Raw genomic sequence first — 224,442 nt, forward strand, 5'->3', positions numbered from 1 at the left:
ATTCCACCAAAGCTCCCCTTCCATTTTTGGAAGGAAATACCAATTACTTGGTGGGAAAAATGTTACCCTATCAATACAAATTGAATACACGTTCAAAATTATAGATATTGATTATATATATGTATATATATGTATATATATGTGTGTGTGTGTGTATATATATATATATATTACCATGGTGAAACTACACAGTCTGTGTTTGGCATAGGAAAGGCCAATCTACCACCACACCCACCATGCACACACACATGCACACACACAACTCTGTTGTTCAGAGCTTTCCAATGAGCCAGAAAGAGACTTCTTGCTAACATTTAAGGAAGACTTTGTCCTGGATAGATGATAATTGGGACCAAGAATTTTCTCATGAATTCAGAAACTTAATGAAAAAAAATTATCTATAAACAATTACTCCAAGAAAAGTTACAGGCCAGGTGCAGTGGCTCGCACCTGTCATCCCAGCACCTTGGGAGGCCAAAGCACGCAGATCATTTGAGTCCAGAAGTTTGAGACCAGCCTGGGCAACATGGCAAAAACCCATCTCTGCAAAAAAAATTAAAAAATTATCTGGGCATGGTGGCACGTGCCTGTACTACTTGGGAGGCTGAGGTGGGAGGATCACTTGAGCCCAGGTGGTCAAGGCTGCAGTGAGCCAGATGATGCCACTGCACTCCAGCCTGGGCAACAGAGTGACAGCCTGTCCAAAAAAAAAAAAAAAGAAAAAAAAAATCAAGCAAGCACAAAAGAAAGAAAGAAAGAAGACAACGAAAAGAAAAAAAAGAGAAATTACAAGTGCACCAGAAAAGAATTACAAGACAAGGGAAAGAAGAGAAATATAAGCTACCAGGACTCAGGAAAAGAAGTGAAAGAGAAGAATAAAACTATCACAGAAACAAAAGACCGAATGGAGGAGCAAAACGCTATGAAAATTCAGCTAGAAGCCTGGAAGGTACATTTCAGAAAAATGAATGCAGTAACATGGAGAATAACAGTGAATTTTAAGACGAGAAGAAATAATAGATATAGAACAAATGCAGAAGAAAGTCAACATATGTATAATTGGCATTCAAATATATACACTAAAAAAAACTTTCCTAAACTGAAAATGTGAATTTATAGATTGAAAGACCATACTATGTTCTGGGAAAATGGATATAGTTTTTTCTAAACTATGCCCAATGTATGTTTACAGCCAAATGTATGTTCCTTGAGATATGAGGATGGGGGTTTTTGTCCTTTTTTGTTTATTGCTGTGTTCCCAGTGCTTAAAATAATGCCCCCAATGAACATTCAGTAAATGAATTGCTAAAGTAACAGATTAACCAATACCAACATATCCTATTAATAGTGCCATGCTTCAAAGATAAAGAGTTTCTGGTTATTCAGTAGAAAGATCAGATCATCCATTAAAAAATAACAGCATGTCTTTGCTATTGTGAATAGTCCTACAAGGGCCAAGTGTGGTAGCTCACACCTGTAATCTCAGAACTCTGGGAGGCCAAGACTGGAGGATCACTTGAGCCCAGGAGTTCGAAACCAGCCTGAGCAACACAGTGAGACCCTGAATCTACAAAAAAAATGTAGAAGTTTTAGAAAATAATGCTGTGATGGACATGTACACCATGGAATACTATGCAGCCATAAAAAAGAACAAGATCATGTCCTTTGCAGCAACATGGATGGAGCTGTAGGCCATTATCCTAAGTGAACTAACATAGTAACAGAAAATCATATACTGCATGTTCTCACTTAAGTGGGAGCTAAACATTGAGTACTGGGGCCTACCTGAGGGTGGAGGGTGGGAGGGAGGTGAGGATCGTAAAAACTTCCTATCAGATACAATGCTTATTATCTGGGTAATGAAATAATCTGTATACCAAACCCCTGTGACACACAATTTACCCATATAACAAACCTACACATCTACCCGTGAACTTAAAGCTAAAAAAATCAGATTGACTACAAACATCAGCACAGCAAGATTCAAAGCTAGAATACAATGAAACAATCTTGTGCCACATATGCTACTATGGTGTCCTCAGAGAAAGAAAACATGATTCAGGAACTTCATATCAACCCAAACTGTAGTCCAAATAAAGAACATGCATATATTTTCAAAACTACAAAAATTCAGCTACCTTGAAGAAAATACAGAAAGACCAAGTTTAGTAAACAAATGAGAAACAGAAGCAAAAACACCAATAATGAGCACTGAATACATTTATGTTTCGGGATTACAATTAAAACAACTATTGGAATTATGGTTGCGAAACAAAACAAATGCTATAAACCATTATAAAGCAGAAACTGTAAAACCCAATGAAGGTAAGAATGCGTTAAGTATCTTGATTTTCTCATTTTTTTGTAGTTGAAGGCCAAGAAAAGATACGTTTAAAGTCTGTAGCCCAGCTATTAGGGATACAAATAAGTGTGAAGTTATACAAGAACCCTCTAGAGAGAGGCTGTTGGCCAGAGGTAGCATCTGCTTCTTTGGTGGTCTTGGAGCTTGAGAGTGTTGATGTCATTTGGTGTGTGGGGACCAAAGATAATGAGCAAACTGTAAAATGCTTGACTGTCTTGGACAAAGACGATTTTTCTCATACAAACACTCACAGTGTCCCTACGGAACAGTAAAGCAGTAGAACTAATAATAGCAATAACCAGCCCAAATTGAATGGAGGAGAGAAGAGAGAGGATTTGGGAGAAAGTGGTTTTGTCATTACTCTTGGTGAAGAGTCAATTGATTATATCCGAAGAAATGTAGGATTGAATAAATTATATACAAATATGAGTGTTCTTTTGTACTATTTGACTTCCTTTTGTTCCATGTGCATATATTAACTAGTCAAAAAAAAATAGTTAAGCCAAGGCAAGAGGATTGCTTAAGGCCAGGACTTTGAGATCAGCCTGGGCAACATAGAGAGACCCCATCTCTACAAAAAATTAAAAAATAAAAAATTAGACAAACATGGTGGCTTGCCCCTGTCATCCCAGCTACTCAGGAGGCTGAGGTGGGAGGCTCACTTGAGCCTGAAATGTGGAGGCTTCAGTAAGCTGGAATTGCACCACTGCACTCCAGCCTGGGTGACAGAGTGAGATCCCAGCTTGAAAAAAACGGTTAAAAAGTAAAGATACTAGGGTCAGGGAAGAGGGTCGGGGGAAGGCAGGTAGGGAGAGGTGAGCTGGGGAAGCAAGTCATTTAGATACTGGAGGGGATGGATCCTGAGAGTATCCAGCATGCTGCCCTCTCTCTAGGGTTATATCTAGAAGGATGGGAGTGGACAATAAGACCGTCAGATTTCATACGAGTTTGGGATCTGAAGGTAGAGACCTGCCCCACTTCCCATCAGTCATCTGGAGTAACATGGTACCCATGGCATAGGGCTGCCCAGGCATCTTTGGTGGCAGAGGGACCTAAGTAGACCCAGAGAGCTTCTAGGGGATGTAGGATGTTATAGGAGAGCAGCTAACATTTCCCATAACCCTGAGAAGGGCATGGAAGTCAGATGGGAGAAAGCTGGGGAACTGAGGGCATCTCATGGTTGGAACAAGGGGACCCATGAGTCTTGCCAGAGACCACATGGAAGCTCAAACATCTTGGGAGTAGCCAGGGAGGAAGGATGCTGTGCCCAGAACCATGACGACATCCATGTTCCATCAGCCCACCACCACCGAAACAGAGATGAGACCCTGGCGAGAAGGTGGGAATGGGACTGCAGAAAGGAACATTTCAGAAGTAAGTAAATTTTAACCTAAAATGACCACATTTCTCAGAAATTGACCAGCATGATTTTTGCTGCCAGCCAAATGGAGGTTCAAAGTAGAGATTAAATTTCATATATATATATATATATATATATATATATATTTTTTTTTTTTTTTTTTTTTTTTTTTTTTTTTTTTGTTGAGACAGAGTCTCACTCTGTTGCCCAGGCTGGAGTGCAGTGGCACGATGTCGGCTCACTGCAACCTCCGCCTCCTGGGTTTAAGCTATTCTCCCGCCTTGGCCTCCCGAGTAGCTGGGATTACAGGTGCCCGCCACCACGCCTGCCTAATTTTTGCATTTTTAGTAGAGACGGGGTTTCACCATGTTGGCCAGGATGGTCTCGATCTCCTGACCTTGTGATTCACCCACCTCGGCCTCCCAAAGTGCTGGGATTACAGGTGTGAGCCACTGCGCCCTGCCTAAATTATATTTTTTTAAAAAGTTTCAGGTGCTCTGTGTGGAGGTTAAAGGTAGAGACCAGGGATGTAATACAGTCACTACACAGAAGCCCCTAGGAAGACAGGACTCAGTGTAGAAGAGAACTCCCTCATAAAAGGAGTGACATCTGGGTCAGGTCTTAAGGGTGAGATGGGGAAGGACATTCTAGGCAGAGGCAGCAGCAAGTTCAAAGCCATGAGGAGCCTGGCTCGACCAGAGAACAGCGTGTGGTCCAGCGTGGGTGGAACAGAAGGTGGGAGGTGAGAGGTGTTTCATGTTCCACTTATGCAGCCAAGAAACAATATTCAAGACAAGTCAAATTCCCTGATTCCTGTCGTGTTTCAGGGACACAGCTCACCTTCCCCTATGTGTGTACTTGGTCCAAACCACAGGGCCAGACGGGGAGCCAACGCCACCTCTCACGGCGATGCAGAGCCAGCTGAGAGGAGCCAGCTGGGAGAAGTTTCTTGGAGGACAGACATGCTTCCTGGGCCAAGAAATATCAGGAAGAAGCCAAGGAGGGGAGGGCTGGACAGCACAGCCAGCAAGACTGGTCCATTGACCCATTCCAGCCTGTCATGAGATGCCTGAGACGCTGACCCTCCGCCCAGAGCTGGCCAAATCTCTGCAGATGCAAAGCCAACTCCCAGGGCTTTACCACTTTGAGACTTTGACCGCCCATCCTTCCTGCCCCTGGCCCAGCCCACCCTCCTCCGTGCACAGAGATGAACGTTCAGCATGTTCTCTCCCACACTTGACCTAATCGCTTTGCTATGGAGACTTCCCCGACCCAGCAAGCAGCCCCACGCCTTCCTGCTGTGCTCTGATTGAGAACAGGCCCAAGCTATCCAGGCCTTCCAACAACCTTAACCTCTTCCTCCCCAGACCCAGGCAATCAGGAATGGTGGGGAGGAGAGACTTGAAGCATCTAAGTGACTCAACAGAGAATGTAATTATGATATCCAGTCAATTGGCTCTTGTTCTGAAGGAATGATGACACCGTACCCAGGCAAGCAGGGAGGAGATGGGCATAAGATGAGATGGGAGAGGCCATGTCATGCCTTGTATTGCAGGCCACGATGAGGAGCTGGGGGTTTCAGTCATATTGCAATAGGATGCCCTTGAATCATGGGTTTATTATAGGAGTTAGACCTTATGTCCTTGTGGGAAAAGCTGGTGAGGTAACACCTGTAAGGATCACTGGAAGATCAGAAAGATGTCACAGTGGAAACGATGAAAAAAATCTACGGAAGGCTGTTCTTTGTGTGTAGTGGTAAACCTGGGTCAGCCAGGGCAGGCTACAAAGAAAAGCTTGACACGAAGTGGGAAAAAGCAAACATGAATGGAGACCCAGGAAGCCACAGCAAAACCCATGAGGACAAATTGGAACCTGTCTGTCTTTCATACATCTGGAGTGACCTACAGAAGACGTCTGTGGGCTGGGTGCGGGTGGCTGACGCCTGTAATCTCAGCACTTTGGGAGAGTGAGGCAGGAGGACTGCTTGAGCCCAAATGTTCAAGACCAGCCTGGTTAACATGGAGAAACCCAATCCCTACAAAAAAATACAAAAATTAGCCGGGCATGGTGGTGTGTGCGTGTAGTCCCAGCTACTCAGGAGGCTGAGAAGTGAGAAGATTGTTTGAGCCCAAGAGGTCGAGGCTGCAGTGAGCTATGATTGTACCACTGCACTCCAGCCTGGGCAATAGAGTCCCTGTATCCAAAAAATTTAAAAATTTAAAAAACCCTCAGAGCTGCAAATGTAGGAGGTCCAATGTGAGGAGCAGGAGCTGTCGGTCTGACTGGCCTCAGGCAGATGAGGCCATGGGGATGGGGACAGATGCAGCTGTGGTGGCATCTAGAGCCTGCACCCATCTTCCAAATGTAACAGCTGCTGCTGCTGTCTGTCTCTTTCCAAATCTTGCACAAGTTACTCCTGTGGCCAGCCCTGACCTGGACACACAAAGGGGAGGGAATTCTGGGAGATATGACTCCAGCTTAGCTTGGTTGACACAGTACAAGCTACTGCAGAGTCCAAAACAGAGATGGAGTATAGAATAAATTGAGAGCTTTCTGTAATTCTGGTTTTGTTTAGTGTTACGAACGCGCTTGTATAAACTTAGGATTGTTTCTGAATGTGGTTTTGAGAAGTTGTATTTGTAGGAGTGATGGCATAGGATTTCTTTGTTCCCAATTTTTTTTTTTTTTGCATTTTTCCCTTTACTTGATAAGTGCATTTGCCTTCTGTTTTTCTTTTTGAGATCTACACACTTAAACCCTTTAATGGCTGTACCATTAGAAGTGCTTGATCTTAAAAAAATTGCAAGGGGATGCCATTGAAACCCTTTAAACTAGGAAAAGATGCAATCAAATTTACAATAAAAATATCACAGTGGCTGCCGTTTATACAATGGAGTGGCAAGGTGCAAAATTAAAACATGTAAACTGGTTAAGAGATTACTATGGAAGTTAAGAAACGAAACTGTGGTCATTTGGACTACAGGGGTGGATCAGTCAGCTATTGCCACAGTATTGCTGTGTAACTAACAAGCCCCTTAAAATAATGATAATTGGTAGGGAGCAGGTGGGATAGCTCTATTTCCTGCTGCAGCTCTGCCCTGTATGTCTGTCATTCTCCAGGCCCCAGAGGCTAGCCAGAGCATGTTCTCTTGATGATGTCTGAAGTGCAAGACAGCAAGCCCTGCCACACAAGCACATTTCAAGTCTTTGTGACAGCTCATTGGCTGAAGTCAGCCAACACGGCCAAGCCCAAGGTCAAGGCATATGGAAGAACATACCACCTTTAGTGGGAGGGGCTGCAAAGGCACATGGCAAAGGATATGGACTCAGGGTGAGTGAAGAACTGAGAAAAGTGATGCGATCTACTATCAGGGGTAACAGTGGATGTGGAGAGACAAGGGTAGACTCAGGAGGTGGTTGCAAGAAAAACCCACAACATGTGGTGATAGATTGAGTATGGAAAATGACAGAGAAGAAGGAATCACTCTGACAGCCAGGCTTTGAGAGAGGCTGATGGGGCTGGAGGAGAAGCATCTTTGGTGGAGAGGGACGGCAATGTTTCCAGTTTGAGAGGCATCCCGTGGTGGCTTCAGGTGAGTAGAGGGTCCTAAGTTCTGGAACTTGGAAACAAGGTCCAGGTAAAGGTTTAGAATAGTCATTGGCTTGTCAAAGCCTACCAAGTGCTTTGTGAAGTATTTGCTTGTGGCAATAACTTGTGACACCACAGGAGATCTGTCCTCCTTTCCCCAGCCCCACACCCTGCCACGGACCTCTGAAGACACCAGACCCCACGTGATTAAGTTCAAGGGGCATCATGCTGCCATGTGAGAAGACGATTCTCACTCAGGATCAGAGAGGCTGAAAGGAGATATCTGCATTTGGGTGGAGAGAGGGTTTTTGCTATTTCGTTTTGAGAAAATTATTTTTAGAAGCTTCAGAGTGATGGGCAACTTCTTCTTATCTCCACTCTTAGAAGGAGACATCTGTGAAATTCAGTGGTAATTGTGTGTGTCATAGTTCCTTCAAATGCAGACACTGAGACATAGACTCGAATGCAAGCTGCAGAGCTGGAAGGTGCACGGTGGGGAAGTGAAGGACCCCCACATGGGGTGTGTGGAGCAGGTTACCATCGTGGGACACTGGGAGGGCGCAGTCCCACCGGGAACTCTGGGAAAGTGTAGAGCATGGTTCTGCTACCCCACTTGAGGGAATAAAGAGCTGACACTGATCCCTTCAATCATGAGTTGAGGGCTGCCCTGCGGGCATTATCCCCTGGCACTTCCTGTTTGTTCAAAATGTTCCCATGGGCAGCTTCAGTCAGGTAAGTGCTGACAGGAGGTGGGTGGACACTGCCAGCATCTCCCACAGTGGGGAAAGAGGTCATCCTGTCCATCACACAGAGAGCACGAAAAGGAACCCTCCACCCTGCAACGCGGCCAGAGCCACAGGTGTTGGGAGGAGGGAAAATAGTGATCACTTCCAGAGTTTCTGGGAGCCATGGGTTCTCCCTGGGATGCCCTGATGTAGAGGCACCTTAAGAGAGCATTCCAGGGATGCACGTGGATTGTTCCCCTAGGGTGGGATTGACAGGGGGGTAGAATGTGACTTCAGTTCTGGGGGAAGTGCCCCACTCAAGAATGCAGGTTCTTTGGCTATCCCAGATGAGAGAGGCAGCCTAAGTGGCCCTGAGGTGAGAGAAAAGGCCACTTGGACATCAGTAGCCACACAATTACTGATGTGTGTGTTCCTGCCTCTCCCACTTCTGGGGTACACCTGCCTTCCGTTGAGCAAACTCCCATGATGCCCAAGCCTTAAGCAGAGGAAAAGCAAGACGTACAGATACTTGAGGCCAAAATCTGTCAGTGTTGGAAACTGTTCTCTGCAGCTGCAGGGGAATGCAAGTGGGCCAGGGGGATAGAGAACAGGAATCTGAATGCACAGTCAGACAGGGCCGTGGAACACCCCCAACCCCTAGGCACCATACTGTGGCCCCATGCTCTATGGGGCTGGTGAGCCTGGAGTGAGGGAGGAAATTAGTGGGTGGGGTGTGGCAGTGGAACTGTACCAAACAGATCCTGAGTAGGACTGGAAGCCCCCTACCAAAATGCCTGTGCTGGGGAAGACCAAAGGAAAATTCTAATGAGTTCTCAACATCAAGAGAAGAGCAATCATAAAACAAATGTTTCATTTTTGAAACATTCAATTTGTGCTTCTGCTACCTCAGATGAGAATACGAACCATGGCCATGGGGAGAGTGGGCAGCCTGAAGAGAAAAAAGACCCGAGGTAGGGTCTGCTAGTTGGGGTGGGAGCTTCCCTTTAAAACCTTTTGTAATTTCCCCATCTGTAAGATTACGTCCTGAAGGTTCATCACGGCTGATGTCTTAATGTGGCTTCACCCAACAGCAGCCCCTGCGTATTATCTATTGCTACAGAACAAATTACTGCAAAAGTTTGCAGCTTAAAACAATAACAAACACTCATTATTTCTTACAGTTATTGTGGGTTATGGATTTGGGAGCAGCTCAGCTGAGTGGTTCAGGCTCAGGGGCTCTCACTGGGTTGCTATCAGGATGTCAGCTGGAGCTGCAATCATCTGAAGGCTTGACTGGGGCTGGTGAATCCACTTCTAAGATGGCTCAGGCAGATGGATATTGTCAGAGGGCCTTGGTTCTGTCCCTTGATAGGCATGCTTGCATGCATCCATGGCATGATTCAAAAGAACAAGGTGGAGATTTGTAAAGTCTTTTATGACCTAGCCTTGGAAGACACACATCACAGCTACTGTAGTCTATTCCTTAGAAGCAGTCACTAAATCTGCCCGTACTCAAGAGGAGGGAAATTAGCTCCATCTATTGAAGGGAGGAGTGTCAAAGAATTTGTGAATATATTTTCAAATCACCACACCTTGAGACAAGAATTTGGGTGCACATGGTTCCCCCTGTAGGCAACTGCAGCTCAATCCTGTAGGTCCTCTGCGATACTGTGTGGAACATTCCTCTGAATCATCCTATCGGAGGGTAGAAGGCTGGGGCATTTTCCCACTAAGTCCCGCCTTGCATTGTTAAGATTAAGATCCTGCCTCCCTCACTTCCAGGATATACCTGCTGTCAGCTGAGGAAACTCCCATGATACCCAAACCTTAAGCAGAGGAAAAGCAAGATGTACAGATGCTTGAAGCAGGAAGCTGTCAGTGTGCTGGAAACTGTCCTCCTTTGCAGCTGCAGGGGAATGCAGGTGGGCCAGGGGTGTAGAGAACGGGGAGAGAACATCATCTGCTGAGGCCTACAGGGCAGCCCATTAGCCAGCCCTTGCTAGAGGCTCCATTTTCATTACTTACTTCTCTCTGTTCACATTGTATGCACCAACAAGGCTGAAGTGCTTGTTGCTCCCTGCACCTGCTCTGCTGTTTTATGCTTCCTTGACTTTGCTCAGTCAGCTGCCAGACCCCAGCATGAACAAAAAATTAGAAGAGCTCCTAGAAAGAGTTGAGAATAGCACCAAAAAAAAATTTCTGGAACTAAAAAATTTAGTTTTATCATGAATATTTACATACACACAGTAAAACATATAATAGATCTCCATATGCCATCAGCCGGATTTAACAGCCATAAAGATTTTGCCACACATGTTTCATCAACTTCTTGTCTTCTGTCAGTAATTTTTCCCATTAACCTTTAAAACTGTGATAAAATGCACATAATTTTTCCATCTTAACCATTTTTAAGTTTATAGTTCAGTGGTATGAAATACATTCATAATATTGTCATCACTATCCATCTCTAGAACTCTTTCATATTGTAAAACTGAAACTCTGTCCCCATTAAACAATAACTCTTGGCGGGGCGCGGTGGCTCACGCTTGTAATCTCAGCACTTTGGGACGTTGAAGTGGGTGGATCACAAGGTCAGGAGTTCCAGACCAGCCTGGCCAACACAGTGAAACCCCGTCTCTACTAAAAATACAAAATTAGCTGGGCATGCTGGCGGGCACCCGTAATCCCAGCTACTTGGGAGGCTGAGGCAGGAGAATCACTTGAACCTGGGAGGCAGAGGTTGCAGTGAGCCGAGATCGCACCACTGCACTCCAGCCTGGGAGACAGAGCTAGACTCCGTCTCGAAAAACAAAACAAAACAAAACAAACAAACAAACAAACAACTCTCCATCTCCCCCCTGCTCCCATCCCCCAGCAACAGCCATTCTACTTTCTATGATTTTGATTACTCTAAGTACCTCATATAATTGGAATTATATAATATTTGTCTTTTTGCGACTGGCTTATTTCACTTAGCATAATGTCCTCAAGGTACAACACAGATAAATGTGTCAGAATTTCCTCTCTTTGTAAGGTTGAGTGGTGTTCCATTGTATATTTATACAACAATTTGCTTATCCATTCATCCATAGGTTGAATGGATTTGCTTATTCATTCAACCCATGAACACTTGGGTTGCTTCCATTTTTTTAACTTGTGAATAATGCTGTTGTAAACATCAGTGCCCAGATATCTTTGGGACCCTGCTTTCAGTTCTTTTGGGTATGTACCCAGAAATGGGATTGCTGAATCATATAGTAATTTTTTTTTGAGACAGCCTCACTCTGTTGCCCAGGCTGGAGTGCAATGGCACGATCTCAGCTCACTGCAACCTCCACCTCCCGGGTTTAAGCGATGCTCCTGCCTCAGCCTCCTGAGTAGTTGGGATTACAGGTGCATGCCACTCGCCCGGCTAATTTTTGTATTTTTAGTAGAGACAGGGTTTCACCATGTTGGCCAGGCTGGTCTCGAACTCCTGACCTTGTGATTCACCTGCCTCAGCCTCCCAAATCATATGGTAATTCTATTACTATTTTTTTGAGGAACCACCATACTGTTTTTCATAGTGATATACCATTTTACATTCTCACCAACCGAGCACAGGGATTCCAATGTCTCCGCATCCTCACCAACACTTATTATTAATATTTTCCATTTTTTTTGATAGTAGCCATCCTAATGGGCATAAAATGATACCTCATTATTGTTTTGATTTGTAGTTCCCCAATGATTACTGAGGTTGGACATCTTTTCATTGCTTATTGGTCAATTGTATATTGTATTGTATTCTTTGAAGAAATGTCTATTCAAGTCCTTTGCTCATTTTTGAATTGCATTGTTTGTTTTTGTTGTTGTTATTAGGGGTTTTCTAAATGTTCTGGATAGTAATCCCTTATCAGATATATGATTTGCAAATATTTTCTCCCATTCTGTGGGTTGGCTGTTTACTCTGATATTATCTTTTGATGCACAATTTAAAAAATGTGTATATAGTCCAATTTTGTCATGAAGATTTTGCCCTATGCTTTCTTTTACGAGTTTTATAGTTTCAGATCTTACATGTAGGTCTTTGGTCCCTAATGAGTTAATTTTTGTATATGGTGTTTGGTAAGGGTTCAACTTATTCTTTTCTCTATGGATATCTAGTTTTTCGGCATCATTTGATGAAAAGACGGTCTTTTCTCCTAATAAATGGTCAAAATAAAAACCATTTAACTGGCCGGGCGTGGTGGTTCATGCCTGTAATCCCAGCACTTTGGGAGGCTGAGGCAGGTGGATCACCTTGAGGTCAGGAATTTGAGACCAATCTGGCCAACATGGTGAAACCCCATCTCTACTAAAAATACAAAAATTAGCTGGGCATGGTGGTGAGTGCCTGTAATCCCAGCTACTCGGGAGGCTGAGGCAGGAGAATAGCTTGAACCTGGGAGGCAGAGGTTGCAGTGAGCCAAGATCATGCCACTGCACTCCAGCCTGGTGACAGAGCAAAACTCCATCTCGGGGGGAAAAAAAACAACCATTTGACCATATGTGTGAGGGTTTATTTCTGGGTTCTCTATTCTATAACATTGGTCTATCTATCTGTCTCTATGATAGCACCACACTGTTTTGATTACTGTAGCTTTGTTCAACTATGTATTTTAAAGCAAATTTCGGACACCATGTCATATCACCCCTACATATTTCAAAGCACATCTCTTAAAAATATGCATGTGCTCTCATCTAACCACAATTTGACACATGCTTTATCTCTCCACCTTTTTTTTTTTTACTTCGTGAAAGTATTTTAAATATAATTCTTTTTCTTTTTCTTTTTTTTTTTGAGACGGAGTCAGCCTCTTTTGCCCAGGCTAGAGTGCAGCGGCACGATCTCGGCTCAAATGCAACCTCCGCCTTCCAGGTTCAAGCAATTATTCTGCTTCAGCCTCCCAAGTAGCTGGGATTACCATGCCTGGTTAATTTTTGTATTTTCAGTAGAGACGGGGTTTTGCCATGTTGACCAGGCTAGCCTTGAACTCCTGACCTCAAGTGATCTGCCTGCCTTGGCCTCTCAAAGTGCTAAGATTACAGGCATGAGCCACTGTGCCCAGCCTTTTAAAGAGAATTCTTTAAGCACAATTATCAAAATGTAATTTTTTATGGCACAGGATCCCTGCATACAAATGTAACTTTTAAATTAACATATTTGGTTGATGAATTAAATGAAAGGATGGCCAACACAGGAAGCTAACAGATAGTGGAATAACAAGTACTGATTTTAAAAAATAAATAAATAATAAAACAGCAAACTAAGAATCTTTTCTACTAGACTAAGATATCACTGACATGTCAGAGTAAAAAAAGTTATGGACACGAGAAACATCAGAATGTACTGTACCTTAGAATGAAATCTCACAGAAAAGAACTCTGTCTAAAAACAAACGACTCAGGCTGGACACGGTGGCTCAGGCCTATAATCACAGCACTTTGGGATGCAAAGGCGGGTGGATTGCCTGAGACCAGGACTTCAAGACCAGCCTGGGGAGCATGGCAGAACCTCATCTCTACACAACATATTAATACAAAAATTAGCTGGGTGTGGTAGTATATGCCTGTAGTCCCAGCCATTTGGGAGGCTAAGGTAGGAGGATCCCTTGAACCTGGGAGGTCAAGGCTGCAGTGAGCTGTGATCATGCCACTACACTCCAGCCTGGGTGACAGAGCAAGGCCTGTCTCAAGAAAAGGAAGGAGGGAACGAAGGAAGGAAGGAAGGAAGGAAGGAAGGAAGGAAGGAAGGAAGGGGAGGGGAGGGGAGGGGAGGGGAGGGGAGGGGGGAGGGGAGGGGGGGAGGGGGAAAAAAAACCAAATGACTCAAAACAGAGATATCAAGTTGAGACAGAGTAAAGAAAAGAGGAAACAGTGGTGAGCAATAGACCTTTCAAAACACATAGTGAAATCTAACAGGCTAATACACTGTATAAAATTGTGTAGTATAAGCACACAGTAAGAATTTATAGCTAGAAGAAAGAATACAAGAGAAATTCAAATAATCAGCTGAAATGAAGAGTATTAACTTATCTCTGCAAAATTTAGGAGTTATGCCACACGTGATGGCTCACGCCTGTAATCCTAGCACTTTGGGAGGTCGAGGCAGGCGGATTGCTTGAGCCCAAGAGTTTGAGACCAGCCTGGGCAATATGGTGAAACCCCATCTTTACAAAAGATACAAAAATTAGCCGGATGTGGTGGTGCATGCCTGCAGTCCCAGTAACAGGGAAGCTGAAGCGGGAGGATCACCCGAGCCTGGGAGGTTGAGGACTATTTGCCGAGATTCCAATATGGATTTGCCTTATTGTAACAGAGACAGATAGATCAGTGGAAGAACCAATCATAAATATAAATTCCAGAAGCATAAAACACTTAAATGTAAAATATTAAATGATAAAAATCAAGAATGAAGTATCGGACCACACATACAACCTAGGGATGGAGAAATTATCTAAAAGAAAACAGGAAACCCACTTGCTCTGCAGATCCAGATAGTTAACTAAGCATTTATAAAAGCTTTTTATGTATTATGGATATTCAAATCTTTATCTGTATTGCAAATATTTTTTCCCAAATTTATTTGTGTGTAGACTTTAATTATCTCTTGCCAAGAAATAGCAATAGGCAAATAAATTTGGGAAAGAAATATTTGCAATACAGATTAAGAGTTAAATACCCATAATACACAAAAAATAACTCTCACAAAACAAAAGATAACCTAAAAGACAAATGGCAGATGACCTGTGCAGCAAATCACCATGGCACATGTTTACCTGTGTAACAAATCTGCACATCATGCACATGTACCCCGAACTTAAAATAAAAGTTGAAGAAAAAAAAGAAAAAGAAAAATGATAAAGAATATGAATAGAAAATCCATAGAAGGGCAAATCGAAATGGCTGAGAAATAGAAAAGAACTACTTGAACACATTCGCGATCAAGGAAACACAACTTCAAGGAAATACCACTTAAGGTACCATGAAATGTATTTATTAGACTGACAAAATTTAAAACGTAACAGCATTATTGACAGAGATGAAGGAGTGCGGAATCGGGTAAGGTACTTTCATACTTTCTGGTGGAAATGTAAATTATTATAGTTTTTTGGAAGGCAATCTGGTAACGACATCCCTTAAAATTTAAAATACCCGGCCTGGCGTGGTGGCTCACCCCTATAATCCCAGCACTTTGGGAGGCCGAGGCGGGCAGATCACCTGAGGTCAGGAGTTCAAGACCAGCCTGGCCAACATGGTGAAACCCTGTCTCTATTAAATACACAAAAATCAGCTGGGCGCGGTGGTGTGTGCCTGTAATCCCAGCTACTCGGGAGGCTGAGGCAGGAGAATTGCTTGAGTCAGGGAGGCGGAGGTTGCAGTGAGCCAAGATTGCGCCATTGCACTCCAACCTGGGCGACAGAGCAAGATTCCGTCTCAAAAAAAAAAAAAAAAAAAAAAGGAAAATGAAAAATACCCGTACTATTTAGCCCAGCAATACTACTCCTGGGAATGTATTTTATCATTTGTTTAAACCTAGATAAAACAATGTTTGTTATAGCTATATGTGACGGCTAAAAACTAGGAATATGAGTATCTCTCAACTTTGAATAAGCTACGGTGGATCTACAGCAAGGAATACGTGAAATCATCAGGAAAATTAATTAGAGTGGGACCAGCTAAATTGTAGGGATTTCCACAAGATATTGCTCAGTAAACAATGCAAGATGCAGAAAAGTGTGTATGAGAGCAATGACAAAACATGAAGGAATATATGTGTGGTGTATATGTGTGCGTACATGTAGAATAGCTAGCTAGCTAGATGTTGACAGGGTTATGAGCATAGAGAAATGTGTGAATGATACCAAGCCCATTGCTCACATGGAGCAAGGCAGGAGGATGGGCAGAAGGAGAGGGGGATGGCAGAGGAGAAGCAAACAGAAGAGATGAAAAAAAACTGCACTAAAAAGGAGTCCATGTGCATAAGATCTTGGTTATGTTAAATTGTATCTTGATGCATAAAATATGAAATCTGTATCTTCCCATTGGCAGAAATGCCCCCACCATATTGTCAAGTGAAAAAAGCAAGTGGCAGTGTAGTATGCTTCTATTTATAAGTGATACGAATTGGGATTTTGAGGCTCACAGTGCCTCAAAGGGGTTGGAAGGTTGGAGCGGCAATGGAGGAAGAGTCTTCTTGTCGTTCTGCTGGGGGATGTGTCTGGAGACAACACTGGTCCAGTTAAGGCAAGGGCTGCCTTGGTATGTGTGTAGGTTGGGGTAGGTGTGGGGGTGGTCATTGTAGACTTCGGGGTACAGCTCAAAGCAGATGCCTAAATCCCACTATCTGAGTCATTCCTTCAGTCTGAACCTGTGGTTCCAAGTCTGGTTTTATTTTTCCCAAGGATGGAAGGTTCTGGAAGACTTTGTCTACTAAATCATGTCATTTGTTAGGCAAAACCTCTCCCATCCTGGACAAAAGGTGGCAATACATATGAGGTGGCTTCAACACTCTCATATTTATACTGAGATATATTTGGCTGCAAATGTTATTTTAACGTCAAGCACAATCTGAGGAAGTACAAGTTTTCATATTAGTTTTAGAGAAGCACAGAGGGTTTCCTATTTCTTAACTTGTGATACAGATTGAGTATCCTTTATTTAAAATGCGTGGGACCAGAAGTGTTTTGGATTTTGGATTTTTTTTTCAGATTTTGGAATATTTGCATTGTACTTACTGGCTGAGCATCCCTAATCTGAAAATCTGAAATCCCAAATCTGATATGCTTGGTCTCAATGGTCTCTCGTGCTCATGCTTTGAGCATGTCATCAGTGCTCAAAATGTTTCAGACTTCGGAGCATTTCAGGTTTTGAATTTTTGGATTAGGGATACTCAACCTGTATCAGCAAATACAGGCATGTGTTGACTAACAACAGGGATACGTTTTGAGAAATGTGTTGTTAGACGATTTTGTTGAGTGAACATCATAGTGTTCTTACACAAACCTAGATAGTATACCCTATTACACACCTAGGCTACAGACCTACACAGCATGTTACTGTAATGAATACTGCCGGCCAGGGGTCCCCAACCCCTGGGCCGCAGACTGGTACCAGCCCATGGCCTGTTAGGACTGGGCCACATAACAGGAGGTGAGTGGCAGGCGAGGGAGGGAGCATTACTGCCTGAGCTCCGCCCCCTGTCAGATCAGCAGTACATTAGAGCATAGAGTACATAGGAGCATGAACCCTATTGTGAACTGCGTGTGCGAGGGATCTAGGCTGTGGCTCCTTATGAGAATCTGACTAATGTCTGATGATCTGAGGTGGAGCAGTTTCATCCTGAAACCATCCATCCTCCCACCCCGCAAATCCATGGAAAAAATTGTCTTCCACGAAACCGGTCCCTGGTGCCAAAAAGGTTGGGTACCGCTGCTGTAGGCAATTGTAACACAACGGGAAGTATGTGTTTATTTATTTATTTTTTTAGGACAGGGTCTTTCTTTGTCACCCAGGCTGGACTGTAGCGGCGGGATCTTGGCTCAATGCAGCCTCAACCTCCCAGACTCAGGTGATCCTCCCACCTCAGCCTCCCGAATAGCTGGGACCACAGGCATGCACCACCATGCCCAGCTACTTTTTCAATTTTTTGTAGAGATCAGTTGTTTTTTGCTTTTCCTGACTTATCACAGACTTTTGTAAAATATTTTTAAAAATAAACCATGGAATTAAAGATAATGTTGGGCATGGTTGCTCATGTCTGTAATCTCAGCACTTTGGGAGGCTGAAGTGGACAGATCGCTTGGGCTAAGGAGTTCAAGACCAGCCTGGGCAACATGGAGAAACCCTATCTCTACCCAAAAAAAAAAAAAAAAAAAAAAAAAAAAAAAAGTAGCCAGGCATGGTGGCATGTGCCTGTAATCCCAGCTACCAGGGAGACTGAGGTGAGAGGATCACGAGAGCCCAGGTCAAGGCTGCAGTGAGCTGAGATTGCGCCACTGCACTCCAGCCTAGGCAATGGAATAAGAACCTATCTCAAAAAAAAAAAAAAAAAAAAAAAAAAGCAAAAAATAAGCCCAGGTATTTTAGTATTACAGTCAGCACACATAAAATGACTGTCAAATTGCTTAGAAACTTTTATAAAGTTGCTAAGACTCAATTTCTGAACATATATTATGGCAGTCTTTAACAGTCCAAGACCACACTTTGGAACACCAGTGTTATAAAAAGGACATATCAGGATTTTGGTTTGACATTTAATCTGACAATCATTTAACTAATGAGTTTGGTTCATTTATTGTTATTGGTATATTTAGGCCTGTTTCTAGAACTCACATCTATATGTCCTCTTTCCAACACCACAGTGATAGGGCCTCCAATTACACTGTAATATTATGGATATTTCTTTTTTCTTTCCTGTGGTCCTGGCTTATTTCCAGTGACCAGGCTTACCAAATATTTCTTGCTCATCTTCCCTTCAGTTATCTCCTACAGCACTTCCTAGGTTTGTTGAAGTATTTTACCCAAAAATATTAAAATGTGGGCATTCAAGTGGCTAGACATAACATTCTAAGTTCAAAGTTCTTTTCCTTCAGTTCTTAAAAAATGCTGCTGAAAAATCCAAGGCTTATTGGATCAGAGCTCTTGAGGTTTTGATTCTGTTCATTCTCTCTGGAAGCTTTCAGAATGTTGTCTTCGTTCATCTTAAATTTTACTACCCAGTAATGAAAATGAAATGCACTACATTAAAGAGATGTATCAACATAAAAGTATCTCATAACACTGAATAAAGCATGACAACATGTATCTCATTCCTTTTACATCATGTTCAAAACCATGCAAAACTTAATAGATTACTTGGGGGTGCTGTTATGTGGCAAAATTGTGAAGGCAAGGACAGGATAAATTCAAAATTTAGGGTAGCAGCTCTCTTGATGGGGATGAAGATGCAGTAGGAGAAGGGTCCCGAGGGGTGGGGTGTCTGAAGCACTGTTTGTTTGTTTGTTTGTTTTGAGAAGGAGTCTCGATCTGTAGCCCAGGCTGGAGTGCAGTGGCACGATCTCGGCTCACTGCAAGCTCTGCCTCCTGGGTTCACGCCATTCTCCTGCCTCAGCCTCCCGAGTAGCTGGGACTACAGGCGCCCGCCACCACGCCCGGCTAATTTTTTGTATTTTTAGTAGAGATGGTGTTTCACCGTGTTAGCCAGGATGGTCTCGATCTCCTGACCTCGTGATGCACCCGCCTCGGCCTCCCAAAGTGCTCGGATTACAGGCGTTGAGCCACCGCGCCTGGCCTGAAGCACTGTTAATATGCTGTGGTCGGAGCCGGGGGTGGAAACATGGGTACTCCTTACTTTTTAAATACCTTACAAAATCTTTTGCATGTACCTAACTTCAGGTAAAATAATCCCCCTTGTGATGAACTCGCCAGCAGCGGTTCATAGGTCAGGATATTGGGAATGGTGGCAGCTGGCTGCAGGTCTTACAGGAGCGGCTGCAGTGGACAGTCATAGCTCAATGGGCCAGAGAAGAACCACGGGTTGAGATGGGAATGGGGTAGTTCTAGGTTTGCCCTAAACCTGGGGTGTCCAATCTTTTGGCTTCCCTAGGCCACACTGGAATACTGTCTTGGGCCTCACATGAAATACACTAACATCAGCTGATGAGCCAAAAAAAAAAAAAAAATCGGCCAGGCTTGTTAGCTTACGCCTGTAATCCCAGCACTTTGGGAGGCTGAGGCGGGTGAATCACCTGAGGTCAGGAGTTTGAAACCAGCCTGACCAACACGGTGAAACTCCATCTCTACTAAATACAAAAAATTAGCCGGGCATGGTGGTGCATGCCTGTAATCCCACCTACTTGGGAGGCTGAGGCAGGAGAATTGCTTGAACCTGGGAGGCGGAGATTGCAGTGAGACAAGATTGTGCAATTGCACTCCAGCCTGGGCAACAAGAGCAAAACTCCGTCTCAAGAAAAAAAAAAAATCACAAAAAATCTCAATGTTTTAAGAAAGTTTAAGAATTTGTGTTGGGCAGCTTTCAAAGCCATCCTGGGTCGCATGTGGCCTGTGGGCCGTGGGTTGGACAAGCTTGCCCTAAGTGAAAAAACACATCTAATCACCTCTGGACCCATCATTATACCCCACCAGGGAGCCACGCTGAGGACAGAATGGAGCTGCTCTCAGTCCCCCACAGCTCAGCATTTCCTGACCCAGTCTGAATACTCAGCCTGAAAGTGGGCATGGCTGGTGAGACCCTCTCTGGTCACCACTCCCAAAATGTCTTCCACCTCCAGATGTGTTACTGTAATAACAGACTCAGAATTTCACCCCCTAAGTCCAACATGGGTGCACTCTCTAACTTTTTGAGGCCTCTGAGACTTTACTTCCTCCTTCCACATCCTCGCAAGAGTCCTGCCCAATCTCTGGTTCTCTGGGAACGAGGACTGATTGTCCCTTTCCTGTAGCTTTCATTGATCAGTCTGCCAGGCACCTGACAATGATAACGCTCATGAACTTGTTGAATTGAATTTCTTATCCGTTGATTTCCTCCCCTAGGTGACAACTTTTAATTAATTACCATCGGCTTTCTGTACCTGAGGCTTCTGTATCCTTGGATTCAACCGAGGATTGAAAATAAAAAACAATAAAAACAACACAATAAAAATGCAAATATAGAAACAATACAGTGTAACAAGTATTACATAGCCTTTATATTGTATTTGATATTATAAGTCCTCTAGAGATGATTTAAAGAATACAGGAAGATATGCATAGATTATATCCAAATCTATACACTACACCATATCCATGTACACATACACTACACCAAAATCCACAACACCATTTTATGTTTTTGAGACAGTCTTACTCTGTCACCTCGCCTGGGGTCCAGTGGTGCGAACACGGCTCACCGCAGTCTTGAACTCCTGGGCTCAAGCAATCCTCCCACCTCAGCCTCCTAAGTAGCTGGGACCACAGGCGTTCACCACCATGTGTGCCTAATTTTTTTTAGTGAAGGGGCGGGGCGGGGGGGGCGGGTTTCACTATGTTGCCTAGGCTGGTCTCGAACTCCTGGCCTCAAGCAATTCTCCCGCCTTGGCCTCTCAAAGTGCTGAGATTACATGGGTGAGCCGCTGTGCCTGACCCACTATGCCATTTTATATCAGGGACTTGAGTAGTCTCGGATTTTGGTATCCGAGGAGGTCTTGGAACCAATCCCCTACAGATTCTGAGGGATGACTCTTTTCTTAAAGAGTAGCCCAAGAAGGAGGCACGTGAAGAGCAAAACTGTGTCCAGGAGAGCTTTTATTTGTACGGAACAGTTTTAAAAATACAGAATAAAATAGCTTTATCTCTACTATTATTCACAACATCTGGTCCAAATATTACATATTTTTAAAATACTTAAACGTTTAATGAAGCCATGTTAGAAAAACAATATGAAAATTCTTTTTAAAAACTCCATAAAAGAATTACACATCTCAAAAAACAACCCCACCCCAAATACCCTCGGTAATCAAAATAAAAATAAAAAACAAACAAAACCCCAGAAAGGTATATATAGCCAAAGTCAGTCACAAAAACTCAAGGAAAATATAGGCATCCCCACTGTTTTAAGAACAGTCAGAAATGTATTAAGGTGTCAAATGAAGATTGTTACTAACGAACAAAAAAGGAGAGTCATTTGAACTGTCAGTAAGATGGCAACGTGGGGAAGGGTGTCCTAAGTGCCTGGAAACACGCACAGCAATGCTAAGGACATGGGAGGGTAGAGTGATGCTGAAACACAGTCAACACCAACCAGAAAGGACGGGAATGTCTGTGAGGCTGCTGAAAAGAGACCCCCAACGCTAATGTGCCTTATGGGTCCATGGGCAGACGCTGAACGCTGGCAAAACCGGGTGGCCGTTCTTGCACTACTCGGGTTCTGACTGCAGGAGGGGCAGAGGGTGGTCGATGTCCTAGTCCCTGTGTCTAAAAAGTCATGAGGGGACAGAGTACAACAGGCAGCACGTTAAGTCCCTGGGCTCTTTTCCAAAGCCAAGAGGAGGCTCCCTGGAGAAGCGAGCTTTGCGAATGCTCAGGCCCGGAGCCGCACACTAACGCGGCGTGCAGCAGGTGTGGCTGGGTGTGCACAGCTGGCGTCCAGCGACAGCCATGCCGGGCCTATGCCTATAGCGAGTGTACACCCCATGCACGGCCATCCCCCAGGATGCTGCTGCTTCTCTGGCCAGATGGGTTCTGGAATGAGGCTTCTGCTACTGCTCCATATTCACCTTCAATCTGGCCTGGCCACTCCCATGGCATCCGTATTACTGAAGATGAGACTTGCCAACTTTAAGTTGCTAGTACCAATATTTCAGCAGGGATATGAATGAAAGAAATAACAACTTAGCTCATGGTCATAAAATATACGTATGGGTAAATAAAGTATACACACATACTAGAGATTCATCAATGGAGAAATTCTATCATCACATGACATTGTCATGAAAATTATATCATTCCCTCCCTGGAAAACTGTGACTATTATCCTGGGTAGAAATGTTATTTTGCTATATGGAAATACTGCAATATTCATGCATAAACCAAGTTGTCATCATGAAAGTCGGTATTCTACAGCATAAAGCAAAACCTCTGTGCGAATTTGTTACCATGAAAACGGGAAACCATCAGGACCCATGATGCTTCATTCTGGCTGGCATGGTTAAAGCCACTTCTCTTGCCTTGATCAATCCCAAGAAACTAAAAGTTAGCATTTGAAATCCTCTTGAGGATTCTGAAAGTAAATGTATCTGTGAATCTACATTTAACTTCCTAATGAGAATGAAAATTGCTTACAAAGACTAGAGTCACTTCCCATTATTCTGTGAAGCAGGGGTGGGGGCCCTCCATCCCCCACTGTGAATATGGCATCACCTCCTGTCCGTATTCACGCTGTCTACATTTCATGTTGGGATTGCCCACACAAATGCTTTCTTTCAGGGACCAGGCAGGTGACCTGGGAAGGTGGTGGGTAGGTGGTCTCTGTGGAAACTGGAGACTAACCGGCCTGCAAGGACATTCACATCCAAAATATTTTACAACACTCTACAGGCAAAACAAAGTACGGGGTGGTGGTTCAAAGCCCCAGCAACGCAGGCCAATGATGTGAATGGGAAGTGTCATGACACAGACCGCGAGTGGCCACCGTGTCCCCCAATATCTCCCCTTCAGGTGTGTGCTTAAACCCAAGAAGCAGATGAATACATTCTTTTTCTTTCAATTACAAACTTTCATTCTGTAGCATATTTTCCAGTAGGAGAACCACTTCCTAAAATGGTGTGTGTGTGTGTGTGTGTGTGTGTTACATGTTCAAGTTTATTAGTCATTAGGGGACTCCAATCACTCAAGGCTGTGCAGAAAGTACCAGATTCAGCAGGGGCATCTAGTCAGGCTGCCCTCTTTGCTCCCCACCTCCTATTCCCTTACCCCTCCTCGGACAGAATTATTGGGTTGGCCACAGTGGAATCAGAACAGGAAACTCTCACTCCAACAGGAGTTGAAAGGGTAGGGCTTCCTTCCCTGTGTGAAGGCCTACAGAGGGCACCCCACATGTTAGCGGGGTTGAATCCTCCTGATACAACCCGGCCCAAGGAGGGGCTTCAGAAGGGAGTGGGTTTCTGGATGACTAGAGCAGACACCTTGAGTGTTATGCAGCGGAAGACGCCCAGTCAAGCTGAAGAGAAGGTGCCCCTGGATCACCAATGGCTTTCAGGCTTTTATTTGGATATTTGGTCTTTCTGCTCACCTGGAGAGCTAGAAGATTGCAAATCTCTGGGATGTTTAGCAGTTTTCCCCATTTTTCAGAGCAGAGAAACTGGAGATGTTGAGCAAAATCCAAACAGAAGGAACTGAGAGCAACTCATTGCAGGAGGGCTGCCAGCCTCAAGAGTGTCCCAAGGCAAGAGGGATGGAAACCGCGAGCCAGTGTGCTTCTAAAGTATGCATCAAAGACACATTTAAAAAAACATACAAAATTAGATGTAATTTAGCATCTAAGTTCTTTACTTAATCTGCAGTAAGTTTTTGGCAAAACAATGCAGTGGCTCCGAGGTGTTCTTGCCAGAATAAACCTTGAAGCCCCAAACTTCCAAGAGTGAAGGGGGCTACGGTGACATGGCAATGCTGCAAAGACAGCGCCGCAGCACTGGAGAGCTGAGCCAGCCTGGGGCCGAGGGGGACAGGAATGCACCGTGTGGACACCAGGCTGCCAAGAACCATGCCCTGCCGCTGGAGACAGGAGACAGGCACCCACGCAGCTGACCAAAGCTCGACCAGGCCAACGGCCACCGAAGATGTGCCACCTCATGAAGCGAGGGCACTGCTTCCTATCTCAGGCCTTTTCCTTCACTGAAAAACTTCAAACCAAACCAAGAGGAGTCATTTCTCAGGAAGAATTTAGTGTTATTAATTAGAACTCTCTTAAGTGAGAGGGAGCCTGTTGGCTGCTTTTCTTATCACCTTTGGCAACCACCCTCACCTGTAAAATCAAGATCTAACGGACGTGCGACATGGCAACCCACAGGAAGTCTCCTTAAGCCAAGACTTGCAACAGAAGCCCGGCAAGCGGGACAGACCGGCGGACAGACCGTTCCACGTGGCGGCTCTGCGTGTTACCTGCCCCAGCTTCCCTTCTTCACAAAACAAATTCACGTGTAACTTGACCCATGGTTTCTGGGCTCCGGTCCAGTAGTCAGTTTTGATAAATAGATTAGGCATTACAGTATTTACACTTTCATGGTATCAAGCAATACAAAACACAACCACAACAATGGTTACTGGCCTTCAAAAGCCGTTACAACAAGCTTCCCTGATGGTGTCCACAGCTTTACAAATGCTGGTTCTTTTCTTGATGGGGGGAAGAGTGGGTGGGGGACAAGGAATAGGGATGCAAGGAAAGAGGGTCACATGGAAAACACTGATTTCCAAAATCTGCTATAGTCAATAACATTAAATAGGAATAAAACCTTGTAATTATAGACGCGCGCGACAATAACATCCACATGACGGCAGAGCCAAGACGCCCATCAGCTTGTGTGACTGGTGCCTTGGGTGGCACTCTATACTCATCACACCGGCCAACAGTGATAAATGCCAGAGAGGGTGTCTCGGCCACTAGTGAAATGAAAAGAGGCCAGTGTGCACGTGCTGGCCCGGTCAGGGCCAGGGTGGCCAAGAGAAGGTGCAGCCGAGAATCAGATATTGGCTTCAGGGTCCTTTCCTTTTCCCTCCAATGCCCCAAACAGATGTTCATTCAACATCTGTGCAGGCCTCACCCATGGCCAGATCTGGGCACAGGGGAGCCACGCCACTGTTTTCAGGTCAACAGCCTCCTCCTCCGGGAGATCAGCGACAACAGAATCATACTGGGCCAGTCAGTCATGATAGCGCAAGGCATACTAGTGCCCCTTGGTCAGAGGAGGTCTCCGCGGGCACAGACGAGGGTCAAATGACAAGGAAACAGGTCCAGGGGCTTCGGAGAGAGAGAGAAAGCCCCTGGACCCTGGAGGTGGCTTATAGGAAAGCCAGCCCTGGGTGGTGGAAGGGAACTGAAGCAAGGAATGGCTGCAGATTTTAAATGTCCACTCCAAAGGGAGGACTGGAACTTCAAATTTAGTGACCATGGCCAGCAATGGACACTCTCAAAGGGCAAGGAGTTAAGGGCTTAAATAAGGAGATAGGCGAGACACCGCATCAGGCACCATCACCCTCACAGCAGAAAAGTGATTCGCAGTCTGTCTTAGCTCTGGGGCGCAGAATGTAAATGTAGATATACAAACATGTATTTTACTTCTTGTTACTCAGCAAGGAACTACAGATACATGCCTCACTGCGGCCAGGCCACAGGGCACAGCAAAGGCTATCCCGTGGCCTGGGAGTCTTCATCTGAACTCCGGCTGTTGTCGCTCTTCCTGAGGCCTTTCCATGTGTAGCCCACAAAGGTTGGGCTGATGGGTAAGTAGCTGAAGCATCTGTATTTTTTTATAATGTTCATGCCAAATGGCAAATTGTACGACTCCATGCCGTCGAGTGATTTGTTCCCTTTGCCCACACCCTTCTTCCATTTCCGGATTCCTCTTTCCTCTGGAGTGCCTGTCACACATCCCAAGATAGAACAAAGGAATGCTTCGTTTAGCAGCTCTACTGAAAATGAAACTGTCGTCAAACACATACACACACACACACACACACACACACACACACACACACACACACACACACACATGGTCCCACAGATCAAACCTGCCTAGATAACAGCAAAGAATACTTGAGGAGGTGAAGGTGCTCAGCTATCCAGTGCCCAAACCAGAAGTCTAAGAAGCACTAACCCCTCCATGTCCTCATTCAAGCAATCACCTAATGACCTTCTGACCTCCCTATCCTTCTATGTGACCCATATTCTCAATTTTCACTGTTAGGGCCCAGCTCAGGCCATGTTATTGCTTTCCTGGTTCATTCTATCGGTCTCCCATCTGGTTACCTAGTCTTCTGGCTCATCACCTCCTGCCCCAGGTCTGCTCAAAAACTACCTCTCTAGGCCAGGTGTGGTGGCTCACACCTGTAATCCAAGCACTTTGGGAGGCCGAGGTGAGAGGATCACATGAAGTCAGGAGTTCGAGACCAGCCTAGCCAACATGGTGAAATCCCGTCCCCACTCAAAATACAAAAATTAGCTGGGCGTGGTGGTGCATGCCTGTAATCTTAACTACTCAGGAGGCTGAGACAGGAGAATTGCTTGAACCCGAGAGGCAGAGACTGCAGTGAGCTGAGATCATGCCATTGCACTCTAGCCTGGGCAACAGAGCAAGACTCTGTCTTAAAAACAAAACAAAACAAAACAAAACAAACAACAAAACACACAAAACAAACTCTGTAAAATGTAAATCTGAGTCAAAAAAAAACCTCTTTAAAATGCAAATCTGAGTTTGCAAAACAGGGCTGAATCTTTATTGTATCACACAATGCCTTCATCAACCAGTCACTGCACATTCACCCCCCCATCTAGACAGACCCACACTTCATGCTGCTTTGCTCCATTTTAGCGTGTCTGGTGCTATGGGGGACACACAGGTCATGTACCTGTTGTGCTTCTGCGGGGATGAACATCCACCGGTTGGACACTCCTGGCCACTCTGCACCCTGACAGATGGGTCAGGGAGGAAGCTCTGAGCACACAGGGCTCAGCAAGGAAGCTCATGACTTTTTTTTATATCTAAGCTCTGCTCTCTCATCAGTATTTCAGAAATAAAGCTGACTTTAATTTCCATCAGCCTGACTGTTGCATCCCTCTCTCAATTCCCTCTGGCTTAGGAGAGAAAGAGAGTAGTCGTTATGGACTCTTAAATCCAGTGCCTTCCATCTATTTGTGTGTGTGATTCCTTCTGCCTTGGTTTCCCCAGCAATCTCTTGATTGAGGTTTTTTATTTTTTTTGGAGATGGGTTGTTTAAAGGGGAAAATCTCAACAAAACCTTTGAGCCTAAGAATAAGTATCACCCTTCCTTGAAGGCAGGGAAATCTGCCAGTATGTCCATGGCAGCACTTTACAGTGGCCCACAGCAGCCACCGCCAAGGCAGGACCCACATAACATCCTAGTCTGTCATCCCAAGCTCAGCACAGAATGTATCCATAAACAGGGATCATGGGTATTGGAGAGGCAGCTGCCTCCAGGCATCTCTTGTCAATGATCCTGGACCCCTGATCTCAGCCTTTGCCCATGGTCTTCTACTGCCTTCTGGTCTTAGTTGGCTGGAAGCCCACCTTAGGAACAACTCATTTAAGGGACAGTCTCCCCAAGCAGAAGTGCCACGGGCTGTGCCCACCTCTCTCAGATCAGATGAAACCCACACTGCAGGGCCTTTGGCACAGGCTGTGCAGGGGGACAGGAGCCTGGCCTGTGCCCATCCCACTGCCATCTCACCAAACGCAGCGAACTCAGCTGCTGTCTCCCAAAAGTCCTTCAGCACGAGAAACAAAATTAATCAGTTTATGTAGCAAAAAACTGATTCATACATGGAGGCTGGGAGTGCCATCACAACTGTTTTAGAAAACAGTTATAACCAGTGATGGCTTTGAACTCATTTACTCTTCCCGTTTTCCATTTCTATTTGGCAAAAAAAGTAACACATATGTTAAAAAATAAAAAAAAAAAAAGTGTGTTTGATATATACCACGTACCTGGGATGGTGTTATCCAGGATAAAAGCCACACAGCCCCCTACAAACATAGCAGTTGTGAGAAGGACGTTCAACACTTGATCGATTCCTGTTATCCCTAGAAAGAGAACACAGCCATAAACGATCAGTGCCACAGCAGCGGTGAGCCTGCCCTTGACTTGGGAAGGGGCAATGGTGTGGGCAGAACTCCGCCAATCAAAGCAGGAAAGGAAAGTGTACATTTCTTAGTTGTGCACATGTAGATGAATTTTTGCCAGTAATGTTTTAAACTACGATGAATACTTTCAACAATAATCCAAAGGTATCTCCATAAGGAGAATTCCCAACAGTGGTGCATAGAAGATGAATCTAAGAGTGGTGTTCACCCTACAACGAACTGTGAAGCCACAGGGGTGTAGTCGGTGGATAAAAAAAATTCTAAATAAAAAAAAATGGTAGTCATAAGGCTGAGAAAAAATTACAAAGTGAATAATAAGATGACAAAAATATTTCTGGCACCTGCAGTCATAGAAGACTTTTCAGTATCCTGGGTTATCAATTAGTGCTTAGCTGCTTTTAATCAGGGGCAACTGGATTTATAAAGATGTCCTCCCATGAATATGACATATTAAATGTAAAAAACAGCAAGAATCTCATTTATCCACACACTTTCCATCCGGAAGATAGAATAATCCTCAACAGAAAATCATAGGCACTGGTGAGGATGTGGAGAAACAGAAACCCTCGTACATGGCTAATGGGATAGTAAAATGGTGCAGCCGCCATGAAAAAGTTTGGCAGTTCCTCAAAAGGTTAAAAATAGAATTACCACATGACCCAATTATTCCACTCTTAGGTATATACCCAGGAGAAATGAAAACAAGTACTCAAATATGGCCCACATTGATTATTCATGAATTACGTGTTTGTGAAATTGCCCATACACTAAAATGTATTTGTAAACCCAAAATGAATACCCTTGGTGCCTTCATGGGTATACAGAGCAGTGAAAAATCTGAGCCACGCCACATACATTCCTGACTGATGTCAAATAAGCTGACGCTCTGCCTTGTTCTGGCCTCATCCTGTAAACAAGAGTCCTTTTTGCGGACTATGTAGTGCCATGTCTGTCATACCGTGTGCTTTCCGTTGGTGATCTCACTGTTTAAAATGTCCAAGTGGTGTGAAGTGCTCCCTGACGTTTCTACACATAAGGCGGCTATGGTGTGTGTTAAAGAAGATCCATCCAGGCATGAGCTGTGGCATTGCTGACTGTCTTTCCCCAGCAATGGTTCAGTATTTGCTAATACTGCTTGTGGCAACTCTACGAAACATAACTTCATGAATAATGAGAACTGATTGTACTTGCACATCAATATTCACAATAGCCAAAGGGCGGAAACAACCCAAATGTCCATCAATGGATGAATCGATAAACAATTTATGGTATATACACACAAAGGAACATTATCTAGTCATAAAAAAGGAATGAGGCTGGGCACAGTGGCTCACGCCTGTAATCCCAACACTTTGGGAGGCCAATGCAGGTGGATCACTTGAGGTCAGGAGTTCAAGACTAGCCTGGCCAACATGGTGAAACCCCGTCTCTACTAAAAATACAAAAATTGACCGGGTGTGGTGGTGGGTGCCTATTATCCCAGCTACTTGGGAGGCTGAGGCAGGAGAATCGCTTGAACCCAGGAGGCGGAGGTTGCAGTGAGCTGAGATCATGCCCAGGCCTGCACTCCAGCCTGAGCGACAAAGCAAGACTCCATCTCAAAAAAAGGAATGAAGTACTGCTACATGCTACAACATGGATGAATCTTGAAAACATGCTAAGTGAAGGAAGCCAGATACAAAAAGCCACATATTATGACTCTATTTATACCTAGAATAGACCGTGAATCCATAGAAACAGAAAGCACACCGGTGGCTGCCAGCGGGTGGGAGCAGGCGGTGATGGGGATTTACTGCTTAATGAGTTTGGGGTTTTATTTTGGGGTAATGAAATGTTTTGGAAACTGGACAGAGGTGATGGCTGCACAACACTGTACTAGATGCCATTGAACTGCTTAAAGTAGTTAATTTTGTTATGTGAATTTCACCCACAAAAAATATATGTATAAACAAACACTCCTCAATTCTGCACTGGCTAAGATATTACCAGTAGCAATGGCTATGTCTTGAGACGGTTCTTCCTTTCTACATTCCTCAGGACATTGCAGTGTTAAAACAAAAGGAGGAGTTAAAAAGGTTAATCTTGAATGCACAAGCCACGTGATTTTGCTCTGAGGAGTTAATAGGATAGACATCAAATAGTAGAATAACGTGTTCAAAGTCTATGAAGTTGAGTTTCAAAAAAAAATTATCTTAATGGAGCATTAGTCTATTAAGATAGACTAATGAAATCAAAAGCATTTAGAGAGAGGCATTCTCCCAAAGGAGAGGGTCCCAGTGAAAAAGAGACCTTAGCATCCATGACTGTTATGTGTACACGCCAGCAGGAAGCCCACAGCGCTTCCAGGTAAGTATTGAAAAGTGAGATTCAAGAGAGATCCACAGACGCATCTGCACCACAGCTCCTGGAGGCCCAAAGTCCTCTCCAATGGGCAAAGAGCTGCGTGTGGACTGGCGGCTGTGGTTCCAGCTCCCACTCCAAGATGTAAAGCCCATTTCCTCACCTGTGACCAGAGGGTTCTGTCTGAGGTAACTTGGAAGGACGAGCCCAAAGAAGATCGAAAATCCAAGCACAAAGAGGTTCCGGGAAGAATTTAAATCAATGAACTGCAGGTTAGAGAGGCCAACAGCTGTGATCATTCCTGGAGAAAAACAAACCAGACCACAAGCTCCAGCACCACTACAGCGGGGACAGCTCAAGGCAGGTGAGGGCAGGCTCCCTGGCACCCCTTCTCTGTCCAACAGAAACCAATGAGACCAGTGCAGGGACAGGAAGGGGGACGTGTGGGGTCAGACTGTAGCCACCCTGCGCTCTGAGCCAAATGACCCTCGGCGTACGCGCTATTTGGGCTCCTACGGGAGCATAAACACCATGTGGCATTTTGTTTGTCAAATAGAAAACTAAGGACATTGGTTCTCTCTCTACACAAACATTTTGATTAAACAGGGAGACCTACCTAAATATCTGGTGCATGTCTCTGGTTATTACAGCTAAATGGTGCAGAGATCAAACCCAGAGTCCCACTGTCAAAATGGTCAGTTTTAAGTAGCCCATTCAGAGGGATGGTATTTGAGTTAAATTGGTCAGAAATACTAAAGAGATTAAATTTAATTGAAATGTTCATAGCACAATTACATCTTATTGTTGGTTCCATATTTAATATAAATTCAACTCAGAGAGTGATAAAAGTTTTCATTTTTTGAAGGCATATCCTTTGTATTTTAAAATAGAAATTTATCGTTACCTTCTTACTGAAGGGAGTCAGCAAAAACACCATGACCCCTATTAAAAATTTGGAAAAGTAAAGGAAAAAGCCAGAGAGGGGAGTCTTACCAAAGAGCGTGCAGAACAGGGCTCCCAGCACAGGATCCGGAAGGGACGCAAAGAGGGCGCTGAACTTCCCGATCATGCCCAGAGCGAGCATGAGGGCTGCTCCGCACTGTATCACGCGGCGGCTGCCGACCTGCAGAACACACAGGAGACTGGGAAACAGGGACTCATCTCCATGCAAAATCACCGTAAGTTACTAAAGAACACACAGCAGAGATACCCATGGCCTGGCTCGCTACCTTCACCTCCTCCTCAGCCCACTCTTCTCACCTCCACTGTGGGGACCCTGAGGGCCGCCCTCTGCATCTCCAAGCCTTGGTGACACTCCCTGCACTCAGGCCTCAGGGCTCTACTGCCCTGGCACAGTCATGGGTTGGGATGGCCGTCTGTGTCTCAAATGCAAAGGCCACACTTTGCCCCTGCCTATCCCCTGGGTTCCCGGCACCACATGTCACCAAGGCAATTTCCCCCAAAGTGCTTCAGCCTCAATGCCAACTTCCCCACACCGGAAATCAGACCAAACCCCCAGACATGTCTGGAACCTCCTCTCCTCACGGCACGCTTCCCGTGAGAGGTGGAAAAGAGAAGGGGCTACGGATGAGGACATCTGGAGCCTGACTGCGGGCTCTTCTCCTGGCCCACGTCTGACTGTATGGTCGGGCCGACCCGTAGCCTCTAGAGTCTCAGGATCTTCATCTCAGTCACACACAAGCCTCGTGGTTTTGTTTTGAGGATTAAACGGGACCTGCATAAAACTGCCTGAATGGTAGCTGGCACGCACTGAGCCATCTGAGAGCCGCCCACATGGGCCTGCTGCCACTGGCCTTTCCTGCACCCATTCCATGGGGCCACGGGGTCACCTTTCTAACACATGAAATTGGGGAGGCTGGTCCCCTGCTTGCATCCTCTGGTACTCATGAAATAAAGCCCACTTCTCAGGCTCTTTCCAAGCACACCAGGCAGGCCTGGGCCTGTCTACCTGGACACCCTTCCCTGTGGTTCCCTCCTAGCCAGATCCTAGATGCATCCTTTTAAACATCACCCAAATGCTCCTCTGAAAAGCATCCCAACTCCAGGACTATTCCCCCATTATAGGCTCTCATAGCACCATGTAGGGCATATCTGCTACTCCTGATCTCTGCCTCCCAGCAGCTTCTGTCTAGCCTGCTGTCACCAGTCATGGGTTGGGATGGCCCTCTGTGTCTCAACGCAAAGGCCACACTTTGCCCCTGCCTATCCCCTGGGTTCCCGGCACCACACGTGAGAGGTGGTGCTGGCATCAGGCTCAGGAATCCTGCACTATGGGCCCCTACTCTGTGCTGCCTCTTGCAGGAAAACACCCTAAGGATGTAAACTGGGTAAAGGAGGTTCCAGAGTGTTTGGGGGAGTATCCACAAGGATTTATGTATGACCCCAGTGAGGAGAAGAGGGTTGCTTCAATTTTAATTAAGTAAAATGAGACAAAATTTTAAACGCAATTCCTCACGTACACCGGCCACATCTCAAGTGCCCACCAGGCACACGTGGCTGGTGCAGCTGTGTGTGACATGTTGACCACTGCACAGAACCCTCAAAGGACCAGGGTCAGCCAGTTACGCATCAGAGCCTGATCTGAGGCTGTGCACATGAGAGATGGCTGCCCAGCTGGACTCAGTCACTGTCTCACTGTCCCTAGCCTGCCCCACACCACAGACGGCAGGGAAGCAATGGAAAAGATCACTCAAACTGACAAATCAAGCAAAAGCGACTCATGCTTGGCTGTTACTATGGAATAAGGAAGGCTTTCATTTACTAATGGCCCTATCTTCAGCAAACATTTTCGAGGAACTATGTAATTATTTGATCAAGCTTGTGACTTGTTAGACTGGGACAGGTGAATGCAAAGATGAATAAGTCACAAGCTTGATCAAATAATCTCACTGCTATGCTGTTCTGCTGTTGGGGGAGCCCAGCAGCAGGGAAGAGAAAATCTGAAGAGTTGGGGAGGGTTGTTGGAGATGGTCCTGAGGGGTGAGTAAGAGTTCGCTAGTGGAAGAGCATCCAGGCAGAGGAAACAGCCTATGCAAAGACTCCTGGCAGGGTCGGGCAGGCCTGTTAGGTATGAAGGGCCAAACTGGCCCCAGGGATACCTGAAACTAAATCTGGTAGCAAAGTGACATCCAGAAGACTGATCTGCCTTTGATGCTGTCAACAATATATGCAGCAACTAAGCCATTCTTGTGTTCAATGAATATTGACCAAGTACCTATTATGTTTTATTCTAACTACCAGAGATAGAGCCCTAAAATCCCAGCCTTCCCGGTGCTTCCCCAGGACCTTTGCTTCCCCTCTCACAGGGTCCATTCCCTGGAATCTCCTTGGCACCTCCCTCCTGAACTGTGGCTCTGCCTCTAGGACCTTGGTAAAATAGACCCTGGGTTTCTGGATTTACAAAGTCTTCAACGGTGGTGCAGAATGCAGCAAGGAGAAATGACCTTCCTCTGGACACCAACAAAGAGATCTGACGGCCAGCGAGATAGTACTTGCTCTGTTCCTAGAAATAAACTAAGGGGTAAATAGCAATAATGATAATAACGATAATGATGGACCTTGCTGGTCCAGGTAGGGAGGCACTCAGGTGCCATCATTCCTTCATGCAATATAGATATTTATGAAGCACCCGCTCTGCCAGGCTACTGTTCTAGGCACTTGGGATACATCAGCTCATTAAAAAGTGCTGGCAAGGTAACTTGTCAGAGTAAGCTAGCACCATTCAAATTTTAATAAAAGGAATGATTTCCCAAACTACCTTGGTGGCCACATTATATGATGATGTGTTTTAAAGGGGTGCAGAAGGAGGAGGCTTGTTACACCATCTTCCCCTAAGATTCCCTTCATCTACAACAATTTTACTCCTACAGTCGTCCCTAGGGAACCTTGAATTAGTTCCAGGACCGCCACTCTCCCCGCCTCAGATACCAACAACCACAGACGCTTAACTCCCTGATATAAAATGGTGTAGTATTTGCATGTAGCCTACACACATCCTCCAATATACTTTATTTTATTTATATATTTTTTTTTATTTTTTATTTTGGAGTCAGAGTCTCGCTCTGTCACCCAGGCTGGAGTGCAGTGGCATGATCTCAGCTCACTGCAACCTCTGCGTCCTGGGTTCAAGTGACTCTCCTGCCTCAGCTTCCCAAGTGGCTGGGACTATGGGCACCAGCCACCAAGCCTGGCTAATTTTTGTGTTTTTAGTGGAGACAGGGGTTCAACATGTTGGCCAGGCTGGTCTCGAACTCCTGACCTCAGGTGATCTGCCCACCTCGGCCTCCCAAACTGCTGGGATTACAGGTGTGAGCCACCGTACCCAGCCAATATCCTCCCATATACTTTAAATCATCTCGACATTACTTACAATCCTTAATACAATGTAATTGCTCTGTAAATCGTTGTCAGACTGCATTGTTCAGAGAATAATGACAACAAAAAGTTTGTACATGCTCACCCAGAACAGTACAGAAACAAACAATATTAGTTCAGAAACAATATTTTTGAATTGAAGTTGGTAGAACCCACAGATACAGAGGGCCGGCTATCTTATTTGAGATTTGGGATTAGTTATATGCCTGCAAGCTCATGGCAGCAAACTGGCTGAAGAGTGGCATGGCTTAGGCCCCATTCTGTGCCCATGAGATCCTTCCCTCATCTCCCTGTGCTCAGCACTGGCTTCTCACCATGGGTAGCAAAAGGACCTCCAGGATGGCGCTAGAGGAAGCGCCCCTCAGACAACCTTCCCTCACATCCCCCATACAGGGAGCAACAGGCAGATGGGGCCATTGGCACACCTCAGGCTGAGCTCTGGCAGGGCCCTGCCAACCTGGGGAAACCAACAAACAAACCAGGCATGTGTGTGCCTGCCTGGCAGCTCCCTCTCACCTGGATTTGCAATCAAGGTTAATCAAACTTAGTATCTGGTTTCTCTTTATCTGATTATAGAATCTTACATGGCAAAGGAGAGCTCTTTTGAAATCCACTCCTCCCTCCCAATTTGACAGAGGTCAACCAGTTCTAGAAGGTTTCCGGGCTCACCCCAAGTCCTCAGTGAGGGAGACCTGTGAGACGTAGGCCATCGAGGATGGTGAACCAATTTTCATGGTCTTAGTTTCACAACATACCATGGCCAATGGTGGGTCATCTCTTAATTTAAAACTAGTGACACCTCCCAGTTGGGATCCCATTTCTACCTTTTGCCCAGCCCCCCATGGTCTATTCTCATCACTGCAGTCAAAGCGATCCCTAAAAAAAAAAAAAAAAAAAAAAAAATCTGACCAAGCTGCTCCCTGCAGCACTCCCTTCCACTCAGGCAGTCTGTGGCTGCCTACCTACCTGCCTGCCTGTGTAACCTGCTCCCCAGTTACCCGGCAGACCCCACCTGCTCTGACTCCCTGACCCGCACTGGCCTCCTTGCTGACCTTCCACTTCCAGGATAGGGCTCGGCCCTGGCCACACCCTGGCCTGGAACGCTCTCCCCCAGGTTATTTGCAGGCTCCCTCCCTCCACCCTTCAGGTCTGTGTTCAGGTCACCTGATCACCCTCTCCCCAAGCTTCCTGTCCCATGTTTCCCCCAGTACTTGTCACTGGCTGACATAATGCATCATTTATGGACTTAGTATGCTGATTGTTGATTGCTAGAATGTAAACTCCACTTTTTAATTCACTGATGTATCCCAAGTGCCTTGAACAGTGGCCTGGCAGAGTCAGTGCTTTATAAATATCTATACTGCATGATGGAATGACAGCACTGAGTGCCTCCCTACCCGGACCAGCAAGAGAAGAGAGACTTCCAAACAGGCATTATAAACACTTAAAAAAAAAAAAAAAAAAAAAAAGGAGAGAAGTAATTTTTTAGAACCAGAGGCCCGCCCATTTGGAACTTGCAGTGGCCAGATCGATCAATGAAATGGACCAATGCTTAGAAACCCAATCATTTAATTAGAAAAATCTGTGTACCTTTGTAATTCCCAAAACTCCAATGTTGGGACTGGATGAAGTAGAGCCATTCCCAGTACCAAATATGCCATCAAGAACACAGGAGAGGCCTTCCACGAAAATTCCCCTAAGATGTAAAGGAATGGAGGAAAGAAAATCATTCAATGGGATAATGCATTCACTCTGAAATAGCCTCTACACATCTACAATCCAAAAATGTGGTCCAGAGCCTGCAGCTTCCACATCTCCTGGGAGCTGGGAGGGCGATTAAAAATACAATCTCAGACCCCACCCCAGACCTGCTGAAGCAGAAAAGAATCTGCATTTTTTTTTTTTTTTTTTTTTTTTTTAGAGAGTGTCTCACTCCGTCACCTAGGCTGGAATGCAGTGACGCGATCTTGGCTCACTGCAACCTCCACCTCCTGGGTTCAAGAGATTCTCCTGCCTCCCGAGTAGCTGGGATTACAGGTTTGCACCACCATGCCTGGCTAATTTTTGTATTTTTAGTAGAGACGGGGTTTCACCATGTGGCCAGGCTGGTGTGGAATTCCTGACCTCAGGGTGATCCGCCTGCCTCAGCCTCCCAAAATGTTGGGATTACAGGCGTGAGCCACTGTGCCCGGCCAGAATCTGCATTTTAACAGAACCCCCAAAGCTCATTCCATTTTGAGAAGCACATCTCTAAATCACACGTTAGATTTGAGTGTTTTTAAATCACCGCAAATGAAAGCAAAGGATTTTAGCCAGAAAATAAAGCCATTTGTTGGGGTATAAGACAAACATGGGCCGTCTATGGAAATAAAACATTGATGTGATCCTTTACTCTTAAAATCCAGTTTCATCAGGAAGGAAATGTTTTATAATTTCATAAGTACTGACACTTTTAAACATACTGATATACAGGTATTTAATCATGTGCAGCAGCTCCATTAGAGAAAGATGGGGACATCAGGTACCAGAGCCAAGGCCCAGTCCATTAATCTCATCACACACAGTCCCTTCTGGGGTTACAGAGCTGGCTGGAGAACAGGAGGGGATCTGGGCTGTTTTCTTTTCTCTGCAGACTCCTCAGGGGCAATCATCTGACAACTTCTAAAAGCTAATCATAAACCCCATAGTTCATAAGCCCTAGATCCCACAGATTTCATTCATTTCTGCTATTCCTGTCCCTATTTATATAAACTGTAACTGTGCATAGATTACACAGTGCTTACCCTTGGGGACAATTGGAACGTATCTAATTGACAGACCTGGGGCATACTGCCTGCTGCTAAGGTTTCCACTACAGGGGAGAGCAAACGGTATCCTTGTGCTTTCTGTCTGTCCGATTGTGGCAGCCAAGATTGGGTGGGGAAACAGGGAAAAAAACAGGTAATTTTTGCAATGTAGAAATAGCACTGTATAGCCAAGTATGGTGGTGCACACCTGCAGTCTCAGCTACTCAAGGTGCTGAGGTGGGAGGATTGCTTGAGCCCAGGAGTTCAAGAGTGTGGTGCATTACGATTGTGCCTCTGAATAGCCACTGCACTGTAGCCTGGGCAACACGGTGAGACCCTGGGTCTTTTTAAATTAAAAACAAACAAACAAAAAAAAAACAAAAAAAACCTGTAAGCAGTGAAGAGCTTGTTTTGCTGGGAAGAAAAATTTCAGTTTGTGTAAAAAAAAAAAAAAAAAGAACAGTTGGAAAGGCAAGATAACAGAAAATCAAAGTAGTGCTCTCTATCTCTCTCTCTCTCTCTATATATATATATAGACAGAGCTACTTTGATTTTATCTATCTAATCTCCAAATGACACACACACACACACACACCCCAAAAAAAGCAAAGAACAAGTGCAGTGCTTGGCATGTGGTTTTTGAATTTAAGGCTTACAGTGGTTTCGCAGAGAGTGTGTTATTTGATGTCACTGCAATTAAGGAAGGGTAGGAATTCCGTTCCACGTCATGGACGAGGAAAATGAAAGTAAACAAAGGCAGTGGTGTATCAGACAGTCGAAAGTAAACAAAGGTGGTGATGCATCAAACAGTCGCTAGAGTCCTGCTGCTTGGCTGGGCTCCTGCTGAAACTCTTGGTTTTGTCTTCAAGGTAATGTAAACCTAAGAACAAAGTAACAAGGTGCTGGGACCAATCAGGAACTTGTCTTCTCAGGAACGTACCTGTTTATTGCGTGGATGGGGGGGGGTGGGGCACAGGACAGCCGTGCACAGGCGTAGTAGTCACCAATAGACTCGATGATGCTGGCGACCACGGCACTGAGCATGCCGATGACACCGGCCGCAGACACGGTGGGCAGTCCCCACTGAACTGTGGGAGGAAAACAACCATGAATGCTCCTAGAGAGGCAGGCGAAAGTGACCAGGACCAGTTACCCAAAGTCATTCTGAACGCTGCAAGACTCTACAAGATCCACTTGGATTCTGAAGCTCATGGAAACTGTTCATTTTAAAATCTTAAGCACCAGATGCCTGGGACAGTTGCTAAGTCAGATGAAGGCGGCCATAATGAGGACTGATGTGCACTGTGTCTTTAATTAAAAGAAAACATCGTAGCCGGATGCGGTGGCTCACGCCTGTAATCCCAGCACTTTGGGAGGCCGAGGCAGGCAGATCACGAGGTCAGGAGTTCGAGACCAGCCTGGCCAACAAGGTGAAACCCCATCTCTACTAAAAATACAAAAATTAGCCAGGCGTGGGGGCATGTGCCTGTAATTCCAACTACTCGGGAGGCTGAGGCAGGAGAATCACTTGAACCTAGGAGGCGGAGGTTGCAGTGAGCCAAGACTGCGCCACTGCACTCCAGCCTGGGTGATAGAGCGAGACTCCATCTCAAAAAAAAAAAAGAAGAAAAAGAAGAAGACATTGTTGGGCTGGAAGAGGCTGTAACTTCTCTTTCCTGCTTCCAAGCCACACTCAGTATCCACTAAATAACAACTGAAAGTGCCCTGCCACGTTGGGAAATTTGTATGAGGGATTTATAGCCCTGCTGTACAGAGCAGGGTACAAAGCAGCAGTGGCCTTCCCCAGGGGAGGACATCAAGTGAAAAGGCAGTGAGAAATCACCAGCTAAACTTAAATCCCAACAGTAAAGCATCCATAAGGTATGGACAGTCCTTCTCTACTATAATACCAGAACCTTATTTTTATATCATAAACCATGTTATGGGAAATTAAATAGTTTCATTTCAGAAAGCAAAGTGAGGCCCCACTGAAACTTCATTTTAAGTTCCGCATTTACTTAATCCCTCATTAGATACTTTTTTCTTCACAAGTATATTTATTTGGACTTGAAAGCCATAGGTCTTACTTAACAAAAATAGCATGGGTCTCTTTCGTGTGAGAATGAATAGACTCCTTTGATAAAGGAGTAGCCCTTCTTCCGTTGAAGCATTAGTTATAATACACTCACTGAGCAGAAAGCACAGTGGGAAAAGAACGATGGCTAAAACATGGTCTCTCATGCAGGAGCCAACAACGTAGCTGGGGACACAGGACACTCCAAAAGATCCAGGGAGAGGGAAATTGCTCAACTTCAAATGGAGGCAAGCTGAGCTGGGTCACAAGAAGCACCAGTGAGGTGGTCAGGAAAAGGCGAAGTCGGGCCCTGGCCAGGGAAGGATCTGAGGAGGAGGTGGGAACGGAGGTGCCCCTCCAGGGATCGGGAGGGTCTGGAGGGTGGGGTTTGAGGGTGTTCTGGTGAACGCAGAGCTCTCATGCAGGGCACAGGGCAGGAGGCAAGTTCTGGAAGTGTTCCAAAAGCCATCTAAGCCACCTAGAGGGGTTTGGCCTGTGTTGTAGGTAGCCTAGAGCAACCACTGGATTGGGAAGAGAAAGGATACAAAGTCAGACGTGCAGAATAAGCCTGGAGTGCGGTTAAGGGCAGAATTGCTCCTGCCTCAGGCTTGTTCATTCTGTGGGAGCAGCCAGGGGATGCAGAGGCGGCCCTTGGTCAGGGGTGCAAGGTACGCAGGTTGATGGATGGGGCTCGACACACCCTATGCCACCAGCAAGAGGCCTGCTCAACGTATCAGCTCCAGGTTAATTTGGAATGGATTTTCCTCATTCAGAGGCCTTCCTCACCAAGGAACATTTTGCTTTTTCTCAATTATCTTTTATACTGTTATCTTGTTATTGTTGTAGCATTCTGGTTTCAAGAATTCTGGTTGTAGCATTCAAGTTTAGTGTCTTGATTTTGAAGGGGGATTCTTATTTTGATCCTTTTTCCTTCAGATATATATCTATATATCTATATCTATATTTTTTTTTCTTAAAGACCTTGTTGGCTTCCAGCCTTCTCTCTTGAATCTGTTATTTCATATCTCCTTTTACCAAGAAACTTTCATTTAGTTTGTTACTTGACAGCAGGGTTTTTCAACCTCAGCACTGTTGACATTTTGCACCAGAAATCTGTATTATATTAACAATCAGTCCAGACCATGCCTAGTGTACTAAAGACTGAAAAGCACTGCTCAGGTATTCAAAAGCCCCTCTCTGGCTTGAGACAAAGCACTGGAGAGTACTACATATGTATACAGTAGTACGACTATATCCCTGGAGGTGGCTTTCTAGCTATGGAGCTCTGGTACCCCACCAGCCCTCGGCAGGCCAGGAGCCCTACGTGCTCGCTCACGGCCAGCACAACCTCAGGCGCTCTGTCTACTAAGTTTCGCCTTCTCGTGTGTGGCCCCATGGGTCCTAGTGAACTCCCTCTGGCCCCAGCACCTGTACAGCTGCCTCTCCTGGACAGCCCAGCTTGTGCCCCTACTGGCGCCCACCTTGGGAGTTGCCTGCACAAGCAGAAGACCACCTTGTATACGCTGTGGGGGCTTCTACCTACCTGCCACCCCCGCCTCGCCCTCACCCTGACTGCCTCACCAACTAATTGTAATTTCATTTTATCTCAGACTACAGGTATGTTTATGAACCATGCACATTCTTTCTTGGAAAAAGAATAGGTCTGTATAAATGCACACTTAGACCATACAATCTGATGAGAAAGTTATTTTAGAAAGATGAAACTTTTTTTTTTGAGACAGTCTTGCTCTGTCTCCCAGGCTGAAGTGCAGTGGCGCAATCTCGACTCACTGCAACCTCCGCCTCCCAGATCCAAGCGATTCTCCTGCCTCAGCCTCCCGAGTAGCTGGAATTACAGACACCCGTCATCAGGCCTGGCTCATTTTTGTATTTTTGTAGAGATGGGGTTTCACCATGTTGGCCAGGCTGGTCTTGAACTCCTGACCTCGGGTGATCCTCCTGCCTCGGCCTCCCCAAAGTGCTGGGGTTACAGGCATGTCCCGCCGCGCCCGGCCTGAAAGACGAAACTTTTTAAAGCTTTCCTAAGTGTATTGAGAACAAAAAGAACAGCCAACACTCATCATTCAACATGCTCAGAGCAGTCATCTTTAACCCAACCTTAAAATTCTTGGCTTCTCTCTTTTTCTCCTTGTCATTATAAAAAATGAAAATAAGATGGTTACACAGGGAAAGAAGTGGGCTGAACCTGACTAAGCTCAGGCTCCAATTCTAATAAAAACCCAGACGCCGGGACTAGAGTCTTCACAATGGAACCAAGTGTGTAACAACCACTGGGATCACCTACACGGGGCCAGCTGCGAGTCCAGGTGACACCCCAGCTAGGGAATGTATTCACACCCCCAACAGTTACACAACACTCAAATTAAGATGCAGCTTTTGGCCATTAGTGACTATCAACTTACCTCTACAGCTGTGGCCAAATTTAAAAGATTATGGCTGCCCATTAAGAGATTATATAAATTCCATCATGCTTGAGCAGGTTGCTTGCTAATCCCCAGGCTGTTCCCACTCACATCTTTCCACTTTGGCAGCTCTGGGACCAAGCAGCTCTATACTTGCCTATCTAAGCAGCTGCCCTCAAATCCTGGCCACCAGAGCTTAAACCTGGCAAGAGACCCCTTGTCCAGGATTTCATCCTAGCAGATCCAAAAGAGACAGCTCGCTAATGTGAGAAGGGAGCCGGTCAGTCTCTGTGTGTTGGTTTCTGCCCTCTGGGGACAGGGCCTCCCTTACTTGCTGTCTAATCCTCTCCTGACCAGAATGGCAAGGCCTTCAGGAGACAGTCTGGGACAAAGACGGCTGTTCTGCCAAATTCCCACCCCTCTCAGTTGGGCCCTCGTGGGCTCTTGACCCCTCTAGCCATCAGAATACTTACATGGGTATGGAACCTTAAACCACGGGGCTACCAGAAGCACGCCTTGCCTGGCATCTGTGCGAGCATAGAAGCCATACTTTGTGCTGTCGGGAGGGAAGACATCTGTCACCGTGAAGATGAAGCAGAGCAGCCAGGATACCAGGATGGCCAGGATGATCTGGAGTGGTCAAGGGGAAGCTCTGTCAGGCCAGCAGGGCTCACAGGTGTTGGCAAAAAACACGTCTTCCCGCGGTCGGAATATCACACCCCAGAGCCCACCACAGTCAGTACTTTGCAGACCTTCCTTGAATGGACTCTCACTGAGAGAGCAGTTTCATTCAGGTGAACTTATCTTACCCATTCCAAAGTCTGGCTGGTAAAACAAGAATGGACATCGTGCCTGCAGAGGCCACGTGGAGTCAAATCTTACTCAGTCCCAAGGACAGTGTCCCCTTCCTTCGGCACTGCTAAAAGGATGTGCTCCCATTTCAGAATCAGAATGTTTAAGTCTATGATGATCTGAGTGGTCATTAGTAGCCTGGTCTCACTGCACAGATATGATCCCCCAAGGAGGGCCTGCTTAAAACCCTCCCTTCACTTAATCATCTTACATATTAACCAAGGGCAAAAATGTCAGCAGGGGAAGAAGTCAGCTACTCACAGGGAACATTTTGAACAGCTGTAACTTGTACGCAGTCCATCCTTTCTTGGATTTATAAATCGGGAGAGGAAATTTAACATTTCTGGCGTATTGAGAAAACAGTAATACTAGGAATATTGTCCTGAGGAGAGAAAGAAAACAAACTAGGTCAAAAGCTGTTATGTCTCTGTTATAAAATAACACTCGAAGCTTCTATGGCAAAATTGACATAGTGTTCAATTCATTTACCTAGAAAGCTGCTAGTCCTCTGAACTACCATTTGAGAAATAGTATATCTATTGGAATGTACATCTTTTGGAAATACTACTGTGGGGGAAGATGTTACAACTAATTTGCCTAGCATTTCTTGATACTGAAATGAAATTCTGATGTAAATGCCTTAGGACAGCTTTTCCTAAATAGAATAAGAAAACCCAAAGAATGTACACATTGATGGGAAACGCTTACTCTATGTAAAGGGAAAGGATGCCAGATACAACATAAACTGTAAGATTATAACTATGAATTAACTACAAAGCAAACCAAGAAACTACTGCACGTACACACAAACAGGTAAGAAGGACATGATCCAAAATTCTCCCAGGGATTCGCTTTGAGTAGTTACATGATTTGCAACTGGTTTTCCCACTTTTCTGTATTTTCCAATCTACTTACAGCACGCATAAATTACTTTTAAAAGAGCAAAAAGTAAGCTTCACTGCTCAAGAAAAGTAGATACAGTAGAATTCAGTATTAATAACATTCCTGGGAGGCTTCTGTGTGCCAGACATTACACTAATGTCTTCCTGTGCAGCATCTCAACCTTACGGGGTGGCTTCTAAGATGGTCTCCTTTTCACAGAGACAAAGCCAGAGGTCCAAGATCACACGGCTAGGGTTGTAGCACTGGGGACCAGGAATCTAGCTCTATGGCTTGAACTGAACTCTTTCCTTTTGCCACCCTGGTCACAGGGCAAGGAGGCTGGGCTGCGTAAGTCCCTCTCCTTGAGCCTCACGGTCCTGACTGAACTGCACTAAGTGCTATGGGAGGCAGGTGCTGACCCCTCCACGGCAGGACCATGGCACTTCCTGACACACCAGTCCATGACATCGGTCTGGTGTCCCACGGGGCTGGCAGGTGTGGGGCCACTTCCCATCCCCCAGGTGGATTTTTACTCATCACCGAAACAAAACTCGTGCCCAACAATGCGTCTAAGCCTCCACGCGGTCTCGCTCTTTCACTTACAACCTGAGGTAGAGCTGGCAGGAAGAGTAGGTTCTCAGTCAAAGCTAAGCTTAATTGTTCCTGGGCACAGTTCCAATTGTTGAGATGGAATCATTAGCCCCATCGACAGCCGGTCAAGTGTGACTCCACTGTCACATTCCTAATGAGGTGTGGATGGCAGCCCGGCTGGAGAACATGCGTGTGTTGCTCCACGGGTCTCCCTGCCTACTCAGGCGCTTCGGTGAACTGGTGATCCATCAGGGGTCTCTGCCAGTACCAGTTCAAGGTCGAAAACACACACAGTGCCCACGTTATTTCAATTCCTCTGGGATAGTGAAGTTTAACAAAAAACAATATGGTAACAAGGGATACTAAAACTGGAATATTTTAAACTTAGACCTACATGCAATTTTCATGTCTGGAAAAAATAAATGCTACTTATTTGTTTCAGAGTGAATATTAGGAGATCCAAAGATGCCCCAGGCCTGCTAGTTTTGTCATCATTATTTCAGGCAACACACCTGCACATTTAAGAGGGGACTGAGACCACACAGAATTTGAGGAGGGACACCCAGATCTTAGGCCCAAATCTGGCAACTCAAATTTAGAAAGCAGATTAGGTAGCAGATGAACATGACTGTTTCTTTCTGCTCTAAAACCTCTCTACTTCGAGTTTATTTTTATTCTCAAATACACCTGGGGGCAGGCACCCTGTGACAGAGAGGCAGCAGCTTAGAGGTGCAGACCCGCCCATGTCCACACATCTTAACTGAGCAAAGGGATGAAGCGTTCTAGCCCCAGCTCTCAGGATGGGCTGCTGTCTACTCCACTGGGTGCTTCCCACCTCATGTTTACCTTTGCTAACTTTTACTTTAAAATGTTACGCAAGTAATACATACTAAATTGTACAAAAAATTTAAAAGACAGATAAGCAGAAAGAAAAAGATAAAACCCTGAAGATCATCCATAATCCCCCTTGAGTGATAAAACCATGTAATATCGTGGTCTATCTGTTCTGAACAGTTTTCACTCCCTGGATATTTGCTGGGTGCTGGAGGAAGACAGATTGTCATCTTCCTTGTCCCCAGACATGAACAGGTTATTATCTAAGCCAAACTGGAATCATGCTTTACGCAGCTTCCTGACCTGCCTCAGTATCTATTTGCTTTTCCGCCTCATCAGACAGAGATTTGCAGCAGCACCTTAGTGACTGCTTAGCATTCTGTTTTATGGACATACCAGGGGACGGGGGAGGGATAGCATTAGGAGATATACCTAATGTAAATGACGAGTTAATGGGTGCAGCACACCAACATGGCACATGTATACATATGTAACAAACCTGCATGTTGTGCACATGTACCCTAGAACTTAAAGTATAATAAAATATAAATAAATAAATAAATAAATAAAAATTCCCATACTGTATGACATCAGAAGCAACATAAACAGCTTTAATTGAAAAACTGTATCATCATTGCTTCTAATACTCAGTCTTTTCACGTTGAGGTATATATTTCAGCATTTTTTTTGGTAGCAGCAAAAATTTAAGCTACATGCATGAGCATCAGCTGAGAAATGGCTGAATACATTATAGACTACATTACTAAACACTGTGCAGCTTTAGAAAGAAAGAGATCATCTAAACATGCTGTCTCAGAGAAGTAAACCCAACAAATTATTGGGGTAAAAATGAATAAAATTATGTATATATACTAGTTTGTACTTATTTGCATAAAAATATAAAAATATGTAAGGATAAAAACAAAATTTTTTACTAGTTAACAATCATGAGATTTTTTTGAGAGATGGAGTAGGAGGGGACTATTATTTTGCTTTAGATTTCTGAGCTTAATTACTGTTAAATTTCAAATACCTAGAATTTAACTGAATTGGAGGGAGCTGAAAAACAGTGGGATATAGATAAAAGTATACTGTTTTGGAGTGCCTGGTATTGACACATGGGGGTTCATTAAACTATTCTCTTCACTTCTGAATAGGTTTGAAATTTTCCATAAGAAAAGTCAATAAAAAAATAAGTTTTAAAATGTAGGTCCTACCAAGGACGTATGCACTGTGCCAGAAAGAGCAGTCACTGACCGGCCGCACTAACCTTCCCTGAGACTCCGTCTCTAAACTCCATCTCCATCAGAGTGACTTAGTTTGTACAACCTCATTCACTCTCAATTCCAACAGAATCATGTAGATAATACACATTTTAATAAATTGGGAGGATAAACCTTTTTCACACTTTAATGAGCTAGGTGTAGTCCCTTTTTTGCCAAATGGCTACTCCTATCACACCCTTCATCTATTACTCCACTGGGATTCTCTCACTTTTAAATTAACCAGTAGAACTCTTTACGAGTTAGGGATGTTAGCCTTTCTTGTGACATTTTTATGAGTATTTTCCCAGCTTTTTTTTTGAGACAGAGTCTCATTCTGTCGCCCAGACTGGAGTGCAGTGGTGCAATCTCAGCTCATTGCAACCTCCACCTCGTGGGTTCAAGTGATTCATGTGCCTCAGCTTCCTGAGTAGCTGAGATTACAGGTGCCCGCCACTACACCCAGCTAATTTTGTATTTTTAATAGGGATGGAGTTTCACCATGTTGGCCAGGCTGGTTGAGAACTCCTGAGCTCAAGTGATCTGCCCACCTTGGCCTCCTAAAGTGCTGAGATTACAGGTGTGAGCTGCCACGACAGATTTGTTTTTAATTCAGTGGTTTCTGACGTTTTAAATGTGTCAATAGTAAAATCTATCTTTCTCTTTCTCTTTTCAATATCTGCTTTAAGAAAGATCTCCCCTCCCTTAGGATTAAAAACTTATTTAGGTTTTCTTCTAGCACTTTTATGGTTATTTTGTATATTTAAGTCTTTAATTCAACTGAAATACAATTTGATATAAATTAGGAGTCTAACTTTTTCCCAAAAATAATTAGTTTTTCCTACATAATTTGTCCATTCCCCACTGGTTTCAAATATGACTGCCATCTATACTAAATATTTATTTTTCTTTGATTCTGTTTCTGTTCTTCTTACTCTGCTCTGCCAATGTCTACCCCTGTCCCAGGACCACAGTATTATTTATGAAGTTGTGGAATGTATTTAATTCCTCTACAGGCAAGTCACCATCCCCTCTCCTCTCTGATCTTTTTGGTATGGGTCCACATTATTTTACTTTCTTGTTTTATAAATTGACTAGCACATCTAGAATAACTTTAAATGATACCCGTGATAATAAACAAGCTTATTTAAGTTCCTGACTTCAAAAGGCAGGACTGATTTGAGTCTTTCATCATTCAAGTAGGAGGCATGTTTATCTTACGCATAAAGATCCTTCTATACAGCCAGGCACGGTGGCTCACGCCTGTAATCCCAGCACTTTGGGAGGCTGAGGTGGGTGGATCACCTGAGGTCAGGAGTTTGAGACCAGTCTGGCCAACATGGTGAAACCCTGTCTCTACTAAAAATACAAAAAAATTAGTCGGGAGTGGTGGCGGATGCCTGTAATCCCAGCGACTTGGGAGGCTGAGGCAGGAGCATTGCTGGCAGCCGGGAGGTGGTGGTTGCAGTAAGCGAGATTGCCCCACTGCACTCCAGCCTGGGCAACCAGAGTAAAACTCTGTCTCAAAAAAAAAAAAAAAAAAAAAAAAATCCTCCTATTCTCACATTGCTAAGTTTGCAACAAGGATGTAGGTTGAATTTTAAAAATAAAATTCAGGGGAAGGGACTATTACCATAGTTTTATCAATAAGACCTTATTAATAAAATCTACCCTGTAGTCCCAGGTACTCTTGGGAGGCTGACGAATGAGAATCGCCTGAACTCAGGAGTCAGAGGCCACAGTGAGCTGAGATTGTGCCACTGCACTCCAGCCTGGGTGATGGAGCGGGATCCTGTCTCAAAATTTAACAAATAAAAAAAAACCTACCATGGAGCCATGATCGATTTCAACACATTTTCTAATATTTGATCATCTGTGAATTCTTGAAATGACGCATTATGCCTTGTTCTTTCATTGTGTTATCTGTAGCAGCATCTTCCCAAACAACATTCTAAGGAATAGTCTGTCAAGATATGCTTATAGATGTGTGACATTTAAAAAACAAATTAAGGGTGGACAGGGCTGGATACTAAGGCCCTTTTCTGAAGGTGAATAGAGTCTTTTGCGCATTTGCATTTTGAAAGATTGGAAGGAGTCTTACAGTAGAGAATGATGCTGAACTTTAGCACGCTACCTGAAGACATTTGAACTCAGGGCTCGTTGCTTAGAATGTGCCGCAATACATCCATCAGCTCAGGATTTGTTTGTTTTTTAACACAACCCCAGGAAAGAAAACAATGGTCCATGGTTCTCCTTTTGTATTAGTTCAGTCAGAATTTGCCGCTAAGATTGGCTGGGGAGTTTCCCTCCTTTCACAGAGCTCTGGAACAGTTTGCAAGTTAGTGCATATAGTCTCTGTTCCTTGAAGACTGAATGCACTCATTGTCTAACCATCTGGGCCCAGGGCTTCTTTTAGGAATCAGAGTCCTTCAGCAACTATCTCGGCTGCTCTTGTGGTCATGGGTTTACCGGGCTTCCTGAGCCTTCCTTTATTAGTTCACAACCTGCTCACTGAGCACCAGCTCAGCCACGGGAGGGGCAGGTGCTGGGGGTGCAGAGGTGACCCACCCAGAGCGTAGGCCCTGCTCTCACAGAGCTGACAGCCCAAGGATACAGAAGAGCTCTTGGAAACTGAAAAAACACCAGAGCATAAATGACAATCTTGGCAGAAGGAATAAGAGATAAAGCAAAGGAGAATTCTCACGAATAGAGAAAAAAGACAAAGAGATAGAAAACAGGAGAGGAAACAGGAAGAGTCCAGGAGGCTTCAGGAAGAGGTTCCAGAAAGAGACAAGTAAGGGTGGAGTGGAGGAAGGCATCTAGATAATTCAAGATCATGTCCCACCTCTGCATGCCTGGGTGCTCAGAGCAAAGGGGCTCCAGGTATCCAGGCCAAGAGACGCAAGCAGACCCACCGAGGGCAGCACGTGAGGCTCCAGACATTGGAACAGTAAGAAAACCCCAAAGCTTCCAGAATTCTAGCTTGTGTCTAACTGATGTTTCAAAAGGAGGGGAGAGAGGAGGACCCCTGGGAGACATGAGGGAGAAGCTGGGGACAGTGAGGAATCAATGGCCAAGGGCGAGCAAGGCTCGCAGAGGGTGGCGGCAGTGAAGGCCTGCAAAAGAGAACGGGTTCAGAATTTGTTCCGGAGGAGGAAGGGCAGGATGGGCTGTGTGGGGGATGAGGCGAAAGGAAGACTGAAGAACAGATAGACATTTCTGGCTGAAGCAACTAGGGGCACGGTTGTGCCATTCACCGAAAGGAGGAAAGCAGAAGAAACTGGTTTCAGGGGCAGGAAAGGAATCAAAAGTCTGGGGCTTTTTCATTTACAGATGGAGATGTCTTGTGTAACAGTAAGTGGAGGGGCAAAATAGGGGCTGGATCTGTAAGTATCGAGTTTACAGGTCTGAACTACAGGTTTCCATGGAACTATCCACCATCAAAGAAATGCGATTTCCTTGGGGGAAGTGCATGGAGAGAAGGGGGCCAGGATCAAGTGTGGAGGCACCCCCATACTTAGAGATAAGAGTGAGGAGGAGTCAATTTTGGTTACTTAAGTTTTCTGAAAACCACTATTTTCTTACTTTTTGTTTTAATTTGGGGGGAGGTAACAGTTTTGCTCCCTCTGACGGGATCTGTGGCAGATCTATGTGCACAGGCTTCCTCTTATCCTGCTTAGCTTTGCCAGAAGTTTGTCTACATTGGGTTTTGTTTCCCCCTCAAGAGATCAGCTTTTAGATTTACCACTTCTATTTGTGTCACATTTTCTGTATCTTTATTAATTCGTTCCCCCTGCTTTTACTAGGTTCATTTTTTTGTCCTGTTTTCTTAGTTACTGAAATTCTTCATGTGCTGTATCTGCTTTAAAGGTTGTGAATTTTCTTGAGAACACCTCTGGCTACTAAGTGTGACTGGTGCTGTTCTTGCCATCATTTCCTAAACTATCAGTAATTAATTGCAAAGTTTCAATTTCCTCTCTGAGAGTGATTTTTAACACTTTTTTTTTTAAGCTTGTAAGTGCTTTGTGGGTTTTGTTCATCCTTTTGTTACTGGTTTCAAATTTTACTGTACTATACCTACAATTTATCCATTTTGGCATTAATTACATTTCGCTGAAAGACTATTCTCACATGCCATCTTCCCATCTCTGCTGGTGTGAAGAATGTTTTGACCAACCTTTGGTGAAATGAGAATAGTAAGAACAATTTTGGGCTGGGCACGGTGGCTCATGCCTGTAATCCCAGCATTTCGGGAGGCCAAGGTGGGCAGATCACCTGAAGTCAGGAGTTTGAGACCAGCCTGGCCAACATGGTGAAACCGTCTCTACTAAAAATACAAAAACTAGCCGGGTGTGGTGGTGGGTGCTTGTAATCCCAGCTACTCGGGAGGCTGAGGCAGGAGAATTGCTTAAACTCGGGAGGTGGAGGTTGCAGTGAGCCAAGATCGCACCACTGCACTCCAGCCTGGGCAACAGAGCGAGACTCCATTGCAAAAAAAGAACAATTTTGGGAAAGCATGATGATGGGTATTCATGCTCATGTGTGAGATGTGTCTCCTTCAAACCTTGTTTAAAGAAAAAAAAAAACTTGATATTTTCACACACCTTAATTTAATTTGTAAAGTGTAGATAACAATTCTGCTATGGTTCCCTTTTATTTGTACGTCATGTTCTAATACACAGAACAGGATTGAGTATGATGGGTTCGGGCCCATGTCCACCACCTGGGTTTTGAAACCCACGGTGGCCACTTAATTCACTGTATGACTCTGGGCAAATCACATTACGTCGTGGTGCTCAGTGTCCTCTGCTGTTAAATGGGATAACACTAGGATGTGCCTTATCTGATACTATATACAAGTGTTATATAAAGGACTGATGCATAGTAAAAGATCAATAAATACCACCTGTTATTAAATAACTGCAGACTATTTCACAAAACAGAGCAAATGAAAAATTCTCTTATGTGATGACTTATTTTGTTTTAGGAGTTGTACTGGCTGGTTAAATTCCAGAGTAATGGAACCATATACCTACACATAATCAACTCTTAAACATGCTCTGCAGACACATAGAGAATGTGGGCTCTGTGTTACAAAGAGTTCTGTGACTCTAATCATCAGTAATATTATCAAACTCCCCTGTGACTTCATTAACACAAAATGTTAACTTTACTTAAAGGGCAAGGGACATCTTTAATGGATGTGACATTCTGTACAAAAGGACAGGCACTGACTAGCAGGACCCTGGCAGAAACTATGTCCCTCCCCCAACCACCCACCCGTCAGGAGTGCAGAGCTCAGTGTGGCCTGGGGAGAAGAGTCACATCATCAATGGCAACAGACCTTTCCCACGACTTCTCTGGAAATACTCCAGATTCCTGCCACTCTGGAATATTTTTGAGTCTCATGATATAAAAATTTGGCTTCTCAGTATGTCAACTCATGAACATGAGACTTGGCAAGACCTCAAAAGTCAAAAACAAATGGCGCCACTACCTTACCCCACTACCAAAGCTTAAAAACTTACAATCCACCCTCTTCATATTGCTGCTAAGTCTGTCTTTGTAATACGTCAACTATATGTCACTTCCCAAACTCTGGGTCAAAAACCCTTCAACTATTCCCCAGCACGAAGCAAATAAAGTTGAAACTGTCAGACCATTCTTATTATTGAAAAACATTATCTCCTGAAGTCTGTGTGAATGTTCCTAAAGGCTGCCCCGCAGTGGTGGGATGAGGGGAGATGTTTCCACTTACAGCATGGCAATGCCCCAGTGCTTCCCGGCTCTCTCCCCCGCTGCCTGGAAACCAGAGAGGCCAATTAGGGCCACCGTGGGTGTAATGGTCAAGGGACCGATGTACTTCAGTAGAGCCCCAGGCAGGCCGAGGAGGCCGATGACTACTTCTATCAGTGAGGACATGATGATGGCCCCCTGGATCTGCAACAAGAGATGGCACAGACATGAGAGTGAGCTGCTTGTACACTGCACACTCAGAATGTCACCTACAACCACAACTGATAATTCTGCAAGGCAATAAGTTATTACATCATCTAACTTGGGAGAGATAGCTAGAAAATTCCCCAGGACCCGACAAGAAACTTCAGGGGGCACTAACTGGGGCCTGCATTCATGATGCAGGTGTATTACAGAAATAGGTCCTGGACACACGGCCCACATGCCTTTTTCACTGTTAAACGATGCAGGCAAAAATTTATAATTCCCTTTTAAGAAACACAACATTTAAAGACCAGCCTTAGAGGAACACTGCAGCATAAAGACTCTCAGCTTTAAAGAGTGAGCCCCCCAGGACATCGACAAGACAATGTTGTTGACAGAAATTCTAAAGGGATGTTTTTAGTGTGCAGAATGGCCACATCTGTGCTCATTCTGAACTGATGGTGAATTATCTCACACGTTTTGGAAAATATTAATACACTGTCAGCCGTACTTCATGTCTGCTTCTGTTCAATTGCACTTTGGCAGACAAATATCTTTAGTTCTTTCAATGAACACAGGCAAACACTGAGGCCAGAGCGAACAATTCTGCTATCTGTCGATGATGAGCCTCTGTAGCTCCATCCAGTGAGCCACGAACCTCAGCTAGCTGTGCTGGCGGGTGTGAGTGGACAGGTCTGTGGGTGTGCAGGAGGGAGGAAACCATTCCTTAAGGTTGCCCAGAGCATTTCCATATGCTTTATTTTAGAGTATTGCTTAACTACATTTACTTAAACAAGAGAAATAAACTATCAGTAATTGAAAAAGAAAAGAAGGGCTCAGTAAAAGTAACTGCTATTTCTTGGGTCAACCAACATTGAAGCTGAGAAGAAACATGAAGAAGCCAAAAGCAGACAACGCTTGTCTTTTACCTCTCGGATCCGGGGATACCAGATGTGTTCTGTGTGCAACAGCTCTGCTGTTCCATTGGCAACTGAAACATCTTGAAAACAAAAACAAAGTTTTTCTTGGAGTGACACTGATGTCTCACATGACATATTCATTTTACCTTTTAAGAAGAATTTTCTCCCTGTTTTTATTACATCTGTTTCAATCCCCATCCCTAAAATTCAACCTCCAACAGTATAGCTTATCTCACTGAAAGGTGGATCCTCAAATGCTAATTTAACCAAATGAATTCATCGACTAAGAGCTCCCCAAATTGTCAAAAGCTAACTGAAGTGGTGATACACGTTACTAGCACCAGCCTCACACAAAAAAACCAACCTTTGCACACAGCTCATTGAAATGCCCGACAGCAAGGTTGCTGGACTGAGGTTTGAAAAACTTAGATAAAACAGAGGGCCTTTTCCAGTTCCCAGATCAAATCAGTGGTCACAAAGTAACTCCTAGGAGCAAGGAAGGAAATGAAGGCTGGAAAACTTTGCTCCTAGAAGGTCAAAATGTAATTGTATTTTTGAGAGTACAGGTCTGACTCTAATTTTCTTAAATTCCCTATCTTTTCCTGACCTTATCGGGTTCCTTAAGGATCTTTGCAATCACTAAAGAAGGGGAATGAAAGTCATTTGCAGCAAACCACAGTAGCCAGATCCTTAAAAAGCAAAGATGTTTCAGAGAAGGGATGCTGACGCAGCAAAGAGAGTGATTACTGGTGGGTCATAAAATCCACTGAAAGAGAGAGGCAGAAAAATAGCACAAATATTTTTCTATTCCGTTCCCATATTTGTCAATTTCATTAACATAGAGAAATGAGGTCAATTCTGATCCTTTCTTGCTCTAGGGTTAGGGATGAACAAGTGGACAGAAAGAGAGAGACAGACACGATCCACAGATGGAGCATTCTAAGCTGTTTGTGGGTTTGTGTGCTTTGTCCCTAATTCTTGAAAGGATTTAGCGCTGCTGAGGGCAGCACGTCCAGGCCTCCCTTTACACCTGCATTAAAGGACCCCAATGACATATGTGGAAATAACTGCAATTACCTGTGGTGTTACATTTCCATTTATCTAAAGACAGGATGGCTCGAGCAGGGGCCAAAAATGCAAAAGCACTGGCCTGAAACAGGGGTAACCTAAAAGAAACGAGACCAAAACCATGATCACGGCATCGGGAACTACCGAGGTAGTTCACTATTTGACAGCTTAACAGTCTTTTCCATAGACATACAGCACATGAGTAAATGCAGGCACACCTAGAAGAAAAAGCCCCAGTTTGCAAAGGTTTCCTGTGCCATGCAGCCACAGCCAGTGGCTTCTTCATCCTCCCCATTGCCACTCTCCTCCCACCCAGGCAGCTCCAGGGTGGGCCCCGTGGTCAGTGCCAACACCCCAACACCGGCCCCTGCCATCACCACCTTTCCTCTTGCAGGCGGGAGACTGCGGGCATTTGAGGTTCCCTCTTTCCTGCTGAGCTTATAAACTCCTTTTTAAACATCAGTGTATTTCTGCTTTTTTACCTCCCTCCTCCTCCCTTTAAAATTCTTATTGGTTATCACAGGAACAAATTTCCCTCCGTTGTTTCATTTTGTAAATCAAAAACTGCCCTAATCACCGATTACAGATAAATCATAATAGTGATCTAGATCTACAGAGCTGTAAGTTACAACGTGACAGCAGATAAAATAAATATTCTGCTTAATCATAAAAATACTTAAAGACATTCTAATATATTTTAAAGGGCCCAGAAAACTTGCAGAATCTCCATTAAATTTGCTGCCCACATCCTCAAACTAAATGCAGAGATCCTCAAATGACATGATTTGATTATATTTTAGATACTTCATATTGACTTCATGAACACTTTAGCTATTCAAAAAGACTACCATTTTTTAATGGAAATGTACAGCATTTCAGCTAAGTCACATTAAAGTGACTTTATGGGTTAGCATGAGAACTTAATCACTATTTTTAATATAATTTTGAGGGTAAAATATTAAACTGACTCCTCCTGTTTGCAGGGCTGGGAACTCTCACACATCCAAATCCTGAAATGCCCCAGAGAGCCTAGTCAGTGGCCTGGCCAGCGAGACAGGGACCCAGCATCCTTCCCTTTGAGCTGTCTGGCAGCAAGTCCTACCCACAGTGAAACAGGAACTGGACTGAGAAATCAAACTGGCTCTAGCTAAAGGACAAGCAGTCTCGTTGCAAGTCCAGAGCCCAGCACACACCATTCTGAGCCAGTGAGGTCAAGACTTCCTTGTTACAGATGCTCTCCTGGCTGTTTAATCATGCAATGACATCAATCCAGAGTAGGAAGGGTGCTGGCTTTAAGGCACAGACGCAGGCTACACCATACAAACCAGATGCATTGCTGTTGACCACTCCCACAGGCATGCCCTTCAACAACCATCCAGTTATAATTACCTGCCAGAGGGGCCCAGAGGATAGCGGAAGTGAAGGACACCTGAAGTGGGAATGTACGTCAAAGGGAAAACACTGTTTGACTTCTAGGTATTCCATAAGCACAAATTTTCAGGACTGTACTGAAAGGACAGCGTGTAATTAGGGACGGATGCTGTATGGAATGGTCCAAATGCCATCTGGTTTACCATGGTTTCAGACTTCAACCAGTGCATCCTAGGGCAGTGGAATACAAATGGTGAATTGCGTTTAGAGATTTTATCCTTAGGAATGTGGCCATCACACATCACACTGTGTTGGTGATCCACTGGAAATGGCAAAAGGAAAGACTGGATCTGGCTTCCACTCTTCAGTCAGACCTCAGCCTGAACCTGACCTTGGCATCCGACCTGGGCACCTTTCAGGGTGAGCATTTGGTGGCTTAACTAGGACTAAAGGTCCCGAGAGCGCTGCTGTAAAGATACTTGCTCATTTGCAAGCTGCTGGGACCCTGAGTTCCCCTGAAATAGATGACGATAGAAAAAGTCTCCCGAGATGATCTGGAAAGGGCTGCTCATGCCAGCATTATGTGTTCACGTCTAGCCAGGCAACACCGCCTGACACAAGCTGTTAAGACGCCAGCACTAAGTGTGGGCTCTGTCACTGGCTTGACTGAAACGTTCTTAGGGAAAGTTGCAACAAGAGCATATGCACACGTTAAACGAGAGCTTCCCTAGATCACAATTAACAAAGCCAATTTTCCAAGAAAACGGCTGAAGGTGATGAGAGTGGCTTTTTTAGGTGCTTGCCCAGTGTGAAGACGGTCAATTCTCAGCTCTTCTCTCTGCACCCAAGGCACGGCCCCTGTCGTACTCATGTGACCAGGTAAACCTCAGGCACCCAGGTGGGTCTCCCTAGGCCGAGAAGACTGCCTGCTCTTTTATTTTGTACTAAAGACTGGAAAGGAAATACATTAAACTGTGCTTTTCTTTACACCAGGGGCGGCCAAACCAGCCAGTGGGCCAAACCTGGGGTGCTACCTGTTCTGTAAGTAAAGTTGTACTGGAACAAAGGACAGCCATTTATTTACTCACGGTCTAAGGCTGCTTTCACGCTATCACGGTGGAGCTCAGCAGCATTAACAGAGACACGCAAAGCCTAGGCTATTTACTGTTGGCCTTTTACAAAAGAAGTTTTTCTGACCTGTCTACAGGGAAAATATATCTTAAATATGTGAAGAGGCAGTGGGTTTCTGCAGCTAGAAATTCTCACAGTTAATAGTGGTCACTAGACATTAGTTTAAAAAACAAAATCCTGAGCAGACCAGCAACTTTGACATGACGAGATCCCATGTCGGGCTCCAGCCTCAGGACAGCAGGAGAACCTAAGCAAACTCCCACAGTCCTTACTTTATTCAAAACCCTGCCAGAGGCCCCCCATGTCCAGCTTGGTGCCCAGGTAACCTGAACCCCACTCCCAGCCTGGTATCTCTCACCAGCTCCTTCATACGAGTTCATCTTTCATTTGTCATTTAAGGCACAGAGAAAATATCACCTCCTCCAGCAAATATTCCAGGATCTCCTTTGAATCTGTAATGTGTTCCCCTACAACTTAGGACTTTTTGTCAAGATTTCTGCAAGTCACCTCCCAAGTTACCAGGAAGCTGCTTCAGGATTCTCTGGGAGTGCTGGTTAAATGTGGAGATTTCTGCATCTCGTCCTGGTTAGCCAGATTCAGGGGTGGGTGGCACCAAATCTGCATTTTCAACAATGCCTTCTAGAGGTGGCTGAGACTGACAACCCCTGTGCCAGGTTAAGGGATTTATCATTTTGTCACCTGATAAATGATTCTTGGATATCTGCTTGACACCAGCACAATTATAAGCAGATACGACGATGGAAAACACTTCCTGAGCCCTTCTGTTTCTGCTGCGTGAAGAAGACACTAATCATGGTCACATATAAGGGGCCGTGATGTGACGGTGTGAAATGCTGTGGGACTCTGCAGGTGCAGTCGCTTGAGCGAGTCTTAAAGAACGAGAAGTGCTTCGCCACGTGTGTGGGGGATTATGGGTATTCCGGGCAGAGAGAGGGGAGGTGCAAAACAAGAGCCACAGGACGGACCCAGGAACCCTCAGAGGACTGCAGATTCTCCACTTGAGCGAAAGCACAGGGAGCTCATATGATGAAGGTCAGTGGGGACCAGATGACAAATGCCCCGCATTCTTCCTGCAGCAAGAGGGAAATGAGTGAAGGACCTGCTCTGAAAGGACCACCGTAGGAGAACTGGGAGAGGTGACCTTAACCCTGAAGCTATTCTCAGTCTTGAAGGAACCAAGCCACAGAGGACATCCCAATAGGCTGTGGCATGGCTCTGTGTGTCATCTTTGCTTTTTAATTCCCTTTGGCATCCGCTCACATGACGAGCCAGCCTGAATCAGATCTCCGCCTGTGTCCAGCCTCTATCTGCTCCCTTCCTCGGGCTGCTGCTGTCTGTGCTGGTGCACTCCCCACAAGCTGTCCTGCCCATCTCAACCTTGAGGCGGGCATCCCCCGATACTAGGAAGTGGACTGGCTTCACCCACCATCTTGACCCACCATGTATCCTCAGCACCAATGAATACTTAATGAAATGAAGGAGCTATTTATATTCTCAGAAAGGACTTCTATTAAACTAAAAATAAGAGGTTAAGTCTTTGTGGCAAGTTGGTTTTGACTGCACATTTGGAAGAGAGTGGTGATTAGATTAAAAGTACTCAGAGTTGGGGGTGAAATGTGCATGGGTTTTCATGATTCAACCAGATAAGCCTCCAGATGCCGGGCGGCTTGCAGTCCTCCTCTGGTGCCATCAGAGAAACTTTAAAAGCCAATGGTTCCTATGGGAAACACCATGAAGATACAAAATGTATCTGCCCAGAACTAAACTGTTAATGAAAATGAATAAAACAAAAACAAAATTCACCAACACAGAGCATATATACTCTGTGCCTGGCTTCCTTCATCTACCAAGACAACAACCAAAGTTGGTACAAAACCCTGCATTGTCAAATGAACACTCAAGAGTCTAAACTGCAGGAAAAATTTTTGAAAAATAATCCTTAAGAGATGTAACAGGTTTGGCTTTGAGGAGCCATAGGTTCTTTATTGAATCTACCACTAGGAGTGTGTGTACCAACTACTTTTAAAGAAAAGCAAGGCCAGGCGTGGTGGCTCATGCCTGTAATCCCAGTACTTCGGGAGGCCAAGGCAGGAGGATAACCTGAGGTCATGAGTTCGAGACCAGCCTGGCCAACATGGAGAAACCCCATCTCTACTAAAAACACAAAAACTAGCCAGGCATGGTGGCAGGTACCTATATCCCAGCTACTTGGGAGGCTGAGGCAGAGGAATCTCTTGAACCCGGAAGGTGGAGGTTGCAAGTGAGCCTAGATCACACCACTGCACTCCAGTCTGGGCAACAGAGCGAGACTCCATCTCAAAAAAAAAAGAAAGACATAATGTGTCAAAGAAAACTTTTTCTTAATTGATGACATGTTCTATCATTTACTGTATCCATCCATCCATCCATCCATCGACCTGCTGAACTTTTGGAAAGCAGCCTGCACTGTTCTATCTATTCGTGGTGATGGTGATGTGATTGTACACATGGGTATAAGCTCATCTAACTATACAGCTTAAGGGTGAATTCTGCTGCATATCTATTGCCCCTCGACAGAGCTGACATTTTAAAAACCTATGTCTATCAATCTAACAAGTGTTTTCAGGGAGTGGGGACTTAGGAGGATGGGGGTAGCAGAGGCAGGGAGATGACAACACATTCCTTAAAACACCAGAGTCATGCCAAATATTGAAAAAACTCCCCAAATTTAAAACAGGAAAAGAGCTTCCATCCTTATTTGGTGATAAGTACTGTTCACTCCTGTGTAGAGCTGCTTTTGCCAGGGCAGTCACCTGCCTAAAAAGGAAGAATGGGGGTTAGGGGAGGGGAGGTAGGGGAAGCAGAAGGCCATGAGGAGGAGGATGAGCAATTCAGAGCCCAGGGAAATGTTTGGGGCAAGAAGGACCTGACAGTTGAAGAAGAAAGGTTGTAGAAAACCAAATTCATTAAACTTTCATGTAACAAGAGGACTCAATCAGACTCCCAGGCCCTTGAAACATCACAAATACCAGCTAACAGAGGAAGGGTGGAGTAACTGAAGGGAGACCACCCAGAAAAGCTAGAGTTGCAGGAACAAAAGCGAGTAGACCCGCCTTAGAGAACAAGCTTGGCTGAGGCAAGAGGGTCTCCGGCCTCAGGAGGGGCTGGATCAAATGCCCTTACAGCTTTCTGATGGCCTCTGCCATAGATTCCAGGGTCAGTGGGGCCCACCCTGGCTGGGGACACTGGCAGTGTGGCCAACCCCAAGCCCTGCTACACTCATCAGGTCTGCGTTGCTACACAAGGCTGTCCAGCCCTTGCTCGCTGTGCACCCGCTGCACTACCTGCCTCCTTCCCTCCCAGTGGGGAAAACTAAGATAAACAGAGTCAGCCACTGAGTGTGGACAGGTACCAGGCATCAGCTCACCTGATGCTCGCTAACAATCTTTCTTTTGAGACAGGGTATCGCTCTGTCACTCAGGCTGGAGTGTAGTGGCGCAAATCACAGCTCACTGTAGCCTTGACCTCCTGGGCTTAAGCAATTCTCCCACCTCAGCCTCCCGAGAAGCTGGGACCACAGGTGTGCACCACCACACCTGGCTAATTTTTTTTTATGTTTTTGTAGAGACAAGGTCTCCTTATGTTGCCCAGGCTGGTCTTGAACTTCGGGGCTCAAGTGATCCTCCCACTTTGGCCTCCCAAAGTGCTGGGAATGCAGGCATGAGCCATGGTGTCCTGCTCACTAACAGTCTTATGGTTAGTTTACCATTGAGGAAACAGGGCTTGGAGAGAGCTTGTCCAAAGTCACGTGACTATTAAATGATGGAAAGGGAGCCCAGCCGCCTCTGCATCCAAGGACTCAGTGCAGCTGGCAGTGGGGACAGGGCAGAGACCCTTAGCCAAGGTCATCACCTCCACGTTCTCACTGGTCTACCTTATCTCGGCTCACTGCAACCTCTGCCTCTCGGGTTCAAGGGATTGTCCTTGCCTCAGCCTCCCGAGTACCTGGGATATAGGCACCCACCACCATGCCCAGCTAATTTCTGTACTTTTAGTAGAGATGAGGTTTCACCATGTTGGCCAAGCTGATCTCCAACTCCTGACCTCAGGTGATCCGCCCGCCTCAGCCTCCCAAAGTGCTGGGATTACAGGCATGAGCCACCGTGCCCAGCCTGGTCTCCCATATTAATGTATGATTTTAAATTCCTTTTTAGTTAAGTGGATGGTAACAAATTTTTTTATTTGGGCACAAAACCCTATAATCTGCCATTATGTGCCTGCTTGACATGACAAAATACAAAGGATTTGACATCACCTACACAGTAATTTTGGCAACAATGTTTACCCTAAATCAACCATGCCTCCAGCCCCATCTTCTGGTTGACAACAAATCAGAGGGATTGTGGGACAAATCAAACAATATGACAGGGACACAATCAAGACAAAATCAGACACGAGACACCAGGTCTGGAATCTTTTTAAAAAGATGATGACGTGGGGAGGAAAAAGGTGGAGACAGCAAAGAGACACAACAAACAAATGCACCACACGAAGGAGACTGGTTTAGAGAGGGAATAATGGGGAAAGGTATTTTAGGAACAACTGGGAAGTTAAATACGAACTGCATATGAGATGATGAAACAGAATGATTGTTAATGTTCTTAGGTGTGACAAATGGTCTCCTGTGATACACAAGAGACACCGTCATTGCTAGGAGAGTATGTAGGGGTGAGCCATCATGCTATCTGCAACTTTACTTTTTTTTTTTTTAGACAGGATCTCGCTCTGTCTCCCAGGCTGGAATGCAGTGGCGTGATCATGGCTCAGTGAAGCCTCATCTCCTGGGCTCAAGCGACCCTCCCACTTCAGCCTCTCAAGTAGCTGGGACCACAGGTGCACGCCACCACACCCAGCTAATTATTTTTATTATTTGTAGAGACAAGGTCTCACTATGTTGTCCAGGCTGGTCTCAAACTCCTGGGCTTAAGCAATCCTCCCGCCTCAGACTCCCAAAGTGCTGGGATTACAGCCCTGAACCGCCTTGCTCAGCCTGCAACTTTACTTTCAAGTGGCTCAAAAATCAAAAAAATTACACTTGTACCCCAACATACATATACAGAAAGAGAAGTGGGGTCTCTCCCTTGCCCCAATCTGATCACCGCATCCCTCCATGCTTCTAAGTTTTATAAACAATCATGAGTTCGAAGTCCCCAGATTTAAGACCTTCAAGTCTCCTGGAGCCACCCCTTGTACTCAATGAGCACATATCATGGACAAGGTTCCATTACGGGCCCCAGGAACCTGACAGGATAGAAGACAGAGGAACTCTCTCTCCTTAGGGCAGACAATCTGGTTAGAGGCCAGGTTCCTAAACCAGCTACAATGACTCTCTTGGCCAAACCCTACCTTTTCTCAGCACATGAACATGCTGTGTGCCTACAGCAGGCCTGAGAACGGCCAGGAGGGCTCTCTCAGAGGGGGCATCCTACCTTTCATTTTGCTGGAGAGGTCAGAGTGATGCTTCTAAGAGGGGCCTGGAGTGAAAGGCTGAGGGTGGCCCCACAGATGCCGTAAGACTCTCCTCCCACCAGCCTGCGGGAAAGTCAGTGTGGTGACGGCGGGGCAGGGTCTTGGAGGGCCCTAGAGACACCAAGGGTCAGGGGTGGGAACTCTGGGAAGCTCAGAGGTGCCACAAAAGAATGACGGCTGCAGGCTGGCTAGGGGACTCTCAAAACCCTGACCTGATTTCTCTGGATTTTAAAGGCTTTGTACTAATTCCCGGAACAAGGGTTAGCTGGAATTGACATCACAGACCAACCAGAATGAGAACTGTTGAAACCTCGCTCAGGGGAAAACTCGGTAATGAAGACCTCCTTGACACAAAGCTCAGGGGATCAAGGTCAAAGGAGAGGAGGGAGGAGGAAAAGGTAGGGAGGAAGAGGGAGAGGGAGAGGGAATGCCATGAGGAAGGGCCGTGAGGAAGCTGCCTTTCCCTAAGCAAAGGCTTGGAAAGCACCAAAGCCTCCTAAAGTCCTCAACAACTGGGGCTAAGGCCCACAACCTCCAATGCAAAAAGACAACGGCCCCTGGAAGAAAAGGAAAACTTTCATGCCAGGGGAGAGATGTGCAGTGAAGGAAGAAGGGTCTGCAGCCTGCACAACTCAGACATGCTTCACGTGGTCTCAGCCAGTCAGCCTTGGGAAATGTACCCCCATGCTGTGGCATCTACAATCGGCCTCCTGTTCTTACTCTGCTCAAACTGCTTCCCAAGCCAGCAGGGAGGGGAACCATGCTGCCTGCTGACCTGGGTAGTTCTATTTAGGTCTTGTGACACAACAGTGGGCAAGGTGATGCCCTCTGTGACCAAAAGTATTTACCCCAAGTTCCCCCAGGCCCTCCCTTTCGTCTGCAAAGACACACATCTGTTTCACTGTGTCTTCTGCAAAGACACACATCTGTTTCACTGTGTCTTCTGCAAAGACACACATCTGTTTCACCTTCATGGGTTTCCCATCAACTCTGATCATTTTTATAGAATGAAACAGGTTTCCAGGATAGCATTCCACTCAGATCAAGAGCCCATGTGAAATGAGGGGGACGACTTGACCACAGCACCTTGTTCCTTCCTGTAATCTAGACACTTCTGCACAATAGAGGGCCCACCCCTCAAGGGCACAGGCCATGGTTTGTCCTCAGGCTCCCTTCACCCACAACATCCAGCGTGACAGAAATACTGGGTACTCAGCAAGAGGCAGTCAAATGCACAATGCAGGATACAGAACCGAAACACAACAGGGGAACCACTTCGGAGCTGGAGAAGTCTGACACTGTGTCTTAGAAATCACGAAAGCTGGACACGAAAAACTTTTCCTTCTGCTGCCCTAAGCCTAAGGAAATGAGTGGTGAGCTTCTCCAAAGCAAAAACACAACCCAAAAAAGCCCACAGAGGCCATCTGCCATCCTTCCGGCAGTGCTGCTGGGAGTCAGGCCTGCACGCCCGGCTGCATCTGCCTTTCCTCTCCACCTTGCTCCCTGCTCACAGTCTCTCTACCCCAACTGCAGAAAATAAACACAGAAGTCTAAAAGAAATGATAATTCACAGCCTATGATGGATCTATCTAAGCAACTAGCAGAACTAAAAGTCTAAAATATGAGTTCACATTTTCATATGCAAAAACTCCCAAAAAGTATTTTAGGAAACATAATAATCTACAAAAACACAATAGATTCATTAAAATTAGGCGAAATATATCATTCCCAGGACACCTGAGGGAGAAGCCTTCTTTCATTTTCACAAAGGAAACGGGGCTCGAGGGGTCACTTGTCCAAGGTCATAATGCCACATGCTGTAAACATATCTCTATCCTCAGAAATGTAGGTTTGATACCCAAGGGGTTAGAATTCCATAAAAGTATCCCAAAATCTGACTTTCACTTGCAATGGCCATGCGTCCAGCTCTGGCAGTATTGATCTTGGTGAGCACCCCTAGAACAGATGCTGTCCTGAGTGAGATCTGGGTGTCCAAGTACCAGAGGGGGCCTCACCCTACTGAGGTCTGGCTGCCAACCTTGCTCTGCTGGATGGGAACAGCGCATATGCTCACGGAGGAGTTGGCCATTTGGGGATTTCTGCTCTTCCCTCACTAACCCCACAGGAAACCTGAGGCAAGGCTGTGAGAGGTGGTGCGGCTGACAAGGTAGCCTGGCCTCGTCTGGCCTAGCGCAAAGATGGGAACAGGAAGGGTGGAGGAGTCTGCATCCCAACAGGAAGGGATGGAGGGTGGAGAGACGTGGGGGGGATGAGAGAAGAGGAGACACACGAACATGGGGTGCAGCAAACGTGCCCCCCACGGTGACTGGCCAGTCAAGGGGGGAACCAGCGGCCTCTCTCGTTGCCTCAGTGCCCCTTCGCTGCCTCAGACACGCAGCCCCCTGCACAGCAGGCCCCCAAGTGTGCTAAGGACCCACACGGAAGAAGGTCTGCAGACAGGGTCTGAGGCCGTGCGGAGCAGGAGCCCCCACCGGAGCCCCAGCTCACTGCCCACCTGCTGGTCGGAGAGGAAGCAAGGGGTGCAGGCAACACACAGCACTGCAGGCTCAGATTCACAGCAAAAGCCCCCCTCAGCCTGGGAGGCCCAGACTGCCCACAAGGTGCTGGCAGGGGCGCTCCCCTCCCCCATCCCAAAGGCTCTCTCTAAGCCGCTCCACTGGAAAGATTCTTTAATCAGGACACATGAAGCACATTCCATTCCGTGCTGCTTCTCTTTCCAGCTAAGGATTCAAAGCAGGAAGGGACCCCCAGGACGAGAAAGAGTGAGACTGGGGAATGAGTTCAGTCCTAGCACAGTCACCTTCCTATCCCACACCCCTGAGGCTTGCCTAGGCCCCCATCACCTTTCTCATGGATGTCACTGATCCCCTGGGATGGTCCTCACCCCCTATACTAAGTAACCAAGTAACGTCCTTCAAGGCACAGCCCCGGGGGCGAGTCCCCTGCTAACAAAGCCATTGAATGCTCCCTGTGCCTGTTGATAAGTCCCAAGCTCTGGCCTCTGTGTGCCTGGGCAGGGGGATCATGCCAGGCTGTGACTTCCTGCCTTTGCTCCTGCCCCTGCTGGGATGGAAGCTGCTCCCTCAGCCCTCCTGGGCAGAGCCCTTGGAGCCTGCAGGGCCTGTCTCAAACACCACCTCCTCCAGGGCTCCCACCAAGTCCCCTGGAGGATGCACTGTGTCTCCCTGATGGCGCTGCCCTTCGTGCTGCAAGCCATGTGCTTCGATGTCACCATTGCGCCCCACAATGGCCAGGCCCCGCACCTGCCACATAGACCAGTCACTGAATATCTGCAGGGCTGAGCCAGTACTCTTTCTCTTTGCCCAGGTTAAGAGAACGGGCACCACCCACACCCCGACAACCATAGAAAACCCCTATCACAAGCCCAACACCCCACCAAAGTCCCCAGCACACCTGCACCTGCCCAGCAGCACACAGTTGCTGACGTGATTAGAGTCAGCACCACCTGATTTATGACTAAGCAAATGGCCACACTGTGGGGAGGATGGAAGCAGGGGTGGGGCTGCCATTCCTTGCACAGCCAAAGGTCATGGGGGACTCACTCTGACTCCTCACAAACACAGCAAGAAAGGCTGCTTTCACCCAGCCTTGTGGGCATGGGGCGCACAGACACGCACCCTCCTCCAGGCCACAGCTCTGCATTTTGGGTCCCTGAGCCATCCCAGTAGGGTGTCAAATCCCTCTCCTGTTCTTACTCCGCTCAAACTGCTTCCCAGGCCAGCAGGGAGGTGAACCACGCTGACCCAGGTAGTTCTGTTTAGGTCTTGTGCCCCAACAGTGGGCAAGATGATGCCCTCTGTGACCAAAAGTATTTACCCCAAGTTCCCCCAGGCCCTCCCTTCTGTGTCCCATTAGCAACTTTGCCCATCAGGCTCAGCTGCTGGCCAGGCCTGGCCTCCTTGGCATGAGCTGGGGCAGAGCTGCACACGGTACACACTTCACTGCAATAAACACAGCTTTCATCCCCTATTCAGGTCAACCAATAATGCTCAGCTAGAGACACTGACCAAATTCACAGAGGGATTATGCCTACAAATCCACGGATAAGTCAGCGGTTTAGAAAAAGAACATCTCCCCAGAGAACCAGTGCTCCATGGGCAAGGTAAGGATCCTGAGTGAGCCAAAAAAAGCTCTGCCGTGCACTCTGGACTTGAAGCACAGAGCCCTGAACACTGTACCCAAAGAATGAAAGAGGGTGCTAGTCAGGTTGAGCCCTTCTTGGAAGGCCCAGACCACATCTCCTTCCCCTAGTCGGTCAGTGATATCCCTGCCCTGCCCCCTGGGGGGTTTGAGGAGACCCTCCTCCCTTCAGCCCAGCTTGGTGGTTGTGGGCAGACTAGCAAGGGCTGGGATCTGGGAACCATCAGAGCTTGCCAGCCCCAAAGCCTTTAGTCCACATAGCTTCTTTCCATCAGCAGACCTGCAGCCTACCCTCCCAGGGTGTGGCCTATCCTGGCAACCAGAACACCTGCACATGGCTCACCGCCCTCCAAGGCTCCCCTATCCCCGTGCCGCGTTAGGGCAACCCTGAGGTCCCGAAGGATTCTGACTCATCAGAATGCAGTCCCTGACTTCAGCTCACACCCACCTCCCACCGCAGGGAGGGCCAGGCCTTACTCAGCCTGTCTCTGACAGAGCAAGAGACAGCTGGCCGTGAACTTAGGACAGTCCTGCCAGAGCAGGCTCCACTTCCTGAGCAGTGCCCTGGGGTAAAGCAAGAGGCTGCACTGCGAAGAGGGGAGAGGAGCAGGAAAGGAGAGGAAAAGACAAGCTTGCAGGAGGAGGTAGGAAGGTAGATAAGGATGTTTCTCTTCCTTCCTGTGCCAGCTCCACGTCCATTTAAGCTGGTGGCTGGAAATGCAGAAGTGAACAAGCCAAAGCCCTGGCATCAAGGAGGAAGCACCGTGGGAAAAAGACATAGAAACAAAAAGGACAAACTGGAATAAAGGCCACACTGGAAGGATGAAAACAAGGTGGGAATTCAGAGAACAATGAAGGGCTCCACAGAGTCGGGAGGGCAGGACAAGCTGGGCCTGGAGGATGAGCTGTTGTGTGCCAGGCGGGTTGAGGGAAGACACACAAGAAGGTAGACAGCGGGCCCTTGGGAGTGAGGCCAGGGAAGGCAGGAGACAGGGCTCAGAGGCATGGCTGGAGATGGAAGTGGGGCAGAGAGCAAGGGCAAGCCTAAATGCTGGGTGCAGCCTGGTGTGTAAAAAGGGAGGAGAGCTGCAGTGTGGCTCACCCTGAGGAGGGTGTGGAAGTAGAAAGATGGCACTGGGTGTGGGGCACAAAGTGAGTCCAAGAGCAGTGCCCTGGAGGCAGGGAAGCCAACGGGGAGCCTGGTGGGACACTCTGGTCTGAACGTAAGGAATAGGGGCACAGAGGGGTGCTGGGGAGCGAGCATGACTTGCCAAGGGGGCAGGGGAAGGAGAGTGAGGCTGAGTTTCCAGCTTGGACAACTGGGTAGGGGAAGGTGGCGGTGGTGCCATTCACCAAGAGAGGAAATGACTGGGAGGAACACTGAGGGGTGGGGACCAACGGCCACTAGGACATTCCCGTGCCTCCATTCTGTCCTTGCCAACAGCCCTAGGCAAACGGCGCAGCTCAATGCCTTCTGCGCTCAATGCCTTCTGGGGGCTTTGGCATCCCCCATTAGTACCCCAATCTCACCTGCATCCAAACGTTGTCTGTAGCAAAGTAGTGATTCCCACACAGAAGAAAATGGTCCCAATGAGCTGGCTGGTGGCCCACTGGTCGTACCCCACACACATGGCATCGGCCAACAGGAAGGGCACTGCGATCGTGCCGCTGAAGCATGTCAGGTAGTGCTGTGGGCAGGAAAAGGGTCAGAGGAGAAACAGTAAACCCTTCCTCATTTATTCTTGATTTCATCCTAATTCTTCTCTCTTATTGTCGTTAAAAAATAGCCCACATAAAGAATCTCCTTGGTTTTTCGACCAAGCCATACTTTTTTCCTTCTTTTTCAGTATTTCTCCTTTGTTGTTAAGACAGTTTCACTCCCATTGCCCTCGACGGAGTGCAATGGTGCGATCTTGGCTCACTGTGACCTCCACCTCCCAGGCTCAAGCAATTCTCCTGCTTCAACCTCCCAAATAGCTGGGATTACAGGGGCGCACCACCACGCCCAGCTTATTTTTGTATTTTTTGTAGCGATGGGTTTTCACCGTGTTGGCAAAGCTGGTGTCAAACACCTGGGCTCAAGCGATCCGCCTGCCTCTCCCTCTCCAAAGTGCTGGGATTACAGGCGTGAGCCACCACGCCCAGCTGCATTTCTCCTTTTCATTACATTTTATTGTCTTACTATTCACTGTCATTATTACTTATTACTTGGATGAATCCATGCCTCACAAAGGAAACAGTCAATATCAGCACTGGTGATATTTTACTTATGTAATTCTTATTAGAAATATTTGGGTTTCTTCCCCAAAATGCTTTTCTGGCATAAATTGCTAAAACCATAAGGCCTTTCTCCTCTAATCTGTTATCATGAATTGTGATGTGCTGAACTATTCTTGCATGCTTGAAACAAACCCTAGTTAGTCATACTGTATTTTTCTTCTGGGATTTGATTTGCTAATATTTTATACAGAATTTTGCATCTACATTTCTAGGTTAATTAGTCTATTTCTTTAAAAAAGTTCTTTCATGTCTGGGGATTAAAGTTACATAAGCTTCATAAGTTACATACGCATGGAGTGTTTTCTGTCTTTTTCTGTGAGCTGGCATTGTTTTCGAAAACAAAGAATTCGTCTGTTCCAGTCAGGGCAGGGTTAAGGGCGTACAGTAGCCATGGGAATCTTCCAGAAAGAACCCCATCCCACTTTCCTTTGGGAGTCCCCCCAACCCCCCGCCACACCTGTAGCCCTGGTAGGATAGTCCCAGCACTCACGACTCACTTCCCTCCCTTCCCCTGTTGACCAGTTCTTATTTCTGTTCTGCAAACTTCCTACTTTTCTTCCAGCAGCTTCCCATTCCTGCCCACGTTAGCCAAACATGCCACATGCAGCCCATGAAGCCCGACTGTAAAGGAGTTTCCTGGGGTGAAATACTCCTGTTCAGGATGTCTCAGGGCTGCTCACAACTTTATGTACTCTGAATCGTCAGGAAGGGCATGATGCAGGCAGGGTTTCCCACTCCTATCTGACCAGGGAAGACTGCTGGGAACATTTATAAGATAAACATTCCAAAAAGTGTCCTTCCTGAATCTGGTTCAGAATGCTCAGCCCAAGGTAGACTAGTTGCCGAGGCCACTCAGCTCCTTTTGCTCTGACTCCTCCCCTACTCAACAGACACCTGCCAGTCGGGGTTACCATGGGCTGTGATACCTGAAACGGGGTGAGGGAAGGGCGGGGCAACTGGAAACTCAACCAAAGTACCCAGCTGTTGGCAGCCCCACCCCAGGGTGAATCAACCTCTCTGGACAATGAGATGGATTTTCTCGGCACCTGAGATACCTTAGGTTGAACTGACCACACAAACTTGAGAAGGGAAAAATGCTAAGTCCGACCTCAGAACAGAGTCCAAGTTAAAACCAAAGCATATTCAGTCCAGGAGTGTGCATTTAAGAAAAGACCCTCCCCACGTTGTCCCCTTTCTCCAAAACGTCCCGCGTTCATCCTATGAAAGGGAAAAGGGTGCTGAAGACAGAGGAGGGAAGTATCAAAGACGCCGGAGGCCTCCATCAGCTATGTCACCACCCACCTTGTCCCTGAGCCCGGCTGCCCTCCCCTCCCACTGGAAGCTGCAGCAGACAAAGCTGCTGCTACCATGGCAAGTTTCCCTTCCTTTAAAAAATAAGACTGAAAACCTACCATTTAGGTCCTGGCCAACATGGCACTTTTCCGGGTAGCTCCTGTTTCATGGCAGAGGTTACCATGATTGTGGGTGGGTTAACTAGGCCAGGAATGGGAGATGAAAATTAATTTCTCTTTTCTCTATTCTTCAACTTTTCTCCTTTCTCTATTCTTCCTTCTTTCTATAACTCTATTTCCTTTCCCTTCCTTTATGTCACTGCTCTTGCTTGTGCCCTGAACATCTTCTTTCTTTTCCCTGGTAATCCATTCTACCTGTTCTTTTCTTCCTCCTGCTGTGATGTCAACAATTCCCATTCATCATTTGTTTTTTGAGACAGGGTCTCACTATGTCAACCAGGCTGAAGTGGAGTGGTGTGATCACAGCTCACTGCAACCTCAACCTCAAGCGATCCTCCTGCCTCAGCCTCTTGAGTAGCTGGGACTGTGGGCACACACCACCACACATGGCTAATTTTTGTATTTTTTGTAGAGATGGACTTTTGCCATGTTACCCAGGCTGGTCTTGAGCTCCTAGGCTCCAGTGATCTGCCCACCTCAGCCTCCAAAACTGCTAGGATTACAGGCATCAGCCACTGTGCTCAGCCCCTACTCATCACTCTTAAAAGAGGAATTTATAAAAGTCTTCAATAAACAAAAACCAAAGTGGAATTTTTAAACAATTCCAGATGGTAGACAATGCAAACACCTGCTGGTAGTTACACATCCTACAGGAACCATCTTACCTGTAGCCCCAGAAATATACACAGGTACCAGGGAGGAACATCTTCTATGGTATAAATCATGTCTGATCGCTGGGGGTCCAGACTGCCAGTGCTATCCAGGGTCTCAGCGAGAGAGCTCTGCGAGCCAGAAGGAGAAAAGAAGGTGCTCATTAAACGTGAAGACCAGTGTTAGCTCGGCCATGTACAGGCCACTATTACAGAAAAACAACTTTATCAAGTGGTTGCCATCTTCCTGCAGTTTTGAGCCTTGGCTATCTTTGAAGCCAAGTATTCTCTTTGGCTCAAGTACAGTCGCCCACCGGGATGGTCAATCCTCAGAATTTGGGGGGTCAGCGTCCTTGGGCAACATCTCATCCCTGAGAACACCAAACTTGCTCAGAGCTTCTCCCCAGGCCTGGGGATCCTCCTGCATGGACAGAGATGTTCCCAGGTTGAGACCACAAAATGATACCTTGGCACGAGCAGTCCTTGCGTGAGACCCCAGATGAAAAAAATCTTAGAAAATTTTAACCACTTTCAAAGAGACAGCACACTGATCTGCCCCTCCCAGCCCACTTCATCCCTGCAAGTAAAAAGGATCTTTGTACTTTAAAATTCTACACCCTCCTATCCAAACACTATTGCTCAGATAACGTTAGGTGAAAAGAGTAATTCTAAAGTATATAAACACGGTGATTTGAATTCTGTTTAAAAAACAAAACATTAAAAATGTATTCATAGTTTAGGTGACAGGTTTTTTCTTCTTTTTCTCCTAACACTAGTAAAAAAAATATTTTAAAACATTAAGTGTGGCATGGTTTTTTAAGCAAAAATCATCATAAAGACCAGTCACTTTAGGTTAGAGTCCAGCCTCTTCCAATCACCCCCAGCATCAGTTCTGAACTCATGCAGTATCTGAGCCAAACAGAAAACTCAAGGTAGCCCCGAGTTCCCCAGGAGAACCTCAAAACTGCTCTGGTTTCAAACACCACACAAATAATCTTTCCTTGGAATTTCTACAATCATTTCTTGGAATCCAAGATATGTATCTCATTTTAAGAAATGTTTTATAACCTAGCAAACAAAGTGTTTAACAGGAAACAAAATGAAGAGATATCCACATGGAAAAATGCTGATTCCATGTGTTCCACCCACATGGAGGCAACAGGGGTTTGGGGTTTGGGGCCCAATACCCTTAAACAAAAGAAGGGACACAGTTCACCCTCACCTTTCACAGCCAGAAGGTAAATGTCTGATGGAAGCTGACATCTCATCTAATCCAAATGTAACTGAATATGACCTTTTGGGTAAAACTTTCTCTTCCGTCCTAACAAGGGATACTGGCAAATTTACATTGTGTTGAATTTGTTACAATGGATTATGGATGTCTTTAAAAACTTGTTGGGAGAAATGGTAGAAAAAGTACGTATGTGTCTGAGGGGTGTAGCATGTAGTGATGTACAATAAAGATTAACTCAGCAGGTCTGGGTTGTCCAAACCCCGCACATTTCAAAGAAAGGGTTGAGTCTTGCCTGGTACGTGGGGGATAACCTGAGCTCTTGGGGTTTCTGCCTCTTAAACATGTCTTTTTAGGCCCAGTGCAGTGGCTCACACCTGTGGTCCCAGCACCATGGGATGCTAAGGTGTGAGGATCACTTGAGGCCAGGGTTCAAGAACAGCCTGGGCAACATAGTGAGGCCTCTTCTCTAGTTTATACATATTTTTTTACCTGAAACTTGGCCACACAGTGTCAGCTTGACCTCTGGAGGGGCTGGTGAGTAATTAAAGTTAGCCACATAGGCAGTCAGCCATACCTATACGACAGATCCCCAATTAAAAACCCTGGACACCAAGGCTTGGATGAGCTTCCCTGGCTGAATGGGTGTTATCACATATCACTGCTGGGAAAACTGAACACTGCCTGCATGACTCCACTGGGAGAGGATGGCTGCAAGCCTGTGCCTGGTGTCTCCTAGACCCTGCCTATGTGCCTTTTTCCATTGTTGATTTTAATCTGTATCCTTTCTCTGAAGAAAAAAACAAACAAAAAAAAAACCCTTAACTGTGAGTAAAACAGCTCTGCTGAATTCTCTGAGTCTTTCTCATAAATCACAGAACCTGATTTGGGAACTTCTGAACTGAGGGCACCATTTTGCTAACGTGATGGAATTACAGACCTGGGGCTCACTACACAAAGGTCAGCTCAACAGCACCGCGTCAGCTACAGCCACACAGGTGGTGCTGCTGCTCACAAAGTAACATGACAAAGTATTTCATAACAAAGAGAAATGTCTGAAGACAGAATACATAACCCTATCATAGACTAGTACAACCTGTTATACAGTAATGTAAGCAACATTTTTCTAACAATTCCAAAACCACTAGTGTTAATTATAAGGCAGATGAAAAGACTTTTTGGCTAGGTGCAGTGGCTCACATCTGTAATTCCAGCACCTGCCAAGGCAGGTAGATCACCTGAGGTCAGGAGTTCAAGATTAGCCTAGCCAACATGGTGAAACCCTGTCTCTACTAAAAATACAAAAATTAGCTGGGCGTGGTGGCGTGCACCTGTAATCCCAGCTATTCCGGAGGCTGAGGCAGGAGAATTGCTTGAACCTAGGAGACAGAGGTTGCAGTAAGCCAAGATCACACCACTGCACTCTGGCCTGGGCAACAGAGAGAGATTCTGTCACAAAAAAAAAAAAAAAAAAAAAAGCAAGACTTTTCGCATCCAGGCAGAGGTTAAGATGTACACACAGGCGCATGTATGCACATGCACACACACAAGCTTTTCTTAGTAATGAGGGTAGCCCTACAACTCAGAAACAAAACTAGTGTAAAGGTCCACAACTGGTACTAAAATGATACAGGAGGGGGCTGTGTGGTCAAGAGGATCAGACAACACTGTGAGGCAGACGCTGTGCCCCCCCTCCTGATGACAGAAGGACCACTCTGGCCATTGTGCACTCTACGCACTGTGGCGCCACACTCAGTGATCACTGTAAACTATGAGCTATTTTAAATACTGCAAAAACAAAAACCTCTAATAAGGTTTCTGTAAAAGATGACTACATAAATAATTACGTCACTTTACAAAGACTTTCCATCTTATTCTATGGTCCAAAATAATCTAAAGAACAAAAAAACTGCCTGTGCTCCAAAGACTAGAGTGAACTCAGAACGCTGTTCTCTGCCTGGAGCCTTCTTAACATTTTTAATAACCTTTGCTATCTCCTCTGCGGTTATTTATCTAGTCTAGCACCTTTGGGGTCGATTGTAGTCTCTTTCTCTAGGAAATCATTTCTTCTGCAGCACAGTCAGCACATATTTTTTATAAAGGACCATACAGTAAATATTTCAAGCTTTGGGAGCCACATGGTTCTGTCACTGTAGCATGGATGCAGCCTTAGGCAATAGGTAAACAAAGAAATGTGGCTGTGTTCCAGCAAAACTCTACTGAGAAGAACAGATATTAAACCAAATTTGGCTTGCCAACCCCCGCTGTAGCGTTTCAAACTGATTATCATAAAGTAGCATGTATTATTCTCTTGTACATTTCTCCTTTTTACTATACTAATGTATATGTGTGCTTTCTATTTTTTTTCTCTTGATCAGGGCCACAACAGATCAGTTTTGGCCAGGCATGGTGGCTCATGTCTATAATTCCAGCACTTTGGGAGACCAAGGTCGGCAGACTGCTTGAGCTCAGGAGTTCGAGACCAGTCTGGGCAACAGACAGAGACCCTGTCTCCAAAAACAAACAAACAAAAATTAGCTGGGTGTGGTGGCACATGCCAGTGATCACCCGCTCAGGAGTCTGAGGTAGGAGCATCACTTGAGCCTGAGAGGTTGCGGCTGCAGTGAGCTGTGATCATGCCACTGCACTCCAGCCTAGGCAACAGAGATCTTGTCTCAAAAAAAACAGAACAGGCTGGTAGCTCACGTCTGTAATCCCAGCACTTTGGGAGGCCAAGGCAGGCCAATCACTTGAGGTCAGCCTGGCCAACATGGTGAAACCCTGAAACCCTGTCTCTACTGAAAATACAAAAATTGGCTGGGTGTGGTGGCGTACACCTGTAGTCCCAGCTACTTGGGAGGCTGAGGCAGGAGAATCGCTTCAACCCAGGAGGCAGAGGCTGCAGTGAGCCAAGATCGTGCCACTGCACTCCAGCCTGGGTGACAGAGTGACACTCTGTCTCAAAAAAACAAAACAAAACAACAAAAAACCAAAAAACAAAAAACCCAAAAAGATCAATTTCATTATTCTTTTCAACAAGCCAGCTTTTGAGTTCTAGTTAAGCATGGTAGATTGACCACATGTGTCTTTTCTTCTAAGTCCTAAAAACAGGAGGAATAAATATGATACTCATCAACAAGGACAAAGCAAAGAGGAGATCAAGAAAAAGAGATTAATATTTTTTTTAATATGGAAATTGTTTGGATGATTTGTGACCAATTTGGGAGAGGGAAGGAATGCACAAGCTGGGTGCTCATAGAAGGATGCTGTGAAGAGGTGGGCTGGCTGACCAGCAGGACCCCAGAAAGTGCTATGCTTGGAAGCACTAGACAGAGTAGCAATGGGGAGAGGACAGGTCTTAACTCCGCAAACTGGTCAGACAGTGTGTTAACTACTGCTATCCTCCTCCTTCAAGAAACAAATATGTATGGTTTGAAGAATATAAATTGGAAAGCCCTCAGGCTGAGGAATACCACACAGCGATCAAGGAAAACAGCAGCAGCAGGATACTCATCTGCTTCCAGAATGCCAGAAACCAGGTCACAGAAGCCAGACTTATACCCACAGGAGACCACACGATTCCTTTCTAGAGAAAGTTGATCAGCCCCAAAGACAAGATAGTGACATCTATAGATCCCACAGAGACAACACGGCTTTCCACCTGGTCACTCAAGGGCAGGCCCACGATTAGATAAACTTCATCACACACAAAGACCTCACAATCCTATCTTTTATTGCCTCCTATCCTGGAACAGTGAAGAAAGACTAAAAAAATGAAGGCAAAGAAACAGAAAATATAATCAATGTAGTATTTTTTAAAAAGCTTAAAAAAAAACTATCTTCAGAAAAATAAAGTTACTTCAATTGTGGGAGACAAAGAATGCTTTTTAAAGACTTTAACCAGTAAACAAAACCAAAAAACAATAAAAGAGGTCTCAGAAATTAAGCACAGGATAGTTTTTTAAAACTCAACAGAAGGGCTGGAAGTCAAAGGTAGCTCTCAAAAATAAGAAAAAGACAAATATAGGTAAGAGTTAAGTGTTAAATGTCAGAACAAGGAAAAAAGAATATAGAAATTAACCAAAGAAATAAGAAAAATTTAAGAAATAAAGGACATGTTAACAAATTAGAAGGATACTACAGTATTCAATGGATTAATGAAAAAATGCATTTTGAAAATAAAACAATCATTCTTACTAAGGAAGGCCTTAAAATTCAAACAGACATTTAAGGGAAACTGGAAATAAACATGAGTTTACATAATTTGGCCAGATGGAAAGGAAAAAAAATACAAAAAACTATGAAAGTGTGAGGAGCACAAGGAAGAACAGATAAGCTGCAAAACAGAGTAAGTGTCAGAGACTAGAATGAAAAAGCTCCGTGCTAAGAGGAAAAAAAAGATTAAAGAGAACTGATAGCTGGAGGAGGCAGGCAAAGAACAAACAAAACATGCATAATTGCAGCTCCCAAATCAGAAACCAAAAGAATAGACTGGAATTAATATTTAAAGATACAATTCCTGAGATAATAGCAGCCTCAAAGCTAAATATTGAAAATGCCAGGAAAAACTGGCCCAGAAAAGGATATACACATGGGTCTTGAGCATGTGTAAAGAGATGCAGCCTCACTAATGAAAAATCAGGATAAAACTACAGTGACGAACCTAAGCTGAGAGAGATTCTACAAAGTAAACTGGCTTGTACCATGTTACATTAACAACGAAAAATTGTTCCAGATTAAAGGAGACTAAAGATATACCTAAAAAGTAAATGCCTCAACAGCCCCTGATTTGATTCCTGGACCAAAACTTTTAAAATTAATTAACTTATTTATTTATTTTACAATAATGAACATTATTTGGACAACTGAGGAAATGTGAATAAAGCTTGTAGATATTAAATATTTTAAAATTGGGATTAAGTAATAAAATCAATTAGGTATTGTATGACTAATAATTTAATTCATCAGTGTTAAGAATTGTACTGTAGGGACCGGGTGTGGTGGCTCATGCCTGTAATCCCAGCACTTTGGGAGGCCGAAGCAGGTAGATTCCTTGAAGCCAGAGTTCCAGGCCAGCCTGGTCAACATGGCAAAACCCCGTCTCTACTAAAAATAGAAAAATTAGCCAGGTGTGGTGGTGCACGCCTGTGATCCCAGCTACTTGGGAGGCTCAGGCTGAGGTATGAGAATTGCTTGAAACTGGGGGGCGGAGGTTGCAGTGAGCTGAGATTGTGCCACTGCATTCCAGCCTGAATGACAGAGCAAGACTATCTCAAAAAACATTGTACTGAAGTTATAAAACAAAGAGAATGTCTTTGTTTTAAGGAAATACACATGCAGTATTTTCCCTAAATAAAGAGGCATTATGTCTGTGAGATTTGAACAGCTCAAAAATAATAATATGCCTACAAGAAGGATGAAGAAAATACAGTAAAATGTTAACATCTGGGGCATCTGTTTGTGTGTACCTATGTGGAAAGTGGTATGGAATATACATACAGGTTGAAAATGCTTGGAACCCAAATGTTTTGGATTTCAGATTTTTTTGGGATTTTGAAATACTTACTGGTTGCGCATCACAATCCCAAAACTCAAATCCAAAATGCTCCAATGAGCAAGCATTTCCTTTGAGCATCATGTCGGTGCTCAAAAAATTTCAGATATTGGAACATTGCAGATTTCAGATCTCAGTTTTAGGACGGTTACTCTACATCAGGTTGCCAGCCGCTGGTTACGTAGAATATATAAAGAACGTAGGGGGCACATTTTCAACTTTCTCCATTTTTTGGACTGTTTACTATTAGACAATCATGTTAAAATGAATGTCATTTTTTTTTTGGAACAACTAGTCCTTTAACAAAAGATAGCTTAAAGAGAATCCACAGGGATCAAGTCAGAAAAGGTCTCTTTTGTTTTGAGACAGTCTCACTTTGTCACTCAGGTTGGAGTGCAGTAGTGCTATCTTGGCTCACTACAACCTCTGCCTCCTGGATTCAAGCAATTCTCTTGCCTCAGCCTCCCAAGTAGCTGGGATTACAGGCGAATGTCATGAAGCCCGGCTAAATTTTTTTGTATTTTTAGTAGAGACGGGGTTTCACCATGTTGCCCAGGCTAGTCTCAAACTCCTGAGCTCAGGCAATCCACCCACCTTGGCCTCCCAAAGTGCTGGCATTACATGCATGAGCCACCCACCTGGACCAAGTCAGAAAAGGTCTCTAACAAAAAAAAGTAGATCTCAAAGTTACAGAAGACAAGTTTATTTTATCTTGTATTTAATATGATAATTGCAACTAAGCATTTGAAACAACGGGCAGCAAAAGGCCCAGTGGCACACAGGGCAGCACATCCAGTGCAGGCTCTTTAATAACCAGCTTACATGCCACTCTGCTCACACTGGGGCAATCCGGCTTCCTGAGAGCCTTCCACTACTTTTGGCCGGGTATGGTGGCTCACGCCTGTAATCTGAGCACTTTGGGAGGCCAAGGCGGATAAATCACCTGAGGTCAGGAGTTTGAGACCAGCCTGACCAACATGGTAAATCCCCAACTTTACTAAAAATACAAAAAAAAATTAGCCTGGTATGATGGCGTGCGCCTCTGGTCCCAGCTACTCAGGAGGCTGAGGTAGGAGAATCGCTTGAACCAGGGAGGCAGAGATTGTAGCGAGCAGAGACTGGGCCACTCCACTTCAGCCTGGGTGACAGAGTGAGACTCTGTCTCAAGAAAAAAAAAAAAAAACAGCCCGCTGAGGGTCTGGCTTAATGACTAGCATTTTATTTATTTACTTTTTTTGAGACAGAGTCTCACTCTGTCATACAGGCTGGAGGGCAGTGGTGCCATCTCAGCTCACTGCAACCTCTGCCTCCTGGGTTCAGGTGATTCTCCTGCCTCAGCCTCCCAAATAGCTGCAACCCAACCACAGGCGTGTGACACCCCTCCTGGCTAATTTTTGTGTCTTTAGTAGAGACGGGGTTTCGCCATGTTGGCCAGGCTGGTCTTGAACTCCTGACCTCAAGTGATCCACCCATCTCGGCCTCCCAAAGTGCTGTGATTGCAGGCATGAGCCACCACGCCCAGCCCAACTAGCACTATTTAATATGTAGCAGCTCTTCTCACTGCCCTCCTCATTTCATAAAGTAAGAAAAATGGCCAGGAAAATATTAAGATACTCCATTTCATTGGTATTCAAGGAAATACAAATGTATCAATGTTTAGACAATGAAAAAATGTTCACCCAAACAGGAAAATGAACATCTAGCATAAATGTGCTAGAGACATTTTTCCTACAACTGGATCCCTCCCATCAGTAAAAGGTAAAGCTAAGCCCCAAAGTGTTAATGCTCATCACTATTTATTTCTAAAGACGATCTCCAGACAGAGAAGGAGGAAGTCTGAAAACATGACAGCCTGGAATCATGGCATAGAGGATTATATGTGGCCCACCAAGTCTGTGAAGAAGCCCTTTGTTACAAGATGGACCGTGTGAAAGCTGCGGCCCGGCAGTGTGGGATGTGCCTCAGCTGCAGACCACAGGCACCAATCCACATGCCAAACACCACTGCACTAACCTTTGGGGAGCAGCTTGGAACCCCGCACTTCTGGAATTTCAGTATCTCTGCCTGAATCTACTTTAATTAACCTCCATAAAATTTATAATAGCTCCAAGCAGCAGGAAAATAATAACAATATTGGTTGAGAGGCAAAAATGAAATTTCCATATCCCAGACTGGAATTTTGTTTAAAAGGGCATAAAATTTGGTTATTTCAGAATTTCAATACAATTTATTTGTTCTTAATCACTTTAGTGATTACACTGTGAACTCACCATGCTAATACCCAACTCAGGTACTATATTTGTATGTGTCAACTTCTGGGTGGTCTGTTATTAGAATACATAGTATACACTGTCTACAGTATAATACAGTGGTTCCAGAATAGAATTTCTCATTACATAAATTGTTTAGTTTCTTATTATGTCAGCTGAAAATTAGTAAATTTTCATAGTATAAATAAAACCTGTGTTTAAAATCTATCAAGTAAAACTCAAATGAAAGCCTCAGAGCTGCGATACAATTTGGAGATATCAGATTATCTAACTTCTCATATGTTAGACATCATGGCAGATACAAAGAAAAAAAGAAATCGGGATATCTGGACCTACTTTATTTTATTTTTATTTATGAATTTATTTATTTATTTTTTTTAGAGACAGGGTCTTACTCTGTCTTCCCAGTTGGAGTACAGAAGCATGATCTTAGCTCACTGTAGCCTCAAACTCTTAGGCTCAAGCAATTCTCCTGCCCCTGAGTAGCTGCTACTATAGGCACACATCACCACACCTGGATAATTATTTCTTTTTTTTTTTTTTTGTAGAGACAGGATCTTGCTACGTTGCCCAGGCTGGTCTCAAACTCCTGGCCTCAAGCAATCTTCCCGCCTCAGCCTCCCAAAGTATTGGGATTATAGGTGTGAGCCACTGAGCCCAGATTGGAGCCGCTTTGGGCAACTTTATCCTGACCTCTATGGTCACAAAGTCTGACCATTCAAGGAGATGGAACGAGGCACAGAGCAAAACAAAAATAAACAAAAAAACCACAAACACGATTCTCCCCACCTTAGTGTGCCATTTCCATTGGCACACTAAGGTGCCAAAGGTGCTACGGTCAAAACTCAAAGGCATTTTCATAGGCTGCATAAACCACTTGCTGATTTCCCTTATTCTCTTATTTACTGCACATGTATCTGTAACAGGCACGATGCTAATAACTTCACATATCATTTCATTCAATCCACAAAACAACCAGATGTTGACATTTTTATTCCCATTTTAGAGACAGGGAACTGAGGCCCAGAGAACTTCTATAATTTCCTCAGTCTGACTCATATTTGCACCCAGACCTGATGCCAGACCTCAAGCTCTTAACCACTTCCCTCTGCCATCTTGGCTGAGGCCTTTTTAAATACCTGGATCCTCCTCTATGGTTCTCACCTTAAATGCCATTAAAACAATCAAAAAAAAAAAAAAAAAAAAACTAGTAACTTCTATTCCCTATGGCTCCTCCTACTTCCCTTATGAAGAGAACACAGCCCCTTGGGAGTCAGAGACCAAGCCCCAGACGAAGGACATGCAAGTGTCTGAAAGGGATCCGGATCCAGATCCGGGGCAGCACTTGTGGGAGGGGATGGCGGTGGGAGTGGGGACACGGGGTGACGGAAGGGGTACCTTTTCTGCAATGCCGTTTTCCGTAGTGTAGATCGCCATGAGCTCAGTGTCCTCATTGTCCTGCTCACCGCTGGAGGTGGCGCCTCCATTTATCACCACCTGCAGAGACAATCCACTTAGAGGCTGTTTCAGCGTGAACCACATTTTCCTCCCCCCGAAAGCCATTTGTAATTCTCCTGGTGAGTGCATGACCAGGCATGGTTTTGATGGAGAAACATACTCCATGTACCGTATGGGGAGGCTGCCTTAGCAGAAGGCTCAGCCGGGGAGAAAAGAAATAAAATCCCAGGGCAACCTCAGCAGGGGCACCCCCACATCCTTCAGGGGAAGGGAAGTTTGGCTCAGAGGCCCATGCTGTTTGTGGACGAGGCCCAGGCTGAACAGGTGAGAGTACCCTGAGCTGCCTCGGTTAAGATCCCTGCCCACATAACCACCTGAGGCCGACTTCCTGCACCTAGAAGGGGAAATGTTCTAGCTGGAGGAACTCAAGCTTTGCTGTTCACCTAAGTAAACCAGCCCACTGGAGAACACTCCTCGGTAAGGGGCCACACCATCGTCCCGGGTTCTGCCAGCCAGTAGCAAGAGCCATAAAATATTTTTACTTTTTAGCCAAACGGTTCCACTTCTAGGAATCTATACTGGAGAACAATAATGAGAACAAAAGCTTTAACCCAAAGAAAGTAATCACTGTTTATAATAACAAATAACTAGTTTTTGTTTTTTTAGGTTTTGTTGTTGTTGTTGTTGTTGTTTCGTTTTGTTTTTGAGACGATGTCGCGCTCTGTCGCCCAGGCTGGAATGCAATGGCGTGATCTCGGCTCACTGCAACCTCCGCCTCCCAGGTTCAAGCGATTCTCCTGCCTCAGCCTCCCGAGTAGCTGGAATTACAGGTGCCCACCACAACACCTGGCTAATTTTTATATTATTAGTAGAGACGGGGTTTCACCATGTTGGTCAGGCTGGTCTCGAACTCCTAACCTCAGGTGATCCACTCACCTCAGCCTCCCAAAGTGCTGGGATTATAGGCATGAGCCACCACACATGGCTCAAATAACTAGTTATAGGCCACTGACACCCAGAATACTACAAGGGAAAAGATTTTTACACAGAGTAATATCAAGGAAAATGCACATGTAATAAATATTAAGGTAACTGTATATATGGTTAACAGTGCAACTACATTTAAAAACTACAGATTTAAAAAGTATATTAAAAGTTCAAATTCTGGCATTGTGAAATACACTAAAAGCAAGCAGAAGACAAGTGATGGCCTAGGAGAAAATACAGTGCAGCAGATATAAAAAGGGTCAGTATCAATATGCGTAAAGAACACCTCAAACCAATAATAAAACCAAACGATCCAATTCATCCCTGAGAGGCCTAAGGAAAAAGGATGGAAAGGAAATGGGCAAGGGCTAGGAATATATCATTCATAGAAGAAAAACATATATACAATAAAACACATGAAAAGCTGTTCCATATCATTTTAAATTATGGAAATAATTATTAAAATTTTATTTTAAAAAAAACAAACTTAGAGGGAAACTTAAAAAACTGAACCAGGTATTGACCAAGGTATGGGGGAGAGTTACTCTCCTGTGTTCTTGGAGAGAACATGCTCTTGGTGGAATGGCCTTCATGGAGGGAAATTTGGCAATGGGATTTAAAACAGGTATTTCTGTGGATCCAGCAATTATACTCATAGAAGCTTATCCTCTAGAAATATCCATGCAGGTAATATATATATTCAAGGTTGATCACTGCTGTAATTTATGAAATACTGAATACTTGGGGACAACATAAATGTCCATCAAAAAGACACAGTTACATTATTATACACTCATTTAGAGGAGATAATCAGCCATTAAAAATAATAAAGCACTGGACACGGTGGCTCAGGACTGTAATCCTGGCACTTTGGAAGGCTGAGGCAGGCAGATCACCTGAGGTCGGGAGTTCGAGACCAGCTGGCCAACACAGTGAAACCCCGTCTCTACTAAAAATACAAAAATAAGCCAGGCATGGCGTTGCACATCTGTAGTCCCAGCTACTCAGGAGGCTGAGGCAGGAGAACTGCTGGAACATGAAAGGTGGGGGTTGCACTCCAGCCTGGGTGACCGAGCAAGACATCGACTCTAAATAAATACATAAATAAATAAATAGCTAGCTGATGTACTAATTAAAAAAAAACTCCAAGAAATACTGTTTTTAAAAAGTTATAAAACAATAAGCCTAGAATTATCCCAACTGAGCTAAAAAAGAAAATTGTAATGACCCCACCACTTGTCTAAAAAGGACAGAAAAGCATACAGGAAAATCACAACCAGTAGGAAGGGTGCTGCCTTAGGGACAAGAACGGCAATAGCAGACACCTTTCATCTTTTTACTCACAACCCTTTGTAAGTGTTTGGATCTTTTATGATCAGGATGTATTTGTGTTATTTGTATACTGCTTTTTTAAAAATGGATAATTTAAAAAAAAAGACATACTCCAAAATGCTAACAGTGGTTGTCCTTAATTGGTAGGGCCATTTTTGCCAACTTTTTCCCCTTTTTATATTTTGGTCATTTCCTAAAATGAGTAAGTACAATTTATTTTGATAATAGGGAAGAAATTTAAGACTAAAATCCTAGCAGTACAGCTTGGATTGAGGAGGTCCAGAGAGATTCCCAATTCATGTGTTTTTGTAGTCAAGGAAATCAGGGCAGTGAAAAATTAGGTTTCTCATTCAAGGTCATACAGATTATAACCTAGGTCTGAAGTGGGTTTTTAAGTATGCCAGAGAGGCCAGGCGCAGTGGCTCATGCCTGTAATCCCAGCACTTTGGGAGGCCGTGGCAGGCAGATCACCCGAGATCACGAGTTCGAGACCAGCCTGGCCAACATGGCAAAACCCCATCTCTACTAAAAATACAAAAATTAGCTGGGCGTGGTGATGGGCGCCTCTAATCCCAGCTACTTGAGAGGATGAGGCAGGAGAATCGCTTGAATCCAGGAGGTGGAGGTTGCAGTGAGCCGAGATTGTGCCACTGTACTCCACCCTGGTCAACAGAGCGAGACTCCATCTCAACAAATAAAAAATAAAATAAAATAAAAATAAAAACTATGCCAGAGATCTCAATTAATTAGTACATACTCCTACAGAGCAGAATTCTCTTACATTACTTCAAATAAAGACCTGCTTTTAAAATTATTTCTCAAACATGTTATAGTTTTTTACACAAGCCAACTGAGTTTGTGGAGCTGGTTTACCTATAAAAACTGGCTGCTGGGAGGATACACATTCCTGGCCAAGTTCAGGTCCACGAGATGAAACTCTTAACTTACAGAGAGAACTGTGCTCCAAGTCATATCGCAGCAGTGCTCAACCCACTGAGAAGCCAAGAGCAACACGCTCTCAGGATGAACTCTCCTAAAACACGGATCAGTTACTAAATCATTAGAGAAACCTAGATATGATTGAAAGTCTGACTCTAGCCAAACTAACCTTCACCTGCATTTATCTCGGGTTGCTGCAGGGAACAGCAACTTTACCAGTAAGGGGTTTCCTTTGCAGGAGATGAAAATGTTTTGGAACCAAATGGACGAGGCTGTATAACACTGTGAGTGTATTAAAATATCACTGAATTGTTCACTTTAATTTCATGTTATGCAAACTTCACCTCGATACATTAAAAAAAATCATCTGTATACATGGCACTAAGAAGATAGATTTTGAAATGAGTTAGCAATTCCTACTGCTCCCCTGACACATTCCACTCACTACTTATACATACACAAATAAGTATAATGATCCCCAACTTAAATGGTTAAACTTAGGATTTTTTGACTTTACAGTGGTACAAAAGTGATATGTATTCCGTAGAAACTGTCAAGTACCCATACAACCCCTCTGCTCTTCACTTCAGTATTCAAGAAACTGCAAGAGATATTCAACACTTCACCATAAAATAGGCTTTGTGTTAGATGCTTTTGCCTAACTACAGGCTAATGTAAGGGTTCTGAGCACATGTGAGGTAGGCGGGGTTAAGCTATGAATTGCCAGTAGGTTAGGTGTATTAAATGCATTTTAGGGGTGTAACTCTGTCATAAGTCAAGGAACATCTGTATTATAAAATGCAGACACTCCTAAGCCTAGAAAAAAAGCTCACATATTCATTCATTCAACAAATTGTGGTTGTATCCCAGGCAATGAGAATGCAGTCCTGCCTCCCTGCAGGAGCTCAGTCCAGACTGAGTGCCCCGCCAAGGAATTCCGCTGTTACACAGGAGGCAGTCAGTAGCCACAAAGAAATGCCAAGAACAGGAGTGCCACAATCAGATGCTAGCACTGGACAGCCATTCTGGGTGCAGCAGGAGAGTGGATGGGTGGGGTAAAGGAATGACCCTTTGGCACACGAGGAGACAGGAGCTGGGCAAAGGTGTTAACAGTGGTCTGGGAAAGACAGTCAGCTTCAGGAGAGAGCAATGATGTGGACTTAATGCCCCCTGAAGATTGTCTGGATGGGAGCTCTGTGGTGAGTACAGCGGGGAGATGCCATCACAGCACAGCAGGGGGCACGGGAGTAAAGTGTCCAGGCTGGGTTTCTCAGCTGGGAAGCTGGGTGGATGGAGGTGCCAGTCCCAAAGAGACTGGCAGGAGGTAGGGGTGGAATGTTTGTAAGCCAATTCAAAATGTGTTTGACCCACAGAAATCATCCAAAAAAGGAAGGTTTACTTTGCCAGGCTAGTCCAGGAAGTTTATTTAACTGTAAATACTACTGACCTAGAAAACCTATGATTTGCACAGGTCCAGCTGTCTGTCCCTGGGGACCTCAGAGCCCAGCTTCCCCCTGCTACCCTCCTGTTGCCCAGCTGAGATGTAGCTCTCCTCTCCATGCTACCCCCATCCTCTAAGGAAGCCTGTAATAAGACGGGGACACCAGCTGGAAATGCTCTTGTCTGACTGGCTCGTCTCTGATCTATTTACGTGCAGGGGGCTGCCTAAATAGTTCTTGCCTAAATGGTTCTTACAGATGAAGAGTTCTACTGGAAGTACTAGTCTACCTTACCAACATTTTTTCCTTTGGCTTATTAAAATAGATACTCTAATGGCCTATTTTTAATGCAAAATTTAATTTTAAAAATCAAATGGTAAAAATCAGTTCTTGAGGACTGAATTTTTTATGGGAAAAGGATTAAAATGCTGATGATAGTAGCAAAGCTTCATATTTTGGAACTTTTAAATATTATTTTAACTGGGAAATAAAACATGTCTTGGGAAGCTTTCTAAACTTAATAAAGTCTGGTTTTCTTTTGGGTAACTAATAGATAACAGAAGAATCTTGGCATCGTTCACCTCAGGAAATTGATCAAGTTTTTATAAAAATATCAGCAGATTAGTATACCCCTTTTGGGAACAAGATGTCCTTTCTTCTCCAAAACTATCTTAAACTAAACTCGTGGCCTTAAGTTTTGTCTCCTAAACTAACATTGTACAATCAATCAGCTATGAAAGGAGGTTTTCTCTGCCTAACCAGATGATTTTGTCTCCAATATGCAATTGCATTTGCATTGTATTTACTGAGCAACGGACACATTTCCACACTCAAAGTCAAGTCTTACACTTGTCTTTTTGCTTGTGTTTTATTTTTACTAAGCTAAGACAATGGTATTAAAGTACTTATTTCTAAACAGTTCTCCTGAGATGGTCAGAGGTGTAGGAAGCAGGAGTGACAGAAGTCATTGCCTAGAGGTGTCAGTATCACAGCAGTGCCAGGCGAAACTGACAGCTGTGTGTGCCCACATTTCTCAAGCAGAAGTGACAGTGCATGTGCTGCTTCGTGACACCTGTCAAGCGGAGGGCACTAGCACCTGCAAAACCCCACACCTCCAATGAGAGTGTTCAGAACTCAATTTCCCACTTACTATATCGTGTCTGGCCGCTAAGAGAACCACTTTATACTAAACCAATCGCTTTCAGAATAGTAATAAAGTTCCCCAAATTTCTGCTTTCTATTCTTTTAAAAGAAAGGTAACACACAGTTATTAATCCCCCTCCTCAATGTGTGCACACACCGTTATTTCCTCTTGTATCCAAATCTACTCCACAATTAAAATGTGTTTTGAATACAGAAGATAATAGATTCGTGTTTCCCAGCCTTTACTGCAAGCTCCTTTACTATGAACATGAAAACTTTCCACCTACTTTCAATATTATTAGAAATTTCAAAATTAACCACTATGAAAAATAAATTCAAGTGAGTACAGTACAACATATTCTAAACACCCAAAGCTTGTCAATCTAGATTACATCATCTCAAAAAGATGCAGCAGCCGATAGATCTAACATGACACTAGCGACCTTGAATCTGGCTGATGCCGCAAAGCCTCTAATTTTGCTTTCACTGCCTCTTCCCACAGGATGGCTCCTGTAACTCCCCAGTGCAGGTGATGCTGCTGGATGGCTCAGCCTCCACCACTCGCCTGGCCCAGCCTGGTCTTCTTAGGGCTGCCTTCTCCAGAAGGCTAAGGCTGTGGCAGCCAGAAGCACCCCGGGGATTCCAGCTGCATCTCACCTGTCCCCCAGTAGGGCGACAAGAGGAGCCAGAAGGAGCCTTACCTCTCCCCATGCCGGCCCACAGCAGAGCTCGGGCGGGTGATGTGTCTGCCAAGGTCCACACTGAAACACTCTGCAGTGTGTGCTCCTCCCACACCCCAGGCAGGTGGTGCTGGTGACTGCTACTGTCTGCCTGGCACATATTCATGCCTGGCACTAGGTTGGGCACTTCAAACATCTTCCCTGCTAGGTGAGGTTTCTAAGAGATGTCCCTGGGGATCCTGTCCCCAGATGGATTCAAGAACAGATCCTGAGGCCACGCAGCACATTACAGCACTCCACCCAAAACGGACCGTCCTCTCCCATTCTTTCCAGGTGCTAACACATTACAGATAACAAACCCATGTCTCTAAAATGTAAATATGGAAGGGACACAAACCCAACAAGAAAAGGGCTAACATCCCAACAGGAAAATAACTAAGGAAATAAACATGCTTCTTGAACAGTAAAAAGATGCTCAACCTTACTCATAAGAAGATATACATTAAAACTATGATGAGAGGCCGGGTGCGGTGGCTCACGCCTGTAATCCCAGCACTCTGGGAGGCCAAGACGGGTGGATCACTTGAGGTCAGGAGTTCGAGACCAGCCTGGCCAACATGGTGAAACCCCATCTCCACTAAAAATACAAAAGTTAGCTGGGCATGGAGGCTCGCGCCTGTAATCCTAGCTACTTGGGAGACTGAGGCAGGAGAATTGCTTGAACCTGGGAGGCAGAGGTTGCAATGAGCCGAGAACATGACACTGCACTCCAGCCTGGGCAACAGAACGAGACTCCACCAAACTATAATGAGAAACCTCTTTCTACCTACTAATCGGGACAAGAGCCCAGTCTGACCACATATTCTGCTGCCAAGCATGCAAGAAAACAGGCATTTACACATTGCTGACGAAATTCCTCAACAGAGGGCAATTTGGTGAGTAGCCCCCTCAGCTTACCAAGGCACATCCCCTCTGACTCAAAAATCTCACTCTTGGAAATCTATCCTTCAATTACACCTGAGTGAAACAACTTATGTGCCAGGTTATTCAGGGTAGTGCTATTTGTAATAGCAAAACATTAGAAACAGTCTAGATGTCTATCTGCAGTAATTAAATAAATTATGGTGTATCTATACCATGGATCACTTTGCAGTTATAAAAAACAATGAAGATAATCCTTATACACTGACACAGGTATACAGAACATCATCTGTATATCAGAAAGTGAAAAGAGCAAGAACGGAGCTACAGACACAGATCTGTAGATACAGACACTTCCTTCTACAACAAAAACTGCTCCCCCTAAACAGAGACAGAGTAAACATCCCCCTATCCTAGGGCTATCAGTAATGACAGGCACAGATCTGGCTGGTGGTGCGGCTGGTTCTCCCTCTATTCCCTCAAAGTGCTATCAGATCCAGGGATCTTCTCTGTAATTGTTCTGTATGATGCAGTATCTTTGATCACCAGTATTACTCCGCAGGAATAAAGGGGCTAGGGAGAAGAATAGGCACAATGAAAGAATATAAATGGCCAAGGAATGCTGGCAGAAGTGTTTGGCTTCACTGAAACTCAAAATTAAAGCAATCAGATACAATAAGGTCAATATAAACTAGGCTGTTATTTATTATAGCAAAGCATTAGAAACAATCCAAAGTCCCAATGCAAGTGGAAAAGTTAGATCCATGATTTGCTATATGTCACAATTACAAGTTCTGTTTCTAATAACATTGAGATGCCACGATATGATACAAAGTTAAAGTCTTCATAAAGCAGATTGTGTGTTGATGAGAATTTTATAAAAGAACACTCAAATACTTGTCTTAAATCTCTGGAAAGAAATACATCAAGGCTGGGCACAGTGGCTCATGCCTGTAATCTCAGCACTTTGGGAGACCAATCACTTGAGCTCAGAAATTCGAGACCAGCCTAGGCAACATGGCAAAACCCCATTCCTACTAAAAACAACAATAACAACTAGCTGGGCGTGGTGGTGCATGCCTGTAGTCCCAGCTACCCAAGAGGCTGAAGTGGGAGGATCACTTGAGCCCAGGAGGTCAAGGCTGCAGGAAGCTATGATCATGTCACTGCACTCCAGCCTGGGTGACAGAGTGAGACCCTGTCTCAAACAACAATCACAACCAAAAAAAAAAAAAAAAGAAATACACCCAAAATATCAGTAAAATATTTTCTGTTACTACCAAAATAACAGAAAGTGGTGTTTTTCTGGCTAGTGAGATTTTAAATTATTTGTTTTCCTCATTTTACCATTCTGCATTTTCTGCAGTGAACTTATTTCTCTTGTAAATGAAGAAAGTTACACAAATAATGAAAAAGGGACAGAAAATACACATATGAGAACTACAAAAAAGAGGCAGAAGAACATATCAGCATTCTTGCTTCTTCCATTTCACCCCAACAATGTAGTTTGTACCGTAAAACCTAGGGAGAACTATGGATGCTTAAAAACATCCATTTTAAGGGCAATTTAAGAGGGTGGGGAATGTGACAACTGAGTGATTACTGCCTCGAAACCTCCAATATCATATCTTCCTCCTCAAGTACTTTATCAAATCCTAGCAAGAATGAACTTTTTCTCCAATAGAATTATGGGCTTAGATTATGGTAAAGAAATCAATCTGAAATATTTTATCTCTAATCATTAAAACTAAGAAGCCTGCCTACCTAGCTTAGGCAAATAAAAGTTAGTGGGGGTGGGGATTAGGAATTTAGAAGTGGGGATTCACCTAGAAGAAAGGAAATCTGAAGTAGTCCTGGAAGTGCAAAAGGCACAGGCAGGAATAGCAATCAGGGGTCAGAAGAGACCAAGGCTGTGGGGCAGGGAGATCACACAGAGGTTGTCACGATGATCCCAGGAAGAACTGATGCTGACCCACAGAAAGCGGAGACAGCAGGATGAAGGCAGGGGGATCACATGGGGTAGGAAAGGAAGGAAGCTTGTCAACTACTTCTGATGCATTCCTGTCACAGCATTTAGCAAGAGCAGAACAAACAAGAGGTCCTCTAAGGCCTTTTCCATGACCAAGATTCCATAAACCTGACCTCACAGAAATTAAGAGGTGAGAGGCCGGGCACAGTGGCTCACGCCTTTATCCCAGCACTTTGGGAGGCCGAGGCAGGAGGATCACTTGAGGTCAGAAGTTTGAGACCATCCTGGCCAACATGGTAAAATCCAGTCTCTACCAAAAAATACGAAAATTAGCTGGGCATGGTCGTGCATGCCTGTAGTCCCAGCTAGCTACTTGGGAGGCTGAGGCACAAGAACTGCTTGAACCCGGGAGGCAGAGGCTGCAGTGAGCCAAGATCACGCCACTGCACTCCAGCCTGGGTGACAGCAAGACCGTGTCTTTAAAAAAAAAAAAGCACACACACACACACACACAAGTAAGAGATGGCCAGAATGCTGATCAACTTCGTAAGCCTGCTATAGTAAGAGACTGTAGCAAGAACCTCTTACTATTTTCATTCGTAACAAATTGTGTGTCTCCCAACTATTAGATGTGTACTTTGTATTACTAACATCTCTCATTTCATTTAAAACTACCAAAACTCTGTTCAAATTAAAAGTATATTGCAATATGATAAACTTATCTGAAACCTCAAAACCAGAGGAAAAAAAATTAATTTTTAAGTTAAAAATCTAGGACTGGGTGTGGTGGCTTATGCCTGTAATCCCAGCACTTTGGGAGGCCAAGGTGGGAAGACTGCTTGAGCCCAGGAGTTCGAGACCAGCCTGGGCAATGTAGCGAGACCCCATCTTGAAGGGAGGGAGGCAGGGAGGGAGGGAGGGAGGGAGGGAGGATGGATAAGGAAAAGAACATCTTACCATGCACAAAAATCTTCACTTGCATCCCATCGTTTTGATGTTTTCATTTCAAAGCATATATTGGCATATTCCTTTTCTAACACTTTTTCCCCCCAACTTACAAATTTTAAAACAGAAAAGGGTGCTCATCTTGGTTGTTCCACTTCAAGCTGTTAAGGGCATCCCCTGCCTAAATCATGGCCATTATGCAGTATATTAAAACTCTCATCTTACAGAAATAGGAGAATTAAACCAATTCCCTGGGCCGACTCCAGGAAACAGTCTCTCTTCATCCTCAGGCCCTTCTTGGAATCATAGTCAATTCCAAAATCTATTATTCTTACAGAAAGAACATTTTCCCAGACAACTATTATTACCATCCAACTGAGACTTTTCGTTTTAAGATCTAAGTACTCCAAACTCTCTATTTAGGGATGTACAAAAAGGAACTTCACAGCACCTGGTACGAAAGTCACAAGAACAAGGACATGTTCTGGGCTTCTTTGCTTGGTTTTTAGAATGAAGGTAGTTGCACCAAAAAGCCTTTTTGCCTTCTTTTCACTGCTGAAAAGGGGCATGTTCAAATCTGTCATCACATAGTCAGGGGTTTAGAGGAACTGAAGCAGCCATTAAATGGTTTCTTCACTGTACCTCCCTACATCTTTCTGCCAAGGCCACTTGTCTTAAAGAAGGGATGGGAAGGAAACAGAAAAGGAAAGAAAGGAGCATGGGTCCCTGATCCTGGTGGCTGCCCTCCTCCCCTCCGCTCTGGGGCATCCTCACATCCCTGCATCCTTGCACAGCACAGCTCTGAGCCGCATCGCCACTCTGTCCTGCTCACCTCCTGCCTGCTAGGCACACCCATCAGGACACAGCCCCACAGGCCCCAGGTCTCCTCCTGAAGCTCCTTCCAGGAGTCTCTTCCAGGACAGCAACTTGCCCCTTCTTTTCAAAGCTCTCGGCCACACCTCCAGCCAACCCTTCCTCCACTGTGGCTCCTCCCCGTCCTCCCTCTGGAGTCAGAGTTTCTCCTGACATACTTTTCAACGCCTGGAATGGGTGTCTCTTTCTGAAGGGACTTGCCCCCACCCTCATCCAGCCCAAAAGCACAGAAACTAGGTCTGCTCCAGAGCCTGGTGGCTTCTCCCACCTCCACATGGCAAGCACCCAGGATGCAGCTGCTGTCAGCACACCTGTCCTAGGGCCACCAGCTCCTGCCTGGCCTCCTGCTTTTCCTTTCAGCCTACTCCCCACTAGGCAGAGCATGTCACATCTCTGCTCAAAGGCCTCCAAAGGTTTTTTTCAGGCCAACACCCTGGTGAGGCCCACAAGACCTATGGAATCTCTGGTCAATGCCCATCCTGGTGGAGCAACACCAGGCACCCCCCTGCTGTGGGGCCTTTGCCCTTGAGGCCCACATGCAGGCTTCCCACAACTCCTCCAGGACTTTACTCAAAGGCCGCCTTCTTGGTGCAGCCTTTCCTGGCCGCCTGAATTTTCAGCATCCATACCTCTACCTTATTTTTTTCCCTAGTGTTTGTCAATATCTAACATCTACACATTTGACTTATTTCTATTGTGGATTGCCTGTCTCCCACACCAGAATGAAAGCCCTGTGGCCAGGCAAAGTGGCTCCCACCTGTAATCCCAGCACTTTGGGAGGCTGAGGCAGAAGGATTGCTTGAGCTCAGGAGTTTGAGATCAGTGACATAGTTAAGACCTTGTCTCTACAAAAAAAAAAAATTAAAAATCAGCTGAGCACAGTGGCATGTGCCATATTTCAGCTACTCAGGAGGCTGAGGTGGGAGGATGGCTTAAACCCAGGAGGTTGAGGCTGCAGTGAGCCATGATGATGACACTGCACTTCAGCCTGAATGATAGAGCAAGACTCTGTCAAAAAAAAAAAAAAAAAGGATGGAAACTCATGGATTTTTGTCTGTCTGTTCATTGCTGTTCTCTAGAGCCCAGACCTGTGAGTGGCACACAGTTCCTATTTTTAAAAGGACAAATTAATGAATGGCTTGCAGGTCCTGTATGATCACTGTCTGACCTCACATTCTATTTCTCACTATTCCCCTCCCTGATTTATTTTTCTTCACAGAATTAGTGACCAGCTGCCACAAGATTGACGTATTTGCTTGTTTCTTTACTGTTTTTCTCCTCCCACCATCACTAGGAGGCCAATTCCAGGACAGAGCCTCACGCAAAGCAGGTGCCCAATAACCATCTGCTGAATGGAAGAATTCCTTTCCTCCGCACTTTCCAGGTCAGGTCACTGTCGGCTCACACCTGGACTGCGTAAGCACCCTAACTTGCCTTCCTATCTCCAGACCCTTCCTGCCCCGGCACCCACCGCAGGAATTTCCTACCCCAAAACGAGCAAATTTACTATGACCTCTCCTCAGCATCCCTGCTGCTCATCTCCACCTCCACTGTACTCTGCACTAAACTTGCGCCCCAAGCAGGACACTGCCATGCACACCCTCAGCTGAGAGGCCTTCAGTCTCCCTCCTCTTGACCTACTATACCTAGACATTTTTTAGGAGTTCCATGTTATCTCCCCTGGGAACCTTCATCTGACCGGCAAGGCCCACCCTACAACACGACTGGGCAAGGGTCTCACGTGGACACTATCACAGCACCCGTGCAGAATTCAAACCCTAACACTGATGGTATGCTGGCTGTCTTGCCATATGTCCCCCACTGGGCTGTAAGCAGCTGGTTACCAGGTATGTGCACCAGACACATTTAATCAATGGAGGAACGTGAGGCTGTGGGCTCTTCCCATTACATGTTCTGAAGAACACACACCAAGGTAAGATGAGAAGTGGTCGGTTCTTATGAACACCCAGGAGTATTTCTCCCACTCTCTGGTAAGACTAAACCTCATAAAGTTACTCGTCGGTCCATGCCGCTAATATCTCCAGACAGAATAATCTACTCTTGATACCCAAATATTCTCACAAAGGCTGTTAAAAGAAATAAAAGCTTAAGGAAGCTTAAACGCTTTCCCTGACTCTGAATGATGACGCACTGAAACAACAGGCTGTGTGTGTCACAGCCGTGCCTGTGCCAACAGGAAGTTTGGGCTGTTAACTGGGCTTCCAGGTTTAGGTGGTCCAAGAACTGCTGAGCAAACACACAGCCTTTTTCTGGCCGTGCTTCCTGTCTGTACTTTGGGATCAATGTCCCTAGGGTACGATCGTTCATCAGAATTTTTTTTGCTTTTTTTTTTTTTTTTTTTTTCCTGATTCCTGTTTCTTGCCATGGGCATTCACCCCTATTTACGCATTTCCTAGCTGGCTTTAAAACATAAGAATTTGCCTAACTAGAGTCCTGTGGGATAAGAAGAAGATCTTTTGCTATGTTCCCCCTATTTGATATCAACTCTGACCACATGATCTAATTTCCATGAGTCCTGGGGCCTGGCACATCTCTTGTTCTTACTTTGACCTAGTGGACATTCTACTTCTAAGTATGGATTTGTTCTTTTTCTTTGTAAAATGTTTGTGTGGGTGTTTTGTTTTATTTTGTTTAAAGATCTGGGAAGCACTCATCCAACACAGGATGCCTAAGAGAATCTCTAAAGATAAGATCCTTATCAGCCACACACCCCACCTCCCTTTCCAGGAGACACCCCACAAGCCTGGTTCTCAGCAACGGCCAGATTTGGTTACTGGTGCCCAACCACGCTGCACTCCAGCACACCTTTCTCTAGATGCCTTAACAGCTGACAGCCTAAAGCCCAGCTTTGGATTCTGAGGCAAATGAGAAAATAAGAGCCAACATTTCAGCCTCGCAAGGCCCTAACCAGCAAGCAGAGATGGGCTAGCCACTAGCCACGTGTGGCTATGGAGTACTTGACGAGTGCAACTAACGAAGTGAATTTCAGGTTTTATTGAATAGTATTTAATTTAAATGTAAACGTCACATGTGACTAGCAGCCATGATGCTGGACAGTACAGATCCAGACAAAAAGATAAAACCCAGAGCTGCCATGCTGGCTATTCTTCAATATTTACATTTGCAAAGGCCAGAATGAAACAAGGCACTAGCATGCAGCAATGTCCTGGCATGATCCTCCCTGTCACTCATGTGTGGGTATACCCAACGGTGAGACCCTCAACCCTATCTTCCTCTGCCAGCTCTGCCTGCCAGCAGCACCCTCTCACACGGGTCAGTCACCACCCACATGAGCCATCACAGTGAGTCTTTACAGCTCTCCTGATCTCTATGTGTGTCAAGTCCCACACCCCCACTGCCTGCAGGCTCTAGGAGCACCGCAGTTCAAATCCACAACTTCTCAAATAAAACCCATCATCTTCCATCTTCCCCACCCTCCAAACTTATGGTTTTCCCTAGACTTCATATTTTCTCCAAAGCCAACATATACCCAATCAGGTTCTTCTGTATAAAATCTTGATGAGAATCCGAAACATCTCCTTCTTTGGCCCTCAAAACCTCCTATCACCTCTTCTATCAGCCTCACCTCTGTTCTTACTATTCCCATGCCTTTGGTATCTCCCAGACCCACCAATTCTTCCTGTGCTACCCCACTGCCCCTGCCTCCAACCAGCTGCCCCCACACTAATCCCATCCATCAGGCAATGGGAAGCGACCCACTGTAACTTAGTCCCCTCACTTTTTCCCTGTCAATGGGCAAATCATTCAAAATGGTCTTCTACTTTAAAAGTTGACTTAGGGTAGCAATTTCACTAGTGATTAAATACGGGCAGTACTGTGTTCCTGTTCTTATTTTATATATATTTTGGAGACAGGGTCTTGCTCTGTCACCAAGGATGGCATGCAATGACACAACTGCTAACTCACTGCAGCCTCAAACCTCTGGGCTCAAAGAATCCTCCCATCTCAGTCTCCCAAGTAGGTAGGACTACAGGCATGCACCACCACGTCCAGCTAATTTTTAAATTTTTGGTATGAATGAGGGTCTCGCTATGTTGCCATGGCTGGTCTTGAACTCCTGGCTGCAAGTGATCCTCCCACCTTGGCCTCCCAGAGTGCTGAGATTACAGGCCTGAGCATCCGCACCCAGCCTATAACATGTTTTCTAACAAAACTATCCACAACCCAAAACTCCATCCCACAAACTATTCCTTTGTAAACATTCTTTGATGAGGTTTTGTTTTCGTGTTTTCCTTCTTTTATGTAATCTACTTTATCTTGAGCTTTGGGAGTTCAGACTAAGGTTCATCTTGGCATCCCTGACACCAAATCATCCTGGGAGCTCATGTTTGGACTCTCTGCCATCTCTATCCTTGGCATTTCTCCCCTCCCAGCAGCTCCATCCCATGATTCCAGCTCTATTCCTACTCTTTGTAGTTCAATTTAGCATAATTTTAAAAACTATTTTCTTCCCCTTTTAAGGCTTCCTTTTATAGCCCTAGACTGGGATAAAAATTCCATAACATCCTTAATTAAATGGCTCTACTGTTAAATCAACTTTATAATTAACATCATATTTACACCCAACTATGGCTTACGTCCACATTCCCAGCTCCCATGCTCTCACAGGGACTCCTACTTAGGTTGGATCTGGAAATTAATGCTGTGAGCAGTATTCCTTCCCAACCCTGCCCTAAAAAATGTAACAGGGATAGAGGGAAAAACCTCAAAATAGGCAAGCTTAAAAAGACAAACATTTCCGTACGCAAGAAACATGTATGGGCTGGGCACGGTGGCTCACGCCTGTAATCCCAACACTTTGGGAGGCTGAGACAGGTGGGTCACTTGATCTCAGGAGTTCCAGACTAGCCTGGCAACATGCAGAAATGCCATCTCTAAATTTAAAAAATATATATATACACAAAAATGTAGCCAGGCCCAGTAGCACGTACCTGCAGTCCTAACTACTCAGGAGGCTGAGGTGGGAGGATCACCTGAGCCAAGGAGGTCGAGACTGCAGTGAGCTGTGATTGCTCCACTGCACTCCAGCCTGGGCAACAGAATGAGACCCTGTGTAAAAAAAAAAAGAAAAGAAAAAGAAAAAAAAAACACTTATGGAAAAAAATGGGGCTGACACTGGGACCTGCTGGGCTGAGCCTGGAAGCCCTAAGCCAGGCAGCCTCGGCTCCAGCAGGGGAACAAGGTGGGGGCTGAACCAGGCCAGGCAGGCTTCCCCACTCTTCCATGCCATGGTTGGCAACCCTGGGGAAGACAACGAGGGCTCCACCCTAGGGTCTGCCTCTGGACTGGATCCATAATGAGAAGACACAAACCCCACAGAAGCACAGAGAAAGAGATGAAATTCCTGGAAGATTCCAGATGGAAAGAGAACTAGGGAGGGACTTCATATAGTATATCAGGGTTCCCAATGATTTAAATGAAGTCACATTTAAAAGAAACACATATATATAAGAAATTAAGGACCAAAAATAGGCAGAAGTTAACCAAATAAAAATTTTAGAAGAAGTATAATTATTGCAATAAGAATTCAACACAAATACATGACTGTATACAAAAAATAAGTAAACCGGAAAATACTGAAGGACTCATCCAGAAGGCAGTGCTGGAAGAGGATACCCAAATCATTAGAGAAAGCAGCTAAAGAGAAATGAGGACAGGCTGGAAGGCTGGGCCGTATCATTCACAGAAGTCTGTGTAATAGTGGAGGGCAAACTACAATTATTTCCAGATGTAGAAAGACTAAGATGGTGACCATCCACAGACCATCAGTGTATCTTAAATGAAAAGCAAACTAAGAGGGAAGAAGAAGAACGCAAAAAATAACAAGGAATGAGGAAGCTGACAACATACAATGATGAATTCAACTGCTAACGATAAAATACTACAAGTTTAACCTAGAATAAGTAAATCTTAAATTCTGGACCATAATGACAAGGCAGGTGGTTGAGACATGTTCAAGTTCTTGTCCCGAAAGTGAAGGGAAGTGAGAGTGAATCATCTCCTGGGCTGTAAGATAAAATAAAGCCACCAAAGAGATGAGGCAACCCCCATGCATGAAACCTTCCCATTCACTCTTCAAGTTCATCTAATTTAATCTTGAACAACTGGACTGATGCCTCTTCCCCTAGAAAATCTGTGTCAACCTTAAGCTTTCAACAGTGAAGAAAATCCAGTTTCAAAATTTTTCATTATAGGAAAAAAGAAAATGGTAATGCCAGTTGTAAAATTAGTTAAACAGCTCTCTGAGAATTAATACAATTTAAAAAAATAAACGAATAAAGTGTGAACGAAAGCAGTCAATCAATGTACTTAAAAAATGCCATGTTCAGCTGGGCACAGTGGCTCACACCTGTAATCCCAGCATTTTGGGAGGCCAAGGCAGGTGGATCACCTGAGGTCAGGAGTTCGAGACCAGCCTGGCCAATATGGCAAAACCCCATCTCTACTAAAAATACAAAAATTAGCTGGGCGTGGTGGCACATGCCTGTAGTCCCAGCTACTCGGGAGGCTGAGGCGGGAGAATCGCTTGAACTTGGGAGGCAGAGGTTGCAGTGAGCCAAGATGGTGCCACTGCACTCCAGCATGGGTGACAGAGCAAGACGGTCTCAAAAAAAAAAGATGCCATGTTCAAGTTAGGGTTGGTGGCATGCATCCATAATACCAACTACTCAAGAGTCTAAGTCAGTTGGCTTGAGCCCTGGAATTCAAAGCTCCATTATGATTGTACGACTGCCCTCCAGCATAGGCAAGAGTGAGACTCAGTCTATTTTTTTTTTTTTAAGAAAAGTTATTTTCTTAAAATAACTTTTATTTTTTTCTTAAAATATATTTTTCTTAAAATAACTGTTATTTTTTTAAGAAAAAAAAAAAAAAAAAAAAAAAAGAATCCTCCAAGGCCGGAGGATTGCTTGAGCTCAAGCTCTCAAGTTCAAAACCAGCCTGGGCAACATAAGGAGACCCTGTCTCTACAAAAGTAATAAAAAATATTAGCTGAGCATGGTGGCAGGCATCTGTGATCCCAGCTACTTGGGAGGCTGTGGTGGGAGGACTGCCTGAGCCCAGGAGGTCAAGGCTACAGTGAGTCTTAATTGTGCCACTGCATTCCAACTCGGGTGACACAGTGAGACCCAGTCTTAAAAAATAATACTGACACCTCTGTAGATCCATCTACCCTCAAATGTCTTACTGTTGAGTCTCTTTATCATCAGGCTATGGGGCATGCCAACAGTTTCAGATGCAACATTGATAATAATAACTAATCTTGAAACCAGGTGTGGTGGCTCATGCTTATAATCCCAGTGCTTTAGGAGGCTGAGGCGAGAGCATCACTTGAGCCCTGGAGTTCAAGACCAGACTACGCAACACAGTGAGACCCCATCTCTACAAAAAGTAGAAAAAATTAGCCAGCTGTGGTAGACTACAGGCTGCACACACCTATAGTCCCAGCTACTCGGGAGACTGAGATGGGAAGATAGTTCAAGCCTGGGAAGTCAAGGCTGCAGTGAGCTTTAAGGGTGCCACTGCACTCCAGCCTGGGCAACAGAGCGAGGCCTTGTCTCAAAAAAAAGAAAAAAGGAAAGAAAAAAATCCTAGAATACTATTCTTGCCATTAACCACATCTCCAGTATTAAGAGGAAAACATCTTGAGGCAAGACCTCTCTAAAGAGCATTTTTCTGTTTTTAAACCAACACATTATAGGTAACTTTATACAAATCAAGTCATCGTCCTACATCTGGGAAAAAAATGTTCTTACTGAATATAAATGAATGTGTGTAATCAGCCTTATCTGACTGCTATCACTTATTTGGATAAAACTACCTCTACGCTGGACACTGCTGCCATAATACATATGGACAGTGGGGTTCCAAGCAGTAAGTCATTCATCCTCCCAGCTTGCAATATGAGTGTGATGTTGGGTTGCACATTATTTCCTAAGAGTACACCTTTTGAAGATAAAATTAAGTCTTCAACATCCTCCAGGACACAGTAAGCACTGGGCTAGATTTAAAATGTTAACAGCAATGCATACTTCCTTCCTGGAGTTAATCCCAGCAGATGACTCCAGGCTGAGAGCACAGCTAAAACCCAAGAGTTAGCCCAAAGACTATCTCACATATAAAGTATTTGGTTTGCAAATGCCTTAACCTTCACTGAAAACATGAGCATTAAAGCCAATCCTATGTTGATTCCATACGGAAACTACTTTCAAGAGATTTAAGAAAGGAAGATGGGGAATATGATTACCGGAAGAGTGAAGAAAGCTGGGTGCTTTGCCTCGTCTTCGTATTTGCCTTCTGTTGAACTTCCAGCCTCCATTGATTTGGATGTGGTATTCTTACCAATACCCATCATTAAGAGAAACGAGTAGTTTACACAGCCGTTGGGGAGAGCAGCTGGAAGTGAAGGCTTATTCAAGCTAGGAGCCCAGGATCAGCCGGCTCTTCTAGTGCCTGGAGCCCCCGATTCTCAAGCAGAGATGAGGCCTGCAAACGGCATCTCTTAGCACCTAGAAAAGAAGAGCACAGCCAAATCACCCCAAAGCATGAAAACAACACAGGCCATGCAGTCACTGAGTTTCTTGCACAGTAAAAAAGTCACACTACACATTATACCCAAGCATCCAAAAAATACTTTACCTAATTACAGTTTTCAGGCACCCAACACCTTCTTTATTTATAGTCACCTACTGATTCTGAATTGCCCACTAGAGAGGGGGACCACTAAACCAAACTATCAAAAATATCACAATACTAGGGAGAAAAAAAATAGCTAAGGTACTTCTTTGATATGCATATGGTTTATATCTCATAACCCAGCACTACCTAATAGAACTTTCTGCAATGAGGGAGATGTTATATATCTGTCCTATCCAACAGAGTCATGTGGCTACTGAGAACCTGAAATGTGCTTAGTGCAAATGAGTAACTGAATTTTAATTGTATCTAATTTAAATAGAAATTTAAGATACTTGTAGCTTGTGGCTACTATACTGGGCAATGCGGATACAGCCAATTAATCATGATTAGATGGGCATTAAAATAATTCTACATTCCCTACATGTGCCCAATTAAAAGCAGGGGAAGATACTCAAAAGCAGTAAAAAGAGGAGGTTGCCAGGCGCAGTGGCTCATACCTATACTCCCAGCACTTTGGGAAGCTAAGATTTTGGGAGATAGGTGGATCACTTGAGGTCAGGAGTTTGAGACCAGCCTGGCCAACATAGTGAAACCCCGTCTCTACTAAAAAAAAAAATAATAATAATACAAAAATCAGCCAGGAGTGGTGGTGCACGCCTGTAATCCCAGCTACTCAGGAGGCTGAGGCAGGAGAATCACTTGAACCTGGAAGGCGGAGGTTGCAGTGAGCCAAGATCGCATCACTGCACTCTAGCCCGGATGATAGAGTAAGTGAAATTCAGTCTCAAAAGAAAAAAAAAATGAGAGGGCACAGAGGATCCCTCCAAGGAATGGCATACATACAATGAAATATGCCTAGCTATGCCTGAATTTTTATAAAGAAAAAGATAATGCAAACAGGTAAGGGTGGGAAGGGCAGAGTGCATCCCCTGGTACTCCAATTAGGGTGACATCAGATCTTACCACCAATTATCTTCCCACTAGGAATAAAGAATCCAACCAAGCTGCCCTGCAAATGTGAGGACAGGACTGCAATAAGTTTGGAAATACAAGTACAGAACTTGCTGTTTGAGGAACTCTTCATGGGACACTTCATTCAATAAACACTTTGGATGAGCCAGGGGAAAAACAAAATGTAAAGAAATAAAAAAGAGAAAGAATTACACAAATTTTAGAGTTCAGAAATCAGAAGGCCAAAAAGGAAAACAAAGAAACTGCTGCCAGAACGTGAAGTTCCATGAGTGGAATACGGAGAGCTAGGTACACACATCAAATTCTTCCGGGGTGGTCGTTCTTGTTTGCATATTCATGCACATTTGCATTTTCATTCACGTACTATCCACATTCATTTAAAGCAGTGGTTCTCAATCCAGAGTAATTTTGCCCTGCAGGGGACATCTGGCAATGTCTGGAGATGTCTTTGGCCATCACAACTCGGGGAGAGCTATTAACATCTAGTAAATAGAGGCCAGGTGTGCTGCTGAACATCCTTCAATGCACAGGACAGATCCCACACCAAGATTTCAGGAGGGCTGAGATTGAGAAATCTTCATTTAAAGACACTTCCCTCCTCCCAAGGATGGCATCCCAGATGTGCCATGTTAATCCTAAGGACAAGATCAGGTCCTCCAAGGGATACACTCGGAACATGCATATAGCAGAGACAGCAAAGCCCACACAGAAGCACGTCTATGGGACTTACTCCAGCTTGGTCATTATAAAAAGAATTTTCTGGCCAGGTGTGGTAGCTCACGCCTGTAATCCCAGCAGTTTGAGAGGCTGAGGTGGGTGGATCACCTGAGGTCAGGAGTTCAAGACCAGCCTGGCCAGCACGGTGAAACCCCGTCTCTACTAAAAAATACAAAAATTAGCCAGGCGTGGTGGCAGGCGCCTGTAATCCCAGCTACTCGGGAAGCTGAGGCAGGAGGATCACTCGAACCTGGGAGCCGGACGTTGCAGTGAGCCAAGATTGCGCCATTGTACTCCAGCCTGGGCAAAAGAGTGAGACTCTGTCTAAAAAAAAAAAAAATCTTGAAACTTCTTGTCAGAAAAAAACCAAGGCTGGGCACAGTGGCTCATGCCTGTAATCCCAGCACTTTGGGAGGTGGAGGTGGGCAGATCACAAGGTCAGGAGATTGAGACCATCCTGGCTAACACAGTGAAGCCCTGTCTCTACTAAATATACAAAAAATTAGCTGGGCGTGGTGGCGGGCACCTGTAGTCCCAGCTATTTGGGAGGCTGAGGCAGGAGAATGGCGTGAACCCAGGAGGCGGAGTTTGCAGTGAGCCGAGATCGCGCCACTGCACTCCAGCCTGGGCGACAGAGCGAGACTCCGTCTCAAAAAAAAAAAAAAAAAAAAAGAAACCATACCAACACAAGCAGCTTACTGACAAAGGAAAGATAATATTAACATCAGACTTCTTATCATTAACAGTAAAAACTGGAGGAAAAAGTGATGTTTACAGCATCCAGAGAGAAATGAATGCAGAGCCTAAAATGCCACATCCAGACCACCTCAGGGGTCCCACCACCCTGCCACAGCCCCCGCCACTTACAGGTCCTAATTCATTCATCACAACTCTGCTGTTTAATAAGGATATGAAACTCTACCGCAGGGATCACTACAACACTGCAAAGTCTGATAGCCCTTAATATATAAAATCTGTGCAGGCCGGGCGCAGTGGTTCACGCCTGTAATCCCAGCACTTTGGGAGGCCAAGGCAGGCGGATCACGAGGTCAGGAGATCGAGACCATCCTGGCTAACATGGTGAAATCCCATCTCAACTAAAAATACAAAAAAATTAGCCGGGCGTGGTGGCGGGCGCCTGTAGTCCCAGCTACTGGGGAGGCTGAGGCAGGAGAATGGCGTGAACCTGGGAGGTGGAGCTTGCAGTGAGCCGAGATCATACCACTGCACTCCAGCCTGGGCGACAGAGCGAGACTCCATCTCAAAAAAAAATTAAAATTAAAGTTAAAAAAAATATATATCTATATCTATGTAGAAAAAATCTGTGCAAGTGGGTAATTTTTCAGATATGTTGCCATGCCTTGGTTCATGAGTTTTTCATGTCTGCTGGCAACCACAGAGCCTCTTTTGTGGCTTATCCCCTTATGTCCTTCGCCTATTTTCTATAATGTTTACAGAGCTTCATTTTAAGGATATTAATCCTTTACATCTTTGTTGTATTTGATGCAAACATTTTATCCCCGCTTTTTGTTTATGAATTTGGGGGATGACCTTTTGAGCTGCCAGAGTTGTCATCATGTTTGTGTAGCCAAATCCATCAGCCTTCTACATTGTGAGTTAGCCACTGCCACCCATCATCTTCCCAAAATCTGCAAAAAACCCAGAGTGAAAATAAACATACCTAAAAATAAAATCTGCCTGAAGGAGCCACAGTGGACCTCTGCCTTGAGACCACCAGAAGTTTATTTTTTCAGAAAATAAAACGGGCAAATAGGATAGTGAAATACTGGTAGATTTTTACATGGCCACATGCCATATAGTCACATTCCAAGGGACCAATAAGCTCTTTGTCCCACATCTAGCATGTCAGCAGAGCTTTCAAATCACCCTTATCTATATCAACTTTAGGGAAAATGATGGGACTTTTTTTCTTAAAGAGAGGGGGTCTCATTATGTTGCCCAGGCTGGTCTCAAAATCCTGGCCTCAAGCGATCATCCTGCCTCAGCCTCCCACGTAGCTGGGACTACAGGTGCAAGTCACCATGCCTGGCTAAGGAAACTGATGGGACTTTTTAAAGCAGAATAAATTTACTCTCCTAGGTTAAGTTCATCTTGGTGTTCCAGACATGAACATCCACTGCAGCAGCAAACCCCTCCCCACCGTCCCCAGCGCTAGGAACACACAGTTCCATCCCGACAAGAATACCTTCCAGCAAGTAACTGTGCTCCATTTCTCCACCACGCATTTAATTTAACCTCATAAGCTACAGTGGGGGAACCACTAATGCACTTCACCCACCTCTTCCAGAGTAGTGCCTGGAGTATCCTGAAGCCTTAGACCTGAAAGAGCACAGGAGAGGATGAGACTCATACAGCGCAGAGCAGTGATGTTCTGAGAAAGGCGTCAGGGAAGAGGACTGCAGGGCTCAGGAAGAGGGGAGCACCTTTCATCAGGGACAGTACATGGAGGAAGAACGAAGAAGGGGTGAGCAAAGAAATGTGTCCTTGGACACGCCATAAAAAGCCCAAAAGGACAGAGCATTCCACACCCCGGTGCACAAGGATGATGCAGACACTCTCAAGGTCAGAAAGTATGCGACAACCCGAGATCAGAGGGTTTATCCACACAGGATGAGCGTGGTGTGTATAAATGCCAAGGTCCAGCGGCAAAATGCAACAGATAAAAGGGGAGAGGTGAGGGAAGAGTGGAGTTTAACTTCTGTATTAAAACAAGAAGCAAAATCTCCCCGGGAATTTGACACTGGGGAAAGTGTGTGTGCCAACCCGTGGTCCCTCATTGCCCCTTTTCCTACCCTTTGCAAAAGAGAGAAAGAGAATGAGCAAATCCACTCGCTGTCTTGGCCTTAATACATGACAGTGGGGAAGGAGGAGCAGAGGGATAGAAGATCATGATGGCGACAATGGCAGTAATAACTGCAATTTTCCAGTTGCTAAGTGTCGGTGTGTGCCAGGCACTTCTCTGACCTCTTATTAAATAAATGACAGTTATTTCTGGCCAGTAAGCATAATATTACTTGGTTTGCACACAAACTCTACAAAAGTAGAAACTGAGCTTCAGAGAAGTCAAATAACTTGCCAAAGTATACACAGCTATAGGCAGTAGAACAGGATTCAAACTTGAATCAGTAATCTGAACCTGCCATTACACTGTTTATACAAGACATAAAACTGCCCTTTAAATGCTCAGCTTACAGCTGTTTTCCCTGGACAAACACAGCCCAGGCCAGCTGGCCTATACACACTGCCTCTGTGAGACTTGCTGGTGATTTTGCCCTCCTTGTGATTTTTGAGGGGGCACTGAGGGGCAGGAATCACCTTCAAGCTCCTTTTCCAGGGCTGATACCCACCCTCCTTGGACTAGGAACTCTCTAACATATGCACTTCTATTCACCTGCATGGCTGCTCCCTAGCACACATCACCATGGTCTCTCATCAACATCACAACAGCCACTTAACTCGTGTTCTCATTCCATCTTTTTTTTTTTTTTTTTTGAGATAGGATCTCACTCTGTTGCCCAAGCTGGAGTGCAGTGGCGCGATCACAGTTCACTGCAGCCTTGACTTCCCAGGCTCAGGTGATCCTCCCACCTCAGCCTCCTGAGTAGCTAGGACTACAGGCATGTGCCACACCTGGCTAGTTTTTGTAGAGATGAGGTTTCACAATGTTGCCCAGGGTGGTCTTGAGCTCCTGAGCTCAAGCAATCTCCTGCCTCAGCCTCCCAAAGTGCAGGGATTACAGGCATGAGCCACTGCACCTGTAATCCAGACTCATTCCATCTTTTTTTTTTTTTTTTTTTTTGAGACAGAGTTTCACTCTTGTTCCCCAGGCTGGAGTGCAATGGTGCGATCTCGGCTCACCACAACCTCCACCTCCCAGGTTCAAGCAATTCTCCTGCCTCAGCGTCTCGAGTAGCTGGGATTACAGGCATGCGCCACCATGCCCAGCTAATTTCGTATTTTTAGTAGATGTTGGCCAGTCAGGCTGGTCTCGAACTCCCGACCTCAGGTGATCCGCCCACCTTGGCCTCCCAATGCTGGGATTACAGGCGTGAGCCACCATGCCGGGCCCCTCATTCCATCTTGATGGCTCTAAACACTTGTCCAAATGGTAAGTAGCATGATGCTTCAACAGAAAATTACCATGCTCTTTGATGGCTTCCTAATTTAGAGTGACACCCAAATTCCTTCACAAGAGGTGACTATGGGGCCTATCCAGGCCCCCTTTCCCAGTCCCTCATGGCCCCTACTGTGGTTACTCACAGGCCTCTCCTATCTCTCAGGACCCTGCTCATGCCATCCCTCCAAAATAAGCCCCCTTCATCTCACCCCTTCTCACTGGGGTGACTCCCATCAATACTTCCTCTGATCACCACCTCATCATGATGTCAGAGGACCATGTGGAGGGCTGAGTGTGATGGCTCACATCTGTAATCCCAACACTTTGGGAGACCCAGGCAGAAGGACTGCTTGAGGCCAGGACTTTGAGAACAACCTGGGCAAGATAGCAAGACCCCATCTGTACAAAAAAAAATTAAGGTAAAATTTTAAAAGATGATTGTAACAAAGCAAGATCATGTCTATCTGTCTGCCTAGCCAGAGAGCTGTGGGAAACAGAAAGAAACAGTATCACAGCCTCACCATCTTACCTCCACCCCTGGTGCTGAACTTGGCACATATATTAAAGGTTCTCCAACGTTTGTGGACTGATAAATGATTTTTTTAAGGCATGTGGTATAATGTAAGAGTGGTTTTGTTTAATAATCTTACTACATCAAACCTATCTGTGACACAACAGATGTCAGGAACAAGTCGGGGGTGTCAACGTCACCACCATCAATGTACACCGACCAAGAAAGATGAGGGAAGTATTAGAAAAGTCCAAATTATAACTACATCAAAAGATATGAAAAATCTCAGAGAACCTACAATTACATAGCGAGTTACAAAACACATGAGCAAGCCTCTTTCGATGTGATTGAATCAAACATTTCCCAAATGCCAGCGACAAGCATCTGTATCAGCAGCTAGCTAGCCACCATCTGGCCTGTTTCTGTTAAGGTCCCTGCTAAAAATGGTTTTTACATGTTTAAAGGATTGTGAACAACAGCAAAGAAGAACATGTGACTGAGATCACCTGGCCCCTAAAGCCAAAGACATTTATAGAAAGGTTTGCCCATGCCTGACAATAATAGGATAAAGGAATCCTGCTCACCATGGCAAGAATAACGTTAAATACTTAAGGATAAATTAAATAAAAATATGTGTGACCTTTATGAAGAAAACGATAAAATATTACTGAGGGACATAAAAAGGATTTGAAAAACCAAAGAAACAGAGGATACTCTTCGATAGGAAAGGTACTGTAAGAATATTCATTTTCCAATTAACATAATCTACACAGATTTAATAAAAATCCATTAATACCCCCCCAACAGGTCAGAGGAGCTTGCTAAAAAATCCTCTAGAAGAATAAGCAAGGGCCAGGCATGGTGGCTCATGCCTCTAATCCCAACAGTTTTGGGAGGTGGAAGCAGGTGGATCACCTGAGCTCTGGAGTTTGAGACCAGCCTGGGTAACATGGCAAAACCCTATCTCTACCAAAAATACAAAAAATTAGCTGGGTGTGGTGGCATGCACCTGTGGTCTCAGCAACTCGGGAGGCTGAGATGGATCACTTGAGCCTGGGAGGTAGAGTTTGCAGTGAGCCAAGATCATGCCGCTTCACTACAGCCTGGGTGGCAGAGTGAGACCCCATCTCAAAATAACAACAATAATAATAAGCAAGGATAGCCACAAATATTTGAGAAATAGGAGGAGTGTGGTCAGTGAGATAAGAACCCTAATGTAAAGTTGTAATAAACAGAAGTTCAACAAGTATGAAAACAAAGTAACTATTAGTCATTAAAAAAAAAACCCAAAAACTGATGTACATATGATATGGCAGCACTTCAAATCATAAAACCAACTATACATGCCAAGACAATTGGTTACCACCAAGTAACAAAATCCAGAAAAAGTAAGACCTAACGTCTACATTTTAACATTGTTAAGAAAGCACAGAAATATTTATTGACATGGAAAGATGTTTACCCTGTTATATATGTGTTATTTTTTAACTTGCCTTTTTACATAACACAGGGTGAACATCTTTCCATAAAGTGAAACAAGCCAGTCACAGAAGGACAAATACTGCATGATTCCACTTACGTGAGGCGTCTAAAATAGTCAAATGCAGAAGCAGAGTAGGATGGTGGATTCCAGGGACTTGGGGGGGCGGTCAATGGAGAACTGACTTCAACAGGTTAAAGGTTTTAGGTTGCCAGGTACGGTGGCTCACGCCTGTAATCCCAGCACTTCGGGAGGCCAAGGCAGGAGGACTGCCTGAGGTCGGGAGTTCAAGACCAGCCTGGCCAACATGGTGAAAACCCGTCTCTACCAAAAATACAAAAGTTAGCTCAGCGTGGTGGTGCACGCCTATAAGCCCAACTACTTAGGAGGCTGAGGCACAAGAATCACTTGAACCCAGGAGGCGGAGGTTGCAGTAAGCCGAGATTGCACCACTACACTCCAGCCTGGGCGACAGAGCAAGACTCTGTCTCAAAAAAAAAAAAAGTTTCAGTTACACAACATGAGCAAATTCTAGAGATCTGCTGGACCACACTGTGCCTATAATTAACAATACGTCGGTCAGGCATGGTGGCTCATGCACGCCTATAATCTTAGTACTCTGGGAGGCTAAGAGTGGGACGATTGCTTGAGGCCAAGAGTTCAAGATCAGCCTGGGCAACATAGTAAGATTCCATCTCTACAAAAAATGAAATTTTTTTAAATTAGCCAGAAAACAAAACAATACCATATTGTACACTCAAAAAGTTGTCGGCTGGGCCTGTAATCCTAGCACTTTGGGAGGCCAAGGTGGGCAGATTACCTGAGGTCAGGAGTTCGAAACCAGCCTGGCCAACATGGTGAAACCCATCTCTACTAAAAATATAAAAAATAGCCAGGCGTGGTGGAGCATGCCTGTAATCCCAGCCACTTGGTAGGCTGAGATAGGAGACACACTTGAACCCAGGAGGCAGAGGTTGCAGTAAGCCAAGATCCCACCACGGCACTCCAGTCTGGGTGACAGGGTGAGACTCTGTCTCGAGGAAAAAAAAAAAAAAGTTGTTAATAAGGTAGATCTCGTGTTAAATGTTCTTATCATAATAAAAATAAAAAAATAAAAAGAATGGTAGAAGATACTAGTTTTGAGTGAAAAAAGTTATTTCATAAGTGAAAAGAATTAAAAGCAATATATATAATGAAAAAGATAGTATGTACAGCATTAACCCACTGTGTATGTGTAAAGTATGTGGCCATGTATACACACACCAAAATGTTAACCAAAATGTTGAGTGATAGAAACACAAATGACTTATTTTCCTGTTTTTACTCCTCTATATTTTCTAAACTAACTTAACTACAAAAGATGGGCCCAATTTCACCCCTAAGAGCCTCATGGTGTCCACATTAGCACCAGTTCTTCCTTACTCCTCAGACTCAAGTCCAGGGGAAAGGCTGGTTCCCCTTACAGCATCTACCCCCTTTACAATGTAATGCAAGCAAATCAATTCAGTCCTTTCTGCTGTGAGCTCAGGATACAGCAGTGCGGAATAATGTCCTCATGTTTAAAGTTCTAAAATAACTTTGGGTTTCAGAAGAGAGTGGAGAAAAGCCAAGGTGCTACAAATTATACTTGGTATCTAGATTTCTTAAAGCTCCCTGCAGCCAAAGTTAAAAATCACTACCTTAAAGGAAGCAGGAAATCGCTACAGTCTCAAAAAAAAAAAAAAAAAAAAAGTCGCCTGGAAATAAATGTAAACCTGACAGATAAAAAAAATCAGCCATCTGGAAAATTCTGTTATGAGGAAGTAGAAAAGTAAAATAAAATATTTAGACGTGTAACAAATCTTCCAATTCCCTAAGGACTGAATCACTAGCTCTCCACCCACCAACAATCACGCACAAATGCAGAAGCTTTTAATCAGTACTTGTTTCATCAGCTATTCAGCCTGTAATGATTTCTTTTGAACTTCATTTTATCCGACCATCTCTCCCTGTCCAGGAAACAGAGTCACCCCTCTCACTGTGGCTTAGCAGGGCCACCTGAAGGAGAAATGTGATGGCACTGTCCAGAAGTTTTCAGAGCTGAGCTATTCGTGGAGTTAAATACCAAAACCTTCTGTGTTTCTCGAAAGAACCACCAAATCCTAAGAAAAACCTGTCCTTTCATGATCAGCACCTAGCAGAGTGAGCAGGTAACACAGAAACCCTCCAATGGCTGAATGAATTAATCACTAATAGTCTGCCCAAAGAGTAGAATCCCCCTATGTAAAATTCATCTTTAAGGCTGGGCACAGTGACTCCCAACGCTTTGGGAGGCCTAGTTGGGAAGATTGCTTGAGGCCAAGAGTTCGAGATCAGCCTGAGCAACATAGCGAGACTCTGACTCTACAAAAAATAAAACATAAAATTCATCTTTATATTCCCAGCTCCTAGTACAGAATAGACAGATGCTCTTTACAAGGAAGTACACAGGGCGGGGGGTGGGGCGGTGTGGAGAAGATAGATGTTCCATAAATGCTAATGAAATTTACATTTACTCCAAGTAGACGGCACTGAATAAATACTATATCAGAAATATAAATCCATGGCAAATCCATCATTTGCTCTAGACAAAAACCCACACTTCTCCAAAAGGATACGAGAGAGAGGAAGAGCCAGAATAAGAATCAGTGGCTCATGTGCTTAAGACTCACATGGGAAGCTTATTTAAAATATACACTTCTGGGCCAGGCACGGTGGATCACACCTGCAATCCCAGCACTTTGGGAGGCTGAGGCAGGCGGATCGCTTGAGCCCAGGAGTTCAAGACCAGCCTGGGCAACGTGACGAAACCCCATTTCTACCAAAAAAAAAAAACAGAAAAATTAGCCAGGCATGGTGGTATCCGCCTGTAGTCCCAGTTATTTAGGAGACTGAGGTGGGAGGATGGCTTGAGTCCAGAAGGTAAAGGTTGCAGTGAGCTGAGACTGCACGACTACACTCCAGCCCAGGCAACAGAGTCAGACTCTGTCTCAAAAAAAAAAAAAAAAAGACAGATTTCTTTCACACAAATACATGTAAGACAAAAATTTGACACTGTTTTATTTATAACAGCCCCAAACTAGAAACATCCAAAGAGCCATCAAGAGGTGGACGGGTAAGCAAATCATGGTGGGTCCATCAAAAGGCATGCTAGTTAGCAACAAACCAGAGAGCGTCTGCTGACGTGCCCGACAGCACAAGGGAGCTGCACAGACATTTCGTTAAAGCAGCCAGACACGAGACATGCAGTCTGATTCTCAAAAGACAAACCATTCTACGGGAAGCGGAGAGTGGTTACCTAGGGCAAGAATGGAGGAAAGGGCTCCCCAGGGAAAGGATGGAACCTTTGGAATGATAGAAATCTACTGTTTTGACTGTGATTCTGGTGGCTCCATTTGGATGTATATCCACTTGCTCTATGTAAACACTATCGCAATAAAATTGACTTTAGAAGACTAAAAGAATTAAAAAACCCTGTAATCCCACCAATTTTAAAAATGTCCCCTCCTCATATTCTAATCCTATAGACCTACCTTGGGGGCTTGGGAACCTGTATTTTTGTTTGTTTGTTTGTTGAGATGGAGTCTTGCTCCGTCGCCCAGGCTGGAGTGCAGTGGTGCAGTCTCAGCTCACTGCAACCTCCACCTCCCGGGTTCAAACAACTCTCTGCCTCAGCCTCCCAAGCAGCTGGGATTACAGGTGTGCCCCACCACACCCGGCTAATTTTTGTATTTTTAGTAGAGACAGGGTTTCACCATCTTGGCCAGGCTGGTCTTGAACTCCTGACCTCGTGATCCACCTGCCTTGGCCTCCCAAAGTGCTGGGATTACAGGCATGAGCCACCGCACCCGGCCAGGAACCTGTATTTTTAACAAATGCACAAATATTCTCATGCTAGAGGTCCTCAGATCACCCACACCTTGGGATAGGCAATCTTGGCTGGGAAAAAGCTATTGTCTGCACTTCTTTAAACCAATCCAGACAGGGGAAGAATATGACTAAGAAGGAGTGCCCTCTGGGATAAGGACACTCAAAACCTCAGCCTGCCAAGTGCTACTTTGGTTCTCACTAAGACACAAGAGCTTTCAGGGCCGGCTAGGTTCAATGATGAAGCACATTTCAAAAGCCAATCCATGGCTCTTTGCTTAAATCCCATTAAGGGGATTATAATCAAACTGTGGCTGCTCCATTAAGTTCTGTTAAATGCTAACATTTGACCTAAATGCTTTTAATTCAAGTCAGAAAAGACTGTTGGAACATATGCCCTCAACTTGTAGGTGTGGTGAGGGCTAGTTTTGAATGAAACGCTCTGAATTCTCAAAAAAAAAAAAAAAAAATCTTCAACTTGTATATGATCAACTTCCTTTGAATGAAATGACTTAACTGGTTACCTAATACACAGAGTCCGACTTCAGGGAGTTTGCAATTCTGATGCTGATCCTAGCTATAATTATTCCATTTAAAGCTCCAAGCAGCAACGAATGAACTTGTAAGCAGTGGTGATTATTTGATCTTGTGATGACAAGTATGCTCACAGCATGTGACTGAATTTAAAAAAAAAATAACAATCATCCTGCAGTCTTCTCCAAAACACTGCAGGAACTCTTGATCTTGTTTGTTTGTTTGTTTGTTTGTTTGTCTTTTTTGAGACACAGTCTGGCTCTGGCACCCAGGTTGGAGTACAGTCAAGCAATCGCAGCTCACTGCAACCTCCCACCTCAGCCTCCTGAGTAGCTGTGACCACAGGCATGCGCCACTATGCCCAGCAAATGTTTGTATTTTTTGTAGAGACAGGGTCTACTTGTTGCCCAGGCTGGTCTCGAACTCCTGAGCTCAAGCAATCCTCCCGCCTCAGCCTCTCAAAGTGCTGGGATCACAGGCATGAGCCACCATGCCTAGCCAGCGCTCATTTTTCAAACCGCAAGTCAGTACCTACTAGTAGGTCATGAAATTAAATTAGTGGATCTTGACCAGAATTTTTAAAACAATGGCATTTGACAGAACAAAAAACTTCAGAGCATATCTCAAAAGACAGGGGTAACCGAGAGTGTCAAGGTAAAATGCTTCATGCTGTGGGTCAGGGGAAAAGAGTCTGCAAGTCACTGATGGAAAAACTCTGCACACTGACATGAAAGGCATGTTCCAAGTGCCCGACTTAAATCAGATTATTTACTGACCTTAAACTAACATGCCCATAGAAATATTGTGCCAAAGTGAGAAAGCGGTATAAGATGATGGCACTGATGACAAAATATCATCATATTCCCCTGCCACAATGATGGAGGGGGTACCCAGAATTGCAGCACCAGGGTGGCCTTATAATTAATTACAATAATCTACCAGAGCCCTAAACCAAACTACCCCCAATGACTGCAATGGAAGGAATCTCCTTTGCACCCTAATGTGCCATCTCAGCCTTCTGTCACTGTCTCAGTTTGTGGACTTAATTCTTTTAAGAGTTGGAAATGTTTTAAAGGAAGCCAGATAAAACCTGGATTTCTGAGAGGGAACATAGGTACCACTGCCAAGTTCCATCTCAGAAACCAGTTTCCATCTGTAGCGAGCCCCAGGAGTAATGATCCCTTAGAGGCCACTCCCAGGGCCCCAAGAGGGGTCCTGACAGTAGCAACCCTGCTCTGACTGTAGAAAAAAAGGGTCCCTGGGCAAACACTGTACTAGTTAGAAATAATCTAAAAATGGGTTCTCAGGTCCTCACCAGTGGGCCAGAGAGGATGCGATGCCACTGGATAAACGTGGGAAATTTTCCTGAAACATCCATGGGGTGAGTTGGGTGGGGAGGATCATTCCTAACTGACAGCAAATAGTTTATGGCACATAAAGTAAAATGCACAACTGACAGAATGAAACAAGATGTTGAAGAATGGGCTCTGCCTACAGAAGATCCCTTCAGTCCAGCCCAAAGACTTAGTCCCAGAAGCTCTGGTACAGACAAGCTCTAGTCCCAAATGCAACACTAAATCCTAAAAAAGCTCCTGAGTCCAGCCTGAGACACGTCATTTTGCTGCCATCGAATTATGCATGAGCCATGAAAGGTGATGGTCATGGTATCTAGGTGACAAGACGATAACTCATTTGCCTGCTTGTTCAGAAGAGCGATGGAGTCTGAGAAAGTAAAATGTCAGAGTGGTGTATGCTTTGTTTGTTTGGGGGTTTAAGATACAAAGTCATCCGCAGTCTTTCTTTTTCTAACCTAATGCTATAGCAAACAGATGCTACAGCGCCTACTGTACCTGGTATCTTTCAGCAGAAGTTTTCTTTCCAAAACTTTATTTAAATAAAATTATAACAAGACCATCTTAAGCCTCGTCATCCTGGCCATTTCTCCTCAGTGCCAGGTGCTGCCCACACTGCCCACGCTGACCTCCAGAGTTCCCAGGTCTGGGCTCAAGAGACCTCCTCCTCCAGGGAGCACTCCTGGGTCAGCTGTCCGTCTTCTGTGTTTCCATGGTTCCCAGCTTCCTGTCCGCTCCCCACCAGAATGAGATGGCAGCAGGGACACAGTGTCCAATGCATAAAAGGCATTCAAATACTTGGGGAAATCCCTGACTCGTTCAGGGAAATCTTGTGGCTGGGACGTGAAAGGGGAAAGGGAGGGGCAGTATAGCAAAAAGTGCAGCCTGCATGACAAAATTAAAATCTGAATGTACATTTTAGCAAACTAAAGCAGAACAAAGATGAGTTTTATTGCATTTATTTCTACTACGTGATTTAACACATCACTTTTTGCACACATGGTGCTTTTTATTTCAACACTATTTAAAATGTATTAATCATCAGTCATCACAGGAGCCACTGAAAAGCTAATTTTATATGGAATTTTAACAACAAGATAAAAACATGTGCATAATGAACTATCAAGTCCCAGGCACAAACATGGTTTCACTTAGCCCTTATAAAAATTCTGGGAGGGGTTGTTATTCTCTCCATTTCACAGATGAGAAACTGGAGCACAGAGAGGTTGATTTATCTCTGCAAAAAAGCTCAGGGCCAATGTTGTGGGTCCAACAATCATTCTGGAAGACAAACGTTGTTCGTGTTACCTTCCAAGCTAAGAGAACGAGACTCTGAAGAAAAGGCCAAAAGACCAGAATAGGCCTGAGAAGGTCATATCTAAAAGTCATTCTGAAGGAAGCTGAGGAAAATTTGTGAGTTACTTTCAGGGAATAGAAAGAATGCTTTCTTCTCTTCCAGGTCTCCAGATGCCTTTTGTCATTTGATGCTCCCCCTGGCTCACCCAATACAAAAATCTTGGGAGCCTGGATAACTTCCAGGAGATGGCTGTGCCCTGCTGATTCAGTCCCACTGTGTCTGGGATGCCTGCTCCATCCTCTTTCCAGCACAGTCCCTGAAGAGGAAGCCTCAGTAGGGCACTTGGTCACCTCCAGCTACTGTTGCCAGAGCTGCCCCTGCTGGGAGAAGGCAGGCTCAGGTGCTGGGAGAAGCATCTCAAGTAACTCAACGGACTCACCAGCCCTCTCTGTGATCTGCTCTTCAGACCATGTCATTCTCCAAGGACCAAAGCCAAATTTCCTTCTTTCACCTGCAGAGAAAGATCCAGCTCCACTTTGCCTCTATTTCCTAACTACCCAATTACGCCTGCTTGGTTTTGCTGGACTTTGGCCCATTTATTCAGTCCTCTCAACACCAACCACTTTCCCGGTCTCATCTGGAAGACATTCCATTTGCAAATCTCTTGTGCAGTACTGTTTCTCCCCACCACACCATACCCCCTGCTCCCCACTAGTCCAGTATACCAAGAGTTCCTCTTCCCTGCAGACTCTCCCAAGATAAGGAAAAGGGAGCTCTGAGGGATTCACCTGCTCTAATAGATTACCTAAGGGCTGAAGAGTGGGTTTGCCTAAACTGCACTGCAATTATCTGGGGCTGGGACACTAATTCTTCCCCAGGTTAACACCACATACGTGGTGATCAAAATTATTGCAAAGCTTTTCCCTGATCTTCAATAAATGGGAGGCTTTAAATATTCCATGCCTGTATGTTATACACTCTTTTTCCTGCACAGGAGTGTGTTCTTCCTAAGCAATTCATTAAAAATTATATTCATTAAATACAGAGACTGCAATCACTTAGAATTGTATGCTACAGATGTCTTGCTTTTTTCTGGTATCTGAACCTGACATTTTTTAATAACCCAAAGACCTTAAAAGAATTAAAAATATATCTGCACTCAGCTATAAGACACTCTAGCTCTCCATGAAGTTTGTTTCACTTATATTCCTTTTTGGTTGTTTACTTACTTTTCATCAGACTTCTGAAACTCTGCATAGAAGGAAAACATAGGCTGGGCACGGTGGCTCACACATGTAACCCCTGCACTTTGGGAGGCCAAGACGGATGGATTACCTGAGGTCAGGAGTTTGAGACCAGCCTGCTCAACATGGTGAAACCCCATCTCTACTAAAAATAGAAAAAAAGTAGCCAGGCGTGGTGGCAGGCACCTGTAATCCCAGCTATTTGGGAGTCTGAGGCGGGAGAGTTGCTTGAACCTGGGAGGCGGAGATTGCAGTGAGCCGAGATCGCACCATTGCACTCCAGCCTGGGTGACAGAGCGAGACTCCATCTCAAAAAAAAAAAAAAAAAAGGAAAACATAAAAGAACACACAGCAGAGCTTTGGCAATCCTGGCACTAGATTGGACTCTGAAAATAAGTAATTTACTTACATCGTTTTTACTTTATTTACTCTGGAAAGTAAATAAGCACCTGAAAAACACAGAAATTTTACTCGCTGCAGATGAAGTTTTTATTGCTATTCTCTCTCACATACCTAAGGGCGGTGCCTTCTAAGAAGTGCATAAATGTTAATGTTCAGTTTTTGATATTTAAATTATGTCTGACAGCACTAAGAAACCCTTTGGAGATTTTCTAGTAATGCAGCTGTGCAAAACTGAGAACTTCTCACCCACCTACACAGGCACAGTCACACACACACAGGCGCGCACACACACAGAAACAGACATATATGTAGAAAATCAGAAACATCACCAGAGATACAAACACTCAGATACTCACATGGAAACAGATACACGCAGACCCAAATGCACACAGACACAAACAGATAGTAATCAATCTGTATATCCTCACAACTCATTCCCCAAAGCAGAACCGCCAAATGGCCTTACCTTCAAAGTGAAACTCCACCCTTCCACAGAAATGTCCTCTAATCAGTGCGTCACCCACCACTTCTGTGCCGGTGTCTGTGCAACCCTGCGATTGTCCTGGTACTCAGCATGAGACGCTCTCAGGTGCTGAAGGAATTTCAGCTTTTATAACCCACACAGGCTGGCCAAAATTGTATAACCGCACCACCTCATTAGAAATGCTATTTGTGTTACACAACAGCCACCACCCGGTTACAAACAGTTACTGCATGCCTCTATTATGGTTTCCTTAACATCAATCTGTAGCAGGTTTCTCCATGGCAGGCTGGATAGTCTATTGTAGAAACCAAGCAGCTGCTGAGAATACGTCTCAAACCTGCACTAAGAAGGAAAATTAAAACCTATCTTTGTAAACCCTTCAGTTCAGATGAATAAGTCCACCCATGCTGCTTCCAGCTCAGTGAAAAGGGAGATTAATTTTACTACCTGGTAAGTTTCCATTTCCCCAATCAGGGCCCAAAGACAATTGTTTTCAAAGCTCAAAAAATTTCAGATCTCAAGGTAGGAGTTCATCATTAAAAGGTAGGCAAAGCCAACAAGTAACTGTCACATTGGAGAGCTGACTGCTGGGGTCCAGTTCAACGTGGCATCCAGCAGGCAGGTCTCCACTGATTCCTACTGAACAGTGGAAGTACCCATGAAGACACAAAAGTGATGCATGCACACTGACAGTCTGACATCAGGACTAGGAAAGAAGTCACACCTGTGGCCAGACTTTGCCCTTCCCAGTCCTGACTCCAAGCCAGGGCCTACCAGGAACCTGGGCAGTGGGCACCCTCTGCCCTGTGGAATATGCAAATACCTGCCTCCATCTCCCTAACACCAGACTGCCCTTCCCAAATCCAGAAAGGGAACTCGAGGCTCAGATGACAAACAGCCAGGCAGAAGAGGCATCGACCATCAGCAAGGGACATCTTAGAAGATGGGAGTCCCTGAGATAAAGACAGAAAAAGAACCAGGACAATTCCTGGAGAAAAGCAGCTGTAAGTATTCCTCATTCACAGAAACTTTGAGGAGCTCAGCAGTGGGATAAGAGGATGACACCACCTGACCAGAAGTGACACCTTAGCAGAAACTGGGGAGAAGGTTGGGAGCCAGGTGCTTCAACTGCTCAGGGCAGGAGACCCACCACCACAAGCGCCCAGAACACAGGTCCGCACATGACACATCCAACCCATCAGGTCAACACGCCTAGGGGAGCCAAGAACGGTATTCAGGACATGCTGTGAAGACTCTAACATCAGAGAAGATTTGTTGCAGGAGCCAAAAGAAAATTTAAAACAAAAACAAAAACCCACAGTTGGAATAAAGGAAGAAAAACATTTTTTAAGTTGGTATTTTTTTAAAAGAGGAAACAAGATTGACAATTATATGGAGAAAATGGATCAAAAACAAGACGCTGAGGTGGGGAAGAACAGTAGGGAAATGAAGAACCAGCACTAACTCAGAAGTAAGCCAGAGAAATGGCATCACAAAAGACTGAAACGGAGGTGGGTGACAGACCTGAGAAACTCTGAGAGACAAGGAAAACTACAGAAAGGCTAAGGCTATTCCGAGACAGAGCTGGGCAGGAAAAAGCAAAGAACAAGGCCAAGCTGTGACTCATCAGTGCCTCTCAAGCAGACTTAGAAACAAAAGGGGCAATGAAGCCAGCTATGCTGTATGATTCCATTTACACAAAACATCCAGAGTAGGCAAATCCAGAGGCAGAAAGTTCATCGATGATTGCCTGGGGCTGGGGTGGGGATGGGAGTGACTATTCATGGGTTTTAGGATTCTCTGCAGGATGAAAAAAAGTGCTAAAATTGTATTGTGGTGATGGCTGTACAGCTTTGTGAATAACAGTATACTAAAAACCACTAAATTGTATATTTTAAGATGATGACTATCATGATGTGTAATACACCTCAATAAAACTTTTTCAAAAAGAACAAATGAGGTCGGGTGTGGTGGCTCACACCTGTAATCCTAGCACTTTGGGAGGCTGAGGCAGACGATCACCTAAGGTCAGGAGTTTGAGACCAGCCTGGCCAACACAGTGAAATCCCATCTCTACTAAACATACAAAAATTAGCTGGGTGTGATGGCACGTGCCTGTAATCCCAGCTACTTGTGAGGCTGAGGGCAGGAGAATCGCTTGAACCTGGGAGGCAGAGGTTGCAGTGAGCGAAGATTGCACCACCACACTCCAGCCTGGGCGACAGAGCAAGACTCTGACTCAAAAAAAAAAAAAAAAAAAAAAAAAGAACAAATGGAGCAGACTTCAATAACCTAATATAAAAGATGTAGACTAAAAAACTATTCTGAGATTAAGAAAAATCTGAGTAAAGGGACTAAAAGGGCATTCTAGGTTCATGCAAAATCATATACTTGGACACATCCTAGCAAAATAATTTAACCACAGGATGAAAGAATCGTAGACACATCCAGGGAGGAGAAAATGTTTGGTTTGCTTAAGTGTTAGCTTGAATTAAGCTTAGCACCTGGGTTGTCCACAGCAGTATTAAATGTCAGAAGACAATAACACAAACACAAACTGAGGGAAAGGTCTTAACAAGGAATTTTATACCCAGATAAGGTGCCCTTCATGTGTGAAAGCCAAACAAGATAGTTTTAGATGTGCATGAGCTCAAAAGAAAAGGAGGGAAAGAAAGCCTGAAGCTATATTCCAACCAGGTTGGAATATAGAAGTGGAATTCACAGAGGCCACTAACTAGTATACAAGACTGCTAAGCATGGATGCTAAAACCATCAAGATAGGGACAAAGCTAAATAATGAGTGTAAACCTGGTTATAAAACGCAATGCATAAGCCACATTGCTCTCTAAACATATGCTATATAAGAAATGTAATTAAATAGGCCAGGCGCAGTGGCTCACACCTGTAATCGCAGCACTTTGGGAGGCCAAGGCAGGTGGATCACGAGGTCAGGAGTTCAAGACCAGCCTGATCAACATGGTGAAACTCCATCTCTACTAAAAATACAAAAATTAGCCAGGCGTGGTGGCATGTACCTGTAATCCCAGCTACTCAGGAGGCTGAGGCAGGAGAATTGCTTGAACCCGGGAGGCGAAGGTTGCAGGGAGCCGAAATTGTGCCACTGCACTCCAACCTGGGTGATAGAACGAGACTCAAAAAAAAAGGCCTGGCGCGGTGACTCATGCCTGTAATCCCAGCACTTTGGGAGGCCGAGGCAGGCGGATCACAAGGTCAAGAAATCCAGACCACCCTGTCCAACATGGTGAAACCCCGTCTCTACTAAAAACACAAAAATTAGCTAGGCGTGGTGATGCGTGCCTGTATTCCCAGCTACTTAGGAGGCTGAGGCAGTACAATCACTTGAACCCGGGAGATGGAGACTGCAGTCAGCCAAGATAGCGCCACTGCACTCCAGCCTGGCAACACAGCAAGACTCCATCACAAAAATAATAATAATAAAATTAAATTAAATAAAAAAAGAAATGTAATTAAATAAAGCAGACAGAAAAGATTACATTAATAAAGACTGAAAACAGAGAGTAAGAAGATGCTAAAGCCCTTCTCCCAAACAGAAAGAATCATAGGCCTTAACTATGACAATTAGAGAAACGAGGTTTTTTTTTATGTTTTTCACTTAAAACCACTATTAGAATTTGAAACAGAATACAGACTAAAACACAGCTAGACCTGTGAGTTAAACCCATTTAATTAAAAATACTCAGATTGCATCAAAAAATAAATGCCAGCCGGATGCAGTGGCTCACGTCTGTAATCTTAGCACTTTGGGAGGCTGAGGTGGGCAGATTACTTGGGGTCAGGAGTTCAAGACCAGCTTAGCCAACATGATGAAACCCCATCTCTACTAAAAATACAAAAATTAGCTGAGTGTGGTGGCGCACACCTGTAGTTTTAGCTACTCGGGAGGCTGAGACAGGAGAATCACTTAAACGCAGGAGGCGGAGGTTGCAGTCAGCTGAGATTATGCCACTGCACACCAGCCTCAGCGACAGACAGAGACTGTCTCAAAAATAGATAAATAAAAATAAAATAAATGCCAACCCCCAAGATAGACCTTAAAGTGAAAAAAAGTAACACTAATGCTGCCTTATTATTTTTTAAATGTCAGACACAGTGGAATTCATGCCAAAAAGTATTAAGCAGGAGAAAGGATGTCATTTTACATTGCTAAAGGATAAAATTCACAAGAAGAATATGATGTCAGTCTTTACATTCTGAACATTCTTTCACTGAAATAAAGCCCATAATGGCTAGAAATAGAGAAGAAATGACCAACACTTCATAAACATATCTCTCTCCAAGAAGATAGGGGTAGGGAGGATATACAAGCATAGGCCCCATGTCCATATTAATTTTATTTTGTATTGATCACAGAATCTGACCAATAAAATGAATAAGGCTAATATAATAGATATCAAACTTTGCACCCCATAGAAAATAGCTTCATTTTCAATGGCTAAAGAGCATTTATGAAAAGTCACCATCTATCATGCCACAAGGAAAATTTCAAACCCCATGAAAAAAGGAACATTTCAGCTGGGTGCAGTGGCTCATGCCTGTAATCCCAGCACTTTAGGAGGCCAAGGCAGGTGGATCACCTGAGGTAAGGAGTTTGAGACCAGCCTGGCCAACATGGTGAAATCCCGTCTCTACTAAAAATACAAACAATTAGCCACGCGTGGTGGCGGGCGCCTGTAGTCCCAGCTACTCGGTAAGCTGAGGCAGGAGAATTGCTTGAACCTAGGAGGTGGAGGTTGCAGTTGAGCCGAGATTGTGCCATTGCACTCCAGCCTGGGTGACAGAGCAAGACTCCATCACAAAAAAAAAAAAAAAAAAGAAAGAAAGAAAGAAAGAAACCAAAAAGGCATAAAACTCAGTGTCAATTTTTGAATAAAACTCTTAGCACATTACACATGTTAAGAAAAAAGTCCTCGAAAAGAACCCTGATCTCATACCAAAGGCAATGAGATACATAACCTGAATGACACCCAGAGGGGTGCCCTTTAAAGACAGAAACAGGAGTCTGGTGGGTGCCATTATAGAAGACTGTTCCGGAAGTTCTAGCCAGGACAATAAGAAAAAGATTTTGTTTGAGCACGGTGGCTCAGGTCTGTAATTTCATTGTTTTGGGAGGCCAGAAGGATCACTTCAGGCCAGTTCAAGACCAGCCAGGGCAACGTAACAAGACCTACTCTCTATTTAAAAAAAAAATTATTTTTTTAATTAGCTGGACATGGTGGTGCATGCCTGTGGTCCCAGCTACTGGGAAGGCTGAGGTAGGAGGACTGGCTTGACTCCATGAGTTTGAGGCTGCAGTGAACAATGACTACATCTCTGCAATCCAGCCTGGGCAACAGAGTTAAGACCCTATCTCTAAAAAGAAGAAAAAAGAATTTGAAAGCTCAAATAATGGAAAAGGGAAAGCAAAATAATTATTTATAGGTAATGCATCTGTCTACCCAGAAAATGAGTTAAAACACACACACACACACACACACACACACACACACACACACACCCTAGAATAAGATACTTCAGAAAGATAGTAAGTTATAAAATGAATATACAAAAAATTCCCATACATGAGCACTAACTCGTGATTCCCCTCTCTTTAAAGTACCGTATAGGTTGGGTGCGATGGCTCATGCCTGTAATCCTAGCACTTTGGGAGGCCAAGGTAGGAGTAACACTTGACCTCAGGGGCTCGAGACCAGCCTGGGAAACATAGTGAAGCCCTGTCTCTACAAAAAATACAAAAAAATTAGCCGGGTATGGGGGCAGTGCCTTTAGTCCTAGCTACTTGAAGGGTTGAGGTGGGAGGATCGCTTGAGCGTGGAGGTCGAGGCTGTAGTGAACAGAGATGGGGCCGCTGTACTCCAGCCTGGGTAACAATGTGAGATTCTGTCTGAAAAATAATTTTTTTTTTTAAAAAAGTACTGTATATATACATGTGCGATTGAGCTTTAAAAAAAAAAATGGCTATGCACCAAGCAGCTTATGGTGGTAATCTCTATAATATAGGGGTTACGGGTGTTTCTTTTTGTGTTTATCTGCATTCTTAAAATTTTAGTTATATCCCTCTCCTTATATTAGGAGGAAAAATTATCAATAGCTCAATTCTTAGTATGTATGTATGGTTAGAAAACTCAGGGCAGAAAATAGGGCAAAACAACTAAAATGCTAAATATGGACAAATACAAGAAAAAAACTTTTAATTCTTCAGAAATAATTTTGCATTTGAAAATATCTAATCTGATTAACATAATCTCTGATTTGTTTTCCTTTTATGAATAAAATCTAAAATGTGTTTTTCTTTTAATTCCACATTTGGAATCATCATTTCTGTCTTTCCAGATAAATGTTAGATATTGACATTTCTGTGCCCCTGCTGTTGTAAAACTGAGTAAAACAACAAAAGAGATTCAAGATTATCAGCTAGACAAAACCTACTTTGACTCTGTAATAAGACAAGGGGGCAGATGCTAGAAATGCTAAAAGCAAATGCATTAACAGCACCCTCTAGTGTTACGAAATCTAATGGCACTTGGTAGAAGAAACCTAAATGTAAGATTTTTAAAAACTTCTTCTGGAAAATTTCAAACATACAGAAAAGTAGACAAAATGAAAACACATTTTCATTTCATATTCAATTTGCTTCCAATTACTGACTGTTCTTACTCTTGTAGCAACTTTTATATTTCATTAAGAGGTGTCAGAGGCAACCAGGTATCTCTGTGGGCCCTTCTCTGCCATTCGATTAGTAATTCAACTAATAAAATCCTTGGTTTTAAGTTGGGCACACAACCAACTAAATTAACTGAGGCAACATTTCCCAGGCTCCCTTGCAGCTAGATGCAGCCAGCCTTAGCCAACGGATATGGGTGAAAGTAAGCATGCCCTCCCCTCTCCCTTCCCTCTTCTTTTTTTTTTTTTTTTTTTTTTCTGAGACAGAGTTTCACTCTTGTTGCCCAGGCTAGAGTGCAATGGCGCGATCTTGGCTCACTGCAACCTCTGCCTTCTGGGTTCAAGCGATTCTCCTGCCTCCGCCTCCCAAGTAGCTGGGATTACAGGCATGTGCCACCATGCCCGGCTAATTTTATATTTTTAGTAGAGACGGGGTTTCTCCATGTTAATCAGGCTGGTCTCGAACTCCTGACCTCAGGTGATCCACCCACCTTGGCCTCCCAAAGTGCTGGGATTACAGGCGTGAGTTACTGCGCCCGGCCTCCTTCCCTCTTCTTACTGGCTGCAGGAACCACCTTGGACTATGTAAAAGAATCAATACTCTAAGAAGCCAAGCATAGTGGCTTATGCTTATAATCCCAGTGCTTTGGGGGGCTTGAGTCAGGAGGGTCACTTGAGGATAGGAGTTTGAGACCATCCTGGACAACACAGCAAGACTCCCATCTGTACAAAAAAATTTTTTTTCTAATTACCTGGGCATGGTGAGGTGTGCCTGTTATCCCAGCTACTCAGTAGGCTGAGGCAGGAGGATGGGTTGAACCTAGGAGTTCAACGTTCAGTGAACTATGATCATGACACTGCACTCAAGCCTGGATGACAGAGCGACACTATCTCTAAAAATTAATTTTAAAAATAAGAATCAATACTCTAGAAATTTTAAAGAGGGGGATAGATTATGTGAGGAAAAAACTTTGATGGTCTTATCCCAGCATGTCAGAGCAGCTAAAACTATAACCTCAAAAAAAAAAAAAAAGAAAAGAAAAAAAACCCAACAGGCTGAGCGCAGTGGCTCACACCTGTAATCCCAGCACTTTGGGAGGCCAAGGCGGGCAGATTACCTGAGGTCAGGAGTTCAAGACCAGCCTGGCCAACATGGTGAAACCCCATCTCTACTAAAAATACAAAAATTAGCCAGACATGGTGGTGGGCGCCTGTAATCCCAGCTACTCGGGAGGCTGAGGCAGGAGAATCCCCTGAAACCGGAATGCAGAAGTTGCAGTGAGCCAAGATCGTCCCACTGCACTCCAGCCTGGGCAACAGAGTGAGACTCCATCTCAAAAAAAAAAAAAAAAAACTTATTAAATTGGCTTCTTTGGCAGACACTTAAAGCCTGGCCACTCAAAACCTGGCCACTCAACCATAATCTCAAGCCATGATTCAGAATGTGTGCTGACAAGCACATACCACAATTCCAGCAATGAAGTAAAAACACTTCATCCAACTCTCAAAGCAAATCCACTGTGAAGACTGTCTGCACCCTTCCAGCTCAAGACTCACATTACAGTGTGTCCTAGTTAGCAGGCTGCAGTAGAAGGGTTAGTGGTAAAGCATCACTGCACTGGCATCCGTGCCCCTCACTGGAGACCATGCATGGTGCAGTATGTGCAGGAAAGTCATTAACCAGTGAGCCGAAAATGCCTCTGTAAAATAAGATTGCTGCCCTACTCCTGTAGTTTCTGCACTTCTCTTTTTAGTACTGGAATGAGTATTCTCAGATTAAATCTTATTTAAAGCCTAGAGGGGAGGGGGAGAAATCACACCAGTAGGTGGATGGCATCATTAAAATGGAGGTTTAACATTCTTCACTATAAAGTTTTAACATACATTTTCCAGAAATAAAATAGTCCAACTAGTAAATGAAAAATTCTATGTATTTCTTAGCAACAAAATACATTTATCTAATTTTCTAGCAGTAGCTGCAAATGTTTATTTATCTTTTTTTTTTGAGACCGGGTTATGAGACTGGCTAATTTTTGTATTTTTGGTAGAGATGAGGTTTCACCATGATGCCAAGGTTGGTCTCAAACTCCTGAGCTCAAGCAATCGACCTGCCTCGGCCTCCCAAATTGCTGGGATTATAGGTGTGAGCCACCGCGCCTGGCTGAGTAGCTGCAAATGTTACGCTGTACTATACCATCTCTTTACTATTTGGTTACCCTAACACAATGCTCTGATTTTGAATTAAAGAGAAAGAAAAAAAGATCATCCAAGAGCAAGAAGGGCAAAAATCAATTACTTTAAATAACTTTAAAATACAATTTGATTTTTAAGTTTCATTCTTTGGATTAAAAAGCTGTATGAAAGGGCCAGGTGTGGTGGCTCATGCCTGTAATCCTAGCACTTTGGGAGGCCGAGGTGGGCAGATCACCTGAGGTCAGGAGTTCAAGATCAGCCTGACCAACACAGAGAAACCCGTCTCTACTAAAAATACAAAAAAAAAAAAAATTAGCTGGGCATGGTAGCACATGCCTGTAATCCCAGCTACTCAGGAGGCTGAGGCAGGAGAATCACTTGAACCCAGGAGGCAGAGGTTGCAGTGAGCCAAGATTGTGCCATTGCACTCCAGCCTGGGCAACAAGAGCAAAACTCTGTCTCAAAAAAAAAAAAAAATGGTGTATGACATACCTATTAAAATGGCTAGAACAAAAACAGACAATACCAAGTGCTGACAAGTTACTGGAACTCTCATACTCTTGGGTGGGTATGCAAAATGGTACAACTACTTTGGAAAAACCATTTGGTCATTTCTTATCAAGTTAAACATAAGTTTCCATAAGACCCAGCAATACTACTCCTGGGCATCTATGGCTGAATGAAACCTTACGTTCAGACAAGAACATGTACATAAATGTTAATAATGGCTTTATTTTTTATTTGTATTTATTTATTTTGAGACAAGGTCTCACTCTGCTACCCAGACTGGAGTGCCGTAGTACAATCACGGCTCACTGCAGCCTCAACCTCCCGGGCTCAAGTGATCCTCCCATCTCAGCCTCCCAAGTAGATGGGACTATAGGTGTGCGCTACCACACCTGGCTAATTTTTCTAATTTTTGTAGAGATGAGGTTTCGTCATGTTGCTCAGGCTCTTGCCCGGGCTCAAGCAAACCTCCCGCCTTGACCTCCAGATCACTGGGATTACAGGCGTGAGTCACCATATCAGCTATTTTTATTTTTAGACACAGGGTCTCTCTCTGTCACGTAGGCAGGATTACAGTGGCAGGCTCATAGCTCATTGCAGCATCAAACTCCTGAGCTCAAGCAATCCTCCCACCTCAGCCTCATAAGTAGAGAGAACTACAGATGTGTACTGCCATACTCAGCTAATTATTTTTTATTGTCATTGTTTTTGTAGAGATGAGGTCTCGCTATGTTGCCCAGGCTGGTCTCAAACTCCTGAGCTCAAGAGATTCTCCCACCTCAGCCTCCCAAAGTGCTGGGATTACAACTGTGAGCTATCATACCTGGCCTCTAGCGGCTTTATTTATAATAGCCAAAACCTGGAAACAACATTCACCTTTAACTAGTAAACATCAACTAGTGAATATCCACAAACCACATGGCCTATCTCTATTAAAACACAATTATCATTTCACATTCATCAGATAAGGCTAGAATAAGAGTTTAGTAATATGAAGTATTGGCAAGACTGTGAATAAACAGGAATTCCTGTATCTTGTTGACAGAGAAGAAAATTGGTTCAAATACTTGGGAGAACCACTGCTAATATTTAGTTGGTTGAAACTGTGTATGCACTATGATCCAGCAAGGCCAGTTAGCATACTTCACCCCAGAGAAACCCACCCAGATGAAGACAGTCATTCTGTTCATTATGCTATGTCAAGAGGAGAATATCTAAGTTATGCTATGCTTAATCAATGAAATAAAATACTGTAGTTAAAATAAACGAACTCTAGCTACTTGGACCAACATTTGGGAACATTTTCCAGAGTGATTAAGTAGGTTGTAGCGCACGCGCACACGCACACACACAAGATCTACTATTTAAGGTTTTAAATCACGCAATCATTATTATATGTTGGTTTGTGAATATATAAGCATGTAACACAAAAGTAAAGACACGGACTGTAAAGGTACCTCTGGGAAGAAGAGAAAGAGGGAGATGAGGCTAGCAGAGAGGACAAACCAGGTATCTGAAATGTTTCAATTTCCTTAAAAAGCAAAAACAAAATACCTGAAGCAAAAATGACATGTTTAGATTTATTAGGTCTGGGTATCTAGCAGGTAAGTTTTCATTCTTTAGTTTTCTTTATATTTGAAATGTCACAATTAAAAGCAAATGTTTAACCAAAGACTATCTATCTTTAAAAGGATATACAGTCTGAACACACAAAAACTGGTAAAAGTGGCTGCCTCCAGAGATGGAAACTGGGACAAGGACCAGACAGGAAGGAGGCTTATTCTCCCTGCCTGGCCTGTCCTCATGCACATTCTGATTACACATCCTTTTTTTTTTTTCTTTTTCTTTTTTTTTTTTTTTTGAGACGGAGTCTCGCTCTGTCGCCCAGGCTGGAGTGCGGCGGCACGATCTTGGCTCACTGCAACCTGCACCTCCCAGGTTCAAGCAATTCTCCCTATAGGCACGTGTCACCATGCCCAGCTAATTTTTTGTATTTTTAGTAGAGACGGGGTTTCACCTTGTTAGCCAGGATGGTCTCGATCTCCCTGACCTCATGATCCGCCCACCTTGGCCTCCCAAAGTGCTGGGATTACAGGCGTGAGCCACCACGCCTGGCCTATCTATTTTTTTAATTACAAATAAATTTTACGCCCTCTTTATCTCCAATCCCCCAGAGTGGGGCCTATCTAAAGCAAGCTTGTCCAGCTCTCGGCCCAGGACAGCTGTGAATGCAGCCCAACACAAATTCGTAACTTTCTTAAAACATTTGAGATTTTTTGCGATTTTTTTAAAGCTCATCAGCTATCATTAGTGATAGAGTATTTTATGTGTGGCCCAGGGAAGCCAAAAGATTGGACACCCTTGATCTAAAGTATTTTTATTTCAGATAAGGACAGGCCACTGAACACATGACTGAGATTCCAGCCCTGACTGTGCCATTAATGATGGGAGGAGATTTAATTTTGGGGATGATTTAACCCCCTCCAAGTATCACATCACTTCTAAAATATTGTCTTTTATGAAAACACAAACATATCCCCCTCAGCCAGAGAATCTCTAACTAAGCCACAGGGAGCGAAAAGCAGTTCTCATATAACCCTGATAGGAAAACTTTTGGAATTTGTTCGGACAGTTCCACACAGACCATCTGCAGTGATTGCCTCATAGCCTCTGTGGGTAGAGATGTACGTAGACAGTTGCCCTTATGCAAGGCAGCATGAGGTGAGAGAAGGGCAGGAAGTTGGGGGAGTGCTTATCTGATCACTTGTTTTCTTAATGAACTAAGAAGCAGAGGTCATGGCTGAGAGTAAAAAGGCTGGGAATGGGATTGGACAGAAGTGACTATGGAAGAAGAAAAACGATGAGAAAAATGATATTATTTTAAAAAAAAAAATCAAAGTCCAGCTGAGCCCAGAACTCATAATATGAAATAGAGAAAGTCACCTTGTTATCTGGTTTCTCTCCAGCAGAGTTCAACCACCCCCGCCCCAAAAAAACAGAATAGTTAAGACCAGGGCACTGAGGGAGCTTGACAAGTTCTGGAGACAGCTCAGAGAGGGAGGAGACCATGTTAGTAAGATGGCAGCCACGTGATTTCCTGTGGCGTCCATAGCAGGTAAAAAGGACTGGGGAGGCAAGAGGAAGCCAGAGAGCACCACAGAGCTGGAGCACCAGGACCAATGAAGGGGAGGAATGAGAGCTAGGGAGGACAGGGTGTGTAGACACACTCCCAGCTCAGGATCCCAAAGTGCTGTCTGGGAGACGACTGGGCCTTGGAGAGCTGATATAAACTGGAAGTAAAACTACCTGCAAAAGGTAAAAGGTCAGTGAGGTCCCGTGGCCGGATAAGCCAATGACTGAGAGATGATGCTAGAAGACACAGTGGAAAGAAATGTGGCAGGCCAGGAGCCAACATTCAAGGGGCATAAAGAAAGGTCAAGAAGTTGCTAGATGGCCTGGCGCAGTGGTTCACACCTGTAATCCCAGCACTTTGGGAGGTCGAGGCAATGGATCACCTGAGGTCAGGAGTTCGAGATCAGCCTTGCCAACATGGTAAAACCCCATCTCTACTAAAAATACAAAATTAGCCGGGTGTGGTGGCATGCACCTGTAATCCCAGCTACTCAGGGGGCTGAGGCAGGAGAATCGCTTAGAACCAGGGAGGCGGAGGTTGCAAGTGAGCCAAGATAACGCCACTGCACTCCAGCCTGGGTGACAGAGCAAGACTATCTCAAAAAAAGTTGCCAGATGATGGCAAAGAGGAAAAAGGCTTCAAAACTAACAGTGGTAGTTGAATTAAGGCTGGAGGACACAGCCTGCTATTCCCTCTACCTGGAAATACTGCAACACCTGGAGAATGTAAATATCAATTCCTCAGCAAATCCTTTCCACATCTCCCAAAATCCAAACCACTCACTTCACTCTTTGCTATTCTCCCAAAGCAAGGAGCACAATTCATGCCAAATGTCCTTCGTTATCCAAAGTTATGCTTTTCTCAAGTTCATGAAGCCAACCAGGGATCCACGTTTTCTGGGTCTATCCAGTTCCTAAATTGTGATCAGCAGAAAATAAGCGAAGGGTATATACCTAAAGATGTATCCAGCAAGCCACCAAGTCAGGAAAGCAGGTGCTCTGGCATGCTGGCTTCAGGACCCCTTAGTCACAGCCACTTAAAAGTAGTCTGCATGGCTATAAGAATCCCTAAGGCTGCCATAACTCCTTTAATATGATTCTCTGTGTTGCCAATAGGAATATGACCATATGTAAGCTTTCTTATTAAAAAAAAAAAATGTAAAAAATCTGACCAGGCACGGTGGCTCACGCCTATAATTCCAGCAGTTTGGGAGGCCAAGATGGGTGGATCACTTGAGGCCAGGAGTTCAAGACCAGCCTGCCCAACATGGTGAAAACTCGTCTCTACTAAAAATATAAAAATTAGCCAGGCATGATGGCACACACCTGTAGTCCCAGCTACTCCTGAGGCTGAGGCACCAGAATCACTTGAACCCAGAAGGCGGAGGTTGCAGTGAGCTGAGATCGTGCCACTGCACTCCAGCCTGGGTGACATAGTGAGACTCTGTCTCAAAAAAAGCAAAAAATCAAAAAGGCAGAAATAAAATAAAATGTACCATTTATAATTTACACAACAAATTGTAATTGTAAATTTAGTAAATAATTTTTAACATCCCGTTAACATGCAAGCACTTTGGATATACTGCTAGTGGGAGTAATAATTGCCATTAACTTATTTTTTTTTTTTTGAGATAGGGTCTCACTCTGTCGCCGAAGCTGGAGTGCAGTGGCACAATCATGACTCACTGCAGCCTTGACCTTCCTGGGCTCAGGTGATCCTCCCACCTCAGCCTCCCAAGTAGCTGGGATTGTAGGCACATACTAATTTTTCTATTTTTGGTAGAGATGGGGTCTCCCCACGTTGCCCTGGCTGGTCTTGAACTCCTGGGCTCAAGCAATCCGCCCACATCAGCCTCCCAAAGTGCTGGGATTATAGGCGTGAACCACTGCACCCAGACATAACATTTTTAGATGGTAATTTAACATCACCAATCAAAGGCTCTAAAAATACACATAGCCTTTGACCTAACAATTTTACTCTTAAGGAATTTATCCTAGCAAAATAATTAAAACAGGCTTAAATTTTTCATTTTGTGAGTGTTCATTAAAATAATGCTTAAGAGTAATCCAAAACCGGAGGGGAAAATATTAATGCCTAAAATAGAGGACTGGTTGGTACAATTGTGGGCACATTCTTATATGAGCATATTACAGAGATTAAAACATGGGTGACTGACGTGGCAACGTAAGGAGTGCATTATTAAGCTGAGAAAAAGACAGGCTTACAAAACAAACCTGATAATCCCATTTCAGTGTGTGCACACATGCAGAAAATGAAGGGACACCAAAAAATTAGCCAGGTGTGGTAGCACACTCCTGCAGTCCCAGCTACTCAGGAGGCTGAGGCAGGAGGATCCCCTGCACCCGGGAGGTAGAGTTGCAGTGAGATCGCACCACTGCATCCCAGCCTGGGTGATGAGAGCAAGACTCTGTCTCAAAAAAAAAAAAAAGAAGAAAAGAAAAAAAGGAAGGAAGAGAAGAGTAGAAGAGAAGGGAAAAGAAGAAAAAAAAAAAGAAAGGAAAATGGAGGAAAACACCAAAATAGTACATGATTATCTCCAGATGATGGGATTATATGTGGTTTTTTTTCCCCTTATTTTTCTACAGTGTACATATGTCACTTTCATAATTCTTAAAAGCTTGAGCCATTATCTAAGGACAACACTGAAATAAATATACAGGTAAGACAAACTAGAAGAGAAATTCTGGCAGTCAACACCAGTGCTGAGAAAAAACACCCTATTGATATAGTCAGTGTGCTCCCGGAGAGAGCGCTGGGAGGGCTAGAGTTTCCTGGTAACCAGGAGCCTAAATTTATCATTCCTAAGGGCTTGCTGATGGCACCTGAGTAACTTAGGAAACCAAAGGTGTGGTCAAAAGGTAAGCGCTCTTCATACTCGGTAAACCTACTGTGTTCAGGGGTTCCTGATTTTCCTTAAATCCTTTTTATTCTTGGATCTCAACTCTTCCAAGGGCTGTCTTTATCTAACATTAGTTACTATACTTCTTCACATTTCCTAGATCTTCTTTATTTGAAAAAGAAATGAGACTCATTCATTGCAACCAAACTTTAACTTGTCAAAATTATAAACTGGCTGGGCCCAGTGGCTCACATTTGTAATCCCAGTACTTTGGGAGGCCAAGGCAGGCGTATCACTTGAGCCCAGAAGTTCGAGACCAGCCTGGGTAACACAGCAAAACCCCGTCTCTACAAAAAATTAGCCAGGTATGGTGGTGCATGCTTGTAGTCCCAGCTACCAGGCAAGCTGAAGAGGAAGCATCACCCTCAGCCGGGCGCGGTGGCTCAAGCCTGTAATCCCAGCACTTTGGGAGGCCAAGGGAGGCAGATCACTTGAGGTCAGGAGTTGGAGACCAGTGTGGCCAATGTGGAGAAACACCATCTCTACTAAGAATACAAAAATTAGCTGAGCGTGGTGGCATGCGCCTGTAATTCCAGCTACTCAGGAGGCTGGGGCAGGAGAATTGCTTGAACCTGGGAGGCAGAGGTTAAAGTGACCCAAGATTGTGCCACTGCACTCCACCCTGGGTGACTGAGTGAGACTCCATCTCAAAAAAAAAAAAAAAAAGGGAAGATCAGGAGATCAAGGCTGCGGTGAGCTATAATCATACCACCATACTCCAGCTTGGATAACAGAGGGAGACCCTGTCCCCTCCAAAAAAATAAAATTATAAGCTATAGAACGTATTTGTGATTCTTGGGTAAAAAAGAAAAATATACATATAGACTGGGGTAGGGGGCAGCAGGGGAGATCAATTTACTTGTTGAACTGGTTCATGTGCATTTTCCAGGCAACAGAAAATCTAAATTTGAAAGGAAAAAGGTGAGGAAGGGGAAGCTTTAGTAGCATCATTCAAGTGTGAGTATGTATTATTACATAGTCCCTGAAATAGAAGGGGCTTACATTATGAAATACTGAAAAATCCAAGAGCTTGGAAGTTGAAAACATATTGCTCAGTGGTAAGTAAAGCTATGTGGGGTTTAAACTGTGCTATCCAATGCGGGAGCCACCAGCCCCAGGTGGCTACTGAGCATCTTAAACGTGTTGGTCCAACTGGTATGTGCTATGAATGTAACATATACAATAGACTTCAAAGGGTTGCTATGAAAATAAAAAAGAATGCAAATATCTCATTAATAACTTTATATTGATTGTGTTGAAATACTATTTTTAATATATCAGCTTATAAAATATATTACTAAAATTAATTGTTCTTGTTTTCCTTTAATGTAGCTACCTCAAAATTACATATGTGACTTCCATTATAATGGTATTAGGCACTGCTAGTCTAAAATACGTGGATACCAGGGAAAGAGAAAATGCTATTTCAGTGCACACAACCAGGGTAATCATAAGATCACATCCTATGGATGTGTAAACTTTTGATAGTTTTACACACACACACACACACACACACACACACACACACACACACACACAGGCATGGCCATCTTTATCCAAACATCAAAGACAACCCTATTATTAATATCCTACACAGTCAGCTGGGCAGATTACATGATGGGGAGCAGGTGCCATAACCTAATTTTCCACACACAGAACTGAGAGGAGGGAAGGAAGCAGATATAAAAGAGACCAAAGCAGAAATCCAGAAGCAGAATCCAGTGCTAACGAGAAGCACAAGATGAAAGGTCAGAAGGGCTGGAGGCAGGGGCTCTTTGAGGGAAGCCCAGAACCAGTACAAGAAATCTAAATAAACACAGGGCCCATCCAAAGGTAAACATTACTCAAATCCAGAAAGGCTTTATTGCTATTGATCTGCAAGTTCCAGTTTATGGCAAACCTAAAACAAAATAATATGTGTATTTAAAAAGGATTATCATTAGAAGTCATGGGACAAATTTATTGATGAGTTTTTTTTTTAACACCATACAGAAAAATCAGCAAACAACTTAGACAATTTATAAACAGCTGGTCTTAATCCAACACTAACATGTTGATTTTTCAAAATAACCAGTTGAAAAGGCCAGACTTGTTCTAATTTGCTTGGAATCTCTTTCATAGTAACTGTTACACAACTGTTCCATCTTCCTTCCTTACCTTCTTATGTAAGCTCTGTAATCACCATCAGTGTTTACATAGGTTTGTGAAACCACCCAATTTCTCCAGTAAATATTTAATTCTCTTTGCTACTGATCAAACCATAAGCAACACAACATTTTTATACGACATGTTTGGTAATGAGAAAATGAGACATTGACGTCAACAGCACAAAGTCTATAAACCAAAAACACCAGGATTTCCCGATACATAGGCCTCTTGGAAATCAGGCACCAATAAAATAGAAAATTCTCTTCACTGCTCCAAGTGTTTGATCCAGTTTATAACTGAGTTCCGCAGCATCTGTGGTGGTTCTAGCAAATGCTAAAATACCCTTCAACCAGAACCATGCACCCAGTCTGCAGGCTTCAGGCACCAAGCAGAATGGGTGTTCTCAGCTATGAAAGCCAGGCACTCAACAATCACCTGTATGTTATTAATGACAAAAACGAAAGGTACGAGCAAGCCTCCTCTTTTCTCAGTTTAGTAAGACCGTGATATTTTAGGATCTGTACTGATCATCTCAAGGCAAATGGAATGACACCAACCATCCAACTAGATCCCTGACTGCCCTTGGTGGGCTGGAGCAAGGAGATGGAGATACATTATGCTGAGGCTCTTTCCCATCTGATTGTACAGTCCGGACACCTAGCAAATCAGAGAAAACACATACAACCATAGAGCTGGGCAGGAGAGCTCAAGGACACTGGAACTCCAGGCTGGAAGTTGTCAGGAATGACTTTTAGGAAGTGAGATTAGGGTTAGCCTTGAAAGATGGCGGGAATCCCAAGAGAGATGCCACTACGGAGGTCCAGAGGTAGGTGGCATATGATGCGTCTTTTGGGCGCTGAACACAACAGCCTAACCCCAGCACCTGGAGGTCAGAGGACAGGGAGGCAAAGGAAGAAAACCCTTTGTGGAGTCAAAGTAGCCTTGAAAAGCAAACTCAACACAGAACGGCTTCATGCAACATGAGTTTCTGGGCAGGCGAGGAGAGCAGTCGTCCACCACAGGATAATCTCAAAATGGGGATCAAGAAGCTACTGTGTTAATCCAAGGAAAATGACCTTGGCAACTGCAATGGTGAAAATGCCAATGAGAAAAATGGATGAACTAAGGGAGTGATTTCAAAGAAAGACCTGGTATTAAAGGTGACCTCTAAGAAAAGAGCCAGGTGTCCTCTTCCTTCAGAACTAAGAAAACAGGCTTGACAAGGTAAATCATTAAAAAGGTCAGGATGTGTATTTTTCTTTTTTTTTTTTGAGACGACGTCTGTCTCTGTCACCCAGGCTGGAGCACGATGGCATGATCTCGGCTCACTGCAACCTCAGCCTCCTGAGGTCATGCAATTCTCCTGCCTCAGCCTCCAGAGTAGCTAGCAATACAGGTGTGCGCCACCATGCCTGGCTAATTTTTGTATTTTTAGTAGAGACGGGGTTTCACCAGCCATGTTGGCCAGGCTGGTCTCGAACTCCTGACCTCATGATCCACCCACCTTGGCCTCCCAAAGTGCTGGGATTACAGGTGTGAGCCACTGTGCCCGGCCTTGTTTTGTTTTTAGTAGTAAGTAGAGACTTCTTTATTAGAAGTGTTTTTTGGTTTTTTTTGTTGTTGTCATTGTTTTGTTTTGAGACAGAGTTTCCCTCTTGTTACCCAGGCTGGAGTACAATGGCACAATCTCGGCTCACTGCAACCTCCTGCCTCCCAGGTTCAAGCGATTCTCCTACCTCAGCCTCCCGAATAGCTGGGATTACAGGTATGCGCCACCATGCCTGGCTAATTTTTTGTACTTTTAATAGAGACAGGGTTTCTCCATGTTGTACAGGCTGGTCTTGAACTCCGGACCTCAGGTGATCCGCCCGCCTCAGCTTCCCAAAGTGCTGGGATTCCAGGCATGAGCCACTACACCCAGCCTTTATTAGAAGTCTTAAAATTTTTTTAAAAGGAGTGATCCCCTCTAAGTATTTGTAAAAGCTCTTATAAGTGTACACAGAAAGTAAATTTTACTGCACATAAAATTTTTTTAAAACAACACTGACATAACATTTTACATCCACCATACTGAATAAATTTAGTTTTAACAAGTCAATGTATCTGACAGCATCCTTTTTTTTTTTTTTTTTTTCTTGAGGCAGGGTCTCACTCTGCCACCCAGGCTAGAGTGCGCTGGCACAATCAGAGCTCACTAAATCCTTGAACTCCTGGGCTCAAGTGATCCTCCTGTTTCAGTCTCCAGAGTAGCTGGGACTATAGGCGTGCACCACCACATCCAGAAGCAGAGTATCTGAGAGAATGTATCGGCAGATGTGAAACACTTGCGGCTTTTCTGAAGGATAATTTACCTATACATGTATCAAATTTTAAAAGGTCATGCACTGTGCCCATCACTACTACTGCTAAGATGTTTTCCCCAAGAAGAAATTTGATTGCAGTATTGCTTATAATAGCAAAAAATTAAAAATAATCAAAATGTTCATCAAGCTTTGGGGATAAGGGAAACAACAGAAGGAGGAAAAAAAGAATGCTCCTGAGTAATGTACATGTGGTTAGTCTCATTAATTAAACTGCAGAGAATGCTTGAAAAGGGGTGAGGAAACAATTCTTAAATCTCTTTCCACTCCAGGTTCCTCACGTATAAACCTCACGGAGGGCCAAGAGCAGGAGGTACTCAACAAATTTTTGCTGATAATAAAGTCAAAAGCATGAAAGAAAACTGAAAATATTTACCTCCTACTTTGTAATTAATATAAGTGGCAAGACTGTGCCTGTTTATTTTCTAGTTTAATCTACTTGCGTGGAATTTGGCCTAAAGAAGTCTATTACCTTATCATTAGCATTAACCTAACAATTCATTATTCCAAAGGTTGTGCATTTAGACCGTTCTCAACACGTAAAAAACGTACAAAGGTAAGGTCAAGTACAAAAGGGTTCTAATGCTACAGAGCTGCCAGCCCAATTCTACCATGAAGCATAACTAGCCAGGCATGGTGGCTGAAGCCTATAATCCCAGCACTTTGGGAGGTAGAGGCAGGAGGATCGCTTGAGCCCAGGAGTTGGAAACCAGCCTAGATAATATAGTGAGACCCCATCTCTAAGAAAAAAAAATTTAAAAATTAGCCAGGCACCATGGCTCACGTCTGTAGTCCCAGCTACTTGGGAAGCTGAGGTAGAAGGATCACATAAGCCCAGTAGGCCAAGGCTGCCACGAGCTGTGATCGTGCCACTGCACTCCACCCTGGGTGATAGAGCAAGAACCTGTTTCAGAAAAAGTAAGAAAAGGAAAAGGAAACACAACTGGAGATTGTGTTTTACACGCACCTAAGTGATGTGGCGTAGACCTGTCCATATGCTTTCCATTACAATTCGCTGAGTTACATTTGCTTATGCACCAAGGTCCAAGTTCAAAGCCGTATGAGAAGTCCCCGTTAGTGGAGTCAAGACCTAGCTGGAGAAAAGCAAATGGTAAATTAAAAGTAATAACAAACCTAGCAGGAGGTACTCTGCATGAATGGAGTCTATTTTTCACCCAGCCATGCCCAATCCTAGAATTTGCTCTATTACTACTTCATTTTTATGGACTGCCTCCAAGGCCCCAGCCTGTCTCTAGGCAGGGTCACAAACTGCACCCTCAATTCTTTAAAAATCCACTCTCCATTTCTACAAAGTATTTTGAAAGATAGTATTTTAGAACACCTATAAAAAAACTTTTCAGCCAGGCACAGTGGCTCACACCTGTAACCCCAGCACTTTGGTAGGTCAAGGCAGGCAGGTCACTTAAGCCCAGGAGTTCGAGACCAGCCTGAGCAATAGGGTGGTCTCTACAAAACACACACACACACACACACACACACACACACACAAATTAGCCAAGTGTGGTGGTGCACACCTGTGATCCCAGCTACTCAGGAGACTGAGAGGTGGAGAATCACCTGAGCCCAGGAGGTTGAGGTTGCAGTGAGCTGTGCAACCGCACTCCAGCTTGGATGACAGAGTGAGACTCTGTCTCAAAAATAAATAAATAAATAAAAAGCAATTTTGGGCCAGGCACGGTGGTTCACACCTGTAGGGAGGCTGGGATGGGAGGATCACTTGAGGCCAGGAGTTCAAGACCAGCCTGGGCAACATAGTGAAACCTTGTCTCTACAAAAAAAAAAAAAAAAAAATTATCTCGTCGTGGTGGCACACACCTGTAGTCACAGCTACTCAGGAGGCTGAGGCAGGAGGATTCCTTGAGCCCAGGAGGTCAAGGCTGCAGTGAGCCATGACTGTGCCACTGCAGTCCTACTTGGGCAACAGAGCAACACGCCATCTCAAAACAAAAGCAAAAAAAGTGATTTGCACTCAGTTGGGATTTCTCCATTGATAACTTTTAAACTCCATATTCCCTAGCACAGGGTCTTTGATTTAAAAAAAATAAATAAATAAGTCACTTTCTGTTAAAGCCTCTTAAAAATGTACTAGCACACGGGGAGGGTGCTTCTCAAAAAGCCGGTCACATTCTGTTTCTCAAACTGGGATATGAGCAGGTACACAGATGTTTCTTTTACTATTTATTAAACGGCTATGTTTTATCCACTCTTGTACCTATGCATATGTTCCACAATAAAGGGAACCCAGAGCCTGACTCAGTGGCTGTCTTGGGAACAGCCATCCCAGCCCCAGCCATGAGCCTGGCCCTCCCTTGTGAAGAAAAACGTGCAAGGCAACCAACAGTTTAGCCAGATTTTCACTGGAAAATCCTTATGTTGAGACATCAACTTTTACCATTTGTTCTTGGGCAAGTTAGCATCAACAATCGCCAACGGCCCCAAGTTAAATAGCACACAAATGCCATCAGACTGGTACCAGTCCAGCCTTCAAGGAACCATTAATGAGTCTTTTTTTTTTTTTTAATTTTGGAAACTAAACACTGGTCTTGTGCTATTTGGGAAAAAATACTCACTTTAAATTATTAGAACGTGAATGAAGAAATTGATGTCTTTCCCTTTCTAAAACATTTTGCATGCAAGGAAAAAAAAAGTAGTAATTTATTTCTCAAAATAAAATCTCTACACATAAATCTATCTTAAGCTATGTGGGGGTTTTTGGGGGGTTTTTTGGGGTTTTTTTGTTGTTGTTGTTGTTTTAAATGAGACAGAGTCTCGCTCTATCAGCCAGGCTGGAGTGCCGTGGCGCAATCTTGGCTCACTACAACCTCCACTCCCGGGTTCAAGCGATTCTCTTGCCTCAGCCTCCCGAGCAGCTGGGATTACAGGTGCCCGCCACCATGCCTGGCTAATTTTTTGTATTTTTAGTAGAGACACGGTTTCACCATGCTGGCCAGGCTGGTCTTGAACTCGACCTTAGGTGATCCACCCGCCTCGGCTCCCAAAGTGCTGGGATTACAGGCACAAGCCACTATGCCAAGCCTTAAGCTATGTTTATCAGAAATTTGCAATGTCAGAAGGGAGGCACAAAGGTGACATCCATCAATGTCTAGTCAAGAGGAATAATGAAAAGAACATGAGAAAAGAAAACAAGAGAGACACTTTAAAAGAATGGCTTACTTTCAGTTAAGTTATAATAACAAATACAGTTCCTTGAAAAATACAGGTTGTACAATATGTGTGGTTATGATTTCACTTTTATTAAAAGGATAATTACATAGTATGCATTTGTGTACACAGAACAGGGCTGGCAAGGATACAGATCAAACTGCTTTGAAGTGGTGGGGGGACATAAGAAAAGATCGTGTGACCTTCTCAATTTACTAAACACAAGTCTGACAAGCTAGAATTATTTTTCAACATGTGTATGCTTCTTTTGCAAATCCTTTAAAAAACTATTAATTAAAAACGGCTCCATGAGGGCAAAGTGCAAATTAACAGAATGTCATTTTTAGCTACAAATCATTGGAAAATTCTGAATGGGGAAGCGAAAGTACTATGACTCCTTAAAGACATGTTTTTGGAGAGTATTTTTCTAAGCTGAGTGGCAAGATGGCTGGAAGGACTTAACTACTGCACAGAACAAGTACTGAGACCAAACCACAGAACTGGGTCAGAGGTTTTAATACTGGGAACATGCAAATACATTTTTGAGAAAGGAATCTCTGAGGAAGGAGTTAAGAAGGAATCACGATACAAACAAAAACAAGACTGAGCTATCAGTAAGCAACCTTGAACTTCTGGCAGAGCGCTCCGCTGAATGCCCCTCCCATTCGTGGGTTCCACCGCACTCTGGAAACATGAAAACTGTCCTTTGCACGCAAGGCTACGGGGCTGAGATCAAAGCCTGGGCGCTGCGGCAGGTCAGAGGAAACATCACTTGGGACACACTCATGGCCACATGACTTTCCCCCATCAAGGCCCGCTGAACTCTCAAGAATCTGTTCACAGTGCTTCTGTTGCTTCTTAATTAGGATGTGCAAAAGTACATACTACATGCTGTGGTTTCCAGACACTGACTTCATACAGAAAACATTCAACAAAAAACTGGGGAAGAAATACTACAGAATTGCCATCTGTGTATCTTACTATGTTATTTAACATCTACCACTGACTCAACATCATTTCCTTAAAAAGGGATGTTAACTCTTCAAAAGCAGGAAGGAGAGAATGCCAGGGCCAGTATCATAACAGGCCAGAACCTTTGAACAGCCAAATCATTCTATCAATTCAGTAGATGCCAAAAAGGCTGACAAAACACTTCCTCCTGATTTAAAAAGCAAAAACCAGCCAGGCGCGGTGGTTTATGCCTGTAATCCCAGCACTTTGGGAGGCTGAGGTGGGTGGATCACCTGAGGTCAGGAGTTGGTCAGCCTGACCAACATGGAGAAACTCCATCTCTACTAAAAATACAAAATTAGCCAGGCATGGTGGCGCATGCCTGTAATTCCAGCTACTCGGGAAGGCTGAGGCAGGAGAATCGCTTGAACCCAGGAGGCGGAGGTTGCGGTGAGCCGAGATCGCGCATTGCACTCCAGCCTGGGCAAGAAGAGCGAAACTCCGTCTCAAAAAATAAAAAAAATAATAATAATAAAAATAAATAAAAAGCAAAAACCAAATATCTTCAATGCAAATTAAAAGATACTTCCTGAATATGACAAATATCTTCTGAAAACAAGGGCAAACTCAAACACTACATATTCTTCATGCTTTGGCATTTTGTTTTTTAAGTTTATTTTTAACCTTATACTACCCTTATATCCTTTATCCTTATACTATCATTCCCAATGTTTGTATTTTTTTCAAGGTCTTACAAAAGAGGCACATGTATGCACTTGAAAATCTTGATGAAATGGGCAATTTTGGGGGGAAAGCTATTTTTTCAGTGTTTTTGTTTTTGTTTTTGAGACGGAGTCTCGCTCTGTCACCTAGGCTGGAGTGCAGTAGCGTGATCTCAGCTCACTGCAACCTCCGCCTCCAGGGCTCAAGCGATTCTCCTGCCTCAGCCTCCCGAGTAGCTGGGATTGCAGGGCCCACCACCACACCTGGCTAATTTTTGTATTTTTAGTAGAGATGGGGTTTCATCATGTTGACCAGGCTGGTCTTGAACTCCTGACCTCAAGTGATCCACCCGCCTTGGTCTCCCAAAATGCTGGATTACAGGTGTGAGCCACCGTGCCTGGCCAAAAACTATTTTTTGAAAACCTGAACAAGTAACAATAAATGGAGAAAATTACAAAAGCAAATTACTCTTTTCCAAAAGGTGCTAGGCCCAGACAAATTCTTAGTTATTTCCCAGCCTTCCTCGTAAGAAATGGGAAATGAAAAAGCTTCCCAATTCCTTCTGGGAATGCAGACAAACTGACAAAGCACAACGGAAGAAAACTATGTATTTCTTCATTGGTGCAGCGGTGAGTAAGAAAAAAAGAAAAAGAAAGAATATGACGTTAACCTCACTTGCCATTCCTAGATTGTTTTTTATTACTTATTTATTTTTTGAGACAGAGTTTCACTCTGTTGCCCAGGCTGGAATGCAGTGGTGCCATCTTGGCTCACTGCAAACTCCACATCCCGGGTTCAAGCCATTCTCCTGCCTCAGCCTCCCAAGTAGCTGGGATTACGTGCACGCACCACCACGCCTGGCTAATGTTTGTATTTTTAGTAAAGACAGGGTTTCACCATGCTGGCCAGGCTGGTCTCAAACTCCTGACCTCAAGTGATCCACCTGTCTTGGCCTCCCAAAGTGCTGGGATTACGGGCGTGAGCCACCGTGCCCCGCCTGTTTTTTTTTTTTTAATTTTTGCAAATATGACATGTAAAGAATGACATCTGGTTTTGATCTTGATTTCTTTGATCCATGTGTCTACAGTTCTTTTATGAACTGTAAGTGCCTTTTACCCATTTTTTTCAGTACGTGTTTGGGTTTTTCTGATTCATTTGCAAGAGTTTCTTTCTTTCTTTTTTTTTTTTTGAGACAGAGTCTCGCTCTGTCGCCCAGGCTGGAGTGCAGTGGCGCGATCTCGGCTCACTGCAAGCTCTTCCTCCCGGGTTCACGCCTTTCTCCTGCCTCAGCCTCCCGAGTAGCTGGGATTACGGGCACCTGTCACCAGGCCCGGCTAATTTTTTATATTTTTAGTAGAGACGGGGTTTCACCGTATTAGCCAGGATGGTCTTGATCTCCTGACCTTGTGATCCACCTGCCTCGCCCTCCCAAAGTGCTGGAATTACAGGCATGAGCCACCACGCCCGGCCAAGAGTTTCTTTTTTTTTTCCTACTTTTACTTTGCTTTTTCTTTTTGCAAGAGTTTCTTATAGGTTAAGGATATTAACCCTTTGTCTACTGAAAGCATTTTCCCCAGAAAAAGCAAATGACTGCTTTTTCCATTTTGTTTATACCACTTGAAATAGAGGACATTTTTTAAGTCTCTCTTAAGTCATACTAGTATCTTTTTGCAATTTCTTCTATTACTTTTGTGCTAGAAAGTCCCTCCCCGGCCGGGCACGGTGGCTAACGCCTGTAATCCCAGCACTTTGGAAGGCCAACATGGGCGGATCACCTGAGGTCGGGAGTTCGAGACCAGCCTGGCCAACACGGTGAAACCCCATCACTACTAAAAATACAAAAATTAGCTGGGCGTGGTGGCATGCACCTGTAATCCCAGCTACTCGGGAGGCTGAGGCAAGAGAATTGCTTGAACCCGGAGGCAGAGGCTGCAGTGCGCCGAGATCATGGCATTGCACTCCAGCCTGGGGGACAAGAGCAAGACTTCATCTCAAAAAAAAAAGAGAGTCTGCCGGGCACGGTGACTCATGCCTGTAATCCCAGCACTTTGGGAGGCTGAGGCAGCAGATCATGAGGTCAAGAGATCGAGACTATCCTGGCCAACATGGTGAAACCCTGTCTCTACTAAAAATACAAAAATTAGCCAGGTGTGGTGGTACACGCCCGCCTGTAGTCCCAGCTACTCAGGAGGCTGAGGCAGGAGAATCACTTGAATCAGGGGGGCGGAGGTTGCAGTGAGCCAAGATCACACCACTGCACTTCAGCCTGGGTGGCTGAGAGAAGCTCCATCTCAAAAAAAAAATAACAAAAATGCATATCCAATGAAATCACTGTTCTAGAAAAGTAATTAGATGAATGTAATTGTACATATTTCAGTTGTAGGACAAGTAGAATCCACTATGTAAAGACTGAATGAATAAATTACGATAGCAAAACACTGTATGATAAAATACTACAGGGCCACTCTGCAGTATACTATCATGACACAGGGAAATAGTTATGATCTATTACAAAGTGGGGTGAAAAAAGGCAGAACATCTCTCTCTTTATGAACATGACTTCTTCAGCAAGATAGGCATTCTAGGACACTTACTACAATATTAACTGGATCTTCCCAGGGTTTCAGATGTAGGTGGTGTCCTATTTCTTTTTGTTTTTCTACTTTAACCATTATTAATGAACACGTATTATTATTATTTTTTTTTAATAAAGACAAGCTCTCAAGCTGGGCACCGTGGCTCATGCCTGTACTCCCAGCACTTTGGGAGGCTGAGGTGGGCAGATCACGAGGTCAGGAGTTCGAGACCAGCCTGGCCAACATGGTGAAACCCTCCCATCCCCGACTCTACTAAAAAACTACAAAAATTAGCTGGGCATGGTGGCATGCACCTGTAGTCCCAGCTACTGGGGAGGCTGAGGCAGGAGAATCACCTGAAATGGGGAGGCAGAGGCTGCAGTGAGCTGAGACTGCACCACTGCACTCCAGCCTGGGTGACAGAGCGAGACTCTGTCCCCAAAAAAAAAAAAAAGAAAAGAAAAGAGACGAGATCTCATTATGCTGCTCAGGCTGGTCTCGAACTCCTGAGCTCAAGTGATCCTCCTGCCTCAGCTTCCCTAAGTGCTAGGATTACAGGTATGAGCTACCACACCTGGCCTATTTGTGATTTTTTAAAAGCTCAAAATTCATAAATATATATGCAAGACAAGTCACTAAAAACAGTTTTGCTCAATGCCTAAGTTGTACTTATCATGAAAAAACGAAAGATACTGGTAGTGGCTCACACTGTATAATCTCACTTGAGCCAAGAAGTTCAAGACCAGCCTGGGCAACATAACAAGGGTCTCTACAAAAACAAACAAAAAAATTAAAGACACCTTTCCTAATTTACTCCCGTATTATAAACGGGATAATAAACTCCTGATTCAAGAAAAATAGGGGCTTTGTCCATCCTCCTAATTACATGAAGATCTAAGGAGTAATGCCCCGATTTACATTCCTGGCAAAATGACAAAGTTAAAAAAACACTCCCATGGCAACTATCGGTGCTAATAAGTCAAGCTCAGTTAACACAAATGGTTCTATTTTTCCCTTCATAAACTGTGCCTTTGCGTGTGAACAAGCACTGTTGACCTTCAACTAAGCTGAAAATCCTATTTTATGTCTGTTAACCCCAAAACTTTCTAAACCTCTCCAAAATGTCTAGGAGTGATCACGATTAGATAATAACCAGATTAAAGTAACTAGAGGTCAGAATTGTGAACTCAAAACGAGGACGACCTAGAAATGGCTAAGCCTGGGCAGGCTGCTTCTCCCCAGCACCCTGCTGAAAGACAGTGCTTAATGAAGGGGGTGGAAAGAATGAACAAAAGGGGCTTAGAAATCCTGCAACCTGGCCCCCCATTGGCAATGGAAGACACAGAGGGGAAACAGAGTCTTATCCCCAGTTGGAGGCAGCCCCAGAACCAGAACCCATACTGGTCTCATTTCTCCTAGAGACAGTTAAAGGGATAATGCCAGGATATGCACACAGGGCACATGTAGTACCTATTCTGAGCTGTGCTGAGCCAGATGCTGTGAAGCTACACACATTAAGCTCCCCTCCACAACCTCAAGGAGCCAACAAGACTAGCAAACCCCTAAAACCTAGCTAGGACAAGTGTTTCCAGAGAGCTGGAATACAAACGGATGCCGATTTTTAAACAAGAACCCTATAGGGTAAAATCAGAAAGAGTTATTTAAGGCTATTATCTAAGTATGATGCAAAAGTCTCCAATTTAATACTACTAGAGCAAAACTAAGAAATTAATGCAAAGGACCAGGCACGGTGGCTCACGTCTGTAAGGCTCACGTCTGTAATCCCAGTACTTTGGGAGGCTGAGGCGGGCAGATCACAAGGTCAGGAGTTCGAGACCAGCCTGGCCAACATGGCAAAACCCCATCTCTACTAAAAATACAAAAATTAGCCAAGCGTGGTGGCGTGTGCCTGTAATCCCGGCTACTCAGAAGGCTGAGGCAGGAGAATCGCTTGAACCCGGGAGGCGGAGGTTACAGTGAACCGAGATCACACCACTGCACTCCAGCCTGGGCAACAGGGTGAGACCCCCATCTCAAAAAAAAAGAAAAAGAAAAAAGAAATTAACACAAAAGAGCACCATCAACCCAACAGACATTATGTGTACCCAAAGGGTCTAAACACCAAAAGCGCCCAAACTTAAGGTTCACATTTACTGGGACAATGGGGCCAGCATGGTGGCTCATACCTATAATCCCAACACTTTGGGAAGCCCAGGCAGGAGGATGACTTGAGGCCAAGAGTTCAAGACCAGCCTGGACAACATAGAAAGACCCTGTCTCTACAAAAAAAAATGTCTAAATATATGAAAAAAATATTAAAATATAGAGACAATAATATTGGAAAATCTTCTATTCCAAATTTTACTTTTCTTTTTAATTCAAAGGTGGCAGCTGATTGTTCCAAGCATTATTTTAGCAGACAAGCAAATAAGAAATCTATAAAATACTTTAAACAAAATCATGTTCTGACAGATTTTTATTCATCTTTAAGAAAAATGTTTCCTATGAAACTTTAGAGTTTGAAAAATGAGACTTCTAATTTGAAAATTAAACCAAGAAAAACAATCTGCAAATAACACTTAGTTCTCCAATACATCATAAAATTACCAGGCAAATGGGGAAAATATGTATAACATTTATTAAAGTGTTCACGTCCTTGATATAAAAATACTGTTATAAATCACCAGGAAAGAGAGACAGATACAAGACTGGAAAAACTGGCAAAAAAAACCACAATAAGCCAAACAAAATATAAATGGCCAAAAGAATCATTAAAAAGTACTCAAACTCACTAGGTATCAAAGAAAAGCAAAATAAACATAGTGATTCCATTCTTCACTCAAATTGGCATAAAAAAGAAAAAATGTTTTATTATGGCAATACTTCCCAGTGTGTTAACCTGAATGCAGGAGGTCTCTGGCATGTATGTTAGGTATGTGTTAAAGTCTTAGAAATGCAAATGATATGCCTTCCAACAATTTAGTCTAAAGAAATAATCAGGAAAATGCACTCAGATTTAGGTACAATGCTGTTCACCACTGTATTATGTCCACCACAGCAGAAAATGGCTCATAAGCTAAATACCTAATAGAAGGATTTGTCAAATAAAACATGATGTATTCAGCACAAATGAGCTACAAATAAAGGACTATTTAGTCACATATCTAAGATACATTGCTAAGTAAAAAACAGGCTTAAATACCCTCTGTATAATCTCTACTTTGAAAAAAATAGTTATATATATTGTATATATGCACATTTTACTTTCTTTTTCTTTTCTTTTTTTTTTTTGAGACGGGGTCTCATTCTGTGGCCCAGGCTAGACTGCAGTGGCACAATCTCGGCTCACTGCAACCTCCGCCTCCCAGTTCAAGTGATCCTCCTGTGTCAGCTTCCCTAATAGCTGGGATTACAGGTGGCTGCCACCACACCCGGCTAATTTTTTGTTTTTAGTAGAGATGGGGTTTCACCATGTTGGCCAGGCTGGTCTCAAACTCCCAACCTCAGGTGATCCACCCACCTCGGCCTCCCAAAGGGCTGGGTGATTACCGGTGTGAGCCACCGCGCCCAGCCACAGTTTACTTTCAAATATAACCAGATAAAAGAATATTCAATGAGTAAAATAAGCTACTTTATGTATACGCGTTCCACCACAATCCTAATATTCCTTAATCTCTCTAAGACAGGACACCAGTCCCGATATTTTTCCACTAATTCTGACCTTAGTTCTAACCAATAGCTTCATATACATCAACAGTATATTTAGATTTAGTGGTCTCTATATGACAGTTCCTAAAATAGCTGTGAATTTCCTACATATTCTTCTCAATCCATTTCCTACTGCAAAAAGGCAGACACAAAAATTTCTGAGAAATGACAGATGATCTCCAAACACCCTGCTCTATCTTTGCTCTCTGCATAGACCAGGGACAACCCTACATACCCAAGGGCAAGTCAATAGCATAATCATTCAATTTCTCAGGAGAACTGCATCACAGGTCATATTACGTTAAAAGAAAGTGCACGAACAGACCTAATACATTTGTCATCAAAGTGACACATAAGGACCTGTAAGTTAGCAATACGCACATTTCCATCCCATTCAGTCAACTATGAAAAGGCTTTAAAAGCAGTATAAATATCTGAATTTTAGTTTATTTATAGCAATGGTGCTCAGCTCTGGCTGTACCCTGGAATCACCTGGAAGTGCTCGGGCTGAATTTCTCATCAACTGCATCCTGGTCTCATGGATGTGGCCAGCATCCGTAGTTTTTTAAAGTTTCCCAGGTGATCGCAATTTGCTGTCGAGGTTGAGGACCACTGACATGAAGCATATTTTTCAAACAACAGATAATGAATGTTCCATGGGAGTGAGTACTCAAATCAGTGGTTGGGGTTGGCAATTCCCTCCCTCCCTCCCTCCCTTTCTTTCTTTCTTCCTTCCTTCCTTTCTTTATCTTTCAGATGGAATCTCACTCTGTTGCCCAGGCTGGAATGCAGTGGCAAGATCTCGGCTCACCACAACCTCCACCCCCCAGGTTCAAGCGATTCTCCTGCCTCAGCCTCCTGAGTAGCTGGGACCAGAGGTGCATGCCACCATGCCCAGCTAATTTTTTGCATTTTTAGTGGAGACAGGGCTTCACCGTGATAGCCAGGATGGTCTCGATTTCCTGACCTCACGATCTGCCCACCTCGGCCTCCCAAAGTGCTGGGATTACAGGCATGAGCCACCGTGCCCAGCCTCTTTCTTTTTTGAGATGGAGTCTTGCTCTGTCACCCAGGCTGGAGTGCAGTGGCATGATCTTGGCTCAATGCAACCTCCACCTCCTGGGTTCAAGCCATTCTCCTGTCTCAGACTCCCCAGTAGCTGGGATTACAGGCGTGTATCACCACGCCCAGCTAATTTTTGTATTTTTAGTAGAGACGGGGTTTCACCATGTTGGCCAGGCTGGTCTCCAACTCCTGACCTCGTGATCTGCCCACCTCGGCCTCCCAAAGCACTGGGATTACAGGCGTGAGCCACCGTGCCCGGACGATGGCAATTTCTTAATTTGAAAAAATGGAATGAAGTAGACTAGACTAGGCTGGAAGAAATTATCATAATGTACTGCTCCTTATGCAGATAAACATTGTCTCAAGAAATTTTTCAGTTAAAAATATGTAATTCTTGGCAATACTACCCAAACTGATCTTCAGATTCAATGCACTCACTCTCAAAATCCCATCTGCCTTTTTGGCAAAAATTGACAAGCCGATCCTGAAATTCTTATGGAAATACACAGGACCCAGAATAGTCAAAACAATCTTGAAAAACAACAAAATTGGAGGACTCCCACTACCCCATTTCAAAAGTAATATGAAGCTATACTAATTAAGACAGTGTGGTATAAGTACATACAAAGATACTAGGATAAGGGTAGCCATATAGATTAACAGAATACAATTGAGAATCCAGAAATAAACCTAAATATGTGATTTTCAAAAAAGGGCATCAGGACAACGTAATGGGGGGTAGAGTCATCCTTTAAACAAATGGTGATGAGACAACCGAAAGTCCAAATGTGTGGCCAGGCACGGTGGCTCACACCTGTAATCCCAGCACTTTGGGAGGCCGAGGCAGGCAGATCACCTGAGGTCGGGAATTCGAGACCAATCTGATCAACATGGAGAAACCCTGTCTCTACTAAAAATACAAAATTAGCCGGGCATGGTAGCACACGCCTGTAATCCCAGCTACTCGGGAGGCTGAGGCAGGAGAATCGCTTGAACCCAGGAGGCAGAGGTTGTAGTGAGTCAAAATCGCGCCATTGCACTCCAGCCTGGGCAACGAGAGTGAAACTCCATCTCAAAAAAAAGAAAAAGTCCACATGTAAAACAATGAAGGTGGACCCCTACCTCAAACATTAAAATCGATCAGAGACCCAACTTTAAGAGCTAAAACTATAAAATTCTTAGAAGAAAACTGAGAGGGGGTAAATCTTTATGACCTTGGGTTAGGCAGTGGTTTCTAAGATATGACACCAAAATCACAAGCAAAAAAAGAAAAACAGACACATAGAGACTTTAACAAAAATTAAAACTTTCTTAACTGCAAAAGACACAAGCAGGCTGGGCGCAGTGGCTCACGCCTGTAATCCCAGCACTTCGGGAGGCCAAGGCGGGCAGATCACAAGGTGAGGAGATCGAGACCATCCTGGCCAACACGGTGAAACCCCGTCTCTACTAAAAATACAAAAATTTAGCCGGGCGTTGTGGCAGGTGCCTGTAGTCCCAGCTACTTGGGAGGCTGAGGCAGGAGAATGGTGTGAACCCGGGCAGCGGAGTTTGCAGTGAGCCGAGACCGCGCCACTGCACTCCAGCCTGGGTGACAAAGCAAGACTCCGTCTTTAAAAAAAAAAAAAAAAAAAAGACACAAGCAAGGCCAGGTTCGGCTCACACCTGTAATCCCAGCACTTTGGGAGGCCAAGGTGGGCAGATCACCTGAGGTCGGGAGTTCGAGACCAGCCTGACCAACATGGAGAAACCCCATCTCTACTAAAAATACAAAATTAGCCAGGCGTGGTGGTGCATGCCTGTAATCCCTGCTATTCGGGAGGCTGAGGCAGGAGAATTGCTTGAACCCGGGAGGCGGAGGTTGCAGTGAGCCAAGATCGCGCCATTGCACTCCAGCCTGGGCAACAAGAGTAAAACTGTGTCTAAAAGAAAAAAAAAAAGACACAGCAAGAAAGTGAAAAAGAATCTTACAGAAAGAGGAAAAAATATTTGCAAATTACATACCAGATAAAGGACTCGTGCAGAATATATTAAGGACTCTTACGACTCAACAATATAAAGACAAGTAACCTAATTAAATGGGCAAAGAAAGCTGGATGACCCAGCACATGCCTCTAGTCCAGCTACTCAGGAGCCTGAGGCAGGAGTATCTCTTGGAATCTGAGGCTGCAGTGAGCTATGATCACTCTTATTAAGAAGCCACTGCACTCCAGACTGGGCAACATAGCAAGACCCAGTCTCGGCCGGGTGCAGTGGCTCACGCCTGTAATCCCAGCACTTTGGGAGGCCGAGGCGGGTGGATCACAAGGTCAGGAGATCGAGACCATCCTGGCTAACACAGTGAAACCCCATCTCTACTAAAAATACAAAAAATTAGCCGGGCATGGTGGTGGGCGCCTGTAGTCCCAGCTATTTGGAGGCTGACGCAGGAGAATGGCATGAACCTGGCAGGCGGAGCTTGCAGTGAGCCGAGATTGCACCACTGCACTCCAGCCTGGGCAACAGAGCAAGACTCTGTCTCAAAAGAAAAAAAAAAGACCCGGTCTCAAATATAAACAAAAAAATGAGCCAAGAATTTGAATAGACATCACTGCAAAGACAGCATACAAATGGCCAACAAGCACATGAAAAGGAGTTCAACATCATCAGTCACTAGGGAAATGCAAACCAAAACCACTGCACACCCATTAGGATGGCTATAATCAAAAAAAGCAGCAATAACAGTTGTCAGCAAGGACACAGAGAAATTGGAACCCTCATATAATTCTGGAGAACCTACTTTGTAAAATGGTTTGGCAGCTCCTCAAAATGTTAAACATAGAATCGGCCAGGCATGGTGGCTCACGCCTGTAATCCCAGCACTTTGGGAGGCCAATGCGGGCGGATCATGAGGTCAAGAGATCGAGACCGTCCTGGCCAACACGGTGAAACCCTGTCCCTACTAAAAATACAAAAATTAGCTGGGCGTGGTGGCACGTGCCTGTAGTTCCGGCTACTTGGGAGGCTGAGGCAGGAGAATCACTTGATCCCGGGACGTGGAGGTTACAGTGAGCTGAGATGGCGCCACTGCACTCCAGCCTGGTGACAGAGCAAGACTCCGTCTCCAAAAAAAAAAAAAAAAAAAGTTAAACATGGAATTACCATATGATCCAGTAATTCCACTTCTATGTATCTACCAACAAAAGTAAAAAGATGATCACACAAAAACTTGTATTCAAATGTTCATAACAGCATTATTTATAACAGGCAAATGTGAAAATAACCCAAATGTCCATCAACTAATTAATGGATAAACAAAATGTGGTATATCCATACAATGGATTATTCAGCAATAAAGTGGAGGTACTGACACATGCTGTAACATGCATAAACCTTGAAAACATTATGCTAAGTGAAAAAGCCTATCACAAAAAACCACATTTTTTTTTTTTTTTGAGACAGGGTCTCGCTCTATTGCCCAGGCTGGAGTGCAGTAGCATGATCTCGGCTCACTGCAACCTCCACCACTCGGGTTCAAGCAATACCCCCACCTCAGCCTGCCTAGTAGCTGGGACTACAGGTGCGCGCCACCATGCCCAGCTAATTTTTGTATTCTTAGTAGACGCAGGGTTTCACCATGTTGGTCAGGCTGGTCTTGAACTCCTGAGCTCAGGTGATCCCCCCACCTTGGCTTCCCAAAGTGCTGGGATTACAGGCATGAGCCACTGTGCCTGGCCAAAACCACATATTGTATGATACCATTTATATGTCCAGAAGAGAACATCTATAGAAACAGACTGCGGATTAGTGTTGCCAGAGGCTGGGTGAAAAGGGGAGAAGGGAGAGTAACCACTAATGACAGCCAGATGGTAGTGGTTATGAAACTCAGTGAACATGCTACCAACTACTGAAGCATATCCTTTAAACAACTGAATTTTATGTAAATTATCTCAATGAAGCTTCCTTATGTGTTATTCTGGATGTAGGGAATCCCTCTCCCGCCATGCCCACAGAATCTCGTCTGGTTTCTTTTCCATAGGATAGTATGAATAATTAACCTTTCTAAATCAAAGGCCTTACTTAAAGGTCTATATCAATTTAGGGCATCATAACCAAAATTTTTATCATGAAATCCGCATAGAAAATTTCAGAGTACACGGCCTAAAAGGTTATCTGGCTGGATGCAGTGGCTCATGCCTATAATCCCAGCAGAGGCGGGGGCAGGAGGATGGTTTGAACCCAGGAGTTCCAGACTAGCCTGGGCAACATAGAGAGACCCCTTTCGCCACAAAAAGAAAAAACAAAGGTTATGTGGTGTGGTATGAAACCTTTTTATTTTTTTGCCCAAGCTGGAGTGCAGTGGCACGATCTCGGCTCACTACAACCTCCGCCTCCTGGATTCAAGCAATTCTCCTGCCTCAGCCTCCTGAGTAGCTGGGATTACAGCTGCCTGCCACCATGTCCGACTAATTTTTGTATTTTTAGTAGAGATAGGGTTTCACCATGTTGGCTAAACTGTTCTTGAACTCCTGGCCTCAAGTGCTCAATCCACCTCAGCCTCCCAAAGTGCTGGGATTACAGGCATGAGTCACCGCGCCTGGCCTTGAAACTTTTGTCTGAGATACATACATACACACATACACACACACACACACACACACACACACACACACACACACAGAGATGAATATAAATAGAGAGAAGTGGGTCAGTCAAAACAAAAAGTCTGGAAAATATATTTTAGCAGTTGACCGTATTCAAGAAATAAAACAGTAAGTGTGAGATCTCAGAGTCAAAAAGAGAAATCAAAAAAAAAAAGCTGAAGTCACTTTAAAGCATCATTGTAAGCAATGGAACTAAACACCAGAAAAAGTATATTTGACCCTGGTATCTACTTTGGTAAGTCAAGTAATAAGCTTCCCTCCTCCATCCACCTCTCAGGGTTCAGAGGAGCTTCCTACTCCCACTAAATTCAGGCCCCTTCTGGTGAAGTCTACTGTAGATCACATGTGGAGCTCCGCAGGGAAGGGTGTACCATCACTGGAAATGGGGACTGCAGGGCTGCAGGTGGGCAGCGTGGACATGCAGGCCCCAAACTCACACTAGGGGTCCAGAAGCAAGTGCAAAAAGAACTCAAACAGAAGCCAAGGGTCAACTGGAGGAAAGAAAGGAGAAGGAACAAAATCGATATTGCTAACTTATTCAGTTTATCTTTGAGTGGATGAAAGAATAAAGGAAGAGGAACAAAAACCCATCAAACTTCTCTGAGGGAGACAACATTTTCAAACACTGCAGGTCAGGATCTTTGACACAGAAGATGCGAGCAGCTGCACAATCCAACAGCCGGGGCTAAAACAGAAGCCCTGGGGACAAACCTGAAGAACGATCACTCGTGAAACTCCTCGCAGCAAGAAATCTGAGGTCATCTTCAAATCAGCAGGGAAACAAAAATTTAGAGAATTATCACTCTCAGGGAGAGACTACCAAGAATATCTGTGAGGATTGCAGGGTCAATGTCAAGATGCTGGGCTTTGTTCGCTAAAAAAAACACTATGTGGCCGGGCGCGGTGGCTCACGCCTATAATCTCAGCACTTTGGAAGGCCGAGGTGGGCAGATCACGAGGTCAGGAGATTGAGACCATCCTGGCTAACACGGTGAAACCCCGTCTCTACTAAAAATACAAAAAATTAGCCGGGCGTGGTAGCGGGCGCCTGTAGTCCCAGCTACTCGGGAGGCTGAGGCAGGAGAATGGCGTGAACTCTGGAGGCGGAGCTTGCAGTGAGCCGATCACGCCACTGTGCTCCAGCCTGGGCGACAGAGCAGGACTCCATCTCAAAAAAAAAAAACTATGTATGAGACTGTAATCTGTAATTAGGACACTTCTTGAATACCACTAAAGAATATTTACAATATTGCAATTGAGTAAAAATTGAAAATAAAACCTATGACAGTTAAACCTATTCTGCAAGTACTCCACGATGCATTAAAAAAAAAAAAAAAAAGTTGGCCATGCGTGATGGTTCACGCCTGTAATCTCAGCACTTTGGGAGGCCAAGGCAGACGGATCACTCAAGGTCAGCAGTTCAAAACAAGCCTGGCCAACATGGCGAAACCCTGTCTCTACTAAAAATACAAAAAAAATTAGCCAGGCCTGGTGGTGGGCACCTGTAATCCCAGCTACTCAGGAGGCTGAGGCAGGAGAATTGCTTGAACCAGGGAGGCGGAGGTTGCAGTGAGCCAAGATCACACCATTGTACTCCAGCTTGGGCAACAAGAGCAAAACTCCACCTCAAAAACAAAAAGTAGCTGACCGTGTGTGGTGGCTCACGCCTGTAATCCCTGCACTTTGGGAAACCGAGGGGGGGCCAATCACCTGAGGTCAGGAGTTCGAGATCAGCCTGGCCAACATGGTGAAACCCTGTCTCTATTAAAAATACAAAAATTGGCTGGACACAGTGGCTCACACCTGTAATCCCAGCACTTTGGGGGGTTGAGGCAGGTGGATCATGAGGTCAAGAGTTAGAGACCAGCCTGGCCAACATAGTGAAACCCTGTCTCTATTAGAAATACAAAAATTTGCCAGGCATGGTGGCACACACCTGTAGTCCCGGCTACTCGGGAGGCTGAGGCAGGAGAATCACTTGAACCCAGGAGATGGAGGTTGTGGTGAGCTGAGATCGCGCCCCTGCACTCCAGCCTAGCGATAGAGAGAGACTTCGTCTCAAAAAAAAAAAAAGAAAGAAAGAAAAAAAAAATTAGCCAGGTGTTCAGGCACCTGTAATCCCAGCTACTAGGGAGGCTGAGACAGGAGAAGCGCTTGAACCTGGAGGTGGAAGTTGCAGTGAGCCAAGATTGCGCCATTGCACTCCAGCTGAGCAGCAAGAGTGAGACTCTGTCAAGGAAAGGGAAAGGGAAAGGGAAAAGGAAAAGAAATCGCTAACTAGGCCGGGCGCGGTGGCTCACATTTGTAATCCCAGCACTTTGGGAGGCCGAGGCGGGTGGATCACAAGGTCAGGAGGGAGTTCGAGACCAGCCTGACCAATGTGGTGAAACCCCATCTCTACTAAAAATACAAAAATTAGCCGGGCATGGTGGTGGGTGCCTGTAGTCCCAGCTACTCAGGAGGCTGAGGCAGGAGAATCACTTGAACCTGGGAGGCAGAGCTTGCAATGAGCCGAGATCGCTGCTGCACTCCAGCCTGGGTGACAGAGCGAGACCCCGTCTCAAAAAAAAAAAAAAGAAAAAGAAATAGCTAACTATAGGAAGGAGGAAAAAAAAAGACAAAATGATCATTTGCAGCTACAAGTTAAGTATTCCTTGTATAAAATGCTTGGGACCAGAAGTGTTTCAAATTTTGTATCTTTTCTGATTTTGGAATATTTGCATATATATATAGTGAGATATCTTGAGAATGGGACCGAAGTCTGAACACAAAATTCATTTATGTTTCATATACGCCTTAGACACATAGCCTGAAGGTAATTCTACTCAATATTTTAAATAATTTTGTGTATAATGGCCAGGTGCAACGGCTCACACCTGTAATCCTGGCACTTTGGAAGGCCAAAGCAGGAAGATCGCTTGAGCCTAGGAGATTAAGGCTGCAGTGAGCCATGATCTTGCCACTATACTTCAGCCTGAGTGACAGAGCAAGATCCCTTAAAAAAAAAAAAATTTGCATATGAAATAAAGTTTTGACTGCAACCCATGACATGAGGTCAGGTGCGGAATTTTCCACTCGTGGCATCCTGTCAGTGCTCAAAAGTTTCCCATTTTAGATTTGGGGATTAGAAATGCTCAATGTGTATTATGATTACCTATCTAAGAAACTCAAGAGAATCTACTGAAAAATAAGAACAACAGAGTTTGGTTAAGTAGCATAGCAGACACGGTGCTATTACATTTTCCTCACGGACACACCAAAGGACTCCACTTCCCAGCCCCCTTGCACCTAAAATACAGCCAACAGACCGCAGAAGAAATACTACTACTTCCAAGCTTGGCCCATGAAAAAAACTTCCATGCACAAAATTACACGGCAAACTTAAGGTCACATCTTCTTGTCAGTTGTGACAAAAATGGAAGGAGCCCAGATCCCCAAGTCACCACTTAGAAAAGAACCATCTAAAAAAGTGTGAGCAAGAAATAAATGTTTTCTTTGTCAGGCCACAGATTTTAACTAGCATTACCTACCCTGACTAATACAGGTTATAAAACATACAGACTGGCCAGGTGCAGTGGCTCATCCCTGTAATCCCAGCACTTCAGGAGACCAAGGCAGAGGATTACTTGAGGCTGGGAGCTGGAGGCCAGCCTGGGCAACACAGCAAGATTCCATCTCTAGCTTATTTTTTATTTTATTTTATGGTTTTTTTTGAGACAGAGTCTCACTCAGTGGCCTGGGCTGAAATGCAGTGGCGCGATCTCGACTCACTGCAACCTCCGTTTCCTGGGTTCAATTGATTCCCATGCTACTCAGCCTCCTGAGTGGCAGGGACTACAGGCATGCACCACCACAACCAGCTAATTTTTTTTTTTTTTAATAGAGTGGGGGTTTCACCATGTTGGCCAGGCTGGTCTTGAACTCCTGGCCTCAGGTGATCCACCCACCTCGGCCTCCCAAAGTGCTGGGATTTCAGGCGTGAGCCACTGCCCCGGCCTCCATCTCTTATCTTATTATAAAAACAAGGCCGGGCACAGTGGCTCACGCCTGTAATTCCCAGCACTGTTGGAGGCCAAGGCAGGTGGATCGCTAGAGGTCAAGAGTTCAAGACCAGCCTGACCAACATGGTGAAACCCTGTCTTTACTAAAAACACAAAAGTGGCCAGGCATGGTGGAACAGGACTGTAATTCTACATCGGAGGCTGAGGCAAGAGAATCACCTGGGAGAAGGAGGTTGCAGTGAGCTGAGATCGCACCACTGACGCCAGCCTGGGCAACAAGAGCAAAACTCCATCTCAAAAAAAAAAAAAAAAAAAACAACCCACAGCATACAAACTGCAAGCAGTATACTTGCTTTATACCTGCTCTATACCAGTTAGTAATAGCGGGTGGGAGGGAGGTGTGAGGGGAGATAATCGCATTCTAAATACCAAATATTTTCTTTGTTTTTGAGCAGGGTGTCTCCCTCTATTGCCCAGGCTGGAGTGCGGTGGCACCATCACAACTCACTGCAGCCTTGAACTCCTGGGCTTGAGTTCTCTTCCCACAATCAGCCTCCCTAGTCAGTGGGACCACAGGTATGCACACCACCACGCCAGGCCACTTTAAAAATTTTTGCAGACATGGGGTCTCACTACGTTTCCCAAACTGGTCTTAACCTCCTGACCTCAAGCAATCTTCCCATGTCGGCTTCCCAAAGTACTGGGATTACAGGCATAAATCACATGTCCAGTCCAGCAAATACTTTAAAATAAAGAATAAGTAATCAGCCAGGCATGGTGGCTCATGCCTCTAATCCCAGCACTTTGGGAGGCCGAGGCAGGTGGATCACAAGGTCAGCAGTTCAAGACCAGCCTGACCAATACGGTGAAACCCCATCTCTACTAAAAATACAAAAATTAGCTGGGTGTAGTGGTGCACACCTGTAATCCCAGCTACTCAGGAGGCCGAGGCAGGAGAATTGCTTGAATCCAGGAGGCGGAGGTTGCAGTGAGCTGAGATCACACCACTGCACTCCAGCCTGGGTGACAGAGAGAGACTCCGTTTCACACACACACACACACACACACACACACACACACACACACACAAAAGTAATCTATAGACCACATATTAGGAAAAATCTAGAGACACTGACTTTTTCTGTTCATACACAGAACAAGTCAATATTATAAAGATGACAAGTCTCCCCAAATTAACTTATGCATTTAATGAAATTTCCCATTAACAGTATTTTGACAGCCTGGCCAACATGGTGAAACTCTGTCTCTACTAAGAATACAAAAATTAGCCAGGCGTGGTGGCACATGCCTGTAATCCCAGCTACTCGGGAGGCTGAGGCAGGAGAATCACTTGAACCTGGGAGGCAGAGGTTGCAGTGAGCCGAGATCGCGCCATTACACTCAAGCCTGGGGGACAGAGTGAGACTCCATCTCAAGATGGAGGGAGTATTTTGAAACCCTAAATTGAAAAACACTGGAGTAAAAACTGAGCATAGGCACTACCAGATAATAAAGCCTACTATAAAGTGATTTTAATGTCTAAAATAGTAAGGTCATGGCAAAAGAACAGATAAACTGACTAAAACAACAGATCCAAGGATTCAGCATATGATTAAGGTGTTATTTTTTAAGTTAATAAGGATGAATTAATAGTACCCAAAAAATATAAACTAGAGGGGACAAATAATCCTTACTTCATACCATACTCCAAAACAAATATCAGACTAATTATAGCCAATTTTTTTTTAAAGAACTAAGAGAAAACATGAGTGAATACCTATAAAATTTAGGGATAACAAAGCCATGGGAAATAAAAAAAGATTGACAGTTTTTTTTTTTTTTTTTTTTTGGAGACGGAGTTTTTCGCTCTTGTTGCCCAGGTTAGAGTGTAATGAGGCGATCTTGGCTCACTGCAACCTCCACCTCCCGGGTTCGAGTGATTCTCCTCCCTCAGCCTCCCGAGTAGCTGGGATTACAGGCATGTACTACCATGCCGGGCTAATTTTGTATTTTTAGTAGAGACGGGGTTTCTCCATGTTGGTCAGGCTGGTCTGGAACTCCTGACCTCAGGTGATCTGCCCACCTCGGCCTCCCAAAGTGCTGAGATTACAGGCATGAGCCACCGCGCTTGGCCAACAGACTTGAATTTAAGTCAAGGCATAGAAAAAAATATTTGCAAAGTAGGACAAAAAAATGCAAATCTTAACACAGGTTGAGTATTCCTAATTCAAAAATCCAAAATTTGAAAGGATCCAAAATTTGAAAGGCTCCAAAATTCAGTACTTTCTGAGTGCCAACAAGACACTCAAAAGAAAATGCTCAGCCTGGCGCAGTGGCTCATGCCTGTAATCCCAGCACTTTGGGAGGCCGAGGCAGGTGGATCACGAGGTCAGGAGATCGAGCCCATCCTGGCCAACACAGTGAAACCCCGTCTCTACTAAAAACACACACACAAAAAATTAGCCAGGCATGGTAGCGGGCGCCTGCAGTCCCAGCTCCTAGGGAGGCTGAGGCAAGAGAATGGCATGAACCTGGGAGGTGGAGCTTGCAGTGAGCTGAGATCGTGCCACTGCACTCCAGCCTGGGCGCGCCACTGCACCCCAGCCTGGGCGACAAAGCAAGACTCCGTCTCAAAAAAAAAAAAAAAGGAAACGCTCACTGAAGCATTCTGAATTTCAGATTAAAAAATTAGGAATGCTCAACTGGTAAGTATAGTGCAAATATGCCAAAATCCGAAAAAAAAAAAAGAAAAAAAGAAACCCAAAATCCAAAACACTTTCTAGTCATAAGCACTTCGGAGAAGGTATATTCAACCTGTACGTGTTTCTCAAGCAGGTCAAGATCAAAAACAATGTATCTAGTAGCATCAACTTTACTCAAAGAACATGGAAGAAAAATGTTTTATATTAAAACAAGCACTGATGTTTCTGAAACAGAATGAGAAATTCACATTAATTTTAGATAAAACAGAAGAGACTTAAAAGAAGTGTCATGCTTGTTATATTCCAAACACTTTTAAATATGCATACATTCCCCCATATCATGCATCTGTGGAAAAATTTGTGAAGCAATGTCTATAAATATAAATATCAAAAAAGCTCTTGATAAGAAATATATGAACTTGGGCTGGGAACAGTGGCTCACGGCTGTAATCCCAGAACTTTAGGAGGCTTGAGCTCAAGAGTTCGAGACCATCCTGACCAACACAGGAGACCCCCATCTCTAAAAACATAGTGAAACCCTGTCTCTACAAAAAATACAACAATTAGTTGGGTGTAGTGGTACATGCCTGTAGTCCCAGCTACTCAAGAGGCTGAAGTGGGAGGATCTCTTGAGCCCGGGAGGCAGAAGCTGCAAGTGAGCAGAGATCTCACCACTGCACTCCAGCCTGGGTGACAGACCCTGTCTCAAAAAATATAGATACATGAATTCAATAGAAAATTCTCAGCACTGACCACATATACCTTACTGTGAAGCAGGATCACCAAACTTTTTCTGTAAAGGGCCAGAGTTACATGGTCTCTTGAGTGAGCTTGGCTGTGTTGCAATTAAACCTTATTTACAAAACCAGATGCTGGTGATGCCTCCACCAGCAACATCCCTGTCACCTGAGAACTTGTGAGAAATGCACATTTTCGGGGTCCACCCTAGATCTTCAGAATGAGATCCATGTTTGACAAGGAAGGTGTTGTAGTTAGCCCCCAGCTAGGTGATCTGCCTTTGGAGACAGGAAATGATTTTAGCCAGCCCTGGAGAGGAGTCAATAAAGCCAAACCGAATTTGAGGCTGAAATCCCATCTAAAGTAGAATGTATAAGAAATTGTGTTGGCCAGGTGCGGCGGCTCACACCTGTAATCTCAGCACTTTGGGAGGCTGAGGCAGGTGGATCACGAGGTCAGGAGTTCGAGACCAGCCTGAACAATACGGTGAAACCCCGTCTCTACTAAAAATATGAAAATTAGCCAGGCGTAGCTACTCAGGAGGCCGAGGCAGAAGAATCGCTTGAACCCATGAGGCGGAGGTTTCAGTGAGCCGATATCGCACCACTGCACTCCAGCCTGGGCGACAGAGCAAGATTCCGTCCCCAAAAAAAATATGAAAATACAAAAATTAGCCAGGCGCAGTTGCAGTGACCGTAATCCCAACTACTCAGGAGGCTGAGGCAGGAGAATCGCTTGAACCTAGGAGGTGGAGGTTGCAGTGAGCCAAGATCGCACCATTGCACTCTAGCCTGGGCAACAAGAGCAAAACTCTGTCTCAAAAAAAAAAAGAAAAAAGAAAGAAAGAAAGCAATTGTGTTTCCTTCATGAAGACTGAGGACACAGCAGTGCTTTCGGTCTGAAGCAGGGTGGAGAAGACCCTCAGAGTCACAAAGCCAAGAACTCTGAGATGAAATGATGGTCCAAAATGAAAAAGCTTATTCAAATTTAATTGAATGGAGCTGGGGGTATGTATATATTCACTTGAACAAAGGAAAGCCAGTGGGGGGAAAAAATGTGTGAGCGTTGAGGTGGTGGGTAGAAGATTCCTACAGGAACAAACAAGGGAATTGACAGAAAGAATCCAAGCTAGGGTGCATAAAGGCAAACACTGTAGCCAGGAATGAACCACAGGCAAACAAGGCAGGAGCAAGAGGAGACGGTCCTGCTCCCATTCAGCCTCAGCCTCCTCCCAGTGCACCCTTTACTCCACCCCAAAATTTTCTAAAATGCACATCTGAACAAGTCACTCCCCTTCTGGGAATCTCCCCGTGCCTTTCCAGACAAAGATTCAAGCCCCATAATACAGTATCAAAGGACCTCTCCACCTGACCCCCATCACATCCTCAGCATCCTTCCAACTGTCCTAACTCAGTTACCCTCTCCCAGTCACATGCCTCTCCTGCTCCACCCTTTGCTCACACTGATCCCTCGATCTGGAATGTCATTCCCAACTTCTGTAGCCTAACCCTACTTTCTATCCCAAGTCCCCAAAAGTCATCCTGGAACACAGCATGATTAGAGTCTAACTTCGAGCTTGGCAACTGACCGGCCTAGGGTCAAATCCTGACTCTACTTGTCAGCGCTAAGACCCTAGGCAAGAAGCTGCCCTCCTGCCACACCTCAGCATCCTCAGCTGTAGGATGAAAAGCGTTAATACCCAGCCCACAGGGCTGCAGAGACTGATCAACGTGAAAGAACACAGGAGTGCTGGGCAGAGCTCCCTGGCACTCAACTGACACTGGCTTCTCTGCCCTCTTCTATACTAACGAGAACTTAGAAACCCTGAGTTTCAGATGAGAGCTGGGAATAGTGTTCTACAGTGGTTTAATGGAACAGAATTCAAGACTCAGGAATTAACTTACAGAAGTTACCCAAGACTTCATCAATAAATGAAGGACCAGAAGCCACCTTGCCTGCCAGTTGCTAGGACTAGCAATAATAACCTAAAGTGCCCAATGCATAATCAATACCTATGGGCACCATCACTGTTTCCTTGGCCCTATCACATGGGGCTCTCTTGTCTTTCTAGGGTCCCTTCTATTGCTTGGAGAGGGTCCAACAGAGAAGCGCACCTTATCAAACTGCACTTCCATTCAACTTAGAAGATAGAGGGATTCATCTCTGTAAGAGTTACACACATAGATGGATGACCTCCACCAGGTGCTCAATGAGATGATGCCTTTGGGAAGGAAGCCCGAGCCATCAGCTGCTTTGAGCAAAACTCATGAGTGGGCAAAACTCATGAGTGGGCCAGGCACGGTGGCTCATGCCTGTAATCCCAGCACTTTGGGAGGCCAAGGTGGGCGGATCACGAGGTCAGGAGTTTGAGACCAGGCTGGCCAACATGGTGAAACACCATCTCTACTAAAAATACAAAAATTAGCCGGGTACAGTGGTATGCACCCATAATCCCAGCTACTTGGGAGGCTGAGGCAGGAGAATCCCTTGAACCCGGGAGGCAGAAGTTGCAATGAGCCGAGGTCACACCACTGCACTCCAGCCTAGGTGACAGAGCAAGATTCCATCTCAAAAAAAAAAAAAAAAAAAAAAAACAACAACTCATGAGTGAAGATTTTCCTGATCACTGACCAGAGAAAACCACTCTCCTTTAAGGATGGAATTTCCATAGAGGGCCTTAGAGACACCTAGATCTGAGGTCACAGACTTGGCTGAGGTCACCTGAGGTCAAAGTCGAAAATTGGGACAAAGGACAATGAGAAGCTCCCAAGATTTATATTTCCATTGAGGATGACCTTCCCCAAAAATCTCCACCCTTGCTTTTCTGCTGCATTTGGGTATGCTGGGTTGGCATCACAACTTAACATGGCCTAAACCAGCTCCTCCAGCATCTCAGTTAATGGCCTCTTTCTTTCTAGGTGCTAAGACCAGAACCTCGGAGTCCTCCTCAGTTTTCTTTCTGGTTCATCAGCAAATCTCAACCTCACCTTGAAATCCCACTAGTCTCCCCTCAGCCCTGCATTCTGGCTGGTCTCCTTGCTGTCCTGCCTTCAATCTGTCTCACACAGCAACGCCTAGAGTGTGCTTGCTAAAAGCTAGATCAGTCCACCTCCCTTCTTTACTCCAAAACCCTCCAATGGCTTCTACCACCCTCAAGGTAAAATCTACCAGCCTTACAGTGGTCCGCATGGCCTTACATGATCTGACCCCCATGGTTTCTCTGACCTCAAGACCAAATTCTCCCCTCCTCCTGCCTCAGGGCCTTTGTATCTGCTGTTTCCTCCCCTCAGAATGATCCTTCTCCCAGATCTCCACATGCCTCACTCCCTACACATCTTTAGTTAAAAATGACTCAAGCCCTCTGCTATGAACTCAACTGTATCCCCCACCACCACCGAAAGAATTCATTATATTGAAGCCCTACCCCCACAATGTGGCTGTATTTAGAGATAGAGCCTTTAGGAGGTAACCAAGTTTAAATGAGTTCTTAAGGATGGGGCCCTGATCCAATAGGAAAACTTTATTTTTTTAAACAAAGTAGCTTTGTCACCCAGGCTGGTGTGCAGTGGCACAATCATGGCTCACTGCAGCCTCAACCTCTTGGGCTCAAGCAATCCTCCCACCTCAGCCTCCTGAGTAGCTGGGACTACAGGCACTACTACCACGTCCAGCGAATTTTTTATTTTATTTTATTTTATTTTGTAGAGACAGAGTCTTATTATGTTGCCTAGACTGGTCTCAAGTGATCCTCCTGCCTCAGCCTCCTGAAGTGCTGGGATTACAGGTGTGACCAACAGTGCTTGAACAGAAAGATAAATGGCACCAAGAAAAGGCCATGTGAGGACTCATCAAGAGGATGGCCACCTACAAGCCAGGAAGAAAGCCCTCACCAGAAACTAAAGAGGCCAGAACCTTGACCTTGGACTTCCCAGACTCCAGAATTATACGAAACAAATTTCCGTTGTTTAAGCCACCCACACTGTGCTATTTTTGTTATGGCAGTGTTAGCAGACTCATATACCTTCCTCCCTGTCTACCCTTCCAAAAATATCAACTCCCATCCCCACACTTAATCCCCCGAGCCTTGTCAGATTCCTCTTCACAGAACCAGATCTCATTGTCCACATCCCTACAGTGTGGGCTCCATGTGGGCTGGGAATCTCCCTGCAGCATCCCAAGCACCAAGAATATTACCCAGCACAGATCAGGCACTCAATGTAATAAATGTATGAAAGGCCTATGAAAGGTGCAAGCTGAAAGCAGACCTCAATTACAGGAGAGCCAAGAACCTAGAACCTGTGACGAAATAACAGGTTCAAAATAGCAAAGCCACAGAGAAAATGAGAAGAACGGCATAGCGCACAAAGGGCTCGTTTCAACCTAGAGGCTGCAATGCACAGCTTAACCTGGAGGAGGATGGTTCCCTACAGAAAGAATAAAAGCAAGCCCAGAGAACAACTGGAGGAATAGCAGGGCATGAAAATGAATTAATGAGGTGAGGTTACTGGGCACTGGGAACCAACAGACTGGTGTGTGAGAGTTTTATGGGCAAGGCCAGGAAACGGTTCAGGAAGGACTGTAAGATGTTTAAATTTAAAAAGCCTAAGAGGATTAAATATAAATACGTTTTTAAAAAGCTTCAATTTACATGTACAAAGCACCATATAATTTCAAATCATTACTGTTGATCTTTTTTTTTTTTTTTTTAGGAGACAGTCTCACTCTGTCACCCAGGCTGGAGTGCAGTGGCACGATCTCGACTCACTGCAAACTCCACCTCCCAGGTTCAAGCGATTCTCCTGCCTCAGCCTCCTGAGTAGCCGGAAATACAGGCATGCGCCACCATGCCCGGCTAACTTTTGTATTTTTAGTAGAGACGAGGTTTCACCATGGTGGCCAGGCTGCTCTCGAACTCCTGAGCTCAAGCGACCTGCCCGCCTCAGCCTCCCAAAGTGCTGCGATTACAGGCATGAGCCACCATGCCCAGCCCCGGCCTACTGCTTTTAATTACCTTAACCAAAATGGGAAAATTCCTCAAGCTACCAGTGGTACCAGAATATAGGTCCCCAAATAGATCCCTGGTTTGTCTTTAGAGACACTGAAGAGGACAACAATAGCCAATTCGGGATTTCAAACACCCCACAAACTAGACCTTAGGCTCTGTGAGGGCAAAAGACACAGTTTATTCAACAACGATCTGTTCAACAGAACCTGGTCACCAAGTGGATGGATGGATGGGCAGACACAGATGGACAGACTACTCAGTGGGTGGCTACATGTGCTTGCCTGCCCCGGGACACATGACTCACTTCTGCAATGCTACATAGACTAGAGTTTGCTCCATCAATGAGATAGATAGTATGGCATGAAACCTAGCAAAACCATCTACATTTTTCTAGCCAGGTACTGGTTTTTTTTAAGCTGGCCGCCATACTCAGCTATTTTTTTTTTTTTTTTATAGAAACAGGAGTCTTGCTGGGTTGCCTAGGCTGGTCTTGAACTCTTGGCCTCAAACAATCCTCCCACCTCAGCCTCCCAAAGTGCTGGGATTACAGGTGTGAACCACAACACCCGGCCCAGGTACTTCAATAGGCATTTTTTAAACATGTCAACAGATGTTTAAACTTAATTGACTTAATTGACCGTGCCACAGTCAGAGAATACAACTGCCAGACAACCATCTAAAATACTGTCAACATAAAAAGTTCCTGAAATACCTATTGTCTTAAAAAATCACCCTCCACTCTAAGCAAAGAAACCAAAAGAGAAATGCCTTGGTATTAAAAGAAAGAAGCTGGTTGCCATTTTGGCAAAGGAAATAGCCTAGAAAGCAGATACCTCATGCTCAGGATGTCACATGGAACAGGCTGGACACACCTGCTGCCTCCCTTTAACTAGCAGGTGTGCCATGAGAGCTTACACTGGGCACACCCACTGGTGCCCAAAAGCCATTAAATTGGGGATGAATGAAAAGAGAACAGTAGTAATACGTTCATAAGTGACCCTGATAGAGCCAACCATAACCCAGCACAGAATTCTGATTTTTTGAGCTGAAAAGGGCCCTTTATACATCTCACCAGGTTCAAACACCTTCAGGGGAGGCAGGCAACGTCACCTGCAACGGTGAAAAAGGCAGGTGTAGACAACCAGAAACGGTGAGGCCCAAACCCAACAGCATTCAAATACAAAAGCATAAAATAAAAATGCTCCAGCCACCCCAATTCCAGCCTTTTGCTTCAGAGAGGACGAAGCCGGCTGAGGGAGGTCACATGGCCAATTAGTGACAGCTCAAACCAGACTGCCTCCGGACTCCCAGTCCCATGTCCTCGCACATCCCGGGGCCTTCTCTGCGCGCAGATGACCCAATTGTCAGCAGGGACTGCATCTTCCCCCGCCCGTCTCCCAGCACTGCAAGAATAGAAGTAGCACCTACTACAAACGCTGCAGACCCAGAAAGCCCTTATGGGTGACTTTCTTCCACCTGCAGTTGCCCTCATTTACCCTTTGCCCTGACAATCGATAATTTCCCATCAGTCACGCTTAAACCCCCAGCCTGCAGGCCGACATCCTATCAGCCACCCATCCAAGGGGGGGCATCTAGGACCAAACGAAGGAGAAAATCCTGCGCCTTAAAGTAGTCACACTCGAAATGTCATTTTTTCCCCCCGAAAGGTGGCAAGGAGGGGGACTCGCGACCCCCCAGGGAACAGGCCAGAAAGGCCCCGGGGTCGGAGGAGCTGCTTCTAAAATTACTTCGCGCAGTCTTTGTAGAAGGGAAGAAAGCAAGAATGTAAAAGGCACCCTCTTGCCGCCCCTCCTGATGCCCCTGAATTCCAGGGGGCGAGACGATGCCCGTGCGCACCACCGGGGGAGGGGCGAGGGAAGCGACCCCAGGACGCGCGGGCGCAGAGCCCGGGAGGAGGCGGCGGCAGCCAGTGGGGTTCTGGGGGCGCCCCATTTGCCTCCCCGCTGCGCGGCCTGAGGGCCCGAGCGCGCTGTGGCTCCCGTGGCGGGAAGGGGTGGGTACCCCGGGGGCCCGGCCCGGCCGGCAGAACGGCAGGAGCTGAGGGCCGCCGGGCATCTTGGGCCCCGGGGCCAGGGTGGCCGGCGGGCGCGGGGTCCCGGGAGATGGGTCGGGGTGGGGGCGCGCAGGCCGCGCCGCGGGGCCGGTGGGTGACAGCGCGCGGGGGCCGTGCCAGGCCGGCCTCGTGGGCGCGGCGAGCACCTCGCGGCCCCGCCGGCAGGTGCGGCCCGCAGGCCGGGCAGGGGGCGCGGCGGCCGGGCTCTCACCTGGCTGCAGCTCGCGTGGTTCCCGTCCTGCCGCCGCGCCTCGGCGCCGCAGTGCCCGCTGCAGCCTCCGCCTCCGGTCCCCGCGACAGCCGCCTGCAAAATGGCGCCGCGGAGGGGCGGGCCGGGGGCGGGGTGCAGCGGAGCCGCCCGCCCCCGCGCCGGTCTGGGGCCCACCTCCCTCCCCGCCCCCGACCCCTGCCCTCGGGCCTCCCCCCGGGGAGGGGCTGCTCCCTGGCACCCGGCAGCGCTCCCCGGAACATCCCGGGCCTCGCACCCAGCCGTCCCCTTCCCGTTCCTTTCATTTCCCTCCCCTGCGCAGAAAGATCGCCCCCCTTCGCGACCCTTCCCACCAGTCACACCTGTTCCTGGGGACCCACCTGGCAAGCAGAGCGCTGGTCCCTGAGTGTCCTGGTCCAGGTCCCCCCTTTTTACCCCGCCTGCCACCGAGCCCTGTCATTGCTCGAGCGTGATAAGCAAGCAGTTTGTGGTGCATTGGGCTCAGTGGGTTGGATGTTTTAAAACAATTTCACCGCTTCTCCACTTAGGTAGCCAGTTTTTTTAACCTAACTGGAGAAGAAGTCCTTCTTACCTCATGCAGAGATCGTAATACAGACCAAGGCTTTTCAGACGTGAATTCTCTGGGGGTCGTGTTAGGCTAGGGGCGGGTTCACATTCAGTGGCTCTGGGGTGCAGCCCAAAAGTCTGCACTTCTAAATTGTCCCCAGGTGATGCCCCCGGGTGAGGTTCTTGGACCGCTAAGCAGAAAGGCCAAGTGTAAATCCCTGGCCCTCGGTCTTAGAGCTGGGCAGCCTCACTTTGAGGACTTCATTAAGATGCAGATGGCTGGGCCCCACCCCCAGAGTTGCTAAGGCTGGAGGTCTGGCGTGAGGCTCCAGAATCTGCATTTCTGCCAAGTTCCCAGGTGATGCTGATGCTACTGGTCTGGGGACCACACGTATTGAGCCACTGCTGAAATCTGAATACAATTTTTTAAATGTTCTAATAATTAGTACTTTCTTAACACCTTCCATCTTGAAACCGTTGTCATGGTTGCTTTACTAACTGAATGATAATGTACTAGTTCCCGGGCAACTCTTGAGAAACAGAATTGTAGACGGTGTCTGTCTGACCTCACATGGAGAGAAATTGATTTTATAATCAGAATTATTTATGTGTTTTACACAGTTTTGGAAAGTGACATCACACATATTAATGCAGTTGGGGGAGCAGCAACTAAAGGAATTTTATGAAATAGGCAAGTGTGGTCTGTGTCTTGACAATAATGTGTCTTCCCATTTATTTATCTAATAACTGCATTTTTATTTGCTTATATTTAATTTTTTAGAGACAAGGTCTCACTCTGTCACCCAGGCTGGAGTGCAACGGCACAATTAAGGCTGCAGCATCAACCTTCCAGGCTCAAGGGATCCCCCAACCTTGGCCTCCTAAGTAGCTGGGATGACAGGACCACACCACCAGGTCCAGCTAAGCTTGGTTTTATGCGTCACGGGCGCCCATCCTTAACCTTGACAAAATGAACCTTCTAATTTGACTGAGACCTGTCTCAGATATTTGAAGTTCACAATCCCTACTGGGATTCAGTAAGTAGGGAAAAGAAAGTGTTGGATTGCAAAATTCAATAATGTCGAATGTTTTGATCCCCGTTGAAGATGGAGAAAATAAAAAACAAAGATGCGGCCGGGCGCGGTGGCTCAAGCCTGTAATCCGAGCACTTTGGGAGGCCGAGGCAGGCGGATCACGAGGTCAGGAGATCGAGACCATCCTGGCAAACACGGTGAAACCCCGTCTCTACTAAAAATACAAAAAAATTAGCCGGGCGTGGTGGCGGGCGCCTGTAGTCCCAGCTACTCGGGAGGCTGAGGCAGGAGAATGGCGTGAACCCGGGAGGCGGAGCTTGCAGTGAGCCGAGATCGCGCCACCGCACTCCAGCCTGGGCGACAGAGCAAGACTCCGTCTCAAAAACAAAACAAAACAAAACAAAAACAACAACAACAAAAATGCTGTGACCAGCACCCAGAGAAAAACTCACGCATTGCCCCGTAACCATCATTCTACACCAGTGAGAGCATAGAGCGTATTCCAGCCAACCTTTTTTTTTTTTTTAATACGATGTGTTTGCTTAGCAAGGAATGTGGAGTCTTCTGATTAGAAGGGAAGGGAAGTTCCAGGGTCAAGACCCCCTGAGCTTTTAAGTCTATCCCCTCCCCATCGTTATTCCATGAACTGTGGAATCTTCAGTGTCTCCCTCTCCCTCTCTAGGCATTTACCATTTTTCTCTATCCTGAAAAACCTTCCATAGTCCCAGTCTGCCCAGCCGTCCTGCCTGCCTTCCTCTGCCCAACCTCCCCTGCCATCACCCCTCAGGCACTGTCCCTCCCTGTTTTATCAGATGTCATCTGTGACCTTCTAATTGCCAAAACCAATTACAGGTTTACAGTCCTTTTCTTCTTTGATGGCTCTGTAACAGTCCACTGACTTCTCACTCGAAATTCTATTCTTGTGATAATACCACTGTTTCTTGCTAACTATCCATACACCCCCCTTCCCTCTCAGTGATGTGAGTTTCTCAGACTCCAGTCTAGAAATGTTAGTTTCCCCTCATATCTCCTTTCTCCCCTGCCCTCTCCTTCTCTAACCCCCTCTGAAGGTCAGCCATCTCCTCGTGGTTCCCAAACCTCTCTCCCTAGACAAGACAGACATCTTTCTGAACTTGTAGACACATTTCCAATTGTCCCTTGAACAACCTGCCCTGAATATTCTCCAGGAATTGCAAATAATCTCCACTATTGATGCATTATTTTCTCCCATAAACTGGTTTCTTATCTGAGTTCTCTCATTTTGCTACCAGAAACTTCAAACTGGTCTTTGAGTCCTTGCCCCATAGCCTACATGTCCACTCTGTCACCTGTGGTCAAGCTGGGAAGTATTTCTGAAATTCTCTTCTCATCCAACACAGATACTGACCCTCACTGGCTCTTTCTTGGACTGTTAACCATCGAAAAAGTTTCTCTCTGGCCTGTTGGACTCAAGACTAATCTCCTGAAACTATCCTTGTTATCATCCCAGAGCACAGAACTGATAATCTCACACCTTTTCTGAAAATCCTTCAGGGCCTCCCAGTCAAAAGGATAATTGGAGACCAGGCACAGTAGTTCACACCTGTAATCCCAGCATTTTGGGAGACCAAGGCAGGAGGATCGCCTTTGCCAGGAGTTTGAGACCACACTAGGCAACATGGGGAGACCCCATCTCTGAATAAATAAATAAATAAATTAATTAATTAAAAGTTTAGGCCGGGTGCGGTGGCTCACGCCTGTAATCCCAGCACTTTGGGAGGCCGAGGCAGGTGGATCACCTGAGGTCGGGAGTTCGAGACCAGCCTGACCAACATGGAGAAACCCTGTCTCTACTAAAAATACAAAATTAGCCGAGCATGGTGGCGCATGCCTGTAATCCCAGCTACTCAGGAGGCTGAGGCAGGAGAAGCGCTTGAACCCAGGAGGTGGAGGTTGCGGTGAGCCGAGATTGTGCCATTGCACTCCAGCCTGGGCAACAAGAATGAACTCCGTCTCAAAAATAAATAAATAAATAAATAAATAAATAAATAAATAAAAATTTAATAGCTAAATAAAGAAAGAATAAACCTTTCCCAGTGTAGCATTCAAGGCCCTTAATCTCTAGTCTCGGCTTCTTTTTCTTCTTTTTTTTTTGGAGATTTTACTGCTGACAAACTGGCTTTGGTATCAGCAGATAGCTCTGACTTCTGTCTTTCAACGTCTTACAAGGATTAAATGTATATAAAGTGCTTATTCAGTGCATGAATATGTAGGTGTTCGATATCATTATTTTTACATAATTATTTTTACCATTATCATCAATTAAAAAAATACATCAAATTTTTCCTCTTCAGTTGCTTTTCCTTTTATTTTCCATTCATCTTCCTTTCTATTACAGCTCATACAAACAAGGTTTTTTTTTCCTCCTCCCTTAACTTCTCTAAACTAAATCAGCAGAATATATCAAGAACGTTTCATGACCTGGTTAATTTGATTGAAATTTCAGTCATTTCCAGGCTGTGTTATTTTTGAGAGGTAATTGTAGCTTGGGGCTATTCCATCTTCATACAGTACTTTTCAATGTTATTTTCAACATCTCTCTGGAGTCTAGACCTGGGGCAAACGTTTTCTGGAAAGAGCTAGATAATAAATGTTTTAGGTTTTGTGGGCCAAGAGGTAAAATTGATGACATTATATAGGTACAGTACTTATATAATGATAGGGGCCAGGCGCCGTGGCTCACGCTTGTAATCCCAGCACTTTGGGAGGCCGAGATGGGTGGATCACTTGAGGTCAGGAGTTCGAGACCAGCCTGACCAACATGGTGAACCCCGTCTCTACTAAAAATACAAAATTAGCCGGGCATGGTGGCGCATGCCTGTAGTCCCAGCTACTTGGGAGGCTGAGGCAGGAGAATCACTTGAACCTGGGAGGTGGAGGTTGCAGTGAGCTGAGATCGCACCATTGTACTCCAGCCTGGGCAACAAGAGCGAAACTCCGTCTCAAAAAAAAAAGGTGACAGTACTTATATAATGATAGAAAACAAATTTCCACAGATTTCTTATTGATGAAATTCAAAATATAATAATGATTGAGCATAATATATTTTTTTGTTTGTTTTGTTTTGTTTTTTGAGATGGAGTCTCACTCTGTCGCCCAGGCTGGAGTGCAGTGGTGGGATGTTGGCTCACTGCAATCTCCTCCCTCTGAGTTCAAGCGGTTCTCCTGCCTCAGCCTCCCGAGTAGCTGGGATTACAGGCGCCTGCCACCGCACCCAGCTAATTTTTTGTATTTTTAGTAGAGACAGGGTTTCACCATCTTGGCCAGGCTGGTATTGAACTCCTGACCTCTTGATCCATCTGCCTCCGCCTCCCAAAGTGCTAGGAATTACAGGCGTGAGCCACCGTGCCCAGTCATATTGAGCATAATATTTTTATAATACAGGTCTACTAATGAAAATAATAGAATTTGGGGGGTGGGGAAAATAAGATTTTGCTTACTTGGGGTTCAAAGTTAGTCTTTCCTATCATCAAATTGATGGCAAATGTTCATCTGTAAAAGCCATTTTATTTATTTATTTATTTATTTATTTATTTATTTTGAGACGGAGTCTTGCTCTGTTGGCCAGGCTGGAGTGCAGTGGTACAATCTTGGCTCAAGCAATTCTCCTGCCTCAGCCTCCCAAATAGCTGGGATTAGAGGTGTTTGCCACCACCCCCCACTAATTTTTGTAATTTTAGTAGAGACAGGGTTTCACCATGTTGGCCAGGCTGGTCTCAAACTCCTGGCCTCAAGTGAACCACCTGCCTTGGCCTCCCAAAGTGCTGGGATTATAGGAGTGAGCCACCACTCCTGGCCTGCACCATCTCTTGATGTCAGCAGAATTCACACTTTCTACATCTGTCTCATACTAAGACATAACAGATCTAGGGCTGCGTGGCAGGACCAAGACCTGCCTGAAATGACGTGTGTGTGTGTGTGTGTGTGTGTGTGTGCGTGCGTGCGTGTTCAATGATGTGCATTGAAGCATTGTTTCAAGTAGCAAAACAAAAACAAAAAACCTGAAAACAACCTAAACATCCATCGATCAGGGAATGGCTGAATGATCTATGAGATAGGCACCGTATAGCATGTATACCACGTAGGCTTCTCCCCACTCCACCGCCAGGCTTGCTTTTATTTTTTTTGAAATATAATTCATGTACCCATAATACTCCCATTTTAAGGTATACATTTTAGAATATATCATTTAAAGTAAACAATTGTGGCCATGCCTGGTGGCTCACACCTATAATCCTAGCACTCTGGGAGGCCGACACAGGTGGACCACTTGAGGTCAGGAGTTGGAGACCAGCTTGGTGAACACAGTGAAACCCTGTCTCTACTAAAACTACAAAAATTAGCCAGGCATGGTGACATACACGTGTAGTCCCGGCTACTTGGGAGGCTGAGGCAGGAAAATCACTTGAACCTGGGAGGCAGAGGTTGCAGTGAGCTGAAATCGCACCACTGCGCACCAACCTGGGCAATAGAGCAAGACTCAGTGTCAAAAACAAACAAACAAAAAAAGTAAACAATTGTAAAGTATACAATTTGGTGGTTTTCAGTATGTTCACAAAGCTGTACAAGTACCACTAATTTTAGAACATTTTTATCACTCCTAAAAGAAACTCCATATCTATTAGCAGTCATTTCCTATTTCTCCTCTTCCCCCAGCCCCGGCAACCACTAATCTTCACTCTCTTTCTATGGATTTGACTATTCTGAACATTTAGTATAAATGGAATTATATGAATTATATACTAATATGTGGTCTTTTGTGACTGGCTTCTTTCACTTCCCATGTTTTCAAGGTTCAACTACATTGTAGTGTGCTTCAATATTTCATTCCTTTTTTCATTGTGATAAAATATATGTATAATAAAATTAACTTTTTTTTTTTTTGAGACAGAGTTTTGCTCTTGTTGCCCAGGCTAGAGTGCAATGGCATGATCTTGGCTAACTACAACCTCTGCCTCCTGGGTTCAGGCGATTCTCCTGCCTCAGCCTCCTGAGTAGCTGGGATTACAGGCATGCGCCACCACACCCGGCTAATTTTTGTATTTTTAGTAGAGATGGGGTTTCACCATGTGGGTCAGGCTGCTCTCGAACTCCTGACCTCAGGTGATCCACCTGCCTTGGCCTCCCAAAGTGCTGGGATTACAGGTGTGAGCCACCACGCCCAGCCAAAATTTACCTTTTTAACCACTTTTAAGTGTACCACTCAGTGGCATTAAGTGCCACTCCAGCCTGGGCAACAGAGTGAGACCTTGTCTCCCCCACAACCCCCTACCCCTTGAAAAAAGAGAGCGTTTAAATGCACACACCCTGAACTCAGAATGTTAGTTCTGGAATCTGTCTGACACAAAAGCACACTGGTGGGCACGGATCTATGCCCAAGGGGCTCAAAGAAGCAGGGTTTGCTTCTGCCTCCTCCACCCCAGTTCACTCTGCAGCTCCGGCAGATCTGAAGCCCAGCTAATGGAAGTAACCTCTTACCCTCGAATGACCCCAAATTCCTTACCTAACCATTCTCCCCTACTCCCAGCAAATAACCTTGCTTCCTGATTTTTGGCAACTGGTCATGAGAAGGGCATTTCCTCATCCCCCACCTCCCCTTATCCACGACCCCACTTTCCCATGAGGGACCTCTCTTCCCTGCCTCGAGTACTGAAGACCCCTCCTTTGGGTGTCCTCCATATTTCAATGCTGACCTCCCTTTCTTTATTTTTTCTTAAGATGGGTATGTTGCCCAGGCTGGTCTCGAACTCCTGGGCTCAAGTGACCCTCCCGCCTCAGCCTCCCAAAGTGCTGGGATTGCAGACATGAGTCACCACGCTCGGCCCTACCACCCTTGTCTTTGGAAAGTTTACATCCTCCCAGTTCCCACAATCATCTCCCCTTCTCAGCTCAGCTTCTCAAAAAAGCCACGTACAGTATTTATTTCCTCCTCCTCACTTCCTTCCTCCCTTTACCCCAGGCAATCTGGGCTGCATTCTTGTATTCCTCTGAAACTGCCCAGGTAAATTAGCCATGCCCTCAAAATTGCACAATCCAGGGAATCTTTTGCATATGCATCTTAATTTTCTGGAGGCATTTGGCACAGCTGTATTCTCTCAGGATAATCTCTCTTCTTTTGACTTTGTGACTGCATTTCCTAGTGGTTCTTCTACTTCTCTGACTGTATTTTTTTCTTTCTTCTCAGATTCTTCTTCCTCCTGCTCCCTTCAAAAAAGGTGTTGGGGATAAGGAGAGTGTGGCTATGTCCATTTCTGTTGTCCCTGCAAAAGCTCCTCAAGGCCATCACATTTCTACTGCCTGGATCTCCTTAATGTCCTCTGGATCATTCTTGCTCAGAAAGTCCCACCTTGGCCTCTCCTGGAACCACCCCGAGTCCCTAGGCTGGTGCAAGTATACTCCCTCCATGCATCACAGCATTTAGAAAGAAATGTATGGAAATAAGTTGTTTTTCTGTTTCTCTCCCTCACTAATTGTCAGTGCATCCAGGGCAGAGGTCTTGGTTTATTTAATTCTGTATGCCAGCTCCTCACGTGGTGCCTACCACACAGTAAGTTCTCAGTTCGGTTACTACTGAAGTACTCAGTTAGTACTCAATGACTTTACTTGTTCCACCAAACCAACAGGGGCTGCCCGCTGATGAGAGGTGAAATGCGAAGGGAAAGAACTCAGGATTAACCCCCAGGGTTCTGGAGAATTGGAAACTGAATTAGTCAAGGTTCTCCAGAGAAACAGAACCAACAGGATATATAGAGGGATATATAAAAGGATATGGGCCAGGCGCGGTGGCTCACGCCTGTAATCCCAGCACTTTGGGAGGCCGAGGCGGGCGGATCATGAGGTCAGGAGATCGAGACCATCCTGGCTAACGTGGTGAAACCCCGTCTCTACTAAAATTACAAAAAATTAGCCGGGCGTGGTTGCAGGCGCCTGTAGTCCCAGCTACTTGGGAGGCTGAGGCAGGAGAATGGACTGAACCCGGGAGGCGGAGCTTGCAGTGAGCCAAGATCACGCCACTGCACTCCAGCCTGGGCGACAGAGTGAGACTCCGTCTCAAAAAAAAAAAAAAAAAAAGAGGATATGAAAGAGGGGATTTATTGCAGGAATTAGCTCACGTGATTCTAAAGGCCAAGAAGTCCCACCGTATGCCGTCTGCAAGCTGGGGAACCTGGAAAGCTGGTGGTGTCCTTCACCCTGAGTCTGAAGATCTGAGTTCCTGGAGCTGTGATGTCCAAGGGCAGGAGAAGATGAATGGCCCTGCTCCAGAAGAGGGTGCAAATGTGCCTTCGCCCTGCCTTTTTGTTCTGTCTGGACCCACAGTGGATTGGATGATGCCTGCTCACGTGGGTGAAAGTGGAACTTTTCTGTCTACTGATTTAAATGCTTATCTCTTCTGCAAACACCGTCCCAGTCAGACCCAGAAATAATGTTTTACCAGCTATCTGGGCATCTCTTAGCCCAGACAGGTTGATACATATAATTAACCATCAGATAAGCCAAGTGGAAAACATAGGTTACAGGCAAAACACAGAAGGCTCCAGTGCCAGGGTATAGAAATGAGACTTTTGGGTTGGGCACTGTGGCGCAGACATGTAATCCAGCACTTTGGAAGGCTGAGGTGGGTGGATGGCTTGAGCCCAGGAGTCTAAGCCCAGCCTGGGCAACATGGTGAAACTCCGTGTCTATATAAAATACAAAATTAGCCGGCCGCGATGGCTTACGCCTATAATCCCAGCACTTAGGGAGGCCAAGGCATGCAGATCACCTGAGGTCAGGAGTTCAAGGCCACCTGGCCAAGATGGTGAAACCCCATCTCTACTAAAAATACAAAATTAGCCATGCGTGGCGGCATGTGCCTCCCAACTACTCGGGAGGTTGAAGCAGGAGAATCACTTGAACCCAGGAGGCGGAGGTCTCAGTGAGCTGAGATTGCACCATTGCACTACAGCCTGGGCAACAAGAGCAAAACTCCATCTCAAAAAGAAAAAAAAAAAATTAGCTAGTCATCGTGGTGCACGCCTGTAGTTCCACCTACTGGGGAGGCTGAGGTGGGAGGATCATTTGAACTCGGGAGGTGGAGGTTGCAGTTAGCCGAGATCGCGTCAGCCTAGCAGGCTGGGAGACAGAACAAGACCTTGTCAAGACAGAAAGAAAGAAAGAAAGAAAGAAAGAAAGAAAGAAAGAAAGAAAGAAAGAAAGAAAGGAAGGAAGGAAGGAAGGAAGGAAGGAAGGAAGGAAGGAAGGAAGGAAGGAAGGAAGGAAGGAAGGAGGAAAGGGAGGGAAGCTTTTTTCAATAAGGGAATTTAACCTAGACCCTCATGGACACACTTAGTCTTTGAGGGGGAAATAAGGAAAAAGGACAAAAATCTATCAGTAGTTATATAAAGTAGAAAAGAGGTTGAATGGGAGGGACAGGTAAAATGAAAAGAAAAAGAAAAGAGTTTCAAACAGGAAGTGGATGACAGCAAATTTGTTTTGTTTTGTTTTGTTTTTAAAGAAAAGAGGCAAACAAAACTGTTGGAATTTGGGATACTGTCACCCTCTGGGGGCATAGTGACTAAGCAAAGGCACAGGGGTCTTCTGAAGAGCTGGCCATGTGTGATGTCTTGCTATGGGTGCTAGGCACACAGGCATATTCACTTTGTGAGATTTCATTAACCTGCACACTTAAGTGTGTTTCTCTGTATGTATACTACAAAAAGTTGTTTTTTGTTTTTTTTTTTGAGATGGAGTTTCCCTCTTGTTGCCCAGGCTGGAGTGCAAAGGCACAGTCTTGGCTCACTGCAACCTCCACCTCCCAGGTTCTAGCGTTTCTCCTGCCTCAGCCTCCCGAGTAGCTGGGATTACAGGCACCCACCACCACGCCTGGCTAATTTTTGTGTTTTTAGTAGAGACGGGGTTTCTCCATGTTGGCCAGGCTGGTCTCAAACGCCTGACCTCAGGTGATCCCCACCTCCCCCCGCCCCGTCTCAGCCTCCCAAAGTGCTGGGATTATAGGTGTGAGCTACCGCGGCTGGGCTTGTTCCCTGTTTCAAACAGCTTGGTCTCTGTCTGAGGTGGGGCCTGGGGCACAAGAAAAGGCTCAGGGTCTTGAATGGGTCCCAGGTGCTGTCTCCAGGAATGTGTGCCTTAGAAAAGAGGGATGTGTCTGTACTGCAGGATGTGAAGGTTTAAGTTTGAATATTTCTTTGATCCTAGAATAAATGAGTTATACACCTCATGCAGCCTTGGCGAGAAAAGGCACAGGGTCCCTGGCCTGCCTCTGCCTTGCTCAGTGACCTTGGGGAAATCATATAACCAAACTACATTTAGGTTTCCTAGTATGTAAACTTAAGACAATTTCGTCTGCCCTATCCACTGCCTAGGTTGGTATGAGGATTAAATGAGGTAATTGATGTGAACGTGCTTCCTGCAGATGTTTTTTTATAGCCCTTTACAAATACCATATAAGAAGCCTAATCTAGCTGTAGAATTGAGCCCACAATTGGTTTTTGAGCCATAATATCAAACACTCAGTCTTTCCCTAGGTGATATTTTTCCATTCTCTGTTTTTGATAAGGTCTCTAGTTTGTAAGGTCACTTGGAATTCGAGTCCTTTGTGCCCAGAGTGTTGGCTGCACCACTAACTCACCTCCTATAAGTTAGTACAGACACTCTTCATTGGTCATGTGCTACCTGGCAGGCACTGAGCTAGACACCACTGACAAAATGATGGATAAGAAACTTACTGGGCAGGACACAGTGGCTCATGCCTGTAATCCCAGCACTTTGGAAGGCTGAGGCGGGTGGTTCACCTGAGGTCGGGAGTTTGAGACCAGCCTGATCAACATGGAGAAACCCCGTCTCTACTAAAAATACAAAATTAGCCAGGCGTGGTGGTGCATGCCTGTAATCCCAGCTACTCGAGAGGCTGAGGCAGGAGAATCGCTTGAACTCCAGAGATGGAGGTTGCAGTGAGCCAAGATCACACCATTGTACTACAGCCTGGGCAACAAGAGCGAAAATCTGTCACAAAAAAAAAACAAACAAATGAACAAAAAGAAACTTACTGGCCAGGCGCAGTGGCTCACTCCTGTAATACCAGCACTTTGGGAGGCTGACGCAGGCGGATCACTTGAGGTCATGAGTTCAAGACCAGTCTGGCCAAAATGGTAAAACCTCGTCTCTACTAAAAATACAAAAATTAGCCAGGCATGGTGGCGTGCGCCTGTAGTCCCAGCTACTTGAGAGGCTGAGGCAGGAGAATTGCTTGAACCCGGGAGGTGGAGGTTGCAGTGAGCCAAGATCATGCCACTGCACTCCAGCCTGGGCAACAGAGCAAGAATCCATCTAAAAAAAAAAAAAAAAGCCAAACTTACTAGGTCTGCCCCCAGTGAACCTGCATGCTGGTAGGTATGGGAAGACAGAAGAAGGGTCGGGCACAGTGTCTTAAAAAAGTTATTTGAGACAATGCCATCAGCAATGCCATCAGCATTGGACGATGGGAGAATAGATCATCTCACTTGCCCATTCTTCAAATGGCCCCACCGAAAGCATAGGTTTTAAACTGGCCATTAAACCTGCTCGTGACTTTATCAACCTCAGCCACATTTATCCGGATGGAGGTGTAGTCTTTGATGCTGATGATGCAGTTGCTGGTGGAGCATTTCATATACGTCCACAAACTCACTAGCATTATTCTGCATGTTGAGGCCACACCTGTTGCCACCACACCTCATATGAGCAGATAAAGCACTTAATTATTTTTTGTTTATTTCTTGGCTGCCATCTCATGTCGTAGAACACAAGTCCACCGAGTACCAGGAGCCCCGCCAGGTGTTGGTTATGCAGTGAGTTATCTTCTGTCTTCCCATACCTACCAGCATCCGGGCTCTTATATGCTTCCTCTCGGCCTCCCAAAATGTTGGGATTACAGGCATGAGCCACTGTGCCTGGCCTCAAATAACTGTTGACTGGAGAGCATATTGAATGTGGAATACTTGTCATAAATAAATAGTGAAAACCTAAAAACAATAATTATTATTACTACGTTAGTGATAAATTTAAAAAGAACAAGAGGAACAGGCTTTGATCGAACTTGGCAGGCAACTTAGGTAAGAAGATAAAGGATGAAGAAGGTGACATTATTGCTGAGACTCAGCCAAGCCAATTATGCAAAGACCTGGGAGAAGAACATTTCAGGAAGTACAATAGCAAGAGCAAAGGTCCTGAGGCAGGAAAGAACTTGCCATGTTTGAGGAATTGAAAAGCAGTCAGTGTGACTGGAATGTGGAAAGTAGGAGGGAGAATGGGATGAGATGAGATTACAGAAAAGGTAATGAAGGGGCCAGGAAAAGCAAGCCTCCTAAATATGATGGGGAGTCAGTAAAGGGTTTGAGCAGGGGTTTATGTTTTGTTGTTGCTGTTACAGGGTCTCACTCTGTCGCCCAGGCTGCAGTGCAGTGGTGTGATCATGGCTTGCCGCAGCCTCGAACTCCTGGGCTCAAGCGATTCTCCCACCTCGGCCTCCCTAGTAGTTGGGACTGCAGGTCCGTGCCAACACACCTGGCTTAATTTTTAATTTTTGTCCAGATGAAGTGTCCCGGATTCTGCTGAGAGCAAAATACAGAACAACAGCAACAACAAAATAGAAACAAAGAGGACGAGCATGGTGGCTCACACCTGTAATCTCAGGACTTTGGGAGGCTGAGGCAGGCGGATCACAAGATCAAGAGATGGAGACCATCCTGGCCAACATCGTGAAACCCCGTCTCCACTAAAAATACAAAAATTAGCTGGGTGTAGTGGCGTGCCCTTGCAGTCCCAGCTACTTGGGAGGCTGAGGCAGGAGAATCACTTGAACCCGGGAGGCAGAGGTTGCAGTGAGCCGAGATCGCGCCACTGCACTCCAGTCTGGTGAGAGAGTGAGACTCTGTCCCAAAAAAAAAAAAAAAAAAAAAAAAAAGACAGAAAGAAAAAGAGCAAGATAAAACAAAACAAAAAATTAAAAACTTTTTTTTTTTTTTTTAGATAAAAGGACATGGCATCTCCCTGTGTTGCCCAGGCTAGTCTCAAACTCCAGGACTCAAGTGATTAACCTGCCTCGGCCTCCCAAAGTGCTGTGCTGAGATTATAGGTGTGAGCCACCCACCATGCCTGACCTATTTGGGTTTTGAGAAGATCTCTTTGGCTGGGGAGGGAGAATGGATTGAAGGGGCCAAGTGTAAAGCAAATAGAACAGGAATTACAGGAGTTCAGGTGGAAGACAGTGGTTTGGCCTAGGGTAAGAGCAGTGGAGGTGGAAATAAGGAGCAAATTCAAGATATACTTTTATTTTTTTAAATTTTTTTTTTTTGAGACGGAGTCTCCCTCTGCCACCCAGGCTGGAGTGCAGTGGTGCGATCTGGGCTCACTGCAAGCTCTGCCTCCCGGGTTCAGGCCATTCTCCTGCCTCAGCCTCCCAAGTCGCTGGGACTACAGGTGCCCGCCACCACACCCGGCTAATTTTTGTATTTTTAGTAGAGACAAGGTTTCGCCGTGTTAGTCAGGATGGTCTCAATATCCTGACTTCGTGATCCGCCCGCCTCGGCCTCCCAAAGTGCTGGGATTACAGGTGTGAGCCACCACGCCCGGCCGTTTTTTATTTTTATTTTTATTTTTTATTTTTTTTGAGACGGAGTCTCACTCTGTAGCCCAGGCTGGAGTGCAGTGGTGTGGTCTCGGCTCACTGCAACCTCCGCCTCCCGGGTTCAAGTGATTCTCCTGCCTCAGCTTCCCAAGTAGCTGGGACTATAGGCGCGTGCCACTACACCCGGCTAATTTTTTATTTTTAGTAGAGATGGGGTTTCTCCATGTTGGCCAGGCTGGTCTTAAACTCCTGACCTCAGGTGATCCACCGGCCTCAGCCTCCCAAAGTGCTGGGATTACAGGCGTGAGCCCCCACACCCAGCCTCAAGATATATTTTAAAGACAGGCTGGACATGGTGACTCATGCCTGTAATCCCAGCACTTTGGGAGGCCAAGGTGGGCAGATCACTTGAGGTCAGGAGTTCGAGACCAGCCTGGCCAACATGGTGAAACCCTGTCTCTACTAAAAATACAAAAATTAGCCAGGCATGGCAGCACATGCTTAAAGTCCCAGCTATTCGGGAGGCTGAGGCGGGTGAATCACTTGAATCCAGGAGGCAGATGTTGCAGTGAGCCGAGATCACAACACTGCACTCCAGCCTGAGTGACAGACCGAGACCCTGTCTCAAAAAAAAAATAATAAAAATAAAAAAAGATAATACTGACAGTGCTTGCTAATAGGCTATACATGGAAGATGAAAAAAAAGAGGAATCAGGATAGCTTCATGGTTTGGAGTTGGGCAGCCAGGTGGACGAGGGGCCATTTTACAGACCAGGGGCATGGAGGGAGATGCAGTTGTGATGGGGGACAGCCTAGGAGACTTCCATCTGTGACAATCCCAGAGGAATCATTGGGTAGGAAGTTGAATATCTGCATCCAGATTCATTCACACAGGCACAGGGAGGAGACTGGGCTAGGGTTATGGTTATGTACATGGGAGTCATCAACAGTATGTAATATTTAAAGCCAAGAGATTCAAAAGGATCATCTAGGGAGAGCGTGCAGATGGAGAGCGCTAAAAGCGCAGGAAGGAGCCCCTGAGAACTCCTTCAGCAAAGGAGACTGGGAGTAAGCGGAGAGAGGATAGTGCATGGAGAGGACACCGGATGCTGGAGGACATCATCTTCATCATTGACGGGACCTTCGCCAATAACACATGCCACAGAAATTAGTACTCACCCAGATAAAGGGAGTAAAGAGGAAAATGATGGTGCAAAACTGCGTTCATGGCCGGGTGAGGCAGCTCACACCCGCCGTCTCAGCACTTTGGGAGGCTGAGGCAGAAGGGTCGCTTGAGTCCAGGACCTTGAGATTAGTTTGGGCAACATAGGAAGACCCTGTCTCCTTCTCTTTTTTTTTTTTTTTTAATTTTTTGTTTTGTTTTATCTTGCTCTTTTTATTTTTTAAATTTTTGTTCTGTGTTTTGCTCTCTCAGCAGAACCAGGGAGAGCCCATCTTAACAAAAATTTAAAAATTAGGCCGGGTGCAGTGGCTCATGCCTATAATCTCAGCACTTTGGGAGGCCGAAGCGGGTGGATCACTTGAGGTCAGGAGTTCACGACCAGGCTGGTCAACATGGTGAGACACCGTCTCTACTAAAAATACAAAAATCAGCCAGGTGTGGTGGCACACACCTTTAATCCCAGCTACTCGGGAGGCTGAGGCAGGAGAATCTCTTGAACCTGGAAGGCAGAGGTTGCAGTGAGCCAAGATCGTACCACTGCAATCCAGCCTGGAAAACAAAGTGAGACTCTGTCCCCAAAAAAAAAAAAAAAAAAAAAAAAAAAAGGCCGGGCGCAGTGGCTCACACCTGTAATCCCAGCACTTTGGGAGGCTGAGGCAAGTGGATCAACTGAGGTCGGAAGTTCAAAACCAGCCTGACCAGCAGGGCGAAACCCTGTCTCTACTAAAAATACAAAATTAGCTGGGCATGGTGGTACATGCCTGTAATCCTAGATACTCGGAGGCTGAGGCAGGAGAATCGCTTGAACCTGGGAGGCAGAGTTTGCAGTGAGCCGAGATTGTGCTATTGCACTCCAGCCTGGGTAACAAGAGCGAAACTCCATCTCAAAAAAACTAATAATAGAATAAAATTCCCTAGAAGCAGATCTGAGATAAAGGTTTGTTTGTGAGTAATTTATAAAGGAAAGGCTCCCAAGAGAAACTGGTAAAGGGAGTGTCTTTCTTGCTGCCTTGGATGGTCTTGAACTCCTGGACTCAAGAGATCCTCCTGCCTCCCAGAGTGCTAGAATTACAGGCACGCGCTGCCATGCCTGTCCTGGTAAGGGAATTTCTCACAGTAAGGGAAAGTAGAATAGGAAAGGAGAAGGAGCTAAAAGGAGGGTGATGGGCCGGGTGTGGTGGCTCACATCTGTGATCCCAACACATTGAGAGACCAAGGCAAGTGGATCACTTGAGCCCAGGAGTTCAAGGCTGCAGTGAGCCATGATTGCACCACTGCACTCCAGTCCGAGTGACGGAGACACCTTGTCTTAAAAAAGAAAAAAAGAGAGATGGGTGATTTTAGGTAAGGTCTCAGCCTTAGCCTGATCTGCATGGAGTTCTGGAGAATAAATTGTATCTCCAAGTTTGTTCCTACTCAAGGCAAGGGAGCTGGGCCTCATATCACAGCACTTGTCAGTCAAGACAAGTAACACAGTAAGACAGTAAGCTCCTAGCCTCTTTGTGTTTTTAGGCAGAGCAGTTCCAGTAGCCTGAGGACAATTCTTCAAAGAGAATATAGATGTAAGCCTTTGGAAGCAAAAGCCCAGAGAATCCAGGGTGGTGACCCACAGAAGTGGTCATGGGACCTTTCAGCATGTGGAGGGTGCACCTGGAGTGTCCACTAACACTCCATGTAGGCATTTAAAATGTTTCTTAGGGGTCAGGCTCGGTGACTCATGCCTGTAATCCCAGTACTTTGGGAGGCCGAGGCTGATGGATCACCTGAGGTCAGCAGTTCAAGACCAGCCTGGCCAACATGGCAAAACTCTGTCTCTACTAAAAAATAAAAATAAAAAAAATTAGCCAGGCATGCTGGTGGACGTCTATAATCCCAGCTACTCAGAAGGCTGAGGCAGGAGAATCACTTAAACCCAAGAGGTGGAGGTTGCAGTGAGCCAAGATCACACCATGGAGGGTGGAGACGTGTGGGAAGAGACAGATGGAAAGAAGACTACTGAAAAGGTTAAAAAAAAAAGTATGGGTGGGAAGTGAGGAATTAATTCTGTGGCAGTGGGGACAGACAGGAGAGCCAGACTGGAAAAAAACCCAGCTATACCAGCTTGGAAAAGTTACTTAGCCTCTCTGGGCATCAAATTATTCACCTGTGAAATGGGTCAATTACAATAATAGTGAAAAAATAATAATAGTAAGGCCGAGTGCAGTGGCCCATGCCTGTAATCTCAGCACTTTAAGGCCAAGGTGGGTGGATCACCTGAGGTCAGGAGTTCGAGACCAGCCTGGCCAACGTGGCAAAACCCCATCTCTACTAAAAATACAAAAATTAGCTGGGTGTGGTGGCATGCACCTGTAGTCCCAGCTACTTGAAAGGCTGAGGCCGGAGAATCGCTTGAATCAAGGAGGTTCCACTGAGCTGAGATCACGCCACTGTACTCCAGCCTGGGCAAGAGAGTGAGACTCAGTCTCAAAAAATACAAAATATTTTTTAAAAATGATAATGGTAGTGACATTTATTGAGCACTTTACTGTGATCCAGCTACAGACTGTTCCAAAGACTTTGCAACTGTTATTTTTGCTTAATCCTCACAACAACCTATGAGGTAGGCACATTTATTGCCCCCATGTGACCAAGGGAGACTGAGGCTCAGGGAGGTTAATAATTTGCCTAGGCACAGTGGCTCATGCCTGTAATCCCAGCGCTTTGGGAGACCCAGGCAGGCAGATCACTTGAGCCCAGGAGTTCAAGACCAAGCTGGGCAACATAGCGAGACCCTGTCGCTACAAAAATTACAAAACAAATTAGCCGGGTGTGGTGGTGAATGCTTGTAGTCTTAGCTACTTGGGGGGATGAGGATTGCTTGAACCCGGGAGGTTGAGGCTGCAGTGAGCCATGTTCAAGCCACTGCACTCCAGCCTGGATGACAGAGTGAGACCCTGTTTCAAAGTAAAGAAATAAATAAACAACTTGCTTGAGTTCCCGCAGGTAGTCCTTTCCCCAAAAGATTGTAGGAAACACTAAATGGCAGCCATAAATAATAATTATTGGCTGGGTGCAGTGGCTCACACCTATAATCCTTGCACTTTGGGAGGCCAAGGCAGGAGGATCCCTTGAGCCCCAGAGTTTGAGACCACCATAGGAATTATAGTCCTAAGATCCCCATCTCTATTGATCTGGAGCTATTTTCACTAAGCTTTGAAATTTCCCATCAACCTCAATCTCCATCAACACACACTAATCCTGCTGACTTTGTTCTCATTCTCGCCGCCCTTGTACTCCCCTCCCCTCCACACTCCCCTTCCCTCCATGAATACCTGACTTCTGCCACTCCTCAGCCCCCTCTAAGCTCTTTCTCAAAACTACCCTCTAAGGCCAGCACCGTGGCTCACCCCTGTAATCCCAGCACTTTGGGAGGCCGAGGCAGGTGGATCACTTGAGATCAGGAGTTCAAGACCAGCCTGGCCAATATGGTGAAACTCTGTTTCTACTAAAAATACAAAAATTAGCAGGGCATGGTGGTGCATGCCTGTAGTCCCAGCTACTTGGGAGACTGTGGAAGGAGAATCGCTTGAGCCCGGGAGGCAGAGGTTTCAGTGAGCCAAGATTGCGCCACTGCACTCCAGCCTGGGCGACAGAGCAAGACTCCGTCTCAGGAAAAAAAAAAAAAAAAGAAAGAAAGAAAGAAAGAAAAAACACCCTCTACTCCTTTGATTCAACAATATCAATAATTTCCCCATTTTATTAACAGATACTATTTACTGATGCCATCAATGTTGGCAGAGCGCTTACTTCCAGTTGGGGACCGTGCTAAGCCCGGTGGTACCTAAAGTCCTTGCTCTTTAGGAGGTTGCAATTAAAATAGAGTTAGGGACAAGTCAACAAATACAAAAGAGAGATCATTGCAAATTGTGACTTAGGAATCAAATGGAGCAGGATGGCAGTGAATACAGGTGGGTACCATGTTTGGTGAAGCATCAGGGAAGGCCTCTCTAAGGAGGCACCTTGGTCCTGGGACCAAGAAGAGGCAGGTGTGCAAAGACCTTGAAACAGAGCAGAGGGAAGCATGAGTCAGAAAGCCCTAAGGAGGAAACGCAAGGTTCCCAGCCCGGTGCCATGTGCTTTACACAAAACTTTTCCTTTTCCTGCTAGTAAATCCCGTCCTTTCCGGGAGTTAATACTCCCTTTCAATCTTGGCTCCTCTCTGCTTCCTGCAGGTGGGGCACCACAGTAGCTGCCCAGAGCCTGGGAGGGTCAGCCATAACCCAGCTCCGAAGGTACAATAACCACCCTTTTTTGAGTGTTACTATACTCAAACATAGAGCATGAGTGTTACTACACTCAAACATAGAGCACGAAGGCCTTAGGCCAACAAGAAGTTGTGGCCAGTGGGTCAAAGCCCAAGAACAGTCTTCAATACTATTAATATTTAATTTTTTTGTTGAAGCTCAATTTATGCATCTGGATGAATTTCTATCCCTGTATACACCCATGAGACCACCACCGTGTTCAACATATAGTGTTTCCATCACTCGAGAAATTTTCCTCATGCCTCTTCCCAGTTAGTACCCTCCTGAGAAGGTGGTCATTTTTTTTTTTACACTTTTCTCCATAGTTTTGTGTTTGTTTGTTTGTTTGTTTTGAGACAGAGTATCACTCCGTCACCCGTGGGCAGATCACGAGGTCAGGAGTTCAAGACCAGCCTGGCTAACATGGTGAAACCCCGTCTCTACTAAAAATACAAAAATTAACTGGGGCTGGGTGAGGTGGCTCAGGCCTGTAATCCCAGCACTTTGGGAGGCCAAGGTGGGTGGATCACGAGGTCAGGAGATGGAGACCATCCTGGCCAACATGGTGAAACCCCATCTCTACTAAAAAAATACAAAAATTAGCTGGGCGTGGTGGTGCATGCGCCTTTAGTCCCAGCTACTCGGGAGGGCGAGGCAGGAGAATCGCTTGAACCCAGGAGGCAGAGGTTGCAGTGACCCAAGATCATGCCATTGCATTCCAGCCTGGGCAACAGACCCAGATTCTGTCTCAAAAAATAAAATTAAATTAAAAAAAGAACAAAGACATTCTCCTATGCAACGGCAGTATCACACACAGGAAATTTATCATTGTTAAATTAGCACTGGTCTCTAATATTCAGTCTACATTCAAATTTCTCCAATTGTCCCAATAATGTCCTTTGTAGATTTTTTTCTTTTCTTTTCTTTTTTTTTTTTTTTTGAGACGGACTCTTGCTCTGTCGCCCAGGCTGGAGTGCAGTGGCGCAATTTGGGCTCACTGCAAGCTCCGCCTCCCGGGTTCATGCCATTCTCCTGCCTCACCCTCCCAAGTAGCTGGGACTACAGGTGTCCGCCACCATGCCCGGCTAATTTTTTGTATTTTTAGTAGAGACAGGGTTTCACCGTGTTAGCCAGGATGGTCTCGATCTCCTGACCTTGTGATCTGCCCACCCGGGCCTCCCAAAGTGCTGGGATTACAGGTGTGAGCCACCGTGCCTGGCCGATTTGTTTTCTTTTTGGTCCTGAGTCCAATCAAAGATCGCCTGTTACATTTAGTTGCTATGTCTCTTTAATATCTTTTAATCTGGGCAGTTTCCTTACCTCTCTTTTTTTTTTTTTTTTTTTTTTTTTTTTTTTTGAGACAGGATCTTGCTCTGTTGCCCTGGTTGGAGTTCAGTGGTGCAATTTTGGCTCACTGCAACCTCTGCCTCCCAGGCTCAAGTGATTCTCCTACCTCAGCCTCCCAAGTAGCTGGGACCACAAGCACACGTGCCACCATGCCTAGCTAATTTTGTGTTTTTTGTAGAGATGAGGTTTTGCCAAATTGCCCAGGCTGGTCTGGAACTCATGAGGTCAGCCTGCCTCAGCCTCTCGAAGTGCTGGGGTTACAGGCATGAGCCACCATGCCAGGCCACCTCTTTTTGATGTTGATGTGTCTGAAAACTCCAGGTAACTTATTCTGCAGAATGTCGTTCAATTTGGGTTTGTTAATGTTTACTCATCATGATCTAGATTAAATATTTATGACAGGAATCAAGGATGTGATGTCATATCCTTCCCAGTGAATCGTATCAGGAAAAATTATTGTTGTTTTGTTTCATTATTATTATTTTAGAGACAGGGTCTCTCTCTGTCACTCAAGCTAGGTTGCAGTGGCACAGTCACAACTCACTGCAATGTGTATGTTGTTCGTTTGTTTCTTTGTCTTATTTATTCATCTTTTTTTTTTTTTTTTTTTGGAGACAGAGTCTCACTCTGTTGCCCAGGCTGGAGTGCAGTGGTGCGATCTCAGCTCACTGCAACCTCCACTTCCCAGGTTCAAGCGATTCTCCTGCCTCAGCCTCCCAGTAGCTGGGATTACAGGTGCGTGCCACCATGCCCAGCTAATTTTTGTATTTTTACTAGAGATGGGGTTTTGCCATGTTGGCCAGTCTGGTCTTACTGACTTCAGGTGATCCGCCCACCTCAACCTACCAAAGTGTTAGGATTACAGGCGTGAGCCACTGCGCCCAGGCTTTATCTTTATTTATTTATTTTTAGAGATGGGGTCTGACTCACCCAGGCTGGCCTTGAACTCCTGGGCTCAAGCAATCCTCCTGCCTAGGCCTCCCAAAGTGCTGGATTACAGGAATGAGCCACCACACCCTGCTTTGTCTCATTATTGATGATGCAAGGCAATTACTTTTTTTATTTTGATAAGATATATCATTTTAACCTTTTTTTTTTTTTTTTTGAGACTGAGTTTCACTCTTGTTGCCAGGCTAGAGTGCAGTGGCGCGATCTCGGCTCACTGCAACCTCCACCTCCCAGGTTTAAGCGATTCTCCTGCCTCAGTCTCCCGAGTAGCTGGGATTACAGGCACCCATCACCATGCCCAACTAATTTTTTGTATTTTAAGTAGAAACCAGGTTTCTCCATGTTGTACGGGCTGGTCTTGAACTCCTGGCCTCAGGCGATCCACCTGCCTCGGCCTCCCAAAGTGCTGGGACTACAGGCATGAGCCACCGTGCCCGGCCCATTTTAACTATTTTTAAATGTACAGTTCTGTGGTGTTAAGAACATTCACATTGTGATGCAACAATCACCACCATCCATCTCCAGAACACGTTCATCTTCCCCAGCTGAAATTCTACCCATGACACATTAACTCCCCATGTTCTCTCCCCACCAGTCCCTGGCAAGCCCCTTCTACTGTCTCTATGAATTTGATGACTCTAGGCACCTCATACAAGTGGAATCATATAATATTTGTCTTTTTGTAAATGGATGATTTCACTTAGCGCAACGTCCTCAAGCTTCATCTGTATTGGAGCACGTTCCTTGCCTTTTAAGGCTGAATAATATTCCACTGTATGCATATATCATATTTCATCAATGTGTCCATCGATGGACACTTGGGTTGCTGTCACCCCTTGGCTATGCTGCTGTGAATGTGGGTGTACGCATATCTCTGAAAGACCTTGTTTTCACTTTTTTGGGGCATGTACCCAGAAGTGGAATTGCTGACTCATATAGCAGTTCTATATTTAGATTTTTGAGGAATTGCCGTACCATTTTCTGCAGCAGCTGCACCATTTTATGTTCCCATCAGCAATGCACAAGGGGTTCAATTTCTCCCCATTCTTGCCAACACTTATTTTTCTATTTTCTATAATAGCTAGCCTAGTGTGTGTGAAGTAGCATCTCATTGTGGTTTTGATTTGAATTTCCCTAATGATTAGTAACGATGACCATCTCCTTATGTGCTTGTTGTCCATTTCTGTATCTTCTTCTTTTTTTTTTTTTTTTTTTTAATTTTGAGACAGGGTCTCACTTTGTCGCCCAGGCTAGAGTGCAGTGGTTTGATCTCGGCTCATTGCAACCTCTGCCTCCAGGGTTCAAGAGATTCTCCCACCTCAGCCTCCCTGGTAGCTGGGACTATAGGCATGCGCCACCATGCCCAGCTAATTTTTGTATTTTTAGTAGAGACAGGGTTTCACCATGTTGGGCAGGCTGGTTTCGAACTCCTGACCTCAAGTGATCTGCCCGCCTTGGCCTCCCAGAGTGCTGGGATTATAGGCATGAGCCACCGTGCCCAGCCATTTTTCTATCTTCTTTAAAGAAACACTGGCCAGGCACGGTGGCTCACACATGTAATCCCAGCACTTTGGGAGGCTGAGGCAGGCAGATTGCTTGAGCCCAGGAGGTTTGAGACTAGCCTTGGTAACGCGGTGAAACTTCTTCTCTATACAAAATACAAAAACTAGCTGGGTGTAGTGTGTGCCTGAAGTCCCAGCTACTAGGGAAGCTGAGATGGGAGGACTGGTTGAGTCCGGGAGATAGAGGCTGCAGCAAGCTGTGATTGCGCCACTGTACTCCAGCCTGGGTGACAGAGTGAGGCCTTGTCTCAAAATAAATAAATAAATAAAAATAAAGAAACATCTGTTCAAGGCTTTGCTTTTTTTTTTTTTTTTTTTTTTTTGAGACTGGCCTGGCCTTGTTGTGTTGCCCAGGCTGGCCTCAAACTCCTGGGCTCAAGCAATCCTCAGCTTCCCAAGTAGGTGGGACTACAGGCGCATACCACCATGCCTGGCTTCTTTTCTTTGTCTACTTTTGAATTGGATTGTTTGTTTGGTTGTTGAATTGTAGGATTTCTTTATATATACTGGATATTAATATTTTATCAAATACATGTTTTGCAACTATTTTCTTCCATTCTGTGAGTTGTCTTTTCACTGTCTTGTCTCTTGTTGTGTGGTTTTAAAAATTTTTTTAGGCCGGACACGGTGGTTCACACCTGTAATCCCAGAATTTTGGGAGGCCGAGGCGTGCAAATCACAAGGTCAGGAGTTCGAAACCAGCCTGGACAACATGGTGAAACCCCATCTACTAAAAATACAAAAAATTAGCTGGGTGTAGTGGCGGGCACCTGTAATCCCAGCTACCTGGGAGACTGAGGCAGGAGAATTGCTTGAACCCAGGAGGCGGAGCTTGCAGTGAGCCGAGATCACACTGCTGCACTCCAGCTCGGGCGACAGAGTGAGACTCCGTCTCAAAAAAAAAAAATGTTTTTTAGAGACGGAGTCTCTGTCGCCCAGGCTGGAGTGCAGTGGTGTGTGATCATGGCTCACTGCAGCCTGGTTGAACTCCTGGGCTCAAGCGATCCTCCCACCTCTAGTTGTTTTCTTTTCTTTTCTTTTCTTTTCTTTTCTTTTCTTTTCTTTTCTTTCCTTTTCTTTTCTTTTCTTTTCTTTTCTTTTTTAGATGAGGTCTTGCTCTGTCACCTAGGCTGAAGTGCAGTGGCATGATCCCGGCTCCCTGCAGCCTTGACCTCCTGGGCTCAAGCGATCTTCCTGCCTTACCCTCTGGAGTAGCTGGCACTACAGCCATGTGCTACCATGCCTGGCTAATATATATATATACACACACACATATATATATGTATATATGTATATATATGTATATATGTATATATATGTGTATATATATATGTGTGTATATATATGTATATGTATATAATATTTTTTAGTTTTTGTAGAGATGAGGGTTTGACTAGGCCCATCTGGAACCCCTGGGCTCAAGTGATCCTCCCACCTCAGCCTCCCAAAGTGCTGGGATTGCAAGTGTGAGCCACCGTGACCAGCCTCACCCTCTCTCTTTTTTTTTTTTTCTGAGACACAGCCTCAAGAAGTCCTGAGAACATGTGCCTTCTGGCCCCACTCTCTTGATAGTGTTTTTTGATGTACAAAACTTTTTAATTTTGATGAAGTCCAGTTTATCTATTTTTCTTTCGTTACCTATACTTTTAGAGTCCTATCTATGAAATTATTGCCGAATCTAACGTCATAAAGATTTTTTTCTAAGTGTTTCATAGTTTTAACTGTTATGTTTAGGTCTTTGATCCATTTTGGGTAATATTTTTGTATATGGTGTTAGGTAAGGATGCAACTTCCTTCTTTTGCATGTGGATATCCAGTTTTCCCAGCACTATTTGTTGAAGAAACTGTCTTTTCTACATTAAAAGGTAGTGGCTCCTTTGTTGAAAATCAATTGATCGGCTCTCTCTCTCCCTCTCCCTCTCCCTCTCCCTCTCCCTCTCCCTCTCCCTCACCCCACGGTCTCCCTCTCATGCGGAGCCGAAGCTGGACTGTACTGCTGCCATCTCGGCTCACTGCAACCTCCCTGCCTGATTCTCCTGCCTCAGTCTGCCGAATGCCTGCGATTGCAGGCACGCGCCGCCACGCCTGACTGGTTTTGGTGGAGACGGGGTTTCGCTGTGTTGGCCGGGCCGGTCTCCAGCCCCTAACCGCGAGTGATCTGCCAACCTCGGCCTCCCGAGGTGCCGGGATTGCAGACGGAGTCTCGTTCACTCAGTGCTCAATGGTGCCCAGGCTGGAGTGCAGTGGCGTGATCTCGGCTCACTACAACCTACACCTCCCAGCTGCCTGCCTTGGCCTCCCAAAGTGCCGAGATTGCAGCCTCTGCCCGGCCGCCACCCCGTCTGGGAAGTGAGGAGCGTCTCTGCCTGGCCGTCCATCGTCTGGGATGTGAGGAGCCCCTCTGCCTGGCTGCCCAGTCTGGAAAGTGAGGAGCGTCTCCGCCCGGCCGCCATCCCATCTAGGAAGTGAGGAGCGCCTCTGCCCCGCCGCCCCATCTGGGATGTGAGGAGCACCTCTGCCCGGCCGAGACCCCGTCTGGGAGGTGAGGAGCGTCTCTGCCCGGCCGCCCCGTCTGAGAAGTGAGGAGACCCTCTGCCTGGCAACCACCCCGTCTGAGAAGTGAGGAGCCCCTCCGCCCGGCAGCTGCCCCGTCTGAGAAGTGAGGAGCCTCTCCGCCCGGCAGCCACCCCATCTGGGAAGTGAGGAGCGTCTCCGCCCGGCAGCCACCCCGTCCGGGAGGGAGGTGGGGGGGGGTCAGCCCCCGCCCGGCCAGCCGCCCCATCCGGGAGGGAGGTGGGGGGTCAGCACCCCCGCCTGGCCAGCCGCCCCGTCCGGGAGGGAGGTGGGGGGTCAGCCCCCCGCCCGGCCAGCCGCCCCGTCCGGGAGGTGAGGGGCGCCTCGGCCCGGCCGCCCCTACTGGGAAGTGAGGAGCCCCTCAGCCCGGCCACCACCCCATCTGGGAAGTGAGGAGCGTCTCCGCCCGGCAGCCACCCCGTCCGGGAGGGAGATGGGGGGGTCAGCCCCCCGCCCGGCCAGCCGCCCCCTCCGGGAGGGAGGTGGGGGGGGTCAGCCCCCCTGCCCGGCCAGCCGCCCCGTCCGGGAGGTGAGGGGCGCCTCTGCCCGGCCGCCCCTACTGGGAAGTGAGTAGCCCCTCTGCCCGGCCACCACCCCGTCTGGGAGGTGTGCCCAACAGCTCATTGAGAACGGGCCAGGATGACAATGGCGGCTTTGTGGAATAGAAAGGCGGGAAAGGTGGGGAAAAGATTGAGAAATCGGATGGTTGCCGTGTCTGTGTAGAAAGAAGTAGACATGGGAGACTTTTCATTTTGTTCTGCACTAAGAAAAATTCCTCTGCCTTGGGATCCTGTTGATCTGTGACCTTACCCCCAACCCTGTGCTCTCTGAAACATGTGCTGTGTCCACTCAGGGTTAAATGGATTAAGGGCGGTGCAAGATGTGCTTTGTTAAACAGATGCTTGAAGGCAGCAGGCTTGTTAAGAGTCATCACCAATCCCTAATCTCAAGTAATCAGGGACACAAACACTGCGGAAGGCCTCAGGGTCCTCTGCCTAGGAAAACCAGAGACCTTTGTTCACTTGTTTATCTGCTGACCTTCCCTCCACTATTGTCCCATGACCCTGCCAAATCCCCCTCTGTGAGAAACACCCAAGAATTATCAATAAAAAAATAAATTAAAAAAAAAAAAAAGAAAAAAAAAGAAAATCAATTGATCATAAATACAAGGGTTTATTTTGGGGCTCTCTATTGTCTTCTGTTGGTCTCTATGTCTGTCCTTATGCCAGTATCACACTGCTTTCATTACTGTGGCTTTGTAGTAAGTTGTGAAATCAGGAGGTATGGGTCCTTCAACTTTGCTCTTCTTTTTCAATGTTGTTTTGACTATTTGAGGAATGCAGGTACTTTTTAAATAGGACTCCTAGAGGTACCAAGGAAAGGATGATCTATAACAGCTGCCGCTTACATACTTTAGGAAGAATGTTGCGGCTGTGTTTGGCCCATCTCATGGGTCTGGTGACCCTACTGTCTTGTCTGTACTAAGAAGTATGAATAGAATGCATGGTCTGATAAAGGTAAAAGCATTACGTTACATAGTTATATGCTATACATATTTAACTATTAAAACATACAAAATAGGCCAGGTGTGGTGGTTCATGCCTGTAATCCTAGCATCTTGGGAGGCTAAGGTGGGAGGATCACTTGAGGTCAGGAGTTCGAGACCAGCCTGGCCAACATGGCAAAACCCCATCTCTACTAAAAATACAAAAATTGTCCAGGCGTGGTGGCGCTTGCCTGTAATCCCAGCTACTGGGGAGGTTGAGGCAGGAGAATTGCTTGAACCCGGGAGGCGGAGGTTGCAGTGAGCCGAGATGACACCACTGCACTCCAGCCTGGGCAACAGAGCAAGACTCTGTCTTGGAAGAAAAAAAAGAGAGAGAGAAGAAGAAAAAACCCTACAAAATAGCATGGAATCAGAGATCTGAGATATCTGGTCTCTGTACGCACACATAACTTCAGTTTATCTGAACACTTCTGCTTGTTTCTGTTCTCTGCTCTCCTGACCCACCTCCTACCTTCGTTTTCCTGCATTCAGATGCTACATGCAAGTCATTTTTATCTATTTTTTTCCCCTGCAGACCATTTTTAAAACTCTGTGCTGTAATTGTACTGATTAAAATCAAGGGGGCCAGGTGTGATGGCTCATGCCTATAATTCTAACACTTTGAGAGGCCAAGGTGGGCGGATCACCTGAGGTCAGGAGTTCGAGACCAGCCAGACCAGCCAGACCAGCATGGAGAAACCCCATCTCTACTAAAAATACAAAATTAGCTCGGCGTGGTGGCAGGCGCCTGTAATCCCAGCTGCTCTGGAGGCTGAGGCAGGAGAATCACTTGAACCCGGGAGGTGGAGGTTGCAGTGAGCTGAGATTGCGCCATTGCTCTCCAGCCTGGGCGACAAGAGTGAAACTCCGTCTCAAAAACAAACAAACAAACAAACAAACAAAAAACATAAGGAATACATTCACCTGGTTCCAAATTCAAAGGTAAAAAGGCCCAGGATGAAAGTTTCCGTAGCATCCCTGCCTCCTTCCTGCCAATTTCCCCTCTCTGGCAACAACCATTCTTACTGCTTTCTTGTATTTTCTTCTAAATACATATATTTATACGTGTACATTCTTGAGCTGGATGCAGTTCAATAATGAATTCTAGCAACTCAGAAGGCTGAGGAGGGAGGACGACTTGAGCCCAGGGGTTCAAGGCTGCAGTGCAGGAGTTCACACCACTGCATTCCAGCCTAAGTGACAGAGCGAGACCCCAGCTCTAAAAACAAAACAAAACAAAAATATTCTGTTGCATAGCCAAGTAAAAAGAACTTCCTGACACAGCAATAGGGCAGCGCATGCTGTGGCTGCTCTCCCGGCACCTTTGCAGTGTGCTCCTACAGATTTTCTCCTGCCGGCAGGTATGCACCTGCCCCTGCCCCAGAGGGATTGATGGGAACTAGGAAGACCCTCAGCAGCCTTGTGGCAGGCAGTGAGTGGGGGTGGGGGTTGAGATTACTCCCATTCTGGAGTGCCTGCATCCAAGCTCTCAGGAGGTGGCATCTTAACACCCTGCTCCCCTGCCCACCCCTCTGGCGAAATAACTCTGGGAAGCCAATTCTATGCTGGTGCCCAACGCATCTCCACCAGATTCAGCTTCAGTTGCTTTCAGTAGTTATTTATTGGATCACCCACCTGTTATTGGCCGCCTTCCCTTCCCTGTCTCACTTCCCCATTCCTTTCCTGCTGTTTAGCCAGCTCACTTCCCAAATTAAGTACTTGCTCTCGAATCTTTGTCTGAGTTTGCTTTGAGAGAAACCCAAAGGAAGGCCCATGTATGCACTGTTCTATACCTTGCTTGGTTCACTTAACATGACTTGGAGATACTCCCCTATCCCTACACCAAGGCTTCCTCATTCTGTTTTTTTTTTTTTTTTCTTTTGAGACAGGGTCCCGCTTTATCACCCAGGCTGGAGTGCAGTTGCACAATCAGGGCTCACTGCAGCCTCAACCTCCCAGGTTCAAGCGATCCTCCTTCCTCAGCCTCCTGAGTAGCTGGGACCATAGGCACGTGCCACCATGCCCAACTAATTTCTACATTTTTTGTAGAGATGGAGTTTCACCAAGTTGCCTAGGCTGGACTCAAACTCCTGAGCTCAAGTGATCCACCTGCCTTGGCCTCCGAAGTGCTGGGATTACAGACATAAGCCTCATTCTTTTTAAGGGCAGCACAATATCCCCTTCTGTGGACGTGCGTAAGAACTGGGCTCCGGAGCCAGATGGCCTGCAAGTCATTCTTCATATCTAACACGGGACCAGCCATCCTTCCGCAGAGGGCGGCCTGCTTTCCCTCCACCTTTTTTACTTTCATCATTGCCCCGGGCACCTCTTCCTGAAATCTGGGAGGCTTGCCTAACTCGTTCCCATACTCTTGCACATAGTATGTAAATTACCACATCTACAGACTGGCACTCCCAGTTGCGTCTGTCTTACCTAGAGTTTATTTGTCCTTTGCTCTTTTTTCCCTTCCCTCCCTCCTTCCTTCCTATTATCTGCCCACTACCCTGATCCTGGGTTAGAAGAACAAAAGTTTGAGAATTCTCTTTTCAGTTTTTTAATTTCTCAAAGTTAAACATAATTTTAAACATTGGCTGTTAGGATTAAAAAGTTAGGAGATTTCACATTGGAATCTGGATTTTATGCGTCTCTTGAAAAATCAATGCTGTTTCATGATAGTCTCAATAAAAAAAAGAAAAAAAATTAGGCTGGGTGCGCTGGCTCATGCCTGTAATCCCTGCACTTTGGGAGGCCAAGGCGGGCAGGTCACCTGAGGTCGGATCACCTGAGGTCAGGAGTTTGAGACCAGCCTGACCAACATGGTGAAACCCCAATTGTACTAAAAATACAAAAAATTAGCCGGGCGTGGTGTCGCGTGCCTGTAATCCCAGCTATTCAGGAGGCTGAGCCAGGAGAATCGCTTGAACCTGGGAGGCAGAGGTTTCAGTGAGCCGAGGTCTCACCACTGCACTTCAGCCTGGGCAACAGGAGTGAAACTCCATCAGAAAAAAATCATAAGTCCCAGCAATGCCTCTGTTCTGGCGTGACCACAGTCACAATCTCCTGGGCCAGAGCTAAGGATCCCCTGTCCCCTTGGGGTGGGGGCATCTCTCAACCATTCACCACTCCCCACAAAGAGGCCTCCTCACTTATTTATGGGACCTCCCTAGCCCAGTAGGTGACTGGATGTGAAACGCCTGGTTCAGGTCCTTATTAATGCAAACTTGAAGTATTTATTTAATTATTTTTTTGAGACAGAGTCTTGCTCTGTCGCCCAGGCTGGAGTGCAGTGGTATGATATTGGCTCACTACAGCCTCTGCATGCCGGGTTCAAGCAATTCTCCTGCCTCAGCCTCCCAAGTAGCTGGGATTACAGGCGCCTGCCAACACACCCAGCTAATTTTTTTTTTTTTTTTTTTTTGAGACAGAGACTCACTCTGTCATCCAGGCTGGAGTGCAGTGGCACGATCTTGGCTCACTGCAACCTCCACCTCCTGGGTTCAAATGATTCTTGTGCCTCAGCCTCCCGAGTAGCTGGGACTACAGGCGCTCGCCACCATGCCCAGCTGATTTTGTTTTGTATTTTTAGTAGAAATGGGATTTCACCATGTTGGCCAGGCTGGTCTTGAATTCCTGACCTCAAGTGATCCGCCTGCCTCGGCCTCCCAAAGTGCTGGGATTACAGGCGTGAGCCACTGTGCCTGGCCTAATTTTTGTATTTTTAATAGAGACAAGGTTTCTCCATGTTGGCCAGGATGGTCTTAAACTCCTGACCTCAGGTGATCCTCCCACCTTGACCTCCCAAAGTGCTGGGATTACAGGTGTGAGCCACCAAGCCCGGCCAAGCTTGAAGTATTTCTATTACTTAAAGTGAAAATGCAGATCCTAATTTCGGCACTTTGGGAGGCTGAGGCAGGAGGATCACTTGGGCCAGGAAGTTCAAGACTACAGTGAGCTATGGTGGCACCACTGTGCTCCAGGCTGGGCCACAGAGCAAGACCCTATCTATTTTTTTTTTTTTTTTGAGATGGAATTTCGCTCTTGTTGCCCAGGCTGGAGTGCAATGGCACGATCTTGGCTCACTGCAACCTCCACCTCCCAGGTTCAAGCGATTCTCCTGCCTCAGCCTCCCAAATAGCTGGGATTACAGGCACGTACCACCACACCTGGCTGACCCTATCTCTTAAAAACAACAACAGCAACATCATCAACAACAATACCCAGATTCCGATTCAGTAGATCTCGGTGGGGCATGAGATTCCGCATTTCTCACAAGTTTCCAGGTGATGCTGGTGTTGCTGGTCTACAGACCACACCTTGAGGAGCAGGGACAAGCCAGTCTCCTTCCTCCCCCATCGATTTTGCACATCACTGGGGATTTATTTTTCTAGTACATTATGTTTCTAGAATTCCAGTGGTTGTTGAATATCCATGGCAGTTACTGTTTACTGTTTGTTTTTTTTTTAAAGCACAGGATCTTTCGGCTTCCCAAACAGTGTTACTGCTCAGATCCCTGTGCACAGTGTACAAGTCAGATCTAATAGGTGCTAACTGAAGTCAAAGAGAAGGCCCTGGAAAATATCACTCTGAAATCCACCTCCCCACTCCCTGATCCCCAGGTCCCTGTGTCCAAACCACAGGAATTTGAAACTGTGGAACTCAGCTAAAAATCAGAGATCTTATTCTGGTATTCCAAGGACTTAGGAGTTAAGTAACTTGCCCAAGATTACACAGCTGCAAAACCCCGGATCTCCCAAACCCTTTGCATTTTTGTCCTAAGGCCACAGTCACAGCATTTCCTACCAAAGCCCAGCCCAGATCCACCCACTTTCTGATTTTTCTTGCCTTATTCACACCTGAGAATAAACACCTCTCTGCCAGTTAAAACTGTATTTTCAAACAGGGTTAGGCTCTGTGGCTCACACCTGCAACCCCAGCACTTTTGGAGGCTGAAAGAGTTCAAGACCGGCTTGGGCAACAAATCAAGACCCCTGTCTCTTAAAAAATAAAAAAATTGGGCCGAGCGCAGTCGTTCACGCCTGTAATCCCAACACGTTGGGAGGCCGAGGCGCGTGGATCACCTGAGATCAGGAGTTTGAGACCAGCCTGGTCAACGTGGAGACACCCCATCTCCACTAAAAATACAAAAATTAGCCAGGCATGGTGGCACATACCTGTAATCCCAGCTACTCGGGAGGCTGAGGCAGGAGAATCACTTGAGCCTGGAAGGTGGAGGCTACAATGAGCTGAGATCACACCACTGCACTCCAGCCTGGGTGATAGAGTGAGACTTTGTCTCAAAAAAGAAAAAGAAAAAGAAAAATAATTAGCTGAACACGGTGGTGTGTGTCTGTAGTCCCAGCTATTCAGGAGGCTGAGGCAGGAGGCTGTAGTAAGCTATGATCATGCCACTGCACTCCTGCCTGGGTGACAGAGAAAGACTCTGTCTCAAAATAAATAAACAAAAAACAAACAAAACAGGGTTTATAAGTAGTAAGAAAAGGCAGTTGGTGTCTTTTCCCCCTCTTCTGTCCTCCAGTTGTCTCCAAAATGGTGCATTTATCTTAGACAAGGTGACAGGTGGGGGGCAGGGAACGGAGGGGTGGCACAAAATGGTGCATTTGGTAAAACACTGAAGACAAGCTTACTCCAGGATAAAACTGGCAAAAGGTTGAAGACCAGGTTACTCCAAGATAAAGTTCTACCTCCTTCACCGCCTGGTCTCCAGGTCTGCATCTCCTGGTCACAGTCTCTGCAAGGTAAGCTTTTACCTTATCTCTCTGCCTGTTCCAGGGAAGCCTCCTTCCTGCCAAGTTGGTGTTCACCTTCACCTGAATTCACCCTTGTTTTCCTGCCTACCATGGGGCCATGGGGGCCCTTGTTCACTCCATCTCCTATATGCTGAGAATGCCCTTGTTTAATGAGGCTTTTTTTTTTTTTTGAGACAGGGTCTCACTCTGTTGCCCAGGCTGGAGTGCAGTGGCACTATCTTGGCTTACTGCAAACTCTGCCTCCCAGGCTCAAGTGATTCTCCTGCCTCAGCCTCCTGAGTACCTGGGATTACAGGTGTGTGCCACCACACCCAGCTAATTTTTGTATTTTTGGTGGAGATGGGGTTTTACCATGTTGGCCAGGCTGGTCTGGAACTCCTGACCTCAGGTGGTCCACCTGCCTCAGCCTCCCAAAGTGCTGGGATTGCAGGTGTGAGCCACCTTGCCCAGCTAGTTTAAAATTTTTATTTTATTTAGAGATAGGATCTTACTCTGTTGCCCAGGCTGGAGTGCAGTGGCATAATCATAGCTCACTGTAACCTTGAACTCCTGGGTTCAAGCAATCCTCCCATGTCAGCCTCCCCAGCAGGCAGGACTATGGCATGCAGCACCATACCTGGCTAATTTTTGTATTTTTGCAGAATCAGGGGTCTCACTATATGTCCAGGCTAGTCTTGAACTCCTGGCCTCAAGTGATTCTCCTGCCTTAGCCTGTCAGGGATCTGGGATTACAGGCATGAGCCATGCCCGGCCATATTTAATGGGTTTTGTTCTGTTTTTTTAAGATGGGATCTTGCTCTGTTACCCAGACTGGAGCACAGTGGTGAGATCATGGCTCACTGCAGCCTTGACCTCCTGGGCTCAAGCAGTCCTCCTGCCTCAGCCTCCCAAGTAGCTAGGACCACAGGCATGCACCATCACTTCCAGATTTTTTTTTACTTTTCTAAGAGATGGTGGGGGCAGGGAGTGGGGAGGTCTCTCCATGTTGCCCAGACTGGTCTCAAACTTCTGGCCTTAAGTGATCCTCCTGCCTCAGCTTCCCAAAGTGTTGGAATTACAGTCTAAGCTACTGTACCCAGCCAAGATATTTAAAGTGACAAAGAGATTTTTTTTGTTGTTGTTGTTTTTGTTTTTTGTTTTTTTTATTGAGACAGAGTCTCACTCTGTTGCCAGGCTGGAGTGCAGTGGTGTGATCTCAGCTCACTCACTGCAACCTCCGATTTCTGGGTTCAAGCGATTCTCCTGCCTCAGCCTCCCGAGTAGCTGGGATTACAGGCACACACCACCACACCCGGATAATTTTTGTATTTTTATTAGAGACAGGGTTTCACCATGTTGGCCAGGATGGTCTTGATCTGACCTCATGATCCACCTGCCTCAGCCTCCCAAGATGCTGGGATTACAGGCGTGAGTCACCGTGCCCGACGATAGTCTTTAATGGATGTAAGTGGGGGTATTTTGGAAATTAACAGCTCTTTTCCCATGTCTTTTTGAGGTTGTGGCTCATCAGAGACAAAAAAAAGCATCTTTTTTTAGGTTTGTTTTTTTTTTTTTTTGCCACCTGTCCTTGTTGGTCCAATCCCTACAAGAGAAGGGAAATGAGGAACTCTTCTTAAGCTTTGGACTCTGTATGGTAGACTTTACATGTGAAAAATTAGATAAAGTGAACAATTACATGGAAAAATATCATTACCAAAATTGTTCAAGAAGAAACATAGTAGGCCGGCTGTGGTGGCTCACACCTGTAATCTCAGCACTGGGAGGCTGAGGTGGGTGGATCACCTGAGGTCGGGAGTTCGAGAACAGCCTGGCCAACATGGTCAAACCCGTCTCTACTAAAAATACAAAAATTAGCTGGACATGGTGGCAGGCGCCTATAATCCCAGCTACTCAGGAGGCTGAGGCACGAGAATCGCTTGAACCCGGGAGACAGAGGAATAGAATAGACTTACATATAAGTAAAATTGAATCTGAATAAAAAATTCTAGTGAGAAAGAAAATTATAACCACAAAACACTTCACCAAGCCCAGATGTCCTCACAGGCAACTTTTATAACTTTAAGGAACAGAAAACCTCCATCTTACCCAAACTAAGAAACAAAATTCAACAACCCATGTGAATCTAGTCACTAGCTACTGTAAGGGAAATCTCACACCTAGCCAAAAACATTAAAAAAAAAAAAGTAAGAAAAGGAAACCAATAGTTCAGTTTCACCTACATAGATGCAAAAATTATGAATAAAACATTAGCTAGCCAAATACAACTATGTGTAAAACAAACATTACCAATCAGTATTTATCCCAGGAAGGCAAGGACGTTATTTTACCATTAGAAAGTAGCAACATAGTGTAATCCCAGCTATTCGGGAGGCTGAGGCAGAGAATTGCTTAAACTCTGGAGGAGGAGGTTGCAGCAGTGAGCTGAGATCGCACCACTGCACCCCAGCCTGGACAACAGAGTGAGAGTACGTCTCAAAAATAAAATAAAATAAAATAAAGTAAGTAGCAATACAGCTGGGCTTGGTGCTTTGGGCCTGTAATCCCAGCTACTCCGGAGGCTGAGGCAGGAGAATCTCTTGAACCCAGGAGGCGGAGGTTGCAGTGAGCCAAGATCACCTCACTGAGCTGTCTAGCCTGGGTGACAGAGTGAGGTTCCGTCTCAAAAAAAAGAAAAAAAAAAAAAATAGAAGCCGGGCAGGGTGGCTCATACCTGTAATCCCAGCACTTTGGGAGGCTGAGGTGGTCAGATCACCTGAGGTCACAGGTTTGAGACCAGCCTGACCAACATGTGAAACCTGATCTCTACTAAAAATACAAAATTAGTCGGGCGTGGTGGCACATGCCTGTAATCTCAGCTATTTGGGAGGCTGAGGCAGGAGAATTGCTTCAACCTGGGAGGTGGAGGTTGCGGTGAGCCGAGATCGCGCCACCGCACTGCAGCCTGGGCAACAAGAGGGAAACTCCGTCTCAAAAAAAAAAAAAAAAAAAGCAAAATAAACGCACTGCAGCCTGGGCAACAAGAGGGAAACTCCGTCTCAAAAAAAAAAAAAGAAAAATAAAAAAATAAATAAAATGTAAATCCTTTTGTACATTTTCATGGAAAACCATAAATAATATGAGAAGAAAAGCTACAAATTAAGAGATATTTGTAATGTATATAACTGAGAAAGAATTGATATCCAAAACTTTTCTTTTATTATTATTATTATTATTTTTCAAAATATTTTTAAAACCTACAAATAGGCCCAGCGTGGTGGCTCACACCTGTAATCCCAGCACTTTGGGAGGCGGAGGCAGGCAGATCACTTGAGGTCAGGAATTCCAGACCAGCCTGGCCAATATGGTGAAACACCATCTCTACTAAAAATACAAAAATTAGCAGGGCGTGATGATGGGCACCTGTAGTCCCAGCTACTTGGGAAGCTGAGGCAGGAGAATCGCTTGAACCCAGGAGGCAGAGGTTGCAGTGAGCTGAGATCATGCCACTGCACTCCAGCCTGGGCAACAGAGACTCCGTCTTAAAAAAAAAAAAAAAAAAACCCCAGAACCCCCCCCATAAAAAAAAAAAAAACCACTACAAATAATGAGAAAAGGACAAACCATCCAAAAGGAAAATGAACAAAGGAATGATTTCTATGACCAATAAACATATGAAACATATAAACAGACAAAAAGAAACTCGATCTCTGCAGTAATTAGGGAAATGTATATTAAAACACAAAGATACCATCTTACATCCTTCAGATCGGCAAATATTAGCAAGCCTGCCTATTTAATCAAAAATGCATTAGGCAGCTGGGCACGGTGGCTCATGCCCATAATCCCAGCACTTTGGGATACCAAGGTGGGAGGGGAGGACTACTTGAGCTCAGAAGTTTGAGATCAGCCTGGACAACATATTAAAACCTTGTCTCTACTAGAAATAATTTTTTTTTTTTTGAGACGGAGCCTCTCTCTCTCCCAGGCTGGGGTGCAGTGGCACGATCTCAGCTCACTACAACCTTAGCCTCCTGGGTTCAAGCGATTCTCCTGCCTCAGCCTCCCAGGTAGCTGAGATTACAGGCGTGCGCTGCCATGCCTGGCCAATTTTTTTGTATTTTAATAGAGAGGGTTTCACTGTGTTTCCCAGGCTGGTCTCTAACTCCTGAGCTCAGGCACGCCACACGCCTCGGCCTCCCAAAGTGCTGGGATTATAGGCGTAAGCCACCGCACTGGGCAGAAATAAAAATTTTTAAAAATTAGCCGGGTGTGATGGTGGGCACCTACAGTCCCAGGTATTCAGGAGGCTGAGGCAGGAGGATTGCTTGAGCCTGGGAGATCAAGGCTGTACTGAGCCGAGATCACACCCCTGCACTCCAGCCTGGGCAACAAAGTGAGACCCTGTCTCCAAAAAAAAAAAAAAAAAAAAAAAAGAAAGAAAAGAAATGCATTAGGCTACAAGCAGTAGAAGATCTAACTAAATGACTCAGACAAATAGGAAGTTCTTTTTCTCACATAACAAGTCTGTGGCCAGGCGCCGTCGTGTGAGCTTGTGGTCCCAGCTACTGAGGAGGTGGGTGGGAGAATCACCTAAACTCGGGAAGGTTTTAGCTGCAGTGAGCTGTGATCGTGCCACTGCACTCCAGCCTGGGCAACAGAGTGAGACCCTATCTCAAACACACAAACAAACAAGAATTCTGGAGGTAAGTGACGTGAGCATCGGTTCAATTGCTCAGCCACACGTTGTTGAGGTAGCTGATGTGCTCCCTGACATCTCACCCATTTTAAAGCCATAATCAGAGAAGAGCAAGACTAAGGCATCAGCATGCTTTGTCAGAAAAGCAAAAGCTTTAAATGGCTTCCAGCCAACTTTTGCTATACAAAATACTTCAAACATCCAGAAAAGAACCGAAAATGATATAACTCCCACATGTGTACCTATGATCGATTCTGAACAAACACTGATGTTTTGCCAATTGTGCTTCTATTTTTTTTCCTTAATAAAACACGAGAGACACAGTGTCCAGGATTGCATTATGTGGCCACCCCAGATGAAGGGGAGATGAGAATGTGAGTGTTCCGTTTTCTAATATGTATAATACAGGTAGGCTGGGCAGAAAGAGTTAGACAGGTATTGGGTTAGCCAGCCTACAGTGTCTAACACACCAACAAAATCAAGCATTGGAGAGCATTTGGATATGGAAGAGTGCTGAGAAGGTGTGGTGGCTCATGCCTATAATCCTAGTACTTTGGGAGGCTGAGGCAGGAGGATCACTTAAGTCCAGGAGTTTGAGAGCAGCCTGGGCAACAAAGTGAGACCTTGTCTCTACAAAAAATAAACAAAATTAGCTGGTGGTGGCACCTGCCTGTTGTCCCAGCTACTCAGGGGGCTGAGGTGGGAGGATGGCTTGAGCCTGGGAGATTGAAGCTTCAGTTAGCCATGATCATGCCACTGCGCTCCAGCCTGGGTGACAGAGAGAGATCCTGCCTCAAAAAAAAAATAAAAATAAAAAAGAGGGGCCGGGTGTGGTGGCTCAGGCCTGTAATCTTAGCACTCTTTGGGAGGCTGAGACTGGAGGATCCTTTGAGCCCAGGGGTTTGAGACCAGCCTGGGCAACATAGGGAGAACTTGTCTCTATTTAAAAAAAAAAATGCTCATACGTGGTTGGCAGGAGTGTAAATAGCCTCAACCAATTTGGAAAGCAATTTGCCAATACTAGTTAATATAACGATCTAGATAGTGGGCAACCCGGATTAGCCTTTTCCAGATATTTGCAGCTGGGAAGCTCTCATACATGTTCACAGAGATACCTGCAAATGTTCATTTCAGCTTTTTTTTTTTCAATGGCAAAAAACTGGAAATAGCCTATTTGTCCCTCAATAAGAGAACTAATAAATACATCTCACAATATACAATCAAAGGAATACTATGCAGCTATTAAAATGAGTGAACTTATCAACATGCATAAACCTTTAAGACATAATGCTGGTTAAAGAGGCAAGTTGCAGAAAGGTACATAAGGTATGGGACTATTTATGTAAAATCAAATGCACACAGAGTGACACTGTCTTTATTGATTCTTGCATTTGTAATAAAGGTGCAAACTGGGGAAGAAACACACTAACATCATAGCAGCAGCAATCTCCAGGGAAGGAAAGAGACCTGTGAGGAAAGGTGACGATGAGAGGAAGAAACTATACCTCTAATGTTGCATTAAGGAAAGAAAGGCTAGGCCCAGTGGCTTCCGCCTGTAATCCCAGCACTTTGGGAGGCCAAGGTGGGTGGATCACTTGAGGCCAGGAGTTCATGACCAGCCTGGCCAACATGGTGAAACCCCATCTGTACTAAAAATACAAACAATTTGCCGGGCATGATGGACATACCTGTGGTCCCAGCTACTCGGGAGGCTGAGGCATGAGAATCTCTTGAACCTGGGAGGCGGAGGTTGCAGTGAGCTGAGATTGCACCACTGCCCTCCAGCCTGGGTGACAGAGTGAGACTCTGCCTCTAAAGGAAGGAGAGAAGAAAATAGATCTGAAGCAAATTTATCAAAATGCTAACTTTTGCTGTATCTGTGTTGTAGGTTCCTAAGCATTTGCCATAATGTTCTCATTATTTCTTTGGCTATTTATAATACTTCATAAATTAAAAATAAAGGAAGGAGATGTGGTATTTTTTCTGAAGCAGCACTTCTCAAACTTTCATGTACAATGTATCCCCTGGGGATCTTGTTAAAATGCAGTTGCTGAGTCAGTGGCCTGGGATGGGGCCGGAGAATCTACACGCCTCACAAGCTCCTGTGTTGGGATGAAGCTGGTTCCAGGGCCCCACTTAAAGAAGCAGCCTTCCAGAGAACTCTGCCCCAGGGCTCCTGAGATGGAAGTGAAGGCCCCAGCCCAGAGGACCCTGCGTGAAGGTTCAGTGTTGGAGCCTGCAGATGCTGACAGTGCCTGCAGCTTTCCTGCCTATTTTAGGACTTGCTAGAAGCTTGGCATGTCCTAAAAACCCTTTTTCAAGAGTCTCTCCCCAGCTGCTGCTAGCGGGATTTTTTTTTTAACTCTCTATCCTATTTAACCTCCTCACTGATGACCTTTTAATGCGTAACTTTTTTTTTTTTTTTTTTTTTTGAGACGGAGTCTCGCTCTCCCAGGCTGGAGTGCAGTGGTGTGATCTCGGCTCACTGCAACCTGTGCCTCCCAGGTTCAAGCGATCTCCTGCCTCAGCCTCCCCAGTACCTAGGATTACAGGTGCGCGCCTCCAGCATAGCTAATGTTTGTATTTTTAGTAGAGACGGGGTTTCACCATGTTGGCCAGGCTGGTTATGCATAACTTTTTATCACAGATGTTTGATCTCAGTTTTAATCTTTTCAACATTTGTAAACCCTTGGTTCATTGTGCTTCTCCCTTTATTACTCTTTTTTTTTTTTTTTTTTTTTTTTTTTTGAGACGGAGTTTCGCTCTTGTTGCCCAGGCTGGAGTGCAGTGGCGCACTCTCGGTTCACTGCAATCTCCACCTCATAGGTTCAAGCGATTCTCCTGCCTCAGCCTCCTGAGTAGCTGGGATTACAGGCACACGCCACCATGCCTGGCTAATTTTTCTTTTTCTTTTTTGTATTTTTAGTAGAGATGGGGTTTCACTATGTTGGCCAGACTGGTCTTGAACTCCTGACCTCGTGATCTGCCCACCTCAGACTCCCAAAGTGCTGGGATTACAGGTGTGAGCCACCGTGCCTGGCCTAATTTTGTATTTTTAGTAGAGACGGGGTTTCTCCATGTTGGTCAGGCTGGTCTCGAACTCCTGACCTCAGGTGATCTGCTCGTCTTGGCCTCCCAAAGTGTTGGGATTATAGGCATAAGCCACCACAACCGACCTGACTGCTCATTTTTAAACTCTTGATCTGACACTGGGGGACTTTAAGCTATAATCTTGTTCTGTTTTTTTTCTTTTTCTCTTGCCTTCTATGCTTTCCATTTTATTGCTTTATTTATTTATTGAGACAGGGTCTCACTCTGGAGTGCTGGAGTATGGTGGCATGATCAGGGCTCACTGCAGCCCTGACCTCCAGGGCTCAGGGGATCCTCCCACCTCACCCTCCCAAGTAGCTGGTACTACAGGCACATACCACCATGCCCAGCTAATTTTCTAATTTTCTGTAGAGATGAGGTCTCACTGCATTGCCCAGGCTGGTCTCGAACTCCTGAGCTCAAGTGATCCTCCTGCCTTGGCCTCCCAAAGTGCTGGGATTACAGGCATGAGCCACAGCACCCAGCTTCCCTTTTTCTCTCAGGACTTATTTTCACATTGGCTGGGGTGTGGGTGGGCCGCCGCCATTTTATATTCCCAGCTTCCTTCTGGCTCCCCAGGAATCCTCAGCTGGGGTGAGGATGACACTGAACGAATCTCACATTCCCCAGGAGACTGGGAAAAACAACTGCTTCAGTTCTCTGTCGGATCACAGGCTCTAGCTTGCATATTCGATTTGCTGGGGCAGTGTTGATGTCTCCTACCCTGCAGGCCCATGTAAGAAGATGCATGTCATGAATTCCATGCACTCTTTGGATTGGGAGGCAACAAACACTGATGAGAATCAGGAGGGGCTGAAGAGGAGCCAGGGGATCTAGGGTCACCCAGACATCTCTGGGAGGCAGTTCACTCAGGGTATGGTGGTCATATCTGGGCTGCTCCATGGAGGCACTGGCATCAGGAGCTTAAAACAGACTCCTGTGTTCCCTTTTGTGCTCATCAGCAATGTCCTTGGTGCCTGGACCGGTTTAGTAGAGAAGGAGATGTTCCTGCTTTTATTTCTATTTTTTTTTAAACAAGTTTTCGCTCTGTTGTCCAGGCTGGAATGCCGTGACAAAGCCACGGCTCACTGCACCCTTGACCTCCTGGGCTCAAGCGATCCTCCCACCTCAGCCTCCTGAGTAGCTAGGACTACAGGCGCACTCTGCCACACCTGGCTAATTAAAAACAGTTATTTTGTAGAGATAGAGTCTTGCTATGTTGCCCAGGCTGGTCTTGAACTCCTGGGCTCAAGTGATATTCCTGCCTCGGTCTCTCACAGTGCTGGGGTTACAGGCATGAGCCACCATGGCCAGCTACTCCTGCCCTTTAGGTTTTGGCTCATTTCTCTTCCCCAGGGGAAACTGGGGCAGGATCATGGCAGGGCCTGGCATGCAACCCTTGCTGGCACAGCACTGTGGTAAGGGGCATGGGCTCTGAAGTTCAAGTGGAGAGAATACCCCTTATGAACTGGGTGTCCTTGGCCAGCACTTAACCTCTTTGTGCCTCAATGGCCCTCTATGAAGGATAACAGTAGACCTGTCTTGTAAGGTTATTGTGAAGTAAAACTTGTAGAATGGAGCTTGGCACAGAGTAAGCTTCAATCAATGTCAGCTCTTCATTACCCAACCTTGGCGCTGCATGACGAACACCTGTGGATGGTTAAAAACTGCACTGCAGGTTACTTCCCTCAGAGCCTCTGGGGTGGGACCCAGGCTTCCGTATTTTTTTTTAAGCCCCTTAGGTAATTTCATTGTGTGCACAGGGCTGAAAACTGCCTGAGGCTGCAGTCTCTCAAGTGCTAGTTCACACAGATATTTATTTATTTATTTTTTGAGACAGAGTTGCGCTCTTGTCATCCAGGCTGAAGTGCAATGGCGCAATTTTGGCTCACTGCAGTCTCCGCCTCCCAGGTTCAAGAGATTCTTCTTCCACAGCCTGCCGAATAGCTGGGATTACAGGTACGCGCCACCATGCCGGGCTAACTTTGTATTTTTAGTAGAGACGGGGTTTCACCATGTTTCACCATGTTGTCCAGGTTGCTCTCAAAATCCCGACCTCAGGTGATCCACCTACTTTGGCCTCCCAAAGTGCTGGGATTACAGGCATGAGCCACCATGCCCGGCCACACACAGATAAATTTAAACGTTCCCTACAGGTCTTTGTTGGGTCCTTTTGGAAGCAACTCCTGCCCCCGTGCCCCACAAAGGAGCATTTTCTTGTATGTGTCAGAATCATTTCTCTTTTCCCCTACCCCACTGCAAACCCCACCCAAGTTCAGAAGAAAAATACCTTCAAGAACTCTGACCAGATAGAGGAAAAGTGCATTGACTCAATCTACCTCCTTCCTCACTCCCTTCTTGGAGGAGGCCCCTTCCCAAAAGACCTTCCTGGAAAAATCTTCCTTTGGTGTCTCCAAGGAACTATGCTCTCCAGGGCACGCAACAACAGAGTAAGAATTCATCTACCACTAAAGACTGAATATAGTATGCAGTATAAAACTATTTAAAAGGGCCAGACGCGGTGGCTCATGCCTGTAATCCCAGCACTTTGGGAGGCCGAGGCGGGTGGATCACGAGGTTAGGGGTTCAAGACAAGCCTGGCCAAGATGGCAAAACCCCATCTCTACTAAAAATACAAAAATTAGCCGGGCATGGTGGCGGACACCTGTAATCCCAGCTACTCAGGAGGCTGAGACAGAGAATTGCTTGAACCCGGGAGGCAGAGGTTACGAGATCACACCACTGTATTCCAGCTTGGGCGACAGAGCAAGACTTCATCTCAAAAAAAAAAAAAAAACTTATTTAAAAGAAGGCGCCAGGCCAGGGTCGGTGGCTCACGCCTGTAAATCCCAGCACTTTGGGAGGCCAAGGTGGGGCAGATCACCTGAGGTCAGGAGTTCGAGACGAGCCTGGCCAACACGGTGAAACCCTGTCTCTACTAAAAATATAAAAATTAGCCAGATGTGGTGGTGCGTGCCTGTAATCCCAGCTACTCAGGAGGCTGAGGCAGGAGGATCACTTGAACCTGGGAGGCGGAGGTCGCAGTGAGCCGAGATCACGCCACTGCACTCCAGCCTGGGTGACACAGCAAGACTCCGTCTCATAAATAAATAAATAAGGCACCATAACAAAATACAGTTTATCCTAAACATGGTTTAATAGTTGGGAAGTTGGTCATATTATGTCTTTTTCCTAAATACATGCAGAGGTAAGAGACCTAACCCTGGGAGTGTGTTTGGAGGAATGAATGCTTTAAAATCAATCCCAGAATCGGTAAGTGTAATGCACAACAGTAACTGAATGACAGACAAAAACCACATGATCATCTTAGTCAATGCACAAAAAGCTTTTGAAAAAGTTCAACACGCTTTCATGATTAAAAAAAAAATGCAGCAAACTAGAAATAGAAGAAAACTACCACAATATGATAGCCATATATGAAAACCCCATAGTTAAATCATACTCAATGATGCAAGACAAACTTTTTCCTCGAAGATCAGGAACAAGACAAGAATGCCCACTTTCACCACTTCCATACCACGTAGTCTTGGAATTTCTAGATAGAGCAATTAGGCAAAAAGGAAGAAAAGGAAAGAAAAGAAAAAAGAAAAGGAAAAGGAGGGAATAGAAAGAAAAGAAGAAAGAAAGAAAATGCATCCAAATTGGAAAGGAAGAAGGAAAATTATTATTCATAGATTATATGATCTTAGAAAACCCTAAAGATTCCACAAAAAACCCTTTGGAACTACTAAACAAATTTGGCAAAGCAGCAGGACACAAAAGCAATACATGAAAATCAGTTGTGTTACTATATACTAACAAAGAACAATCTGAAAATGAAATTAAGAAAATAATTCTATTTATAATAGCATAAAAAGAATACAGCTGGGTGCGGTGTCTCACGCCTGTAATCCCAGCATTTTGGGAGGCTGAGGCAGGCAGATCACATGAGGTTGGGAGTTCGAGGCCAGCCTGACCAACATGGAGAAACCCCTTCTCTACTAAAAATACAGAATTAGCTGGGCATGGTGGTACATGCCTGTAATCCCAGTTACTCGGGAGGCTGAAGCAGGAGAATCGCTTGAACCCCATAGGTGGAGGTTGTGGTAAGCTGAGATCGTGCCATTGCACTCCAGCCTGGGCAACAAGAGCGAAACTCCATCTCTAAAAAAAAAAAAAGGAATAAAATAGTCATTGAAAGACTTGTGCAATGAAAACCACAAAACATTGCTGAAAGCAATTTTAAAAGACATAAATAAATGGAAAGATACCCTATGTTTATGGATTGAAAGACTTCATATTGTTAAGATGTCAAAACTATCCAAAGTGATCTATAGATTTCACGTAGTCTTTATCAAAAATCCCAATGACATTCTTTGCAAAAATAGAAAAATCCACCCTGAAAGTCATGTGGAGTATTCTTTCAAGAATTTTTTTATGTTGGCATTGAGTATTGAAATCAGCTCTACAATAATTGTGACTTTTGACCTTTTGACTTTGGTTGTGTGCTCCAACCCACTCTATACCTTGACTTCCCCATTTCTCAGATTCATATTTTGCTTCCTCTTTCAGCCAGTTGGTATATATCTCTTTTTTTTTTTTGAGACAGAATCTTGCTCTGTCGCCCAGGCTGGAGTGCAGTGGTGCCATCTCGGCTGACTGCAACCTCCGCCTCCCAGGTTCAAGCAATCAAGCAATTCTCCTGCTTCAGCCTCTCAAGTAGCTGGGACTACAGGCATGTGCCTCCACACCCGGATAATTTTTTTTTTTTTTTTGAGACAGAGTCACCCAGGCTGGGGCGCAATGGCACAATCTCGGCTCACTGCAACCTCTGCCTCCCGGGTTCAAGCGATTCTCCTGCCTCAGCCTCCCGAGTAGCTGGGACTGCAGGCGCCTGCATCCACACCTGGCTAATTTTTGTATTTTTAGTAGAGACGGGGTTTCATCATGTTGGCCAGGCTGATTTCAAATTCCTGACCTCAAGTGATCTGCCTGCCTCGTCCTCCCAAAGTGTTGGGATTACAGGCGTGAGCCTGTAAAGCACTTTTTGCAGGCAGATGTTAAACAAATAACTATATGTATATAACTACAATATACAACTATAGTAATATAATTTTAAAAAAATTTTTGAGTCATGGCTCACTGCTGCCTCAACCTCCTGGGGTCAAGAGTTCCTCCCACCTCTCAGCCTTCCAATAGTATATATATATTTGCTGGGTGTGGTAGCTCATCCGTATAATTTCAGTACTTTGGGAGGCCGAGGCAGGAAGACTGCTTATCCTAGCTACTTGGGAGGCTGAGGCAGCGCAAGGATCCCTTAAGCTCAGGAGTTCAAGGTTGCGGTGAGCTGGAATCACACCACTGCACAGCGGACTGGGTGACAGAGCAAGACCCTGTCTCCAAAACACACACACACACACAACTATTTTAAGCCATTGCACATCAGCCTGGGCAACATAGTGAGATCCTGTCTCTAAAAAATAAAAAATAAAAAAATAAAAATAGTATTTCAAGTTTAATTTTTGAATGGGTAATACAAATAAAAAACAAAAATAAAAATAAATTAAAAATAAAAATATACAGTATTTCGAGTTTAATCTTTGAATGGGTAATACTTTTGTTTTTTTGAGAAAGAGTCTTGCTCTGTCGCCCAGGCTGGCGTGCAGTGGTGCAATCTCCGCTCCTGCAACCTCCGCCTCCTGGGTTCAAGTAATTCTCATGCCTCAGTCTCCTGAGTAGCTGGGACTGCAGGCGCACACCACCATGCGCAGCTAATTTTTTATAATTTTTATAGAGACAAGGTTTTGCCACATTGGTCAGGCTGGTCTCCTGAGCTCAGGCAATCCACCCGGCTTGGCCTCCCAGAGTGTTGGGATTACAGGCGGAGCCACTGCACCCGGACCAAATGGGTAATCCTTTTACATGGTTCAAAAGCCACATCAAAATATATGAAGAATTAGCCTTCTTCCCAGCCTTGTCTCCCATCTTTCCAACAACCATTAACCACAATTCTTAGTTTCTTATGTTTCACTTCCTTTCTTTATGAATAAACAAGCTAGTATTAATACAGATTCTTGCTTTCTCCCGATTTTAACTCTTACAGTAGCATGATGTACAGACTGTTCTGCATGCTTCTTCTCACGTAACAGTATGTATCTTGGGAATCTTTCCATATTTTTACCTTAAAAATTTCCATGTTTAAAAAAAAGGTGCATAATTTTTGTTTGTTTGTTTGTTTTTTGGAGACAGAGTTACTCTGTCTCCCAGCTGGAGTGCAGTGGTGCGATCTCAGCTGACTGCAACCTCCACCTCCTGGGTTCAAGCAATTCTCCTGCCTCAGCCTCCTGAGTAGCTGGGATTATAGGCGCACACCACTACACCTGGCTAATTTTTGTATTTTTAGTAAAGACGGGGTTTCACCATATTGCCGGGGCTGGTCTCAAACTCCTGACCTCGAGTGATCCACCTGCCTCAGCCTTGCATAGTATTTTACTACAAGCTAGATATGATAGACTTTTTTTTTTAGCCCTTGAATATCTGAGAATGTTCTTTTGCCCTTACACATGAAATATAAACTGGGTATAAAATCCTTGAGTCGCAATATTTTACCCCATAAAACTCTTGTAGAGGTTGGTATTAAGGCCAGCTTACATATATTTCTTTCTTGTTTTTCCCATCATTTCTACATGGATCCTATCTTTTTTCCTCTCACAGTTTAGATACTTTGCTGAATGGTCTTTATGTTTGTTTGCTTGTTTGTTTGAGACGGAGTCTTGCTCTGTCACCCAAGCTGGAATGTAGTGATGCCATCTCAGCAACCTCCGCCTCCCAGGTTCAAGCAATTCTACTGCCTCAGCCTCCCGAGTAGCTGAGATCAGAGGCAAGTGCACCCACACCCAGCTAATTTTTGTATTTTTAGTAGAGATGGGGTTTCACCATGTTGGCCAGGCTGGTCTCAGACTCCTGACCTCAAGTGATCCACCCGCCTTGGTGAATCATGTTTAAATGTAGATCTTCTCACTAATTTCATTCAGCAGACAGTAAACTCTTTGATCTGCATATTTCTTTATCTCAGGATAATTTTATTCTCTTATAGTTTCAATTATTAGGCTTAATCCTTTTTGTTCTGATTTCGCCTGAGAAACACTGATTATATGAATGCTAGCATATCAGCTAGGGATTTCAGGGAACATGAATTGTCTGAAATTCATGTTTTAGAAAACTCAGACACCAGTGACTTAAAATAGGTGTTTATTTTGCTCACATAATGAAATGTCTAGGGATAGGCAGTTGAGGGTCGTGGTTCAGTGGAATAAGGATGTTGGAGCCCAAACCCCCCAGTGCCCTCGGCTTTTTCATCATCGTCAAAATTTGGCCTCTCTAACACCAGCCTCACCTCTAACAAAACCAAAATAATGTCAAGAAAAGAAAAGGGAGAAAGGATATTTCCACTGTGTCTCTGACCCAGCTTTGTGTTCTCTGCCTGCTATGATCCTCTTCGTCTGTTACTCTGTTCTTTTTTGTCACATTCCAGGCAAGCTTTTTTAAAGGTCATCCTCCAAAATGGATTTTAATGCTATTCTTGAATTTTAGTTTTCCTGCAATCCTTTTTGATATCATCCAACTTTCCTCTAACTTATCCTGCTGTCCTTTCATCTCAGTCATCTCTCCATGTGTGACGTTCGGCTTGCTTTTAAAAGGACTCAGAGTTTTTCCTTGTCTACCAAGTGTGTTGTAATACTTTTTGGAATGCCTGCTCAATCCGTTATCCTTCCCCCTTCTCTAAGAATAAGCTCCCTGGGCTTGGGAAAGATTTTATTTTATTTTTATTTTTATTTATTTATTTTTTATTTTTTTTGAGACAGAGTCTCACTCTGTCACCCAAGCTGGAGTGCAATGGCATGATCTTGGCTCACTCCTGAGCTGGGATTACAGGTGCCCACCACCACGCCCAGCTAATTTTTGTATGTTTTTATTATTTTTATTTATTTATTTGTTTTATAATTTTGTTTTTTTTTTTGAGACTGAGTCTTGCTCTGTTGCCCAGGCTGGAGTGCAGTGGCACAATCTCGGCTCACTGCCGAGCTGGGATTACAGGCGCCCACCACCACGCCCAGCTAATTTTTGTATTCTCATTTTTTATTATTTATATTTATTTTTATTTATTTATTTATTTATTTATTTATTTATTTATTTATTTATGACAGAGTCTCACTCTGTCGCCCAGGCTGGAGTGCAGTGGTGCGATCTTGGTTCACTGCAACCTCCACCTCCCAGGTTCAAGCGATTCTCCTGCCTCAGCCTCCCAAGTAGCTGGGACTACAGGTGCCCGCCACCACGCCCAGCTAATTTTTGTATTTTTAGTAGAGACAGGGTTTCACCATACTGGCCAGGCTGTTCTCGAATTCCTGACCTTGTGATCTGCTTGCCTTGGCCTCCCAAAGTGCTGGGGTTACAGATATGAGCCACCCCACCGGGCTTATTTATTTAATTTAATTTATTTTATTTTTTTCTGAGATGGAGTCTTGCTCTATTGCCCAGACTGGAGTCCAGTGGCATGATCTTGGCTCACTGCAACCTCTGCCTCCTGGGTTCAAGCAATTCTCCTGCCTCAGCTTCCTAAGTAGCTGGGATTACAGGTGCACACCAACACACCTGGCTAATTTTTGTATTTTTAGTAGAGACGGGGTTTCACCAGGTTGGCCAGCCTGGTCTTGAACTCCTCAAGTGATCCACCCACTTCGGCCTCTCAAAGTGCTGAGATTACAGGCATGAGCCATTGCGCCTGGCCACTTTCACTGATTTTTGCTGAACTCTGGTATCTAACATGAATGTTGGTTGATATTTTCATGTATGTTATCAAAGAAGACAAAGTAAAACAAGAGCTATATATTTCAGAACTTCACTTGTTAATCAGAGGTAGGAGAACTTCTTTGCTGAAAAAAAAAGATTATGAACACTGGAAGAACATTTCCTCAAATGTTTGTTCATGCTATTCCAATGCAAAGGCTACAGCTACAGATATGACATACTTTTATCAACATTTTCACTAGTATTTTTTTTTTTTGAGACAGGGTTTCCAGTTGCACAGACTGGAGTGCAGCAGTGCGATCTCGGCTAATCCCAGATGTTTGCAAGGCTGAGGCAGAAGGATCGCTTGAACCTGGGAGGCAGAGAGTGCAGTGAGCCGAGATTACTCTATTGCACTCCAGCCTGGTTGACAAGAGTGAAACTCTGTCTCAAAAAAAAAAAAAATCAATGAAAACATTCCGTTAGAATCAACTTGCTATATGGAATTAGAAATAAATGTATGTTTTAGGCTGGGCAAGGTGGCTCATGCCTGTAATCCACGCCTGTGGGTAGATCACTTGAGCCCAGGAGTTCCAGACCAGTGAAACCACATATCTACAAAAAGAAAAAGAAAAAAAAAATTAGCTGGGTGTGGTGGTGCGTGCCTGGAGTCCCAGCTACTAGGAGGCTGAGGTGGGAGAATCACTTAAGCCCAGGAGGTCAAGACTGCAGGCCGGGCGCGGTGGCTCACGCCTGTAATCCCAGCACTTTGGGAGGCCCAGCACTTTGGGAGGCCAAGGCAGGCGGATCACCTGAAGTCAGGAGTTTGAGACCAGCCTGACCAATATGGAGAAACCCCATCTCTACTAAAAACACAAAATTAGCCTGGCATGGTGCTGCATGCCTGTAATCCCAGCTACTCAGGAAGCTGAGGCAGGAGAATTGCTTGAACCTGGGAGGCGGAGGTTGTGGTGAGCCGCGATCGCGCCATTGCTCTTCAGCTTGGGCAACAAGAGTAAAACTCCGTCTCAAAAAAAAAGACTGCAGTGAACCGAGACTGTACCACTGCATTTCAGCCTAGGCAACAGAGTGAGACATTACGTCAAAAAAAAAAAAAAAAGGAAAAGGAAAAAAGGAGAAATACATATATTTTATCATCTGTAAATTGTATACCATATATCCCTTATATCAGAAAAATTTATAATAAACGTGTATATTAATATATATGCATTTTTTTTTCTGGAAAGTTGGCTGTAAAAACATCTGTTAAACATCACTGGATGGCTACCTCACATTCCCAAATAACATGCCTCTCATTTCCACGCAGATTAACGCATTGCCTTTATTTGTGTGTGTGTGTGTCTGTGTGTGTGTGTGTGTTTTATTTGGTTTTGTTTTGAGACAGAGCCTCCTTCTGTCACCCAGACTGAAATGCAGTGGTGCAATCTCAGTTCACTGCTGTCTTGGCCTCCTGGGCTCAAGTGATCCTCACACCTCAGCTTCCTGAGTAGCTGGGATTTTGAGATGGAGTCTCCTCAGTCCCCCAGGCCAGAGTGCAGTGACATGATCTTGGCTCACTGCAACCTCTGCCTCCTGGGTTCAAGTGATTCTCCTGCCTCAGCCTCCCAAGTAGCTGAGATTACAGGTGGCCACCACCATGCCCAGCTAATTTTTGTATTTTTAGTAGAGATGGGGTTTCACCATGTTGGCCAGGCTGGTCTCGAACTCCTGACCTCAACGGATATCTGTCAGTCTCCAAAAAAAAGTATATATATATATTTCAGGATCTGATCCCCCTTATTATCTGCATCTTATCACTGCTATCCCCCTACTCAAGACACCCTCTTCTCTCCTCTGGATTATTGCAGTCATCTCCTGGTGGGCTCTGCTCTGATACCCTTGCCTTCTTACCCAACAGCCTAAGTGGTCCTTTAAAAAAGTCAGATGACAGCCAGGCATGGGGGCTCGCACCTGTAATTCCAGTGCTTTTGGACGTTGAGGCAGAAAGATTGCTTGAGCCAGGAGTTCAAGGCTGCAATGAGCTGTGATCATGCCACTGCACTCCAGCCTGGGCAACAGAGCAAGACCCTGTCTCTGCTATTGTTGTGGGAAGTCAGGGACCCTGAACAGAGGGACCTGCTGAAGCTGTGACAGAAGAACATAAATTGTGAAGATTTCATGGACATTTGTTAGTTCTCCAAATTAATACTTTCATAATTTCTTAGGCCTGTCTTTACTGCAATCTCTGAACATAAATTGTGAAGATTTCATGGACATTTATCACTTCCCCAATCAATACTCTTAAAATTTCCTATGCTTGTCTTTACTTTAATCTCCTAATCCCGTCATCTTCGTAAACTGAAGATGTATGTTGCCTCAAGACCCTGTGATGGTTGCATTAACTGCACAAATTATTCGTAAAGCATGTGTGTTTAAACAATATGAAATTTGGGCACCTTGAAGAAAGAACAGGATAACAGCGATGTTCAGGGAACAAGGGAGATAACCATTAGCTCTGGCTGCCTGGGAGCCGGGCAGGACACAGCCACATTTCTCTTATTTACTATAAAAAAAGTCAGTTAAGACATTACAAAGTCCTTCTTCTGTCCAAAACCCTCTGTTATGGGCTGAATTGTGTCCCCCTCCAATTCAGTTCATATGTTGAAGTTCTAAGCCCCAGTACCTCAAAATGTAACTGTATTTGGGGATAGAGTCTTCAAAGAGGCAATTACGTTAAAACGAGGTCATTAGGGTGGGGTCTAATGTGTATGACTTATGTGTTTATTAGAAGAGGAAAATGGAGGCCAGGTGCAGCGGCTTATGCCTGTAATCCCGGCACTTTGGGAGGTCAAGGTGGGCAGATCGCTAGAGCCCAGCAGTTCGAGACCAGCTTGGGCAACACAGCAGAACCCCGATTCCATAAAAAAATATAAAAATTAGCCGGGCGTGGTGGTGTGCACCTGTAGTCCCACCAGCTATTTGGGAAGCTGAGGTGGGGGAATCACTTGAGTCCTGGAGATCGAGGCTGCAGTGACAAAAAAGAAGAAGCCAGATGCAGTGGCTCACACCTCTAATCTCAGCACTTTGGGAGGCTGAGGCAGGTGGATCACTTCAGGTCAGGAGTTCGAGACCAGCCTGGCCAACATGGTGAAACCGCGTGTCTACTAAAAATACAAAAATTAGCTGGGCTTGGTGGTAGGTGCCTGTAATCCCAGCTACTCGAGAGGCTGAGGCAGGAGAATTACTTGAACCCGGGAGGTGGAGGTTGTTGTAAGCCGAGACCATGCCACTGCACTCCAGCCAAAGTGAGACTCCACCTCAAAAAAAAAAAAAAAAAAAAAAAGAGGAAAATTGGACACCACACATAAAGGGAAGACCATGTGAAGTTATAGAAGAAGACTGCCATCTCAACAAGCCAAGGAAAGAGGCCTGAGGAGAAACCAACCCTGCTGACACCTTGGTCTTGGACTTCAAGCCTCCAGAATGGTGACAAAATTAGTTTCTGTTGTTTAAGCCATCCAGTCTGGGATACTTTGTTATGACAGCCCTAGCAATCTAATACATTCACCAATGGCTCCCAATTTCACCCAGATAAAAAGCCAAAGTTCTTACTCAAACTTACCAACCCTAAACTTAGCAAACTTGGTGTCCACTCCTTGGAAACTTGTTCAGCCAACTGGAAGGCTGGAGAATTCCCCCTGTTAGGTGGAAACTGGATCAATAGAGTTAGTGTTGCAACAAGAAACATCCAACATTGGAAAGAAAACTAACCTTAATGATTTAATAACTAAAGATCTCATCTCAGAAAGTTTAGCCAACTCTGTCTCCTTCCCTTTGTGATGCTCTGCCCCTCCATGGAGATCATGGGAACAATTCTTAAGCTCTTTGTAGACTGGGCAAGGACACATAAATCCCCTAAGTCAGAACTGGGTATCAATGGTGGGTTAAGGGCTGAAATATAGAAACATGTGCAATTATTTGATGGTTTATGGCTCATTTCAACCAAAAGACCATTCCTAGCCCATTTGCACTGTTTTCATTG

General features: G+C 45.1%; 1 protein-coding gene and 1 pseudogene across 2 annotated transcripts, besides 34 other annotated features; both read right to left on the reverse strand.

Moving 5' to 3' along the window:
• Nucleotides 4,789–5,288: an enhancer, noted in NCBI's record as "H3K4me1 hESC enhancer chr20:4816447-4816946 (GRCh37/hg19 assembly coordinates)". NCBI's record gives its function as "activates a minimal SCP1, AML or CMV promoter by ChIP-STARR-seq in naive H9 embryonic stem cells {active_cell/tissue: H9 hESC(naive)}" and the evidence as "EXISTENCE:reporter gene assay evidence [ECO:0000049][PMID:30033119]".
• SLC23A2 (solute carrier family 23 member 2) lies at nucleotides 21,346–179,301 on the reverse strand. 2 transcript variants are annotated; one of them, NM_203327.2, is made up of 17 exons: nucleotides 179,170–179,301; nucleotides 139,781–139,907; nucleotides 101,443–101,704; nucleotides 81,868–81,966; nucleotides 71,430–71,546; nucleotides 68,543–68,700; nucleotides 54,809–54,897; nucleotides 53,741–53,811; nucleotides 52,630–52,811; nucleotides 43,564–43,684; nucleotides 42,924–43,080; nucleotides 38,894–39,041; nucleotides 36,758–36,863; nucleotides 31,766–31,895; nucleotides 30,936–31,073; nucleotides 28,277–28,372; nucleotides 21,346–26,192 (listed from the first exon to the last, which is right to left on the reverse strand). In NM_203327.2, the coding sequence occupies exons 3-17, from the start codon at nucleotides 101,548–101,550 to the stop codon at nucleotides 25,960–25,962; spliced, it is 1,953 nt and encodes a 650-aa protein (NP_976072.1). In that variant the 5' UTR covers nucleotides 101,551–101,704; nucleotides 139,781–139,907; nucleotides 179,170–179,301; the 3' UTR covers nucleotides 21,346–25,959. The 2 variants fall into 2 exon arrangements, with proteins under 2 accessions (NP_976072.1, NP_005107.4); NM_005116.6 differs by lacking the exon at nucleotides 179,170–179,301 and adding an exon at nucleotides 170,394–170,498.
• Nucleotides 44,703–44,852: an enhancer, noted in NCBI's record as "active region_17502". NCBI's record gives its function as "activates an Ori minimal core promoter by ATAC-STARR-seq in GM12878 lymphoblastoid cells {active_cell/tissue: GM12878}" and the evidence as "EXISTENCE:reporter gene assay evidence [ECO:0000049][PMID:35858748]".
• Nucleotides 63,029–63,529: an enhancer, noted in NCBI's record as "H3K27ac hESC enhancer chr20:4874687-4875187 (GRCh37/hg19 assembly coordinates)". NCBI's record gives its function as "activates a minimal SCP1, AML or CMV promoter by ChIP-STARR-seq in primed H9 embryonic stem cells {active_cell/tissue: H9 hESC(primed)}" and the evidence as "EXISTENCE:reporter gene assay evidence [ECO:0000049][PMID:30033119]".
• Nucleotides 65,757–66,278: an enhancer, noted in NCBI's record as "H3K27ac-H3K4me1 hESC enhancer chr20:4877415-4877936 (GRCh37/hg19 assembly coordinates)". NCBI's record gives its function as "activates a minimal SCP1, AML or CMV promoter by ChIP-STARR-seq in naive H9 embryonic stem cells {active_cell/tissue: H9 hESC(naive)}" and the evidence as "EXISTENCE:reporter gene assay evidence [ECO:0000049][PMID:30033119]".
• Nucleotides 95,191–95,485: an enhancer, noted in NCBI's record as "tiled region #14391; HepG2 Activating non-DNase unmatched - State 14:Gen5', and K562 Activating non-DNase unmatched - State 24:Quies". NCBI's record gives its function as "activates a minimal TATA promoter and a strong SV40 promoter by Sharpr-MPRA in HepG2 and K562 cells {active_cell/tissue: HepG2 | K562}" and the evidence as "EXISTENCE:reporter gene assay evidence [ECO:0000049][PMID:27701403]".
• Nucleotides 118,540–118,589: a silencer, noted in NCBI's record as "silent region_12650". NCBI's record gives its function as "represses an Ori minimal core promoter by ATAC-STARR-seq in GM12878 lymphoblastoid cells {active_cell/tissue: GM12878}" and the evidence as "EXISTENCE:reporter gene assay evidence [ECO:0000049][PMID:35858748]".
• Nucleotides 142,110–143,309: an enhancer, noted in NCBI's record as "BRD4-independent group 4 enhancer chr20:4953768-4954967 (GRCh37/hg19 assembly coordinates)". NCBI's record gives its function as "activates an origin of replication core promoter dependent on BRD2, P300/CBP, MED14 and CDK7 cofactors, and independent of BRD4, by STARR-seq in HCT116 cells {active_cell/tissue: HCT116}" and the evidence as "EXISTENCE:reporter gene assay evidence [ECO:0000049][PMID:35650434]".
• Nucleotides 142,297–142,497: a silencer, noted in NCBI's record as "peak4131 fragment used in MPRA reporter construct". NCBI's record gives its function as "represses an SCP1 promoter by STARR-seq MPRAs in K562 erythroleukemia cells {active_cell/tissue: K562}" and the evidence as "EXISTENCE:reporter gene assay evidence [ECO:0000049][PMID:32103011]".
• Nucleotides 142,565–142,874: an enhancer, noted in NCBI's record as "active region_17503". NCBI's record gives its function as "activates an Ori minimal core promoter by ATAC-STARR-seq in GM12878 lymphoblastoid cells {active_cell/tissue: GM12878}" and the evidence as "EXISTENCE:reporter gene assay evidence [ECO:0000049][PMID:35858748]".
• Nucleotides 167,486–167,986: an enhancer, noted in NCBI's record as "H3K4me1 hESC enhancer chr20:4979144-4979644 (GRCh37/hg19 assembly coordinates)". NCBI's record gives its function as "activates a minimal SCP1, AML or CMV promoter by ChIP-STARR-seq in naive H9 embryonic stem cells {active_cell/tissue: H9 hESC(naive)}" and the evidence as "EXISTENCE:reporter gene assay evidence [ECO:0000049][PMID:30033119]".
• Nucleotides 170,014–170,173: a silencer, noted in NCBI's record as "silent region_12651". NCBI's record gives its function as "represses an Ori minimal core promoter by ATAC-STARR-seq in GM12878 lymphoblastoid cells {active_cell/tissue: GM12878}" and the evidence as "EXISTENCE:reporter gene assay evidence [ECO:0000049][PMID:35858748]".
• Nucleotides 170,364–170,603: a silencer, noted in NCBI's record as "silent region_12652". NCBI's record gives its function as "represses an Ori minimal core promoter by ATAC-STARR-seq in GM12878 lymphoblastoid cells {active_cell/tissue: GM12878}" and the evidence as "EXISTENCE:reporter gene assay evidence [ECO:0000049][PMID:35858748]".
• Nucleotides 170,387–170,585: a promoter, noted in NCBI's record as "delta6 P2 promoter fragment". NCBI's record gives the evidence for it as "EXISTENCE:reporter gene assay evidence [ECO:0000049][PMID:16380174]".
• Nucleotides 170,481–170,507: a protein binding site, noted in NCBI's record as "Inr". NCBI's record gives its function as "positive regulation of promoter activity" and the evidence as "EXISTENCE:protein binding evidence [ECO:0000024][PMID:21335086]".
• Nucleotides 170,496–170,520: a protein binding site, noted in NCBI's record as "GC box 1". NCBI's record gives the evidence for it as "EXISTENCE:protein binding evidence [ECO:0000024][PMID:21335086]".
• Nucleotides 170,509–170,536: a protein binding site, noted in NCBI's record as "GC box 2". NCBI's record gives the evidence for it as "EXISTENCE:protein binding evidence [ECO:0000024][PMID:21335086]".
• Nucleotides 170,509–170,536: a protein binding site, noted in NCBI's record as "GC box 2". NCBI's record gives the evidence for it as "EXISTENCE:protein binding evidence [ECO:0000024][PMID:21335086]".
• Nucleotides 170,531–170,559: a protein binding site, noted in NCBI's record as "GC box 3". NCBI's record gives the evidence for it as "EXISTENCE:protein binding evidence [ECO:0000024][PMID:21335086]".
• Nucleotides 170,531–170,559: a protein binding site, noted in NCBI's record as "GC box 3". NCBI's record gives the evidence for it as "EXISTENCE:protein binding evidence [ECO:0000024][PMID:21335086]".
• Nucleotides 170,565–170,594: a protein binding site, noted in NCBI's record as "GC box 4". NCBI's record gives the evidence for it as "EXISTENCE:protein binding evidence [ECO:0000024][PMID:21335086]".
• Nucleotides 170,565–170,594: a protein binding site, noted in NCBI's record as "GC box 4". NCBI's record gives the evidence for it as "EXISTENCE:protein binding evidence [ECO:0000024][PMID:21335086]".
• Nucleotides 170,894–171,043: an enhancer, noted in NCBI's record as "active region_17504". NCBI's record gives its function as "activates an Ori minimal core promoter by ATAC-STARR-seq in GM12878 lymphoblastoid cells {active_cell/tissue: GM12878}" and the evidence as "EXISTENCE:reporter gene assay evidence [ECO:0000049][PMID:35858748]".
• Nucleotides 171,828–172,479: an enhancer, noted in NCBI's record as "H3K27ac hESC enhancer chr20:4983486-4984137 (GRCh37/hg19 assembly coordinates)". NCBI's record gives its function as "activates a minimal SCP1, AML or CMV promoter by ChIP-STARR-seq in primed H9 embryonic stem cells {active_cell/tissue: H9 hESC(primed)}" and the evidence as "EXISTENCE:reporter gene assay evidence [ECO:0000049][PMID:30033119]".
• Nucleotides 172,480–173,130: an enhancer, noted in NCBI's record as "NANOG-H3K27ac hESC enhancer chr20:4984138-4984788 (GRCh37/hg19 assembly coordinates)". NCBI's record gives its function as "activates a minimal SCP1, AML or CMV promoter by ChIP-STARR-seq in naive H9 embryonic stem cells {active_cell/tissue: H9 hESC(naive)}" and the evidence as "EXISTENCE:reporter gene assay evidence [ECO:0000049][PMID:30033119]".
• Nucleotides 179,016–179,281: a promoter, noted in NCBI's record as "delta7 P1 promoter fragment". NCBI's record gives the evidence for it as "EXISTENCE:reporter gene assay evidence [ECO:0000049][PMID:16380174]".
• Nucleotides 179,016–179,517: a biological region, named in NCBI's record as "SLC23A2 promoter P1". NCBI's record gives its function as "regulatory_interactions: SLC23A2".
• Nucleotides 179,100–179,517: a mobile genetic element.
• Nucleotides 179,128–179,157: a protein binding site, noted in NCBI's record as "E box 2". NCBI's record gives the evidence for it as "EXISTENCE:protein binding evidence [ECO:0000024][PMID:21770893]".
• Nucleotides 179,263–179,290: a protein binding site, noted in NCBI's record as "TSSC YY1 site". NCBI's record gives its function as "positive regulation of promoter activity" and the evidence as "EXISTENCE:protein binding evidence [ECO:0000024][PMID:22532872]".
• Nucleotides 179,339–179,367: a protein binding site, noted in NCBI's record as "Y box". NCBI's record gives the evidence for it as "EXISTENCE:protein binding evidence [ECO:0000024][PMID:21770893]".
• Nucleotides 179,356–179,385: a protein binding site, noted in NCBI's record as "E box 1". NCBI's record gives its function as "important for promoter activity; blocked by cytosine methylation" and the evidence as "EXISTENCE:protein binding evidence [ECO:0000024][PMID:21770893]".
• On the reverse strand, nucleotides 182,461–182,712 carry RPS21P7 (ribosomal protein S21 pseudogene 7; annotated as a pseudogene).
• Nucleotides 197,155–197,684: an enhancer, noted in NCBI's record as "NANOG-H3K27ac hESC enhancer chr20:5008813-5009342 (GRCh37/hg19 assembly coordinates)". NCBI's record gives its function as "activates a minimal SCP1, AML or CMV promoter by ChIP-STARR-seq in naive H9 embryonic stem cells {active_cell/tissue: H9 hESC(naive)}" and the evidence as "EXISTENCE:reporter gene assay evidence [ECO:0000049][PMID:30033119]".
• Nucleotides 202,077–202,234: a silencer, noted in NCBI's record as "fragment chr20:5013735-5013892 (GRCh37/hg19 assembly coordinates)". NCBI's record gives its function as "represses an EF-1alpha promoter that drives an FKBP-Casp9 reporter gene in an ReSE screen in K562 erythroleukemia cells {active_cell/tissue: K562}" and the evidence as "EXISTENCE:reporter gene assay evidence [ECO:0000049][PMID:32094911]".
• Nucleotides 214,227–214,446: a silencer, noted in NCBI's record as "fragment chr20:5025885-5026104 (GRCh37/hg19 assembly coordinates)". NCBI's record gives its function as "represses an EF-1alpha promoter that drives an FKBP-Casp9 reporter gene in an ReSE screen in HepG2 liver carcinoma cells {active_cell/tissue: HepG2}" and the evidence as "EXISTENCE:reporter gene assay evidence [ECO:0000049][PMID:32094911]".

The sequence above is a fragment of the Homo sapiens genome, chromosome 20, assembly GCF_000001405.40.
Source record: "Homo sapiens chromosome 20, GRCh38.p14 Primary Assembly".
Lineage (NCBI taxonomy): Eukaryota > Metazoa > Chordata > Mammalia > Primates > Hominidae > Homo > Homo sapiens.

Bases quoted from the DNA above. Each gene is read 5' to 3' on its own strand.
- SLC23A2 (NM_203327.2), bottom strand. From the start codon at position 101,550: ATGATGGGTATTGGTAAGAATACCACATCCAAATCAATGGAGGCTGGA. The intron at 43,685-52,629 runs GTAAGTGGAAAC...TTCTCTCCTCAG, and splicing joins CACTGGGGCATTGCCATGCT to GACAATATTCCTAGTATTAC. The intron at 28,373-30,935 runs GTGAGGAAATGG...TTCTCTTTCTAG, and splicing joins ACAGAACCCTCTGGTCACAG to GGATAACAGGAATCGATCAA.